This window comes from Homo sapiens, chromosome 5 (assembly GCF_000001405.40).
Source record: "Homo sapiens chromosome 5, GRCh38.p14 Primary Assembly".
Lineage (NCBI taxonomy): Eukaryota > Metazoa > Chordata > Mammalia > Primates > Hominidae > Homo > Homo sapiens.
Genome location: NC_000005.10, coordinates 40,563,267 through 40,824,350, shown reverse-complemented (window position 1 = coordinate 40,824,350; position 261,084 = coordinate 40,563,267). Strand labels below are relative to the sequence as shown.

General features: G+C 39.1%; 3 protein-coding genes, 2 long non-coding RNA genes and 2 other non-coding genes across 23 annotated transcripts, besides 11 other annotated features; 3 read left to right on the top strand and 4 right to left on the bottom strand.

The window, feature by feature from the left end:
• Nucleotides 21,951–22,443: a transcriptional cis regulatory region, noted in NCBI's record as "candidate enhancer chr5.1161 targeted for multiplex CRISPR interference". NCBI's record gives its function as "positively regulates PRKAA1 gene expression in K562 cells {active_cell/tissue: K562}" and the evidence as "EXISTENCE:mutant phenotype evidence [ECO:0000015][PMID:30612741]".
• Nucleotides 22,449–23,270: an enhancer, noted in NCBI's record as "OCT4-NANOG-H3K27ac-H3K4me1 hESC enhancer chr5:40801183-40802004 (GRCh37/hg19 assembly coordinates)". NCBI's record gives its function as "activates a minimal SCP1, AML or CMV promoter by ChIP-STARR-seq in primed H9 embryonic stem cells {active_cell/tissue: H9 hESC(primed)}" and the evidence as "EXISTENCE:reporter gene assay evidence [ECO:0000049][PMID:30033119]".
• Nucleotides 25,818–26,157: a silencer, noted in NCBI's record as "silent region_15984". NCBI's record gives its function as "represses an Ori minimal core promoter by ATAC-STARR-seq in GM12878 lymphoblastoid cells {active_cell/tissue: GM12878}" and the evidence as "EXISTENCE:reporter gene assay evidence [ECO:0000049][PMID:35858748]".
• Nucleotides 25,977–64,962, top strand: PRKAA1 (protein kinase AMP-activated catalytic subunit alpha 1). Of its 9 annotated transcripts, none has more exons than NM_206907.4 (10): nucleotides 25,977–26,288; nucleotides 46,765–46,906; nucleotides 48,848–48,941; nucleotides 49,379–49,423; nucleotides 52,488–52,632; nucleotides 54,848–54,935; nucleotides 56,661–56,885; nucleotides 59,113–59,599; nucleotides 59,711–59,837; nucleotides 61,329–64,962. In NM_206907.4, exons 1-10 carry the CDS (start codon nucleotides 26,162–26,164, stop codon nucleotides 61,571–61,573), a joined length of 1,725 nt encoding a protein of 574 aa, NP_996790.3. In that variant the 5' UTR covers nucleotides 25,977–26,161; the 3' UTR covers nucleotides 61,574–64,962. The 9 variants fall into 9 exon arrangements, with proteins under 9 accessions (NP_996790.3, NP_006242.5, NP_001341963.1 ...); NM_001355028.2 differs by lacking the exon at nucleotides 49,379–49,423 and adding an exon at nucleotides 44,013–44,318 and having other exon boundaries at nucleotides 26,174–26,288; XM_017009624.2 differs by lacking the exon at nucleotides 25,977–26,288 and adding an exon at nucleotides 44,013–44,318.
• Nucleotides 26,438–26,647: a silencer, noted in NCBI's record as "silent region_15983". NCBI's record gives its function as "represses an Ori minimal core promoter by ATAC-STARR-seq in GM12878 lymphoblastoid cells {active_cell/tissue: GM12878}" and the evidence as "EXISTENCE:reporter gene assay evidence [ECO:0000049][PMID:35858748]".
• LOC124900202 (small nucleolar RNA SNORA57) lies at nucleotides 34,147–34,280 on the top strand. Its single transcript, XR_007059151.1, has one exon. It is a non-coding gene; the product is annotated as a small nucleolar RNA SNORA57 (small nucleolar RNA).
• On the bottom strand, nucleotides 34,318–61,334 carry LOC124900968 (uncharacterized). 2 transcript variants are annotated; one of them, XR_007058747.1, is made up of 3 exons: nucleotides 59,884–61,334; nucleotides 42,742–42,996; nucleotides 34,318–34,399 (listed from the first exon to the last, which is right to left on the bottom strand). It is a non-coding gene; the product is annotated as an uncharacterized LOC124900968 (long non-coding RNA). The 2 variants fall into 2 exon arrangements; XR_007058746.1 differs by lacking the exon at nucleotides 34,318–34,399 and having other exon boundaries at nucleotides 41,797–42,996.
• Nucleotides 39,823–39,967: an enhancer, noted in NCBI's record as "145 bp enhancer 12 fragment used in the MPRA reporter construct; PK_construct_421". NCBI's record gives its function as "activates an SV40 promoter by MPRA in HepG2 cells {active_cell/tissue: HepG2}" and the evidence as "EXISTENCE:reporter gene assay evidence [ECO:0000049][PMID:23512712]".
• Nucleotides 39,889–39,902: a transcriptional cis regulatory region, noted in NCBI's record as "HNF1 motif; enhancer activity is reduced when this motif is scrambled". NCBI's record gives its function as "necessary for full MPRA enhancer 12 activity {active_cell/tissue: HepG2}" and the evidence as "EXISTENCE:site-directed mutagenesis evidence [ECO:0005528][PMID:23512712]".
• Nucleotides 68,367–68,516: an enhancer, noted in NCBI's record as "active region_22503". NCBI's record gives its function as "activates an Ori minimal core promoter by ATAC-STARR-seq in GM12878 lymphoblastoid cells {active_cell/tissue: GM12878}" and the evidence as "EXISTENCE:reporter gene assay evidence [ECO:0000049][PMID:35858748]".
• Nucleotides 68,390–112,775, top strand: TTC33 (tetratricopeptide repeat domain 33). Of its 2 annotated transcripts, none has more exons than NM_012382.3 (5): nucleotides 68,390–68,527; nucleotides 77,332–77,553; nucleotides 94,008–94,089; nucleotides 95,875–96,006; nucleotides 107,853–112,775. In NM_012382.3, exons 2-5 carry the CDS (start codon nucleotides 77,333–77,335, stop codon nucleotides 108,204–108,206), a joined length of 789 nt encoding a protein of 262 aa, NP_036514.1. In that variant the 5' UTR covers nucleotides 68,390–68,527; nucleotide 77,332; the 3' UTR covers nucleotides 108,207–112,775. The 2 variants fall into 2 exon arrangements, with proteins under 2 accessions (NP_036514.1, XP_011512305.1); XM_011514003.4 differs by having other exon boundaries at nucleotides 68,513–68,657.
• PTGER4 (prostaglandin E receptor 4) lies at nucleotides 77,551–144,436 on the bottom strand. 6 transcript variants are annotated; one of them, XM_017009659.3, is made up of 4 exons: nucleotides 143,873–144,436; nucleotides 142,491–143,400; nucleotides 127,588–127,699; nucleotides 77,551–83,867 (listed from the first exon to the last, which is right to left on the bottom strand). In XM_017009659.3, exons 2-3 carry the CDS (start codon nucleotides 143,355–143,357, stop codon nucleotides 127,625–127,627), a joined length of 942 nt encoding a protein of 313 aa, XP_016865148.1. In that variant the 5' UTR covers nucleotides 143,358–143,400; nucleotides 143,873–144,436; the 3' UTR covers nucleotides 77,551–83,867; nucleotides 127,588–127,624. The 6 variants fall into 6 exon arrangements, with proteins under 6 accessions (XP_016865148.1, XP_047273371.1, XP_047273369.1 ...); XM_047417413.1 differs by lacking the exons at nucleotides 77,551–83,867; nucleotides 127,588–127,699 and adding exons at nucleotides 130,616–132,572; nucleotides 138,868–138,959; XM_047417414.1 differs by lacking the exons at nucleotides 77,551–83,867; nucleotides 127,588–127,699 and adding exons at nucleotides 130,616–132,572; nucleotides 138,563–138,620.
• Nucleotides 142,891–143,418: an enhancer, noted in NCBI's record as "H3K4me1 hESC enhancer chr5:40681035-40681562 (GRCh37/hg19 assembly coordinates)". NCBI's record gives its function as "activates a minimal SCP1, AML or CMV promoter by ChIP-STARR-seq in naive H9 embryonic stem cells {active_cell/tissue: H9 hESC(naive)}" and the evidence as "EXISTENCE:reporter gene assay evidence [ECO:0000049][PMID:30033119]".
• Nucleotides 144,554–144,773: a silencer, noted in NCBI's record as "silent region_15982". NCBI's record gives its function as "represses an Ori minimal core promoter by ATAC-STARR-seq in GM12878 lymphoblastoid cells {active_cell/tissue: GM12878}" and the evidence as "EXISTENCE:reporter gene assay evidence [ECO:0000049][PMID:35858748]".
• Nucleotides 169,257–169,388, bottom strand: LOC124900196 (small nucleolar RNA SNORA63). Its single transcript, XR_007059145.1, has one exon. It is a non-coding gene; the product is annotated as a small nucleolar RNA SNORA63 (small nucleolar RNA).
• Nucleotides 169,389–193,144: 23,756 nt separating this feature from the next.
• On the bottom strand, nucleotides 193,145–224,401 carry LOC105374737 (uncharacterized). Of its 2 annotated transcripts, none has more exons than XR_925942.3 (3): nucleotides 224,326–224,401; nucleotides 200,083–200,225; nucleotides 193,145–193,213 (listed from the first exon to the last, which is right to left on the bottom strand). It is a non-coding gene; the product is annotated as an uncharacterized LOC105374737 (long non-coding RNA). The 2 variants fall into 2 exon arrangements; XR_007058745.1 differs by lacking the exon at nucleotides 193,145–193,213 and adding an exon at nucleotides 199,191–199,263.
• Nucleotides 245,625–245,784: an enhancer, noted in NCBI's record as "active region_22502". NCBI's record gives its function as "activates an Ori minimal core promoter by ATAC-STARR-seq in GM12878 lymphoblastoid cells {active_cell/tissue: GM12878}" and the evidence as "EXISTENCE:reporter gene assay evidence [ECO:0000049][PMID:35858748]".
• Nucleotides 253,171–253,400: an enhancer, noted in NCBI's record as "active region_22501". NCBI's record gives its function as "activates an Ori minimal core promoter by ATAC-STARR-seq in GM12878 lymphoblastoid cells {active_cell/tissue: GM12878}" and the evidence as "EXISTENCE:reporter gene assay evidence [ECO:0000049][PMID:35858748]".

Below are 261,084 nucleotides of genomic sequence, written 5' to 3'. Positions count from 1 at the left end.
GCAGGCAGATTGCCTGAGCTCAGGAGTTTGAGACCAGCCTGGACAACATGCTGAAACCCCATCTCTACTAAAAATACAAAAAATTAGTTGGTCATGGAGGCAAGCAGCTGTAATCCCAGCTCCTCGGGGGACTGAGGCACAAAAATTGCTTGAACCCAGTAGGCGGAGGTTGCAGTGAGCTGAGATTGTGCCACTGCATTCCAGCCTGGGTGACAGAGCAAAACTGTGTCTCAAAAAAACCACCACCAACAAAAAACCTTGATTATTGGACTAAAACATGGTAATTCACTATGTACGTATAAATAACATGTAGAGTATAAAAATTTAAACATTGCTCAGCAGCAGAATGTAAAATAAAACATTTAAACATCTAATAAAAACAGCATATCAGAGTTCAGTGAAGAGAAAGAAATAACAGTAATTTGAACACGAAGTTTAAGGGATTCAGGTAATGAGGGGCTGGGTATTAGAAGTTAAAAAGAACTCTAAAGAGAAAGCAGAAATGGAGTAGCCACTGTCCCTGGAGCTGAGATACAGCACCCAAGGAAGAGTCCTCCTTATCCCCAGAGCTGAGATCTAGATGTCAGAGAAAGTGCAACATAGCTCACTAGATGATGTGTCTTGCCTCTGGGACATCCTGGAAAACCACCAGAAAGAGCACCAGTTGCACTGAGGAGGTGGCTTGTCAACAGCATTCTGCTGTGAAGCTGCTCAAAAAGGTTCTTTGGGAAGCTTGTAGTCATGAGGTGCCTCTGGTCAGTGCACATGGCAGGAGTCTAATGCTGGAGAAGCCACCACATTGCAGGAGCCTAGCCCTGGAGGAATGACAGACCCCTTTCTGACGTTTACCAATTATCTTTTTTTTTTTTTTTTTTTTTTTTGAGATGGAGTTTTGCTCTTGTTGCCCAGGCAGGAGTGCAATGGCGTTATCTCGGCTTACCCTGCAACCTCTGCCTCCCGGCTTCAAGCGATTCTCCTGCCTCAGCCTCCCAAGTAGCTGGGATTATAGGCATGCACCATCACGCCCAGCTAATTTTGTATTTGTAGTAGAGACGGGGTTTCTCCATGTTGGTCAGGCTGGTCTCGAACTCCTGACCTCAGGTGATCCACCCACCTCGGCCTCCCAGAGTGCTGGGATTACAGGCATGAGTCATTGCGCCCGGTCCCAAATATCATTTTAATACAGCTTAGAGCTTGCTATGGTTTGTGTTTGTGTTCTTTTGTCTTAGTCTGTTTTTTGCTGCTATAACAGAATAACTGAGACTGGATATTTACAAAGAACAGGAATTTATACTGTTACAATTTTAGAGACTGGAAGTCCAAGATCAAGGTGCAGGCAGCTTGTGTGGGCCTTCTTACTGCATCTTCATATGGCAGAAGAACGAAGGACAAGAGAGACAAAAGGAGGCTGAATTCACCCTTATTAATTCCACTCATGAGAGCAGGATCACCTCTTCTTTTTTGTTTTGTTTTTGAGACGGAGTCTCGCTCTGTCACCGAGGCTGGAGTGCCGTGGTGTCATCTCGGCTCACTGCAATCTCCGCCTCCCTAGTTCAACCAATTCTCCTGGCTCAGCCTCCCAAGTAGCTGGTACTACAGTACATGCCACCACACCCAGCTAATTTTTGAATTTTTTTTGCAGAGATGGGGTTTTACCATGTTGGTCAGGCTAGTCTCGAACTCCTGACCTCAAATGATCCACCCACCTCAGCCTCCCAAAGTGCTGGGATCACAAGTGTGAGCCACCTTGCCCAGCCAGGATCACTTCTTAAAGGTCCCACTTAACACTGTTATAATGACAATTAAATTTCAACATACATTTTGATGGGGATAAATATTCTAACAATAGCTCACTCCAAAATTCAAGTGGAAACTTAATGTCCCAATGTTATAGTATTGAGGGGTGGGGCCTTTAGGAGGTAGTGAGGTCATGAGGGCTCATCCCCATGAATGCGAATAAGGACTTTATAAAACAGGCTTCACACCCAGTATGGCCCTGTTTGCCCTAAGCCTTCCATCACATAAGGAAATAGCGTTTGTCCCCTTTTGTCTTTCTATCCCTTCCACCATATGAGGACACAGCATTTGTAAGGATGCAGCATTCAAGATACCATCCTGGGAGCAGAAATGGCCCTCACTAGACACTGAATCTGCCTACACCTTGATCTTGGACTTCCCAGCCTCCAGAACTGTGAGAAATACATTTTCGTTGTATATAATTGATATAGTTTGAATATATATATGAATATATAGTATCGTTTGAATATATGTCTCCACCAAATTTCATGTTGAACAGTAATCCCCAATGGTGGAAGTGGGGCCAGGTGGGAGGTATTTGGGTCATGAGGGGCAGACCCCTCATGGCTTGGTGCCATCCTCTAGCTAGTGAATTCTCATGAGATCTGGTCGTTTGAAAGTGTGTGGCACCTCCCACCACTCTCGCTTGCTCCTGTCGTACCATGTAAGATGCCTGCTCCCGCTTTGGCTTCCACCATGAGTAAAAGCTCCTTGAGGCCTCCCCAGAAGCTGAGCAGATGTCGTTGCCATGTTTCCTGTACAGCCTGCAGAGCTATGAGCTAATGAAACCTCTTTTCTTTGTAAATTACCCAATCTCAGGTATTTCTTTATAGAAATGCAAGAATAGCCTAAGAATAATCTACCCAGTTCATGGTATTTTGTTACAGCAGCCCAAACAGACGAAGAATAGTTTTACAACTTGCCTCAGTGATTAATCAGCAAAGTGATTCACTCCCAATCAAAACTTGTTTGAACACTGGTTTGCTAATGATCAAAAATAATTGTCAAGCAGGCAGAATATCCTTGATGACCTGACACACACTTTTTCAACTCTAAAAGGGCATCTTATTTTTGTTTTCTTAAGGAAGTACCTTTCTATGGCTTGCATGAACTGACCAAAGAGGGAAGAAAGTAGGGAATCTTTAACATAGAGCTAGTAGGTAAGGCACACTGTTTAAGATCAGACATAGTGCCTTAGAACACAGCCACACACAGCTTGGTTGATTACATGATACAGCTGATGCAAGTGGGCCTGGACCTGAAACTAGACCTAATAACTAGGAGGAAATTTTGGGAAACATTGGACCAGCATTCCCAAATGCTAAACATGTACACTATCACAAAGACACAATGTTTTACCCATGGAAATTTGTTGCTGTATTATTTATAATACAAGAAAATAGAGCAGCTGTGCTGGGATTACAGGATGTGGTGGCTCATGCCTGTAATCCCAGCACTGTGGGAGGCCAAGGTAGACAGATTGCTTGAACCCAGAAGTTCAAGACCAGCCTGGACAACATGGCGAAACCCCATCTCCACAAAAAATACAAAATTTAGCCAGGCATCATAGCACATACTTGTAGCCCCAGCTACCAGGGAGGCTGAGGTGGCAGGATCACTTGAGCCCAGGAGGTTGAGGCTGCAGCTGTGAGCATGCTACTGCACTCCAACCTGGGTGACAGAGTGAGATTCTGTCTCAAAAAAAAAAAAAAAAAAGAAAAGAAAAAAAGAAAAAGGAAGTAGAAAAGTAGAAACAACTGGCCAGGCGTGGCTCATGCCTGTAATCCCAGAACTTTGGGAAGCCAAGGTGGGTAGATCACTAGAAGACCAGCCTACCCAACATGGTGAAAACCCACATCTCTACTAAAAATACAGAAAATTAGCCGGGCATGGTAGCAGGCACCTGTAATCCCAGCTACTTGGGAGGCTGAGGCAGGAGAATCGTTTGAACACAGGAGGCAGAGCTGCAGTGAGCCGAGATCGCACCATTGCACTCCAGCCTGGGCAACAAGAGTGAAAAGTGAAGGCTGGGCACGGTGGCTCACACCTGTAATCCCAGCACTTTGGGAGGCTGAGGTGGGTGGATCACCTGAGGTCAGGAGTCCAGCCTGGCCAACATGGTGAAAACCCCTCTCTACTAAAAATACCCAAAATTAGCTGGGCGTAGTGGTGGGCACCTGTAATCCCAGCTACTCAGGAGGCTGAGACAGGAGAATCGCTTGAACCCGGGAGGTGGAGGTTGCAGTGAGCTGAGATCATGCCATTGCACTCCAGCCTGGGCAACAAGAGTGAAACTGTGTCTCAAAAAAAAAAAAAAAAAAGAAAAGAAAAGAAAAGAAAAAGAAAAGTAGAAACAACTAAATCCCCTAAGTAGAGGTTGAGGTTGAGTTAAATAAATTATGGCATATCTTAATGGAATAGTAAAACAGCTCTTCAAACAAACAAACAAACAAACAAACAAAAACAACCAAGGCTTTACTAGCTTCAGTAGTCAAGATAGTGAGTATTGGTGTAATAATAGATATATACACCAGTGAAACATAATGGAATCCAGATATAGGCTCACAGAAATATGGTCATTGATTTTTGACAAAGATGTCAAGGTAATTCAATCAAGAAAGGATAATCTTTTCAGCAAATTGTACTGGAACAACTAGACATCCATATGCAAAAATAAAATAAAAATAGAGTCTCTGTTCTGAGACTTAACAGAGTTAAATAAATAAATAAGTAGAATCTCTGCATGGAACTGCAGGTGAACAGAAAAAATATTTTTAATAAAATTAAAAGACTCTCAAACCTTGACTTGTACCACTAAGTCAGGATGGATCAACGATATAAATGTAAAACCTAAAATTCTAAAAACCTATGAGAAAAACAGGAGAAAATCTTTGTGACTTAGGGTTAGGCAAAGATTTCTTAGATACGACATAAAAAGCACTATCTATTTTTTTAAATGATAAATTGGGCTTTATCACAACTAAACTCTCTGTTTTCCAAAAGACACAAGAAAATAAAAAGGTTTGGAGAAAATATATAAATACATGTATGATATGTATATATATATATATATATATATACACATACATATCACTTGAACCTGGGAGGCGGAGGTTGCAGTGAGTGGAGATCATGCCACTGCACAGAGTGAGACTCCATCTCAAAAAAAAAAAAAAAGAAAAGAAAACAAAAAACATTTTTTTTTTTTTTGAGACAGAGTCTCACTCTGTCACCCAGGCTGGAGTGCAGTGGCATGATCTCGATCTCGGCTCACTGCAAGCTTTGCCTCTTGGGTTCACGCCATTCTCCTGCCTCAGCCTCCTGAGTAGCTGGGACTACAGGCACCTGCCACCACACCCGGCTAATTTTTTTTTTGTATTTTTAGTAGAGACGGGGTTTTACCGTGTTAGCCAGGACGGTCTCGATCTCCTGACCTCATGATCCATCCGCCTCGGCCTCCCAAAGTGCTGGGATTACAGGCGTGAGCCACCGAGCCTGGCCAAAACCAATTTTTTTAAATGGGCAAAATATCTGAACAGATAGTTCATCAAATAATAAATATGCATGGCAAATAAACAGATGCAAAGATGCTCAACATCATTAGTCCTTAGGGAAATGCAAATTGAAATACAATGGAATAATATTGCACATCTACTAGAATGGCTAAAATAAAAAATATACAATGACAATATCAAGTGCCAATGAGAAATTCTTTGCTGGTAGAAATGAAAAATGATACGGCCACTTTGAAAAAAATTTGGCTGTTTCTCACAATTCGCAATTGCAAAGATAACCAACTTAAGTGCCCATCAACCAACGAGTGGATAAAGAAAATGTGTTTTATATACACAGTAGAATACTACTCAGCCATAAAAAGGAATGAAATAATGTCTTTTGCAGCAACTTGGATGGAGCTAGTGGCCATTATTCTAAGTGAAGCAACTCAGGAATGAAAAACCAAATATATGTTCTCACTTATAAGTGGCAGCTAATCTATGAGGATGCAAAGGCATAAGAATGATGTAATGGACTTTGGGGACTTATCAGGGAAGTTCAGGAGGAAAATTAGGTATAAAAGACTGTATATTGGGTACACTGTACACTGCTTGGGTGATGGGTGCGTTAAAGTTTCAGAAATCACCACTAAAGAATGTATCCATGTAACCAGAAACCACCTGGACCCTAAAAACTATTGAAATAAAAAATTTTTAATGCGGCTGTTTCTTATAAAGTGAACAATACATTTACTATACAACCCCAGCAATCCCACTCTTAACTATATCTACTCGAGAAGAATGAAAACACAGTCTTGTGTGTGAATGTTTATAGAAGGCTATTCCTGCTCCAAGAACTGGAAACAACTTAAACATTGTAAGTAGAGAATGGACAAATTTTGGTATATGCATACAATGGAATACTATTCATCAATAAAAATAAATGAACTACTGATACATGCAACACAATATGGATGAGTCTCAAAACAAAAGGATTATGCTAAGTGAAAGGAGTTGGATACAAAAGGCTGCATACTGTACAGGTCCTTTTTTTTTTTTTTTTTTTTTTTTTTTCAGACAGAGTCTTGCTGTGTCTCCCAGGCTGGTGTGCAGTGCAGTGGCAAGATCTTGACCCACTGCAGCCCCCGCCTCCTGGATTCAAGCAATTCTCCTGCCTCAGCCTCTGGAGTAGCTGGGATTACAGGTGCTCACCACCATGCCCACCTAATTTTTGTATTTTTAGTAGAGATAGGGTTTCACCATATTGGCCAGGCTGGTCTTGAACTATTTTTTTTTTTTTTGAGATGGAGTCTCACTCTGTTGCCCAGGCTGGAGTACAATGGTATGATCTCGCTCATTGCAACTTCTGCCTCCTGGGTTCAAGCAATTCTCCTGCCTCAGCCTCCCTAGTAGCTAGGATTACAGGCACCCACGACCAGGCCCGGCTAATTTTTGTATTTTTAGTAGAAACGGGATTTTGCCATGTTGCCCAGGCTGGTCTCCAACTCCCGACCTTTGGGATCTGCCCGCCTTGGCCTCCCAAAGTGCTGGGATTACAGGCGTGAGCCACCACGCCCAGCCTGGTCTCGAACTCTTGACATCAAATGGACCACCTGCCTTGGCCTCCCAAAATGCTGGGATTATAGGCATGAGCCACTGTACCTGGCCACAATTCTCTTTATATGACATTCTGAAGAAGGCAAAACTAGAGGGACAGAAATCAAAAAGGCATAAGGGAATGTTTTTGGGTGATGGAGGTATTTCATATCTTTATTATGGAATTTACACAACTATATACAGTTTCTTTTCTTTTTTCTTTCTTTTTTTTTTTTTGAGATGGAGTTTTGCTCTTGTTGCCCAGGCTGGAGTGCAATGGCGCAATCTCAGCTCCCCGCAACCTCCACCTCCCGGGTCCAAGTGATTCTCCTGCCTCAGCCTCCCTAGTAGCTGGGATTACAGGCATGTGCCACCACATCTGGCCAATTTTATATTTTTAGTAGAGAGGGGTATCTCCATATTGGTCAGGCTGGTCTCGAGCTCCTGACCTCAGGTGATCTGCCCGCCTTGGCCTCCAAAAGTGTGGGATTACAGGCATGAGCCACTGCACCTGGCCACAACTATATACATTTTTTGAAGCTCATAGAACTCTACACCTAGGCCAGGCAGGGTGGCTCAAATCTGTAATCCTAGCACTTCGGGAGGCCGAGGCAGGAGGATTACTTGTGCTCAGGAGTTCGAGACCAGCCTGAGCAACAATGTGAGACTCCGTCTTTACTTAAAAAAAAATTAATAAAATATATATACACACACACACATATATATATATACACATATATATATACACACATATATATACACATACATATATATATATAAAACTCTACACTTAGGGTGAATTTTACTGTATGTAAATTATACTTCAGTAAACTTAACTTTGAAAAGAAAGAATAAGAGAAATTAGAAGACGATGGAGCAATACCTTCAAAATTCTGAAGGAAATGTTTTCCAACTTAAAACCCTATATATATATATATCCAGCCAAACTATAAAGTGTAAGAATAGAATAAAGATTTTCAACAAATATAGTCTCAGAAAAATGTGCTTCCCTGAGCCTTTCTCATAAAACTACTTGTGGGACACGTTTCTCCTAAAACTAGGGAGGAAAAAAAAAGAAAAACAAAAACACACAAAAGGAAAACTATGGCATGCAGAAAACAATAAATCCAACACAAGAGAAGGAGAAAAGGCATATCCAGGATGGTGTTGAAGGAAAAATTTTGGGTGATAACTGTGAGACGGGAGTGGGAGGCAAACAATTGAAGCAGGTAAGAAAGCTCCAGGATAGCTGTGTTCAAGATGAAACTGATAACACACCGTATGCATTTCAATGTCTTGAAATATTTCAGACAATTGGTAGAGAGTTTGGGTTGAATTAATAATAAGTACATAGAAGCCTAAGCAAGTAAAAAACATGATAAAGTCTTAATTCCAGACCAAAAAAAAAAGGCTTTTAGTAAAGGCCAATTATAGCATACGTAATCCAATGAAGCACCTAGAAAATCCTCTGTGTTAAAATTTCTTAGTTAAGCAATTTGACCCATTTCAGAAAAAATAAAGTATATCCGAACAAATTCCTAACAGAAAGAAAGTGAACTTCCCTCATAAAACCAGCTTAATTTCTGAAATTAAAAGCTCAACACATTTCATGATATACTTGAATTTAATTGTTTTACTCTGTGTAAGAGAAATAACAGATACAAAGACTGTGAGAATTAAATTAGTAATTCCATATACTGATTATGTATGTGTCTTAATTTGTTTGGGCTGCTATAACAAAATGCCTTAGACTGGATAATGTATAAACAATAGAAATGTATAGCTCACAGTTCTAGAGGCTGTGAAATCAACATCAAGGCACAGACAGTCTTGGTGTCTGGTAAGGGCTCTCTGCTTCAAAGATGGTGCCTTCTTGCTATCCTCACGTAACAGAAGGGAAAAGCAGCTCTCTGGGGCCATTTTAATAAGGCCATTAAATCTCATGCACAAGAGCAAAGTTCTCATGATCTAATCACCTCCCAAAGGCCCCACCTCTTAATATCATTGAGGGTTAGTTTTCAACATCTGAATTTTGGCAGGACACAAACATTCACACCATAGCATTACGTAAGGAATAATGTTCTTTACAGAAAAAGAAAAATAATTAGGTCTTTATCTTTTCTTTCTTACATTATTAATTACTGAAACCACCAAAGCTATACAATTGCTTAGTTCTTTGGAGTATTTTCTCTTGAAACATACAGTTAATGGGCCGGGTGCTGTGGCTCATGCCTATAATCCCAGCACTTTGGGAGGCTGAGGCGGGCAGATCACGAGGTCAAGAGATCAAGACCATCCTGGCCAAGATGGTGAAACTCTGTCTCTGCTAAAAATACAAAAAAATTAGCTGGGTGTGGTGGCTCTCACCTGTAGTCTCAGCTACTCGGGAGGCCGAGGTATGAGAATCACTTGAACCTGTAAGGCAGAAGTTGCAGTGAGCCAAGATCGTGCCACTGCACTCCAGCCTGGCGACAGAACGAGACTCCATCTCAAAAAAAAGAAATATACATTTAATGTAATATTTGACAAAACTATACCATTGTAAGATTCCTTTAAAAAGTATAAACTATTTTCAAATGTTTGAAAAAATATATTCAAGTGGAGACCAATCTTGCTTAAATGTTTTTATGTTTTATATTTTGCTTCTTGCAAAAGCATTTGAGGCTGTCAGAAAAGATATGGATGAACCTTAAATGCACATTGCTAAGGGAAATAAGCCAGTCTGGAAAGACTATATACTGTATGAGTCCAATTATATGACATTCTGAAAAAGGCAAACTATAGAGACAGTAAAAAGAGGTGAAGGGTTAAATAGGTGAAGCACAGGGAATTATTATTTTAGGGTGATGAAACTATTCTGTATGATACTGTAATAGTGGATATATGACATTATACAGTTGTCAAAACCTACAGAACTTTATAGCACAAAGTGAACCTTAAAGTATGCAAATCCTTAAAAAAATCATTTTGGGCTGGGCGTGGTGGCTCATGCCTGTAATCTCAGCACTTTGGGTGACTGAAGTGGGCAAATCGCTTGAGCCCAGGAGTTCAAGACCAGCCTGGGCAAAATGGCGAAACCCTGTCTCTACAAAACATATAAAAAATGAGCCAGGCATGGTGGTATGCATCTGTAGTCCCAGCTACTTAGGAGGCTGAGCTGGGAGGATCAGATGAGCCCGAGAGATTGAGACTGTAGTGAGCCATGATCATGTCACTGCACTCTAGTCAGGGCTACAGAGTGAGACCCTGTCTCAAAAAACAAAACAAAACACCCCATAAAACATTTTGGAGGTTGTGGTTGTGGTGTAAGGCCTAAAATTAAGGCTCAATATTATGTGTTGTCTTGACATCTGGTAAAACTGGGAGGGCCTTAAATTGCCTAGTGGTAAGTTCTCCTTCCCACTCTGCTCCCATGTGTAAGCTCCCCCAGCTCTTTGTCAAATGGACGGGCAAAGTTTTGCTAATCCCTGAGTAGTGGGTTTCAGTTTCCTGCCAGCTCTTGGAATTACTCAAACAACCAATTACATCCTCCACAGGAACCAGGGGCACCCCATCCTCTTGATACCACAAAGCCTGCCTCCCACAGCTTGATTGTTCATTCTGCTCCTGAATGCAGAGTGTGGCCCTGAGTGGTATGCGGTGTTCTTTTCCAGGCTGAGAGTATATGTAACTAACAGACTGCTGTTCACATCATCTGTTGTGTTGGGTGTTATGTGTTTGGTCATCCCCATTACCCTAGGGCAGGAATCCCTCCTTCACCAACAGGGAGAACAGCAAGTGATTAAAACAGAGACTGGGGGACTGGGGGAAATCCCAGATGGAATGCAGATTGTGACAACATAACCTATCTGGTATGATACATGTATGAAACAACCTCACTGAAAAGAGTGGAGGATGGGCCAGGCACGGTGGCTCACACCTGTAATCCCAGCACTTTGGGAGGTTGAGGTGGGTGGATCACCTGAGGTCGGGAGTTCAAGACCAGCCTGACCAACATGGAGAAACCCCGTCTCTACTAAAAATACAAAATTAGCTGGATGTGGTGGTGCATGCCTGTAATCCCAGCTACTCGGGAGGCTGAGGCAGGAGAATAGCTTGAACCCGGGTGGCGGAGGTTGCAGGGTGAGCAGAGATCGCGTCATTGCACTCCAGCCTGGGCAACAAGAGCAAAACTCTGTCTCAAAAATAAATAAATAAATAAAAGTGGAGGATGGCCAGGCATGGTGGCTCACGCCTGAAATCCCAGCACTTTGGGAGGCTGAGGTGGGTGGATCACTTGAGCCTAGGAGTTCGAGACCAGCCTGGGCAACACAGCGAAACCTCATCTAACCAAAAAATACAAAAAAATAGCCGGGTGTGGTTGTGTGTGCCTGTAGCCCCAGCTACTCTGGAGGCTGAGATGGGAGGGTGGCTTGAACCCAGGAGGTGGAGGTTGCAGTGAGCCAACACTGTGCCACTGCACTCCAGCTGGGGGGACATAGTGAGACCCTGTCTTTCCAAAAAAAAAAAAAAAAAAAAAGAAAGAAAGAAAAAAGAAAGAAAGAAAGAAAAAGAAAAGAGTGGAGGAAATAACGTGCTTATCTAGGGAAATGGCAGAGTCTAAGATTACCCTTGGAAATGAGTGGAGTCTGTAAGACTAAAAGCAAAAGGAATTGCACAAAAGCACTGGACTTAAGAAGATGGTAAAAAAAATTGATATTGACAAGGATAAGGTTAACAATTTGCATATTACTATAAATGTACACTTGAACAATTAAGTAAATGGATAGTAGATTATGGAAGCTAGCTTTCTTACTGTTGGAGTGGGAGTTTATAGATAAGCAAAGGTAGGAGGCTAGAACAATCCATGGGGTAGTGGATTAGAATTGATTGTATGGATCAGTATGAAGTCATGTTTAGCTTAACATAGATAAGGATGTGCTATGGTCTGAATGTTCGTGTCCCCCCAAACCTTATATGTTGAAATCTAATCACCAATGTGATAGTATTAGGAGGTGGGGCCCTGAGAGGTGATTAGGTTATAAGGTTAAAGCCTTCATGAGTGGGATCAGTGCCCTTATAGCCAGAGAGCTGCCTTACCTCTTCTACCATGTGAGGACAAAGCAAGAAAGCACAATCTATGAACCAGGAAACAGGCCCTCACTAGACACCAAATCTGCCAGCACCTTTATCTTGGACTTCCAGCCTTCGGAACTGTGAGCAATAAATTTCTGTTGTTTATAAGCTACCCAGTTTATATGGTTATGATTGAGTTATAGCAGCTCAATCATATTAAGACAGGATGGTTCCACATGTGGAAATATTTAGAAATATGTATATTTTTATTGGTTAATACACACACATCTATTTCTTTGCTCTGTCAGCAGATAGGATCTAGATGCAACAGCACTCCAGAAACAATGAGCAAACCTAGCACTGAATCTTGGTTTCTATTACCATTCTCCAATAAAAGCAATCGGGACTCCTTGGAGAAATGGCTGATTCTAAAACTAGGGCAGGGGATATACAAAATGGGTCTGGAGCATCTTGTAGTGGCAGAAAGTAAGAAAGTGCTAAACAAAGAAACAATACAAACTATGTTGATGGAGGTATATCAAAGGGATACAGGAGCCAACTGAAAGAGCACCCAAGGACTAAAGCTGGAATAACTTGAGCAATAAGATAAATTGACATTAGTTTATAATCCAGTGCATAAAATAAGCCCATGAGTCCACACTGCTATAAATAAATGATTGATTGAATACATAAATAAATTGAGAAGAAGAGATAAATCTTCCACGAAGAATTCCAAATAATTTTGGTAGACATCCCACTCTAGAAAACAGGGAGCATAAATTTCCATTTCTTAAGTGTGGGCTGTGCTCACTGACTTCCTTCCAAATATTACATAATAGAAAGGGGGGAAAAACAGTAACTTTACATAGAAAAACCTGACAAATAAACCTTAGCTAGGCAACCAAGGTAAACGTCTACAGTGATAACTCATGTTGACAGTATGTACCCTTGATATGATATGGACCATTATCTCTGTGTTCTTCCTCCCCCAAACCCATAATACTAGTCTAGTTATGAGAAAAACACCAGAGGAATTCCAACAGAGGGATGCTCTACAAAACAATGGACCAATGCACCACAGAACTGTAAAGGTCATCAAAAACAAAGAATGTCTGAGATATTGTCAGAAGCTCCTAAGGAGATATGGCAACTCTCTTAGCTTGGGATGCTGTAATATTGTGATAAAATAAATACATACTTGGGGGGCTGAGCGTGGTGGCTCACGCCTGTAATCCCAGCACTTTGGGAGGCTGAGGAGGGCGGATCACCTGAGGTCAGGAGTTCGAGACCAGCCCGACCAACATGGAGAAACCCCGTCTCTACTAAAAATACAAAATTAGCTGTGCGTGGTGGCGCATGCCTGTAATTCCAGCTACTCGGGAGGCTGAGGCAGGAGAATTGCTTGAACCCGGGAGGCAGAGGTTGCGGTGAGCTGAGATTACGCCATTGCACTCCAGCCTGGGCGACAAGAGCGAAACTCTGTCTCAAAAAATATATATATATATACACATATATATGTATGTGTATATATATGTAAGTGTATGTATGTATGTGTGTGTATATATATGTATGTGTATATATATATTTGGTCTCTGCTGCTGGTTCCTAAAGCACTCATAAACAGGGGCACCAGGAAAATCTTTTCCTCTAATATTTGGTCTTTGTCTTCATTTCCTGACACGGAGCTCCTAAATCTCTTGGAATTTCCTGGGTGATAGGAACATTTTTTGTTCTAATAAGGCAACTTTTGATGGGCTCATGGACAGCCTTCACGATGGAGGCTGGGTACCAAGGGAGCCAACTATGTAATTAGAGGATTGAAACTTTTCTGTCCTACCTCCCAACCTCTGGAGAGGGGAGAGGGGCTGAAGGTTGAGTTTATTACCAATGGCCAATGATGTAATCACTCATGCCTATTTAATGGATCCTCCATAAAAATCCAGAAGGACAGTGTTTGGAGAGCTTCTGGACTGCTGGATATGTGGAGGTTCCTGGGGGGTGGTGTGCCTTGAGAGGGCATGGAAGCTCCACGCCCCTTCCCAGATGCTTTGCCCTATGAATCTCTTCCATCCAGCTATTCATCTGTATCCTTTGTAATAATATCCTTTATAATAAACTAGTAAACATAAGTAAACTGTTTCTCTGGGTTCTGTGAGTGCTTTACAAATTAAAAGAACCTGAGGAGGGGGTTGTGGGAACCTCTGATTTATACCCAGTTGGACAGAAACATATACAAGTCACAACCTGGAGTTGTGGGGGTGTAGAGTCTTATGAGACTGAACCCTTAACCTATGGGATCTGGCATTACCTCTAAGTAGACAAACATAGAAATAAGTCAGAACGGAATTATAGGACATGCAGTTGGTGTCTGCTGGAGAATCTGGTGTCAAAAGTGTTGTATTGAGTGGTGTTTGAAACTATAAAAAAGTGTTTTTTTTTCCCCTATCTCATTCAGTTGCTGTAACAGAATACCATAGACTGGGTGGCTTTATAAACAACAGAAATTTCTCACAGTAATGGAAGCTGCAAGCTTGAAATCAGGGTGCCAGTATGGTTGGGTTCTGATGCGGGCCTCCTTTGGGTTTGCAGACTGCTGACTTTTTGTTGTAGCCTCATGTGGTGAAAGGAAAGAGCCAGAGACTTCTCTGGAGTCGCTTTCATTTATGAGGGCTCTACCTTCATGACCTAATTACCCACCAAAGACCCACCTCCTAATATAATCACACGGAGAATTAGAATTTCAATACATGAATTTTGGGAGGGACACAAACATTCAATCCATAACATCTAAGTATAAGACAAGGCTCGGAGCAGTGGCTCATGCCTGTAATCCCAGCACTTTGGGAGGCCAATGCAGGTGGATCACAAGGTTAGGAGTTCCAGACTAGCCTGGCCAACATGGTGAAACTCCATCTCTACTAAAAATACAAAAATTAGCACTGCTACAGGTGGCACACACCTGTAGTCCCAGCTACTTGGGAGGCTGAGGCACAAGAATCGCTTGAACCCAGGAGGCGGAAGTGGCAGTGAGCCGAGATCCCGCCACTGCACTCCAACCTGGGCGACAGAGCGAGACTCCAATCTAAAAAATAAATAAATAAATAAATACATAAATACATAAATAAAGTATCCTGGATGGGATCCTAGAACAAAAAAAGGAACTTAGGTAAAAACTAAGGTGTGGAATAAAGTGAAGACTTTAGTTACTCATAATATATCAATATTGATTGGTTCACAAATCATAACAAATGTACTACAGAATGTAAGGTGTTGATAATCGGGAAAACTGCATGTAGGGTATATGATAACTCTATATTAGTTTCACAATTTTTCTGTAAATCTAAAGCTGTCCTGAAAAATAAAGTCTATTTTCAAAAAGCATTTGGGAAGGCAGGGCACTGTGGCTCATGACTGTAATCCCAGTACTTTGGGTAGCCGAGGTGGGCGGATCGCCTGAGGTCAGGAGTTCGAGACCAGCCTGGCCAACAGGGTGAAACCCCATCTCTACCAAATATACAAAAATTAGCCAGTCATGGTGGCCGCATCTGTGGTCCCAGCTACTTGGGAGGCTGAGGTGGAAGAATCACTCGAGCCTGGGAGGCAGAGGTTGGAGTGAGCTGGAATCGTGCCATTGCACTCCAGCCTGGGTGACAGAGTGAGACTCCATCCCCCAAAAACAAAACAAAACAAACAAACCAGAAAGTATTTGGGAAGCTTAGAGAATAATATCCAGCAAAGTAAGTAATAAATAAACAAGAAAATAAGGATCTTAGAGGAAGGAAAGTAAGATAAATCAAGGGATGAGGTTAGAATACTAAAATGCATGCCTTTAAGTGACTACATCTTTGTTAGAGTTAGCTGTCAGTGTGAGTCAGCTGAATTGAAAAAGCTTTGCAGATTTGTTTCTTAGAACATCCCCCAGGGCCTGAGGTTGGAGGGCAGCAGCACAAGGTTGGAGGGAGCTGAGCTGGGCCAGCTGCACAGGAGGTAATCTATAAGTGATATTATACACACCACCACCACCACCCCCAACCCGCCCCCTGAGGCCTGAAAACATCACTAGAATTTCTATTTACCTGAGCTTCTTACCTGAGCTCTTCTCAGAGGGATGTGGTTAAACAGAACTACTTTGACAAACCACTTGGTCAGGGGCGGATAAAACTCCCCAACCCACAAACACACGTCTAAGAAGTCAGAGTCTGGTTACCACAAGGTCATTGTTTGCTGGGGCACTGATCCAGCCGTCCTCTTTCTCTGCCTTTCCACTCAAATAAATGTTGGACAGATTTTTTTTTTCTTTTGAGACAGAGTCTCGCTGTGTAGCCCAGGCTGGAGTGCAATGGCACAATCTTAGCTCACTGCAACCTCTGCCTCAAGCGATTCTCCTGCCTCAGCCTCCGGAGTAGCTGGGACTACAGGCGCGTGCCACCATGCCTGCCTAATTTTTTGTATTTTTAGTAGAGATGGAGTTTCACCGTGTTAGCCAGGATGGTCTCGATCTCCTGACCTTGTGATCCTCCCGCCTCGGTGGACGGATCCCAAAGTGCTGGGATTACAGGGGTGAGCTACCGCGCCCAGCTAATGTTGGATAGATTTTTAAATAATTTTGTTTTGAGGGAGACTAAATTCCTGGTTTGAATGGAGAGTCAAATAATTAGCTTACTAAAGGCATCTACATGTTTATCAGCTCTTTGTACTACCAAAGTATAATTCAGTAAAAGCAATTCTAACAGTGACCAAAAAACAGGACAAATTACTCTCCCTTGCTATTGGTCTCAAATGATCCAAGGGTACAGTTTAGGCTATCAGCATATTCTTCAGGTGCCCATCCAAGGATATACTTTCTCTTAGCTGATAAGAATAGGGCACCAAAGAATTTAGAGTTACGTCTTCTGGCAAATGAATATAATTTGTACTGCTGATTATGTATAGATCCATACGTCTGATAATCAGCAAGTCAACTGAGGGGTGGACAGGGTTGATATCTTCTTATTAACACTAAGGAATCCAACCAGGACTAACCAACCACATCCACATGGAGATGGGCCGACAGAGTCCTTGTGAACGGTGCCAAGATTTTCCCTAGAAGACAGTTATGGGAAAACTGTGTGGCTCACGCCTGTAATCCCAGCACTTTGGGAGGCCAAGGTGGGTGCATCACGAGGTCAGGAGTTCGAGACCAGCCTGCCCAACATAAGTGAAACCCTGTCTGTATGAAAAATACAAAAATTAGCCAGGCATGGTGATGCGCACCTGTAGTCCCAGCTACCTGGGAGGCTGAGGCAGGAGAATCACTTGAAACCGGGAGACGGAGGTTGCAGTGAGCCAAGATCATGTCACTGCACTCCAGCCTGGGCGACAGAGCAAGACTCCGTCTCAAACAAAAAACCAAAAACAAAAAATAGGTCTGGGCCTGTTCTACAAGGGCAACTGAGCTTAAAATTCATCACTATGAAGGGGTTGCAAATATCTTAGCCTAAAATAATTTCAAGGCCCAGTGCGGTGGCTCACACCTGTATCCCAGCACTTTAAGAAGCTGAGGCAGAATTCCTTTAGCCCAGGAGTTGAAGACCAGCCCGGGGAACATAGTGAGACCCCATCTCTACAAAAAATTTAAGAAATGAGCTGGGCATGGTGGCACATGCCTGTGGTCCCAGCTACTCAGGAGGCTGACATGAGAGGATCCCTTGAGTCCCGAGGCTGAGGCTGCAGTGAGCCATGATCACACCCACTGCACTGCAGCCTGGGTGACAAAGAAAAAGCTTGTCTCTTTCTAAACCAGGAGCTAGAAATCATCTATCATAGGTAAGGGGAGACAATTTTCTACAAGCTAATTTTAATCACTGTAACTTATTGGGGAGCTTCTAATATAAATGGACTGCTGTTCTGTCTCTTCCACAGGTTTGTATTGCTTCAGGATCCTTTAATTATCCATGTTTTCTAAGTAAGTGCTTTGCCCTTGGATCCCTTTATAAAGTGGAGAGACCACATCCATATTCATTGCTCTACTTCACCTGCCATTTGTTCGGTGATGACAAACAATCTATAACACTGGGCTGATTTTTAAAATAAATTAATAAGTATTTTATTGATATATAATATTTCCACATATTTATGGGATACATGTGATGTTTTGTTGCATGCATAGAATATGTAACGATCAACTCAGGGTATTTAGGATATCTAGCATTTTGAGTATTTATTATTTCTATGTATTGTAAACATTTCAGATGATCTCTTTAAGCTATTTTGAAATATACAATACATTGTTAACCATTAGACTGACTTATCTTTGGAGTTATAGACCTGCATGACCAGTATCATCATGGATATCTTTACCTCTTTACCTGAAAGTCTCTTTGATGTTTTTTGTTTTTTGTTTTTTTTTTTTGAGTTGGAGTCTCGCTCTGTCACCCAGGCTGGAGTGCAGTGGCACAATCTCGGCTCACTGAAACCTCCACCTCCCGGGTTCAAGCGATTCTCCTACCTCAGCTTCCCGAGCAGCTGGGACTACAGGTGCGTGCCACCACGCCTGGCTAATTTTTTGTATTTTTTGTAGAGATGGGGTTTCACCGTGTTAGCCAGGATGGTCTTGATCTCCTGACCTTGTGATCCGCCCGCCTTGCCCTCCCAAAGTGCTGGGATTACAGGCGTGAGCCACCACACCTGGCCTCTTTGATGTCTTAATGTTACAAATATTCATAATTTCAGTTGAACATCCATTCCTCTAAAATCCTACCAGAATCCTGGGAGGTAATTAAGATTCCTTCCTGGACGGGCACGGTGGCTCATGCCTGTAATCCTAGCACTTTGGGAGGCCGTGGCAGGCGGATCACAAGGTCAGGAGTTTGAGACCATCCTGGCTAACACAGTGAAACCCCATCTCTACTAAAAATACAAAAAATTAGCTGGGTGTGGTGGCAGGCGCCTGTAATCCCAGGTACTCGGGAGGCTGAGGCAGGAGAATCTCGTGTACCTGGGAGGCGGAGATTGCAGTGAGCAGAGATTGTGTCACTGGACTCCATCCTGGGCAACAGAGTGAGACTTCGTCTCAAAAAAAAAAAAAAAAAGATTCCTTCCTTTCCCTCTCTATGCACATCACTCCATTCCTTCCTTTCTAATTCCACTTTATGAATAGATCTTGAGTTTTTCCTTTTCGTACGTGGTGGCTGCCTCATTTCTTCATTAGGTGATTGCAAGTTTCCTAATTTACCACTTTGGTCTTGCTCTTCTCTAATCTATATCCTCCAAAATAAAGTCAGAGTTTTTAGAAATTTTTCTAAAAGTTAACTTTTTTGATTCTGTAACATATGCATAAGGCTCTAAATTGAAATTTACAAAGGGTAAACAGAGAAAAGTCTGCCCCTTGCCCCTGACTCTTAGTCACCTAATTTCTCTTCCCAAATATACCCACAGCTACCAATTTTGGAGAAAATAATTTATTTCTAAATTGCATCTACTGCACATCTTTCCATGACTTATCACTCTACAAGATAATGTCCAAACTGAGAAGCACATGAGGCATTTCAGGATTTCGTCTATTTAACTTTAGTGGGTTTACCTCTCATTTCTTCTAACAAGTCCCTCTGTACGTCAGATTCCAGCCCCTGTAACAATTAGCTCTTCCCTAAACAGCCTACTTCCCTCTGATTTTCTTTTTTTTTTTTTTGAGATGGAGTCTCGCTCTGCCATCCAGGCTGAAGTGCAGTGGCGCGATCTCGGCTCACTGCAACCTCCGCCTCCCGGGTTCAAGTGATTCTCCTGCCTCAGCCCCCCTAGTAGCTGGTATTACAGGCGCCCAACACCATGCCCAGCTAATTTTTTTATTTTTAGTAGAGACGAGGTTTCACCATGTTGGCTAGGCTGGTCTCGAACTCCTGACATTTGGTGATCCGCCCACCTCACCTCCCAAAGTGCTGGGATTACAGGCATGAGCTGCCGTGCCCGGCCCCCTCTGTGATTTTATATCTGCTCTTTTTCCTACCTGGAATGCCTTCCCCAAGTTCCCTCCATCCCCCATGCCACCTGTTTCTCCCTTTACTTTTTTTTTTTTTTGAGATGGAGTCTCGCTCTCTCACCCAGGCTGGAGTGCGGTGGTGCAATCTTGGCTCACTGCAACATTTGCCTTCCAGGTGCAAGCGATTCTCCTGTCTCAGCCTCCCGAGTAGTGGGATTACAGGTACACACCGCCATGCCTGGCTAATTTTTTGTATTTTAGTAAAGACAGGGTTTTACCATGTTGCCCAGGCTGGTCTCGAACTCCTGAACTCAGGCAATCCGCCCGCTTCGGCCTCCCAAAGTGTTAGGATTACAGGCATGAGCCACTGCACCCGGCCTTCTTTACTTTTTTATTTTTATATCTTTGAGACAGGGTCTCACTTTGTCACTCAGCCTGGAGTGCAGTGGCATGAACATGACACACGCAGCCTTGACCTCCTAGGCTCAGATGATTCTCCCACCTCAGCCTCCTGAGTAGCTGGGACTTCAGGCAAGCACCACCACGCCTGGCTGATTTTTTGTATTTTTTGTAGAGATGAGGTCTCACAATGTTGCCCAGGCTGGTCTCAAACTCCTGAGCTCAAGTGATCCTCCTGCCTCAGCCTCCCAAAGTGCTGGGATTACAGGCGTGAGCCACTGTGCCTGGGTGGCCTCCCTTTTTTTGTGTGTAGAAAACATCATCTCTTAATACTTCTCCATAAACAGATTCAAGTTAAAGCTTTGGCAGACCTCCACAGGTAAAGGTTATCCTGACCTCTCATAACGGACTTTAGCACCATATATGTTTTTATTTTTATTCATTTTTTAAGAGATAGGGTCTTGCTCTGTCACCCAGGCTGGAGTACAGTGGCATAATCATAGCTCACTGCAGCCTCTACCTCCTGAGCTCAACTGATCCTCACACCTCAGCCTCCAAAGTATCTATGACTGTAGGTGTGCACCACCAGACTCAGCTAATTCTGAATATTTTTTTTTTGTAAAGACAGAATCTTACTACATTGCCTAGACTTGTGTTTTTATTATAGCACCTATAACATTGCTTTGTCTCCTATTAGAAGGCAGAGCCATGTTCCTTTGTTTTTTGAGTCCCTAGGATCTAGCAAACTGCCCAGTACATAGTGTTTGTTTAACAAAACTAAAATATTAGTTACAATGTAGCTACAAGTAAGCCAAGGAAATATTAGGCTGCATTAATAGTGGTGTAGTACTCAGAAGTTTTAGTTCCAGCCACCATATTTAGAGATAGTCACTGGAGAAGTTTAATATCCACCTGGCAGTGTAGAGTCTAGTAATGCTGTAATGCTGTAATGACCTCCGAGGAGGCATCTGCTCCCTTACAATGTCTAAAGGGCTAGAGAGGAAGCCGCTAACTGCTAACCACACAGCTCCTCCATGAGGCTGGACATTCTCCACCACAATGTTCGTATGTCTTCATCAGTGCTGAGATGTACTGTAATTTATTTGTACTGATAAAAGCTACAGTGCTTAAGTTTGCAAACAATTTACTTTTTCCCTACTTTTTTTTTTTTGAGATGGAGTTTCAATCTTGTTGCCCAGGCTGGAGTGCAATGGCACGATCTCAGCTCACTGCAACCTCTGCCTCCGGGGTTCAAATGATTCTCCTGTCTCAGCCTCCTGAAAAGCTGGGGTTACAGGCACACACCACGACACCCAGCTAATTTTGTATTTTTAGTAGAGGTGGGGTTTCTCCATGTTGGTCAGGCTGGTCTCGAACTCTTGATCTCAGGCGATCTGCCCGCCTTGGCCTCCCAAAGTGCTGGGATTACAAATGTGAGCCACTGTGCCCGGTCTGCTTTTCCCCCACTTAAACTAGAAAGGAGTCAAGTTACTTCTATAGGCCAGGCTTGGTGGCTCATGCCTGCAGTCCTAGCACTTTGGGAGTCTGTGGTGGGAGGATCGCTTGAGGCCAGGGGTTCTAGACTGGCCTCTTTAATATAGGGAGATCCCCATCTCTACAACAAATGAAATAAAAATAGTCGGGCGTGGTGGTGCGTACCGTTAGTCCTAGCTACTCTCTCGAGGCTGAAGTAGGAGGAATGCTTGAGTCCAAGAGTTTGAGGTTACAGTGAGCTGTGATCTAACCACTGCACTCTAGCCTGGGCAACAGAATAAACGCCTGTTTAAAAAAAAAAAGTTACTTCTCTAATGTAACTCCTGCCCACTTATATTCCAATACATTTTACTGAGATGGGGTAGAGTTACAACAGATAGGTCAGGAAACTGGGAGTAAGCCAGGGTCTACCTTATCTTTGCTTCCCCCTGGTAGAATGGTGAGTATGTAAATATTATCTCTCCTGGATGGGTGGGGGATGGTGGAATATAGAGGACTGCTACTGTAGACCATGAGCTCTTTCAAGGTAGGGACTATGACTTTTCATTTTTTAGAAAAATGTAATTTTCTATAGCGTCTGGCAGTTAACAAAAGCTTGAAGAATGAAGGAAGTGAACATTTGGGGATAGATCAATGGGAGAATGAAAGGAAGACAGGGTGGAAGAAAATGTGACAAAAAATTTAAAAAGGTAATTAAGAGAAAAAGCAAAGGAATACAGGAGGCTTCTTAAGACAGTAGTCTTTTTTTTTTTTTTTAATTTTTTTTTTATTTTTTATTTTTTTTTTATTGATCATTCTTGGGTGTTTCTCGCAGAGGGGGATTTGGCAGGGTCATAGGACAATAGCGGAGGGAAGGTCAGCAGATAAACAAGTGAACAAAGGTCTCTGGTTTTCCTAGGCAGAGGACCCTGCGGCCTTCCGCAGTGTTTGTGTCCCTGGGTACTTAAGATTAGGGAGTGGTGATGACTCTTAACGAGCATGCTGCCTTCAAGCATCTGTTTAACAAAGCACATCTTGCACCGCCCTTAATCCATTTAACCCTGAGTGGACACAGCACATGTTTCAGAGAGCACAGGGTTGGGGATAAGGTCACAGATCAACAGGATCCCAAGGCAGAAGAATTTTTCTTAGTACAGAACAAAATGAAAAGTCTCCCATGTCTACTTCTATCCACACAGACCCGGCAACCATCCGATTTCTCAATTTTTTCCCCACCCTTCCCGCCTTTCTATTCCACAAAACCGCCATTGTCATCATGGCCCATCCCCAATGAGCCGCTGGGCACACCTCCCAGACGGGGTCGTGGCCGGGCAGAGGGGCTCCTCACTTCCCAGTAGGGGCGGCCGGGCAGAAGCGCCCCTCACCTCCCGGATGGGGCGGCTGGCCGGGCGGGGGGCTGACCCCCCCACCACCCTCCCAGACGGGGCGGCTGGCCGGGCAGAGGGGCTCCTCACTTCCCAGTAGGGGCGGCCGGGCAGAGGCGCCCCTCACCTCCTGGATAGGGCGGCTGGCCGGGCGGGGGGCTGACCCCCCCACCTCCCTCCCGGACTGGGCGGCTGGCCGAGCAGAGGGGCTCCTCACTTCCCAGTAGGGGCGGCCGGGCAGAGGCGCCCCTCACCTCCTGGATAGGGCGGCTGGCCGGGCGGGGGGCTGACCCCCCCACCACCCTCCCAGACGGGGCGGCTGGCCGGGCAGAGGGGCTCCTCACTTCCCAGTAGGGGCGGCCGGGCAGAGGCGCCCCTCATCTCCTGGATAGGGCGGCTGGCCGGGCGGGGGGCTGACCCCCCCACCTCCCTCCCGGACGGGGCGGCTGGCCGGGCAGAGGGGTCCTCACTTCCCAGTAGGGGCGGCCGGGCAGAGGCGCCCCTCACCTCCCGGACGGGGCGGCTGGCCAGGCGGGGGGCTGATCCCCCCACCTCCCTCCCAGACGGGGCGGCTGGCCGGGCGGGGGCTGACCCCCCCCACCTCCCTCCCGGACGGGGCGGCTGGCCGGGCGGGGGCTGACCCCCCCACCTCCCTCCCGGATGGGGCGGCTGGCCGGGCGGGGGGCTGACCCCCCCACCTCCCTCCCGGACGGGGCGGCTGGCCGGGCAGAGGGGTCCTCACTTCCCAGTAGGGGCGGCCGGGCAGAGGCGCCCCTCACCTCCCGGACGTGGCGGCCGGCCGGGCGGGGGGCAAGACAGTAGTCTTACAAACAGTGAATTGGATTCGGTTTTTAACTCAACATGAATGGAAAAGAAACAAAACCAAAATTAAAACACTGAGCAATTAAAGCTGCTTTAAACAGAGACTATGGGAAACTGGATAAGATGATGTCTAAGTTTCTATCCAATTTTTTGATCTATAATTCTAGGTTTTATCTCCCCAACAATGCTTTTAAGTGTAAATGCCATTTAATGACTATTTATTAAATAGAATTATAATCTACAACAGCACAAAGCAGAAACAAACTGATGTTTCTACTAAAAAAAAAGGTTATGTTACTTTCTTGAGTTTTCATAGTTTCACGAAGAGACTGGCAAATGGATTTGCAAAACTCAGCTTCAGTTTGTTCCTTGCAGCATGCTCAGTGAGTGGTACACAGCTGAGGTACTTTGCTATCTTTTCCTTTTTTTTTCCCCCTATGGGCACTCTCCCACCCTTGGGCCTGGGAAGAGATGTTGTCAGATCTTTTTCTTTCAGGTTAGAAGAAATGGCAGAACTTTCCTGGGTTAAATTCTAGATATAATAAAAACTTAAAGTAATTTAAGGTGCTATTTGGGGAGGGGAGGGAGTTTAAGGTTCCCTGCCCCACACGGGAATCCAGAGAGCTATTTCTGTTTTACAGAGATCCAAAATCCAAAAATTCTGCTTTACAGAGATGCCTTGTGTAGAAACTCAAAAGTCAAACAGATAAAAGTGAAAAAGCCAGACACCAAAAGTTAAAACAGTAACCACTACACCACCTGCCCCCCAAATACATCAGTAATCAAAGATTTCTTAACTTTTTGCCCTTCAAACAATGTGCAGTCCTCAATACAGTAGGAACTTGATTAAGGCTAGCTGGAACTGTTCCCTGCTTATCTGGTGTAATTCTAAGCTCAAAGGCAGAAACTTTTGCTTCTCCTGCAATATCTTCCTCGGAACAAAACAGTGCCTAATGCATGTTACTTTGATTTCAGAAACAGAGAGGAGAAAATCAGGAGAGTTGGGTAATTGATTTTTGTGGGATTAAAAATGACATTTTTAGTTTTTTTCTTTTTTTATACTCTTTTCATGAAGGTAAATTTTGTTTTTTTGGGCCATTGACACTGGCCCAATGCTATGACATTCCAAAATTGAGAGAATATAAACTTTTTAAAACAGAACACTTGATTTTGACTACTAATCAGAGGAGTGGAATTGAGTAACAAACTCAAACATTTTATGAAAAATAAACAGACTTTATGCTATGGTATGGTTCCATTTATGTTTATATAATAGACTAAGTATTACTCATTACAAGTACAATAAATATTTGTTGATCCGGTTGATGTAACCGTAAGCCTTGTTCTCTCTCAGTCCAGTGAAAGTATACATTTTACTGATAATCTAAAAGTATTAATTCCTATACACCAAAAGATCTGCGTATCATCCCCCTCTTGGAATACACATTCACTTGCACATATCCCCAGCCTGCTCCTCGCAACAGAGCTTGCTTTGGGGAGGAAATTTCAGGATCACCTCCAGAAGAAAACACCGACAGCGCTCCTAGAGCCATCGTGGTGCCCTCTAGCAACTTACGGGCTCCAAGCGAAAAAAGAGCTCGGGTTGGTGCGGGGGGGCGGGGAGCGGGAAACTCCATCACAGACGCAAGTGAAAACTCCTGCGGCTTCTAGATTCCATCCGAGAAGGAAAGATGAAAATCAAGGTTAGAAAGCAGTGGCAGGGCGGTGTCCCCTGCCTTGCTTTAATTCACGCGGCTCTCGTAACAAGCCACAGATGTGCATCACTCAAGCGGGCTTCCCAGTCCTCATCTCCCCTCTGGATGGTCTTCTGCGACCGCAGAGTGGTAGTTAGGGAAGATCGCAGCGGGCAGAAACTCCGCCAGGGGAGAAAGGAGCCTGGGGGCGACGGTCCGCCTAATCGTTCCAGGAAGCCCCTCCGCGTGCCGGTGGGCGGGCGCTCAGGCCCGAGGATGCGGGGCGAGGAGGCGGGTACTGGTGATTCTCCTGGCAGCCCCCGCCCGCCCCGCCAGGGGGAGCGTCTGCGCCCGACGTAGGCTGCGGGGCCTGGGCTGGCGGCGCAGGGCGGTGACTCGGCTCGGTGGCTGCCCTCCCGCGTCCCCACCCCCTCCCCGCCCGCCCCCGGCGCGGCCCTGCCCGCCCCCTCCGCCCCCTCCCGCAGCGCCATGCGCAGACTCAGTTCCTGGAGAAAGATGGCGACAGCCGAGAAGCAGAAACACGACGGGCGGGTGAAGATCGGCCACTACATTCTGGGTGACACGCTGGGGGTCGGCACCTTCGGCAAAGTGAAGGGTGAGAACCCCGCGGGACTAGGCTTGGCCCCAGCTGAGGAGCCGCACGACTTCCGCTTTCCGCACCTCTTCATCCTCCCCCGCCCGCTGCGTCCCTTCTTTCCAGGGCTGGGCAGCCCCTGTCCCGGATCCTGCGGGAGCTCTCCCCAGCCGCCGCGGGGCTGCGGCGCGGCCAGCACAGGCCGGGTGGGGGTGGGGGTGGGGTAGGGGCCAGTCGCCATGGCGACGGCGCCGCGGCCTGAGGGGCTGGTAGGTACGAGGGGCTGGGATGCGAAGGTGCAAACTTTCCCAGGTGGGGCAGGCGGGCGGCGCGGCGCGCTCTGGGTGCTGGGAGGGGGCGCCGGGCGCGATCCCCGGGGAGGCGGCATCTTGTGCGCCCGGGTTGTGCTCCCTTGGCTCAGGGCCAGCCCATCGCTTCCTTGGCGGTCCTTGGCGTTGTCGGTATTTCCGTCCTCTGTAGGAGGCTGTCGATTTACCGGCCCCTGCTGTTTCCCGAGTGCGAAATGTGTTTCCGCAGAAGTAAGGTTTCTTTGTGGGTAGCCGACATCATTTTTTTTAAAGACCATGTCGTCGGAAAGGATCACTGGTTTCCTTCGGAGCAGTTAATGAGTATAAACTGGTTCAGTATTTGCGATGCATGGTTTACGTTCTGAATGAGACTGTGCCTTTAGTGTTTCCGAATTAACAGGAGTTTCTCCGTGCGAAACTTCGTTGTTAGTTCAGATGTTGCCTCCAGATAGTATTTATTACTTTATTAGTACAGTTCATTTCCACTTATTTTCAAAGGTTATTTGTATTCTAATAAACTCTTTAAGTGCACATCATTCGAACTTTTGTTTTAAGAAAGGTGTATTGGGTGCATTGTACAGCATTCGGGTGACGGGTACACTAAAAGCCCAGACTTCACCACTATGCAGTTCATCTATGTAACCAAAAGCCACTTGTACCCCTAAAGCTATTGAAATTAAAAGAAAAGTGTGGACTCTTTCAAAACACTATTCTGGAAATAAACTTGCTCTACAGTCCACCAATTCTGGCAAAAAAACGTTTAATTGCAAGTTTTGTAAGGCATGATTTTTTTTTTCTTTAACATATTTGACTTTGTTATAAGGGATGCAGAGAAAGGAAGTTTGGAACTGATAAAAATAATTCATGCATTGGCTTTGGATAAATAATAGACTGACTTGCATATACTAAGTTCTTGGTAAATATTTGACTTGAAAGAAAAAAAGTTTGCCAAAGTCTGTACGGTAACTCAACTGAGCCTTACTCTTCCAGAGCTAAATAAACAGTTTCTGATTTTATTTAGGGTTAGAAGAGAAGAACGCTTCCTTCTCTTGCCATTTTCTGAGTCATAGAATTGGAAAATTGTTGTATATCCCACAGGGAAGCAACTGCCTGAACCTTCTTATGAAAATCTGCAAGGCGGACAATGTCAGGAGGAAGTAAGAAGCAAATGCCAGAATTGGGTAATAACAGCTATTAGGACAGGTCCATATAAGGCCAGTAAGATGTTTCTGTGCCATGGAAGTTTTAACTTTATCTTTGGCTATGATATTTCTTGTTAGCAATTACAAACTGCTTTTTAGTTTACAAGTGTTTGTAAAAAAAAAAATGTTCATTTTTGCCCCCATCCCTTCCCAGAGTTCTGCCTGGATTAGGGTGTTCATCATTCCCCTAATATAGACTTGAATGCTTGAATAAAGTCAGGTCTATTTTTTTTTCTTTTTTCTTTTTTCTTTTCCCGAGATGGGGTCTTGCTCTGTTGCCCAGGCTGGAGTGCCGTGTGGTGTGATCTTGGCTCATTGCAACCTCCGCTTCCTGGGTTCAAGCAGTTCTCCTGCCTCAGCCTCCTGAGTAGCTGGAATTACAGGCGCCCACCACCACACCCGGCTAATTTCATATTTTTAGTAGAGATGGGGTTTCACCATGTTGGCCCGGCTGGTCTCGAACTCCTGACCTCAGGTGATCTACCCACCTCAGCCTCCCAAAGTGCTGGGATTACAGGCGTGAGCCACTGTGCCCGGCCAGGTCTGTTTTCGTATTTGCTAAGTGGTTTTTGGCATGGCAGGTAGTAAAGCAGGAAGAGATTTTTCATCTTCTGGATTTGATCTGTGATATGGCTGTGACACGAATGTCTCCAGTGACTTTGCTGTTTCTTAACCTTCACTTCCCCACCCACACTAACTTCTCTTGGAGTACCATATTCTGTTAAAGTCAACAAACTCTCCAAATGTACAAAGGCCAATATTAGTCCAAGGATCATAGGTTTCATAGATATGGTTAAATTTGTTCATGATCACATTTGTTGATGTTGATCAGAATCTTTAACCTGTTCATTTTTTAAGTTAACAGTTGGGATGCTTTTTGCCACAAGTAATAGAAAATCTAGCTTTGCCTAGTAAAGAACTTATCTGTGGTTCTCTTTCCACAGATAAGTCCTTCCAGCAGGGAAGGCCAGCATATCTCTTATGAGTCTCATTGGCTCATCCAGTCCCTCTGGCTAGGAATGCCATGTGCCAGTTGGCTTATGCTTGTATTCCTAAGCAGGCATTAGCAAGGGGGATGGCATTGCCCTTGGAGGAGTATGACCCACCCTTTGATGTGTGTGTGCAACAGAGGTGGGTGGGTGGGAGACATCTTTTTTTTAAAATTTGTTTTATTTTTTAAATTTTTCTTTAAGTTATTGGGGTACAGATGGTATTTGGTTGCATGAGTAAATTCTTTAGTGGTGATTTGTGAGATTTTGGTGCACCCATCACCTGAGCAGTATACATTGCATCATATTTGTAGTCTTTTATCCCTCACCCCTCTCCCACTCTTCCCCCTCAAGTCCCCATAGTCCACTGTATCATTCTTATGCCTTTGCGTCCTCATAGCTTAGCTCCCACATATCAGTGATTAGAACATACTGTGTTGGTTTTCCATTCCTGAGTTACTTCACTTAGAATAATAGTCTCCACTCTTATCCAAGTCACTGCAAATGCTGTTAATTCATTCCTTTTTATGGCTGTGTAGTATTCCATTTTGTGTGTGTGTGTGTGTGTGTGTGTGTATATATATGTATACACCACAGTTTCTTTATCCATACATTGAGTGATGGGCATTTGGATTGGTTCCACGATTTTGCAATTGTGAATTGTGCTGCTATAAACATGCATGTGCAAGTATCTTTTTCGAATAATGACTTCTTTTCAGAAGAGATTGCTGGATCAAATGGTAGTTCTACTTTTAGTTCTTTAAGGAATATCTACACTGTTTTCCATAGCAGCTGTGCTAGTTTACATTCCCACCAGCAGTGTAGAAGTGTTCCCTGTTCACCCTTTTCAACAAATTGTGCTGGGATAATTGGCCAGCCACATGTAGGAGAATGAAACTGGATTCTCATCTCTCAACCTTATATAAAAATCAACTCAAGATGGATTAAGGACTTAAACCTAAGACCTGAAACTATAAAAATTCTAGAAGATAACATTGGAAAAACCCTTCTAGACATTGGCTTAGGCAAGGATTTAATGACTAAGAACCCAAAAGCAAATGCAATAAAAACAAAGATAAATAGATGGGACCTAATTAAATTGAAGAGCTTTTGCACAGGAAAAGGAACAGCAGAGTAAACAGACAACCCACACAGTGGGAGAAAATCTTCCTAATCAATACATCTGAAAAAGTACTAATATCCAGAATCCACAATGAACTCAAACAAATAAGTAAGAAAAAACAAATAGTCCCATCAAAAAGTGGGCTAAGGATATGAATAGACAGTTCTCAAAAGAAGATATACAAATGGCCAGCAAACATGAAAAAATGCTCAGCATCCCTAATGATCAGGGAAATGCAAATCAGAACCACAATGTGATACCACCTCACTCCTGCAAGAATGGCCATCATCAAAAAATCAAAAAGCAGTAGATAGATTTTAGTGTGCATGTGGTGAACAGGGAACACTTTTTTTTTTTTTTGGAGACAGTTTTGCTCTTGTCACCCAGGCTGGAGTGCATTGGCGCAATCTCAGCTCATTGCAACCTCTGCCTCCCAGGTTCAAGTGATTCTTCTGCCTCAACTTCCCTAGTAGCTGGGATTACAGACGTGTGCCACCACGTCCTGCTAATTTTTGTATTTTTAGTAGAGATGGGGTTTCATCATGTTGGCCAGGCTGGTCTTGAACTCCTGACCTCAGGTGATCCCACCCGCCTCGGCCTCCCAAAGTGCTGGGATTACAGGCCTGAACCACCGTGCTGGGCTGGGAGACATCTTCTAAGTACTTGGATAGTGTGGGGGGACAGGGTAGACACCTACACATAAATGGATGTTGTTAGGAGAGAGAAAGGGGGACATGGATACTCAGTGAACACACAGAAATGGCCACTATTGTGGTGATGTTGGTAATTAAACACCAACAGCCTTAATTATGCAAGAATTCTTGCAAATAATAGGGTTAACCATATGTTTAGACAATTTGGAGTAAAGAAAGCTTTAAAAATTACTTATACATATTGGTAAATTTAACATGAAGAGGGATCTAATAAAATATATGATATTGATATGCAGAAAAAGTCTAAGTATGATATTCCATGCTTATAGGAAATTTAATTTTGCGGGGAGAGTAGGCTGGAAGTTCGGAGTGATTGTTTCCTGTTACAGGCCAAAAAATTTGTTTGGTTACTTAGTGGTAGCATTTTGAGAGGAAAGTTTACAGAAAACTAGGGTTATTTTGTGATTATGCTTGAATTGTCTTTATTGTTTCCAAGGCATCTTTTTTTTTTCCTTCTAGTTATCAAGATGTTAGGTTCTGTGCCCTTGTGGGCCTTCCCTCTGCCCAAAAAAAGCATGGATGAGCAGAGTAATATCATTAAAATGGCAGTCTTTGTTAGTTTTTCTAGAGAAGATGGTCTCTTTGGTAGGCTGGGTGTATCTTCGGCAAATGAGTTATTTATACATATAAACTATTAAGTTGGCAAGTATTTCTTTTTTTTCTTTTTCTTTTTTTTTTTTTGAGATGGAGTTCCACTCTTGTCGCCCAGGCTGGAGTGCAATGGTGCGATCTCAGCTCACTGCAACTTCCACCTCCCGGGTTCAAGCGATTCTCCAGCCTCAGCCTCCCAAGTGGCTGGGATTATAGGCGCCCACCACTACGCCCAGCTATTTTTTTTTTGTATTTTTAGTAGAGATGGGGTTTCACCACGTCGGCCAGGTTAGTCTCGAACTCCTGACCTCAGGTGATCCACCCACCTCAGCCTCCCACAGTGCTGGGATTACAGGCATGAGCCACCATGCTTGGCCTAAGTTCGTAAGTATTTCTGTGTAAAACTGCAATTTCAGCTACATAGGTACTTTGTGAATGAATCATAGTAGAAGTTATTTAAAAATTCCTTTAAGTAAAAATTATAAACATGAACTAGAGCTATATATATCAGTGTGAATGAATCTTAAAAATATAAGGTTAGACCTCGAAAGCAAGTTGTATAAGAATATGTATAGTTTGCTGTTATTTATATAAATTTTAGAAACCTACAGAACCACTCATACAATGCTGGTAGAGTATAAATTGGTATCCTACCTCTACATGAGAGAGTGACAGCATTTATTAAAATTAACCTAACAATTCAACTTCTAGGAATTATTTTATAGATGTACTCGTGTATGAAATAATGGGTTATTCGCTGCCATATTGTTGTAAATATTAATACAAAACTTTCGAAGTAACCTTTCTAATAGTAATAGTTATGGTTTATCCATATAGTGAAATACCTTGCAAACATTAAGGAAGAAAAAGGGAGGAACTTTGTATATTTTAGAGAACAATTTCCAAGGTGTATTTTTAAGAGGAAAAAGTAGAACAGTGTGTTCAATATGCCTACCACTTATGTATAAAAGGCAGGGGCAAATCTGTATCTTAAATGTGACTGCTTTTATATATAGAGTATGTCTCTTTAAAGATACACACAAGACTGGTTACGTTAGTTGCTCAGTATAGGGGACTAGGTAAAGGAGGACATTGTGTTGCACCATAGATGCTTTTGTACTTTTGAACTGTGTGTATAGTGCAGGTATTGTGTTATCAAAATATATGCAATGACATTTGTAAAAATAAATATGAAAAATAATGTTACTATATTTTTTATGGATTCCTACCCATGTAAAAATATTTAAACGTGGGAAACACAAACACCAAATTCAGGATAGTGGTTACTTCTGAGGACAGATGAAGGATAAGGGAATCTGGGAGGAGTCATGCAGGGCTTGAGTTGTATTTGTAATGTTTTATTGCTTAAGCTGATGGTGGCTCATGGGTATTTGGAATGCCCTTGGTGTGCTTGAAATGTTTGTTTGCTTTCTTAAATTACGATCTATAGCTTTTAAAGCCCACCCTTCCCCAGGATTAAGCTATTTCCTTAACACGTTTTTATTCTTTCAATTTTAAAGTGGGAATGAAATGGTTAGGTGTCTAGAATATCTTTAGTAGATATTTCTATCTTTGCTGCTTCTCTGTCCTATTAAAATCCTCTGTTTCAAAGTATGATCTTGTTTCCCTTCAGGATTATATATCTAATTAGAAGAGCATTTGTTACAATGTTATGCAGTTAGACAAAGTTCCCTTTAGATAGCAATAGCATGGTTGTTAGCTAATATTTAGTTGACTAATCTGCTATTCTTGTGAGGGGGACATTGTGAATGCTGGTAATATTTGCTCTGAGTAATGTGCAAGTCTTCCGTGGCCAAAATATCTGTCTTCCGTTTCATTTAAAAGCAAAACCTTAGCACTATTCTAAAAACTGACAGTCTGAAGAATAAAGTTTGAATTTTGAAAAAGGGGGGAATCCCTTAGTAGTGCATATGCCTGACAGAGTCCATTTACTACATTCATTGATTGACTATGGAACAGCATTTAGTTTGGCTACAACTGAGTTTACTCACTGGGGAGAATATTTAGCCTGGTTTTGAGAAAACAGTTTAGTTTCTGATACCATGCCAAGCCCTTTGTCCCTCTCACTGCACAGTGATGGTGGGGAGAGTGGATAGGTCAAAAGACTTGGGAGTCGGAAGACCTGTCCCAACTTGATCACAATAGCTTTACTTCCACAACTTACAGAATCTCTTAGAGCCTCAGTTTCTTTATCTGTAAAAGACAATACCTCCATCATAGGTTTATGCTCAAATGTGATAATGTGAGTGTCTCCTAAGCTATTAGATGCCATATTTTAAAAAGTATTATGCTACTGAAGGCCGGGTGTGGTGGCTCACGCCTGTAATCCCAGCACTTTTGGGAGGCTAAGGCGGGCAGATCACGAGCTCAAGATATTGAGACCATCCTGGCCAACATGGTGAAACCCCATCTCTACTAAAAATACAAAAATCAGCTGGGTGTGGTGGCATGCGCCTGTTGTCCCAGCTACTCGGGAGGCTGAGGCAGGAGAATTGCTTGAACCCCGGAGGCAGAGGTTGCAGTGAGCCGAGATTGTGCCACTGCACTCCAGCCTGGCGACAGAGCGAGGCTCCATCTCAACAACAACAACAACAACAAAAAAAAAAAAAAAGAAAGAGTTGACTCCTGATAGACTATGAAGGCTGGGATACAAATTCAAAAAGCGGAAAACCACACGAGCTGGAACACTATAGGCTGGGAGCAAAAAGCCCTATCCTGCTAAATAACTCCCACTGCTGTCACTGTGTGAGGGTATAAGGAGCAGTTGATACTCATAAGTTAACATTTGTTTGGTTCCCAGTCTTCATGTACATGTGTTCCATTTAAGAAGTCATGATCATGTGTAGTACAATTAGAAAACCTGTTTTCAAAAAATATTACTTCTGTTAACTTGTTAATTTTAATGGTGAATATCATAGTTTAGAAAATCCACCCTCCTTTTCTTGTCAGGGACTGAGTGTGTGGTCCTGCTCCTGTTATGTATGGAGGCAAAGGGAAAGGGCTCCGGCCCCCTCAAAATCATGTCTTTGGTGCCAGCCGGTTCTGTTCTCAGTCACCTGGATACTGAACTTTCCTGAGCAGGGCAGAACTGAGATCCAGTGGGCTTCTCCCCAGGATGCTTACGCTTTTTCATTTGATTTCAGGTCTCCTCTTTCGCTTCCTATTGCAACCAATGAAGGCCATTCCTACCATAAGTAAATAAAAAAGAAAATCTATCTTTAATAAATAACAATTGTATATATTTATGGGGCACAATGTGATGTTTTGATACATGTATACATTCTGCACTGATCAAATCAGGCCAAGTAGTATATCCATCTCCTCAAATATTTATCATTTCTTTGTGGTGAGAACATTTAAAGTTCCCTTTTTTAACTCTTTTGAAAAATTAATATATTTACTGTAATCATGATGCTATGCAATACAACACCAGGATCCTGTTCCTCCTGACTGTAATTTTATGTAGCCATTGACCAATATCTTCCTTTTCCCCTCCAGCCCCACTTACCCCAGCTACTGGTAATCACCATTCTACTCTCTACTTCTGTGAGTTTGACTTTTTTAGATTCCAAATATAAGTGAGTCTCAGACACCTCTGACATACTGATTTCAATTCCTTTGGATATATACTCAGTAATGGGATTGCTGGATCATATAGTAATTCTATTTTTAGTTTTGTGAGGAACCTCTACACTGTTTTACAAAATGGCTGTATTTATAGTTTCACCAGCAGTGTATAAGTGTTCCATTTCTCTGTGACCTTGCTAACACTTATCTTTCACCTTTTTGATAATAGCCAGTCTAACAGGTGTGAGGTGATACCTTATTGTGGCTTTAATTTGCATTTCTCTTATGATTAGAGATGTTCAGCATTCTTTCATCTATCTGTTGGCCATTTGTTTGTCTTTTTTTTTATTTTTATTTTTGAGACAGTGTCTCACTCTGTTGCCCAGGCTGGAGTGCAGTGGCATGATCATGGCTCACTGCAGCCTTGACCTCCTGGGCTCAAGCGATCCTCCCACCTCTGCCTCCCAAGTAGCTGGGACTACAGGCATACACCACCACGCCTGGCTAATTTATGTATGTTTTATAGAGACAAGGTCTCACTGTGTTGCTTAGACTGGTCTTGTATTCTTGGGCTCAAGTGATCCACCCGCGTCGGCCTCCCAAAGTGCTGAGATTACAGGCATGAGCCACCATGCCTGGCCGGATATTAGCTATATATCTGATGCATGATTTGTAAATACGTTTTCTCAGTCTTTGGGTTGTCTCTTCACTCTATTTGTTTTTGCTTGTTTGTTTGTTTTTTTGAGATGCAGTCTCCCTCTGTCACCCAGGCTGGAGTGCAATGGCGTGATCTTGGCTCACTGCAGCGTCCGCCTCCCGGGTTCAAGCGATTCTTTTGCCTCAGCCTCATGAGTAGCTGGGACTACAGGTGTGCACCACTACGCTCAGCTAATTTTGTATTTTTAGTAGAGATAGGGCTTCACCATGTTGGTCAGGCTGGTCTCGAACTCCTGACCTTGTGATCCGCCTGCCTCGGCCTGCCAAAGTGTTGGGATTACGCGTCTGGCCTGTTTGTTTGTTTTTTGCTGTTCAGAAGCTTTTTAGTTTGATGTCATCCCATTTGTTTATTATTGCTTTTGTTGCCTGTGCATTAGGGGATCATATACAAGAAATGATTGCCCAAACCTGTGTCATGGAGCTTCTCGCCTAAGTTTTCTTCTAGTAGATTTGTAATTTCAGGTCCTAAATTTAATCCATTTTAAGTTGATACTTGTTAAGGGGTGAGATAAGGGTCCATTTCCATTCTTCTGTATGTGGCTATCCAGTTTTCCAAATGACATTATTGAAGAGACTGTCCTTTCCACATTGTGTAGTCTTGGCACCTTTGTCAAAAATCCATTGATTATAGATATATGCATTTATTCTGGGCTATCCATCCTATTCCATTGGTGGACATGTCTGTTTTTATGTCAGTGCCGTGCTGTTTTAATTACTATAGGTTTGTAATATATTTTCAAACATGGTAGTGTGATGCCTCCAGCTTTGTTCTCTTTGGACCTAAAGTCTATTTTGTCTGAAATAAATATAGCTATCTCTGTTCTCTTTTTGTTTGCATTTGTATGGAATATCTTTTTCAGTCCCTTCATTTTCAGTCTATGAGTGTCCTTTATGGTGAAGTGAGTCTCTTTATAGGCAGCGCAGAGTTGGATCTTGTTTTTTATCCATTTAGCCACTCTATGCCTGTTGTTTGGAGAATTTAATCTGTTTACATTGGAAGTAATTATTGATAGGTAAGGACTTAGTAGTGCCATTTTGTTAATTGTTTTCTAGTGTTTCTGTAGAACCTTTGTCCCTTTCTCTATTACTTTCCCCCTTTGTGGCTCGATTGCTTTCTGTAGTGGTCCACTTTGGATTTTTTCTTTTTATCTTTTGCAAAAGCAAAGGCTTTTGCTTTGTAGTTACCCTGTGGCTTACACAAAACATCTTATAACTGGTATATAAGCTGATAACAAGTTAACTTTGATCACATACACACATTCTACATTTTTACTCCCCCTCTTCCATGTTTTATGTTCATGATGTCACGATATACATTTAAAAAATAATTTGTATCTTTAACAAATTATTGTAGCTTTATTATTATTATTATTATTATTATTATTTTGAGATGGAGTTTCACTCTTGTTGCCGGGACTGGAGTGCAGTGGCGTGATCTTGGCTCACCCCAACCTCCACCTCCTGGGTTCAAGCTATTCTCCTGCCTCAGCCTCGTGAGTAGCTGGGATTACAGGCATGCGCCACCACGCCCGGCTAATTTTGTATTTTTAGTAGAGACGGGGTTTCTCCATGTTGGTCAGGCTGGTCTCAAACTCCCAACCTCAGGTGATATGCCCGCTTCGGCCTCCCAAAGTGCTAGGATTACAGGTGTGAGCCACCGCGCCTGGCTAGCTTTAACTATTTTTAATAGTTTTATCTTTTAACCTTTATACTAGATATATAATTCATTTACTTACCACCATTACAGTATTAGTGTGTTTTGGGGTTGACAGTATACTTACTTTTTCCAGTGAGTTTTATACTTTTCATGTTTTCCTGTCACTCATTAGTGTCTTCTTTATTCAGCTTGAAGAAGTTTCTTTACCATTTCTTTTTCTGTTTCTTTTTGTTTGTTTGAGACAAAGTCTCACTTTGTTGCCTAGGCCAGAGTGCAGTGGTGAGATCTTGGCTCACTGCAACCTCTGCCTGCTCTGTTCAAGTGATCCTTCCACTCAGCCTCCCAAGTAGCTAGGATTACAGGCGTGCACCACCACTGGCAGCTTTTTTTTTTTTTTTTTTTTTTTTTTGTATTTTTAGTAGAGACAGGGTTTCACCATGTTGGCCAGGCCAGTTTTGAACTCCTAACCTCAAGTGCTCTGCCTGCCTCGGCCTCCCAAGGTGCTGGGATTACAGGCGTGAGCCACCATGCCTGACCACTGTTTTTCATTCTTTATCCTTTTTTCTTCTTCAGATTGTATGATTTCCAGTGGCCTGTCTTCTAATTACTAATCTTTTCTTCTGCTTGATGTAGCCTGTGGTTGAACCCCTTTATTGAATTTTTCAGTTCAGTTATACTATTCCTCAGCTCTATGATTACTGTTTGGTACTTCTTTAGAAAATCCACTTTTCAACTGATAAACTAACTATATCCATTTCTAGGGCTGCCGTAACAATGCCACAGACTCAATGACTTACAGCAACAGAAAATTATTCTTTGCCAGTACTGGAGGTGAGAAATTTGAAATCAAAGGGCCATCAGGGCCATGTTTCTTCTGAAGGCTCTAGTGGAGAATCTGTTCCTTGCCTCTTCCAGCTGCTGCTGCTTTTTTTTTTTTTTTTGAGACGGAGTCTCACTCTGTCACCCAGAATAGAGTGCAGTGGCATGATCTCAGCTCACTGCAACCTCCGCCTCCTGGGTTCAAGTGATTCTCCTGCCTCAGTCTCTCAAGTAGCTGGGACTATAGGTGTGTTCCACCACTCCTGGCTAATTTTTCTATTTTTAGTAGAGATGGAGTTTCGCCATGTTGGCCAGGCTGGTCTCGAACTCCTGACCTCAGGTGATCTCCCCGCCTCGGCCTCCCAAAGTGCTGGGATTACAGGCGTGAGCCACCGTGCCCAGCCCTCTTTCACCTTCTTGTGGCTCCTGATGTTCCTTGGTTTGTGATAGCATAACTCCAGTCTCTGCCTCTGTCTTCAAATGGCTGCGCTCGCTTGCTCTCTCTCTCTCTCTCTCTCTCTCTCTCTCTCTCTCTCTGTGTGTGTGTGTGTGTGCTCTCCTCTTCTTGTAAGGATACCAGGCATTAGATATAGGGCTCACCCTAAATCCAGTAAGATTTCATCTTCAAATCCTTCACTAGTCACGTCTGAAAAGATCCTATTTCCAAATAAGATAACAATCAGAGATTCTGGGTTGACATAGATTTTGTGGGGACGTTATTCACTTCACTACACTTGTTTTTATATTTTGTATACTTTTAGTTTTATGCTTTCTTTCTTAGTTTTTGAGTAACTTTTAAATTGGTTTGATAGAATGTATTAGTAAAATGTCTGTGGGCTGGGCGTGGTTGGTTAATGCCTGTAATCCCAGCACTTTGGGAGGCCGAGGGGGGGCGGATCACCTGCGGTCAGGAGTTCAAGACCAGCCTGACCAACATGGTGAAACCCCATCTCTACTAAACATACAAAAATTAGCCGGGCGAGGTGGTAGGTGCCTGTAATCCCAGCTACTTGGGAGGCTGAGGTAGGAGAATCGCTTGAACCCAGGAGGCGGAGGTTGCAGTGAGCTGAGATCATGCCATTGCACTCCAGCCTGGGCAACAAGAGCAAAACTCCGTCTCAAAAATAAAAAATAAATAAAATAAAATAAAATGTCTGTGGAATCCTAAGACATTGAAATTGATATGAGGCAGGTTTTCAGTACACTGGATTCATGTTCTGATACAGGAAGGAGGTCATAGTAGCAGTGCCTGGCACATAGTAGGTGCTGGTACTCAAATATTTCTTGAATGAATGAATTTGTATGATTGAATGCATTTCTGGATAATTCTTATTACTACAAGGAATTCAGTCTATTCTTTTCAAAACTGTATATACATTAAGAATTTCTCTGATATGTTTAACTTCCATTTATGTTTTATTAAAAGGATGTGTATTTTTACATGTCTTCTGAGGATTATCTTTTTAAAAAAATCAAATTTCACTTAACCATGTTCGGAAAAAGCATAACTTTAAGAGTCTGACCTGGGTTGAAGTTTTGGCTTTTCCACTCATTAGCTGTGTAACTTTGGGCAAGTTATTTCATCTTTCTGTGCCTCAGTTTCCTGTAAAATGTTGCTAATAATGCCAAGTCTTCCAGGTTGGTGAGAGTGTGTCAGTATGTTTGGGTACAAAGTGAGTATGCTGCAAATATTAACTAGTAAGTTGTATACTTTAATTATGTATTGTAAAGGAACTAGATTTATGTTGTAAAAAATTGTTTTTGTTAAAAAAAGAGCCCTTGTTTATTAAAACTCACATCAAATTAAGCTGCTTTTTTCCTCTGTGTTCTTCTGTGACCAAACAAGTGTTCCTGTAGTAGGTGAAATCACTGTCAAGGATTGGTGTTATGTGTATATATGTCTGATAGTAATCTGTTGAACATTAACCAAAGTCAGGAAATGAGTTGAACTTTGGAAGGTAGAAATCTGAGGATTGGTGGTAGTGGTGGTGGGGTAGGAGTGGTGGAGCGGGTTGGAGGGATTGAAGTATATGGGAATGGGAGCTAGATACATTAAAATGACAGCTATTATTTATTTAGCACTTATGTACCTGGATAAAGGAATGCTATTGCATCTACATGGATAGGTATCACCAATCAGAGCTGAGATAAAACTGGCTATTCAGAGATTAAAACAAATAATTCAGGGCTGATTAGATACAGATGGGGGAACAGGTCTGGGAGCAGTGGAAAATAAATAACCCTAAATAATAAAGGCTACCATTTATTTATCAATCACTTGCTATATGCCAGGCATTGTGGAAAGTGCTTTACAAACACTATTCCATGTATCTGTTATAGTCACCCTTATGGAGTATGTGGTATTCTTATTTTAAAGATGAGTAAATAGAAGGTTGTAGTTTCTTTAACTTGCCCAAGTCAAACATCTAGTAAGTACCTTCAAACAGGAATAAAACCGAGGTCTGTGCGACTATAAAATCTATGCTTTGTATACATACTGCTTTCACATGTGCAATTGGAATTAGGGGTTCAACCCTATTCAACTCTACTTCCAAAAAAGGTGAATCTGCTAATACTACTTCCAATTGTTTTTTTCCCCTTTGGAAATTTTTTTTTTTGAGATGGAGTCTCGCTCTGTTGCCCAGGCTGGAGTGCAGTGGCATGATCTCCGCTCACTGTAACCTCCGCCTCTCGGGTTCAAGCGATTCTCCTGCCTCAGCCTCCTAAGTAGCTGGGATTACAGGTGCGTGCCAACACGCCTGGTTAATTTTTTTTGTATTTTTAGTAGAGATGGGGTTTCAGCATGTTGGCCAAACTGGTCTCGAACTCCTGACCTTGTGATCCACCCACCTCGTCCTCCAAAGTGCTGGGATTACAGGCTTGAGCCACCGCACTCGGCCTTGGAAATTTTTTTTCTAACTGATAAGAATACAAAGCAGCAAGTAAAATTCAAAAAGGATCACAGTGGAATAACTTTTCATTTTAGCATATTAACATTTTTATATGATTTTTTTGTGTAGCTAAAAAATGTAAAATGCATATATAATTTTTTTTTATGTTTGTAAGAACATTTTCTATAGTTTTCCTATGAGAGTCTGTTAGGTTGGAATAACAATGTATTAAACTGTTCTCTGAAATTGGTCAGCCTTTTGTTCTTACATAATACACTGTAATGAACATATTTATGCACATTTTTTTCATCAACTTTTAAATCAAATTCTTAGAAGGAAAACTACAGATTAAAAAAGAAAAGATCCTGATCATGTAATTTGTGTGTGTGTTTATGAATTTGAATGATCTCTTGGCATGGCTGTCAGGGCACTGCCTCTATTCCTGCCACTGTGATACGATCATACTTTTGTGATTTCTTCTATTACTTCAAAAGGGAAGAAGTTATACCACCATACTTTAAAACAATTAATTTATAATTTGATGAAATGCTCAAGTATTAGAAAAAAGTTTTATGGTATATCTTGATTGGTTATGGATTTTGTTCTGCTTATTATGCCTTCTTTTGGGTGGTTGGGGGGCTTCTGTTATTTACAGGTGGATTAATATTCTGCTCCGTATTACTCATGAGTTAAATTATACTCAATTCCCTATTCCGTAGTTACCACCTTCCCTCCTATTTTTGCTAATTTCCTCCTCATTTTTTGTTGTGTGTTCTATAAAATTTCCCATCACATTATTATTGCTACTACCTACTGTTTTCTAAATGATTTTAATTGTATTGTAAAATTCTTCTTGCTCTGCTCTAATTTCATACCTCCTATATTTTCTTATCACTCTGAAAATAGTTAATAAATTTTGCTAATACAATCATGCATTTCATGGATGAGTTTAATGTCTATTCATTTTTTTGTTTTATTCTTTTGTATTATAAGACTTTTTGCTTTTTCTCACTTTACTGTTATTTTTGTCATCATTACAGGCCGGGAAGGTCCCATAGCCCAGGTTGCTTTTGGTCAATACTGTTTTCCCCAGCAGCATTAACTGGCATGTAGGAGATGCTCAGTACATAATGCCAAAATAATGAATTTGAGAGAATGCTTTGAATTCCTATTCCAGTTCCTTATTAAATGACAGGATATATGTCCAGAGTTTTGGATAAGCTCCAGTCATTTCTTAAAGTTAATTGGGGTTGAAGTTCAGTTGAGCAGGGTATCATAGGAGTTTGGTTGGTTTGTGATGGTTTGGGAGTTCAGGCCCAAATTGGATTCTGTCTTAGTATTCTTTCCAGGTCTTGAGTCCACCAGTATTATCCAGTATTGTGGCTATTTCCCAGTCCTGTTTCAGCTGAGCAGCTGTCAAGAGAAAGTCTGTGCCAAGCCAGAGCTTGGAGATTCTTGGAGGATGTGTTTAGCACCATGCTTAGGTTTCAACATACTTGTTCTAAGAAAAAAGATACTTCCTGAAGCAAGCTTTAACAGTCAAGTTGGCTGCTCTTAATCACATCTAATTAGTACTGGAGATTGGAGAAAGCCTTATTAGAAATTAGAATGTGCTTCATTTCCACAGTTGATTTCAGCTGTGATTATAGGGTTGCCTTCCTTCTTTCTCTTATACATTTCATACTACACCCCCATCCTCCTAATATAGTTATATCGTACTTTTAATAAAACCTATATTTGGTTTTTTCATAATTGTGGCTGTGTAAATACTATTTGCTAAGTCAGTATCTATGACTATGTTTTATTTCTTACAGAACTTTAATTTTACTGGCATTCATGAATTATCTCATTTTTTTCATTTGTTTAATTTTTTTACCTAAAGCTTAATTTCTTACATCTTCCAGTGCCTTTGTAAAATCCCTCAGAAATAACTATCTTGGATTCTCTGTCACATTCCTGTCTGGATTTGTTGCCTTCTAGGCCTTCTCCATATGTTACTGTGACTTTGCTTCACCATTTTGAGATTCTCTTAGTTTTTCTCCTATATTGGATCCCTTCTTTGCTGGATTCCATGCCATCTTTCTTGGGTTTCTTCCTGATTTTGATGGAATATATATTCTCCAGTAGGTTCCTGAGAAAGGGTGCACAAAGGTTAAATTTTTGGAGACTTAGCCTCATGACTGTCTAAATTCTACTGGTGATCATATCCCCAAAAGACCAAATCCCTAATGCCATAATCCCAAATGTTGAAATACTGAAAGATCAAAATCTCTAAAAATCAGAATCCCTAAATTCTAAAAATCTCACACATCTGAAATCCTGAAAATCAGAATCATGAAAGATTAAAATCCCAAATGTTGAAATGCTGAAAGCCAACACCTGGGGTAGAAATTAGTGCACATTCGGTTGTATGAAAGATAGTTGCATCATTTTACTTGCATCATATTAGGTGGAACCGATTGCCTTTTTATTGTATTTATTTGGAAATTAAGTATGGTTTAAGGAGATGGTTTATGGGTGCCAAATTGACGAGGGGTGGATTCATGGATTTAATTTTAGGTGTCAACTTGACTGGATTAAGAAATACCTAGAAACTTGTTAAAGCATTATTTTGGGTTTGTCTGTGAGGAGATTAGTATGTGAGTCTGAGTGGACTAGGTGGGGAAGATCTGCCCTCAATAGCGGTGGCCACCATTAAATCTGCTGGGGGCCCAGAGAAAACAAATTGTTGCCTTTCTGAGAGCTGGAACGGACTTTTCTTCTGCTGAATTGAACATCAGAACTCCAGGCTTGTTGGCATTTGGACTCTAGGACATACACCAGCAGCCCCCTGGGTCCTGGGCTTTCAGCCTCAGACTGAGACCTGGTTTGGCTTGGTTCTGAGGTCTTTGGACTGAGCCAAGCTACCAGCATGCCAGGGTCTCCAGCTTGAAAATGACCTGTCCTGGAACTTATCAGCCACTATAATCGCATGAGCCAATTCCCCTAATAAATCGTCTCTCATATATCTATGTATATATATATCTTATTGGTTATGTCTCTCAAGAATGCTGTCTGTCGAGAATTATGTCTGTCGAGAATGCTGACTAATACGGATTTGGTATTGAGAAAGCCAAATATCATTCCTTCTTACTGTATTCCTTACAGCACAGTGGAAGAGACCTGTGAAATTGTTCCCTTGCAAAAAGGCTGTGATAAATTAAGTATACCAGGCTACTTAATGCTGAAAGAGAAAAGTTTAAAAGCTAATTATTATTGGTGTTGTGAAGACAGAAAATCACTTAATTGCAATGGCCAAGCAATAACCAGATTTCTAAATGGTCAGCATATACTTACAAAATATTTAGACCACAACCGCTCTAGTCTAAACACAAGTGAATGTTTTGAAGATCATAGAAGTGAATATGCAGGTGAAAAATATAAGAAAGCTCCCCTGCCAAATTATTCAATCAGGTATGACTTCTGCCCTTTCACACATAGTGCCAATTTGCTATGCTATGTATTTTATCTTTGCATCATTTCTAATACTGCAGGTATAAATTCTGTAAAGGCTTTTAGAGAATTCTAATTCATTTTATGCACTTTTTTTTTGCATATTTGACTCCATGAAAGTGCATTATCACAATGTGACGTAATGTGTAAGCATTGTGCATGTACATAAAAATGTTGAAACTTGCTCAGTAAATGAAGAGATGTCCGTTTTGTTCATCTGTATTTGTGAAAGATAAAATTTCTCAAGATCTTGGCTCTTTGGGTGACTCTATTGCAGTTTTTGTGCAAACGGTAGTGACCCATTGCAGTTTTTGATCGATCTTGTCAGAAGATTCAGGTTGTCTGGTATTTCAGATGACCGCAGTTATGAATCTGGGTGCACCTGATTACCAACCATAGTGATACGTGTTTATCCATTTTGCTTTTTAATCTATTTCTTCATGAATACATTTTCTCTGTTCCTATTATACCCATGCAATGGTTGTTAGTATACCTGAGTATTTATGCTTGCAAAAATATGTTATTAGTGCCTATTTTATTGTGTAAAGGGGCCTATGAACTGTTCCGTTGTGTTTTTATGTTTCTCAAATAAATCTTTTAAAAATGGAAATAAGTGTCTTTTAGAGAACTTTTTACAAATTATTTTTCCAGAATTCAATTTTTTGGATTTTGTTCTTTTGGGATTGTGATTTTTGGAATTTTAGATTTTAGGGATTTTGATCTTTTGGGATTTCAACATTTGGGATTATGGCATTTGGGATTGTGTCTTTTGGGATTATGTCCTAAACCCAAATTCTGTCACCACCGACTGTCTAGTGATAACATTTAAAATGGAAAGATAAAATGACTTGATTTTTTTTTTCCCTTTATTTTTAACTGCATTTAAAAAAATAGAGGCTGGGCATGGTGGCTCACACCTATAATCCTAGCACTTTGGGAAGTTGAGGCTGGTGGATTGCTTGAACTGAGGAGTTTGAGACCATCCTGGTCAATATGGTAAAACATCATTTCTACAGAAAAATACAAAAAAATTATCTGGGTGTGGTGGGGCCTGCCTGTAGTCCCAGCTACTTGGGAGGCTGAGATGGGAGGATCACCTGATCACCTGAGCCTGGGGAGGTTAACGCTGCAGTGAGCTCTGATTGTGACACGGCACTCCACCCTGGGTGATAGAGTGACACCCTGTCTCAAAAAAAAAAAAAAAAAAAAAAAAATTAAAAAACAGGAAAAAAAATTTAAAACACAGAGAAACCAAAAAAACTAGAAACCACATGCACATGAACCAGAATTTCAAAGGTATAAGAGGTTATGGATGGGGAAATGTATCTATGACATGAGAGAGTCTTTTGGGATGATGGAACTGTTCTGTATCTGACTATATAATGCTGGTTACACCAATTTCTATATGTTTTAATATCCATATAAATGATACTAAAAGAAAAATTTTAGTCTGTGTGTATGATAGGTTAAAAGGTGAAAAATTAAAAGAATTTAAAAATACGAAAAGGTATACAGCAAAAAAGTCTCCTTCCCCTCTTCCTTTAGTCTTCTAGCTTTCTCTTCTGGAAGAAACCACTGTTACCAATTTCTTATGTATTCTCCTATGTAATCACTCTTAAACATCTGAACATTTGGGATGAATCTGGCAAAAGAGAAAATAACTTATATTTGCTTAGCTATTTTCTGAGGATGCTAGATGACTACTCTTATAATATGTCTAAATATATTATTATTTTTATTTTGTTGAGGCAGAGTCTCAATCATCACCCCAGACTGGAGTGCAGTGGTGCAATCTGGGCTCACTGCAACCTCTGCCTCCCAGGTTCAAGTGATTCTCCTGCTTCACCTCCCAAGTAGCTGGGATTACAGGCATGTGCCACCACTGCACCCAGCTAATTTTTGTATTTGTTTGTTTGTTTGAGACAGAGTTTTGCTCTTGTTGCCCAAGCTGGAGTGCAGTGGTGTGATCTCGGCTCACTGCAACCTCCGCCTCCTGGGTTCAAGCGATTCTCCTGCCTCAGCCTCCCGAGTAGCTGGGATTACAGCTGTGTACCAGCACGCCTCGCCAATTTTTTGTATTTTTAGTAGAAACGGGGTTTCACCATGTTAGCCGGGCTGGTCTCGAACTCCTGATCTCAGGTGATCTGCCCGCCTCGGCCTCCCAAAGTGCTGGGATTACAGGCATGAGCCACCGCTCCCGGCCATTAATTTTTGTATTTTTTAGTAGAGATGGGGTTTTGCCATGTTGGCCAGATTGGTTTCGAACTCCTGACCTCAAGTGATCTACTCGCCTCGGCCTCCCAAAGTGCTGGGATTACAGGCATGAGCCACTGCACCGGGCCAGAATATGTGTAAATATATTATTAATCATACTTAGTACTAATTTATTAAATTACTTCTTTTACAGTTGGCAAACATGAATTGACTGGGCATAAAGTAGCTGTGAAGATACTCAATCGACAGAAGATTCGGAGCCTTGATGTGGTAGGAAAAATCCGCAGAGAAATTCAGAACCTCAAGCTTTTCAGGCATCCTCATATAATTAAACTGTAAGCTCTGTTTATATTAAATATAGTCCAGTCATCTTTTCATCTTTTTTGTTAACCTACTTAATGTGACAAGTGAGAAAAATGACTGACACTTCTTTTTGTTTCCTAAGGGTTTTGAAAAGTTTCTTCCTAGGCTGTGTGCGGTGGCTCACACCTGTAATTCCAGTACTTTGGGAGGCTGAGGCAGGCGGATCACCTGAGGTCAGGAGTTCGAGACCAGCCTGGCCAACATGGTGAAACCCTGTCTCCAGTAAAAATACAAAAATTAGCTGGGCATGGTGGTGGGCGCCTGTAATACCAGCTACTCGGGAGGCTAAGGCAGGAGAATGGCTTGAACCTGGGAGGCGGAGGTTGCAGTGAGCTGAGATCGTGCCATTGCACTCCAGCTTGGGCAACAAAAGCGAAACTCTGTCCCAAAAAAAAATAAAAGTTTCTTCCCATTCATGTATTTTTCTAACCCCATTGATGGTCATTTAAGCCTGTGTTCATGTTTTGCCCTTGTGCTTATCAGCTGTTATCTTCTCATTCTTTCCTGTCTCCTGGAAAGATGCTCTTCTGGTAATGTTTGGTGCCCCATTGCTGTAAAACCAACAGTGATCTGCTAGTAAAAACTCTTGACCTCCAAATGCCCACATGATGTCAGTTAGCCTCACTAGTGAGAATGCGGTAGTAGAAAGGGTTTTTCCCCATCCTGCTTATACCTGAACATATAGATAACAAAATTTCAGGAATCCAAGGTTTCAAAAGGGCAGTAATCTTACTGTTGTTTTACAGTTGCCAGTTATAGAGTCTACAAATAACTATTTCCTGCTCAGCTTCTGCTTTGTTATGCAGGCAATAACTTAAAGATGCTTAGGTTTTTCTCCTGAACTGGCTGACTCAAACTTGTTTCACTCTTACCTCTTCTCATTTGTTGAGTGCTAGGTTTTAAATACCATCCATATGCTGACCACCCCTAAATGTACATCTCTTGCTTTAAGATCTCTTCTTACACCAGACTTATTTGCTCACTGCTGACTTTACATTTCCATTTGGATGTTCGCAAGACATTTAAAACTCAACCCGGCCCAAAATGAACTCTTTATTACTCTCCCAAACCTGCTCTTCCCACAGTTTTCACCATCTTGGCTAACAGCCAATGACCCAGGGCTAAAACTTAGGAACCATTTTTAACTTCCCTGTTTCTTTCACTTTCTACCATGCATTTCATTTCTTCCTTCACAATCAAGCTAGGATTTGATTGCTTCTCAGTTCCTTTATTGCTGTCAACCTGGTCTCAGCCACCATCTGTCTCATGAAATCCTGAAGTAACCTCCTGTGGCTACCTTTACTGTTGACAGTTAATTCTTCACATTGCTGCCATAGTTTTACTTTTAATATGCCAGATCACATGACTGCTTAAAACGTACGATAGCTTTTCATCTTCCTTGGAGTAAAAGCCAAAGCCTTATCATGGCTTGTAAAATTCTGTGTCTTCTGGCCTGCAGTTAACACCTTTGACTCTACATCCTATTTCTCTCTAATATTCCTCGAACATGCCAAGCAGGCTTCTACTTGGGGACCTTTGCAGTTGCTATTCCCTCTCCCAGTTTCGCTTTCCTCCTAGATAATTACATAATTTGTTCCCATTCTTCTTTTAGGCTCAGCTCAAATGTTACTTTATTAGAGGCTTTCCTTTAGCACTCTGTATACAAAGATTCCCCTTCATTTGCTTTATTTTTCTTCATAGCATGTTCCACCACCTGAGATATTGCTTATTTATTTAGTGTCTGTTTCCTGGTTCCTGGAACATGAACTCCATGAGAGCAGAGAATTTTTGTTTCCTGCAGTTTTTCTAGCTCCTAGCCTAGTACCTGGTATACTATAGGTGCTTAGTAAATATTTATTGAATGAATGAATATATGTGTTTTAATATTTGTAGACAATGTTTTCTCTCACCAGGTACCAGGTCATCAGTACACCATCTGATATTTTCATGGTGATGGAATATGTCTCAGGAGGAGAGCTATTTGATTATATCTGTAAGAATGGAAGGGTAAGCTGTTCTGCTTTAATTCTGTATGTATTTTGTAACTCCCCTTTATCCTTTACTAGCATCAAAATGTCAGCAACCAATTTTAAGAGGTCTATTTAATAACCAGTTCCCTTAGTCATATATTTGTTTAGAATCATAAACTATGTAGAACTAGAAAGGATCTTAAAGATTATCTCCTTAGCCTGTTTATACAGATGTGGATACTGAGCCTCGCGGCTTATATGATTGCTCACAGTAACGTGATTTATTAATGACGGAATTGGCTTGAGCCCCCAGAACTCATAATCCTCAGACTTATGCTTCCAGGGTATACAAATACTTTGAATATGTATCTTAATGTAATTAATCGTTACAAAATATATTATTATTACTTAAAGATCTAGGCCTTGCTAGTCAATTCTAGCCACATTTAAATTGCATTCATTTTTTGGTTTCAGAAATCTGATGTACCTGGAGTAGTAAAAACAGGCTCCACGAAGGAGGTAGGAATTAGATATAAAGAATTTACAGCTGGAAGGAACTTTGTAGGACATTTTGAACACTACCTTAAGTTACAGATACAAAAACTCAACACTGCCCTCTGCCCATACTTTTTCTCATACCCAGGTTATGTGGTATGCAAAAGCCCCTTTGTGGGAGAGCTGTAGCTAGCCCTGAAAAGAGAGCTTTTCTCTCAATTTTAAGTTATTTACATTACTCATTCATTTGTTCTATATAGCATGTCTATTTACTTTTATCAAAATCAAACTTATTAACCAAGTTAATTTTGATTTTACTATTTCTTAACATGATTCATTTCTATTTCAGGTACTCCCCTTTACTCCTGCTTCTCCTTACCAAAAAAAAAAAAAAAAAAAAAATTCTGCCTGGAGAAATGGGAAACAGGCACAATTGATATATATTTTTCTTATCTTTTCTGTTGTTGTTTATTTCTTGGTTTTACCTTGTGGGTATTTCTTCAGTTTTACCAGTTGAATATTAAAATTTCAGCACCCGTATTTTCTATTTCAAAAGTTTCTTATTTTCTGAAATTTTCATTTTTTTAGTCTGCTGTTATTTGCCTCACAGATATAATAACCTAGTCTGAGGATGGCATTTTAAAAAAAGTCTTCCTCTGTTCCGTCTTGTTCTGTACCTTCTGTGCTCTCTGCATTCATTTTATTCATTTTTGTCTTTGATGCATGGCCCTTCTTCAGATATTTGGTGATTCTTGGCTGTCCACTAAATATTTAAGAATAGGGTATTAAATGCCAGGCTCATGTGGGTAGGACTTACTGATTGCTGGGTTTTCTCATAGCTTGAATAGGTAGGGACTTGTCTGTTTTATTACTGTATACCAAATGCTAATAATAACAAATATGTTTTCTTGGATCAGATATTTGCTCCAGAAGAAACCTTCCCATTTCCTTAAAGGCCTTAGCTTAGCTGCCAGTGCTCCAGGAGCTGAGTGGAGAAAAGAGATGCAAGTCTCACTAGTTAGTATGTTGACTTTGTCTTAGCCCCCATGTTTTCCTTAGGATGCCTTATCCCTGCCTTGGTGTCCTTGAGAGCAGAGCTGGTTCAGCCTTACTAGAGTAAATTATAGGTCTTATTCCCCAATATGGGTGAGTTTAAAAGCTTCTTACTTCAAGCACTTGTCCTGTTTTCAGCTCATCTCTCACTTCTACCTTGAGCAGTTCCCTGTGTTTCCAATTTCTAAGGCTTCCCAGGCTTTGTATGCAGATGTTTATTTTTTACTGGTTTCTACCCCTATAGGCTTAGGTTTTAGCTTTCTCTTGTAGGCTTAGTCTTTATTACTGTTTATCTATTGTCATCCTTGGTGACTCCTCTTGATTACTGCTGTCTCTTTTGTTCTTTTTGTCTTTATATGCCTGTTTTATTGCTGATGTCATTTTAGTGATGTTTCAAGAGTTGGAGACAAAAGATTTAATCTGTTACATTTAATTGGAAATGTATTTTGACTTTTCTAACCTTCCTTTATAGACATCCCTTTCTCCATCCTTTGTAATTGTACTTGTTACTAATACAGTATAATTTTCATTTTTGTAGCCTGTCTATTTTACTTTTTATATTTTGTTTAATCAAGTTTTCTCCTATTTTTTCATATTTGAACAGATACTCTTTTTTTTCCCCATGAACCTACAAATCTAGAAATAAAAGTATTAGAATGCTAAAGGATTAGTATTTTTCTAGAGGAATGGTATCTTATAATAGTTTCTTGTTTCAAAATAAATTACTGATTTGTATTTTCTCCCATATTATCCATGCCCTTTAAGGTGTAAGTCTGGTTTTAGAATGCTAATTTGTGACCTGTGTTAGAGAATTGCATATTGGAGTCCTTCGCCTAGAGGATTAATAGCTTATTTATTAAATATGACTTCTTGGGAGCAGGCATGTCCAAGTAATGGCTGTCACTTATGTTGAAAAAAGTGGTAATAATATATGGATACATAGAGAAGTTTAAAAAAAATACTTCAGGCTGCATGCAGTGGCACATGTCTGTAATCTCAGCACTTTGGGATGCTGAAGCGGTAGATTGCCTGAGCTCAGGAGTTCGAGACCAGCCTGGGCAACATGGCAAAGTCCTGTCTCTATCAGAAATACAAAAATTAGTGGGCGTGGTGGCATGTGCCTGTGGTCCCAACTACTTAGGAGGCTGGGGTGGGAGGATTGCGGGACCCCAGGGAAGCCGAGGCTGCAGTGAGCCGTGATGGCATCACTGCACTCCAGCCTGGATGACAGAACGAGACTGGATCTCAAAATATAGATAAATTTAAAACCCCGCCCCCCCAAAAAAACACAAAAAACAAAAATGAAAAGGTAGTTGCTATGTAAGATTTTTTTTTTAGCAAGCATATTAAAGATAAAATGCTATGATATTTTATTAAATGAATTAAGGTGTTTGTTGTTAAAATGTCTTCTATTTTAGGACATATAGCAACATAGTTGCTTGCTGGTTTATGAATAGTGCTTAAATATTACTTCCTCATGGTCTAAAATAGTGTCCCTCACCCCACTATCACTCACTGCACCTATATTTTGCTTTATTTTTCTTCAAAACAGTATCACTCCTTCTGACTATATTTATTAGTCTATTTTCATCAACTAGATTAGCCTTTGTTTTATTCATTGCTGTGTAATGAGTGTCTAAAGCAATGTGTAGCACGTTGAAGGTATTCAGTAATTTGTTAAAAGAATGAAAGAGTAAACATTTGCCGCTTATAAAAGGAAATATGCCAAATTTCAAGTAGATATTGAAATTATTTGAAATAACTCATGAGATATAGAGGAAGGCAAGCTGTTACAATGTAGTCATATGCAAATGATAATATTAGAAACTTGAGTTACTGATTTGGGTTCCAAGACCATCTTAGCATTTCTGTTTTGTGCTGCAGGTATCTCCTCCTCATGTCAAAAGTATCTCATAAGTGAAGTTCATTGGGAAGATTTTCATGTATTTTGACAATTTTATAGGTTGGAGAATTATAGATAGGACAATTTACTTTGAAAGACACACCTTTAAAAAGCCTCTCTAACTTTTCTTAGCTGGATGAAAAAGAAAGTCGGCGTCTGTTCCAACAGATCCTTTCTGGTGTGGATTATTGTCACAGGCATATGGTGGTCCATAGAGATTTGAAACCTGAAAATGTCCTGCTTGATGCACACATGAATGCAAAGATAGCTGATTTTGGTAAGGATAATTTTATAGTTTCTTAACGTTCATTTCTAATGTTCTTATAGTTTCAATGAACCTACCTAGAATTCTTCAGATAACTGTAAAAGATTACATAAAGTAATAGACTGAGTATATCAAAGTATTCTGTTTTGTCTATGAAGATACAAAAAGAAGAAAAGCTAAGAAATCATCTTTTCTTAGCTTTAAATGTCTTTATTACTATTATTTTATAGAGGCAGGGTTTCGCTTTGTCGCCCAGGCTGGAGGGCAGCGACGTGATCATAGCTCACTGCATCCCCAAACTACTGGGCCAGGTGACCCTCCTGCCTCAGCCTCCTGAGTAGCTGGGACTGCAGGCGTGCACTACCATGCCAGGCTGTTTTGTCTTTTTGTAGAGACAAGTTCTCACTATGTTGTCCAGGCTGCTCTTGAACTCCTGGCCTCAAGTGATCTTCCTACCACAGCTTCCCAAAGTATTGGGATTACAGGTGTGCACCACTGCACCTGGCTCTTTAAATATCTTTAAAATTAAATTTTAAACAACTTAAGTTGGTAGTATTAGAGAGACTATTTGAAAAGAGTATTATTTGTGAAAGAGAAGGTAGCAGCTTTATTTCCAGTATGTTCAAAAGAATCAAGTATGGAGAAGAAGGAAAGTGAGTGGGATGGAATTATTTAAAACCTTAAAAACCAGAAGTGAACTATGTGAATTTAATTATTTAAAATTATTTAAAACAATTTTTTAATTAAAAAAATTTATTTAAAAATTTAAAAATGTTTTAAATGATAGTAAATTATAATTTGTTTAAAGAACATTTTGATTGTTAAAAATGAATTTATTTTGGCTGGGCGTGGTGGCTTATACCTGTAATCCCAGCATTTTGGGAGGCCGAGGCGGGCGGATCACCTGAGGTCAGGAGTTCGAGCCCAGCCTGGCCAACATGGTGAAAACCCATCTCTACTAAAAATACAAAATTAGCTGGGCATGGTGGTGCGTGCCTATAGTCCCCACTACCCTGGAGGCTGAGGCAGGAGAATTGCTGGAACCCAGGAGGTGGAGGTTGTAGTGAGTTGAGATCGCCTGTCCGGCCTGGGCGACGGAGTGAGACACGGTCTCAAAAAAAAAAAAAAAAAAAAAGAATTTATTTTTTCTGTATTTCCTATATAAATTGCCATTGACCTTACTAAACCTAAGAGAAAAAGGAATCTCTTCTTTTCTTTAGGTTGGTTTTAGTTCAAATCAGATAACTTTTTTTTGTTTGTTTTTTGTTTTGAGACAGAGTTTCACTCTGTCACCCAGGCTGGAGTGGTACGATCTCGGCTCACTGCAACCTCTGCCTTCCAGGCTCAAGTAATTCTCCCACCTTGGCCTCCCAAGTAGCTGGGACCACAGATGTGGGCCACCACATGCAGCTATGTTTTTTTTAATTTTTGGTGGAGATGGGGAATCACTATGTTGGCCAGGCCGGACTCGAACTCCTGAGCTGAAGTGATCCGCCTGTCTTGGCCTCCCAAAGTGCTGGGATTACAGGCGTGAGCCACCATGTCTGGCCCAGAGAACATTCTTATAAAAATTTTCCTCAGTTTTGACTACATCTATGTATCTATATCTATAACTATATCTATTTAAATGTTCAGAGATTAACTGGAAAATGCCAACCAAACCTGAGCTGGTTGTTTTGGTGTTTTGTTTTTTTTTAAAATAGTAATTGGCTAAATTATTTGAATTTCTTATTCCTCAGTTGATTATTTTTATAGGGTGCATTTTTGAGGGAGCAACAGTTTCTTTTTGGAGTAAAACTGTGAGGGAACTTTGAAATTCAAAATTACTGTTTTTTTTTTTTTTTTTTTTTTTAAAGAATCAGAACAGGCTTAATAGGAACTTTGAATTTTAATCCTTCTATTCATCTGTTATAGATTATTTTCCCTAGTGATTTCTGTATTAATAAAACTTAAACATGGCAAGTTTTTTCTAATAAGCAAAATAACCAACAGCTTAATATATTTGTATTAAACTCTAACAGTGCACTAACTTTAAATGTTGAAATAGATTACACATTTTAGGGCATAATGGCAGAATATTTGGCTACAATAGACCATAGGATTTTGTTGAAGCAAATAACAAAATGATGATTTATCATTTTAATGCAAACTCAATTTTATTGTTTAATGGGATTTTAATTTTTGTCTTTGGGAAATCTTTTGAGTAGCTGATTTTGTGCACTTTCAGGTCTTTCAAACATGATGTCAGATGGTGAATTTTTAAGAACAAGTTGTGGCTCACCCAACTATGCTGCACCAGAAGTAATTTCAGGAAGGTAGTATTTGATACCCTGCCTCCCTCAATACATTTGAAATTGTCTTTTTCTCCTAGATTTTGTTAGTCTATAGTGTCATATTTAATTCTAATGAAAGGAAAGAAAGATAAGGCTTATTCTTAACCACATTTATATGTGAATGAGGGTTAAGGACTACAAGTCAACATTATATTAAAGTTGTTAGAAGAGAGTACATTAATTTTTTTCCCAGGTGGAAGAAATGGAAAGTTTAAAACTAGGGTGTTTAAAAAGTAGGTAAGACACTGGAAACTTGAATAATACAGAAATATCTAGTAGTTAGAAAAGGATTACTATTTACTTAGAGGAAAAATTAAACATGTAATGTGTAGCTTTAATTTTTTACATAGATGGCATTTTGTAGTACCTTTATGTTTCATGATAAAATGTCTTGGGGAACTGGGCTGAAGTAATCTTTAGACTTCATTTATGTTGAATCTTTGTTCTTTAAACCTTTTAGAGACTGCAATATTATAAGAATTTTAACCTCTCAATTTACTAACTACCAGCATTGAGAACATGAAGATATTTGTACAGTGTCGCTTTTTGAATAGTTTGGAAAACAGGAGAATTTAATATTTTTAAGAATAACTCTTTGTCCTTCACTATACTACTGAAATTGAAAACAGAAGCTGAAGTTTGCTAGATTTATAATGAACTTTTAATAACTTTTCACCCAAACCATGCTTATTTGTGTGAATGTTTTGCATCTTGATTAACTCAATGCAGAAATACTGTAGTATTTTCTATTTTTATAAGCTTGTTGGCCTAGACTGCTCAAAGAAATGAGATTTGTGTAAAAATATGGCTGTGAGTAAGGCAGGAGTACCTAATTTTAGATTTGTCAAGTTTCATCTTTTTTTTAAATATTAACTTAATGTCAAAAATTATTTAAAAAATTTTTAAAAAAATGGTGTTGTCTATCTTAATTCTTTTAGGAATAAAACAATTCAGGACATGGAGACTGTGGAAAGTTGTTATTTAAATAAATAAAAAGAAATGTTATAACTGTGCATATATGCAATGGGCTATTACTGAAATTTAATTTTTCTAGTTTGGATAAAGTCTTTCTTCAAGCTCTTGGTGTATGAGAACTTTTACTTTCAAAATAATATTTATCGATCAGTTCAGCAGTACATAAATTTAAAGAAATCCTTTTCCTGAATCCAGGCTTTGAATGGGTGATCTAACTAGTCTGCAGCTAGTTAAGGCACTTGACTACAATGCACTGCAAACGGGATTTAAAAACTCTGTGAACCAATTTGCCTGGCTTTCTTTCACAGCCTCAGGATCCTTTCACCTTGGTGTAAGGGGTCTTGTGTTATTGGGATTGTGGGCTCAGAGTCCATTACTAAAGAACATTCTCAGTTGATGAAATATCACTTAATCTCTCCTCTGTAACAAAAACCAATGGTTTTAAATTGAATAGTGATATGTTTGTTCAAGATTTGGCCCTATTGTCAGATCCCATCAGGGCCATAGTAAATAGTAGAACAGAATTTTAGCCATGGTGTGTAATTTACAAACTTCTTGACTTTTGTTTTCAAAGATAATACTGATGGAATTAACGTTGTAACATGTAGTAGTGGCTATAAAAACCATATTCTGCTTAAGAATTCTTTATGAAATATCCATATTTGAAGTTTTTGATGAACTGAATCTTAGGTTAAAATGATTCTTTAATCCAATTGTTATTTCCTGTTACAGATTGTATGCAGGCCCAGAGGTAGATATATGGAGCAGTGGGGTTATTCTCTATGCTTTATTATGTGGAACCCTTCCATTTGATGATGACCATGTGCCAACTCTTTTTAAGAAGATATGTGATGGGATCTTCTATACCCCTCAATATTTAAATCCTTCTGTGATTAGCCTTTTGAAACATATGCTGCAGGTGGATCCCATGAAGAGGGCCACAATCAAAGATATCAGGTAATAAAGCAGTTTGGAAGTTATCAGATCTGATAGTATCCATGATAAAAGTTATGTGAAAAAAAAAAAGTTGCAGAACAGAATATACAGTGTAATCCTGTTTTTATGTGAAAAAAATAGAGTGTATAGACACATTTATTTTATTTTGTTATTAGAAATACATAGTAAACTGGTTACCTTAGGGAAGTAAGATTCGTAAGAGGGAGGGCTTTCACTTTTTACTTACACATCTTTGTTTTGAAATTTTTACAGTGAACATCATATTACTTTTTAAATTAACAAAAAAGCTAATGAAAGATTGGTGCTGTGGCTCACACCTGTAATTCCAGCACTTTGGGAAGCTGAGGAAAGAGGATCATGTGAGCTCAGGAGTTTGAGACCAGCCTGGGTAACATAGCGAGGCCCCATATATATGTATATCTTTTATTTTTATTTATTTATTTTTTTTGAGACAAGGTTTTGCTCTGTCACCCAGCCTGGAGTGCAGTGGTGTGATCATAGCTCACTGTAGCCAGTAACTCCTGGGTCAAGTGATCCTCCCACTTTAGCCTCCCTAGTAGTTGAGACTACAGGCATCCACCATCATGCCTGGCTGTTTTTTGTTGTTATTGTTTTGCTTTTTGTTTTTGTTTGTAGTGACAGGTCTTGCTATTTTTGCCCAGGCTGGTCTTGAACTCCTGGCCTCAAGTGATCCTTGTGCCTTTCCCTCCCAGTGTTGGGATTACAGGTGTGAGCCAGTATGCCTGGCGTTAGGATTAATACTTTTCAGTAGTAAATTTGTGGGTGGCTATTTTATTTCTTATCTCATGAATTATTGTATTTTTTTTCTTTTTTTAATCCCAAGGAATGAGATTTAATTGACATGTTTTTCCTGGTAGTATACATTGAATTACATGCAAAATTCCTGTTTTGTAGGTAAAAGTCAGTATAACCAGTTTCATCTGGTTCAACCTAATAGTTTAAATTAGACAAAAATGACGATGACAAATTTTCTTCTCAAATTAGAGTGAGCCATTTCTGATGAAGACTTAAACAATTTTATTGCAAGCCTTGTTTCTTTTTTTTCCCCCCTGTGGAAATTTTGGTCCTTTTGGTCTTCTAATGGCTAGACTGCACATTTATCTGAGAAGGAAGAAAGAAATCAGATATGGATCTAGGAATAGTAAATATGAAAGCATTAGTATAATGAAGAAGAAGGAAAGATTATATGTGGAACTTGAAGCTTGATTACTTTCCACTTACTACACGTTTTAGACTAGCTAAAAAAGAGACCATGAATGGCACGGCATGATTTTATCACCAAAGGGAAAGGACAAATCATTCTCTAAAATTTATATTTTAAGATATCTAGGTAAGAAATGTTTTTGTTTGTATTTTACCTATTTTCTTCCAATTAAAATATAATACATGACAATTGAAAAAACTTAGAAAAACACCAACAATAGAGAAGAGAATAAAAAATTATCTTTAATCCCATGACCCAGAAGATAACCATTGTTCTTTTCTTGTTTTTTTTTTCGTCTCTGGATTTTATTTAGTTTTAGCAAAGTGACATAGTTCAGGTCAAACATATTCTTAAATATACGAAGTTAGGGAATTAGAATAGGAAATCATTCAGGGCATGGCCTTTCCAGTCACACAGAACTGGGTCATAATCCTGGTTCTGTCACTTACTGTCTTTGTGACCTTGAGCATGTTCCTTGATTTTTTTTTTAACCTCAATTCCTTCATTTAAAACAAAGAGATATTATCTTCATATAATTGTTTCGATGATGAGGGGAGATAGTGTATATGAAGTGTTTAGCATAAAACTTAGCATATAGTAAGTACTCAGTAGTTGTCTACTATTTTTCTTGTTGTTACATTATCTTCACTTAACATTATATCAAAAGAGTATTATAATGAAGCTACCTAATATGTTCTCTTTCTAAGCTGGAAATAAGCTGTTCTTTTCATTGTTTGTCGCTGTCATTTGTCCCATAACTTTTTTCCCCCCATTGCTGTGTCAATACATTCTCCCTCTTAAAACTGGAGGGAAATTGGAGCATTTCCCTCAACATACACAATGAAGTGCGAGCTAGAAGAGGAAAATTTCAGTGCAAAAAGTGACAATAATACAGTATGAATATAAATATAAATTAAGTCATATTCTAAATTCCCTAAACTGTTACTTTCAGTCTCAGCTCTATTCAAAGTCCTTCTCCTGATCCTGCCATTTTTCTCTCAGGGAACATGAATGGTTTAAACAGGACCTTCCAAAATATCTCTTTCCTGAGGATCCATCATATAGTTCAACCATGATTGATGATGAAGCCTTAAAAGAAGTATGTGAAAAGTTTGAGTGCTCAGAAGAGGAAGTTCTCAGCTGTCTTTACAACAGAAATCACCAGGATCCTTTGGCAGTTGCCTACCATCTCATAATAGATAACAGGAGAATAATGAATGAAGCCAAAGATTTCTATTTGGCGACAAGCCCACCTGATTCTTTTCTTGATGATCATCACCTGACTCGGCCCCATCCTGAAAGAGTACCATTCTTGGTTGCTGAAACACCAAGGGCACGCCATACCCTTGATGAATTAAATCCACAGAAATCCAAACACCAAGGTGTAAGGAAAGCAAAATGGCATTTAGGAATTAGAAGTCAAAGTCGACCAAATGATATTATGGCAGAAGTATGTAGAGCAATCAAACAATTGGATTATGAATGGAAGGTAAGAAAGAAATAACATTTTGATTATTAGCATATTTGGCAAACCCATAGTCTATAAAATGTTTTATAGAAGAATTACTTTTGACTTGGTTTTTGTTATACCATGTGCTAGGTTGTAAACCCATATTATTTGCGTGTACGAAGGAAGAATCCTGTGACAAGCACTTACTCCAAAATGAGTCTACAGTTATACCAAGTGGATAGTAGAACTTATCTACTGGATTTCCGTAGTATTGATGGTATGTACATCACACAAAACAACATAGATTAGACCTTGTTACTAACTTGGTATTTTACGCCTTGATTCTTTTGAGGCTTCTTGACTTGTTCCTAGTAATTCAACTGCAAAGGAATAAAAAATGTGATTTCTTGTGCCTTTGCAATATTAACATTTATGAATCTTATTTTTCTTGTAATCTTATAGCATATTGTCCTTTTAAGATTATCATCTTGTAAAATCCTTAAAGCCAGGTGTAGTCTGATCCTAAGGTGATAGTTTTCTGCTGCATTTGTTTTTTTGGTGTAGTTCATTTTGATAAGAGACAATGTTTTATTTAGAAATAAATATTGACTCTTCTGTAAGCTTTTATTTATTATTAAATAAGTTTTCAGTTAAGAATGAAGTTATGGCAATTCTTCATTGGCCAATTCAATTGCATTAAGCTACGCTGTTGAGTGCAGGTGTGGTGGCTTATGCCTGTAAACAGCCCAGCACTTTGGGAGGCTGAGGTGGGAGGATGGCTTGAGCCCAGGAATTTGAGACCAGCCTTAGCAACATACTGAGACTCTGTCTTTACAAAATATTAAAATATATATATATAGTATCACCTTTGCTTATGGAAGGTTGCATAGAATTATTAGATGAGGTTCACGTTTGAATTTTTTTCTTCTTTATAAACTCAAAGATAGTACACACATAGTAGCAGAAAGACACAGGTTTGAGCCATGATATGTTGGCCAAACCAGTTTGTCTGGTTATCTTTAGGTCCATATAGTACGTATCTGCTAACATATACTAATGCAGTCTGAAATACGGAATGAGTTTTATTTTTCTTGTATTTGGATCAAATTTGCAACCTTAGATTTACTAGTACTGGGGTATACCAATTGAATGCCCATTTTGTTTTTGTACTGTGTTCCCAACCTTAGTTTTTCTTCGATTTTTATTCATTGGAATTGTTGCTCTTTTATGAAATACTAAATGAAATATGAAGGGAAAGTGGAAAGTAAAAAGCACTGAGCTGAGACTTAGGAGAGTTGGGTTCTAGACTTACCTTTCTGTTCATTTGTTACCTTGGGCAAGTCATTTCTCTGGGTTTGTTTTCTTATCAATAAAGTGAGGGGCTGGATGAGATGGTTTCCAGTATACCCTCCAAATTTTAAGTGCATCGATTCTATGATTTTAATATAGAGGGATTACTTTTTATTGCTATAGAATAATATTTATTAATCCCTAGATTGTTGGTTTACTGGGCTCTTAACCTTGGATTGCAACTGATGAGTAGCTATACTGTACCCAACTTTGGTTAGCTATCTTGAGAATACATACTATATGTAAAAAAGATGAATAGTTTAATACAGGCTCATTGACTGTTTTAGAAGGTATTTAGAATAAGCGTGCTCTTGATAGCTGGCCAGCAGCCCCACTTAAAGAAGCAAATTCAATACTGTTACAAAAATTTTTGGGAGAAGGTCATAGACTATAATAAATTGAAATTCTTTTTACCCAGATGAAATTACAGAAGCCAAATCAGGGACTGCTACTCCACAGAGATCGGGATCAGTTAGCAACTATCGATCTTGCCAAAGGAGTGATTCAGATGCTGAGGCTCAAGGAAAATCCTCAGAAGTTTCTCTTACCTCATCTGTGACCTCACTTGACTCTTCTCCTGTTGACCTAACTCCAAGACCTGGAAGTCACACAATAGAATTTTTTGAGATGTGTGCAAATCTAATTAAAATTCTTGCACAATAAACAGAAAACTTTGCTTATTTCTTTTGCAGCAATAAGCATGCATAATAAGTCACAGCCAAATGCTTCCATTTGTAATCAAGTTATACATAATTATAACCGAGGGCTGGCGTTTTGGAATGCAATTTGCACAGGGATTGGAACATGATTTATAGTTAAAAGCCTAATATGCAGAAATGAATTAAGATCATTTTGTTGTTCATTGTGCAGTATGTATATAGCATAATATACACAGTGAATTATAGGTCTCAGGCTTACTTGATTTTTGGCTATTTTATATTTAGTGTACACAGGGCTTTGAAATATTAATTTACATAAAGGCCTTCATATATTATTACGTGTTATATATTACGTGTTATAAATTTATTCAATAAATATTTGCCTAGAATTCCCAAGACCTTTATAGGTGATTTTGTTTTCTGGGCTCCTTAACTTCATAAATAGCTAGTATCTTCCAGCAGTAGTAACAGTCTGGATAACTTCTTCCATATCCCTCCCTCTTTGTTTTTTTGAGACAGTGTCACTTTGTCACCCAGGCTGGAGTGCAATGGTGTGGTCTCGGCTCACTGCAACCTCCACCTCCCGGGTTCAAGTGATTCTCCCGCCTCAGCTTCCTGAGTAGCTGGAACTACAGGCGTGTGCCACCACACCCGGCTAATTTTTCGTATTTTTAGTGTAGACGGGGTTTCACTATGTTGCCCAGGCTGGTCTCGAACTCCTGACCGCGTGATCCACCACCTCAGCTTCCCAAAGTGGTGGGATTACAGGCGTGAGCCACCGCACCCGGCCTCCATATCCCCCTTTTAAAATTCTGTAGTGTATGGTAAGTCATATCAGATATCAGACCTAATTTAAATTTCATTTTAGCTTTACAAGTCCAAAAACACAGAATTTATATATTCAGATACTCTAGCACTAATTTTAGTCTTAAAATATTCCCACGATATTCTGTACACAAAATGTTCTTTTTGTTACAAGAGCTGAGTTGCATATACTGTAGATAAATCATATTATTTTTGCCAATTTCACAAATTCCTCTGGCCCATCATGTCAGTCATTATTGAGTATATGCACACATTGCTACTTATTTGATTATGTATCTTTTAAATTGATTCAGTGCATAGAAAACTATCTCTTACAAACTTTAAGTGCTCTGATATGACTTCCCCCCCAAATTTTATTATGAACATTTTTAAAAACAGAAAAATTGAAAAACTGTTTGGTAAGCACATGTATATCTACCATTTAGATTCAGCAGTTGTTAATGTTTTGTCATTTGTTTTCTCTATACCTATATATGTATAGATACAGCTAGTTATGCATATATATGCATATATGTGTTTGTTTGTGTATGTATATATGCTTTTTTCCCCCTGAACCATTTGGATGTTACAGACATACTTATCACCGTGAAAATACTTCAAGTATCTCCTACAGATAATGACATTCTCCTAAAAATCCGTAATACCATTGTAAAAGTAATAATTCCCCAATATCATCTAATCAAGCCATATTTAAATTTCTGAAGTTAACTCCAAATTTCTTTATAGCTGATTATTTCAAACTAGGATCCAATTAAAGTTTACATATGACACTTGGTTATAACTCTTTAGTTGGATATAACATTATTATTATTTTGATAAAATATGGAACAAATCAATTCTATTAATAAGTGGTCACATTTGTTTTGGGCTTAAATTACTTTTTAAAGATACTGGATTTTCCTAAGATTTCTGATTTACACTGATATTTTTTTTTGTCATTCTTAATTGCATCACACAATAGATGTAAATGAAGATGTAGTCACCTCAGATAAAATTGGTATCGTGTATGATAATATTGTATCATTTATATTTGCCTTATGTTAACTTTAAGAAATTGATTTTTTTGTATTAATCATTTTCCCATTGCAACAGAGCTATATTTTTTCTATTTTAAGAATCATATTTTAGGATTATTTTTGGCAAATACAGTGAGCACTTATGTAACCAGATGATAATGAACTCAAATGTCATGATAGCTTGCATAAATGGTGACTCTAGTAGATTTGACTCAAGCACTTCTAGAATCATGCACTGAATTCAAAAGAAAAATCTTGCTGCTTTTTGTCCAGGGCTTGTTCTATTCAACTTCTAATTTGAAAGCTGTACAAAGTAATAGAAGTTCCATTTAAATATGAGTTCAAAACTGTATTTACTTTTTATGTGGCCCTCTCTTTAGGGGATTCTAATTTTACTTAGGGTCTCTAAGTGCAGCATAATGTTCCTGATGTTAACAGAAGACTGTATTTTTAAAGTTACAAATTTGTATATGGAATTAAGTAATGGCGCTATATACGCTGTTGTGGGGAGGGGGGAAGAAAAGGAGGAACCAATTAAATAGGACCTTTTAAAAATTGTTAATTTTGTAAACTTTGCTTCTCTTATAAGTTATTGTGATTCATTTTAGTTACTGTGTTTTATTTTGAAAATATTTAAATATTGCACTTCTATAAATAGTATGATAAATGCACAGACAATTGCAGTAAATTCTTTTTTAAGCTAGGATATTTGAAATGACAACCTTTGGTTAAGTGTGTCAAGGTTGCAACAGAATTTTCACAATTTTTTTGTTGTTTGCAAATTGTTACTAATATTGAAGAGGTAAGGGAGGCAATGCAAATGATTTTTAATCTTTTTTTATTATCTTTTCAGCAGTTTATATTTTTTGTGACTTTATGCAACCATATTTTTACTTTGTCTTGACAACTGAAAGATGTATAAGGTTTTTTGCCAGAAATGTACTGTATACATAGTTTTAAGTATAACAGATTTTACTGATATGTAAAAATTTTGCCATTAAAATAAATGATTTCTCACTGAGAGGAACTTTTCTACCAGGTTGGGGCATATGGGAGCTTAATATATCATATCTAATTTAAAATAATTTCACTGAAATAAACTCCATTGCTTTTACCTAATTTTTTTCTTGAGATGCTTTTGTAGTTTTTCAGAGTTTTAGATGATTTTATACAAAATCCTCTGCCTAGCACTGCTCTTTTTGATGTTGTAGTGACACCATTTACATTGAATTAATGCTTGGTAGCCTGGGGCTAGATGTGGAACTCCATGGATCTGTGTTCTGACTGGCACCTTTGGAATGAAAGAAAAGTGTGTGCTGTCCAAATTTTTTCCCCTTAATTCTTTCCCTCATCTTCTCACCCATAATAGAAATTTTATTTCCATTGTGAGTTCTGACAAGAATGAAATTCCACATACAACATAACTGTAAATTGTTGGTAGGTAGAAGTTAATATTTGTGGTTCATGTATATTTTGACCAGAGTATATTTAAGTATATAATTTCAGCTTCCTTGATTTAGAAATATGATATAATAAAGAAAAACTCCATTTATCATCTGTTACAATGTACTTATGTTTTTTAACCTCTGGGAAAACTCAGTGGAAAAAAAAAAAACTAAGTATCTGTGCACCTTTCTTTCTAACAATGTACCGGCTAGGTGCGGTGGCTCACACCTGTAATCCTAGCCCTGTGGGAGGCTGAGGTGGGTGGATCACCTGAGGTCAGGAGTTCAAGACCAGCCTGCCAACATGGTGAAACCCCGTCTCTACTAAAAACACAAAAATTAGCTGGGCGTGGTGGCGGGCACCTGTAGTCCCACCTACTCGGGATGCTGAGGCACGAGAATCGCTTGAGCCTGGGAGGTGGAGGTTGCAATGAGCCGAGAACATGCCACTGAACTACCAGTCTGGGCAAAAGAGTGAGACTCTGTCTCAAAAAAAACCCCACCAAAACAACAACAAAAAAAGTACCTAGAAATATAAAATATAGTGCCTGGCCACATTTAAATTGTCAAACATTGTGATTTTTATCTCGACTACATGAGTCTTGATTTCATCTAAAAACCAACCACTTGAATAAAACATGATAGATACAATAAAAGCCAAAGCAACTGCCATTTATCAGTTGCTAACACTTGATTTGGTTAGAATCCTACTACTGTTAGAATTCAATTAATATTAAATATTGTATCCATATGACATGATTAGGCAGGGGCTTGTGCTAGATTGTTGACACTCTGTTATCTTTAAAACAACAAAAGAAAACTGCTAAAGAGTGCTATGAGTAGTATATAAGGTTTTTTTAGGGAATGTATAAATTGCTGTAGGTATTTACCTTGGCTGTACAAGAATTGTCCAAGAAATTCTTGTTTGAAAAATCAGAATTTTTGAACTCTTTTATTTATTGTAAATAAACTATTTACTGTAAATGCCAATAAATTATGATAAATTTAAAGGATTTTGGAAAATGATCATGTTGTCTTAAAAAGACAGCATAAGACATATATTAAATATATTAGGTGAATCAAGATCATAGACCAGTCAGAGTTAGTAGAGAAGTAGTGGGTGAAGTATAAAAACTTAGTGGGAGCTACCCTTAAACACAGTAGAGGAGATCAGGGTTAGGTTACTTGAGAGATTTAGCAAAGACCCCTAGGTAGGGGGCACAGCTTCAAGTACCATTTACTCACTCTGCAACCTCTATTCCTTCTTATTGGCTACTATGAACTAATGACACTATGAATGTGACCATAAGATAAATCTTCCCTCTGCATGTCTTGTTAGGGAGGTACATGTTTTCTTATTTAAGACTTTCATAGACATATATACAGAAAAGTGCACAAATGAGTATTTGGCTTAATGAGTTTTCAGTATTTCAGGTACACAGGAAACATGACCATGTAAACCTCTAGGCAGATTAAGAAACATTGCCACCATCTTAGTGTCTTTCATAATTAATATCGGAAGTGATAAACGGTCACTTCTGCCCTCTTCTGTAGGTAACACAGACCAACCGTGGTACAATATAGGAAGGCAGTGCATAAGGATGTGAATGCCAGGAGTGAATGCCATCTTGGAGGCTGGCTACCGCAGTCATGCATTGATCGTTTTCAAATACTACTGGTTCACTTATGCAGCCTGCACAAATATTGATGTATTTAAGCAAACAATGTAAATAAAAGTCACAACTGATAATCACTTATATCAGAAAATTCTGGAGATACTGGGAAGCTGCCAAGATCATTATGGTGAATACCATTTTTCCAAAATCATATTTTTTTTTTGCCTAAAATCTTGAATTTTATCATTGGCAACAAACTCAATTTTTTTTTCTTTCCTCCCTCCCTCCCTATTTCTCTTTTTTCCTTTCCTTTCCCCTTCCCCTTTCCCTTTCCTTGTTTTTCTTGAAGTTACAGATTCCCTTTGTTCATTTTCAAGAAAGGTTTGTCAAATACCCAAGTCCGAATAACCGGTTTGTCACTCATCTTAGTAAAATTTGTGTTCCAGGAAAAAAAAGTATTTACTTCAGTTTATAATGCCATCTCACAGTAGCTCTTCTTTGATACGTCATACTTCAATATGCAGCAGAAGTACTTTGTGAGGACTTCCAAGTTTTTACAAAGAATATTAAGTGTCGGAGTGGTTATAATAAAGTAACTTTTACAACTTCATCAGGGATATTCTCTGGTGACAGCGTTCATTTTTCCATTTTTTTTTTTTTTTTTGAGACCGTGCCTTGCTCTGTCATCCAGGCTGGAATGCAGTGGCATGACCTCGGCTCACTGCAGCCTCGACCTCCCAGGCTCAAGGGATCCTCCCACCCCAGCCTCCCGAGTAGTTGGGATTCAGGTGCGTGCCGCCAGGCCTGGCTAATTTTTGTATTTTTGGTAGAGATGGGGTTTCGCCATGTTGGCCAGGCTGGTCTCGAACTCCTGACCTCCCAAAGTGCTAAGATTACAGGCGTGAACCACCGCGCCCGGCCCATTTTTCTTACTGTGAGCGTGTGGTGGTGAAGAGCTCCAGTACGGTTTGGTGTCATTACTGTAATTCCTGTGGAGGGGCCAGCACCTTGACCTACCATTGCTTTTCCACCATCAGTGCAAATGTCAGCATTGTGCAAAGGGCAAATCACGTCTTCATATTAGTATGAAAATAATTTTGGCTTTGAAAGGGTGTCATTGACCCTCAGGACAATCGTTGGTCGACATCAGTGGTTCTCAACGGGGCAGGGTGGGAGGGATAGTTTTTCTTCCAGGGGAAATTTCACTGGGGAAACCATTGGCTGTCACAATCGACTGGTGGTGACATCCCGTGGACAGAGACCAGAGATGCTGCTAAGCACCCTACAATGCACAGAACACCCCGTCCCCCAACAAAGCATTATCCAGTTTGAAATGTTAATGGTGCTGAGGCTGAGAAAGTATGACTTCCAAAAATGAGTCTTTTGGGCAGGAGAGTTGGAGAAATTAACAATCTTGATTACCTTTATTACATGTGCTCGTTTATTTTCAAGACATGATGCACAGCTACGTTCTGGCTGTAATTCTGCCTTCTGGGTCCAACTCACTTGTAACTTTAACGTGAAGCCTGCAGTTCAGCCTCGAGCCTCCCTGACTAGCCTCCCCGCCCGGCCGCCTCGAGCCCTTTATAACCGAATTTTGCCTCTCTGTTCTCTGCGTCTGGCCGACCTCATCAGCTAGGCTATAAACCCCTTCGGGGAAGGAGCATATCCTAATCCTTTGAATCCCGTAAAATAAGTTTTCCCCTCACCTTGTTCCCCACTGACGGGACGCGAGGCTGCGCGGTACCGCGGGGGCGGCTCCTCTCGGTGCGCTCTTCAGCCCGCGCAGCCTCATTTTCCCGCGCTCGTGCGCTGCGGTCACTCAGGGCTGCTGCTAGAGGGCGCGCCCAGCCGCGTGGCCCTGACTACTACAAATCCCAGAAGGTCATGCAGTGGGGGCGGCCGCGGTGACTTCTGGGATTTGTGGTCCCGGAGAAGAGATTGGCGGAGGGGAAAGACTGAGTCGTCTTTCCTTTGCCCGCTTCTGTGGACTGTTCGAACGCCCAGGGGTGGGCCAAACCCGTTTCTTAGGAAACCAGGAATCCAGGGAAGGCAGGTAGGAATTTGGGCGTGATAATTTCTGCTTCCAGTGGGAAAGAATGTAAACACGGGGCCTTGGGAGCCGTTATCGGGTAACTGGGGCTGCCCGGTCGGCGGTGGAAGCTGAGGAAGAGGAGGAAAAAGAGGCGAGTGGGTGTTGTGATTAGGGGAGAAAGGACCTTCGGAATAGGAGTTGAAACCCGACGGGATCCGGCAGAGCCTGGTCGCTAGGGTTGGTCTCCAGGGACAAGCGAGTCTGAGGGTCGGGCCCGCCGTGGCACCTTCGCGGAGCTGCGCGGCCGCAACCTTCCCTGAGCGGTGGGACGGGCGGGACGAGCCGGCCGCTCCCCGCTGGAGAGGTGTCTGCGGCCCGGGGCGGTCCGTGAACGCGCAGGTGACGTCCGGGGCAGCCTTTCTGAGCGTTTTTATTATTGTTGACCGATGAAGGGAAAGTCACTAATACTGGTTTTTCTCTTGCGGTGGCGTTTTTGGGTAAATCGTTTCTTGGATTCCTCACCTCTGAATACCTCCTTTTACCCAGAAGGATGCTGTTGTGATTTCCTGATCTTGTTCATGTAGTGGTTTTTCCCTTTGGGTGCTGCATCCTCAGACACACTCAAGACAAGCCCTCTCTGGCGGCTGGGTAAATGTGAAGCCGTCGCCAGTTGTTGAGCGCCTACTATAGGGATCTTTGTAACAGTACAGGAATTTAGAATACAGCGTCGTTGTTTAGAATCGTTATGCCATTCCTGAAATATAATCCTATATAAAAGGTTGAATTTGTCTGGTTTCATGAGTTTAACATGAAACCGGTGTGGATTGTGGTTTACTCTCATGGTTTCTTACTCTGGTAAAAAAATGTTAAGTCTAGGATGTTGAAGCCTCGTGCTTCTAACTAGACTCAGGAAAGCCTCCTTCATAAGAAGTTTTAATTTCATGTTCAGATAGTCATAGAGGAACAATAAACTCGTTCGGCTTAAGATATCTGAAACAACTGGGAATGTTAAATTTTCTAATGCAGAAAGTGCTTTGCATGCTCTAGGATTCACATACCTTTTTAAGCCTGGCTAAGTTTTCTTCAAAGCTTAAGTCCTCCAGAAAGCCTCAAGTGTCTCTTCTCTGATGTCATGGCATCCTTTGTTTACTCTCTTGTAGCACATATCGTGTATGAAATTGACTGTACTCTGTGGTTTCCAGACACTTTTGAAGAAAATATAAAACTTTGCTAATGGCCTTGATAACAGATTCATGCTTTTACACAGTAGTGGGCCCTTGATACTACTGTTTGGTATCTCTATTTTTCCTTTGTTGCTTTTCCTTATCTCCACAGTGACTATTTTAGTCTTTTCCCTTTTTCTCAAGAACTCAGATCTGTTATTTTCCTTTTACTTTGAGCAGATGACTAGCCGCTGTTTGCTGGAGAAATGTGAAGCTTGGGGCATGAAATTCCTCATTTTCCTTTCCCTCCATCCCTGAACTTGCCTGTATGTTTCACTCAATATTAACTCCTTTTTTTGTCTGAGAGGACTGTATTTTTGTCTCCCTCTTTCAGGTTAAACTTGTCGATTGCTAGTGGCATCAGGCCTCCCACACCCTCATAACCTCAGTCTGTCCTGACCTCTGCAGCCCCTGATCTCTAGGTCTCAAGGGATCTGTGGAGGAGAATGGCTCAAACACCTGAGGCAATAGTGGCGTGGTTTTTTCACATATGGTTGAGAGCCACCACCTTGGGCCATAACTTATACTTGTCCCCAGCATTTATAACAGTGGTTTGGGTTGGAAGATGGGGAGGGTAATTGGAATCTGAATGACCTATTAATTTTAAAAGATGTGTGGGTCTGTTTCTCACTTTTTCCTTTCCTTCCCACCCTATCACAGCCCCTCATGTAATCTACAGATCTGATCAACGGTTTTTTTTTTTACTTTTTTTTCTTTTGATCAATGATTTTTATTGTAGTTTACCTCCAGTAAACACACTAGGTGTCCTTTAGTATGAGTAGGGTTCCCACAGTGCCTGGTGCCTCACCTTATGAATAAAGAAAGTTTCATTTGGAATCTTGAAACCGGAAAACGTGGTCATCATTCTTGTTACCATTAGGGATAATCATAAATACAAGACTTCTTTTTATCTTGTCTTACACTGATATCTTGTGAGTCTTTCCTAATGATCTGTATTTTCTCAGGTTGTCCTCACTGTGTGCCTTTTAACTTCTGTTCCATAGTATCCACACTTCTGTTTTCAGCCATCTTCCCCTACAATACTCATAGTCATCTTCAAACATGGGAAACTCATTCTCCTATAATATGATCGGCCTGGGGAGAGAGTTTGCATTGTCCTTATTCCCCAGCACAGTTTATAATCCATTAGTCCTCCAGGTTTTAAAAAAAATCTCAGTTCCTGTGGAAAGTTTGTGGTTCACTTATATTATCAGCCTGTATATTTCTTTCTTTCTTTCTTTCTTTCTTTTTTTTTTTGAGATGGAGTTTTGCTCGTGTCGCTCAGGCTGGAGTGCAATGGTGCAATCTCGGCTCACTGCAACTTCTACCTCCTAAGTTCAAGCGATTCTCCTGCCTTAGCCTCCCAAGTAGCTGGGATTACAGGCATGTGCCACCATGCCCAGGTACTTTTTGTATTTTTGTAGAGACGGGGTTTCACCATGTTGGCCAGGCTTGTCTTGAACTCCTGACCTCAGGTGATCCGCCTGCCTCTGCCTCCCAAAGTGCTGGGATTACAGGTGTGAGCCACCGCGCCCAGCCTGTATATTTCTTGATTGCTGTGATTTATTGGCACTCTCTCATATTCATTAAGAACTCAGACATACGACTCACAATTTTCTTACCCCTCCAAATTCTGCCATTACGGTAGGTCTTTCCATGTGAATGACCTCATAGCCACCCTCACTTTTTTTCTCACCTTCCTTCTAGTGATTACAGGGATCATTTTATTGTGCTTCACTTTATCACACTTCATAGATACTGCGTTTTTGCACATTGCAAGTGCTCAGTAACCCTGTGTCCAGCAAGTCTTTTCGTGCTATTTGTCCAATAGCATGTGTGCACTTAGTGTCTCTGTGCTACATTTTGGTAATTCTTGAAATATTTCAGATGTTTTAATTATTACTATATCTGTTATGGTGATCTGTAATCGATGATCTTTGGTGTTAACAATTGTAATCATTTTGGGTTGCCATGAACCATGCCCATATGAGATGGTGAACTTAATCAATAAATGTGTGTTTTGAATGCTGTACCACCAACTGGCTATTCCCATCTCTCTTCTTCTCCTTGGGTCTCCCTATTTCCTGAGACACAGCAATATTGAAATTAGGCCAGTTAATCCTACAATGCCCTCTAAGTGTCCAAGTGAAAGGAAGAGTTACACATCTCTCATTTTAAATCAAAAGCTAGAAATGATTTTAGGAAGACCTGTTGAAAGCCAATACAGGCTGAAAGCTAGGCCTCTTGCACCAAACAGCCAAGTGGTGAATGCAAAGGAAAAGTTCTTCAATGAAATTGAAAGTGCTACTTCAGTAAACACACAAATGATAAGAAAGCAAAAACCGCTTTATTGCTAATATGGAGAAGCTTTGAATGGTCTAGATAGATCAAACCAGCCACAATATTCCCTTAAGCAGGAGCCTCATTTAGAGCAAGTTTCTAACTCTCTTCAATTCTGTGAATGCTGAGAGAGGTGAAGAAGCTGCCAAAGTAAAGTTTGAAACTGCTAGAGGTTCGTTTGTGAGGTTTAAGAAGCCATTTTCATAACATGAAAGTGCAAAGTAAAGCAGCAAATGCTGATGTTATCCAGAAAAGATCTAGCTAAGATAATTGATGAAGTTGGCTACACTAAATGAGATTTTCTTTTTTTTTTTTTTTTTCTTTTGAGACGGAGTTTCACTCTGTTGCCCAGGCTGGAGTGCAATGGCATGATCTTGGCTCACTGCAACCTCCGCCTCCTGGGTTCAAGCGATTCTCCTGCCTCAGCCTCCCGAGCAGCTGGGACTACAGGCGTGCGCCACCACGCCCAGCTAATTTTTGTATTTTTAGTAGAGACAGGGCTTCACCATGTTGGCCAGGATGGTCTCTATCTCTTGACCTTGTGATCCTTCCGCCTTGGCCCCCCAAAGTGCTGAGATTACAGGTGTGAGCCACTGCGCATGGCCATAAGATTTTCAATGTGGATGACACAGGTTTCTATTGGAAGAAGATACTCTCCAGGACTTTCATAGCTGCAGAGAAGTCAATGCTTGGCTTTAAAGCATCAGAAGACAGGCTCACTCCTTTGTGAGGGCTAATGTAGCTGGGAACTTTAAATTGAAGCCAATGTCTATTTACCGTTCTCAAAATCCTGTTGCCCTTGAGAATTATGCTAAATGTACTTTGCCTGTGTTCTATAAATGGAACAACAAAGCCTGGATGATGGCACATCTGTTTACAGCATGGTTTACTGAATATTTTAAGCCCACTATTGAGACCTGCTCATGAAGAAAAGATTCCTTTCAAAATTTTACTGCTCATTGACAGTGCACCCTGTCATCCAAGAGTTCTGATGGAGATGTACAAGATTAATGTTGTTTTCATGCCTATTAACAACAGCATCTTTTCCTCAGCCCATGGATCAAGGAGCAATTTTCACTTTCAAGTCTTACTATTGAAGAAATACATTTTGTAAGGCTATAGCTGCCATAGATAGTGATTCTTCTGATTCATTTGGACAAAGTCAATTGAAAACTTTCTGGAAAGGATTCTAATTCTAGATAACCATTAGGAATATTTGTGATTCATGGGAGGTGGTCAAAATATCAACATTAACAGGAATTTGGAAGAAGTTGATTACAACCTTCATGGATAACTTTGAGGGGTTCAAGACTTCAGTGGAGGAAATAACTGCAGATGTGGTGGAAATAGTAAGATAACTCAAATTAGAAGTGGAGCCTGAAGATGTGACTGAATTCCTGCAATCTCATGATAAAATTTGAAAGGATGAGGAGTTGCTTCTTAGGGATGAACAAAGAAAGTGGTTTCTTGAGATGGAATCTACGCCTGGTGAAGATGCTGTTAACATGGTTGAAATGACAACAAAGGACTTAGAGTACATTATATAAACTTAGTTGATAAAGCAGTGGCAGAGTTTGACAGTATCGACTCTAATTTTGAAAGAAGTTCTGCTGTGGGTAAAATGCTACCAAATAGGACTGCATGCTACAGAAAAATTTTTTGTGAAAGGGAGAATCAGTCGATGCAGCAAACTTCATTGTTGTTGTTTTTTTTTTGGAGACAAAGTCTTATCCTGTCACCCAGGGTGCCAGGGTGGAGTTCGGTGGCATGGTCATGGCTCACTGCAGCCTTAACCTCCTGGGCTCAGGTGATCCTCCTGCCTCTGTCTCCTGAGTAGGTGGGACTACAGATGTGTACCACCACGCCTGGATAGTTTTTAAAAATTTTTTGTAGAGATGAGATTTCGCTGGTCTCAAACTCCTGGGCTCAAGCCCTCTACCTGCCTTAGCCTCACAAAGTGCTAGGATTACAGGCGTGAGCCAACATGCCTGACCGCTGTTGTCTTATTTTAAAAAATTGTCACAGCCACCAGCCTTCAGTAACCACCACCCTGATCAGTCAACAGCCATCAACATTGAGGAAAAACTCTCCATCAGTAAAAAGATTAGGACTTGCTGAAGGTTCAGATGATCATTGGCGTTTCTTAGCAATAAAATATTTTTAAATTAAGGCATGTACTTTTTTTTTTTTTTTTGAGATGGAGTTTCGCTCTGTTGCTCAGGCTGGAATGCAGTGGTGCAATCTCAGCTCACTGCAACCTCTGCCTCCCGAGTTCAAGCGATTCTCCTGCCTTAGCCTCCTGAATAGCTGGGATTACAGGCACATGCCACCACGCCCGGATAATTTTTGTATTTTTAGTAGAGACGGGGTTTCACCATGTTGGTCAGGCTGGTCTCAAACTCCTGACCTCGTGATCTGCCCACCTCAGCCTCCCAGAGTGCTGGGATTACAGGCGTGAGCCACTGCACCTAGCAAGGCATGTACATTTTTAAAGATATGATGCTATAACACTTAATTAGACTATAGTATAGTGTAAACATAACTTTTATATGCATAGGGAGACCAAAGCATTTGTGTGACCCACTTTTTAGTATTATTCACTTTATTGCAGTGGTCTGGAACTGACCGTGCAACAACTCTGAGATAGGCCTGTACTTATACATCACTTCAGCCATGTGCATCAGTAATGAAGACCTTGAAACCTGCTCGAACTTATGCAGTATTTCATTTCTCTCCCTCCCATACTCCCACAGTGCCCATTCTTTGGTAGTTTCATAAAGCCCTCTGATTCGTTGCTTTTCTTTTCTTTATGTTTTTTGGTTCATTGCTTTTTTTCTCTGTTTCTCTAGTTGATCATTTGATCAAAATCTCCTTGTGGTTATAGACTCCTTTAAGAATGGAATGAAAGCTTAAACACTATTCTCCAAAATGTACACAGATATAAAGAATTTTGTACAATTTATATACAGTTCCCAGTGTTTCTTAGTATCTTGAAGACCATCTATACAACTAGTAAATTTTTGGATCCCTCAGTTAATCTCTTCTCTAAATAAATATTTGTTGAATTATTTCAGGATTTCTGTTAACTTTGTTTTATCATTTATCCTCTCTTTATTTCTTACATTTGTATATCATTGCAGATTTACTGAAAAGTTCAGCATTTGTTATTTATTTATTTTTTGAGATGGAGTTTTGCTCTGTTGCCCAGGCTCACTGCAACCTCCGCCTCCCGGGTTCAAGCAATTCTCTTGCCTCAGTCTCCTGAGTAGCTGGGATTACAGGCATGTACCACCACGCCTGGCTAATTTTTGTATTTTTAGTAGAGATGGGGTTTGGCCAGGCTGGTCTTAAACTCCTGACCTCAAATGATCCACTGGCCTTGGCCTCCCAAAGTGCTAGGATTACAGACGTGAGCCACCGTGCCCGGCCAGCATCTGTTATTTTAAAATTTACCCAATAATTTTGTGAGTTAAGTCGTTTACCAAGTTTGAATCTTTTAAAACCTTTTTATTATGGAAAATTTTAACACATATGAAAGGAAAAAGTACAATGAACACTATGTACTCATCATTCAACTTCATTAGTTATCAATTAAAAGCAATCTAATTTCATGTATATTTTCTCTTGCATTGCACTCCCAACCTCCACTGATTGCTTTAAAACAATTCCTAGATGTCTTATAATTTTATATGAAATATTTCAGTTTATATTTCTAAAACCTAGGGGTTCCTTTTGTAAGCATAATTACAATACCATTATCACACCAAAGAAAAAATAGCCATAATTTGCCAGGTGCGGTGGCTCACGCCTGTAATCCCAGCAATTTGGGAGGGTGAGGTGGGTGGATCACCTGAGGTCAGGAGTTCAAGACCACCCTCACCAACATAGTGAAACTCCATCTCTACTAAAAATATAAAATTAGAAGGGCATTGTGACGCATGCCTGTAATCCCAGCTGCTCGGGAGGCTGAGGCAGGAGAATTGTTTGAACCTGGGAGGCAGAGGTTGCAATGAGCCGAGGTCGTGCCATTGCACTCCAGCTGGGGAAACGAGCAAAACTCCATCTCAAAAAAACAAAACAAAACAGTGATTTCTTAATATCATCAAATATCAAATCGGTGTTCCCATTCCTCCTATTTCATAAATGTTTCCTTCTGGCTGGGTGCAATGGCTCACGCCTGTTATCTCAGAACTTTGGGAGGCCGAGGTGGGCGGATCTCCTAAGGTCAGGAGTTTGAGACCAGCCTGGCTAACATGGTGAAATCCCGTTTCTACTAAAAATACAAAAAATTACCCAGGCGTGGTGGTGCCTGCCTATAATCCCAGCTACTCGGGAGGCTGAGGCAGGAGAATTGCTTGAACCTGGGAGGCAGAGGTTGCAGTGATCCGAGATCGGGCCGTTGCACTACAGCTTGGGCAACAAGAGCAAAACTTTGTCTCAGAAAAAAAAAAGTTTTCTTCTCATTGGCTTTTTTGAATCAGGAGTGAAACAAGATCCACATGTTATGTTGGTTAGTATGTCTCTTAAGTCTCTCTTAATTTAGGGGTTACCTTGTTCTTTCTCTTCTTTCTTTCCTGGCAGTTTATTTCTTGAAGAAACCAGCTTTATTTTCCTTTAGTTTCTGTTTTTTGCTATCTGCATCTCTGATGTGTTATTGAGCATGCTTCACTTTATCCTGTATTTCTTATAGGTAGAGGCCTGATCTGACTCAGGGTTAATTTTTGTAGGAGTACTTACTTCATGAGTGACATGCTACTTCCATCAGGAGGTGTGTGATGTCCAGTTGTCTTTCTTAGTGATGTTAGTGGCCATTGATGATTATTGCCTACAGCCACTAATTAGGGTTGAAAAATGGTGATAGTCTAATCCTGTTATTTCCTCTTTACCTATGGGTTGGAATACTTCCATAAAAGACCAAGTTTTGGGCCGGGCGTGGTGGCTCATGCTTGTAATCCCAGCACTTTGGGAGACCGAGATGGGCAGATCACCTGAGGTCGGGAGTTTGAGACCAGCCTGACCAACATGGAGAAACCCCGTCTCTAGTAAAAATACAAAAATTAGCCGGTGTGGGTGGTGCATGAGTGTAATCCCAGCTATTCGGGAGGCTGAGGCAGGAGAATCACTTAACCCGGGAGGCGGAGGTTACGGTGAGCCGAGGTCGTGCCATCGTACTCCAGCCTGGGCAACGAGAGTGAGACTCCATCTCAAAAAAAAAAAAAGATCAAGTTAGAATTTTAAAGCTGTTTCTTTGTAATTTTCCAGAATGGCTTCCTTTGGGTGGAAGAGGAAAATTGGTGAGAAGGTCTCAAAGGTCACTTCCCAGCAGTTTGAAGCTGAAGCTGCTGATGAGAAGGATGTAGTTGACAACGATGAAGGGAACTGGCTTCATGCCATTAAACGTAGGAAAGAAATTCTTCTTGAAGGCTGTGCTGAGAAAAGTAAACAGCTGAAGGATGAAGGAGCCAGTTTGGCTGAAAATAAAAGGTATGTATTTAAAGTTTTTTTTTTATGGAGAAGAGCTTACATTTTCTAGCTCACTGTCCGTAATGGGATGAAGAGTTATGAATTTGATAAATTCATGTTTAAAAATCTATTCTAGGTGCTAAATTAATCAAAGAAATAAGGTGTTTCAAAGTCACCTGAAAAATGAAAGTTTGTAAAATAGTTTTCAGGATGCAATGAAAGTTTGTAAAATAGTTTTCAGGATGCTAATTATGTCCCTGCTTTGCCATCATTTTTGTTGTGCCTAAAGAAGAGTAAATGCTAAGTAAAATGTAATTCAAGTGATTGGTCAGTAAAAGGTGGTCTTATCACTGGAAACTTTCTGCTTATAACATTATGTATCAGGTAAATTAGGCATTTCCTGAATAGCTTTGAGGGCACATACATAAAAAAAAATAGGTATTTAGTTATTCTTTGCCATTTACTTCTTATATACTTAAGTAAATATGACTTGCTGTACAGGAAGTTGATAATAGCTTCATTTATTTTTAGCCCTTCTTTAGCTAAGTTGTTCCTATATGCACCCATTTCTTTTTTCTTTTTTCCTTTCCTCTTTTTCTTACTTTTTTATTCCTTTTCTCCTTTTTCTGCTTAGATTTTTAAGAAGGACCAAAAATCATTTTTCATTAGTCAGTGGGGAAAAGACAAATTTTTTAGTAGATTCTGTTGAGAAAACTGGATTACTACCTAGAGGAAAATAAAACTGTGTCTGTATCTAATACCATGCACAAAGATGGACCCTGGAGGGATTAAAAATTTGTGAAAGGTAAAACTATGCAATTAATAGAAGAAAATATAGAATGGTATCTCTAATCTATGGTGGAAAAGGCCTTTTTTATTTTGAAAAAATTTCAAATCTGTATTAAAGAATAGTACAACTGGCTGGGTGCAGTGGCTTATACTAGTAATCCCAGCACTTTGGGAGGCCAAGGTGGGAGGATCGCTTGAGCCCAGGAGTTCGAGGATGCGGTGAGCTATGATCTTGCCACTGCCCTCCACCCTGGGCTACAGAGTGAGACCCTGTCAAATAAATAAACAAATAAATAAATCGTATATCTAGTATGATTCCAGTTCCAGTTTTAAAAAATTCTGGCTGTGTGTGGTGGCTTGTGTCTGTAATTTCTGTGCTTTGAGAGGCCGAGGCAGGAAGATTGCTTGAGCCCAGTGGTTGAGGCTACGATGAGGTGTGACTCTGCTATTGGGTTCCAGCTTGGGTGACAGAGTGAGACGCTGTCTCCAAAACAAAACAAAAGAATAGGACAATCTCGTATTTCCTCTATCTAGACTCAACAATTCTTAATATTTGCTTTATCCCTGTCTTTCTACACATGCATACACATACACACACACAGGCATACATAATTGCATATTTACAGGGTGTTTTTGCTGATCTATTTGAAAGTAAGTTTCAGACATTATGACACCTACTCCTAATTCCTCATGTTTTTTCTAAGAATAAGGATATTATCTTACCTAACATATCTTTTATCAAACCTACAAAAATTAACAATTTTATATCTAATATTAGTTCATGTTTAGGTTTTGCCTGTTTTCCCCCAAATGTCTTTTACAGTACATGTTTTTAAAACCAGGATCTAAGGAGTTCACAGATTATATTTGGTTATTATGTCTCTTTAGTGTCTTTTGGCATCCTTGGGTTTTCTACTTTTATCCCCCATGACACTGACTATTGGAAGAGTCCAGACCAATTTTCTATTTGATTGCTTCCTTGTGTGTATCATTTAATTTGTTCCTCTATCTCATGTGTTTCTTGTAAACTGAAAGTTAGGTGTAGAGATTGAGTCTAAATATTTTTGGCAAGTATATGTCGTAGGTAACATTTGTGCTTTATACTGCATCATATTGGGAGATAAATAATATTATATTGCCATCTCTGTTAGTGCAGCCATTAGAAAGACATTGTGCCTATGTCTGTCTCTTTGCTGTGTTTGGTATCTGTTGAGAGCCATATTTTTATAAAAATCTTAAAGCATTGTCCTCTGTGAAGAAAATATATTAGAAAAATTACACTTGACAGTATAAGAATTGTTGATTTGAATAAATACATGATTTTTAGAAGACATATGTATGACCAGCAGGAATAGTAGCCTAATAGGCCTTTGTTTGGGACAGAATACACTTCAGATCATCCAGAAATCTAAAATCAGGCCTGTGTGCCTTTGACTGGTATCTTCCATGTGGTGTTGAAGAGTTTGAGAATTTAAAAGAAAATGAATTAATACTAAGCAAGACACACTTTTTTCTTTGTTCCTTAAAAAAAAAAAAAAAAAACTGGTAAGAGTGGTGATAAGATTTCTTGTTAATAATTTTTGTAAACATGAATCAAAGTTGAGGAACCAATATATTAGCTTTTAGGTCTGTTTTTATTTTTGATTCTGGTGTAATCTTTTATTATAACTTAATATAAAACAAAATGTGCTTAAGCTATGAAATACTAGCATCTCAAATTGGGAATAAAGGGTGGAAAATAAATAGCAATCAAGATCAATTAACTTAACTAGCTAATGTTAGGTTGTGAATTCTCATTTGTGGTATTTTAGGCATAAAGATTTTTATCTCACAGAACTCTGTAAGATTGACTAGTCTGTCTTAGAAGAAAACCAAATGTAAATTCTCCTCATTTATGAATACTTTGAGTACATCCATAAAACATCTTTAGGAACTCCTGTAAATGCCTGTTAAAAGTTCATTAACTTTTAACCACACTAATGTGTGGAAGGAAAAGCTGTTCTGTTATTGCCATCGGATTCCCTCTGAATTTCCTGTGACAGAGAAGAGATATCAGCATTGTAGACAAACACAATAACTCTTGTTTTCTGCCTGTATGTCGAAACATTGAGTCATTTCACTAAAACCAGTGGGATTGGATGCTTTATTTTGGATGGAGAACACTATAACATGATTACATTTTTTGCTCTTTAGCATTTATTTTTGAGTAATGTATATACTGCTTTAGAAAATAACTACAAAGATATATATTTTTTTGAGGTGGAGTCTTGCACTGTTGCCCAGGCTGGAGTGCAGTGGCGCGATCTTGGCTCACTGCAACCTCCTTCTCCTAGGTTTAAGCAATCCTCCCTGCCTCAGCCTCCCAGGTAGCTGGGATTACAAGTGTGTGCCACCATGCCCAGCTAATTTTTGTATTCTTAGTAGAGATGGGATTTCGCCATGTTGGCCAGGCTGGTCTTGAACCCCTGACCTCAAGTGATCTGCCTGCCTCAGCCTCCCAAAGTGCTGAGATTGCAGGTGTGAGCCACCATGCCCAGCAAAAAAATATTTAAGAGGCTACTAAACTTGATTGAAAGTAATATAAGGAAGAATAATTAAATTAGATTAAAAAAAATACTGAGTCCCTGCCTACCAAATCAACTTCATCTTAAACTGTGCTTATTTTCACTACATTTTAGCCAGATGGGCCTTCTTCATTTTTTTGAACATAGTTATTATACAACTTTGTGCTATGACTCTGTCTGAAAACCTTTTTTCTCTGGTTTTCTGCTGCCTGTCTTCCTGTCCTTTGGATTTCTGCTCATTTGTCATTTTCTCAGCAGTCTGCTCTCTGATTACCCAGTCTGAAGTAACATCCCTGTACTCACCCTTTTTCTATCACATCAGTGCATTTTGTTTTTGAGCATTTCTCCCTTTTTGAAGTTACTGTATACACTTATTTAGTGTGTTTAGAATATTTTGTTTATATGTTGTTTTTCTTTTGTAAGAATGTAAGCTCCAGGACAGTAAGGAATTTATCTAACTTGTATAGTGTCTTCAGCTCTTAGAATAATTTGTGGCACTTACTAGGCCCTCAGTAAATATTTATAAAGCTGTGATGTTTTTTGGCTGTATTATGGCTAAAAACGTTTTTATAAGCTAGCTACCATTTACTGCATGATATCTATAGAATATACGTTTAAAAACTCCAAATTAGAATATAGTATTCTGAGAATGTATTTTATTTCATACCCAAACCACAAAGGACCTTTGGGAATAAAATTTTCTCACCCTCCTCCCGAATGAAAATATGGCACTTGATAATAATTGCTCTATTCTGGGTCTTATTCTTTTTCTTCTTTTTTTAATCTCACAAGGATGGCAGGATTCTTTTTCTCATAACCCTTACTCTTCCCATTCCCCTGTTGTTTTGTGTACAGAAGGCTTTGTTTATGCAATAGGAAAATAACAACAGATTTTACAATACAGTGATTATGGTCTGGCATTAGTGCCAGATGGCTTTGTTTCTTATCCTAGTTCTGCTGTTGACCAGCTTTGCAATATTAGGCAAGTTATTCAGCTTCTCTGTGTTTAAGTTTCCTTTTCTGCAGAAAATATCTACCTCAATGCTGTTGTGATGGTGACATGAATTTACGTATGTAATGTACTTAATATATTGCCTGTCATGTAGTAAATACTCAATAAATATTAGTTATTATTATTATTACTATTATAGTAGTCCTAATTATTCTGTGTCCTTGATTGGCTATATATTTCTTCACTTGCAATTGCCTCATGGGGTTCTTATAAGGCTGAAATCCAATAACGGATACAAAAATACTTTAAAAAGTAGGCATGGATTTCTACTGACAGCCATGAGAGAGTTTCTAGAACTAGACCTGGATGGCCCCAAACAACTAGAAAATTGGACAAAAGATATAAAAAAAAAACTGTTTTCAACCATTGGACAGTAGTCAGCATAGGACTCTTATCTTTGAGAGAAGGGGCAAAAACAAGATGATCCCTATAAGCTTCCTTAATTTCTTTTTTTTCTTTTTTTTGAGACAGAGTCTCGCTCTGTTGGCCCAGGCTGGAGTGCATTGGCATGATCTCGGCTCACTGTAACCTCTGTCTCCCAGGCTCAAGCGGTTCTCCTGCCTCAGCCTCCTGAGTAGCTGGGATTACAGGTGTGTGCCACCACGCCTGGCTAATTTTTGTAATTTTAGTAGAGATGGGGTTTTACCATATTGGCCAGGCTGGTCTTGAACTCCTGACGTCAGGTAATCTGGCGTTCTTGGCCACCCAGAGTGCTGGAATTACAGGTGTGAGCTACCGTGCGTGGCTGAGCTCCCTTAATTTCTACCTGAAGGTAGTCTCCAGGGAATGGGCACACAGAAGAGGAAACCAGATAGACCACAGTGGTCTTGCTGCGTGAGGAGATGGAGATTGGACTTTGGAGAGGCTGACACAGCTAGAAGTTGCAGAGTAGAGTACCAGAGAAGAGGAAGCTACTCAGAGAAAAAGCTCCAGAAGTCTATGAGGTCCCTTTGAGTCTTTGTTGAACATTAGGCCATGCAACTATTGGGGAATTTCTGTAAATCCAGGGAAAATGACTGAGAAGTTGTAAGCTGAACCATTCGTAGCGTTCATACAGAGCGGAGAGCTATTCAAGCTTCAGCCATTCAGAATGGAGTGTCTTTGATGGTCACCAGAAATATTTACTGGAGTCACAGGGGGTTATTTCTTAGTAGAATGACTACACTATCCCTAGAGGGAAGGCTACTTCAGACCTTCCCTAGAAAACCTTTAAAAATAGTTTTTGAAGGGTTCAAACTGATACTTTCAAACTTTACTGCCTGCCAGAATAGAGCCTAACATTTTTAGTCAACAGTGTAACATTTAAAATATTCAGCATCTAATCAAAAATTACTGGACATGCCAAAGAGTTGGAAACTGTGACCCATAAATAGGAGACAAATCAGTCAATAGAAACATTCAGAAATAACATAGATGATGGAAGTAGTGGACAGAGAGATTAAAATGGTAATACAACTATATTCAGATAATTAAAGGGAAACAAACATAATGAGGAGTGAAATGGAAGATATATTAAAAAAAGGAACATCTAGAAATGAAAAATACGATATCTGAAATAAAAAATATACTGAACAGTTATGCTAGTCTGGGTCCTTCTAGAAGCATATGCTAAGACCGGCTTAAACATGCAAAGATTTCATTAGGGGAATCACTGTATGAGAGGACATGGGGTGGGAACTGAGTAAATCTGGGAGAGCTATGCTTGTCTAACCCCCAGTGAAGGGGAGAGGGAGGGAAGGTTGGATGGAAATGTCTTAGGCTGTCATATTATCTAAAGAAAGTTGGACAATACCTTGGATAGTCGTCAAGTCAGAGTTGTCCCTCATTGGAGTCCCATGCCCCTCGGGAATGAGCTGGTCTTCTTATTTCTGCTACTTCCAGTTAATGTGGAGAAAAGCCATGAGATATTTATCCTTGCTGCATATGTGGCCATGGATTTCGGAGTGTAGAAGCTGAGGTCAGCTGGAGGTCTATGCAAGATAATGGAATGACATCATTTAGTTTTGAAGGAAAGTAAAACTGCCAACTTAGAATTCTTTGTATTATAAAAATATCTTTCAGAAATGAAGGCAAAATAACTTTATTGGACAAACAAAAGCTGAGATAACCCATTACCAGTAGGCCTGGACTTCAAGAAATATTAAAAGAAATTCTTTACATAGAAGGAAAATCATACTAGATAGAAATTTGTGTCTAAGTAAAGAATGAAAGGGTTCTGGAAGTGGTAAACATGGGTAAGTATGAAGACTGATTTAAACAAAAAATTTAAATTCTTTAAAAAGATAATTGACATTAAATAACAACAGCAACATTTTGCAAAGTTATATAGAAGTAAATATATAACAATTGTAATAGATAGCATGAAGGGATAAATGGAATTATATTGCTATTAGGCTGTTATGTTGTATTCAAACCTAGACCCTAGAGAAACCATTAAAAAATAATAAAAGGCTTATAAGCCAATAATGGATGTAAAATAAAACAATTAGAAGCTGAATACTTTATTTTTAAAAAAAAGCACCATTTGTAGTATTATTCCCAAATCTAAAATTGTTAGGAAAAAAATTCAGCAAAACATGTATAAAAACTATATGAAAACTACAAAATGCTGCTGAAATGTTAAAAGACCTAAATAAATCAATAAATATACACTATACTTGTATTAGTTTGTCCTCACACTGCTATAAACAACTACCTGAGACTGGATAATTTATGAAAAAAACAGGTTTAATTGGCTCACGGTTCTGTGGGCTGCATAGGAAGCATAATGTTGGCATCTGCTCAGCTTCTGGGGAGCCCTCAGGAAAGCTATAATCATAGCAGAAGGCAAAGGTAGGAGCCAGCACTTCACATGGCTGGAGCAGGAGGAAGAGAGAGTGTGGGGAGTGGGAGTGCTACACACTTTTATGCAACCAGATCTTGCAAGAACTCACTATCACGAGAACAGTACCAAGAGGGAAACCTGCCCCCATGATCCAATCACCTCCCACCAGACCCCACCTTTAACACTGGGGATTACAATTTGACATGAGATTTGGGTGGGGATACAGATCCAAACCATATCAATGCTCATAGATTGGAAGATAGTATTTTGTTAATACATCAGTTCTCCCGAAATTGATCTGTAAACTCAGTGCAATTCCAATCGAAATCCCAGCAAGCTTGCGTTTGAGATAATTGACAAGCTTATTCTAAAGTTTATGTGGAAATGCAAAGAATCTAGACTAGCCAAAAGAATTTTATGAAATAAAACATACTTAGGGAACTTATATTACTTAATTTAAGTCCTTAACTGTGTTTTTGAATGTTATACCTTTATAGTACTAGTGTAAAGATAGACATACATGGATCAATGAAAATAATATATGATACAGAAATGACCCACATGTATGTGGTCAGTTGATACAAATGAAAACTTCTGGTTTTTAAAAGGCTTAATTGAGAACATGAAAAGTCAGGCCACAGGCTGGGAGAAAATATTTCCAGTCCATATATCTGACGTAGGACTTGTTTCCAGAGTATAGAAGAACTCTTACAACTCAGTAGGAAGAAGACAAGCTATTCATGTAAAGAATGGGTAAAAAGTTGGAGCAGATGCTTCACAAAAGAAAATATATGAATGACCAAGAAGCATAAAAAAAGCTGCTCAACACTATTAGTCATCAAGAAATTTCAAATTAAAACCACAATGAGATACTATTACCTAGTTACTAGAATGCTAACATTGAAAAGATTGACAGTATCAAGTGTTGGCAAAGATATGGAGCAAGTTAAACTTTTATACATTGCTCATGAAAATGTAAAATAGCTTTACCTCTTTGGCAAACTGTCTGGTTGTTTCACTTTTTTATTTTATTTTATTTTATTTTATTTTATTTTATTTTATATTTTATTTTATTTTATTTTATTTTATTGTATTTTATTGTATTTTATTTTATTGTATTTTATTGTATTGTATTGTATTGTATTGTATTGTATTGTATTGTATTGTATTGTATTGTATTGTATTTTATTTTATATTTTATTTTATTTTATTTTTGAGATGGAGTCTTGCTCTGTTGCCCAGGCTGGACTGCAGTGGCATGATCTCAGCTCACTGCAACCTCCACCTCCCGGGTTCAAGCAATTCTCCTGCCTCAGCACTCCCGACTAGCTGGGATTACAGGCGCGCACCACTCTATGCCTGGCTAATTTTTGAATTTTTAGTAGAGACAGGGTTTCACCGTCTTGGCCAGCCTGATCTCAAACTCCTGACCTCAGGTTATCTGCCTGCCTTGGCCTCCCAAAGTGCTGGGATTACAGGCATGAGCCACTGTGCCTGGCCTGTTTCACATAAAGTTAAATATATACTTTATTGTACAATCTCACAGTTTTATTCCTAGATACTAATTCAGAAGAAATGAAAACATTATATCCACACAAAGACTGTTCCAACAATGTCTCTAGCAGCTTTATTAATAGTGTCCATGAACTGGGACAACCTAAATGTTCATCAGCAGGTGAATGAATGAATAAATTGTGGTATATCCATACAATAGTATTCTCTTGAGCAGTAAAAAGAAATGATTGACATCTCAGAAACATGCTAAGGGAAAGAAGTCAGGAAGAGTACATACCGTCTGATTCCAATTTTATAAATCTGTCTAAAGACAAATTAATCCATAGTGACAGAAAAAATCAGTAGTTGTCTGGGGTCAGCAGTTGGGGTAGATTTCCCGAGAAAGGGGCACAGAAAACTTTTTGGATTGACAAAAATGTTCTTTATTGTGATGGTTGTGGTTGTATTTACATGAGTATATACATTTCTCAAAACTCATCAGAAAGTATGCTTCAAGTGGGTACGTTTTTTGATATATAAATCACACACCAGTAAATTTGATTAAAAAAACAAAGTTTTGAGTGCTTGTCAAATGTAAAATAATTCTATATTCGTTTCATATATCTTTATATGTGTTCATGATGTCTTTGTGTTCTGAATTTGCTGTTATATTGCAAGTTAATTGACAGATAATTTAGATTTCAGTAAAATTTTGAATCTGGATATTATGTATTTTCGGGTCTTGGTTATTTTATCACTCTGTCAGCCTTCTTTAGTAACTCTTGTGCATCACCTGTAGGATAGTAGCAGAAGTCCCCAGTCTTTTTTTTTTTTTTGAGGTGGAGCCTCACTCTGTTGCCCAGGCGGCTGGAGTGCAGTAGCACGATCTTGTCTCATTGCAATCTCCACTTTCCAGGTTCAAGTGATTCTTGTCCCTCAGCCTCCTGAGGAGCTGGGGCTACAGGTGTGCGCCACCATGCCTGGCTGATTTTTTGTATTTTTAGTAGAGATGGGGTTTTGCCATGTTGCCCAGGCTGATCTTGAACTCCTGGGCTCAGGCGATCTTCCTGCCTTGGCCTCCCAAAGTGCTGGGATTACAGGCCTGAGCCACCATGCTCAACCTTGAGTGGCTTTTAAATTCAGAAGTCTTACCTTAGAGTATTCATGATTCTTTTTAACAAAAATCTGGTTTACTCTTCTACCCAACCCCCAAGAAATTTTGGTGCTTAATAGAGATGGTATAGTGAGTATAGTGGTTAAGAGTGTAGATTTTGAAGTCAGATTACCTCCATTCAAATCCCAACTTTATCATTTCTATCTGCATAAACTTTGGGTAGTTATTTTTTGTCAATTTCTACCTCATAGGTCAAATGGTGATACATATCTTATAGAATTTTGGAGGATTAAAGAGCAAAGTCCATGTAAAAGCATGCTACCTAGCACCTAATAAGCACCAAGTGAATGTACTTTAGATATAATATTTTAGGATTTTATATGTTCTTGGTATATTTCCTGTAGTAGTAATATATATTTTTGTAAATTATTTTGTTCAAGTGGCTTTTTCTAGAATTATTACAAACTAGGTTATACCTTCTCAAGAGTCACGGTGTTAGTCCCAACTTTGACATCTTGGCTTTTAAAGTTTCAGCCACTAGATGGTGATATTTGACTGTCTAGCTAACTGGTCTGATTTTTCTGTTAGAATCAGTTGTATGTGTATGAAGCAGGAATATAAATTAGAATTTACCATGCATTTTGTTCTTGTCTAGGAAAGTATACCTACTAATGTAAATTTGAGGGTGATCTTGCTGTGTGACCCACATTCTGCAGATTACTCACATCAGTATATTTAATGACAGTGGTTTTGCCTCATGCTCTGTGGAAAAACATAGATACAGTCAGTGTAGAATGACTTTATTTTCTCACCAGCACATCTTCCAACCTTACTGTATTTGTGCCTATATGATCTGTCATCATTCCATTGTAATTATCAAAGGCCCACCACTCCACTTGTACTCTAGACCCCATCCCCTTGTGCCTTCTCAGGAACGTTGTTCTGAAATTGTCCTCTCATTTTTATATAATCTGTTTCTTCTTTTCTCTCGGTCCTTCTTGCTGGCATGCAAACATACCCTGATAACATCCATTTAAAAAGCTTCTCTCCAAATGCTCTGCCATTTCTCTGCTCCCACTGCACTACAAACTCCATTTCTTGATGAACCATCCAGTCATATTTCTGTCCCCATGAATCCACTGAAACTGCTTTTGTAAAGGTTATCAGTGACCTCCATGTTGTCAAATCCAGTCATCACTTCTCTGTTGTCATTTATTGTGCTTCTCATCATTCAGCACAGGTGACCACAGTCTTCCTAAATACACTGCTCTCTCATCTTCCACACCACCATGCTATCATGCTTGTCCTTGTCTCCATGTCCTCTCCTTTTTAATCTTTGCTTGCTCCTTTCCTTTTGCTCTCCAGATCAACAATCATCTGTGTTTGTGGAGCTGTTGCCAGCTTAACATAGACCTTGTATTTATTCTTCTTTCTTCATGGCTTACTTCTGTTTTTCCCTCACTCTTGATTGCGTGGGATCCTATCCACTCAATAAAGATTTAGCCAGTAAGCTTTGGCCTCAGGCTCTGTTTTCCAGGTAACCCAAATTATCCTGGATTTCTTTCTTTTTTTCACTCATACCAAGTCCAAGTTGAGCCAACTGTACATTTTCAGTGTGTTGTAAATCTTTTTTCCTCTTTCTGTTTTCACTTCTATCCTTATCTAGGGTTATCTCATACCTAAATTACTTTGGTTGTCTCATATCTAGCCTTCCTGTGTACATTTTTGTACCCTTACTGTCTATTCTTCTGGGTCTGACTGATCTTTTAAAAATGTAAATCAATAATTCATGTCTCACTGTTGTATAAAAACTCTGTGGATTCTTCATCACACATACAATTAAATCCACATGCATAACTATGGCTTATTGTATTCTCTGTGATCATGGCTTCGGCCCACCTCCCTGACCTCTGACTTCCTTTCCTCTGGTTTTATTTCCTTTCCACAAAACATGGTTTGGTCCTGCCCCAGGTTCTTCCCTTTGCCTGGAATGGACCTTCTCCAGATTTTCAGTTGTCTGACCACGTTTTGTCACTCAGGTCTCAGCTTGAATGCGTTCCTAGGAAGACCTTTCTTGACCGCCCATTCCGAATAGCCACTTGGTCACTCCCTATCACATTCCTCCATTTGTCTTTTATCACGGCACTTATATTTTAACTGTTTGTTATCTTTCTTTCCCTGTCCCCTTCTAACATGCATACACTTTAGAAAGTAAGATCTGGAAGAATAGTAGGGACCTTTTATATCTTGTTGGGTGCTGCATCCTTAGTACTTATTACTAGAATTCTACCTGTCCCAGGGTAGGTGCCCAGTAAATATTTATAAAGTGAATAAGCTGTTAACTATATAGCTCATTAAATTTAAAGCCACAGTAAATTAGAAGTCTAATTGGGAGTAAAGTAGCTAAACACATTGACATTTCTATTTGGTAAATGAGTGTGCTATCTAACTTATTTAGCTTGATCACCAGCTGTTCTTTACCTCAGTATAGGGCATTATCTCATCCTGCCCTGTTGTAGTCCATGGAACTATTCCCTTTGCTTCCTTCCTTGTGCTACTTCAGTTGCATACTGTTAAGATTGTCCTTAAACTGGCGGAATCAGACTTTGGTCATTTATTAACCACAGTGACTTTAAACCAAGTTTTTATCTTTTAATGCTTCCTATCCAACAGCTGCAGTAGGGCTGTGTCTGTTCAGTCTGTTCCAAACTGAAGTTGAATTAAGAGATATGCTGCAGAAATTATGAGAGACTATTGATTTGTTCAGTGCCAAGTTTCCTGTGATCTAAAAATGGAGGAACTAAGTGGTGCCACCCTTTGTTTGCAGGCCAACAGAAGTAAACCAAAGAGAAATGAGAAGGGGGAAGAATTGAATAAGTTGATGATAGTGAAGTAAATACCCACCATTTCTTGCTTTGTTTAGCATGGAAAACAGCTCACTTGTTCCTTTAAACCTTTATAGGCCTCGTTGGCAACAAAGCACATTTCATTGAGGGATGCCTCTGCTGGCAGCAATGGTTATGCTTTCAAAATAAAAGACAGTGCAGTTGAGAAGAGAGGACATTTTTCTTTTTTCTCAAATCTGTAAGCCTGTGTTTACACGTGTGTGTGTGTATGTCTGTTTGTATGTATATGCACACATGCATACCTGCCTAATAAAAAGAAAAAACTAGTGATGGTCATTGTCACCTTGAACCTCTTAGTTTATTTCGTACTTGGGACAACTTAAGCTTAGGAACATAAGCAGCTTTGTGGGGTTGGGGACGGGATAAGCCATCCTGTTCTCAGCAGTAGTGCTAGTGGTATTTTCAGCAAGACAGCTCTTTATTGTGCAGGCTTGCTCTTTGCCTTGAAGAATGTTAACATCCCTGACCCTCTGCCACTAGTTCCTCCAAGTCACAGTGATGACCACAAATGCCTTCTATGGGGTGATAACTTCCTCTGGTTGAGTTGGGCAGAAAATAGGACTGGAAGTAAAAAGTAAATTTGACAAATATGATAAGCTTTTAACAGTGGTTGGGCCAAGTAGATCTAGGGTTGGCAAACTTTATTTATAAAAACAACCTGTTTTTATAAATAAAGTTTTACTGGGACACAGCAATGCCCATTTTTTGAATGCATTGTTTATGGCTTATTTTGGGATACAGTAATAGAGTTGAATAGTTGTGATAGACTGTATGGTTCACAAAACCTAAAATGTTTACTATATGGACCTTTACTATGCCACCCCTTGCTCTAGAGACCAAAGACCTTCAGCCCCTTCCTCAAAAGCTGTCAAAGACTCCTGAAACCTCAAACATCCAGGTTCTTAAGGTCCCTCTGCTAAACGTAGAATTCTCATGTTTTTGTTTTTTTCTACCTATATTCACATTCCCCTAGTCTTGGGATTTCTTATAATTTCTATATATGAAATAATGAACGGAACAAAGTAAGAATTTACATTTTTACCACTTTTGTCTTAGGATAGAATTTGTTTTTATTACCATTTTTTTTTCCTGTGTGTTAAGAGCATGCTACATCTGTCCCCTCTTTTCTTGCTTTATATGCTGCTCTCTGCTGCCTTCAGGACTTGGAGAAGGTAGGACAAATGAGGTAGATAGAATCTGTTATATTAGGCCGGGCGCGGTGGCTCATGCCTATAATCCCAGCACTTTGGGAGGCCGAGGCGGGCAGATCAGTTGAGGTCAAGAGTTCAAGACCAGCCTGGCCAACATGGTGAAACCCCATCTCTACGAAAAAACAAAAATTAGCCAGGTGTGGTGGCATGTGCCTGTAGTCCCAGCCACTCGGGGGGCTGAGGCAGGAGAATCGCTTGAACCTGGGAGGTGGAGGTTGCAGTGAGCTGAGATCATGCCACTGTACTCCATGTACTCCAGCCTGGGTGACAGAGCAAGACTGTCTAAAAAAAAATCTGTTATATTAGTACCTTCTACATTCCCAGAAATGTTCTGGGTACTGTAGAGCATATAAACAAATCTACCCTTTGGTTCCTGAACTCATTAGAGAAGAGAAGACAAAAATACAAGGAGGAATTAGAGCAGAACTAAATGGGAGGCATACTTGATATAGTTACAGAAAGTATTGGTCTTGTATTTTTAAGAGCTAGCTTTAAATCCTGTCTTTTGCAGGACTTGGACAGTCCTTTAGCTGCTCTCAACCATTGGTTCCTCATCAATAAAGTGAGAACAAGTAATGCCAAACTTGAGGCTAGGCATGGTGGCTCACCCCTGTAATCTCAGCACTTGTGGAGGCCAAGGCAGGAGGATTGCTTGAGGCCAGAAGTTTGAGACCAGCCTGAGCAACATAGTGAGACCCTGTCTCTACAAAAATAAAAAAATAAAAAAATTAGCTGGCCATAGTGGCATATGCCTGTAGTCCTAGCTACTCAGTAGGCTGAGGTGGGAGGCCCTTGAGCCCAAGAGTTCAAGGCTGCAATGAGCTGTGATCATGCCAGTGCAACGGAGCAAGACTCTGTCTCTCAAAATAATTTTTAAAAAAGCAAATAACACCAAATTTATATTCACTTACTTTGAGTAGTAAGTGAATTAACTTTTTGGGAAAATAATTGTATGTTAAATAATTGTATTGAAAGTGCTTTGTAAAACATAAAATGCTTTGGAAATATAAGTGTTGCTATGTGGTCTGAAGTGGTACTCATAGTTAGTGGGCTAGAGCCACTGGAGGAGGTCTTCATGAAGAACGGAGCATTTTAACTTGGTCTTAGAGGAGGAGCCTTTGAATAGATGAAGAGGAGTAGGAAGGCAATCTTAGATATGTGATATGGTTTGGCTCTGTGTCCCCACCCAAATCTCACCTTGAATTGTAATAATCCCCGTGTCAAGGATGGGACCAGGTGGAGATAATTGAATTATGGCGGCAGTTTCTGCCATGCTGGTCTCATGACACTGAGTTCTCACGAGATCTTATGGATTTATAAGGGGCTTCCCTGTTTGCTCAGCGCTCATTTCTCTCTCGTGCCTCCATGTGAAGAAGGATGTGTTTGCTTCCCCTTCTGCCATCCTTGTAAGTTTCCTGAGGCCTCCCCAGCCCTGTGGTACTGAGTCAATTAAACCTCTTTCCTTTATAAATTTCCTAGTCTTGGGCAGTTCTTTATTGCAGCGTGAGAGTGAACTAATACAGATGTGTGTGTGTGTATGTGTAGCAGGGGATCCATACTAACAAAGGCATGATATGTGGGTAGGGACTATAAAAACCCTGCTGAGTGGAGCACAGGTATGTGTAGGGAGTGGTAGAAAAAAGATTGGACAAACAGTCCAACCTTTTCCTTCTAATGCTGGAGGAAAGACATTTGCTACTATTAAGTCTTGCAGAATTTATTACTGCTACCTTTGTTAGAAAATTGTGAGTGGAAGGATTGTTATGAAGGAATACATCAATAAATTAATTTCCAAAGTTTTTCCTGTCACATCTACAATAACATTTGGAAATATTGTTTAGAGAGGCTTGAAATCACCCACAATATGCCTAAAGAAGTGCAAGTACTTTCTTTTTAGGTGATATAGTTACTGCTTTTAGAGGTTATATCATTAAAGCTTAGTAGATGATGGCACCACAGTACTAAATTTATTTAATGTTGTATATACTTTTATTATTATTATAAATAATCAGAAATGGGTGTTAAATTATACTAAGTATTGTTTAGTGGCATGTACTTTTTTCTCCCTTATCTGTTACATATGAACCCATTTCTAAGTTTTTCTGAGCATACACTACATGATCATGTGGATTTTGTACTTTAGTAAGTTGCTGGACTTAATTTGCTAATCCTTTATTTTGGATTTTTACATATATTTCATGGACTAGAAAGTAGTCCAAAAAACTGTTGAACTGAAAGTACATGACTGCTCCTCCTGAAAGCAGTCTAAGAGTAGAATGGTGTTTGCCCGGGGGTGGAGGAGGGGGCAATGAGGAGTTATTGTTTAATGGGTATGGAGTTTCAGTTTGGGAAGATGAAAAAGTTCTGGAGATGAATGGTGGTGGTGGTTGCACACAAAGGTGAATGAACTATATGTACTTAATGCTACTTAATGCCTCTGAACTGTACACTTAAATGGTTAAGATGGTAAATTTTATATTTTACTACAATAAAAATTTTTTTTTGAAAGTCCAAAAAAGCATATTGAAAATATGGCATTGATATAACTTTAACAACCACAGATATCGGGAGGCAATTCAGAAGTGGGATGAAGCACTACAGTTAACTCCAAATGATGCTACCCTATACGAGATGAAATCACAGGTAATAATTATGAAGAATTTCACTTTCCTTATGAAATTGTGCTATGTTTGTTCGGTGAGTGAGCAATGATGAAGCAAAATAGCATTTTCTCCCATTTTCTTTTACAAATACGGTTTCTTTGGGAAAAAATATTTCACCATTATTTATGGTTCTGTCTTATGCATAAAACTGGAAATTCATTTGCCTTTACAATGAAGTTAACTGTTATTTTAGCCTAACTATTGTAAGATAGGAATCGGTGGCTATCTTTTAAAGTCACTGGTGGGCAGGTGCCATGGCTCACGTCTGTAATCCCAGCAATTTGGGAGGCCGAGGTGGGTGGATCACTTGAGGTCAGAAGTTCGAGACCACCCTGACCAACATGGTGAAACCTTGCCTCTACTAAAAATACAAATATTAGCTGGGCGTGGTGGCACATGCCTGTAGTCCCAGCTACTTGAGAGGCTGAGGCAGGAGGACCACTTGAACGTGGGAGGCGGAGGTTGCAGTGAGCTGAGATAGTGCCACTGCACTCCAGCCTGGGTGACACAGCGAGACTCCATCTCAAAAAAATAAATAAGTAAATAAAAAATAAATAAAAAGTCACTGTTGAGCTCTTAGATGAAAAACATACGCTTTCCTTGTGATTAAATATAGTAGACTTAGCAAAATAGTTCAGTTTTCTTAAAAATGAGGATGGATTGGGTTCTAGATGAGATATTTCTAAAAATGGCTTAGTCCTTAGCAAAAGGTCAGCATAGATGCAATTTTATTAATAGCTTAAAAATAACATTTGTACTTTAAAAACATGTTTCTAATATTTTGTAGGAAAGTCTGTAAAGAAAACCTTTGAGCACTTGAATAGGTTATCCAAGTGATTTTAAAAGTCTCACACAGAGCATTAAACATATTTTTGGCAGGGAATTGTTGCAATTCAGCCTTAATCTGCACACCTAACAAATATTTTTCAAATCGTGATCTCAAATATAGGACACACATTTGTCACCTTTGACTTTAGTTTATCCAGGAAAAACCCAAATAAATTATGTCATCTGAATCAAGTGATATGAGGACCTTCATTTGTATTCCTTTTTCAATCTTAAATATGTATATATGAATGACAGGTTTGTGGCAAGCTTTATGAAGACTTGTTTAATTTGGAACCTGATAATAATGTTTGTATCACAAATCTTTTAAAGTGTTAATGGTCCTAAAGATTATAGATAAAATCCAGCCTCTTCCCACAGACCACAGTGGAGGGTACTAGAACTCTCTGGTAACCCTAACTCTCCCTAACCCTAACCCTAACCCTAACCCTACCTTCCTAGTATGTATGGTTTGAAATGCCCAGTAGTGAGAAGGCCTAGGGAATGTTTTAAATACTTTTTATAACATAAAGATGTTCATTAGGGACGGGATGGCTGGTTGAACAAATTAATTCACCTAGTTTAATGGCAATACCTGGGGTTCCCTGAAAACCACATTGTAAATAGAATAAATGGAAGTGGAATTGGGAGTTCAAAATACCTCTGAGCCACCATAGTTAGGATATGACCACTTGGTTTTGACCAGATGGACATAAGATTCAATAACTGGAAAGGGAATCGTTTACATTTTCATAGTTATATAAGGGGTGAAAAGAGAACTATAATTTCTTACCCTGAATGGCAGAGTAAGGGGTAAAAATCACCGAAATGCTATTTTTACTGGACTAAAAATATATCTTAAAAAATGAAAAGGGTTTTTTATGTAGTTGCTAGTTTATGAATATTACTGACAGATTTTTTGGTCTTTTTTTGCCTATAGGTGCTAATGTCTCTTCATGAAATGTTCCCAGCAGTACATGCAGCAGAAATGGCCGTCCAGCAAAATCCACATTCATGGGAGTCTTGGCAGACTTTGGGACGTGCTCAACTTGGTTTAGGAGAGATAATCCTGGTGAGGAAGTCAGATTATTATAATGCAGAAATTTTAAGTATATTTTGACTTTTTTTTTTTTTTGAGATGGAGTCTTGATGTCACCCAGGGTACAGTGCAGTGGTGCAATCTCAGCTCACGGCAACCTCCGCCTCCTGGGTTCAAGCGATTCTCCTGTCTCAGCCTCCTGTGTAGCTGGGACTATAGGCATGCGCCACCATGCCTGGCTAATGTTTTTGTATTTTTAGTAGAGACGGGGTGTCACCATGTTAGTCAGGCTGGTCTTTAACTTTTGACCTCAAATGATTCTCCAGCCTCGGCCTCCCAAAGTGCTGGGATTACAGGCGTGAGCCAACATGCCCAGTCTATTTTGACATATTTTTGATTAACTGAACCCAAAAGTGAATAGCCGTTTATCAAGTCTATACAAAAAACAATTAGCAAATTACTTCTTAAAGGTATTAATCCATAAACACAGTTCACAGGTATTACTGAACATCTTTTTTATTATAGACACTAATTATATCATGATCAGAATATTTTTCAGTTACTTGACATCATGGATATTAAAAAAAATTTAACATAAAACATTGGCATTTGGTAAACCTTATTTAAATAGACAATAGGCAACTTTTTGGCTTAGTTCTTTGGATCATTACATTTACCACATTATAAAGTGGTATTAGTATCACTGTGGAGACAAAACCGCTGATAGATTATACAGGGGAAGGAAGACAGTAGAATATGGGAGGGTAATGGTGATGAACATTTAGACTGAAAAGTTGTTAGGCTTATTGAGGGGATAAAGAGGAAGAGTAGAAATGTGTGCAAATGAAATACTCATTGTGTAATGTTTACCGTAAACTGGTACCTAATGCATCTCTCAATTTGTCTGGACTATACCTTGTTAGTAGCAGAGGCTATCTAGGTAAGAATTAGCTGTGACAGCTGTCCTGTTGTTTTTCTTTTGGCAGGGCTATATACACCTGATAGCTAACGAAATTTAACTTCCTAACAAGTGTTTGCAAATCTAATATACAGTGCCAAATTTCCTCCTTGTTATTAAGTAAATTAAGATTTTAAAAATGGTTTTATTTTTTACAGTTCAAAATAAAACATTTTAAAAGTTTCTTGCAAGACTAAAATTACTGATAAATTCAAAATATAAACTTACTAACAGTGGTTTTAGTAAATTGTGGATGACTGAGCTTTTTTTCTGGCATTCTTATAAATGTATCATTATTTCTACTTACCAAAAAAGGTGTTTGTCAAATTCTCAGAAATAGTAAGGAATTTGTATGAGAAAATAATTGATTTGATTAAAGTAAGTTAATGATAATCTAAATGAGATTCACAGTGATAGAAACCATTTTAACCAAGTACTGTTTTTTTCTTGCCATTTAGCACTGTCAACTTCTCTCTTTTTACATGAAGACTTAAATCATACCAGAGTTGGAAAAAAGAGTTCAAAGAATTTAGTTTTCTAACATTAACAGGGGAAGAAAACCCTATCATATAATACTTTTTCCTTGCCTCCCTTATTAAAAATTTATACATCACTATCTCTTTTGCCAATAGTGTCTATGGTAATGGAACAAATCTCTAGGACATAATATTTAGTAAAGATTGTCCTTTATAAAGAAAGAAAATACACTGCAGGTGAGACGGAGATACTTTGAATCATCCAATAAAAATAATTTAATATTTAAATTTTTTTGAATAAGAGTACCAGTTCGACTTTTTTTTTTTCTGTTGATATGGCTCTATTCATTAATACTGTGAAATTCTTAGAAGAATTGAAAGTATTTTTTTTTTGCCATTTAAATGTAATTTTTAGGAATCTTCTCTGTTTTTATGTAGATTTAAGCTGTTCTCTTAAAAGACTAGAATGGTAAAAAAAAAAGATGACTCAAAATGTCATAACGAAGGGACACTATGTAAAATATATTGAAAGCAAGCTAGAATTTCTAATATCTAACAATTCTTACTATATATACATATGGACTAAAACCATAGGAAATTATGTATGTAAATAGCACAGGCAGTAAATTAAAAGTCAGTAGTTGGGTATATCTCCATGAATAATTATTTAAACTTTGTAAGAGTTGGATGTGAACATTGGAAAATGTTTATAGGAGATATATATATATAAAATATGTATGTATATGGTATACATTTTATATATATATACGTGTGTGTGTGTGTATATATATATATATATAAAAGACTTTATGAGAATGAGATTTTAAGAAGTGGAAGGATGAGAGAATAAGAAAGCTGAAGCCAGGCGCGGTGGCTCAAGTCTGTAATCCCAGCACTTTGGGAGGCCGAGGCGGGCGGATCACAAGGTCAGGAGATTGAGACCATCCTGGCTAACACGGTGAAACCCCGTCTCTACTAAAAATACAAAAAATTAGCTGGACGTGGTGGCGGGCGCCTGTAGTCCCAGCTGCTCGGGAGGCTGAGGCAGGAGAATGGCGTGAACCTGGGAGGCGGAGCTTGCAGTGAGCTGAGATCGCGCCACTGCACTCCAGCCTGGGTGACAGAGCAAGACCTGTCTCAAAAAAAAAAAAAAAAAAAAGCTGAAGAGAATGGTTCTGGGAGTTAAAAATTCTGTATGAGGGAATGGGGATGGTGAGAAAGGAATACATAAGGGATTTATCCTGAAGAAGAAGGTAGAGAGGGAAGGAGACTGGGAAAGGTAATGAATACCAGGAGGTAACAGTATCAGGAAGGATTCTTCTGTTGGCTTTCCAGGGTTCTCAGCCTTCAGTGCTGGAACTAGCTTTGTGGCTTCCCTTCTTCGGGCTCTGTGTAATTCATTGCCAGCTTTTGCTTTTCTTCATGCCAATGTGCAATAAATACTAATTTTGTTTACTAATGTTTTCTCTGTTTTCCAAGTCTCATTTTAGCCATTGGTTTTAATATTTTGCATGAGCAAATCTTTAATTAGAAATTTCAGTTGCATCATTTGATTCTTTTTATTGTTTCGCTTTTGTAATGGTAGTAATGGGATGGACAAGTGATAATTTCCAGACAAAAGGAAGATGATTGAGAGTTTTTAAAATTTCACTTGAGGGGCTGGGCATCCTGGCTCACGCGTATAATCTCAGCACTTTGGGAGGCTGAGGCAGAAGGATTGCTTGAGGCCAGGAGTTTGGACCAACCTGGGTAGCATGGCAAGATCCTATATTTACAAAAAAAAAAAAAAAAAATTTGGCTGGGCATGGTGGCTCATGCCTGTAATCCCAGCATGTTGGGAGGCTGAGGTGGGTTGATCACCTGAGGTCAGGAGTTTTGAGACCAGCCTGGCCAACATGGTGAAACGTCGTCTCTACTAAAAATACAAAAATTAGCCAGGCATGGTGGTGTGTGCCTGTAGTTCCAGCTACTCAGGAGGCAGGAGAATATCTTGAACCTGGCAGGTGGAGGTTGCAGTGAGCTGAGATCGCACCACTGCACTCCAGCATGAGTGACAGAGTGAGACTCCATCTCAAAAAAAAAAAAAAAAATCCACTTGTAAATTTTTAGTTTAGTTAATTACTGTAGACATTGTTTGAGTCAAGCTGCATTATCTTTTTTATAATTGAATAGTACAAATTCTTGAATTATAGTCTTTATAAATGTTGTATGTTGACACTTAAGAATTGAGTTTTTTTCTTGAAAAATAAAGTTTGTTTATGAGCTTTATTATTGTTCTGTTTTTTTTTGTTTGTTTGTTTTTTGTTTTTTTGAGATGGAGTCTCGCTCTGTTCCCCAGGCTGGAGTGCACTGGTGTGATCTCGGCTCACTTCAACCTCCACCTCCCGGGTTCAAGCCATTCTCGTTCCTCAGCCTCCCAAGTAGCTGGGACTATAGGCGTGTGCCACCATGTCTGGCTAATTTTTGTAATTTTAGTAGAGACAGGGTTTCACCGTGTTGGCCAGGCTGGTCTTGAACTCCTGACCTCATGATCCTCCTGCCTCAGCCTCCCAATGTTCCGGGATTACAGGCGTGAGCCACTGTGCCTTGCCTCACAATTTTACTTTTTGAGTCTATGAATTTGCCTGTTTTAGAGATATCGTATAAGTGGAATTATGCAGAATTTGCTTTCTGTGACTGGCTTCTTTCACTTAGCATAATGTCCTCAAAGTCCCATCCATGTTGTGTATTGTAGAATTTGCTTCTTTTTTGAAGCTGAAAAATATTTCATTTTGTGTGTATACCATTTGCTTTGTTCATTCTTCCTTTGATGGACATTTAGGTTGTTTCTACATATTGGCTATCGTGAATAGTGCTGCCATGAACCTGGGAGTGCTAATATCTCTTTGAGATCTTGATTCTTTTGGATAAATATCCAGAAATGAGATAGCTTTATTACATGGTAGTTCTAATTTTAATTTTTTGAAGAAACTCCATAATGGCTACACCATTTTGCATTTTTACTAACAATATACAAGGGTTCCAGTTTCTCCATAACCTCACTGACACATCTTGCCTTTTTGTTTGTTTGTTTTTTTTTGAGAGGGAATCTTGCTCTGTCGCCCAGGCTGGAGTGCAGTGGTGTGATCTCGGCTCACTGTAACCTCTGCCTCCCGGGTTCGAGTGATTCTCCTGCCTCAGCCTCCCAAGTAGCTGGGATTACAGGTGCCCATCACCACGCCTGGCTAATTTTTGTATTTTTAGTAGAGACAGGGTTTTGCCATGTTGGCCAGGCTGGTCTTGAACTCCTGGTCTCAGGTGATCCGCCCACCATGGCCTCCCACAGTGCTGGGATTATAGGTGTGAGTCACCGCATCTGGCCACCTTTTTTGTGTGTGTGATAATACCCATTTTAACAGATGTGAGGTGATATTTCTTTTTTTTTTTTTTTTAATTTGAGTTAGCTTTTATTTAATTGTTAAACCTATGCTTTGAGGTTTTTAATTGAAATTTTTTTAAATTTTTTTAGTATTTATTGATCATTCTTGGGTGTTTCTCGGAGAAGGGGATTTGGCAGGGTCATAGGACAATAGTGGAGGGAAGGTCAGCAGATAAACATGTGAACAAAGTTCTCTGGTTTTCCTAGGCAGAGGACCCTGCGGCCTTCCACAGTGTTTGTGTCCCTGGGTACTTGAGATTAGGGAGTGGTGATGACTCTTAAGGAGCATGCTGCCTTCAAGCATCTGTTTAACAAAGCACATCTTGCACCGCCCTTAATCCATTTAACCCTGAGTGGACACAGCACATGTTTCAGAGAGCACGGGGTTGGGGGTAAGGTTATAGATTAACAGCATCCCAAGGCAGAAGAATTTTTCTTAGTACAGAACAAAATGGAGTCTCCCATGTCTACTTCTTTCTACCCAGACACAGTAACAATCCGATCTCTCCTTTTCCCCACATTTCCCCCTTTTCTATTTGACAAAACCGCCATCGTCATCATGGCCCGCTCTCAATGAGCTGTTGGGTACACCTCCCAGATGGGGTGGCGGCTGGGCAGAGGGGCTCCTCACTTCCCAGATGGGGCAGCCGGGCGGAGGCGCCCCCCACCTCCCGGACGGGGCAGCTGGCCGGGTGGGGGCTGCGCCCCCCACCTCCCGGATGGGCGGCTGGCTGGGCGGGGGCTGCCCCGCCACCTCCGGGACGGGGCGTCTGGCCGGGCAGGGGCTGCCCCGCCACCTCCCGGACGGGGCGCTGGCCGGGCGGAGACGCTCCTCACTTCCCAGACTGGGCGGCTGTGGGGCGGAGACACGCCTCACTTCCCAGACGGGGCAGCTGCTGGGCGGAGGGGCTCCTCACTTCTCAGACGGGGCGGCCGGTCAGAGACGCTCCTCAGTTCCCAGACGGGGTCGCGGCCAGGCAGAGGCGCTCCTCACATTCCAGACGGGGAGGTGGGGCAGAGGCGCTCCCCACATCCCAGACGATGGGCCGCCAGGCAGAGAGGCTCCTCACTTCCTAGACTGGATGACGGCCGGGAAGAGGCGCTCCTCACTTCCCAGACTGGGCGGCCGGGCAGAGGGGCTCCTCACATCCCAGACGATGGGCGGCCAGGCAGAGACGCTCCTCACTTCCTAGACGGGGTGGCGGCCGGGCAGAGGATGCAATCTCGGCACTTTGGGAGGCCAAGGCAGGCGGCTGGGAGGTGGAGGTTGCAGCGAGCCGAGATCACGCCTGGGCAACATTGAGCACTGAGTGAGCGAGTTGAGACAGAGTCTCCCTCTGTCACCCAGGCTGGAGTGACATGGTGCGATCTCGGCTCACTGCAACCTCCGCCTCCCGGGTTTAAGCGGTTCTCCTGCCTCACCTCCCGAGTAGCTGGGACTCATGAGGTGATATTTCATGGTGGTTTTGATTTGCATTTCCCTGATTAGTGATATTGAGCATCTTTTCATATACCTGTTAGCCATTTAGAGAAATGTCTATTCAAGTGTTTAGCCCATTTTAAGATCAGGTTACTAGGTTTTTTGGCTATTGAGTTATTTCTTATATATTTGAAAGTTAAAACCTTAGATATGATTTGCAAATATTTTCTCCCATTCCATAGGTTTCCTTTTACTCTGGTGGTTGTTTCCTTTGTTGTGCAGAAGCCTTTTAATTTGATGTAATCTCACTTGCCTATTTTTGATTTTGTTGCCTATGTTTTTGGTGTTATATTCAGGAAATCATTTTTAAGACCAATGTCATGAAGGTTTTCCCTGTTTTTTTGTTTTGTTTTGTTTTGTTTTTGTTTTTTTTGTAGGAGTCATAAGACTCCTACAATGTAAGCTTCAGGTCTTACATTTAAGTCTTTAATGCACTTGGAGTTGACTTTTGTTTATGGTGTAAGATGAGGATCCATTTTCATTCTTTTGCACGCGGATATCCGGTTTTCCCAGCATCATTTGTTGAAGAAACTAGACTTTTCTCATTATGTATACTTAATGCCCTTGTTGAAGATCAGCTGACCATGTTGGGTGTGGATTTATTTGTAGGCTGTCTATTCTGTTCCATTGGTCTATATATCTGACTTTATGCCAGAATCGTATTGTTTTGTTTGCTGTCACTTTGTAATATATTTTGAAATTCATGAGTATGATGCCCCTAGTTTTGTTCTTACTTCTAAAATTGATTTTGTCCATTTACTTTGTGCCCAGCTCAGGGAAGGGGTGATAGCAACTTCCAGCCCAAATATCCCTCTCTGTTCTTCCTAGCCCCCAGGCAGCTGGATTTTGCCAAATTCCATCAGTACTCCACTACAGGTAAGACAGAAGCCAGTCCTTTTGGTAGTCCCCATAAAAACTGGGGCATTGGACACAGTGTGGACCAATTCTTTTCTTCCCTAGGCAAAATCTGGGAGCTGGGAATTTTCTTCGCTCACTGTATGCCAAGCTGGGGGAACAGATAGGGTGACTACTCTTCCAAACCTCCGTTATCTCTGGTCTCCTGTAGGTGGTTAGATTATGTAGGACTTGTTTTAACAGTGGTCCAAAAAACAGGCAAGACAGAAACCAGTACTTTTTGTAGCCACCGTAGAAGTTGGGGCATTGGACACTCAGACCAATTCATTCTTTCCCTTGAGGGTAGCTTGGAGCTGCAGGGTTCTTCCCAATCCTGTGGAGCTGTGCTGGGAGTAGGATTCTGGTGAGAGGGTGTCCTGAATCTCCCTTCTGGCTTTGATGAGTGTGTATTCTTATTCATCCAGGGTGCAGGAGCCTTTCAGTTAGTTTCTGGATTTCTCACAAAGGAATTTTGTTTGTGAATTGTTGCTGAATTGGTGTATTTGTTGGATGAAGGAGGGTCCAGGGCTTCCCACTCTGCCATCTTGCTGATGCTACTCCTCTGCCATTTTGTTTTGTGAAGTTCTTTGAAGAGGAGTGCCCTTGGGAGATTTTAAACTATCTTAAATTTGAAAATGTAATTGCAGCTCTTTGGATTTACTTTAAATACATATGTATATTTAAGTTTAGTAAATATGAAAGCATTAGTAATCAAGACAGTATAGTACTTAGATAGGCATAATGTAGACATATAGATCAGTGGGATAGAACTGAAAGTACAGAAATAAACCTACATTTTTACAGTTAATTGGACAAGGGTGTCAAGACAATTTAATGGGGGAAGGAATAGTCTTCAGCAAATGGTGCTGAGGCAGTTGGATATCCACATGCAAATGAATGACTTTGGACTCTTACTTCACATTTTATGTAAAAATTAACTCAAAAACAAACAAAGACCTAAACATAAGAACTAAAAGTATTATAAAACTCTTAGGAGAGAACATAGGTGTAAATCTTTGTAACCTTGGACTCAGCAATATATTAATATTTTTTAGATATGACATTGGAAGCACAAACAACAAAAGAAAAAAGTAGATAAAAATTGGACTTCAAATTAAACACTTTTGTGCTTCAAAAGTTACTGTCAAGAAAGTGAAAAGGCAATTCACAGAATGGAAGAAAATATTTGTAAATCATATATCTGATAAAGGTCTAGTATGTAGACTCTGTAAAAAACTCTTACAACTCAATAACAAAAAGACAAATAATGTAATTTAAAAATAGACAAAGGATTTGAAAAGGTATTTTTCCAAAGAAGATACACACACAGCTAATGAGCACATGAAAGATGCTCAACATTGTTACTTGTCAAGGAAATGAAAATCAAAACCACATTGAGATACTACTTCACATTCACTATCATAAAAAAGATGGACAATATGAAGTGTTGGTGAGGGTGTGGAGAAATTGGAGTCCTCGTCCATTGCTGGTGGGAATGTAAAATGTTATAGCCATTTTGGAAAACAGTCTGGCAGCTCCTCAAAAAAATGAAACATATAGTTATCATATGACAAAACAGTTCCACTCTTTATACCCAAGAGAAATGAAGACATATGTCCACACAAAAACATTTACATAAACCTTCATAGCAGCAGCATTTAAAATGGCCAAGAAGTGGAAACAACTCAAATGCCATCAACTGACAAATAGATAAACAAAATGTGGTATATCCATACAATGAAATATTATTCAGCATTAAAAAGAAATGATGCCTGTTACAACACGGATGAACTTTAAAAACAATATGTTAAGTGAAAGAAACCAGACATAAAAGGCTGTATGATTTCATTTATATGAAATATACAGAATAGACAGATATATAGCAATAGCAAGTAAATTAATGCTTGCCTAGAGCTGGGGTTTTGGGGAGAAATGAGGAGTAACTGCCAGTAGGTATGGAATTTTCTTTGGGGGTGATAAAAATGTTCTAGAATTGATTATGGGTGATGGCTGTGTGACTGTGAATATTGAATTGTATGTTTTAAATGGGTGAGCTTTATTGCTGTTTTAAAATTTTAGTAAATATGAATAAAATACCTTTTAATGTTTCCTAAGGCATTAGCTTTATGCCATGAAGAGGTATTTATTTTTTAACACTTCTATATAGGTGGATTTTTATTAGAATATTAAGAACACATAAAGCACAATTCCCATGGTACCTTAATTTTTAATTTTTATTTATTTATTTATTTTGAGACAGTCTCGCTCTGTTGCTCAGGCTGGAGTGCAGTGGTACCATCTTGGCTCACTGCAACCTCTGCTTCTTGGGTTCAAGTGATTCTCCTGCCTCAGCCTCCAAATTAGCTGGGATTACAGGCATACACCACTACACCCAGCTAATTTTTTTTTTTTTCGAGACGGAATCTTGCTCTGTCGCCCAGGCTGAAGTGCGGTGGTGCAATCTCGGCTCACTGCAACCTCTGCCTCCTGGGTTCAAGCGATTCTCATGCCTCAGCCCCCTGAGTAGCCACCACGTGGAGGGTGCCACCATGCCCAGCTAATTTTTGTATTTTTAGTAGAGACAGGGTTTCACCATTTTGGCCAGGCTGGTCTTGAACTCCTGACCTTGTGATCTGCCCACCTCCGCCTGCCAGAGTGATGGGATTACAGGCGTGAGCCACCACGCCTGGCCAAATACTGCTTTATATACCTATCTCTGTGTATTTTTTATTTATTTATTTTTTTTGAGACAGAGTCTTGCTCTCTCATCCAGGCTGGAGTGCAGTGGCACCATCTTGGCTCACTGTAACCTCTGCCTCCGGGGTTCAAACAATTTTCCTGCCTCAGCCTCCTAAGTAGCTGGGATTACAGGCACCACCACTATGTCCAACTAATTTTTTTTGTATCTTTAGTAGAGACGGGGTTTTGTCATTGAACTCCTGGTCTTGAGTGATCCATGCTTTCGCCTCGGCCTCCCAAAGAGTTGGATTTACAGGCGTGAGCCATCATGTATCTGTCTTCTTTATGACTTCTCTAAAGGGCCTATTAGATTGTAAATCTGTAGATTATGTGCAATCTTTTTTTTTTTTGAGACGGAGTTTCGCTCTTGTTGCCCAGGCTGGAGCATAATTGTGCGATCTTGGCTCACTGCAACCTCCGCCTCCCGAGTTCAAGCGATTCTCCTGCCTCAGCCTCACGAGTAGCTGGGATTACAGGCGTGCACCACCACACCTGGCTAATTTTTTGTATTTTTAGTAGAGACGGGTTTTCACCATGGCCAGGCTGGTCTTGAACTTCTGACCTCAGGTGATCCGCCTGCCTTGACCTCCCAGAGTGCTGGGATTACAGGCGTGAGCCATGGTGCCTGGCCGATTAAGTGCAATCTTAAAACTAATCTGTTTGCATGAGAATCTTCTATCCAGAGACTAAGTATACTCAGAGAAAACAACATATAATAGATTTAGACCAATGATTCTCACTTGGAGGGCAGTTTTACCCCCAGAGAACATTTGCCATGTCTAGAGACATTTTTGTTTATCACAACTAGGAAAGGAAGCTGTATTGGATTTAGTGAGTGTAGGTCAGGGATGTTGCTGAATATTCTACATTATAGAGGACAGCCCTTCCAAAATAAAGAATTACTCAGCCAAATATGTCAGTAGTGCTGAGGTTGACCTTTATCCAGACTGTAGTGGAGTTCTTGTGACTAAGCAGTATAATATAATGAATAAGAGAATGGACTCTGAAGCCAGACTGCCTGAATTTGCATCCCAGCTCTGCCAATTCCCAGCTGATACCTTTGGTTTCTACTCTTTCTGTGCTTCTCTAAAATAGTACTGAAAACAATAACCATACCTACTTCATATGATTATTGTGAGGATAGATGAGTTAATACATGTAAATCTTTTTTTTTTTTTTTTTTGAGATGGAGTTTTGCTCTTTTTGCCCAGGCTGGAGTGCAATGGCGTGATCTCAACTCACTGCAACCTCTGTCTCCCGGGTTCAAGCGATTCTCCTGCCTCACCCTCCTGGGTAGCTGGGATTACAGGCACCCGCCATCATGCCTGGCTAATTTTTGTATTTTTAGTAGAGACAGGGTTTCACTGTGTTGGCCAGGCTGGTCTTGAACTCCTGACCTCAGGTGATCCGCCCACCTCAGCCTCCCAAAGTGCTGGGATTACAGGTATGAGCCACCGTGCCCAGCCAAATACATGTAAATCTTTAGTGCCTAGAATGTAGTAAACAGTCAATAAATGTTAACATTGTTAGGATCTAAACTGTTAACTTCAAAGATATCCACTCCTGGTACCTTTGTGATTGTGGGTTAGCCCAGGAAATCCCCAAATGTACATACTTACTGGTCTACTGAAGCTGAGAATATATTTGCTTTATCTTTAGCCCTATTATGAGTACTCCCATTTTAATGGCTTTTAGTCCATAAGCATATTGTCAGTCACTTTCTTTCACACTTCTATAATTTTTTTCCCCAGTGTTTAGGGCAACACCGTAGCTTCCATCTTTTGTGTTCTAGTACATTAAGATAATGCATTAGGATGTGTATGTGTACAGTATATATGTACGTAAACACACAGGATTGTATTAAACATACTAATTTTTAAAACCAAAACAAAAAACTCTGACCTTATTTTCTAGGCAATTCGAAGTTTTCAAGTAGCCCTTCACATCTATCCAATGAACCCTGAAATATGGAAAGAAGACCTCTCTTGGGCAAGAACGCTCCAGGAGCAGCAGAAGGTAGCACAGAGGATTAAAAAAAGTGAAGCACCAGCTGAAGTAACACACTTTTCACCAAAGTCAATTCCAGACTATGACTTTGAAAGTGATGAGATTGTTGCTGTTTGTGCAGCTATTGCTGAGAAAGAGAAGACAGTTTCAGCAAATAAAACAATGGTTATTGTGTCTGCTTCTGGGGCCATAGAGACTGTAACTGAAAAGGAGGATGGTGCTACACCACCAGATGGCTCTGTTTTTATCAAAGCCCGATGAAGCAGTATGCATAGGATTATTTGAATCTGTCTTTTTGATTGCCTCTTGAAGTTTTGACATAGAGACATTTACTCTGGAGATAGATAGGAGAACGCCTGGTTGTAAAATATGTTTTTCAGATGAGGCATATAAAAACTAAAATGGCAGGATTATTGTATAGTGTTTGGAATATGCTTTGATAAGTTATGATTTATATTTCTCAAGGTTAAAATTCTGAGTAAAATGGTCTTTGATTAATAAACTTAGTTTAATCTGAATATGTAAATGAATACATTTTAAAGACAAAACTTGAAAAATGTATTCTTGAATAGTGAATAATTTGATCAATGTTACTGAAATGCTGTCTCAACTTTTGTTTTATGATAAAGGAAGTGTGTGATTTCCCTCCCTCTGAGAAATATACTGCGCTTAATATTTGCTGTCTTTTTCTTGCTTCATTAGAGTAAGTCTGTCAGAAAGCTTGAATATTTTTGACATTCATTTTGATTCAAAGTTGTCATTTGGTTATATGTGGAATCTTTGAAAGTTTGGCTGAAAATGCACACAAATGTGTACATTCTGAACATTTTCTGAAGTTTCTCTTAATTCTGATTTGTGTTTCTGTTTTGACTTTGAAGTTGTAACAATGATAGTTGTCTCCTTCAGTATTTGGTAAAAGTGTAAAGTATTGATAAATATGAGAATGATGGTTTTATTTTTTAATTGTTACAGTAAGTAATCCTTACCACAAATGAGTCATTTTTAAAATATGCATTTTTAAATGAATGGCTTTTACAGATAGGTTAATGACAATTGTACTGCTATATTATCCCAGTCAAAACCAATACTTTCTTTTCTTTATTTTACAAAGCTTTAAAAACCCTGGAAACAACTTACTTCTTGCTTGTGTCTTTCCATTTGATGACTGGGAATTACTTTTCTAGATAACTTTTTTTGAAACTACTCAGTGAAATGAAAAATAATTACAATTTTAAATAGCTAATTATATCTTTCTAAAAATAAAAAAGTAGGGCTGTTATTAGAGTGCCAATGAATAAATAACTTAAGCACAAAATACATAGAAATTGGAATGTGATTTATAGTACAATCTCATGAGTATGAAAAGGCTATATTAAAAAAAATTTTATTGAAAGTCCACAGTCATATTCACAAACCAATACTGTCATTGCTAATCTGAACTATTATTTTTATACTATATATTGTAGTACAATAATATAGAACTGTTGGGTTCTGTTACTTCTGACACTCAGGAAGATACTATTGGTGTATTAATTTTATCTTTGTTAGAGATGAAAGTAGCCCACTTTATGTTAAAGATCTTACTACTGTTGGAGCTTATAAGTAATGATCTACATTTTTTATGAAGATGGTTTTTAAAACTTTTGTTTTATTGGAATGCATATCTCTTTTCAGGGTTGGAGAAATTAGCACTTGCCTTGAAAAGAATATTCTTTCCTTAAGTTATATCATCAGAAAATTAGCTCTGGTTAGAGAGGTTAGTTTCAGAGTGCTCCAAAAAATATGTTAATTATTTTATTTTGTTTAATAAAGAACATTCTCAAAACGTAAATAGGTATCTAGAGAAGTGAGTACTCAACATTTGGTATATTGTTTTGAGTAATGGATGTTTGTTTTTTGTGTAATTTGTGAATAAATAGTTTTTTTCTGCATTTTGAAGATTTTCCTATTATTTTATGTTGTTAGCTTTTGAAAAATTAGATTGATCTACTTAGTGTCTTTCTTATATGAACTTAATATATTTAAAGTACCTTGCATGGTGCCTCACACATGAAGTAATGCCAGCTATTTCAGTAAATGCTAGCTATTTCTATGAAGAACTTGAGTTAGTTTGGAGATATTTAACCTCAATTTCCTCTGATTTTAAAAAAGGAGAACTTTTTTTGTAATCCTTTCCTTATCTGAAAGTAAGAAGTCTCTGATTCCAGTATTATAGGAGAGATAGTGGGATTTTTCTTGACAGGGTCTATAGCTCAAGTCCCAAAGAGGCAAGACTCAGGATGGAATGCATGTGGCCACTAGGCCCTGTTATAAGAACCTAGTGTTTCCTCTGTACTGGCATGGTAGGCCAAGTTAGTCTCTTTCTTACCCAGATATAAGACATAAAATAGTTTAGACATAAGACAGAGGAGAAAAAGAAACAGTAAGTTATGGAGAAGGAAGGCAGCTCATTTCTGCAGGCCCCTCAAAATGCTTATTTTAGCTCATACTCTTCTATGCGTGAAGAGAAAAATGCACCCATTATTTTACAAGGATGTGAATACTGATATACAAACATAGACTAAGCTTGTTAATTTTAATAACAAATCTTTATGAATCTGAAGAGAATTGATGTTCATGATAATGATATAGATGTTTAATATACTTTCTGAAATAACACTGTTTACTGTTCAAGTTATATTGACTATAATTTACATTATTCTTGTTTGAGAATTGTATGGCATAGACACTCATTAGTCAGAGTGTCTAGACATCCAGACCATGCCTGATAACACAAGAATCATATATCATTCTCTAGAAAACAGGCTGTTTGGTTATAGAGTATTTATCTTAAATATATTAACAGACACTACATAAACATTGAAAAGCCATGCAAGTTATAGCTCACAGGAGCCAGATCTACTGCAACTGGGGCCTACATACAAAATTTTATGGCAGTGGTTTCAGTATGACAATCTTTTGAATTGATGCCGTATGGTAAAACTATAAAGATTTTTTAAAAGCTCTGTCTCAGCTAGAATTTTTAAGATTATAACTGAACAGTATAGCCCTTTTAGTTGTTTGAAAATTACATAATGATTCAAAAGCTTGTTTCACTGCCTTTCCCAGCACTAAGAAAATTAACAATCATTTCTTTTAATTTCCTTGAATCAGAGCCATTCTAAAGTGACTCTGGACCAGCAATTCTGAGCTATGATTTCATGATACATGTATTAATATCTAAATGAGTTGTGAGTTGACATAAGAACCATAGTTCCATAATAATTATCTTCAAATCAATGGATATCTTAAATGTGTTTTTTTCTTCCTTAGAGATTATTATTAAACTGATGTATTTGATAATAAAGAATTTTAGGACTGAGAAAGTTAAGTTTTTCTTACCAATAATAAGATATTGAAATATATAAATTATAAAACAGAAATAAAATGAAATAAAGGAGGTTATCCCTAAAGTCATTTACCTTAGTCACTTGCAATTAAATATGGTTACTTCGGAAGAAGAAGTGTGGCCCTAAAGCTACTGTAACATGAATCATGCCCTAATGTGCACTATATATGAACTACTTTGGTCAGAAGGCAGCGGCGGGTAAGGATGGCTTCCTCTCACAGTGCTTCTTAGGCTATCCATTTACCAAGGAATTCTAATCTCTTTCTCTCACTTCACCAGGAAAGGAGGGAGTTTAAGATATAGAACTGGGCATGCTAGCCTCTTTTTTCCCTTTTGTGGATTTGTCATAACTGCAGAGAACCGATGTTGTGGTCTCTTGCCAGCTACATTGTGAACCTTGCAGTGAAAGTTCTTTGCCTCTGCAAAGGGAGATTTGTGCTTGTGCAGAACTGCCCATGCCTTAGTAAGCAGGTCTGTCTAATTCTAAGTTCAATATCTGGTGGCTATTGTTGGCATAAACTTAAAGTACATCCTCTAACCTAGCCTTTTTCAGCAGTAAACTTAAAATATTGAATCTCCATCTGTCTGTGTCTCAAGTGGTTCAGAGGTCAGGAGAGGAGAGGGACATTATTTTATGACTCCCTCAAACTTTAACAAAGACTAGTGCAGATTATATTTCGAAGTAAGCATGAGATATATTAAAAACCACATGTGGGAATTCTTTCCTAATTTTAGAGGTTTTTTTTAAATAATGGAAATTCTATTGAAATTGAGTAGTGTTAATTACAAGGCAACAGGTAAACATTTGTTCAGGATATTTAAAAGGTCTGCTGAGTTGGAATTGTGACAGACCACATTGTTGACTCTAGATTGAATTGGAAGGGAAGAATGTGAAATGAATTAGGATATCCTCTGTTCACCTCTATTAACTTTCTTAAATGAGTATAACTTAGAAATAATAAAATGCAAGTATTTTAACGTTATAGTTGGGAGAGTTTTGACAAATGTAAACACCCACTTCACCACCACTACCATCCTGATATAGTGTGTGTCCATCACCCAAAAAGTTCTCTAAAGCCCTTTTGCAGTTGGTTCCCCTCCACCTGAACAGCCATCCCTAGTCAACTACTTTTCTGCTTTCTGTGGCTATACGTTAGATTTGACTTCAGAATTCTAGAGTTTGAAATAAATAGGCCATATAATATGCACTCTTTTTGTGTCTGACTTTTTTTTTGCTTAACATGATGCTTTTGAAACCCATCCATGTTGAGATTCATCCATGTTATCATGTGTATCAATAATAAGTTCCTTTTTATTGCTGAATAGTATTCTAGTATATAGATATACCACAATTTGTTTAGCTGTTCACCTATTGATGGACATTTAGGTTGTTTCAAGTTTTGATCTATTATGAATAAAGCTGCTATATATATAAATCACAATTCTATGTGTGGACATATGTGTTCATTTCTCTTATGTAAATACCTAGGGATGGAATTGCTGAGTCTTATGACCAGTTTATGCACAACTTTAAAGGAAACTGCCAAACTTTTCCAAATTATCTGTACCATTTGGGATTTCTGCTAGCAATGTATTAAATTAATTTCAGTTTCTCCATATCCTTGTCAATGATTGATATTGTCAGTCTTTTAAATTTTAGACACTTTAGTGGATATGTAGTAGTATTTCATTGTGGTTTTAATATGCATTTCCCTAATAATGTTGAGCATCTTTTCATAGGCTTATCTGACATTTCTCTTTTTTGGAAAGTAACTTTTCAAATATTTTGCCCATTTTTGATTTAAGTCATCTTCTTATTGAGTTGTAAGAGTTTTCCTTTCTACTGGATAGAAGTCCTTCATGAGCTGTAAGTATTGTGTATATTATCTTCCTATCTGCAGCTTGCTTGTTTGTTTTCTATATATATATATACATATTTTTATTATACATTAAGTTCTAGGGTACATGTGCACAATGTGCAGGTTTGTTACATATGTATACATGTACCATGTTGCTGTGCTGCACCCATTAACTCATCATTTACATTAGGTATATCTCCTAATGCTATCTCTCCCCTTTCCCCCCACCACACAACAGGCCCCAGTGTGTGATGTTCCCTGCCCTGTGTCCAAGTGTTCTCATTGCTCAATTCCCACCTATGAGTGAGAACATGTGATGTTTGGTTTTTTGGCATTGTGATAGTTTGCTGAGAATGATGGTTTCCAGCTTCATCCATGTCCCTACAAAGGACATGAACTCATCCTTTTTTATGGCTGCATAGTATTCCATGGTGTATATGTGCCACATTTTCTTAATCCAGTCTATCATTGTTGGATATTTGGGTTGGTTGCAAGTCTTTTCTATTGTGAATAGTGCCACAATAAACATATATGTGCATGTGTCTTTATAGCAGCATGATTTATATTCCTTTGGTTATATACCCAGTAATGGGATGGCTGGGTCAAATGGTATTTCTAGTTCTAGATCCCCGAGGAATTGCCACACTGTCTTCCACAATGGTTGAACTAGTTAACAGTCCCACCAACAGTGTAAAAGTGTTCCTATTTCTCCACATCCTCTCCAGCACCTGTTGTTTCCTGACTTTTTAATGATTGCCATTCTAACTGGTGTTAGATGGTATCTCACTGTGGTTTTGATTTGCATTTCTCTGATGGCCAGTGATGATGAGCATTTTTTCATGTGTCCTTTGGCTGCATAAATGTCTTCTTTTGAGAAATGTCTGTTCATATCCTTTGCCCACTTTTTGATGGGGTTGTTTGTTTTTTTCTTGTAAATTTGTTTGAGTTCTTTGTAGATTCTAGATATTAGCCCTTTGTCAGATAAGTAGATTGCAAAAATGTTCTCCCATTTTGTAGGTTGCCTGCTCACTCTGATGGTAGTTTCTTTTGCTGTGCAGAAGCTCTTTAGTTTAATTAGATCCCATTTGTCAATTTTGGCTTTTGTTGCCGTTACTTTTGGTGTTTTAGACATGAAGTCCTTGCCTATGCCTATGTCCTGAATGGTATTGCCTAGGTTTTCTTCTAGGGTTTTTATGGTTTTAGGTCTAACATTTAAGTCTTTAATCCATCTTGAATTAATTTTTGTATAAGGTGTAAGGAAGGGATCCAGTTTCAGCTTTCTACATATGGCTAGCCAGTTTTCCCAGCACCATTGGTCTGTATCTCTGTTTTGGTACCAGTACCATGCTGTTTTGGTTACTGTAGCCTTGTAGTATAGTTTGAAGTCAGGTAGCATGATGCCTCCAGCTTTGTTCTTTTGGCTTAGGATTGACTTGGCAATGTGGGCTCTTTTTTGGTTCCATATGAACTTTAAAGTAGTTTTTTCCAATTCTGTGAAGAAAGTCATTGGTAGCTTGATGGGGATGGCATTGGATCTATAAATTACCTTGGGCAGTATGGCCATTTTCATGATATTGATTCTTCCTATCCATGAGCATGGAATGTTCTTCCATTTATTTGTATCCTCTTTTATTTTGCTGAGCAGTGGTTTGTAGTTCTCTTTGAAGAGGTCCTTCACATCCCTTGTAAGTTAGATTCCTAGGTATTTTATTCTCTTTGAAGCAGTTGTGAATGGGAGTTCACTCATGATTTGGCTCTGTGTTTGTCTGTTATTGGTGTATAAGAATGCTTGTGATTTTTGCACATTGATTTTGTATCCTGAGACTTTGCTGAAGTTGCTTATCAGCTAAAGGAGATTTTGATCTGAGACGATGGGGTTTTCTAGATATACAATTATGTCATCTGCAAACAGGGACAATTTGACTTCCTCTTTTCCTAATTGAATACCCTTTATTTCTTTCTCCTGCCTGATTGCCCCGGCCAGAACTTCCAACGCTATGTTGAATAGGAGTGGTGAGAGAGGGCATCCCTGTCTTGTTCCAGTTTTCAAAGGGAATGCTTCCAGTTTTTGCCCATTCAGTATGATATTGGCTGTGGGTTTGTCATAGATAGCTCTTATTATTTTGAGATACATCCCATCAATACCTAATTTATTGAGAGTTTTTAGCATGAAGTGCTGTTGAATTTTGTCTAAGGCCTTTTCTGCATCTATTGAGATAATCATGTGGTTTTTGTCTTTGGTTCTGTTTATATGCTGGATTACGTTTATTGATTTGCATATGTTGAACCAGCCTTGCATCCCAGGGATGAAGCCCACTTGATCATGGTGGATAAGCTTTTTGATGTGCTGCTGGATTCAGTTTGCCAATATTTTATTGAGGATTTTTGCATCGATGTTCATCAGGGATATTGGTCTAAAATTCTCTTTTTTTGTTGTGTCTCTGCCAGGCTTTGGTATCAGGATGATGCTGGCCTCACAAAATGAGTTAGGGAGGATTCCCTCTTTTTCTATTGATTGGAATAGTTTCAGAAGGAATGGTACCAGCTCCTCCTTGTACCTCTGGTAGAATTCGGCTGTGAATCCATCTGGTCCTGGAGTTTTTTTGGTTGGTAAGCTATTAATTATTGCCTCAATTTCAGAGCCTGTTATTGGTCTATTCAGAGATTCAACTTCTTCCTGGTTTAGTCTTGGGAGGGTGTATGTGTCGAGGAATTTATCCATTTCTTCTAGATTTCCTAGTTTATTTGCATAGAGGTGTTTATAGTATTCTCTGATGGCAGTTTGTATTTCTGTGGGATCAGTGGTGATCTCCCCTTTATCATTTTTTATTGTGTCTATTTGATTCTTCTCTCTTTTCTTCTTTATTAGTCTTGCTAGCGGTCTATCCATTCTGTTGATCTTTTCAAAAAGCCAGCTCCTGGATTCATTGATTTTTTGAAGGTTTTTTTGTGTCTCTATCTCCTTTAGTTCTGCTCTGATCTTGGTTATTTCTTGCCTTCTGCTAGCTTTTGGATGTGTTTGCTCTTGCTTCTCTAGTTCTTTTAATCGTGATGTTAGGATGTGAATTTTAGATCTTTCCTGCTTTCTCTTTTGGGCATTTAGTGCTATAAATTTCCCTCTACACACTGCTTTAAATGTGTCCCAGAGATTCTGGTATGTTGTGTCTTTGTTCTTGTTGGTTTCAAAGAACATCTTTATTTCTGCCTTCATTTCATTATGTACTCAGTAGTCATTCAGGAGCAGGTTGTTTGGTTTCCATGTAGTTGAGCGGTTTTGAGTGATTTTCTTAATCCTGAGTTCTAGTTTGATTGCACTGTGGTCTGAGAGACAGTTTGTTGTAATTTCTATTCTTTTACATTTGCTGAGGAGTGTTTTACTTCCAACTATGTGGTCAGTTTTGGAATAGGTGTGGTGTGGTGCTGAGAATAATGTGTATTCTGTTGATTTGGGGTGGAGAGTTCTGTAGAGGTCTGTTAGGTCGACTTGGTGCAGAGCTGAGTTCAATTCCTGGATATCCTTGTTAACTTTCTGTCTCGTGGATCTGTCTAATGTTGACAGTGGGGTGTTAAAGTCTCCCATTATTTTTGTGTGGGAGTCTAAGTCTCTTTGTAGGTCTGTAAGGACTTGCTTTATGAATCTGGGTGCTCCTGTATTGGGTGCATATATATTTAGGATAGTTAGCTCTTTTTGTTGAATTTCTCTCTTTACCATTATGTAATGGCCTTCTTTGTCTCTTTTGATCTTTGTTCGTTTAAAGTCTGCTTTATCAGAGACTAGGATTGCAACCCCTGCCTTTTTTTCTTTTCCATTTGCTTGGTAGATCTTCCTCCGTCCCTTTATTTTGAGCCTATGTGTGTCTCTGCACGTGAAATGGGTTTCCTGAATACGGCACACCGATGGGTCTTGACTCTTTATCCAATTTGCCAGTCCGGTGTCTTTTAATTGGAGCATTTATCCCGTTTACATTTAAGGTTAATATTGTTATGTGTGAATTTGATCCTGTCATTATGATGTGAGCTGGTTATTTTGCTCGTTAGTTGATGCTGTTTCTTCGTAGCCTTGATGGTCTTTACAATTTGGCATGTTTTTGCAGTGGCTGGTACCGGTTGTTCCTTTCCGTGTTTAGTGCTTCCTTCAGGAGCTCTTGTAGGGCAGGCCTGGTTGTGACAAAACCTCTCAGCATTTGTTTGTCTGGAAAGGATTTTATTTCTCCTTCACTTATGAAGCTTAGTTTGGCTGGATATTAAATTCTGGGTTGAAAATTCTTTTCTTTAAGAATGTTGAATATTGGCCCCCACTCTCTTCTGGCTTGTAGAGTTTCTGCCGAGAGATCAGCTGTGAGTCTGATAGGCTTTTCTTTGTGGGTAACCTGACCTTTCTCTCTGGCTGCTTGTTTGTTTTCATAATGATACCTTTTAAAGAGCAGAAGTTTTTAATTTTCATGATGTCTAATTTACAATTTTTTTTTTCCTTTTTGGTTGTGCTTTTTGTGTGCTAAGAAACCTGTCCTTACTCCCAAATCACAAAGATTTTCTGCTTTGTGCTGAAGTTTTATAGGCTTAACTTTTATGATTAGGCCTATGATCCATTTCATGTTAATTTTGTTGTTGTTATTCATATTTTCACCTGGTCCCCTAACTTTTTGTTTTAAGCTTAAGTTATTTTACTTTTTAACTTTTATTTTAGGTTTGGGGTACATGTAAAGGTTTGTTACAAAGATAAACACGTGTCATGAGGGTTTGTTGTATATATTATTACATCATTCAGGTATTAAGCTTGGTACCCAATAGTTATCTTTTCTGCTCTTCTCCCCCCTGCCACCCTCCCCACTCAGGTAGACCCCATTGTCTGCTGTTTCCTTCATTGTGTTCATAAATTCTTATTATTTAGCTCCCACTTATAAGTGAGAACATGTAGTATTTGGTTTTCTGTTCCTGTGTTAGTTTGCTATGGATGATAGCCTCCAGCTCCATCCGTGTTCCCATGAAAGACATGATCTCATTCTCTTTCGTGGATGCTTAATACTCCATGATGTATATGTACCATATTTTCTTTAGCCAGTCTGTCATTGATGTGCCTTTAGGTTGATTCCAAGTCTTTGCTATTGTAAACAGTGTGCAATGAACGTTTGCATGCATGTGTTTTTATGGTAGAATGCTTTATATTCCTCTGGGTAAAGGCACCCAGTAAAGGGATTGCTGGATTGGATGGTAGTTCTGCTTTTAGTTCTTTGAGGAATCACCATACTGCTTTCCACAATGGTTGAACTAATTTACACTCCCACCAACAGTGTATAGGGTTCCCCTTTCTACACAACCTTGCCAGCTAGCATCTGTTATTTTTTGACTTTCTTATAATAGCCATTCTGACTAGTGTGAGATGGTATCTCATGGTTTTGATTTGCATTTCTCTAATGATCAGTGATATTGAGCTTTTTTTATATGCTTTTTGGTTGCATTTATGTCTTCTTTTGAAAAGTGTCTGTTCATGTCCTTTGCCCATGTTTTAATGGGGTTGTTTGTTTTTCTCTTGTAAATTTGTTTAAGTTCCTTATAGATGCTGGATATTAGACCTTCGTCAGATGCACAGTTTGCAAATGTTTTCTCCCATTCTTTAGGTTGTCTATTTACTCTGTTGGTAGTTTCTTTTGCTGTGCAGAAGCTCTTAAGTTTAATTAGATCCCATTTGTCAATTTTTGCTTTTGTTGGAATTGCTTTTGGTGTCTTTGTCATGAAATCTTTGCCCATTCCTAGGTCCAGGATGGTATTGCCTAGATTGTCTTCCAGGGTATTTATAGTTTTGAGTTTTACATGTAACTCTTTAATACTTCTTGAGTTGATTTTTGTATATGGTGTAAGGACGGGGTCCAGCTTCAATCTTCTGCATATGGCTAGCTGGTTATCCCAGTACCATTTATAGAATATGAAGTCTTTTCCCCATTGCTTCTTTTTTTCAGCTTTGTCAAAGATCAGGTGCTCATAGATGTGTGGCCTTATTTCTGGGCTGTCTACTTTGTTCCATTGTTCTATGTGCCTGTTTTTGTACCAGCACCATGTTGTTTTGGTCACCGTAGCCTCATAGTATGGTTTGAAGTCGAGTAATGTGATTCCTCCAGCTTTGTTCTTTTTGCTTAGGATTGCCTTGGCTATTTGGGCTCTTTTTTGGTTCCATATAAATTAAAAAAAATTTTTTTCTAGTTATGTGAAGAATGCCATTGGTAGTTTGATAGGAATAGCATTGAATCTGTAAATTGCTTTGGGTAGTATAGCCATTTTAATGATATTGATTCTTCCTATCCATGAGCATGAGATGTTTTTCTATTTGCTTGTGTCTTCTCTGATTTCTTTGAGCAGTGTTTTGTAATTCTCATTGTAGAGACCATTCACATCCCTGGTTAGCTGTATTCCTGGATATTTTATTTTTGCAGCTATTGTGAATGGGATTGCTTTTCTGATTTGGCTCTCAGTTTGGTTGTTGTTGGTGTATAGGAATACTAGTGATTTTTGTATAATGATTTTGTATCCTGCAACTTTGCTGAAGTTGTTTATCAGTTGAAGGAGTGTTTGGTCTGAGACTATGGGGTTTTCTAGGTATAGAATCTGCAAACAGAGATAGTTTGATTTCCTCTCTTCCTATTTGGATGCCCTTTATTTCTTTTTATTGCCTGATTGCTCTGGCCTGGACTTCCAATACTATGTTGAATAAAAGTGGTGAGAGAGGGCATCCTTGTCTTGAGCCAGTTTTCGAGGGGAATGCTTCCAGCTTTTGCCCATTTGGTCTAATGTTGTCTGTGGGTTTGTCATAGATGGCTCTTACTATTTTGAGCTTTGTTCCTTCAATACCTAGTTTATTGAGAGTTTTTAACATGAAGGGATGTTGAATTTTATCAAAAGTCTTTCTACATTTATTGAGATAATCATGTGGTTTTTGTCTTTAGTTCTGTATGTGATGAATCACGTTTATTGATTTTCATATGTTGAACCAACCTTGCATCCTGAGGGTGAAGCCTACTTGATCATAGTGGATTAGCTTTTTGATTTGCTGCTGGATTTGGTTTGTAGGTATTTTGTTGAGAATATTTGCATTAATGTTCATCAAGGATATTGATTGGCCTGAAGTTTTCTTTTTTTGTTGTGTCTCTGCCAGGTTTTGGTATTAAGCTGATGATGGCCTCATAGAATGAGTTGGGGAGAAGTCCTTCCTCCTAAATTTTTTTTTTTTTTTTTTTTTTTTTTTTTTTTTTTTTTTTTTTTTTGAGACGGCGTCTTGCTCTGTTGCCCGGGCTGGAGTGCAATGGTGTGATCTCAGCTCACTGCAACCTCCGCTTCCCGGGTTCAAGCAATTCTCCTGCCTCAGCCCCCTGAGTAGCTGAGACTACAGGCATCTGCCACCATGCCCAGCTAATTTTTATACTTTTAACAGAGATGGGGTTTCACCATGTTGGCCAGAATGGTCTTGATCTCTTGACCTTGTGATCTGTCCACCTCGGCCTCCCAAAGTGCTGGGATTACAGGCGTGAGCCACACCGTGCCCGGCCTCTTCCTCCTAAATTTTTTAGAATAGTTCCTGTAGGGATGGTACCAGCTCTTCTTTGTATATCTGGTAGAATTCGGCTATGACTCCATCAGGTCCTGGGCTTTTTTTGATTGGCAGGCTATTTATTACTGATTCAATTTCAGAGCTTGTTATTGGTCTGTTCAGGGAATTGATTTCTTCTTGGCTCAGTCTTGGGAAGGTGTATGTGTCCAGGAATTTATCCATCTCTTCCATATTTTCTAGTTTGTGTGCGTAGTGGTGTTCATAGTAGTTTCTGATGGTTGTTTTTATTTCTGTCAGCTCAGTAGTAACATTCTCTTCATCATTTCTAATTGTGTTTATTTGGATCTTCTCTCTTAATTAGTGTAGATTGGCCTGTTTTATTAATTTTTTTTTTTTGCAAAAAACCAACCCCTGGATTTGTTGATCTTTTGAATGTTTTTGAATTCTTGATTTTCAGCTCTGATTTTTGTTATTTCTTCTGCTAGCTTTGCAGTTGATTTGTTCTGCTTCTCTATTTCTTTCAGTTGTGAAGTTAGGTCGTTAATTTGAGATCTTTGTAACTTTTTGATTTGGACATTTAGTGCTATGAATTTCCCTTAACACTGCCTTAGCTGTGTTCCAGAGATTCTGGTATGTTGTATCTTTGTTCTCATTATTTTCAAAGAGCTTCTTGATTTCTGCCTTAATTTTATTATTTACTCAAAAGTCATTCAGGACCATGTTGTTTAATTTCCATGTAATTTTATGGTTTTGAGCAATTTTCATTGTGTTGACTTCAATTTTTATTGCCCTGCACTCCAAGAGTGTGTTTGGTATGACTTTGGTTCTTTTAGATATGTTGAGGATTGTTTTTATGTCCAATTATGTGGTCAATTTTAGAGTATGTGCCATGTGGCGATGAGAAGAATGTATATTCTGTTGTTTTTGGGTGGAGACTTCTGTAAAGGTCTATCAGATCCATTTGGTCCAGTGCTGAATTTAGGTCTGGAATATCTTTGTTAATTTTCTGCCTTGATGATCTGTCTAATACTATCAGTGGTGTGTTGAAGTCTCTCACTATTATTGTCTGGAATCTATGTCTCTTTGTAGGTCTCTAAGAACTTGCTTTATGAATCTGGGTGCTCCTGTCTTGGGTGCATATATATTTAGGACAGTTAGGTCTTCTTGTTGAATTGAACCCTTTACCATTAAGGTAATGCCTTCTTTGTCTTTTTTGGTTTGAAATCTGTTTTGTCTGAAATTAGGATTGCAACCCTTGCTTTTTTCTGTTTTCCATTTGCTTGGTAGCTTTTTCTCCATCCCTTATTTTGAGCCTGTGAGTGTCATTATGTGTGAGATGGGTCTCTTGAAGACAGCATACCATTGGGTCTTGCTTTTTTATCCAGCTTGCCACTGTGCCTTTTAAGTTGGACATTTGGCCTGTTTACATTCAAGGTTAGTATTGACATGTGTGGATTTGATCCTGTCATTGTGCTGTGAGCTGGTTATTATATTGGCTTGTTTGTGTGGTTGCTTTATAGTGACACTGGTCTCTGTGTTTGTGTTTTTGTACCAGCTGCTAGAGGTCTTTCCTTTCTATATTTAGTGTTCCTTTTCATGATCTCTTGTAAGCAGATCTGGTGGAAATGAAGTCCCTCAACATTTGCTTATCTGAAAAGGATCTTATTTCTCCTTCACTTGGGAAGCTTAGTTTGGCTGAATATGAAATTCTTGGTTGAAGATTTTTTTCTTTATGATGTTGAACATAGGCCCCCAATCTCTTCTGGCTTGTAGGCTTTCAGTTGACAGGTCTGCTGTTAGCCTGATGGGGATCCCTTTGTAGGTGACCTGCACTGTCTCTCTGTCTGCCTTTAACATTCTTTCTTTCATTTCAACCTTGGAAAATCTGATGATTATGTGTCTTGGGGATGATCTTCTTGTGCAGAATTTTATAGGAATTCTCTGTATTTCCTGAATTTGACTGCTGGCCTCCCTAGCAAGATTGAGAAATTTGGTAGATGATATCCTGAAATATATTTTCTAATTTGTTTGCTTTCTCCCCCTTTCTGTCAGGAATGCCAGTGATTCATAGATTTGGCCCCTTTGCATAATCCCCTACTTCTCAGAGGTTTTGTTCATTCTTTTGTATTCTTTTTTCTTTATTTTTGTCTGATTGTCTTATTTCAGAGAACCAGTCTTCAAGTTCTGAGATTCTTTCCTCAGTTTGGTTTATTCTGCTGTTAATACTTGTGATTACATTGTGAAATTCTTGTATTGTGTTATTCAGCTCTGTCAGACCTGTTAGGTTCGTTTTGATACCAGCTATTTCATCCTTCAGCTCCTGTATCACTTTATTGTGATTCTTATTTTCCTTGGATTTGGTTTTGCCATCTTACTGAATCTTGATGATCTTTGTTCCTATCCATATTCTGAATTCTATTTCTATCATTCCAGCCAGTTAAGCCTGGTTAAGAACTCTTGTTGGAGAACTGGTGCAGTCGTTTGGAGGACACTCTGACCATTGGAGTTACTGGAGTTCTTGCATTGGTTCTTTCTCATCTCTGCACGTGGATGTTTCTTTAACTGCAGTGTAGATTGAGTACAGTCAATAGGCTTCTTTTCTGGATGTTTTCACTGGGCTGAGGCTTTATGTAGGGTCTTTATTTGAAAGTGACTTCTTGTCTCTGGTTTCAGAGTCAGGGTATGTTAGTGAGGTATTTTTGGTGTTGAAGTTTTGGGGTGTGATCCAGCAGGTGACACTTAGGCTTATTGGTCAGTTGGTAGATTCTTGCTCAGTTGTGTGGCTCCCCTATGGTTCCTCATAGTTGCAGCCATGTTCCCTTTCAGTGCTCTGAAGGTGTGGGTTCCTCTACCCCTTGAGTGCTGGCTGTAATTCACAACTTGGCACTCCTGAGCTGCCTACTGCAGCTCTGGGGCAATCTCAGTGTTTATGTTCCTTCCCCATCATAGAGTCAGCAGAGGAAGATATCTTATTAGTGGTTGTGGCCAAAGGTCATTTGCTTGACTCCTGAGGGCTCCACCCCAGAGAAATGCAGGTCAGGAATCACTCAGTGCAGTCAGCCCAAGCCAGGGGTTCCCTGTCTGGTGACGAGCCATGGGGAGTGTGTGCAACCCATGGGAGATGGACTGGCCTCCTCTCCTTGGGTCGACTGCACTTGTTGGAGTTGTGGATAAGGAACTTAGGGTCTTTGCTCCTTCGTTAGTCCAAGGGTGGCAAGGGCAGTTTCACTGCAGAGGCAGTGGCAGAGAGGCTTTCAGCTGCCGCTGGAGGCTCTGTCCAGGGAGTTGCTGAGTTAGTACTGGCTTGACAGCTCTGGGTCGGGGGTGGCTGGAGGCCCAGGCCTTGTGGACCTGCTTTTTAGTTTTCAATGACTCAGTCTTACCCATGTTTTAAGTTTATCCCTAAATATTTCACATTTTTGATGCAATTATAAGGAGTCTTTTAAAATTTTCATCTTCCAATTTTGATAACTATTACATAGAAATACAATTGATTTGTATATATTGACCTTGTAGCCTTGATGAATTCATTTGTTAGCTACATTAGCTATATTATAGATTCCTTGGAATGTTCTACATACCTAACATGTCTTTATGAATAAAGAGAGTTTTCTTTCTTCCTTTCCAAACTGTATGTCTTTTATATCTTTCTCTTGCCTTATTGCACTTGCTAAACTTTCAGTACACACAAACTGTGAGAATAAACATTCTTTATATACAGCTTTTTAGTCTTTCACCATGAAGTGTGAAGATTGATGTAGATTTTTATACTTTTTTTTAATTAAATTGAGAAAGTTCCCTTACTAGTCTGAACACCTGTTTATTATGAATGGGTGTTGAATTTTGTTAATTGTAGTTCCTGCATCTATGAGATAATATTTCTCTTTTATTCTGTTTGTATGGTAAGTTACATTTATTTTTCAGATACTAAATCAACTGCATTTCTGGGATAAACCCTACTTACTCATGATGATTATCCATTTTAGATATTGCTTGATTCCATTTGTTAACATTTTATGAAGGATTTTTGTGTCTGTGTTCATGAGGGATATTGGCCTATAGTTTCCTTTTCTTGTAATATCTTTGGTTTTCAAGTCATGATATGTTGCCCTCATAAAAAATGTTGAGAAGTATTTTCACTTACTCTTTTCAATATAGTTTCTATAGATTTGGTGTCATGTCTTTCTATAATGTTTAAAAGAGCTCACAAATAAAATCACTTAGGCCTACAGTTTTTTTGCGGGGTAGTTTTTAATTACTAATTCAGTTTTAAAAATAGCTATTGTGTAAATATTATGAATTATATCACATTTGATAGTGTGGTTTGATTAAATCAGGATCCAAAAAAGTCCATTAATTGAATCTATTGCTATGTCTTTTCATCCTTTATAATCTGTGACTTCCCATTCCTCTTTTTTTTTTTTCCAACTTATCTTTAAAGGAACTGGCTCATTTGTCCTTTAGAATTTTCCACATTTTATATTTTGCCTATGGCATTGTACCTGATGTCATTACTGTTTTTTCTGTTCCTATATTTCCTCTTAATTGGACTTAGATCTAGAGGCTTGATCAGATTCATTCAATTTTTCGGCAAGAATACATCATGGGTGGCCATGGGTACATTACTAGAAGTTAAATATTTCTTGCTATTTATTTCTCTTTGTAATGTCAGAAGCCATTGACTATGATTGTCTAGATCCATTATTTCATTAGTGGCTACAAACGTGATAATTCTGTTACTCTTTTGGTACGAGAAAACTTTAAAGAAAAACTTTCCCTCATCAACTATTTTCTTATGCTGGAAAAACTACAGAGTAAAGGCCGTTTATATAATAAACGCTTTGTTCTTTGTCTTCTTACCACTTTTCAAAATAATTAGTTGTCTCCCTAGACTCCTCCAAAGGTGACCAATGAGGTGTTTTGTTTTGTCGTATCATAAAGTAATGCATTGAGATATAATTGATGTGTTTCAATCTCGGCAGTTACTGTTTTCATTGATGGCATATACATCCTGAACTTTAGTTCACTTTTCAAAGTGGTTGTATCAATTTTGTATTCCCAAGAACAGTATATTTTTTGAAGCATACTTGGTATTTTCATACTTTACATATTTTGCAAACATGTTTGGAGTATAAGGGTATATTATTGTGGTTTCACTGCTATTTCTTCATTTTTAAAAATTTAGGACATTAAGTACTGGTATACTGATGAGTATAACTATAACTTAGGTCTCTTGTATTTCCCCAATATATTTACTACTTCTTTCTTCATTCTCAGTATAATTATAATTTAGGTTTCAATCTATGTTTATGATGATGATGATGATTATTATTAAATTTTAGAGACAGGGTCTTGGTTTGTTGCCCAGGCTGGTGTCCAGTGGCACCATCTTAGCTCACTGTAACCTCAAATTCATGGCTCAGGAGATCTGCCTGCCTCAGTCTCCCGAGTAGCTAGGACTACAAGCACATGCCCCCATGCCTGGCTAATTTTTCATGGTTTTTTTTTTTTTTTTTTTTTTTTTTTGTAGAGACAGGGTCTCTCACTGTGTTGCCCAGACAGGTCTTGAACTCTGCAAGTGAGACCATGTGGTATTTGGTTTTCTGTTTCTGAGTTAGTTCACTTAGGACAATGGTCTCTAGTTCCATTTGTGCTACTGCAGAGGACATGATTTCATTCTTTTTTATGGCTGCACAAAAGGAGTTTGTGCAAGCAATCCTGTCTCAGCCTCCCAAAGCTTTAGGATTACAGGTGTGAGCCGCTGTACCTGACTGTATATTCATTATTTGATATGAGTATACTTATTACACATAATTTAGTTCACCTTGTATATTATGTTTATTTTGCCTTTTTTCCACCTCTCTTTGTTTTTCATGGAGTCAATAATTGCCTTTTTTAAATTCATTAGTTTCCTATGTATATTTTTACTAATTTTTCTAATAGAACTATAACACTCCCTTTGATTTTGCCAAACATCAAATAATCTATTACTTTTCCTTCTTTTTCTTTTTTCTTTGTTTTTTTGTTTTTTTTTTGAGATGGAATTTCGCTCGCTGCCCAGGCTAGAGTGCAATGGCATGATCTCAGCTCACCGCAACCTCCGCCTCCGGGGTTCAAGCAATTCTCTTGCCTCAGCCTCCCGAGTAGCTGGGATTACAGGCATGCGCCACCACGCCTGGCTAATTTTGCATTTTTAGTAGAGACAGGGTTTCTCCATGTTGGTTAGGCTGGTTTTGAACTCCTGACCTCAGGTGATCCGCCTGCCTCGGCCTTCCAAAGTGCTGGGATTACAGGCGTGAGCCACTGTGCCTGGCCTTTCTTTTTCTTTCTTTCTTTCTTTCTTTCTTTCTTTCTTTCTTTCTTTCTTTCTTTCTTTCTTTCTTTCTTTCTTTTCTTCTTTCTTTTTCTTTCTTTCTTTCTTTTCTTTCTTTCTTAATTTTTCTTCCTTTCTTTCTTTTCTTTCTTTCTCTTTCTTTCCTTCCTTCCTTCCTTTCTTTCTTTTTTCTTTCCTTTCTTTCTTTTCTCTTTCTTTCCTTCCTTCCTTCCTTTCTTTCTTTTCTTTCTTTCCTTCCTTCCTTTCTTTCCTTCTTTGTTTTCTCTTTCTTTCTCTCTTTCTTTCCCTTTCTCTTTCTCTCTTTCTCTCTCTCTCTTTCTTTCTCTCTTTCTCTCTTTCCTTCTTTCTTACCATGGGGACATCACAGAGACTTCCCTCCTGCCTCAGTATGGTTTCACTGTGCTCTTGCCCTATTGCAGAGCTGTTGCCTTGAGTTCTTGTTCATTGTTCTTGGAATTCTTTTTGCTCCTCCTTTGTATTAAATCCTGTTTCACCCCTTCTCAAGAAAGAGAAATACTTACCTAATTGTTCAGATTTTAGTGTGTAGAGTTGCTGTGGTTAAACGTTCTTAGGAAAAGTGACTGGTGTTCTCTTCTGTCCTTCTCTTCCATGGTGGGAAATGGGGTTGATGGCCTGGCAAGGTAAAGGGAATGGATAAATGATTGAATGGTAGAGATGTTGATAGAAGGACCAAAGACCCAGCTATCTTTCTCTCTTCCTTTCTGCCAAGGTACTTCCAGTTTGGGGCTAAAGCACCAGCTGTAGCCCAGAGAAACCCCACAGTAAGCAATGGGACCAAATGCTCTCTCTTGTTGTAAGCGTCTTGTTTTTTTGGGTTCTATTTCTCATGTGTCTGGATGACAATCTTGAGATCATAATTGCAGCATCTTAGATTCAGGCTTGGATGTAACGGGAGAAGGGCATGAGGTGGGGGCAGTATTGGAAGAAACCAAACATGGTTTGTTCTGAGACTAGTACAAGTACTTTAGGAAAACTGAATGTTTGTGTAATGGAAATTTTTCTGCATTAACATTTGAGGCCATATGGATAGCTAACAGTAAATATTACTGTGCCTTGATTTTTCCATGTCCCTTTTGTATTCATGCCCCTAGGAGAAAACTTGTGGAGAGGACTAGCTATGATTTGGGAAAGAACTCTTGAATTCTGTGGTCCCTTGGTCAAAGTACCATTTTATTTTTTATTTCATCATTTTATTTTAGATTCGGGGAGTACGTGTGTTTGTTACATGGGTATATTGCATACTGGTGGGGATTGGGTTTCTAGTGTACCCAGTACCCAAATAGTGAACATAGTACCCAGTAGGTTATTTTTCAACCCTTGCTCTCCCCCACCTCCCCACTTTTGGAGTCCCCAGCATCAGTTCCATCTTTATGACCATGTGTACCCATTGTATAGCTCTCATTTATAAGTGAGAACATGCAGTATTTGGTTTTCTGTTTCTGAGTTAGTTCACTTAGGACAGTGGTCTTTACCTTCATTCTATTGGTTCAAAGGATATGGACATGAATTCATTCTTTTTTATGACCGCACAAAGTACCATTTTTTTCTTTTTTCCGACGGAGTCTCCCTCTGTCGCCCAGGCTGGAGTTCAGTGGCCGATCTTGGCTCACTGCAACCTCCGCCTCCTGGGTTCAAGTGATTCTCCTGCCTCAGCCTCCTGAGTAGCTGGGCACACGGCACCATGCCTAGTTAATGTTTGTATTTATTTTTTATTTTTTTTGAGACAGTCTCGCTGTGTCGCCCAGGCTAGAGTTCAGTCGCACGATCTCGGCTCACTGCAACCCCCGCCTCCCGGGTTTAAACGATTCTCCTGCCTCACTCAGCCTCCCAAGTAGCTGGACTACAGGCACCCGCCACCATGCCTGTCTAATTTTTATATTTTTAGTGGAGATGAGGTTTCATTACGTTGGCCAGGCTGGTCTTAAACTCCTGACCTCGTGATCTGCCCTCCTCAGCCTCCCAAAGTGCTGGGATTACAGGTGTAAGCCACCACGCCTGGCCAATTTTTGTATTTTTAATAGAGACAGAGTTTCACCATGTTGGCCATCCTGGTCTCGAACTCTTGACCTCAAGTGATCCACTGCCTTGGCCTCCCAAAGTGTTGAGATTACAGGTGTGAGCCACTGTACCTGGCCTAAAGTACCATTTTAATAGTCCTGCAAATCTATCTTTTCTAACACACTTGATCTAATCGGTTAGATTGTCTCAAAGATTACAATATGGTGTTAAAATTACCTTCTTGTCTGTTATATCCTTTTGAGATGGTAGGATTTAATAGTAGCCAATTAGACAATCAGAACTTTCCTGTGTAGAAAATTTGAAGTTCTCTAAATGGTCTGGAACAAGTGTCCTATAGCAAGAAACAAAAAATAATCTTTGCATTGCATAGCTGTTAAGTTTTACAAATAAATATGGAATAGATGACTGAGCAATGCTGGAATTCATTTTTCTTGGTTGCTATTTTAAGAATAAATCAGGCTCAACAATGAAAAGGACACTTGCCCCCAAAATTCATTTGTTGAAGCCCTAACCCTCATTGTGACTATATTTGGAGAGAAGGCCTTTAAGAGAGTAATTAAGGTTAAATGAAGTCATAAGGGTGGGGCCCTAATCCAGTATGACTAGTGTCCTTATAAGGAGAGAGAGACATCAGGGATGTGCTCACCTGGAGAAAAGGCTATCTGAGGACACAGAAAGAAGGGAGCCATCTGCAAGTCAAGGAGAGGGGGCTCAAGAGAAACCAACCCTGCTGACACCTTGGTCTTGGACTGCCAGCCTCCACAACTGTGAGAAAATAAATGTCTGTTGTTTAAGCCACCCATCTGTGGTATTTTATGGCAGCCTTAGCTGACTAATGCAGATATATAACTCACTCAAAAAATGAACAAAATTTGCATTTAAAAATGTAAAAATGGCCGGGCATGGTGGCTCATGCCTGCAATCCTAGCATTTTGGGAGGCTGAGGTGGGCAGGCTGCTTGAAGCCAGGAGTTTGAGACCAACCATGGCCAACATGGCATGACATGTCTCTCCTAAAAACACAAAATTTAGCTGGGCATGGTGGTACACGCCTGTAATCTCAGCTAGTCAAGAGGCTGAGGCATGAGAATTGCTTGAACCTGGGAGGTGGAGGTTGCAGTGAGCTGAGATTGTGCCAATGCACTCTAGTCTGGGTGACAGAGCAAGACTCTGTCTCAAAAATAAAAAATAAAAAAATAAAAATAAAAATGGCAGTTAAAAAAACTGCAAAATTTAAAATATGCTCATTTTAGTAATAATTATTTGAGTCCTTTATATGTCACAAGCTAAGCATAATACTGTCTCCTCCATCACCCATACAAACTGGAGGCTTTGAGTAAAGTGTCATTCTCTACTAAGTGTATACAAGAGTTTGTACTTTTCTTGCAATATTTCTTTAAAATTATTTCACAATAAATTTTAAAAAAATATATAAAAGGATATAGATGATGACCTGAAACAACAAAAAAGCCCCCACAAGTTTTCCCAAACTGAGGATATGCAACTCAGATTGAATGTATATATTTATTATAATCTCCAAAATAATTTCACTTGGTACAACTGCTTCTTAAAACCATATCAATATCAGGCTCAGAATTTAATTACAACCAAGCAATTCACAAAAACACTGAGCAACAAAACATGCTTAATATTTCTTTGAGAAAGACCCTTCAAATATGTGTACAGCATCACTGGGAGTTACACAAAACTGTTACAAGGTGACCATTAAGTGCCCCAATTCTGCACTTCTGACATACATGAATGGCTAATGTAACCACGTTTGGGAATCTTTTTACATCTCAAAATAAAGCTTTCTGATGCAACTTGCCATCCTTTTAAATTTTAAAGGATATTCTTGGTAATTCCTTAGGAAAGTAAAACTACACACACTTTCAGAGAAACAATAAGCTGCTTAGATTTTTAAAATTTTTTATATTATACACTTCAATTATGGGTTATTTATTAAAGACTTCAAAAAATTTATGTTATGTTTTTAAAAGTACCAATTAGTGAGGGAAAAAGTTGAAAATATTCACCAGCATGTTAGGTTCTCCTGAAATCACAGTTTTCTGGATAAATAAATGTAATATCACTAAACAATTTTCACTATGTATTTTATACATAGCCTGGAAAGAACAGTATTTTGGACTGTAATTTTCACATCTTAAATAGTATTTTTTTCTTTATCCCTTTGATAATACTAAATTCTTTCTCTTAAAAATTTATATCTATTTTATAGATATCAATCTTACTATGAATTTTCAACTTTGACTCGAACTTGTTTATGAAAAATATCTAACATCTGCAACTTCAGCTGGTTATACTGGAAGGAGAGGGGTTGCGATAATTTTATTATACCTTGTATTAACAATAAACCTTCTCACAGAGAAGAAAATACTTTAAATACCTTAAATCGTATGTACAACAATAAAAATTCACATTTCATGCTTTAGTGAGACACTTAAATCATCCATAAGGCAGTCCTCATAGTTTATTGGAATAGAGCCTTTCTAATATCTGGGCCTCTGCTGTGTGCCAAATACGACAAAGCTCTGGATGTTATGACAGCAGCCAAACTTCTACCATCCTCCTATCTAGTAGAAAAACGGAGGGTAGGTCTTCGCAGCCATCAAGTTGTGACCACAATCCTCTGTCATAGTGGGGTAGCATCCGACGTGCTGCAGGCCTCAGGACCCACGTGAGTCAACTTGATTGTTTGAAAAGTGCTCAAAAGCCAGGATGTTCTCTAATGTGAGTTGTAGGATGATGATAGCCCTTCTGAGCACAGCTAAATGTGACATGTATGTGTCTATTGCACAGGATTTTATAAGGGTCCAGAAACAGTACTGTATTTCTTTCCTTGCCTATTATATACATTTTTCTGATAAGTTCAGTGTTTCACTGGGAAATGTGACTTGCAGGGAGCTCCCCTTAGGGGCAGGCCCAGCCCTGCCGCTCCCACCAGCCTCATCCACCAGTAAGACACTCTCTGAGTCCTGACCCTGTGAAGAGTCTGAGGTCTCTGATATTCGCAAAGTCCTCAGTGAGGTGGTGTCTTCCTGGGCCAGGCCCATGCCAGGCACACCTGGAAGCAAATTCCTGCCTCCAAGGCCATTTTCACTGAGGTCTGGCAGTGAGAGGTCTGGCAGGAGGGTCTGAGATGTACTGCTGATCTCCTTCAGCTCCCGGGAGATGAAGGAGCGAGAGTGGCCTGACATGGCAGAAGATGTCCTTTGACTGTCTGAGCAGTGCTGTCCGGAGCGCTCCCTGCGGGACCCGCCAATGCGGCAGAAGAGGCATTTGATCTTCTCTATTGCTTTACTGAGCACTGTCTTTCTCAGGAGGATATATATCCAGGGGTCTAGGATGGGGTTCACAGAAGCAATTCGGATGGCCTGCAAATCTGGATTTTTACTGACTTCTCGCTCCAAACTTGGCTGATATAACTGGTTGACGAATACTCGCACCTGCATAAGTGAGATCGCACATTTAGATTTCATCATTAATCAATTGGGAAAACATATAAATGCTATGTCTACCTTATCAATATTAGGAAGCTGCCTTCATTTCTGGTAACAAGTTCCAGGAAAAGAGGAAGCTACATAATAAGCCTCAGAAAAACCAGTCATGGGCTGGGCACGGTGGCTCACGCCTGTAATCCCAGCACTTTGGGAGGCCGAGGTGGGAGGATCACTTGAGGTCAGGAGTCCGAGACCAACTTGTCCAACATGGCGAAACCCCATCTCTACTAAAAATACAAACATTAGGCTGGGTGCGGTGGCTCACGCCTGTAATCCCAGCATTTTGGTAGGCCGAGGTAGGCGGATCACTAGGTCAAGAGATTGAGAACCTCCTGGCCAACATGGTGAAACCCCATCTCTACTAAAAATACAAAAATTAGCTGGGTGTGGTGGCATGCGCCTGTAGTCCCAGCTACTCGGGAGGCTGAGGCAGGAGAATCATTTGAACCTGGGAGGCGGAGGTTGCAGTGAGCTGAGATCCCACCACTGCACTCCAGCCTGGCGACAGAGCGAGACTCCGTCTCAAAAAAACAAAAATTAGCCAGGTGTGGCGGCACACGCCTATAATCCCAGCTACTCAGGAGGGTGAGGCAGGAGAATGGCTTGAATGCGGCGGGTGGAGGTTGCAGTGAGCTGAGATGATGCCACTGCACTCCAGCCAGGGCAACAGAGCAAGAATCTGTTTAAAAATAAAAAATAAAAAAATAAAAACCAGTCACTGCAAAAATGCAATTACATGTTCTGAGTTCGTATAGCTTTAATATTTTTGTAACTATCTTATGATTATCTTCCCTAGAGCAAAGACAGTATACAAAAATGCAATGTGAGTGCAGGTCACATATGTATAAAGTGTTCTTGAGAAGCACTTTATTAACTTCATTTCTGTGAGTGCTTTTAAGTTTTTGTAATTCTAATGAAGTAACTTTTTTCCCCCAAAAGCTACTGATTTCTTATTCCAGCTGTCATTTTACATAATTTAAAGGAAACTCATTTTATAAGTCAATTAACCATCTAATCACCAGAATAAGGCCAAGATTCTTTTATTCTAGTCTAGAAAGAATATGCTGAAAAGTTTTACACCAACAGCAGGATCTCCTGTTACCCAGAATGACCAGAGAATAGTTTTTATTTTCTCTATGACTCTGTTCCCCAGTTATAGTAATCACAACGGATGAATGAGAATTTGCTAAATTTAGAAGGAAAGACATCACATTTCAAATAGAGGTAGCTCCATGTGCAAAGTCATGGAAGAATGAAATGATATGTCAACATCTGGGAACTTCAAATGATTCAGCGAATGGAGCATGAATTTGTGTAAACTTACATGATCATTTTAATCCTTAGGGGAAAATGCATTTGTTAAATGTACATGTATATATATTTTTGAGACAGGGTCTCACTCTGTCGCCCAGGCTGGAGTGCAGTGGTGTAATCATTGCTCACTGCAGCCTTGACCCCCTAGGCTCCAGCAATCCTCCTGCTGTAGCCTCCTGAGTAGCTGGGACTACAGGTGTGTGCCATCATGCCTGGCTAACTGTTATTATTTTTGTAGAGATGAGGTCTTTCTATGTTGCCCAGGCTGGTCTCTAACTCTTGAGCTCAAGTGATCTGCCCGCTGCAGTCTCCCAAAGTGCTAAAATTACAGGAGTGAGCCACCATGTTCAGCCTCAAATTTACTCTTAAAGTATTATGATTTTTTTTTGCCTAGATATTACTTCTAATTCCACTGGGATCATTTATATAAAAATCTCATCTGTAATTAATATAGAAATAGTAGTAGTGGTAATTCACATAGAAATAGAAATAGAAATAGTAGTATAGAAATAAAAATAATTGCCATATATCTTAAGTAATTATTTAGTAATTATTTCTTGCCTTTAGTAATTATTTTAGGTTAGGGAGAAGAGGTTGAGTCTCACAGTCAAGGAAGATACATAAAAACCACAAAAAGGAGAAAGAACTAACAAAAGCATAGCTGGAGCCATTTAACTAGGGGCAAATATCTCTAACAAGACTTGAGGATGTTGCTGCCTTACTATATACAGCGTAACAATGAATGACTCATGGTGTATGAATCACCTGGAACAGGGACAGTTTAGTTGAGGCTGAGTCAGTTCACAACGGAAAAGGCGATTCATTGACCATTTGCATGTGTTCCTTTGGCACTTACTAGATGTAACAATATTTGGGTCAGGATATTATAGAAAGATTTTCAACAATTTGGGTAAAATTTGGGTAAAAGAAGGAAGAATTATTTTTTTCTTCCTTTAAAGATTCTTTGAATCTTTAAAATATTCGAAGAAATACATTTCATTAATCTGCAAAATCAAGCTTATATTAAACTTACTCCTGGATGATACTGGATCAGTAAGGTAGAACTGCATTTCTTTTTCTTCCTTAACTGGAATTTAGATCTTAATTAGCTATAGGTCTCTGATCCTCTCTCAAAAGATTTTTGTTCATTTCCTTTGTTATTGTTTTGTTGTTATTCACTTGTTTTGTTTTGAGAACTTACACTCATTGCAAAATCTGACCTAAACTTATTTTGGCAGCAAAACTGAACTGAACAGACTGTGAAGCCATTTAGTTCAATTTATTCCACTTAGAGTGAATATTCCTATGTTCTGGTCCAGGATTACTGTTCCAGTTCTGATGGGGATATTACATATTTTGCAATATATTATTGATTACTTTTCTAAAAGCCAAGAAATTCTGAATTCTGAAACTCATCTGCCCGTAAATATTTTGGATATGGGATTATGGGCCTGTAAATCTCAGAGAATAAAATAGTGACATGCCTCTAACCAAGATGAAATTAATATCTTCCTATATGGAAGACAGCTAAATCAAGAATGAACTAGAATGAACAGCAGTGTGTAATATCGCCTCTTGAAATACTTTTAGAAACTACGCTGGGATAAATGATAGTATCAAGGCAAAGCATACTTGATTTAAAAAAAAATCTTTACAGAAAGTAAAATAAAGCATCTTGGTTTCTTCCTTCCATAAGCTTTGAGGTCTTCAGCTATGCCTGGAAACTCAGCAGTTCCCTCAACTCTACAGGCCTTTTCTCAGATGAGGTATTTGTTACTGAGACCCAGAGGTTTTGAGGAACTTAGGATGTCCCCCACCCTGTTGGTGGCAGAGTCTGGTCTGGACCTCCATGTTGCCTTTTCTGTTCTACCAGTCTGGCTTTCTGTTTAATTATTATTTCCTGACAATGGAATTGTTGGTAAAAAGCATGAGGTCTATATTTTATTCACATCACATACTACGTTCCTAAGGGTAGAAGAAATGATGGCGTTAAATCTGTTAGTATCAAGTCCTGTGTGTGGTCTCTGGAAAAGACCTACGGCCGGGTTTATGCGAACTTGAGCCTTCAAGCCTCCAGGTGGCAGTGTTGCTCCACTTGAGAGTTTCTGATACTACCTCCCTAACAAGCACTGTGTAAAGCCATCTCCGAGACTCGCAGAACAGAATTTTGGTTAAGTCTGAACCTGACGTTTCTGAGATTTTTGACACTGAAAATGTTTTATTGCTGGTTGCTTCTCCTACCACAACCTCAAAGGAAACATGGCTACTACTGAAAGGAAGAAAATTTTTGAATAGTTAAAATGGAATTTATAGCCATTCAAAGAAGTACATTAGGAGTTAGCATTTTAAAATTTCTGTGGCCTTTTAGAAAGGTTGGAATGTTGTAAAACAATTAATAATAGGTTTTCATAATCAAAGGTGATGAGAGGCAAGGAAAGAATCATTTCTGTGCCTCATCTCATCCACAGCAGCAATGGATTTCGACTAGTATAGGAGGGAATGAAAGGAGGCTATATTAAAAGTATGCTCTATTTTAAAGTTTTCCATGGGGGAGGAAAAGTTTACAATTAGTACAAGCCACTGAACCTGGTCATTCAATGTCTTTTCAATAAAGGGGAGTTCACAGGGTAGTAAAAGTATGAGTTTAAAAAGCAAAAGTCCAAATTCAGGTAAAAACATCCTCAAAAGTTGGTTAGATTGAAAAGAATCAATATGAGTTTTACTTTGCAGCGTATTTCAATTGAGACTTACTTCAAGTAGGGAAAGAAAAAAGACAAAACAAACAAAAACTCCACGCATCTTGCAATGTTTGAAAACATAGAGCAACCTCTGCTTCACTTTAAGTAGGCTACTTGATTTGCTGTTTCCAAGAGGGCAGGGACAACCCCAGTTGAGATGGGGACATCCGGAGTAGTGCTTCAATGTCTCGTGAGGGGGTGAAAGCACTTTTCGGAATTCTTGTCCAACAGGCCCTATATTTTACATAATTAAACAAGTTCAGGCAGTTTTCAGTGTTGGAAGAGTGTGTTGCTGATAAAACTGAACCTCCGAGTCAGGAGGGAATATGGCCGGGCATGGTGGCTCATGCCTGTAATCCCAGCACTTTGGGAGGCTGAGGCAGGCGGATCACCTGAGGTCAGGAGTTTGAGACCAGCCTGACTAACATGGAGAAACCCAGTCTCTACCAAAAATACAAAATTAGCCGGGCGTGGTGGTGCATGCCTATAATCCCAGCTACTTGGAAGGCTGAGGCAGGAGAATCACTTGAACCCGGGAGGTGGAGGTTGCGGTGAGCTGAGATTGCGCCATTGCACTCCAGCCTGGGCCACAAAGTGAAACTCCGTCTCAAAACAAAAACAAAAACAAAAACAAAAACAAAAAAACTCACTGAATACAAACAACGTATCTCCTTTCTTCCAATTTTAAGTCTTTTTCTAGTAGCTCCTGCTGTGTACATGTGGTTTGTTGTTAATATTGGCATATTACAGTATTCTAAATTATTTTATTTTCTTTTAGAAAGGGTCTCACTCTGTCACCCAGGCTGGAGTGCTGTGATACAAACATGGCTCATTGCAGCCTCAACCTCCTGGGCTCAAGCAATCCTCCAGCCTCAACCTTCCAAGTTGCTGGGACCACAGGCACATGTTACCACACCCACCTAATTTTTTTTAAATTATGTTATTCACACTTTTTTTTAGGATGATTAGAGATTAGGGCTCAGGAGCAGTGGAACATAACTTTGAGGAAATGCAATAAGTTCAGAAGAAGATGTGGTGACAAGAAAGCTGTAAGGAGGCTATATGCTGTAGAGATAAATGCCCAAGCTTTGGAAGCAAACAAGCCTCTGTTCAAATCCTGGCTCTGCCCTTATAACGTATGTACAAATTATTAAAGTGCTTAGTACAGTGCCTATCGTATAACAGATATGTTGGCTCTCATTACTTTTTCTTTCAACCCATATGTGGAAGCTTGCCCAGTGTGGAAGGTATCAATAATTTGAAAACTGTAGCTTAGAGGTAGCTTTGGGATATAGTTAATAATATGGTATCAAAAACATGTACTTCCTACTTAATAATTTGTTTGCAGGGAATGTTGAAGAAAGAATGTTGAACTCTTGATTAGATTTAGTAATGGACTGTCAAAACAGTAACGCTTTCCAATAAGTGACAAGATCTGTAGCTGGATTTGAATGTGTGTGCTACTTGTTCTGTTCCAAGCACATAAAAGGAATTATCTGTATGGGCTCAGTTATCCCACTGCCTTGTTAAGAGTCCAAAATTGACACAGCTGTTACTAGAAGTTCTTATCACTTTCTTTTTTTCAAGTAAAGAATAGTGGAAATAATTATTGACTGGGTGGTGTGTAGGAGAGCTTGGTTCTTCTTCTGGCCATTTGTAGAAGGCAAGTTAAATCTCTACAGGCTTTATAGGTCAACCTCTACACTGAAAGTTTCTGTTTTTTTTTATTTGTTTGTTTTTAAAGCTCTCACATTGAATATTCTGATAGGAGACTACAAGAATCACGTCAGGGCTGAGAAAAAAAATCTTGTTAGGAGATATTCAATACAAACAAATTGACAGGTCAAGAAAGCATGGTGAAATGAGCATTAGACGAGGACTCACCTATAGCTACCCTGTAAGTTGCAGAATGATATAAATTCTTCATTTGCAGCTTGGGAAACTGAGGTGTAGAGAGAGTGAAAATACTGGTCAGCCCTACTTTCTCCTTAGAGCTTTTCAAGATTCAAATGAAATGCCAGATGTGGAAATAACTTACTTTTATGTTACTCAATAGTCTTCAGGTTACTACTACTGGGTCTGCAATTGCATGTTATGATTTAAAACTTCCTTCTAGGCATTGCAATTTTTTAAACTTAGCCAAATTTATTTGAACAAATCCAGTCTTTTAGATTCTGTCATAGTCATACCCAAATTTGTGGCATTTCTCTTGTATGTATAGATGTGCTTCACACTCATCTGACATCCCATCAGTTGTTTTATGACTCCACTTCCAGTTTGCCTACAGTAAACAAAAGCATATCTATTTACAAAGTTTTTATCTGTCCTTATAAACTTTTGCTGATCAAATGCTGGTGAAAGCTTTATAGAGACAACTAGTTTATAGTAAGGAACCAAATAAACAGTCACAGGAAGTATTTTCCTAAGGACCTAAGTTTTACCTCACCAAGGCAGAAGATTAATCAAATTAGCTGTTCTGCCCCTAGCTGAGATGAGTATTTGTTACTTCAGAGTTAAAAAATAAAAGAAACAAGTAAGCAATAAATACAGTCTTGGGTTGCTTGTGTATGGGGGAAAATGACCTTCGAAACCCTATAGTAACTGTTTAGCCCTAAGGCAAAATATTTGATTATAATAATCATCTTAATATTCATTAGTAACTGCAAAATTAGGCACTAGTAATTCATCAAGCTACAGCATTTAAAACCAGGACCTTAGGAGGCTGTCTTGCTTGCATATTTCTAAAGAATTCAATCCTTTTCGTTTATCTTAAATGTAGACTCTCACTTCTTGTTCTCACAAAATTTTAGAAGTTCTCACTTCCAAAATTCTCCTATATTTAAAAAAACTATGAGACTGGTTATAAATAGAAGAATGGACAAAATGACAAGAACCACCTACCCACTAAATCTTGTCATGTGATGTTCCTTGTAGATCATACTTACACCTTCTCTGATCATTAATTATGACCCAGTTCAAAGAATGCTGCAGGTTCAGCACAGTTCCTTATATCCACAACTAATTTCCCAACCTTTCTCAAATTTCCACTCCAATCTTAACTCTATTTATGAAATATGTATATTTTGGATAGCAAATTAAAATTTATTTTTTATACTAAACTCAATACCAACCCCCCTCTAAGAGCTGTAGCTCTTTCTTCCCTGGTGTCCAGGAGGCAAAACCTTGGCTGCTTTTCAGTGGCTGCTTGTTTTCCTTAGGTATTATATCAAGCTTTCTGAAATTCCAAGTAAACTACATTTGCTTTGTTAGCCTTTCCAAAGCATTTAAAATGATTCCAACGCTTTGATTTTCCTTAAATGGGATTAGCAACCACTTGATTTGATAAAATTAGATGCTTCATTAGTTTCTTTGGAACTGAAGATAAGCTCAACTGCTTTCAATGTCAGAGAGTTCTGAGCTTTAATCTTAATTTACAACATGAATATGAAAACATGAAAAAAGAAAGTTGTAAAAGGAAGCCAAGGAAGACTGTATTTGCGGAAGGGTTTTTGATTATTTCAGTAATTGCTGAATTGTGGGGGGGGGGGTGGGTGGGTGGCATAATGAACCCATCATTTATCACTAATTTATAATTAAACTGATTCTGAAATTAGACTTTAGTAGCCAAAACTAAAGGCGACAAACTGATGCCACTGCTATTTTAGGATTCCTTATTTCTCACAAAGCTATATAAATACTTGACTAATGGGATTACTTCTTAATTGAGCTAGTTTCAATTTTCAGGTCAAGATTACTTAAAATTTACTACACGTTACTAACATTATACAGGTGGACAGTATTTCTTGTTAGTTAAAATGTGGTTAATCTGCAAACCACAAATACAGCTCCTATAATTTCTTGCCTCTAGGTCCTCAAATAATTTCAAGGCTTTGTGTAAGGGCCCTGAATCTTAGGTCCAGGTCTACCACTTCAGCCTATGAGGTGAATTAAGCCTTGTATGTCTCTCTAGATGTTGGAAGAAAATAATTCATCCGTGGCTGTGCAGAAATCCATAGCTTTACATGCTTACTTCCAACCAAAACACATTTATAAAGTATGTGCATGTTGCTAACCTTCTAGCTCTAATTCCTCTGTCCCTTTAAGTGGATGTTCTGAAAATAACAACCATTCACTTTGTCATTTACTGTTCTGTAAAACACAAGGCAGAGGCCCAGGAACAGGGGCCCCATCAGGAGCAGTGTTGTTTCTTCCAAAATCTCACTTTATTCTAGGTTGCCATTACAGACAGTAAAATATATTTATGTGGCTCAAGTGTGACTTAACTCTGTAAATTATATTGGGTCCTGGAATGGCTTAAAGGCTCTTATGGCCTATTATATTTACTTCTGTTTATACAAATTGGTAAGAACCTACTGTATTCTGGCTCTGAGCCCCCTCTAAGTTCCTTCCATTTACAGTCACTTTTATCAAAGATATATTTTTACACCAAAGATCCCTGGACAGTATCAATAAGGAAAAGGAAGGAATAATAGCCCATTACATTTTATATTCTCTTGTTCCCAACAAGCATAAGAAAAAGCAGTTATCTCTTTTTGAGTTGGTAGTTTAGAATTTCCAGGAATGCAGTGTTTTGGAAGATGGAAGAACTCATAACTAGTTGCTTTCAAGAGAAACTCTAGATAAAGTATTGCATTATTCTGCCCATCTGCTTCTGGTGCATTCCATTTTAGCCACAGGCAAAGTAGAAAACTAGGTAGGGTTTGAGCCTTTCTGTTTATCATATTTTAAAAGTTAATCCAAAGGCAATTCTTAAAAGATGAACTAAAAATGAAGTGTACCAAAACTCCAACCCACGCTTTACAAACGCCAAAATGAGAAATGTTCTACGAGGGAGACGTGATGTAATAACACATGAGCTGGGTCTGGCCTCAGACGGCCTAAGGTCCATTACAAGCTGTAGAGCTTTGGCTTGAAGAAACAAAGACAGCCATCTCTAAACCTCGGTTTCTCTAAAATGGTACTGTACCTCGCACAGTTGTCGAGAATTCAAATCCCATACCCTATGTATATCAGCCTGTCCATAATTAGTCACCCTGAGAAACTTTGCTTTCCTGGTCTAGACAGAATGAAAGAAACTGAGTCTGGACCCTGCCCTGTATATGAATTAGAATTTGTGTGCTTTAAGCTGCCCTCCCAGGGCACACCATGGTAAAGAGCAGGGAGCCTAGCTTGACTGTGTAGGTTCGGCTGGATTATTTTAAGCGTATCATTCACTCCCTCAGTGAAGTGAGGGAGTTAGACTAAAACACCTCTTGATATCTCTTCTAGCTTTAAAATTCTACGCAATCCACGGGGGAAGAAATTCAAGAAACCTTGCATACATCAAAACACCAAAAACCCCACTTTCCTTAAAAATGGTTTACAACGAACAGATCACCATCCCTGACATTTCAGGTTTTGCAGTTCACAGTTCACAGTACGGAGGAATGGGCTAAGTCACACTACAGCAGGCTCCCCTCCACGTCTAACAGAGGGGGCGGGGGGTTTTCTTGGAAGACTCGGCCAGTGTCAGGCAGCAAGGGGTAAGGGCTGTCTCGGTGGAGAAAGAAACCCAGGCTTCCGGGAACATAAACTGGGGGATGTAGGGGCAAAGCACCTGCTAAATCTCGTTAGGGTTGGGACTTCAAAGAGGGTTGGGCCTGCTCTGAGAAACAGTGTGGGAATCCCAGCCCCGACCTAAAGGCGACACGTTCACTGCCAAGGACTCAGAGGGAAAGCAGGGAGCGGGGAATGGACGCGGGAGGTGGATGCGAGAAAAAGGCCGAGTAGGGCCCCAGCCCCGGTCACTCACCACGAGCGGGATGGAGCAGATGAGCACCACCAGGGAGGTGGCAATGAGTAAGATGACCATCTGGATCTCGGCGCCCGCGATGCGGCGGAAGCTCCGGCGGCGCCGAAAGTCGCTGAGGCGCGGCAAGGCTGGGGAGGCAGCGGGGTGGCCCCGGGAGGCAACCGAGGCGGCCGCGGCCGCGTGGTGCTGCTCGGTGCCCAGCGAGGTGCGGCGCATGAACTGGCGGTGCATGCGGAGCAGCGCGCCGCACACAAGCACGTTGCAGAGGACGGTGGCGAGAATGAGGAAGGAGCTGAAGCCCGCGTACATGTAGGAGTAGGCGGCGTGCGCCGTCACGTTGGTGGTCCAGTCGATGAAGCACCAGGTGTCTGGGTACTGCAGCCGCGAGCTACCGAGACCCATGTTGGGCAGCGCGCAAAAGAGCACGTTGGACGCATAGACTGCAAAGAGCGTGAGGCCCGCCAATCGCTTGTCCACGTAGTGGCTGTAGAAATAGGCATGGTTGATGGCCAGGTAGCGCTCGACACTCATGGCGCAGATGATGCTGAGGCCGGACAGGCTGAAGAAGAGCAGAATGAAGGTGCTGTACTCGCACAGCGGCTGGCCCCCGGGCCATTGGCCCTTCATGTACGTGGCGATGGTCACCGGGCTCACCAACAAAGTGCCCAACAGGTCGGTGACAGCCAGCCCACATACCAGCGTGTAGAAGGTCGTCTCCTTCTGCTCCTTGCGCGACTTGCACAGCACCACGATGGCCACCAGGTTGCCCACCACCCCGAAGATGAACATCACCGCCGGGATGGTCACTGGGCTGTTCAGCCGGTCGGGGCTCAAGGAGGCGGACGAATTGACCCCGGGAGTGGACATGATAGTGGCTGGCGGTGCGCAGCCTTGGAGTGCAAGGCTGGGTCTGGGGATGGTAGAAGAGAGACAAAGCTGCCGTGAGCGGAAATTACCACTTGTAAGGTGTTAGACCCGCGCCCGAGAAACGATACACTGATAAGACAAGGGGAGCAACTCGATCCTACTTTCTGGATTGTAGCCACTTACCAACTGCGGCCACCAAAATCTCCAGGCTCGCGATACGTCCTGCCAACAGCACACTCTTGCTGACATTAATATTTATAAACTGATTTTCCCATTCCTCTTCCTCCCCACAATCCAACTCACTCCATTGCCAAGATGAATAAGACCCATCTCAAGGGAAAAGTAGCTCGCTAGTGCTATTCTCGATAGATTCTGAATCAATAAAATGCTCACTGAAAACAAGTTACAAAAGCAATTTGGAGAGCGCGCTCTTCCCTTCTTGGCTCTCTTCGGCGAGGGCCGCATCCCTGCGTTCTCTACCCGTTGACCCCAACGTCAGCCCAACGCCATCTCACCTGTAGCGGCAGCAGCGGTGGCAGCCTCACGAGCCCCCAGGGTCAGCCCTCAGATGTCCTGGACCCGCCTCCAACCTGCTTTCACCTTGTCCTGCTCAGTCTGGAAACTGCCAAATCTTCGGCTTCTCAAAGCCGGTCTCAGTGGCTGTCGATTTTTGGACACCGAGGTCAGAGTTGCCAGCTTTCAAAAACTTGGGAAACAAGAGGTGCAGCGGGATGGGTCAGTGAAGAATGGTGCTGGATTTCTTACTCGCTATTTTTTTTCCTTCAAAGACGAGTCCCAGCTTTGCAGTGCCCGCCGGTCTCGTCTGCGGGAGGACAGCGTTCAGGTGTGAGGCTGTGCGCGCAGGTGGCGCGGAGCCTTGGTCCCCAGCTCTGGCTGCCCTCCGCCCCAGCCACGGGCAGCACGGGCGGCTACTGGAGTTTGCGGCTGCCGCTGAGGCCGCTCCTGGCTACCTGGGGGCGGCTCGGGGTCCACTCTGCCAGAGGCTCTGGCCTGGGGCTGTTCATCTTCCTCTCGGGCTGCCGGGCTTGGAGCTCCGCTCTCGCCTTTCCACCCTCTGTACAAACTTTTCTCCTCCTCCAAGTTTCCCTGGCGGAGGCGGAGGCAAACCGCGCGCTGCCCGGGCGCCCATTGGCCGGATTGGAAGGGGGCGGAGCGCGTCCTCCCTGGGCGCCGCAGGGAAGACTGGCGGGGGGCGGTGTCTGGGCTGGGGCGGGGCTGGGCGCGCGGGGTGGGGCGGCTCCCGTGGTTTTCACGCCCTCGGAGGTGCGGAGTGGGAACTCGGAGGGGACCCTGGGAAGCCCCGGTGCTTTCCCCGGCGACCGCTTAGCCGCTCCTGAACTCGGCTTCCAGTGGGGCCACCACTGAAACCGGCGACCGTTTCCGCCTCGCTGCCTGCCGCTCGGAGTGTACTATTTCTTGAACCTCCTGTCCGCGGGCCGCAACATCTAGATCGTGGAAGAGAGGGCAGTTGTTTTAGGATTCTACCTAGGGTTGGCCGAGAAAGGAGAAGAAATACGGTGTCTGCGCTAGCGCGTGCGCCCCGGGGTTAGACTTGGGTGCGCCCAGCGGACGTGGTAGGTGGGTGGGTGGGTGGGTACCAGATTGGGCGGGGAAATAACGAAGAATCCATCCTCTCACCATAAAAGGAGTTGGAGTCAGTTGGCAGTGCCCAGACTGCGGGCTGCGCTTGGTCGGGCACCCCAGGCAAAAAAGAAAAAAAAAAAAGAGAAAGAAAGAGGAGGAGACAGTGATTGCAGCCTCTCCCGGCGCAGGTGGCAGAGCCTTGCGGCTTTGGAGAGAGGTGGAGCCTTGGTGAGGTTGGGAGGACTGCCTAACTGCGATCTTTTTCTCCATTCTTCCTCCTGGGAACTTCTCCGCCCTGAAAGGGTAGCGTGAGCTTCATGCCTTCGGCCGGCCGTGTTATACTCGTTAGACCCAATTCACCATGAATCCTTTGAAAGACTAGTGGAGAGTGAGAAGGGGGTTTCAAAGTCACTGGAGTAAAGGAATTCTCCAAGCACCACCTCATGATTAATTCTTGGAAAAGCCTGTTTGCGCGGCCCTTAGAATCATTTTGACTTCTTGTCTAATGGTGAAGTTTTTCTCTGTAATCCTTCTACTCTGTTTTCTAAAACCAGAACTAAAAACCTAAAAAATTGTAAAACTTCATGGTGTAATTAAAACCCCTTCACCATTTTTTTTAAGTAAGATTGTGTGGCCTTATTGCACAATTTAAATTCCTGGAAAAACCTCTTCCCATCTGCAGTGTACAAGCATTCTAACATATTATGTCTCCTCACAGGGTAAGTAAATAACTGGATTCTTTTATGTGATAAGCAGGTACCCATTTCTTAAATGTTATTTCGTGAACGAACAAACCTCCTAACTGGTTCTTCAGTTAGTCTCAGCAACACATGGGTAATAAGAGAAACTAAAAGGGCTTTCCGATTTCAAGTAATTACAGGTCATAAAATATCCAGAATCATATTTACTTGCAAAAGGCACTATATGGATATACTAATAAAGAATTATTCTGTTTATACTATTTACTTAATAATATGAGAAAGAAAAATACACATTTGTTAGCCAATATTAAGATTGATGGTGATTGGTCATTTTCTTAAAAATCTTCTTTTAATCAGTACTCTAATCACTTCTGTTGTCGATGCTTCCTTTGAACAGTAACCTCTAGGATTGTGTCAGCACAGAAAACAAATCAACATTAGAAAAAAGGAAACTGCACACTCTGCGCCATTCCTCACTAACCACATTGCTTTGCTATCACTCATGTCAGTTGCTTGTCAGTAAATATATGGAGGGGAGGTTGGGAAGTCCCTTATATTCACTTTCTGCTAATACAAATTTTTTTTTTCAATTTTCTTTCCATATGAAGCTTGTAAAAGAGAAAACAATTGGTTGCTATTTATTAATTTAAGAATGATGAAGAATATATTAAATATAAAAACTGAGACACACTGCTGAGATAATTAGTAACTGTTACAGGTATTAGCATGTCATTGACAAACCAGACTTGTTATCAATTGAGCTATTTTTCTTACTAGTCCTTTGAATTTTCTTTCTACAGTAGCTTTAGGAAGAAGGAAAATAAATAACCTAATGCTCAATACTAAAAAATTGTAATGAGGTTTATCTGTAGTCTCTTTTGTTGTACGATTCTTAAAACTTAAATTTAGCTTTCAAAAGTAGAAGTTGAAAGTTTAGGTAGCAAATTATTTTATTTTCTTAGTTTGAAAAACTGGGACAGTGGAGCTCAGTTTCTCTTACACTCTGCCAGGAATTTGCATTGCAAAAGGAAAGGAAAAATTGCCATAATTATGTGGGCAATTCTTGTCATTTTTTTTCAATGAAAAGATTTTTATTCTAAGCACTTTAAAAATTCTCCCTCGCAGTTTCTGCCACAATCCCTACTTCTCTATGCTGGAAGACCCCAGTTCAGTTATTTAAAACTGTCATTAAATAACTCTCTGAAGGTTTGAACTACTCCAAGAACTGTTTGATCAGTTTGATTGCTCTGTTATAGCTAATTATTTGACGAGTTTTTTGAGTAAACATATTAAGGTGGGAACCCATTTATAAACAAAGGCCGCTTGGGAGCTAGTAACCACTTTTAGTTTTCCTTGGATCAAAGGAAATATGGGACAGACAGGACCTGGGCTCAGCCAGCAGGAGTGGGGTGAGAAAGGGGATCATTTCCAGGAGGAAGGCAGCAGGATGAGTCAGATCTGGCCTGGACCCCTTCCTGAGCCGCAGCTGGCAGGATCTTAGAGCATTCCTGAAGCACTAATATTCATGTAGCAAAGCCTGTGCAAATTGTGTTTGCTTTTCTCTTTCATGACAGGCCATGCAGAGACTCAAAACAGTGTGAAAGGCATCTATCAGGTACAAATAGCAAAGTACCCTTGGACACATTTGCCCTCCACAGGCTCTTCCAGTTGGTTTAGTGGATTACAAACATGGCATTCACCTGACCCTAAGATGACTGCCTTCCCTTTTTAGTGGTACATTTCAAATGTGTGCCCTCTTAATTATTTTCATTTTCTAAGCATGAAGTTTATGCTGAGCCCAATGCCTGGAGCTGACACATGTCAGTGCTGTGATTAACTCCCCAACATCTTCATGTGGTGATAAATTACTGCTGTGGAGGCTGGCCCCTACTGAGTGATTGCTTCAGGCTGCTCTGACAGCCTGCTCTGACAATTACACTCCTCAAAGTAATAGCTTTCTGCTCTTTTATTCTGCTCGCTCCCTTTTTTTCCCTCCAGTTTCACCACACGCCCATGTGGATTGGACCAATGGGCAAAGAAAGGAGATTATTTACCTGCAGTGGCCTTTTTTTTTTTTTTTTTTGAGACAGATTCTCGCTCTGTCGCCCAGGCTGGAGTGCAGTGGTGCAACTTGGCTCACTGCAACCTCCGCCTCCTGGATTCAAGCAATTCTCCTGTCTCAGCCTCCCTAGTAGCTGAGATTACAGGCATGTGCCACCTTGCCTGGCTAATTTTGTATTTTTAGTAGAGATGGGGTTTCACCATATTGGCCAGGCTGGTCTCGAACTCCTGACCTTGTGATCCACCCCCTTCGGCTTCCCAAAGTGCTGGGATTACAGGCGTGAGTCACCGCTCCCAGAGTGGCCCATTTTTGAAGATACAAGTGGAGAAATAAAGCCTTACTAGTTAAAGAGTCTCCCCTACAGGAGGAAGGACCTTCTGATTATATTTCGGTTTCTTCTCATACCCAAATTGCTGTATGTTTTAGCAATGTGGAGGATGCACAGAAACTCCCTGGCTTAATCAATAGCAGCAGCATCACCTGTAGCTCATGTTAGTTTATCACTTTCCATAGCAGTTTCACACTTGGCGTTCACATGCGCTTTTATTAGCAACCCTCTGAGGAGGTTAGGTAGGTGTGACAGAGTCTGCTGTGTTGCACCAAATCTTGTTTCCATTTCCTCTGGAACACATAGCTGCGTATTATTTCCCAAACTGACTTCTTGTGGTTAGGTGCAGCTCATGTGACTGAATTCTGGCCAATGGAATAGAGGTAGAATTGATATATGCCACTTCCAGGCTGGGTCCCTATAAAACCCAGTCCTTTGTGCTATTGTTCGTCCTCTGCCAACATAATACAGGTCCCGGGTATATGGCAGAGCCACTAGATAGAAGGTGACTTGGCCTCTGAGTGCCTGTATGGACCTCATTCCAATCCCAGCAACCCTCACTGGACAATGAAGTGAATGAGAAATAATGCACTGAGATTTGAGGGGTCCCTTGTTTCAGCAGTTAGCCTATGCTGACTAATTTAGTATGGTTGATGTAATCTTCCTTCAGTGAGTGAGAATGTGGGCACAGAGATTCTATGTGGCTTGCTGAGAGTCACAAGAATTAGTAAGAATAGCTGAAATTTATCCAATGCTCAGCCTATGTGAGACATCATGCTAACTGCAACATGCATACGCTGTCAAATTCTCACAGCAAACCTATGAGGAAGGTACTAGGCAGTCAGATGCCCATTTCACAGATGAGCAAATCAAAGTTTGGTTAACGAATGCTGGGAGTGTTTTTTTTTTTCTTTTTTTTTGTGGCAGGGTCCCAATCTGTCCCCCAGACTGGAGTGCAGTGGGGCGATCTTGGCTCACTGCAACCTCCACCTCCTGGGGTCCAGTGAACCTCAGCTTCCCAAGTAAGCCGGGACTACAGGCAGGTGCCACTATGCCTGGCTAATTTTTGTATTTTTTTGTGGAGATGGAGTTACCCCATGTTGCTCAGGCTGGTCTCGAACTCCTGGGCTCAGGCGATCCACAAGCCTCCACCTCACAAAGCGATGGGATTACAGGGGTTAGCCACCACACCCAGCCCAGGTGTTGTCAGTTTTGAAAGGCTGCCCAGCAGCTGAACTCCTTTTCTATTAGTAAGAATCCTCCATTGCATAATATTATTTGGAGGCAAGACCTAGCCTGCCATGAGAGAAGCTAAATGGGCTGGATTTTCTCCTTCCATCCTCTGCCACGGCTTGAGCATATGACCTTTGCTTGACTTATCAGATACCACTGTTTAGAAATTTAATCTTGAAGGAGTGGCGCAAAGACGTAAGAGCAATTTCAGAAGTCATTCACAGCAGCAGTATGTCTGGGGTTTGTGGTGTCAAGGGTCCTGCAGTGATAATGGCTGTTGGTTGAGGCATGCTAACTACTACTTGGTTAGGATGGTGTGACCATGCCTGAATTTCCTGCTGGCAGCCTTCCTGTTGATTCTTTGTGTAATTGGTTGTCTTTCCAATAAATTACTTTCCTGCTTATATTAACCATGCTCAGTTTCTGTTGCTTGCAAATAATAAGCCTACCTAGGACAGAGAAATTGAGTAAACTCTCTAAGATCACAGTTCTGATAAATGGCAGAGCAAAGATTTTAATCTAGGTCTCTTTGATCCCCAAACCTGTACCCCTAACCTCTATGTATCTTAACCCAAACTAGACCTTGAGCCACATAACTCTTAGTCCTCTTTTTTCTCCCTCAACATCATTGCCTTTGGGCTAGAGATAATCTGGGTTCAAGGCCATAGTAAGTAAGTTGCCTAAGGCTTAGTAAAAGGGAGTTTTCATTAAATGGGTCCTTTTAAAGGTTAAGTAACGTAATACAAATAAGATGTCTAGTACGTATTAAAACATTAAAAATATTAGCCTATTATTAGTTATATTTTCAAAATTCACTTCTTATGATTGTATAATTAGTTTTTGACCATAACGTGTTTAGAGGGCATTGTGATAAATTGAATATATATAACTTTGATGGAACTTATTTTTGCCTGGGCCTAACCCCAGAAATCCAAAGACTGGTTGTGGACATAACCACAAAGAAGGAATTAAGATAATTAGTTAGATAACTTAGACAACCCCTCCCTTCCTTTTGATGAGAAGGAAAGAATTACTTTCAGTGAGATGATTTCTGTTGCCTGCTTATACTGCATAAATTCAGTAAGATGATTGCTTAGGGGCACATTTAGTATTGACTATGTAATTACAGTGTAGCTATTACAGAGGAAAATTAGTGAATTTTACCCCAGACACAGAATTCATCTGGTTTTCTCCTAGAATATGTTGCTAATTTTTTATTTTGAGATGTCTGTAAGAAAAACAGAGGCACATTTATTTGGAGAGATGAATGCGAATTTGCCTGGAAACAAGGAATGGATATGGTGGCATTAAGGGGGTGGGGTGGGAGGGAGAGTTGAGAGGGGGACTTTTTCAGTTAAAGTGGAAAGAAAAAGAACAAGTGTCTTTGTAAGCAAAGATGTGTTCAGGAAGGAAGCTGCTCTTTGACAAAGGACTCAGGTTGCCCTGTCAGAGACTATAGCTATGGAGTCCATTTCCCTGGCATCAGCTCATCTTGGGCACATCTGGGACCCTGTCCTGAAAAGACTGCTAGTGCTCTAGCACAATCCTTGGCACAGCAAGAGTGGCATGAACATTCAAGAAATTAACCCCTTGGATCTTTGTGTTCCATACAAGTTCCATTTTGCAGCTAGTCTCACAACAATCTCTTTGCCTATAATACCTATATACATGTAGATACACACCTAACCTGAAGAGGCATGGGCACATGTCACTGCCCTCACCCCACCAATAAACATGTTCCTCATGCATTTTCAGACATAGTTCTCTCCAGTTGACCTAGAACACAGAGAAGCGTGATGTTTTCATTCTCTAGTGAGCAGGGGGCATTTGCCTGGTATACTCATTGTGCTTGAACTGGCCAACCACAGAAATTTCTGCCTTTCATCTTTCCATTCATTCATCCATTCAACAAATGTTTATGGAGAGTCAACTGCGTATAACTCTGTGCTAGCCTCTGAGTTTGCTCATTGAATAAAATAAACAGTCCCTGCCCTCATATAGCTTACCGTGCAATAGGGGAAAGCTTTCAGTCCAGAAAGGGAAACGGACATCAAATGTACAAATAAACACACACAAATATACATTTAAACACTCTGATCAATACCATGAAAGAAAAGAACAGGACAGATTTCCTTTAGATTTGAGATTAGGAATGGACATTCTGAGGAAGTGGCACATTCTGAAGAAGGGTATTGTTTGTTTCTCTTCAAAATACCTCTCTTGTTAACAAGAACAGATTCTTTTCCAACCTAAGAACAGGAAGCAGTAAGCACTTTCTGGCTCCAGGCCTCATATCTACTCTGTCTGATGCCTCAGAGAAGACGGTTGAGATCCTTCAGGCCAAGAACTGGAGCACAGAACGTTTCTGGGAATTCAGAGAGTGCATCTTGAGGAAACTAGGAACTGAATATGTCTGAGTGAGGAGCTTTGAAATATGGGAAACTGTTCAAGTTTGAAAAGAGGAACTCATGACTCAAGAGAATCTGTCACTTAACCGTGTTGCATAGTGAACTCCTGCAACAGAAGTCCAAATCTCATAACTGGTGGGGAGGAGAGATGAAGTAGGGTTGTTTTCTGACGATAATACTAACTTCACCATCTGTTGAAACTCAAGCCAAGAATTAGTTTTAGGCCTGGTGTGCTCCTTGCCTTCCAGGTTAATGGGTTCAGATCACAGAGGAAACTCAAGAGTTAAAACTCTGCTGCAGTTTAAGAAGATCTGAAGGTATGAAAGTCTGAGGAAAGTCAGCTCCTTCGAAATAAATGAATTAGATGGGCTGTTTTTTTTTTTTTTGTTGTTGTTGTTGTTTTGTTTTTTGAGACAGAATCTCACTCTGTCACCCAGGCTGGAGTGCAGTGGTGGAATCTTGGCTCACTGCAACCTTCACCTCCCGGGTTCAAGCAATTCTCCTGCCTCAGGCTCCCAAGTAGCTAGGATTACAGGCACACACCACCACGCCCGGCTAATTTTTGTGTTTTTAGTAGAGACAAGGTTTCACCATGTTGGCCGGGATAGTCTCAATTTCCTGACCTCGTGATCCACCCGCCTCAGCCTCCCAAAGTGCTGGGATTACAGGCACAAGCCACCCCGCCCAGCCAACTTATGCATTTTTTTCTTTTTAAAAGCTACAGTGATGTAACAAGAAAGGAGATTTGATTTTTCATATGAATAGCATGTTTGTTACTATAAGTTTTTCTGATGCCAAATTATTTTGACTATGTTTTTCTAGAAAATTATTGATCGTATGTTAAAAGAGCCATAAAATTTGCCTAAAGCAGATCTGTAGAAAGATTAACTTGTTTAATCTAACCAAATAGAAGTGCCTGTTGAAGACATCTAATTTGAGGGCTGAGAAATCAAATGTAGACTTTTTTCTCTCAATCCTGAATTAATGTAAAAGTGTCAGTTGTTAAGAACTCATAAATTTGTGAAATTTTGGTGGCTGAAAGAACAGCATACACTTCTCAAAATTATCTTGCTATCTTAATGATATGTCTTAGTCTCTGATCATATCCCATCACTGCTGCAGGGATTTGAAAAAATACGAAGGCGGTACATTGCCTAAAATGTGATTTACTCTGAAACGAATTGAACTGTGTTCAACTTAAATTTCGATAGCAGTCAGTTCTTCCATGAGTATTTTACTTATGTATCTTAAACATTTTCCCTTGGCATTTTTTTCAGGGTGAGGTTACTCTCTTTGGAATTTGACAAAACATATTTTTGCATTTGACTTTCTTCCTGTTTTTATGAGATGAGATTTGTACAAAAGGGTTAGAGGATCAAGTCTACCTTTTACAAATTTGAACAAGCACATTCACTTTTGGAGAGAAATACCTGAGATTTCTGTAGCTTTATGAAAACCATATTTATCAGAAAGTGTTCAGTTCTGTCCAGGTAATTCCTAGATTTCTGTGTAATGGTTGCAGGGTGAGGGGGTGCTTGTTTGCTTTTAGAGGCTTGGGGGAATAATTTCCTTTGCAGAGCCAGTGTCAACGAGCTACCGTGTTAATTGTGGTGACATTTTAAGCTTGGGGCAGATGCTAACATCTCATTTTCCTTTCCATCCATGATAATGATAAAAGCTTTCCTAGAATTCATTTCAAGGGTCACTCTTGGGAGCTTCCTTTTTTTTAATTAAATTTTTTTTTTATTATTTGTAGAGACGAGGTCTCACTATGTTGCCAAGGCTGATCTTAAACTTGTAGACTCAAACTATCCTCCCACTTTGCCCTCCCAAAATGTTGGGACTACAGGCATAAGCTACTGCACCTGACATGGGGAACTTCCTTTTCATACAGCCCTTTCCTTAAGAAAGTGCTCTATGACAGTGGTGGCCCCACCATTCTGCCTTAGAATAGCAGTCATGTATTGAGCCCTGAATCAGCAAACCCGGGAATGTAGACAACCAGGACTCTAGACACCTGTCCAAAATGATTTGCAGAGCTAAGCCAAGCAGAGCTTTACTCCTTCTTTCCCTTCTCCTATTTCTTTTTTCTCTCTTTCCATTCTTTCCTTCATTTCTCACTGTTTACCAACTTCAGTAGCTAACATGATTAAGCACTCACCACGTACCAGGCAATGTGAAAAGGCTTTTAGTGAATTTCTCCGCCTGTTTTACAAATGAGGATACTGAGATGGAGAGAAGTTAAGTAATTTTTCTAAGGTCACAAACTCATAAGTGCTATGGCAGAGTGTGTATGTTACTGACCACTGAGTTATACTGTCCCATTCCTAAACTCCTCACCCCATTCCTTAAAACACGAAAGAACAAAAGCCACCCCATTTCAATAAAGGAATAAAGGTGAAACTTCCCTGAATAATAATGGTATATTCAGTCTAGCCACCTACCGCCCATCCCTGTGCCCTCAGGAAGCGGGTACCAGAAACAGGAAGCAGAAAATGTTTCACAGTATTTCTGATTTAATCTTATAGCTACTTATTTTAATTTTCTATTTCATGTGGGGTTAACTTACCATTGCAGCAACTGCCAAGGGGATTGGTAATAATTTCTATGACGTTTAAATGTTTAAATATTTCCTTGTGAAGCCTTGGCTTATTCTGTTCCCAAACACATGCGGAAATCAACTTTCCTGCTTAGGTTGAGCCTGTACATAGTGATGAAGTGAACAGTTGTGTCAATATCATGAAAAAACACAGAACAAGTGCAAACTATCTGCCAAGGATTGTACTAAGCCCTTAATATTTATCTTAGTTAAGCCTATGGTAAACCTCCACGCATGATTGTTCCATTTTGCAGAGGAATGAACTGGGCTTTTGAAAGAAGGAAGGAGGACAAGAGAGTGGTTGCCTAACTACCCAGCTACAGGGAGGTGGTCTAGTGTGATGAGTGGAAGATCAGGCAAAGTAACTTCCTGAAGGTCCCCTTTCCTTATGCTGTCAGTTTTTATTGGTGTAATCTAACTTCCCAGTTCTGTCAACAGATGTCACTGCCAGGATCACCTCTAATAGCCCAAATCTCTGCTCTCTTTTTATCACTAAACAGCTCACACATGCTTATTCATGGTTTCAGCACTAACAGGCAGTAGTATATATACTATGAGACTTTTTTAGGCTCCATAAGAACACGAGCTTTATCATCTATTGCTCTATCAGGATGTAAAGTCAGTAAGAAAATCTGCATTCTTTAGGTGCATTTTTTTTTTTTTTTTTTTTTTTTTTTTGTGGGAGATGGGGTGGAAATGGCTATGGGAGAGAAAGTTTTAACTCAGGGATGACAAATGGGGATAGGGAGCAATACATCATCTGCCCCTCCCCTTCTTCCTAAACACATTGTAGGTATTGCTGATCAACAACCCCACTGCTTCCTCTGAGGGCCCCACTACCCATCTACTGATGCATAAGAAGTGAAACGTCTTTTCCATCTTTAGCATAGATGTGTACAGAATTCATTCTAAGAGACCCTAATAAATGGTGGTTTTGCAAATGTGTGATGGTTGTATGTATGAGAACTTCTTTGCCTATGCAACTAAGGATGAGCCCTGAAGATCTTTAGTCAAAGTTTGCTTTGGAAGGCAAACTTGGTGCCAAGAGAATATGAAAGTGGCATAGATGCAAGTTATTATTATCATTAAATATGTAACTATGAAAATAACCTCACCTAGGATACAAGATCCTGCAAGGCATATTCACCTATAAAAGATGCCTTTTTAATAAGCATGTCTAGAATCTATCTAACAGTGTAATCAATGCCTTTACACAAAGTGCCCACATTTGTCATTTGGAAGCAGCAGGACACAAACTGAAGAGGGCAGGAACCATGTGCATTTGGGTCAAACTGTGACATTGAAGTCTGAAGGTTTTCAGCTATTAGAAACTAACTAAATCTTCTAAATACTGCAATAAAATTTTAGAAGCCAAATGGAGAGTAAATTATTTTTAAAAAAGATGAATTGCAATTATTAAAACTTAACTCTATTCAGTAGACACTCTATGATGTTTAAATATACACAGAAATGAATATTTGAAAAATGGAATCATTTAAAACTTATGGCATAGAAGTTTGCTACATAATAGAGCTCTTTGGGAAATATTCTGCTGAAGGATCAGACATTTATTATTTCTATTTTTTCTTTTGTTTTTGATGCACATGTATTTTAATAGTTCTCATGTATTAAGTAGAATACACATTTTAAATTACATTTATACAAGTTAACTCTTGTTTACCTCCCGTACTAAAAGACTATGCTGTTTATTTCCTCATTATAAATGCAGTGCAGTGCACAATTGACTCTATAACCAGAGAGGAGAGAAAACTCTATTTTTTTAAACTTTTAGGTTGAAGGGTACATGCATAGGTTTGTTATATAGGTAAACTCGTGTCACGGGGTCTTGTTTTACAGATTATTTCGGCACCTAGGTACTAAGCCTAGTACCTAATAGTTGTTTTTTCTGTTCCTCTGACTATTTCAGAGAATCAAGCTTACTCAGGTTATTCTGTTGCAGTGCATTAGTGTCAAATGTGGGTATTTGTAAGAGCTGAACAACTCCCCAAATATCTAACTGACCCCATGGATTGGTGAGGAATCTCAGAAGAACACAACTTTTTAATTAATAAATATTTGTGAATTAGAGAATAAAAAGCATTTCTAAGAATAAAAATCTGCTCTAAAATTTGATAATTTTTGTAAGGTGTAGAAAAGAATATATTGAAACTTTGGTTGCTGGAAAAAAAAGTATTTAAGAGTAGCATACTTGAGATGGTCTGTAAATTGGTGTATGGCCGGATGATAAAACACTTTGTCCTTAACACATCACTATTCTTCCTCCCTTATTAGTGTACTACTGTACTTAGTTTCACTAACATGAATACTGAATCAAGAGTATTACAGCATTTCTTTGCCTTGAATCTTAGTTCTTAATTTTAACTAAAAGTGCACTAGACAGAAATATTCATATATTTTGGCTTTAAAGCATTAGTTTGTTAACTATGAGATGTTTTTCCTGTGATAACACAAATATACTTAAAGATAGAAATGCAATAAATATCCTTTTCAGTTTTTTATATCAAAACATTGAAGAAAGAGAAGAGAGAAAGGGAGAAAGAAAAGGGAAAGGAGGAAGGGAAGGGAGAAAGGAAAGGAAGAGAGAGGGAGAAAGAGAGAAAAAGAGAGAAAGAAAGAGGAAACTAATGGGTTGTAAATGGGTGAGTAATACATTGTCTCCCAGTCACACCCACAGATTAAATGTGATATTATGGGCATGTCACTCTTAAAGTTCCACCTAGAAGTTTAGAAGTCCCCAAGACAACAAAAACAAACATGAATGGAAAGCCTTACTAATGTAGGCTATCTGGATAACTTATTAAAATTTATTTGTATTATTTTAGAATTCCCAAGTTTAATGCAGATGTTTCATTCTGAACAAGGTGTGTCACTTTTCTCCAAGAGGCTGACACTTTAAAAATGACAAGAGGAAATATTATGCTTTTCTACTCATTTTTTTTCTACCATAAAATATTCTGAATATGCTAATAGGGATATAGTGTAAATTATTATACACAGTATCTACTTATATCATTTATGGGGTCAAAAAGAAAAACAAAATCTCTGAAAATTAATACAGCTTAGAACGTGTTATCCTTACTAATACTGTCTAGAAAAAAAGGTTTCATGGTCAAATAAGTCTTATAAGTGCTATACCTGTTAGAAGAATCTCATTGCACAATGTTGTGAACACCCTGTGTTTCACACTAGGGAACATTTTTTTCATGCCCTACCTCTGAGTTTTTAAATAATCAGAGAAATATTCTGGGTTGTGGTGGCTCATGCCTGTACACCTGTAATCCCAACACTTTGGGAGGCCAAGGTGGGAGGATCTCTTGAAGTCAGGAGTTTGAGATTAGCTTGGGCCACAAAGCAAGACCCTATTTCTACAAAAAGTAAAAGAAAAATTAGCCCAGTATGGTGGCATGCGCTTGTAGTCTCAGCTACTTGGGAGGCTGAGGCAGGAGGATCACTTGAGCCCAGCAGTTTGAGGCTGCAGTGAGCTATGATCACAACACTGCGCTCCAGACTAGGCGACAGAGCAAGACCTTGTTTCTAAACAAACAGACAAACAAACAAAAAACGTAGCATTCCCCAGATTTATTTGATCAAGCACTCTTTCATCAATAACACCCATTAACATGAAACAGATTAGAATTCCTTGGAACACCTGGAGAGAATCTTTTCAAATACAGCAAAGGATGGTTTACTTTTCTGAGGAGTGGTTCAAATGCAAACACTGAAACTTCAATAGATACATATTTGTCTTAATGTGTTAGAAAAATACACATTTCATGTATCATTTTATTAATATTGTTGCTTAGGATGAAGCTAACTTTATGTAAAGAAGTATATAGATTTAAAAAATATATAAAGTGAGTAATAGTAGAGATATATGAATATGACAGAATTATAAGCTGGAAGGTGAATGTCTGAAGGTTGGAAAACGCTGACTTAGCCTATAAATATAAATTCAATACAGTGTGCTTAAATGGGTGCAGTCATTTGGATACATATATTCAGACTGGTCTTCAGGAAACTTGGGGAAGAGGAGTGCTTAGTTAGCTCTCTGGTTCTGCCTTAAAATAATTTTGTGAGCTAGGAAGGGAAGCCTGTTCTAGACCTCAGTTTCCTTGTCTATAAATAAGGAGAGTTGGATTGGAGCATATGTTGAATTCAGCTCAACAACTTTGATGTAAGTGGAAGGCTACAGTGGTGATATGATCTGCTCATCCACCGCAGGCTGTCACATTGATGACAGCTGTGGCAGAACCCTTCATTTCATGGCCTACCATTCATTATTTGGGGTTCCTGATTAATCCTTTCTCTTTTGCAAGACCTTTTCTCAAAGTAGCTTAACCAGATTCCTGAATTTTAGCTATCTTTGTATGACCGGAGCACCATGCACAGTTCCATCTCCAGAGAATTTCCTAAGTGACAAATGGCCAAAAGATGAGACTATCTGGAGGGCAAGGCTTCCTTTGCACACCCCATCCCCAAAGTTTTTTTTGTTGTTTTGGAGAATTCACATCCATGTAATATAATTTTGAGTATTGCAATTTGGTCTTGCTTTAAATATTTAAAAATATATCTCTTAAAATCATTTTCCCTAGTGTGTGTTTTTTGTTTGTTTGTTTGAGTGGTTCTTGATTGTATTATGAAGGGGATCCTGTGATCTACTGCATTTTCTTTTCTTTTTTGAGACATAGTCTCGTTCTGTTGCCCAGGCTGGAGTGCAGTGGCGCAGTCTCGGCTCACTGCAACCTCCGCCTCCCAGGTTCAAGTGATTCTCAGCCTCCCAAGTAGCTGGGATTACAGGCATGTGCCACCGTGCCTGGCTAATTTTTTATTTTTTTTAGTAGAGACAAGGTTTTGCCATGTTGCTCAGGCTGGTCTCAAACCCTTGGCCTCAAGTGACCTGCCTGCCTTGGCCTCCCAAAGTGCTGGGATTATAGGCATAAGCCACCTCGCCTGGCTACTTATTACATTTTCTAACTGCTTATTGTTGGGGTAATGTAATGGTTATGTGCAAAGACTGCCAAACTCTGTCACTTGCTAGCTGTGTGGCATCACACAAGTAATTTAACCTCTCTGTTTCTTAGGAGTTTTTAAATTTAAAAGTCAGGATAATAATAGCAGCTTCCCTCAGGAGTTAATACGTGAAAAACACCTTATTCAGTGCCTGGTACATAGCCCTCAAAAACTGTTAGCTGTCATCTCTTTTGGCATCTAGGACAGTTCTTGGTCAGATTACTAAACTCTTGATAGTGTTGGTATATTGTCAGTTGATTGTGTTGAATGTTCTAGGTACACAATTATAAAAAAAGAATATCAGTTTAAGTGGGTCCTTTCTTTTGTTTTTATGAGAGGAATTCTTGACTGGGATCCTCAGCACAACGTTAAGTCATAGTTGAAATGAGTGTCTTTGTAAGACTATTCCAACCTCCTTTTACAAGATCTGTGTGCTATAATTTATAACTAATTTAGTGCCCTAGTTTTTTTTTATTATTATTATACTTTAAGTTTTAGGGTACATGTGCACAATGTGCCGGTTAGTTACACACGTATACATGTGCCATGCTGGTGTGCTGCACCCATTAACTCGTCATTTAGCATTAGGTATATCTCCTAATGCTATCCTTGCCCCCTACCCCCACCCCACAACAGTCCCCAGAGTGTGATGTTCCCCTTCCTGTGTCCATGTGTTCTCATTGTTCAATTCCCATCTATGAGTGAGAACATGCGGTGTTTGGTTTTTTGTCCTTGCGATAGTTTACTGAAAATGATGATTTCCAATTTCATCCATGTCCCTACAAAGGACATGAACTCATCATTTTTTATGGCTGCATAGTATTCCATGGTGTATATGTGCCACATTTGCTTAATCCAGTCTATCGTTGTTGGACATTTGAGTTGGTTCCAAGTCTTTGCTATTGTGAATATTGCCACAATAAACATACGTGTACATGTGTCTTTATAGCAGCATGATTTATAGTCCTTTGGGTATATACCCAGTAATGGGATGGCTGGGTCAAATGGTATTTCTAGTTCTAGATCCCTGAGGAATCGCCACACTGACTTCCACAATGGTTGAACTAGTTTACAGTCCCACCAACAGTGTAAAAGTGTTCCTATTTCTCCACATCCTCTCCAGCACCCGTTGTTTCCTGACTTTTTAATGATTGCCATTCTAACTGGTGTGAGATGGTATCTCATTGTGGTTTTGATTTGCATTTCTCTGATGGCCAGTGATGATGAGCATTTTTTCATGTGTCTTTTGGCTGCGTAAATGTCTTCTTTTGAGAAATGTCTGTTCATATCCTTTGCCCACTTGTTGATGGGGTTGTTTGTTTTTTTCTTGTAAATTTGTTTGAGTTCATTGTAGATTCTGGATATTAGCCCTTTGTCAGATGAGTAGGTTGTGAAAATTTTCTCCCATTTTGTAGGTTGCCTGTTCACTCTGATGGTAGTTTCTTTTGCTGTGCAGAAGCTCTTTAGTTTAGTTAGATCCCGTTTGTCAATTTTGGCTTTTGTGGCCATTGCTTTTGGTGTTTTAGACATGAAGTCCAAGCTGATAAGCAACTTCAGCAAAGTCTCAGGATACAAAATCAATGTACTAAAATCACAAGCATTCTTATACACCAATAACAGACAAACAGAGAGCCAAATCATGAGTGAACTCCCATTCACGATTGCTTCAAAGAGAATAAAATACTTAGGAATCCAACTTATAAGGGATGTGAAGGACCTCTTCAAGGAGAACTACAAACCACTGCTCAATGAAATAGAAGAGGATACAAACAAATGGAAGAACATTCCATGCTCATGGGTAGGAAGAATCAATATCGTGAAAATGGCCATACTGCCCAAGGTAATTTATAGATTCAATGCCATCCCCATAAAGCTACCAATGACTTTCTTCACAGAATTGGAAAAAACTACTTTAAAGTTCATGTGGAACCAAAAAAGAGCCCACATTGCCAAGTCAATCCTAAGCCAAAAGAACAAAGCTGGAGGCATCACGCTACCTGACTTCAAACTATACTACAAGGCTACAGTAACCAAAACAGCATGATACTGGTACCAAAACAGAGATACAGATCAATGGAACAGAACAGAGCCCTCAGAAATAACGCCGCATATCTACAACTATCTGATCTTTGACAAACCTGAGAAAAACAAGCAATGGGGAAAGGATTCCCTATTTAATAAATGGTGCTGGGAAAACTGGCTAGCCATATGTAGAAAGCTGAAACTGGATCCCTTCCTTACACCTTATACAAAAATAAATTCAAGATGGATTAAAGACTTAAACGTTAGACCTAAAACCATAAAAACCCTAGAAGAAAACCTAGGCACTACTGTTCAGGACATAGGCATAGTGCCCCAGTTTTTATTTTTATTTTACTTTCCTTTAAGTTCTGGGATACATGTGCAGAATGTGCAGGTTTGTTACATAGGTATACATGTGCCATTGTGGTTTGCTGCACCTATCAACCCATCATCTAGGTTTTAAGCCCCACATGCATTTGGTATTTGTCCTAATGCTCTCCTTCCCCTTGGCACCCCCCACCCCCAACAGGCCCTGGTGTGTGATGTTCCCTTCCCTGTGTCCATGTGTTCTCATTGTTCAGCTCCCACTTATGAGTGAGTACATGTGGTACTTGGTTTTCTGTTCCTGTGTTAGTTTGCTGAGAATGATGGCCTCCAGCTCCATCCATGTCCCTGCAAAAGACATGAACTCATCCTTTTTTATGGGGGCATAGTATTCCATGGTGTATTTGTGCCACATTTTCTTTACCCAGTCTATCCATTGATGGTGCCCCAGTTTTTTACTCACAATTATGATATGACCATTTTTCATTCCAATTTTACTGTATATGCTGCTGCAGTGAGCATGACATGAGCATTTTTCATGTTGACAAACTTTTAGTAAACATTAATTGTTCTGAATTTTACCAAAACTTATATATTATAAAATATATATTCACACTTGTTAGTATATAAAATATATATATAGTTTAAATAATCATAATAATAGGAATACCTGTGTATGCACCACTCAGCTTAAATAGAATATTACTACATATGTGGGAGTGCGTTTGTGCTCTTCCCCAGATGCATAGAGAATTTTTTTATCAATCATTTCTTTGCTTTGCTTTTTAGCTTTACCATCAATGTATACAAATTATGATGTAGATATACTACAACCCACTTAATAATTACCCTATTGTGATTATTTAGGTGGGTTTATGTTTTTTGATGTTGGGAATAGGACTTTCCCATAGTGAAGATTATTTCTTTGAGATAGATTCTGAGAACAAAATTACTAGGTCAACAGTTATGACTGTTTTCAGAGCTTTGGACAGCTATTGATTGTCAAACTGCTTTCCAAAAGGCTTATATATCAGTTTATATTTCCCAAAAGCAGTGCATCTGAGAATGTCCATTTCAGTTCAGCAGTCATCAACACTGAGGGTTATTAACTTGAAAGGCAAGAAGTGTCATGCTAAAATATTTTAGTATAACTGCTAATAAGTTTGAATTTTTAAAAGACCAATTATATTTTTTGAAGGATCCTATGCATTCAGAAATGTTCACCTATCACAAGTGTTTAGCTTAAGAAATTTTCACAGATAGAACACAGCTTCATAGCTAACATTTAGATCAAGAAACAGAACATTACCCATACACCAAAGCTGTCCTTGTGCTTCATTTCAAAGACCATTTTAAAAAAACTGTATGGCTAAAACCTCTGGAGGAAGAAAACTGACTTTGCTTTGACCAATGTAGTTTTAACAGTCAGCAGTAAGTTTTCTGATTATGAAGGTTTGAAGATTTGGAAAGGTTCATATGTATTTAAGATGGTTACTCTCTTCGCAAAGTAGGATAGTGAATTTATAATTCTGGCCCCCGATCTCCCTTTCTTTTAAAATAGTTTGATGTCTGAGGCCAGGCAGAGTGGCTCACACCTGTAATCCAAGCACTTTGGGTGGCTGCCTAAGACCAGCCTAAGCAACAAAGAGAAACCTTATTTTTACAAAGAATAAAAAATCTAGCTGGGTGCAGTGATGCATGCCTGTAGTCCCAGCTACTCAGGAGCCTGGGGCCAGAATTGCTTGAGCCCAGGAGGTCACAATTGTAGTGAGCCATGATTACACTCCAGCCTGGATGACAGAGTACACAGCGAGTGAGACTGTCTCAAAAAAAAAAAAAAAAAAAAAAAAGAGAAGGAAAAGTTTGATGTTATTTGTTCTATCAAACCACAACTTTGCATTTACTCAGAGTTCTTATGCAAGCCATAATAGTGTATCTCTAGTGCAGGTTCTTAAATTCTAGTGAATAAAAATAGGGATTACTTCTTTGCTTATTTAAAACACAGGTTCAGGGGTCCCATGTAAGACTTATTGAGTCAGCATTTGCAGTGTCAGAAGCACCTCAGGTGATGCAGATGCCTGCTAATGGTCTCTAGACACACCTTGAGGAATGTTTCTGTAGAGGATAAATGCTTCTTTAAGAAAAACATTCTGACAACCTTGGTAATTGAAGCAGTTACCTAAGAAAATTCTTCTATATGGCATGACCTTAATTTTAAAAATAATGCTGTTGGCTGGGCTCATGCCTATAATCCCAGCACTTTGGGAGGCTGAGGCAAGAGGATAATGAGGTCAAGAGATCGACACCATCCTGGCCAACGTGGTGAAGCCCCGTCTCTACTACTGGGCGTGGTGGCGTACACCTGTAGTCCCATCTACTCAGGAGGCTGAGGCAAGAGAATCGCTTGAACCCGGGAGGCGGAGGTTGCAGTGAGCTGAGATTGCGCTACTATACTCCAGCCTGGTGACAGAGTAAGACTCTATCTCAAAAAACAAACAAACAAACAAACAAAAAAAACCGCTGTCAAAGAAATGTATGTTTAGTTCTTTATTCCATTCTAGGCTTTCCTACTATAAACATAGACATGTGGTATTTAACATAGGGCTGGTATAGTTTGTGTAATCAGAACAGGAAATATTTAGCTTAAAACATACCCCTTGATTGCAGCATGTTTGAAACTGACCTGGTACAATGGGTCTAGCTTTTCAAAGGATAACTCTTAGCTCAGCTATATAAGTGGGTCACTTTATAAAAGGCTTATAATTCAAATTTTTGTCAAAAGTTCAAAACTTACCTTTCTATTTTGTTTCTCTATACATTAACAATAGAGTTCATATGTTGGAGAGTCATTTTAGAAAAAGCAGAATGATTATTAAGTAGTCAAATATTAGATAATAACCCACAGAAAAATTTTTAGGGAGTCTGGCTTTTGCTTTGAATGATCTTAATTAGAGGTTTTGCTTGTTCTGTTTGGGCTGGATAGATTAAAAGTTGGTTGATTCTGCCCCATCAATATTGCTTGCATCCATCCACCTCTCTCCATCTCTACCTCTCACAGCCATTCCACCTTCTTCTTGCTCCTGATCTACAGCCAGAGGCTCCCTTCTCTACTCTTGCCCCCTTCCAGTCAGTTCACCATATGACATTCAGAATGGTCATTTTAATAAAATAAGTTGAACCTCATTATTCTTCTGTTTAAAAGTTTCAGAGGCTTCCCTCAGCTAAAATATACTCATTATCACCCACCAAGTTCCTGCATTGATCTACTTCTGGCCTCCTTTCCAACCTCAACTCAACCAGCTCCCTCTTGTCCATCACACTCAAGTCACTATCCCTGCCCTCCCTTGGTTCTTTGACTCATCCAAGTCCTTCCCTAACTCCTGGGCTTTGTGCAAGCTGTTCCCTTTGCCTGGAAGTCTCTTCCCACAATTTGCACCTGGCTAAATCCTGTCTCTCATTTAGAGCTATGCTTAAATGCCACATCCTTAGAGAGATCCTTCAAATCTAACTTATGTCTCTCCTGTTTTTCTCCTCATGGGCATATGCTTCTCTCTCAGCACTTATCTCAGTCTGTAAATGTGGATCCATGTGCTTATTGGTTTAATTTCTGCCTTTCCCACCAGTCTGGTTGAGTGAAGAGATTATGGCTGTGTGGTTCATCACTATATCCCCAGTGTCTAGCATAGCACATGGTACTGACTGAATAAAAGAAATATTTGTAATTACCCAGTGTATAAGTTATCCATTGCTGTATAATGAATTAATGCAATGTATTAGTCCGTTCTCACAGTGCTATAAATAACTACCGGAAACTGGATAATTTATAAAGAAAAGAGGTTTAATTGGCTCACAGTTCCACAGGCTGCACAGGAAGCATGACTGGGAAGACCTCAGGAAACTTTCAATCCTGGCGGAAAGGGAAGCAGGCACATCTTACATGACCAGAGCAGGAGGAAGAGAGAGAAGGGTGAGGTGCTACACACTTTTAAACAACCAGATCTTATGAGAACTCACTCCCTATCAGGAGAACAGCAAGGGGGAAATCCGCCCTCTTGATTCAATCACCTCCTACCAGGCTCCTCCTGGGGGATTACACTGGGGATTACAATTCCACATGAGATTTGAGTGGGGACACAAATCCGAATCATATCATGCACAAACTTAGACATTTACTTGAAACAACCAACAGTTTTTATCTTGTAGTTCCAGTGAGACAAGACTTTGAAGTGGCTTGTCTGGGTGGTTCTGGTTCAGGGTTTCTTATTGAGTGACAGTAAAGATGTCAGCCAGGGCTGCCATCATTTTACCATTGAGTCGGGTTGATGTATCTGTTTCCAAGAGGGCTCACTCACAAGCCTGTTTGCTGGAGGCCTCAGTTCCGTACCACTTGGACTCCTCCACAGGGCTTCTTACATCATGGCAGCTGGTATCTCCCAGAATGCCTGACCAAATGAGACAGAGAGAGTAAGGAGGAGTCCACAATACTCTTTATGTCCCACTTTCAGATATCACACCTTGTCAATTTAACAACATCCTATTTGTTAAAAACAAATCATTAAGTAATGCCACACTTAAAGGGAGAGGGAATTGTCTCCATCTTTTGAAAGGAGGACTATCAAAGAATTTGTGGACATGTTTGAAAACCACCACAGTTCTTCCTCTGACCACAAATTATTTATATTACCTTGACATGAAAAATACCATAAACTCTTCCTACTGCTCCCCCTCCCCCAAACTCACATCCATTTACATTATCAGCTCAAAATCCAGAATGTTGGCTTCAAAATCAGGTCCAAGTGTGGATGAGGCTCTTTGGCTGTAGTGCCTTAAATATAGCTTTACTACACCATTCCTGTCAATCTAAAGACATATGAAGTGAAGAAACAGGTTATCTACTCCTCCATAGGCAACCTATAATGGTGGGTAAGCCTGGCGTGACCATGGTAGACAATCTTATTTAAAAAGACTTTTAAAAGGAAAAATGGAAGATAGAGAGAAGCAATCAGTCCATAGTAATTCTTTTCTTATTATTTCACTAGCTTTAGTGGTACAAGTGGTTTTCGGTTACATGGATAAATGTATAGTAGTAAAGTCTAGGATTTTAGTGCATCCATCATCCGGGTAGAGTACATTTTACCTAATAGGTAGTGTTTCATCCTGCATCCCCCTCCCGTCGTCCTCCTTTCTGAGTCTCCAATGTCCATTATACAAGCCTGCATGTCTTTGTGTACCCATAGCTTAGTTTCTACTTATAAGTGAGAACACGCAGTATTTGGTTTTTGATTCTTGAGTTAATTTGCTTAGAATAATGACCTCCGGTTCCACTCAAGTTGCTGCACGACATTATTTTTTTCTTTATTATGACTCAGTAGTATTCCATGGTGTATCTATACCACATTTTCTTTATCCACTCATCAGTTTATGGACACTTAGCTTGATTCCATATCTTTGCTTTGTGAATTGTGCTGCAATAAACATCCACATACAGGTGCCTTTTTGATATAGTGACTTCTTTTCTCTTGAGTAGATATCCAGTCATGGGATTACTGGATTGAATGGAAGATCTATTTTGAGTTCCTTGAGAAATCTCCACACTGTTTTCCATAGAGGTTGTATTAATTTATATTCCCAGGAGCAGACTGTAAGCATTAATTTTTTTTACCACATCCACACCAACATCTATTATTTTTGACTTTTTAATAATGGCCATTCTGGCTAGGGTAAGATGTTATCTCATTGTGGTTTTAGTTTGCATTTCCTTGATGATTAGTAATGTTGAGCATTTTCTTGTATGTTTTTTGGCCATTTCTGTATCTTTAGAGATAATATCTTTTTTTTAACTTGACTTATAATTTTATTCTTGAAAAATTATCACTATCAAAAAGGTCATTTGTATCAGTACAGAAAATTTTCCTAATTGTATGTTTCATTTTTATACAAGTGGGAGTATGTGACCCACATTTTCAGTACTCTCCTTTGTAATTTAATTAGCAATATATCTTAAGTACTTCATCCTACAATAATAGTGTAGAGACCTTTAGAGTCTATATTGGTAATCAATAATTTAATTAGTCCTCTTTTAAAAGACATTTGTGTTAATTATATTATGTGTGTGTATCTTTTGAGAAATGACTATTCATATCCTTTGTCCACTTTTTAATGGGATTTGTTTTTCTTGCTGATTTGTTTGAGTTCCTTGTAGATTCTGGATATTAATCCTTTGTCAGATGCATTACTTGCAAATATTTTCTCCCATTCTACAGGTTGTCCATTTACTCTGCAGATTATTTCTTTTGCTATGCAGAAGCTTTTTCATTTAATTAGGTCTCAGTGTTTATTTTTGTTTTTGTTGCATTTGCTTTTGGGATCTTAGTCATAAATTCTTTAGCTAGGCCAATGTCCAGAAGAGTTTTTCCTGGGTTTTCTTCTAGAATTTTTATGGTTTCAGGTCTTAGATTTAAGTCTTTAATACATCTTGAGTTAATTTTCATATTTGGTGAGATATAGAGATCCAGTTTCATTCTTCTACATGTGGCTTGCCAGTTTTCCCAGCACCATTTACTGAATAGGGTGTCCTTTCCCCCATTTGTGTTTCTGTATGCTTTGTCAAAAATCAATTCATTGTAAACATTTGGCTTTATTTCTGGGTTCTCTATTCTGTTCCATTGGTCTATGTGCTTACTTTTATACCAGTACCATGCTATTTTGGTTACTATAGTCTTGTATTACAATTTGAAGTCAGATAATGTGATGTCTCCAGATTTGTTCCTTTTGGTTAGTATTGCTTTAGCTGTGTGGGCTGTTTTTTGGTTCCATATGAATTTTAGGATTGTTGTTTCTAGTTCTGTGAAAAATGATGATGGTATTTTGATGGGAATTGCATTGAATCTGTAGATTGCTTTGGGCAGTATGGTCATTTTCACGACATTGATTCATGCAATCTATGAACATGGGATGTATTTCCGTTTGTTTGTAACAGCTATGATTTCTTTCGGTATTGTTTTGTAGTTCTCGTTGTAGAGATCTTTTACCTCTTTGGTTAAGTATATTCCTAGCTATTTTATTTATTTATTTATTTATTTATTTATTTATTCATTTATTTATCAGCCATGGTAAAATAAATTGAGTTCTTAATTTGATTCTCAGCTTGGTCATTTTTGTTGTATAGCAGTGCTACTGATTTGTGTACATTGATTTTGTAACCTGAGACTTTACTGAATTAATTCATCAGATATAGGAGTCTTTTGAGGCAGTCTTTAGGTTTTTCTAGGTATGAGATCATATCGTCAGCAAACAGTGATAGTTGACTTCCTGTTTTCCAATTTGGTTGCCCTTTCTTTCTTTCTTTTGTCTGATTCCTCTGGCTAAGACTTACAGTAAGTACTGTGTTGAATGGGCATACTTGTCTTGTTCCAGTTCTCAAGGGGAATGCTTTCAACTTTTCCCCATTCAGCATGATGTTGGCCGTGGTGTTGTCATATATGGCTTTTTTTTTTTTTTTGAGATAAGTCCTTCTATGCTTAGCTTGTTGAGAGTTTTTATCATAAAGGAATGCTGTTTTTTTTCTTAAATTTATTCCTTTCAACATGTATGAAACCAAGCATCCCTGGCTGCTACAGCAGATAGCAGACAGGTATAGTTAAGAAAAAAACTTTATTTTAAGCAGGGAGAATGACAACACAGCACTTAACAGCTATATTCTAGTCTGAATCCTGCGTGGGAGGCTGGATTTTATCAGATGCTTTTTCTGTGTCTATTGAGATGATCATATGATTTTTATTTTAATTCTCTTGATGTGATGAAACATATTTATTGACTTGCATATGTTGAAACATCCCTGCATCCCTGGGATGAAACTCACTTCATCACGATGAATTTTTTTTTTTTATGTGCTGTTAGATTCAGTTTGCTAGTATTTTGTTGAGAATTTTTGTATCTATATTTATCATGTGCTTTCCTGGCTCTGGCATCAGGGTAATACTGGCTTCCTAGAATGAGTTAGGGAGGATTCCCTCCTTCTCAATCTTTTGGAATAGTGTCAGTAGAACTGGTACCAATTCTTTGAATGTTTGGTAAAAGTTGGCTGTGAATCCATCTGGCCCTGGGCTTTTCTTTGTTGGTGGTTATTAAAATTACTCATTCAATTTCACTGCTTGTCATTGCTCTGTTCAGGATTTATATTTCTCTCTGATTCAAGCTAGGGGAGTTGTATATTTTCAGGAATTTATCCATTTCCTCTAGATTTTCTTGTTCGTGTTCATAGAGGTGTTCATACTAGTCTCGAATGATCTTTTGTCTTTCTGTAGTGTCAGTTGTATTGTTTCCATTTTCATTTGTAATTAAGCTTATTTGAATCTTCTCTCATCTTTTCTTGGTGAATCTAGGTAGTGGTCTATCAATTTTGTTTATCTTTTCAAACAACCAGCCTTTTGTTTCATTAATCTTTCTCATTTTTTGGTTTCAATTTCATTTAGTTCTGCTCTGATCTTTCTTATTTCTTTTCTTCTGCTTAACCTTCCTCCAGAAAGTTAATGTGATCTTTTGGGGGTGCTATAGAACCCTGTTATTTCATATTGCCAGGATTATTTTTCTGGTTCTTTTTCATTTGGGTAGGGACTATTTCTTCTAATTATTTTTGTATTTATTTTTTATTTGACAGGCTTATTAAAATATTTTTTCCCCTTGAGGATGTGACTTTAATGTTTATAGTTTATTGTCACCTAGCTTCAGCTCTAGGTGCATTCAGTGGTGAACACTGTATAAATTCCTTGGTTACAGAGAATCTTTTTGTAACAGCTTTCTCAGATGCTGGTTGTAGTAGTGATGTGGTGGGTATGTAAGCGGGTTCACTGTTTCCTGTGGGGCTGGAATGGCAGAGGTCTCATGAAGCTTATTTTGTTCCCCAGTGGTGTCTACTTTGTTTTTTTTGTTTTTTTTTTTGAGACAGGGTCTTGCTGTCACCCAGGCTGGAATGCAGTGACACGATCATGGCTCATTGGAGCCTTGACTTCCCAGGCTCAAGTGATCCTCCCACCTCAGCTTTTTGAGTAGCTACTATAGGCATACACCGCCATGCCTGGCTAATTTTTGTATTTTTTATAGAGATGGGGTTTCACCATGTTTCCCAGGTTGGTTTCTTTTGTCCCACGGGGTGTTCTGTTAATGTGGTGCACTCTGCCTAGGAGTAGCAGCCCCTGAGGGCCAGACTACTGTGAATCCTGCTGCTCCTCTGGGTCTAGCCACCCAGTGGGGCTGCCACACTCCAGGCTGGTGCTGGGGAATGTGCTGTGACCTGTCCTCTAGTCTCCCAGTAGCAGGTACCAGTACCAGCTCTGATGGGGGGTGGGAGGAGAGTGACAAAGACTCTGAAGTTTCCTTGGTTATAAATAGCCTTACTATGTTAGCTTTCTCAAATGTCAGCTGTAGTAGTGATGTTCTGGGCACATGGACAGACTCAACACCTCCTGGTTAGCCAGGGTGATGTAGGTAATGGTGATAGCCGAGGTTGTGCAAAAGTTTTCTCTTTCCTAGAGTTGTGGTGTTGTTCCTGCAGACGTTGAAATGTCTGTGCTGGTTGGCCTTCAGCCTGGAGGTGGCACTTGCAAAAGCGCCAGCTGTGGTGGTAGTGGTGGAATTTGTGCTTGCCTTATGTTACTCAGGGGAGATACTCTGAAGCCTTAAGTGCCTCTGGTGCCTTTGGGGCCATGGAACTCCAAAAACTTTCTGTCCTTTGTGTTAAGCTACCACAATGGGTCGAGGCGCAAAAATAGATGTGGGCTGGGTCAGGCAAGTTCGAGCTCTGGCTTTCCAAGTGAGGGCACAGACAGCAGCCACAGTGGGGATTGGAGGGCAGTTCTCTGGCTGCTGGTGTAATGTTCCAGGGAGGAGTGCAGCTGCCTCTGCTGTACAAAAGAGTCTGTGTGGGGAGTGGGAAGTAGCACTAAGCACTAAGCAGTAAGCTCCACCCAACTAATTGGCAAGGTGAGTCTCATACCTGCAGTGTTCCACTAGCAGCAGCTAGCTAGATTTATGGCAGGCTGTACTCAGAACTCAAAACTGCCACAGAAACCTCAACTTTCAGGCCATGCCCTTCTGGGTCCGCCCATGAAGTAGGGGCACCCAGCTCTGGCACCTATGGTTATAGCACACTTCCCACTCACCCCTCAGTTCTGGCCAGTGGGGTTTGTCTTCACTCAAGATTATATCACAAATTTCAGTTAGGAGCTTCTTTCAACCCGTGGCCACAGCCTGAGTTAGCTGGCAGGCTTCTGTGAGGTCCCCTGTTAGGCAGGATTAGGAACTGGTCTGTGGCAATTCTGAAATCAAACTGGGTTTTTTTTTTTTTTAACATTTACTGGTTTATTATAAAGGACGTTACAAAGGATACAGATGAAGAGATGTGTAGGGCAAGGTATAGGGGAAGGGGTGTGGAGCTTCCATGCTGTGATGGTTAATACTGAGTGTCAACTTGATTGGATTGAAGGATGCAAAGTATTGTTCCTGGGTTTGTCTGTGAGGGTGTTGCCAAAGGAGTTTAACATTTGAGTCAGTGGGCTGGCAGAGGTAGACCCACCCTTAATCTGGTAGGCACCATCTAATCAGCTGCCAGCGAATATGAAGCAGGCAGAAAAATGTGAAAAAGCGAGATTGGCCTAGCCTCCCAGCCTACATCTTTCTCCCGTCCTGGATGCTTCCTGCCCTAGAACATCAGAGTCCAAGTTCTTCAGTTTTGAGAATTGAATTGGCTCTCCTTGCTCCTCAAGCTTGCAGACAGCCTATTGTGGGACCTTGTGATCATGTAAGTTAATACTTAATAAACTTCCCTTTATATATATATATTATATATATATTATATATATATTATATATATATATATATAATATATATATAATATATATAAAATATATATATTATATATATAAAATATATATATATTATATATATAAAATATATATATAATATATATATAAAAATATATATTATATATATAAAATATATATATATTATATATATACACACACACTATTAGTTCTGTCCCTCTAGAGAGCCCTGACTAATACACATGCCCTCCTTGGGATGCCACCCTCTAGGAATCTCCATGTGTTCAGCTACTTGGAAGCTCCCTGAACCCAGTCCTTCCTCTTGGGTTTTTAGGAAGTTTCATAACCTCAGCATTCCTTCCTCCAGGGTATAGAGCAGGACCCTCTCTGGAGAGGGTCTTAAGACCCACAGTGAGAGAGGGGAGGGTGTGGAAGTGTAGAGTCCTGCACTTCAGTCAGGTGAAAAGAGGGCAGGAGGAGGTCAGAGAGATTCTGTTTCATGAGGCCTGCCTCTGAGGCCTGACACTCCCAACATTATAACAAAAGACGGTAACAAGGGCTCTGAGAGTTATTAGCCGGGAACCATGGATGAAAACATATATATATGTTTCAGCGGGAGGCCTCATGTAACAGAATCTCTCTGACCTCCTCCTGAAAACATATATTTTCATATGTACATATGTTTCATATGTATATGTTTTCATCCATAAAAGTGTATGTGTGTGTGTGTATAAAATAACATCACAGGCCACCCTCTGGTTTTTGACCATAGATTCTTTACATCAAAAAAATACACACAGCCATTAATAATTAGTCCAGCCCATCATATTGTATGAATGTCTCCCAGTATGAGGCCATTCAGGTTTGTAGGCTTCCTTTCAATCTTGTCAGGCTCCAAAAGGAGAAGGGATCATTGCAAACATACAGCTTCAGCCTTTCAGGCATGTGGAATAATTGAGCTAGGAGACAATGTCATCTTTTGTTCTGGGACTCTTAAGAGTTATTAATGTAATATTGAATTTCCCTTAATTTATAACCCATTTATTCATTTCTTTACCCTTAACTATTATTCATTCTTTTCTTCATTTGTCATTTATTTTTGTCCAAATCTTTTCACCTTTGGAAGGGATGTTAGGTTCGGCCACTGTGGTGGTTGAGGTTGCTGGTAGCAATACTAGTCTAGCAAGTGCCTCCCCTTCAGTCCATTCCATTCACACAGAATAGTGTTACATAGGTTTCAAACTAATGAACCATTTTTATCACCAGACAATAGAGCTGTATCTATTCTTAACCCCAGTTTTGCCAGATGAGGTGAAGGTGCAATCTGCCTCCATCAGAGCTTCAGGAATTCTAAGTTTAAAAACACAGTGACAGTTTGTTTCTTAGAAATCCTCTCTGCTTCCAGTACTTAGAGTTGTAGTCTTGGCCCTGAGATCACTGCATCAAATAAGGGAGAAAAAAATTTTTTTGAGGTAAGTTGGGGAAGAAAGAAAAAAAATCATAGTTACTATATCAGTTTATTTTTCCCTTAGCAAGAATTGCATAGCCATACCAACATCCTCCCTGCCCGCTCTTTCCTAGATCAACCAGAAAAACAGAGAAAGATCTAGTAGGGACACTTCTTTAGTACCACTCATGTAAGTGTGAGCACACACTTGTGAAGGTGTGTAAGCCAGCCCTTCATGCTTTCATCTCCCTCTGTTTTAGACAAACAATGTTTCAGTGGCCTATTCTATTTCTCTATCAAACTATTACCCTAAGGAGGATTCTCTCTGCTTGTTGTTGGACATTATGGGTGGCACAGTGTGTTCCCTGGCCTGGGTAAAGGAAGTGGCTATCCAAATCCTTGCAGTATCTTCTGTTCTCTGTGTGTGTGTTTTAATGGCACAGTGAGAATTTTCATCTTTCACTGGGCAAGCAAAGCCTACTGCAGAGTCAGCATCTATTCATGTCAAAACCAATTTGTAGCCACTGCAGGGCTACCAGCATCAGTCTCACTTGCCAGCTATGTTCAGGGCTTTCCCACTAGGGAATCTGAAGTTGGAAATTCTTGATTAGGAGTCAAGCCTCGAGAATAATTCTCCATGGTTCTTGGCTCCACCTTCTACCCTTATTTTCAGCCTCTGAGCCATTACTGCATTTTCATGAAAGGTGGCGTGTATTTGCAGCTGAGTAGTGTGTTGCAGCTTACTTCCTGCTTTTCGAAGTTTTAGGGTAGAAAGGCCTCTTATTTTGTTACTCTCTTTCACTTCAGGCTGATGGAGTCTCTGACAATATGATATATTTAAAAATATAACTATTTACAAGGCACAGAAATTATATGAAGGAAGAGATTCATTTTGCTATGGGAATGTTCCAAGAGAGATGATACCTAAGCAGCATTTTCAAGCACGAATAGAAATGCACTAGGAAGACTACTCAGAGAAGAGCAATCTAGATATAGGAAGAGCATATGCAGAAGTAAAATGGACTCAAACTGTGGCATTCATACAGAGAAATACACATAGTTTGGTATTAACAGAACTAATGGCATGCCAGGACTTTTGGATTTTATCCTGTAATCCAATATTTCTCAAGATGTGGCCTACCCACCTCCTATATTCAAATCATTTGGGTACTTATTAAAACTGCAGTTTCTTGGACCCTACTATAGACTTACTGAATTAAACTCTCTGGAGGAGGGACTCAGGGGTCCCTGAGTTTTAAGATTAGCTGCCCTATGCCATGCATGTTAGAAGGTTTTCAGTAGTAGCTAGGTACCACAGCAAGATTTATATTATTTCAGATCAATTACTTTGGGATCTGTGTGGAGGATTGCAAAATGATCAGGAAGAAAGATCAGTATGCAGGCTTTGCAGTAGTCTAAGTAGAGAAATTAAAGGCCCATGGAGATGCAAAATAAATTAAAGCGTTTTAAAGATAATGAAGTTAAACAAAATAGTATGATACAATGGGGGTTTTATATATTAGTATATCATATAAATATATAAAATTTAAAATGCACGAATGTGTAAAGTTTTGTAGGTACACACTGGAGGCAGAAAAATAATACCACTAGTCAGGGAAATGAGAGGTGGGGCAGAGTGGGAGTGATATTTGAACTGAAGCTTGAAGCATGAATAGAATTTCACAGAACAAAGAAAGGAATTTACATGTAGCAAACAACATGCACAAGGCAAAGTGAGAAGCTGATGTGCTTTGGAATAATAGGAAGTTGAGTTGGACTTGAGTATAGTTGTTTAAGTGTAAATGATGAAACTTAGAGCAGAAAAGTTAAGGCCTCACTAGAAAGTGGTTAGCTGCTCCTCAAGCTATTTCCTCCTCTTCCTCAGCACACACATTTCCCAGCCTCCCTTGCAGTTAGGTGAGACCATGTGATTGAGTTCTCACAATTGCAATGTGTGCAGAAGTAATCTACACCATTCTCAATCTGGCCCATAAAAATCTCCTATAAACTAAACTCCATCTCACTGAAACTATGTATGTCAACCTTAGAGCCACTTGTTGAGGACAGCAAAGCCACAAGTTGAACAGACCTGAGTTCCTGAATCAACTGTTGGACCATAGGTGCCTGCTGATGAGGCCCACCTATTCTGGATTTAATATAAGTGAGAAATATACCCCGATTGGGTTTGAGCCATGGCATATGCATGCCATGCAAAGGAATTTAGGCATTATCTTACAGGCAAACAGGAGTCAAAGTCAACAGAGATTTCAAATAAAGAGTGACATGATCTGGTTTATTTTTAGGAGAAAATTATTTTCAGTATATGTTAAAGAGAAGTCTCAATGATAATGTGAGAGTCTTCCACAAACATCCAAAAGCTGTCTTGTGAATGGGGGGATTAGCTCCACTAGGGCCAGAGTACAGACCAAACACCGCATGCGTAAGTGAAAGTTACAGGCGAAATGAGTTCAGCTCAATCAAGAAGGAAGAAGTTTCTAGAAGTCAGAGCTGGTTCTAAAGAGATTTCTTCTGTGAGCTTCTTCTCCCTGAAGAGATATCCCAAGGGAAGGTGGAAGACTTCATGTTCAAGTTTTTGGTGGAGGACTAAAATAGGATACCTTTAAAATGTCTTACTACTTTGAGATTCCATGACCCAAAGTGATTATTTTAGTTGGAATTAACATGGAGATATACATGTATATGTGGCAAGTCAGCCTTTCTGTACCTTGGGTTCCCCATCAGTAAAATGGAGGCAGTATTATTAATAGAACCTAACTCACAGGGTTGTGGTAGGGATTAAGTGAATTAATATGTGTAAAGCACTCAATAATGCCTGTACATAGTTAGTGAGCACTCAATAAATATTAGCTGTAATTACTACATTCTTTTTTTTTTTTGAGATGGAGTCTTGCTCTGTCGCCCAGGCTGGAGTGTAGTGGCAAAATCTTGGCTCACTGCAACCTCCGCCTCCAGGTTCAAGTGATTCTCCTGCCTCCACCTCCTGAGTAGCTGGATTACAGGCACATGCCACCGCGCCTGGCTAATTTTTGTATTTTTAGTAGAGGCAGGGTTTCACCATGTTGATCAGGCTGGTCTCGAACTCCTGACCTCATGACCCACCCGCTTCGGTCTCTCAAAGTGTTGGGATTACAGGCATGAGCCACCGCACCTGGCCTGTTATTACTATATTCTTTAAGGATGTGTCTCTCCTAATCCATATAAATCTCTTCTTTATATATAAAATTACACATATTTTCATATTATCTAAGCACTGACTTGGAATTCCCTTGTTTCATTTCGTGTAAATAGCCATAGCCACCCTTTCCACCTGCATAAGTTTGAACTTGCAAACAAAATTTATTAGCTACAAAATTTGCTTTAATGCCTCATCTATTCACTAATACTACTTTTTATTTCCTTAGTGCCATTTCCAGAAAGTCTTTAAATAGGCTTCGATAGCACATGATTCTAAGAATGCACATAGAGGTTTCACACACACATACACATATACACACATGCACATGCAATTGTCATGAAAAATAATCTGTATATATTTATATTTTTAGAAAGACACAGAACTTAAGTTCCTTAATGTCTTTGCATCTTTGTTCTGAGGGTTGTTCTAATTTCTTTTAGTTCCTGCTAGTATAGCCTATATTATTAGCATGTCTGTATAAAATATCACAGATTCTTAAAGAAGCCAACTAGGTTATACCACAGTAGTCTTTTGATTCCTAGGAATATAGCTTTTGGCCATAAAAAAGGTGATTAACATTGTATCTGTTACTTCCTACATATTTTCTGTGATCTGGCTGGCTATCTTGGCTTACAGAAGACTGAATTTGACCTCACACTGTTGAGAATCAGGAATAAGGTTTATTAGCTTTACCTTAATTAAACCAGTGCCATACAGCAGGAACAGGGATATCACTGTCCCTTTGTTACTCTTGGCGATCCTCCCATTCCTCTTTTGTGATAAATTACCACCCTTTGGCCTCTGATTATCCACCAGGAAAACAGCTATAGCTTTGTGGAGCAGAGGGGGAAGTATATTATCGTTTAATTTTCAACTGCAAGGATTGGCATACTGCGTCAGGAACAAATAAATAAGAATAGTTACTCATCTGATGTTTAAGCAATTCTGGGCTTCTTTTATTAGAACTTTATGGAATACTGTCTACAAAGACTGAAATTCTCCTCTGGCTGGCGGATACCAAGGTTATTAAGCCACAGTTTGGTCTCCTGCTCCAGAAGTGAAGGAGGTGTCTTTTTCTGCAGGGTGTGAGAAATTGTCCGAAGCAGTGCTCACAAAGTAAGAAGGCAGCCTATAGAGTACTGCAACTGTGTTTTAACAGAGATTCCTCTATCTATTTTAAAAACCATTGTATTGGGATATGATTGACATACAAAAAGCTGTACATATTTAAGGTAGACAACTTGATGAATTTGGAGGTAAGTATACACTCGTGCAACCATTACCAAAATCTATGCTATATACATATCCATCACCTGCAACAGTTTCTTCTTATATTCTTCATTATTATTTTTTGTGATAAGAACACTTAACATAAAATCTGTCCTCTTAGCCAATGTTTAAAGTACACAATACTGTATTGTTAACTGTAGGCACTATGCTGTACAGTAGATTGCTAGAATTTCTTCATCTTGCATAACATTTCTACCTTTTGATGAATAACTTTCTGTTTCCTTCTCCCCCCAAGATTCCCCTAATTTTAGAGCAGGGGTTTTACACACCAAATTGTCAACAGTGAGTATTTCCTGGTGAAGATTTTGTGGGTGTTCAGTCAGTAGGTGTATCTTCCATTTTAACTTTATATATACCTGTATTGTTTTTTTAATTAATTTATTTTTAATTTTATTATTATTATACTTTAAGTTTTAGGGTACATGTGCACAATATGCAGGTTTGTTACAATGTATACACGTGCCATATTGGTGTACTGCACCCATTAACTCGTCATTTAGCATTAGGTGTATCTCCTAATGCTATCCCTCCCCCCTACCCCCACCCCACAACAGTCCCCAGAGTGTGATGTTCCCCTTCCTGTGTCCATGTGTTCTCATTGTTCAATTCCCACCTATGAGTGAGAACATGTGGTGTTTGGTTTTTTGTCCTTGTGATAGTTTGCTGAGAATGATGGTTTCCAGTTTCATCCATGTCCCTACAAAGGACATGAACTCATCATTTGTTATGGCTGCTTAGTATTCCATGGTGTATATGTGCCACATTTTCAAAAGAACTAGGAAAGCAAGAGCAAACACATTCAAAAGCTAGCAGAAGGCAAGAAAGAGCTAAGATCAGAGCAGAACTGAAGGAAATAGGACACAAAAAACTCTTCAAAAGATTAATGAATCCAGGAGCTGGTTTTTTGAAAAGATCAACAAAATTGATAGACTGGTAGCAAGACTAATAAAAAAGAAAAGAGAGAAGAATCAAATAGATGCAATAAAAAATGGCAAAGGGGATATCACCACCGATCCCACAGAAATACAAACTACCATCAGAGAATACTATAAACACCTCTACACAAATAAACTAGAAAATCTAGAAGAAATGGATAAATTCCTCGACACATACACTCTCCCAAGACTAAACCAGGAAGAAGTTGAATCCCTGAATACACCAATAACATGCTCTGAAATTGAGGCAATAATTAATAGCTTACCAACCAAAAAAACTCCAGGACCAGATGGATTCACAGCCGAATTCTACCAGAGGTACAAGGAGGAGCTGGAACTATTCCTTCTGAAACTATTCCAAACAATAGAAAAAGAGGGAATGCTCCCTAACTCATTTTATGAGGCCAGCATCATCCTGATACCAAAGCCTGGCAGAGACACAACAAAAAAAGAGAATTTTAGACCAATATCCTTGATGAACATCGATGCAAAAATCCTCAATTAAATACTGGCAAACTGAATCCAGCAGTACATCAAAAAGCTTATCCACCATGATCAAGTGGGCTTCATCCCTGGGATACAAGGCTGGTTCAACATACGCAAATAAATAAATGTAATCCAGCATATAAACATAACCAAAGACAAAAACCACATGATTATCTCAATAGATGCAGAAAAGGCCTTAGACAAAATTCAACAGCACTTCATGCTAAAAACTCTCAATAAATTAGGTATTGATGGGACGTATCTCAAAATAATGAGAGCTATCTATGACAAACCCACAGCCAATATCATACTGAATGGGCAAAAACTGGAAGCATTCCCTTTGAAAACTGGCACAAGACAGGGATGCCCTCTCTCCCCACTCCTATTCAACATAGTGTTGGAAGTTCTGGCCAGGGCAATCAGGCAGGAGAAGTAAATAAAGGGTATTCGATTAGGAAAAGAGGAAGTCAAATTGTCCCTGTTTGAAGATGACATGATTGTATGTCTAGAAAACCCCATCGTCTCAGCCCAAAATCTCCTTAAGCTGATAAGCAACCTCAGCAAAGTCTCAGGATACAAAATCAATGTACGAAAATCACAAGCATTCTTATACACCAATAAGAGACAAGCTGAGAGCCAAATCATGAGTGAACTCCCATTCACAACTGCTTCAAAGAGAATAAAATACCTAGGAATCTAACTTACAGGGGATGTGAAGGACCTCTTCAAGGAGAACTACAAACCACTGCTCAATGAAATAAAAGAGGATACAAACAAATGGAGGAACATTCCATGCTCATAGGTAGGAAGAATCAAGATCGTGAAAATGGCCATACTGCCCAAGGTAATTTATAGATTCAGTGCCATCCCCATTAGGCTACCAATGACTTTCTTCACAGAATTGGAAACAACTACTTTAAAGTTCATATGGAACCAAAAAGGAGCCCGCATCCCCAAGACAATCCTAAGCCAAAAGAACAAAGCTAGAGCCATCATGCTACCTGACTTCAAACCATATTAAAAGGCTACAGTAACCAAAACAGCATGGCACTGGTACCAAAACAGAGATATAGACCAATGGAACAGAACAGAGCCCTCAGAAATAATGCCGCATATCTACAACTATCTGATCTTTGACAAACCTGAGAAAAGCAATGGGGAAAGGATTCCCTATTTAATAAATGGTGCTGGGAAAACTGGCTAGCCATATGTAGAAAGCTGAAGCTGGATCCCTTCCTTACACCTTATACAAAAATAAATTCAAGATGGATTAAAGACTTAAATGTTAGACCTAAAACCATAAAAACCCTAGAAGAAAACCTAGGCCATACCATTCAGGACATAGGCATGGGCAAGGACTTCATGTCTAAAACACCAAAAGCAATGGCAACAAAAACCAAAATTGACAAATGGGATCTAATTAAACTAAAGAGCTTCTGCACAGCAAAAGAAACTACCATCAGAGTGAACAGGCAACCTACAGAATGGGAGAACATTTTTGCAATCTACTCATCTGACAAAGGGCTAATATCCAGAATCTGCAATGAACTCAAACAAATTTCCAAGAAAAAACCAAACAACCCCATCAAAAAGTGGGTGAAGGATATGAACAGACACTTCTCAAAAGAAGACATTTATGCAGCCAAAAAACACATGAAAAAATGCTCATCATCACTGGCCATCAGAGAAATGCAAATCAAAACCGCAAGGAGACACCATCTAACACCAGTTAGAATGTTTTATTTTTTAAAAATAATTAATACTTTGGGAGGCCGAGGCGGGCGGATCACGAGGTCAGGAGATCGAGACCATCCCGGCTAAAACGGTGAAACCCCGTCTCTACTAAAAATACAAAAAATTAGCTGGGCGTAGTGGCGGGCGCCTGTAGTCCCAGCTACTTGGGAGGCTGAGGCAGGAGAATGGCGTGAACCCGGGAGGCGGAGCTTGCAGTGAGCCGAGATCCCGCCACTGCACTCCAGCCTGGGCGACAGAGCGAGACTCTGTCTCAAAAAAAAAAAAAAAAAAATTAATTAATGTAAACTACACTTATAATAAAAATGGTGAAGATGAAAACTAGTGGCTCTCAGATGCCATTAACTTTGGAGAGACACTCTGATCCTGAAGCAGTGTCCTTCCTAAAAATTTAAGAGCTGTCAGGATTTCTGCATGTGTTTTAGAACTCATCTCACTTGAGCTACAGCTTGTATTCCTAAATTTGGCATGATGTCTCAGAGAAGAAAAGAAATATGACATGGAAGGAAAGGCAGAAATAAGATAACACAGACAAACTGGAATTTCTTAAAGTTCTGCCTCTAAGGACTTGGCTCTCTGGAAGAGAAAAGTAATTATCTCCACAGGTATACTAGTCTACAGTTGACCCTTGAACAACATGGGGGTGAGGGTGTATCAAGCCCCTCTGCAGAGGATAATCCACATATAACTTTTGATTCCTCTCAAACTTAACTACTAATATCCCATTGCTGACCGGAAGCCTTACCAATAACATAAACTGTCAATTAACACATATCTTATATGTGTTATATACTGTATTCTTACAATAGAACAAGCTAAAGAAAAAATATTATTAAGAAAATCATAAGGAAGAGAAAATACATTTCCAGTACTGTACCGTATTTATCCATACTATAAGTTTACATCATCATTTTTTTTTTTTTTTTTGAGACAGAGTCTAGTGTGATCTTGGCTTACTGCAACCTCTGCCTCCTGGGTTCAAGCGATTCTTCTGCCTCAGCCTCCCGAGTAGCTGGGACTACAGGCATGCACCACCACACCTGGCTAATTTTTGTATTTTTAGTAGAGACAGGGTTTCACTGTATTGGCCAGGGTGATCTCGAACTCCTGACCTCATGATCCGCCTGCCTCGGCCTCTGAAAGTGCTGGGATTACAGGCGTGAGCCACCACACCCAGACCTACATCGTCTTTTTACAAGATGAATCATCTGTCTGGAATGGCAGAAACTGAAACTGCAGACCTCAATCTATGGTACATATCAAGCAATTCAACTTCTTGTAATGTCATGACTTTTCTCTGCTTCTTGGGAGTACTTCCAGCATCACTACACTTCCTGTGAATCCTGTGATGTTATTCAAGGTTTGCAGTATAGAACTAAACAGGATGAAAAAAATGAAAGAACTATGAGAGATCAAGTTGTACTGTGATATGCAATTCACTGGAGAGATGAACTGTTCAGGGGGAATGATCATCACATGGCTTTTTAAGGGAATATGCACAGCACGAGCTCAATGCAATAACAACAGGACGTGGCTACAGAATTATTACAGCAGTACAGTATGGATGATAATTTTGTGCAGTTATAATTTAATACTGCATTTTTGCTTCTGTTTATATTTTTCTCAACTGAATGGCACCATGTACAATCTGTGTTTGTGTGCATAACTTTTGATAAATTTTAACCTTTAAAATAAATTTGTGTGTATTTTATGATTATAAATGATAAAATAGAGCAGTGTCTACATATATTTTATGCATTCATTACATTTCTATTTCTTAATTTTTTTGATACTTCTAGGCTATGAAGCTCATCTACAAGTTTTTTCAAATTGTCATAAATCTCCAAAATGTTTTCCGATATATTTACTGAAAAAAATCCTCATATGAGTGGACCTGCAGAATTCAAACCCATGTTGCTTGGGCTGCCATAATAAAATACCATAGACTGGGTGCCTTAAGAAACAGACATTTATTTTCTCCAGTTTTGGAGGCTGGAAGTCCAAGATCAAGGTGCCAGCAGGGTTGGTGTCTCCTGGAGCCTTCCTCCTTGGCTTGCTGCCTTCTTGCTGTGTCCTCATACCGTCTTTCCTATGTGCTTGTTGTCCTTGGAGGCATCCAGATTTCCTCATCTTATAAGGATACCAGTCAGATTGGATTAGGGCCCACCATAATGCCCACACACGAACTTAATCACCCCATAAAGGTTTTATCTCTAAATGCAGTCACATTCTGAGATAAGGGCTTCATATCAATTTGCAGGAGCTGGGGAAAGAGTGGAGTGGGAGGGGAACATAATTCAGTCCATACGGTGGATAAATTCTTACAGAGCTTTATTATTATTATTATACTTCAAGTTCTGGGATACATGTGCAGAACGTGCAGATTTGTTAAATAGGTATACATGTGCCATGGTGGTTTGTTGCACCTATCAAACTGTCATCTACATTAGGTATTTCTCCTAATCCTATCCCTCCCCTGGCTCCTCACCCCCTGACAGGTCCCGGGGTGTGATGTTCCCCTCCCTGAGTCCATGTCTTCTCAATGTTCAACTCCCACTTATGAATGAGAACATGTGGTGTTTGGTTTTCTGTTCTTGTGTTAGTCTGCTGTTGGTTTTCTGTTCTTGTGTTTCCAGCTTCATCCATGTCCCTGCAAAGGACATGAACTCATCTTTTTTAATGGATGCATAGTATTCCATAGTGTATATGTGCCACATTTTCTTTATTCAATCTATCATTGATGGGCATTTGGGTTGGTTCCAAGTCTTTGCTATTGTGAACAGTGCTGCAATAAACATACGTGTGCATGTATTTTTAGAGGAGAAACATTTATAATCATTTGGGTATATACCCAGTAATGGGATTGCTGAGTCAAATGGTGTTTCTTGTTCTAGCTCCTTGAGGAATCGCCACACTGTCTTCCACAATGGTTGAACTAATGTACACTCCCACCAACAGTGTAAAAGCATTCCTCTCTCTCCACATCCTCTCCAGCACCTGTTGTTTCCTGACTTTTTAATGATTGCCATTCTGACTGGCATGAGATGGTATCTATTGTGGTTTTGACCTGCATTTTTCTAATGACCAGTGATGATGAGCTTTTATTCATGTTTGTTGGCTGCATAAATGTCTTCTTTTAAGTGTCTGTTCATATCCTTTACCCAAATTTTGATGGGGTTGTTTGTTTTTTCTTGTAAATTTGTTTACATTCTTTGTAGATTCTGGATATTAGCCCATTGTCAGATGGATAGATGGCAGAAATTTTCTCCCATTCTGTAGGTTGCCTGTTCACTCTGATGACAGTTTCTTTTGCTGTGCAGAAGCTCTTTAGTTTAATTAGATCTCATTTGTCAATTTTGGCTTTTGTTGCCATTGCTATTGGTATTTTCGTCATGAAGTCTTTGCCCATACCTGTCCTGAAGGTATTGTCTAGGTTTTCTTCTAGGGTTTTTACGGTTTTAGGTCTTATGTTTAAGTCTTTAATTCATCTTGATTTAATATTTGTATAAGGTGTAAGGAAGGGGTCAAATTTCTGTTTTCTGCATATGGCTAGCCAGTTTTCCCAATACCATTTATTAAATAGAGAATCCTTTCCCCATTGCTTGTTTTTGTCAGGTTTGTCAAAGATCAGATGGTTGTAGATGTGTGGCGTTATTTCTGAGGCCTCTGTTCTGTTCCTTTGGTCTATATATCTGTTTTGGTATCAGTTCCATGCTGTTTTGGTTACTGTTGCCTTGTAGTATAGTTTGAAGTCAGGTAGCATGATGCCTCCAGCTTTGTTCTTTTTGCTCAGGATTGTCATGGCTATGCAGGCTCTTTGTTGGTTCCGTATGAAATTTAAAGTAGTTTTTTCTAATTCTGTGAAGAAAGTCAATGGTAGCTTGATGGTGATAGCATTGAATGTATAAATTACTTTGGGCAGTATGGCTATTTTCACGATATTGATTCTTCCTATCCATTAGCATGGAATATTTTTCCATTTGTTTGTGTTCTCTCTATTTCCTGGAACAGTGGTTTGTGGTTTTCCTTGAAAAGGTCCTTCACATTCCTTGTAAGTTGTATTCCTAGGTATTTTATTATCTTTGTAGCAATTGTGAATGGGAGTTCACTCATGATTTGACTCTCTGTCTGTTATTGGTGTATAGGAATGCTTGTGATTTTTGCAACTGATTTTGTATCCTGAGACTTTGCTGAAGTTGCTTATCAGCTTAAGGAGATTTTGGGCTGAGATGATGGGGTTTTCTAAATACACAATCCTGTCATCTGCAAGCAGAGACAATTTGACTTCTTTTATTCCTAATTGAATACCCTTTATTTCTTTCTCCTGCCTGATTGCCATAGCCAGAACTTCCAACACTATGTTGAATAGGAGTGCTGAGAGAGGGCACCCTTGTCTTGTGCCGGTTTTCAAAGGGAATGCTTCCAGTTTTTGCCCATTCAGTATGATATTGGCTGTGTGTTTCCCATAAATAGTTCTTATTATTTTGAGATATGTTCCATCAATACCTAGTTTATTGAGAGTTTTTAGCATGCAGGGCTGTTGAATTTTGTCAAAGGCCTTTTGAGGATTTTTGCATCAATGTTGGCCTGAAATTTTCTTTGTTTGTTGTGTCTCTGCCAGTGTTTGGCATCAGGATGATGCGGGCCTCATAAAATGAGTTAGGGAGATTCCCTTTTTTTCTATTGTTTGGAATAGTTTCAGAAGGAATGGTACCAACTCCTCTTTGTACGTCTGGTAGAATTCGGCTGTAAGTTCATCTGGTCCTGGTCTTTTTTTGGTTGGTAGGCTATTAATTACTGCCTCAATTTCAGAACTTGTTATTGGTCTATTCAGGGATTTGACTTTTTCCTGGTTTAGTCTTGGGAGGGTGTGTGTCCAGGAATTTATCCGTTTCTTCTAGATTTTGAGGTTTATTTGTGTAGAGGTGTTTACAGTATTCTCTGATGGTAGTTTGTACTCCTGTTGGATCAGTGGTGATCTCCCCTTTATCATTTTTTATAGTGTCTATTTGAGTCTTCTCTTTGTTTCTTTAATAGTCTGACTAGTGGTCTATCAATTTTGTTGATCTTTCCAAAAAACCACCTCCTGGATTCATTGATTTTTTGAAGGGTTTTTCATGTCTATATCTCCTTCAGTTCTTCTCTGATCTTAGTTATTTCTTGTCTTCTGCTAGCTTTTGAATTTGTTTGTTCTTGCTTCTCTAGTTCTTTTAATTGTGATGTTAGGGTGTTGATTTTTGATCTTTCCTGCTTTCTCCTGTGGGCATTTAGTGCTATAAATTTCCCTCTAAACACTGCTTTAGCTGCATCCTAGAGATTCTGGTATGTTGTGTCTTTGCTCTCATTTGTTTCAAAAAACTTATTTATTTCTGCCTTAATTTCGCTATTTACCCAGTAGTCATTCAGGAGCAGGTTGTTCAGTTTCCATGTAGTTGTGCAGTTTTGAGTGAGTTTCTTAATCCTGAGTTCTAATTTGATTGCCTTGTGATCTGAGAGACTGTTTGTTATGATTTCCATTCTTTGGCATTTGCTGAGGAGTGTTTTACTTCCAATTATGCGGTCAATTTTAGAATAAGTGCAATGTGTTGCCGAGAAGAATGTATATTCTGGTGATTTGGGGTGGAGAGTTCTGTAGATGTCTGTTAGGTTGGCTTGGTCCAGAGCTGAGTTCCAGTCCTGAATATCCTTGTTAATTTTCTGTCTCTTTGATCTGTCTAATACTGACAGTGGGGTGTTAAAATCTCCTACTATTATTGTGTGGGAGTCTAAGTCTCTTTGTAGTTCTCTAAGAACTTGCTTTATGCATCTGGGTGCTCCTGTATTGGGTCCATATATAGTTAGGATAGTTAGCTCTTCTTGTTGCATTGATCCCTTTACAATTATGGAATGCCCGTCTTTGTTTTTTTGATCATTTGTTTAAAGTCTGTTTTATCAGAGACTAGGATTGCAACTCTTGCTTTTTTTTTGCTTCCCATTTGCTTGGTAAATCTTCCTCCATCCCTTCATTTTGAGTGTATGTGTGTCTTTGCACATGAGATGGGTCTCCTGAATACAGCACACAGGTGGGTCTTGACTCTTTATCCTATTTGCAAGTCTGTGTCTTTTAACTGGTGCATTTAGCCTGTTTACATTTAAGGTTAATATTGTTATGTGTGAATTATGTGTTATGTGTCATTATGATGCTAGCTAGTTATTTTGCCCATTAGTTGATACAGTTTCTTCATAGCTCTATGGTCTTTACGTTTTGGTATGTTTTTGCAGTGGCTGGTACTGGTTTTTCCTTTCCATATTTAGTGCTTCCTTCAGGAGCTCTTGTAAGACAGTCCTGGTGGTGACAAAATCTCTCAGATTTGCTTGTCTGTAAAGGATTTTATTTCTCCTTCACTTATGAAGCTTAGTTTAGCTGGATATGAGATTCTGGGTTGAAAATTCTTTTCTTTAAGAATGTTGAATATTGGCCCCTACTCTCTTCTGGCTTGTAGAGTTCCTGCAGAGAGATCCACTGTTAGTCTGATGGGCTTCCCTTTGTGGATAACCCGAGCTTTCTCTCTGGCTGCCCTTAACATTTTTTCCTTCATTTCAACCTTGGTGAATCTGACGATTACGTGTCTTGGGGTTGCTCTTCTTAAGGAATATCTTTGTGGTGTTCTCTGCATTTCCTGAATTTGAATGTTGGCCTGTCTTGCTAGGTTGTGGAAGTTCTCCTGGATAATATCCTGAAGAGAGTTTTCCAACTTGGTTCCATTCTCCCCATCACTTTCAGGTACACCAATCAAACATAGGTTTGGTCTTTTCACATAGTCCTATATTTCTTGGAGGCTTTGTTTGTTCTTTTTCATTCTTTTTTTCTTTAACCTTGTCTTCGTGCTTTATTTCATTAAGTTGATCTTCAATCTCTGATATCCTTTTTTCCACTTGATCGATTTGGCTACTGCACTTGTGTATGCTTCACGAAGTTCTTGAGCTGCGTTTTTCAGCTCCATCAGGTCATTTATGTTCTTCTCTAGACTGGTTATTCTAGCTAGCAATTCTTGCAACCTTTTTTCAAGGTTCTCAGCTTCCTTGCATTGGGTTAGAACATGCTTCTTTAGCTGGGAGGAGTTTGTTGTTACCCACCTTCTGAAGCCTACTTCTGTCAATTCGTCAAACTCATTCTCTGTCCAGTTTTGTTCCCTTGCTGGTGAGGAGTTGTGATCCTTTGGAAAAGAAGAGGCATTCTGGTTTTTGGTATTTTTAGCCTTTTTGCACTGGTTTTTCCTTATTTTCATGGATTTATCTACCTTTAGTCTTTGATGTTGGTGACCTTCAGATAGGGCTTCTGTGTGGACGTCCTTTTTGCTAATGTTGATGCTATTCCTTTGTGTTTATTTTCCTTCTAACAGTCAGGCCCCTCTGCTGCAGGTCTGCTGGAGTTTGCTGGAGGTCCACTTCAGACCCTGTTTGTCTTGATATCACTGTAGAGGCTGCAGAACAGAAAAAATTGCTGCCTATTCCTTCCTCTAGAAGCTTTGTCCTAGAGGGGCACCTGCCGAATGCCAGCTGGAGCTCTCCTGTATGAGGTGTCTATTTACCCCTGCTGGGAGGTGTCTCCCAGTCAGGAGGCATGGGAGTCAGGGACCCACTTAAGGAGGCAGTCTGTCCTTTAGCAGAGCTCGAGCACTGTCCTGAGAGATCCACTGCTCTCTTCAGAGCCTGCAGGCAGGAATGTTTAAGTCTCCTGAAACTGCCCACAGCCACTCCTTTCCCCAGGTGCTCTGTCCCAGGGAGATGGGAGTATTATCTATAAGCCTCTGATTGGGGTGCTGCCTTTCTTTCAGGGATGCCCTGCCCAGAGAGAAGGAATCTAGAGGGGCAGTCTGGTTACAGCGGGTTTGCTGCGTGGAAGTGGGCTCCTCTCCGTTTGAACTTCTAGGCAGCTTTGTTTACACTGTGAGAGGAAAACCGCCTACTCAAGCCCCAGTAATGGGGGATGCCCCTCTCCCCACCAAGCTCGAGTGTCCCAGGTTGACTTCAGACTGCTGTGCTGGCAGTGAGAATTTCAAGCCAGTGGATCTTAGCTTGCTGGGCTCCTTGGGGGTGGGACCCGCTAGGCCAGACCACTTGGCTCCCTGGCTTCAACGCCCTTTCCAGGGGAGTGAACAGTTCTGTCTCACTGGGATTCTGGGCACCATAGGGTTATGAATAAAAAACTCCTGCAGCTAGGCTGGTGTCTGCCCAAACAGCAGCCCAGTTTTGTGCTTGAAACCCAGGGCCCTGGTGGTGTAGGCACTCGAGAGAATCTCCTAGTTTGTGGGTTTTGAAGACCATGGGAAAAGTATAGTATCTGGGCCAGAGTGCACCCTTCCTCATGCACAGTCCCTCATGGCTAGGGGAGGGAGTTCCCTGACCCCTTGTGCCTCCCAGGTGAGGTAATGCCCCACCCTGCTTCAGCTCGCCATCTGTGGGCTGCACCTGCTGTCTAACCAGTCCCAGTGAGATGATCCAGGTATCTCAGTTGGAAATGCAGAAATCACCTGCCTTCTTCATTGATCTCCCTGGGAGCTGCAGAACAGAGCTGTTCCCATTAGGCCATCTTGCCAGCCACCACCGCTTTTTTATTATTCTTACAAATTTCAGTGGGAATGAGTTGGGAATAAAAATGACTATAAACATTCTGACTAAAATAACTGATGATAGTTTATTGATAGAAAACAGATAATTACTAACCTATTTTGCAGAAGAAAGAAAACTGAAATGGAACATCAACTTGATGTATAGGCAAGTTTATGATACACATTTAATGCATAAAGAACAATTAAGGAAATTGTACCTTTGCAATAGAGGGAAATTAACGTAAGAATGCTTCTGATGTTTGTGTGGCATATTTTTAAATCTTTTTATGATTATAATCAAAGGGACTCATGGTACTTCCTTTATTATTATTTTTTAAAAGAAAAACAGACATGAAAAAAGTATTAACATTAAATTAAAATTAAAAAAATTCAAGTTTTTGGGGAACAGGTGGTTTTTGGTTACATGGATTAGTTCTTTAGTGATGATTTCTGAGACTTTGGTTCACCTGTCACACGAGCTGCATACACTGTACCCAATGTGTAGTCTTTTATCTCTTACCCCTTTCCACCCTTCCCCCAGAGTCCCCAAAGTTCATTATATCATTCTTATGCCTTTGTGTCTTCATAGCTTAGCCCCCACTTATAAGTGAGAACATACAATATTTGGTTTTCCATTCTGAGTTACTTAGAATAATGGTGTCCAACTCCTTCCAGGTTTCTGCAAATGCCATTATTTTGTTCCTTTTTATGGCTGAGGAGTATTCCATGGTATATGCATACCACATTTTCTTTTCTTTTCTTTTTTTTTTTTTGAGACAGAGTTTTGCTCTTGTTGCCCAGGCTGGGTTGCAACGGCATGATCTTGACTCACTGCAACCTCCACCTCCTGAGTTCGAGCAATTCTCCTGCCTCAGCCTCCCAAGTAACTGGGATTACAGGTGCCCATCACCATGCCCGGCTAATTTTTTTTTTTTTTGTAGTTTTAGTAGAGATGGGGTTTTACCATGTTGGCCAGGCTGGTCTCGAACTCCTGTCCTCAAGTGATCTGCCCACTTCAGCCTCCTAAAGTGCCTGGGATTACAAGCGTGAGCCACCATGCCCGGCCATATATACCACATTTTCTTTATCCACCTGGTTGACAGGGATTTAAGCTGGTTCCATATTTTTGCAGTTGCGAATTGTGCTGCTATAAACATGTGTGTGCAAGTGTCTTTTTCATATAATGACTTCTTTTCCTCTTGGTAGATACCCAGTAGTTGGATTGCTGGATCAAATAGTAGTTCTACTTTTAGTTCTTTAAGAAATCTTCATACTGTCTTCCATAGTGGTTGTATTAGTTTACATTCCCACTAGCATAAAAACTTTAATAGAAGTTGTTATTGAGTAACAAAGGAAATAATTATCTGGTATTCAATTCACAATTCTTTACAAAGCATTATCAAAGTGTTTTAATTGGAGTAGATATCTAGTAAAGTGTTCATTTGATTATAACAATATTTGAAAAGAAATATCACCACAATTATAGTAAAAAATACAAATTCACATTTTCTTTTAGTTATTCTAAGATGTTTTTATATTCTTTAATATTTGGAATGCTAAATGCACAAATTATTTCTAGAAGAGTTTTTTTTCATTTATTGTCAGCCTATCAGTTTGATATAAATCATTCATTGCCTTTGTTGTTACATTTTTTTCCTATGTCCAAATATTGTTTCCACAGAGAATTTTTAGAGTAGCCATGTCTAATTCGTGGCATTGTTCCAGAGCCTGGCACATAACAGGTAGCTAGTGAATTAATTGTTTTTTTAATCAAGATTAAGCAGCTTATAAATTTGCTCACACATTGGACTCTTTTTTTGTAAAACTGTGAAGCTGTAAATTGTGAAAATTATTGGATGATTACATGGCTGAGTCTTTAGCTAGTGGGTCAGTTATCTGAATACTTTTCTCAGACCCCAACTACTTTAACTTGAGATGCTTAGAAAATGGAGGCTAAAAGGTTGTTTTAATTTTTTTTTTCTCAAATTACGTATGTTAGGTGGAGCACAGTGGTAAAAACACAAACTGCCGGGTTCATACTCCCAGCTTTGTGACTTATTAGCTACAATGACTTTGGGCCAGTTACCTAACGTATTTGTTCCTCAGATTCTCATCTATAAAATGGGATGATGTCAATATCTACCTCTTAGGGGTTTTCTCAAGATTAAATGAGTTACATCGTGTAAAGCCCTCAGAAGAGTGCCTGGCACATCATAAGTACTGTGTTTGGTTTTTGAGATGTCCTTTATTGGTTCCCTGAAACAGGCAAGGACACTCCCCCAACCTCCATCCCAGCTAAGTCTTCTGCACTTGCGATGTTATTCGATTAAACAAACAAAACAAAACGATTTCTTTGATAAATGGAACTTGAGAAGAAAAATAAGTTTTAACCTAGAAAATTAAAACTTATGCTCTTCAAACCAAATTTGAGTTTGCCAGTTGAGCAACAATAGCATCCTTCAGAAAGTGTGGCTCCCTTGGATCTTTTGCAGTGAATGTTGTGTATGATGAAGGCTCAAAAAATGAGCTATGTAAAGTGAAGTCCGGACAGGATTGATTGCAGTTCCCTGGAAGAGAATCGCTTCAGAAATTTGATTCATACAGAATGAGCTTTCTTGAGAATTTCCACAACTGCGGCTTAAATGCTGTGAGTTGCTTAACAGAAAATATTAAACTTGTACTCAGTAGGCTTCCGGGACACCCACTTGGCAGCCTTTTCAGGGTCAACAGGGCAACTTCCGGCAGTTGAGATTACGTTCTCATAAAAAGGTGTAGGGAATCACAAGGAAGCTGTGCACATGGGTCTGGATTAATAGCAATTGTAGCCTGTGGAAGGTTGCCCCCCGTAGCAACTAGGATACCTTTGGTTATGGTCCTGAAGTTAACCATTGGGATTTTATTAGAAGTCTTAACTTTAACTGGCTGTGTGGCTTCAGGTTTATCACTTAACTTCTTTGCACCTCAGTTTCTTCATGGATATGTGAAGAGATATGGTGAGGTATTCTTTAAGTTCTCGACCTATGACTCTGCAATGGAAATGGAAGCACAGTCAATAAAGATATATTTGACTAACCCACTAACACCTTTTTATAAATGCAAAATCAGAATTTCTGCAATGATATAGTTTATTCATTTATAAAAAACCCTATTCCATGATTATAGAATGAGAACTGGAAATGAGCTAATTTGGGTTTGTAATGTATTCATTCGTATGTGTTTGACTTTTAAGAGAAAGAAGCAAATCCAAAGAAATAAATTATAAAAAGCAACCATCCCCAAATCCATTTTCAGGGCCAAGCATAATTCAGTTGTAGCTCCTATAGTTTTCACATCTTTAATACGTTATGGTTATAATTGATGCTCAGTAATATGTCCCTAAAATATCAAACACAGATGAAATTACTTTAACTAGGCTATACTTAGAAGTAAAATGTATCAATATATTATATATCCTTGCTGCTATATTTTAGAAAGCTTTTTGATCATATTTACAAATCAAATGGGTTTCCTGTAAAACTTTAAAGAGAAAATTCAATTTATTCGACCAGAGTTTGATGAGCAGTATTTCACTGTACTTTCAATAATAATCTTTGTGCATTTAGGCAAGTCATTTCACCTCTCTGATAGTCAATTTCCTTACACAAATACAGGGTAATAGAAGAGGCAATGCCTAAGGTACTTTTTTTTATCTTTAATGTTTCAAGTCAAGTCCTCTACTTCCTCTTTCTCCTATTTAAAAGATCCTTGCAGTTATTTTTATTCTGACCCTCCCAAAAAACCTCCCTCTCCCCCACTACAGTCTCTTTATTACCCAGGGATAATATTATATACTTGCATTTGCAGTGACAGGCTAAGGAAGTGATAACTGCTCTTCCCCTGTACTCCCTGCAGAGACCTATTCATCACCTCCATAATACCTGGCCACAAAACAGACAGAGAATAGCAGATAAGAAATGCAGATGGCTGAAACCTGAGTTAGTTGCCTAACATGTGGCTGACATTTTTAAGAAATTTAATTGATGGTGAGCATTTTTTCATGTGTTTTTTGGCTGCATAAATGTCTTCTTTTGAGAAGTGTCTCTTCATGTCCTTCGCCCACTTTTTGATGGTGTTGTTTGTTTTTTTCACCATCACTGGCCATCAGAAGAAATGCAAATCAAAACCACGATGAGATACCATCTCACACCAGTTAGAATGGCAATCATTAAAAAGTCAGGAAACAACAGGTGCTGGGGAGGATGTGGAGAAATAGGAACACTTTTACACTGTTGGTGGGACTGTAAACTAGTTCAACCATTGTGGAAGTCAGTGTGGCGATTCCTCAGGGATCTAGAACTAGAAATACCATTTGACCCAGCCATCCCATTACTGGATATATACCCAAAGGACTATAAATCATGCTGCTATAAAGAGACATGCACACGTATGTTTATTGCAGCACTATTCACAATAGCAAAGACTTGGAACCAACCCAAATGTCCAACAATGATAGACTGGATTAAGAAAATGTGGCACATATACACCATGGAATACTATGCAGCCATAAAAAATGATGAGTTCATGTCCTTTGTAGGGACATGGATGAAATTGGAAATCATCATTCTCAGTAAACTATCGCAAGAACAAAAAGCCAAACACCGCATATTCTCACTCATAGGTGTGAATTGAACAATGAGAACACATGGACACAGGAAGGGGAACATCACACTCTGGGGACTGTTGTGGGGTGGGAGTGGGGGGAGAGATAGCATTGGGAGATATACCTAATGCTAGATGACGAGTTAGTGGGTGCAGCGCACCAGCATGACACATGTATACATATGTAACTAACCTGCACGTTGTGCACATGTACCCTAAAACTTAAAGAAGTATAATAATAATAAAAAAAAAGAAATTTAATTGATCAAATACCTAGCAAGTATATGATAGGCTAGAGCCCTTGACCCCAAGAAATCTATACTCTTTTTAAAACATCTAGCCCAAAATGTCAGAAATGTATAATCTTAAAAAAGGAAATTAGTACTGATCTACCTGAAATATTAAGAGAATTCTTAAATGCCAAACTATGCAACTAACCATAATTGCCTTAGAAGTGCATGGAAGGGAGAAATGTGGGTTTGAAATAGTCAGCAGAGTTTGATGGAAAAAAACTCAATCTGCAGAGCATCTTTAAGGAAGAATAATATCTATGATTCTTTAACGCATTAATTCATTCAACAAATATTTAGTGTCCATTGATGCATTGAACTTTTCTAAGCTCTGGGAATACAGTAGTGAACAAAATGGGAAAACATCTTTGCCCACATAGAGCTTGCATTCTAATACAGACAAGTAAGAAAAAAAATCTATAAGTAAAAATATATTCCATGATAATAAGTACTGTGGAATTAAAAGAATATTTAGGTTAATAATGTAGGCATAGAGAATGCTCTAAAAAGTAATGTAATCAGACAGTATCAAGCTAACTCTCTCATTTTATAAATGAGGAAGCTGAGGTTCAGAGGAGTTATGTAACATAGCAAAGTCAGCTTGTTTATTAGCAAAAACAGAATAAAATCCAGACCTCCCATCTTCTAGTCTAGGGTTCTTTCCACTACGCACTCACCTCTTAGCTAATCAAGTCACACAGTGACAGAGGTAGAAGTGAGCAGAATTTGTGTGGGACCCAATGGGGCAGGCACTTTATTTTGGGGAGAAGTGGGAAGATATGTTTAGATGGAAAAGACAGAGCCAAATCTTAAAAACCAAATAGAAAAGTTTGGATTTGATGTGGTGATAGGAAAGACATGAGTAAAATTATCCTTAGATAATTTTGAAAATGTTTAGTTGATTACTAATACACCAGATCAACAAATGTGTCTCTTGTGTGATTACTCTCTTCTCCATTTCCTCCTCCCCTTGACATAGCTCCCTGAGAAAGAACTCCTTGGGGTAATCTTGCTTACCATCAGGTAGAGCCGTACAGTTTTCTGAGACTATCAAAGATACTATGCTATGGTTTTTCTTGAAAGTAGAAATAAAGCATTTTGGATAAACACAAATATTTTATTGCAGCTCCACATTCAGAGATTAAAATGCTGGTGAAATGAAAGTTGCTTGGGAACTAAATTTAGACATTCGATTTGGATAAAATTAGCAAGTTGAATCAGATACAAATTGAGAGATGCCGTTACTCATAATTTCATCATAAACTGGGGGTTAAGTACTTAAGCTCCTTCAGGACCCAATACATAAATTATAAACCAGAGCATAGATTTCCTTAAGTGCAGCAGTCATTACTGCTGATTCATTTTCATTTCAAGTTTCTAACAACTAAGGGAGAGAGAAGGTGGTGGGAGGGAGAGAGAGAAAGAGAGACAGAGAGCTAGAGAGAGAGGAGCTACCAATGAACTGCCCACAAAATTCACAAGGATTTACTTGCAGATAGAAAGATGCCATAACAGTGATGTAGATGTAGAAATAGCTTTTGTTTTTTACTTTTCTTTGAGAAAGAATAATAGCTTCAAGTAGGAAGAAAATATATATGTTAGAATACTTAACACAAATTTAACAATCAGAAAATTATCAAATAGGGCAAATAAATCTTACTGTTGTTGCTGAAATATGCAGATATGGGTGCTTACTTTGGCCTAAATCTAAGGCATGTCTTATTTTGGGATGTGATGGGTATTTTAAAGCCTCCAGGAGCTTGTGTATAAGGTTATAACCAGGGGATTATAAGCCTTTATCATCTGAGGGTCATGGAATACATTCAAGAACCTAACTATGTATTTTGGGCCCCAAGCAAAGCTTTAGAAAATGTTCCAAGACTATGACCGTTAATTCCAAACAGGTATTAAGTGCAATATAGGGGCTACTTAGATTTTTATGTTCTATTGTTAGGATTGGGGTGGGGATGTTAGATCTAATACTGTTTTGTAGGTCATTGCCTATGGCAAATTTCCTACCAAGGACTAGAATCACTTGCATAATCAATACAAAAAAACCTATTCCCTAACAAGAAGATCCCTTCTACACATTCACTTTATTTCAGGCTTCTGGTCACCTTGGGGTTAATGATCCATGAAACAAAGATGACTCTAACAGTAAGAAAGATATCCATCACTGAATTTAAGTACGCTGTAATGGGGTCAAAAGAGGAGTCACCCTCAACCTTTCATCCAGATCACACAGAATATACACAGAAAGATTCAGGTGTGAGTCACATGGGAGCATACACAGCAAGGTTCAGGCACAAGGTAGACATTCACGACTTGGTAAGTCTTCAAAGTTTTTCCTCCCCTCCCTTTGGCATAAACATGCCAAGTGTTTATGTCTGTGTGTTAGGTCATTCTTGCATTGCTATAAAGAAATATGTGAGACTGGGTAATTTATAAAGAAAAGAGATTTAATTGGCTCATGGTTCTGCAGGCTGTACAGGAAGCATGGCACCAGCATCTGCCTGGCTTCTGGAGAGAGGCCTCAGTGACTTTCAAATCCTGGTGGAAGGCGAGGCAGGAGTAGGCACTTCACATGGTGAAAACAGAAGCAACAGAATGAGAGAGTTTGCGGGGAGGTGCCATACACTTTTAAATGACCAGATCTCATGTGAACTCAGAGCTAGAGTTATTACCCAGGGAATTGACCAAGCCATTCATGAGAGATCCACCACCATGATCAAAACACCTCCCACCTGGCCCCACCACCAACATTGGGGATTACAATTCAACATGAGATTTGGCAGGGACATACATTCAAACGATATCAGTATCAGATAACTGAATATATATGAGGGAAGTGTTTTGATACTTTAAAAACCCTCTCAGGCATCTATATGATGTTACATAGCTCTCTTGCTGACTCATGATAACGGTTCTGAGTGGCTAAGAAGTGATTTCAATCCATTTACTCTGTTCAAAGGTAAGTAAGGATGTATTATAATAAAATGGATAAGGCAAAAAACTTGTGTATTCAAAGAGGTAAATTTTAGCTTTCTAGAAAAACCATTTATATGAAGTGCTTCATTCCAAGATGAGGACAATTAGCAATATTTAACATTGCACATTTGCTACATATTCAGCAAAGGGGAAGGCACTACGAGGGACTCCAGTAGGTGCCAAAGGATGTGAAAACCGACACCAGGGCCTTGAAAAATTTGTTCTGTCTTTGCCAGCATGTGAGATATTAGCGACATGATATTTCTTACTCCTGTAGAGTGGCAAGGGCAGTAAAGACAGGCAGGGTTGTGTGCTTGGTGTGCCACATTAGAAATCTGAGTGCATTCTCCTGATGGTTGTTAGATTCTTCAATAAGGGAGGACTTACTTTTCTAGAGATAAAATCTTATAAATAATCATAAATTTCCAAGACTGGCTCACACTAATCTTTTTATTTCATCATATACTAGAGGTCCTGAGTTCTAGGATGCCCACTTAGTGTAAAGCTTTTTTATTGCTAAAACAACTGATTCAAACCACTAATACTCTAAGGGTCTTGAGAAAGTTGGAATCCAGATGATCAGTAGAAGACAGGGACAGTCTGAATTGTTGAACCTACAAGGACACAGAAGAAGGGGTGGGGGAGGGAAGAAGAATAGGCATCTTAGGCAGGGATACAGCAGGCAGGATGCATAGAGCAGTGGTTCTCAACCTTGACTGCACATTTGAGTCACCCAGCATGCTTAAAAAAATTCTGATGACTGAGGTCCTCTCCAGCATCTCCAGAGGTGGGTACAAGCATGGGTATTTTAGGCACTTTTTAGGTGATTACAATGGGCCTCATGGATTGAGAACTGGCTTGGAGTGTGGAATGAGTCTCATGTGTTTGGAGGACAAAGGAGGTCAGTTTGAAGAGAATGGAAGTTCTTCATCCTACATGCAGAGCAGCCTGAGGAGAGGCAGGGAATATCTTGAAGAACTCTGAAGACTGATCTCACCTGAAGATTGATGGGAGGCCATTATTATTATTATTATTAATATTATTGAGCAGTAATAAAGATGGATAAAGCAGTATTTTGTTCAGTCTGTGGTCAGGGGTTCTTAGAGTTGATATAGAATGAAGATAACTCAGGCATGAGGTAACAAGGCCTTGGGCAGGAGCTGTTGGAATAGAAACAAGAGCATAGAGAGGAAGAAACTCGGAAAAGTTGAAATAATAAATTAGGCTCTTAGCAAAGTAGGTACTTAAAACTTGTGGAATAAATGAATGAAAGTGCTAAGGGGATAAAAGTACCAAGGAGGACTTTAAAATATGAAAACCATCAAAATAACATTGCCATGATAACAGATGGGGAAGGTAGGAGGGAGGAATTGCTTTAGGTTAAAAGATGGATTTCATTTTAGATATGTTAAATTTGTGGGGATGGTAATAATGACAACAACCAACCTCTGTGTGACTGCTCTGCCTGCAAGATGAAACCTCTGCCTACTTCTCTAGCCACTTTTGTACTCAGCATCTCTGGCCATGGCCACTCCTTCCAGCTTTAGGGTTTCCCATGAGCCCTTCCCCAACCTTGCTTGGGGTCTTGTTCCCACTCTTTCCTTGGCCCCCGTTCTACTCAGACTTAAAGTTTTCTTGAGGAAGATTTTCTTGCCAAGTTTCCACCAAAATTAATTTCCTTGCTACATTGTTCTGCACCCCTCCAGATGGTTCCTTCATAGGATGTATCACTCTTGGACTTTAGCAATGACTTGTTCAAGAACTCACTCCCCATTGGATAGTAACATCCATATAGGCAGAGATCTCATCTGTTTTGCTCATTGCTGTATTCCCAGGGTCCAGCACTGTGCCTGTTGCAAAGTAGGTGCTTGAATAACTGAATGAATAAGTGTCAAGCATTCTGCATGTAATATCTCTACAACCCTGTGAGGTAGGCACTATTATTAATCTCATTTTACAGATAAGGAAAGATAACTTACCTGAAGTTACACAGCTTTTATGTAGCAGGATTGAACCTTGAATCTTGGTTTTTCTAATGCCAAAGGCTGTGCTTCTTAACCTCTGATCTATTATGCCTCTGCCAGATGATTATAAATACAGGAGCATGGGAGCACAAACACAACTGTAAGAAGACAGAAAGGAGGAGATATAAAAGAACATAAAAAGTCTCAGGCAATTGGAGATGTTTGAATAGAAATAATCTTAAAGTTAATGGAGAATGGAGACAAAACCCTTCATTGGCATTGGGAGAGAAAATTGGTCCAGGAAGTTAAAAGACTGCCCCAAGATCATAGAATTGATTCTTGTTTGAGAGTGTGCTAGATCCAGGCTCTCAACTTCCGGATCTCCCTTTCTATAGGCATGGCAGATGGGGGCAAGTTGTTTGGGATCTATAAGTAGGCAATTCTCTTTGACTCCTATAGCCCCAACTTGGAGACAGAGGGAAAACAGACTGGGAAGGACCTGCAATGAGTATTATGCATAAATGAATTGTTTTATGGAACCCTGCACAGCTCCAATTATACTATAACCATCCTTTGTTGTAGCAACAGAATTAGCTTGCCTTTGATGTGGGTGCCTTAGGTCGCTTTCACTTTATTCTTCACACTTTGCAGAGTGATTAGGTGCAGGGAGTTGGTAGCTGTGCCTCTGCTTCATGAAGAAATACAGGGCTTCTCTAGGGTAGTTTTTGTCTAAATGTAGTCCCTATCCCTCTCTCAACTGCCTCACTGATTTTGCCTATGAGGAAACTAAAATATGAAGAGGTTAAATGACTTGTCACTGTTGGGTGTGGAAGTGGGATAGCTAAGAAGTATGAACTATAAAAGAAGGAGAAAGAAAGGCAGATAGGTATGTTAACCTATATCAGAATTAAATTGGGGATATCTGTCCTATCTTATATAAGTCCAGGGTGACATAAACCTGTCTCTGAGAGTACCCTAAGTGGGCATTTAGCTTCACACTTTCCCTGGGGTCAGTTTGATGCCTCCAGAACTCTTTTTTTAATCTAATTTTGGACTTTCAGGCTTGGACAGGAATTAACCTCAGTTTGGGAAGAAGGGAGGCAATGTTTCCTTTTCTGGACCTCCTCTTCAGGACATCTGGTACATTGTTGGGGCTTCCACTTAATTGCCTATATCACTACCAGGCCCAGAGTAGAAGGAAGATTAGAAATCAGAAGTCCCTGACTCACAGTCCTGATCTGGACTTTATTTATATAAGCACAAAGGATGTAGGCTGCTTTTACTTTATCTTCAAGGTCATTCTCTATGTTCAAAACTTGGCCATCTCTTACCAGCATTTCCCTCACATAGTTGCTGCGTGCCACCATTTGCCCCAAGCTCTTGCCTCACCATGCATGTTCACAGGGTTGTGAGAGAGCAGAGGGGTAAAGTCAAAAGGGGTGCTACTGGGTTATTATTTTGCACATTTGATGGAAGTAGAACTCTAGATTGGGGTAATTTCCCTGAAGTTATAACTAGAGAAAAATTATCCTACCATCTGACCTTTGTAACATTCTTCTAACAATGTCAGGAATTTCTCTGGAATTCAAAGTAATTAACAGATGTGATTCAATTGTCCTCCCAAATCCCTGGATGTAGCAGGCAGCATGGTTTATCCACCTAATAGATGTTTAGGATCACCAGGATTGAGATAAAGTTTTCCCTCCAGGTCATATCTTTATTTATGGGGGAATCTTGAGACTTCTTGCCTTTCAGTCAAGTTTCTTGGTGGCCTTGTCTTCGTAGGGCAAGGTTTGCTTGTGGTTTAGCTTGGTCTCTAAAAGATATACACTCTCCCTAAGGAGAGTCCCCACAGGTCCTGTGATGAGAGTGAAACAGGAATGCATTTATCAGGATCTGCACTTATTCTTCTAGCTTACAGAGCAAAATAAAATCAGGAAACGAAGCTAGAATGTTCTTGAATTCTTTGCCTTAAAAGCAATTAAATAGTAGGATAAACATGACTAAGTCCTATAATTAGGGCAAACGCATGATTTATCTTGCAAAACATGACACTTCTGTGAGTGAAAGGGGCACTGTTAATAGTTATCCTGCAACAGGCTTACACTGGAACTAGTTTGGGTAAACTGGTGTCATCTACTTACCATGGTGGTGGCAGTAGAGTATTAGCTCCCAGAGTTGAGTGCCTGGCATGTTTCATTCATTAAGCCAATGTATAAGAAAGTCTTATTGTAGGTGCTGTGAGAGAACTAAATGCATGATAGATGTATGTATCTTCATGACAAACTCCCTGAAGGGATTTACAGTGTTGTGGAAGAGATGGATATTAAGGGTCAGATTAATATTGGCAGGTTCTGTTATATTCAGTCTCTGTTTTCATGATTTTTATCTCACAGATGATCAGCAGTTCCTTATTTGAAAGGAAATGCTGTAATATCTTTGTTAAACTCATTTAGTGAGATATATTTTACAGAAATTCAGTTCTTGTTACAAAAGGTTTTTCTTTTCCAACTGATTATATTGATATTTTCAGTTATGTTCTTCTTATGGACTGTACCAATACTAGATCTGATAGAAACATTTTAATGATAAAATAAGACTTTTAAAAATAAAATTATATACACTTAATGTAAGTAAACATATTACCTTGTGTAGTGCTTTCAAGTTTATAAAAATTGCTTTCATATAAATATTCACTTTAATATCCACCAAGGCAGGGTGGTTCTCTGTCGCATTCACAAGGAAAATCCCAGCTCCTAGAACAGTGTCTGGGATCTTACTTAACAAATATTATGTGTGTGTATATATATATATATATATATATATATATATATATATATATATATATATACACACACATATATACTTTTTTTTTAAGACAGGGTCTTGCTCTTTCACCCAGGCTGGAGTGCAGTGGCATGGTGCCCAGGCTGGAGGCATGATCACAGCTCACTGTAGCCTCAACCTCCTGGGCTCAGGCAATCCACCCATCTCAGCCTCCCAAGTAGCTGGGACCACAGGTGTGTGCCACCACCCCTGGCTATTGTTTTGTTTGTTTATTTGTTTGTTGTTGTTGTTTTGTAGAGGCAGGGTTTTCATATGTTGCTGAGGCTGGTCTTGAACTCCTGGGCTCAAGTAATCTTCCTGCCTTGGCCTCCCAAAGTGCTGGGATTATAGGTGTGAGCCACCATACCTGGCTATAACAAATATTTGAAATGAATCAATTGCCTATAATGCTTTATTTATTTTGTCTAGAGAATCCTTTATTTTAATGAAACCTTATATGCATTTAACAAATAAAACTGATTGTAGCAGAACTTTTATGGCATGGTCTTAACGTTCATACCTCACCTCTCATAACCCTTATTTCTTAGAGAAGATATGAAAACTACTCATCAAGAATATGAACTCATGACATTAGATAGAGCATTGGAGCACATAAAGGCAGGGAGCTAATTTTGTCTACAGATGAAGAAAATGGAACCCACTGAGTCTAAGTAAAATGCCAAAGGTCAGTTGTGTGACATGGCCAGGCACTCAAAATTCCAGGCTCAAGGGCAGTTTTCCTATGACAACCAGAGTTAGATTGAAGACATTAAGAGATAGGTTAGCCAGGCAACTCTGGAGGACAGCAGGTTGCCAGGAAGCTGAACATTACTGAAATTGTTGAAACAGGGATGGAAGAAATTGCATGTACCAGAACTTTTCCCTGAAAGAACTACCAAATTTGACTGGAAGAAATATTTTGATAAGTCATGTGTGTGCAGTGAGGTCACACTGAGTGGTGTGTTTGAGAAATTACAGATAAATCATCCTAGAACTGCTTTTTAGGGAGATTGGATCTGATTATCCCTAGAATCCTTGTGTCTTTGGTTTGGTTGTGCAGATTGGGGGCAAGATTTATTGATAGAAGAATTGAGGAGAGGGCTTTCTTTCAATTAAAGGCTGAATAATTATTTAAATAATCTCAGTTTGAAAGGGTTTGAAATAACTAGCCTCCCGGGACTCAAAATTCTGGGTCCAGTTCAGATTGCAGAACCCACACCAGACTGCAGAACCCTGATTTTCTCATTTTCAAGTCAGAAATTGAGACTTTTTCCTTTAGAAACGGAACTATGATATATCTATTCTATGGTAATTATATAGATAAACAGGGATTGCAAGAGCTTTCCCTATATTATCCTCATTGAAAGAAGGTAAAAGTATATCATCCTGATAATAACTTCTGAAGACTTGGACCATCATATTTGGCTACTTTTAAAGTTTAAAATTGGCTTAGTCTGCAAAAATCAATTAATTGGTATTATTGAATGCTTCTAATGCCATTATAGTAATGTCTTTCAGTCCTTTGTTGTTATGACATTCTGTAAGAAATACATTTGATGCCACAAGTAGTCCACACATATATAAATATAATTAAAAAAGCAAAAGTATTATGGAATGGTTCTTACATTTACTATGTATTGCACTCATATTTTTATTCTACTTTGCTTAAAAAGTGCTGGTCATGACCCATCAGAATGATTTCATGACTCTAATGTGTCATTACACAAAATTTGAAATTAATGCTACAAACAATATGAGAGGAGGCAAAGGAAAAATTCCTGAACTGGAGGAACTTTGTAGTCAAGTGGGGGTGGGGAGAAGACTAACTTACAAACCACTGGAGCATATTTTATGACTGTGAGTAATTACTTGTCAAACTGTGTGATGTAGTTTAAAAATAATGGAAGTGCAGCATTTACGAGTGTGTCTTATGTATTGAAGAACACAGATCTAAACCAAGAAGACAACTTTTAAAAAGCATGCTTATTTTCAATTATATTTTATGCTTCTAAGAGGCACTTTTCACATATTCTTCTGAAACTGGGGTGTATCTTACAATTGATCTTTACAATCTATAATACATCTATACAATAACTACTTTTGGGCAACTGTCCTGATTCAGTTACCATTTGTTGTTCACGTTCACTCATACTTGTCATTGCTGGTAGCATGACTGCACAGCTGAATCCCCTTACCATTTCAGTCTATAAGCCATAGGAAGAAAAAATGTGAATCTTTTCTGTTAAGAAATTCAATTCAGTCTGATAAAATCAAGTATGTGTCAGCATCAAAGCTTGCAGAATGTTGTTAGTGGCTTAAAGAAAAATTTCAGAAGCAACAATGGTGCATACTCCAAAATAAAATGCTGCTTCTCCACTGCTGTTGTGGACACAGAAGATGATGTTACAAGGAAAACGCTAACACTGATAACTGTGCCAAAAGGATTTAGAAGAGTGGAACTCCACATTTGAAGAAGTTTTAGCATTTTCTTCACCAATGAATTTTGCTTGTATATTCCTTTTTAATTTATACATGAGAGATATATGAAAAAAAGTCTATGTCTAAATAAGTCTGAGACAACTTTAAGAAGTAGCTATAAAATAAAATTTCTAAGTGATAAAACATCATTGTGCAATTGTTTAATTGGCAAGAGTTTTTCTTTTTGGTAGCACATTAAATATCAATGGCATCTTACATTTATGATCAGTCATAAGCAAATGCAAATTAACACCACAACATAATCTCACTACATACTTACTAGAATGGCTAAAATGAAAAAGACTGACAAAACCAGTTGTTGGTAAGGGTGTGAAACAATTGGAACTCTCATGTATTGCTGGTAGAAATGCAAAATTATACAGCTATTTTGGAAAAAGAATTTGTCACTTTCCTAAAAAGTTAGACATGCTTAGTGTACGTCCCAGCAATTCCATTTCTGGCTATTTAATCAAGAGAAATGAAAACATATTCAAAGAAATGCTTGTATGCAAATATTCATACTAGTCTCAAATTGGAAACAACCTAAATTCCATTAACTGTGACTGGATAAAGAAATTATGATGTGTCCATATAATGAATTCAGCAACAAAAAAGGGTAAACTATGAATATACATATGACATCATGGATGAATCTTAAAAGTTAAAGAAGCTGGATGCAAAGGTCTTCACATTATATAATTTTTAAATTATAGAAAAGGCAAAACTATTGTTATTGAAAGCAGACTAGTAGTTGTCTAAGGCCAGGGGTGAAGAGACTCTGCAAAGGGACAGAAAAGAACTTTTTGAGATGATGGAAAAGTTATCTATCATGATTGTGGTGATGGTCACACAACTGAATGTACTTGCCAAAGCTAACTGAATTGTGTACTTAAAATTGGTGATTTTATTGTATGTAAAATTGTACTTTATACATCATTGAAATTGGCTAACAAAAGCAAATTAAGGCTGGGTGCAGTGGCTCAGGCCTGTAATCCCAGCACTTTGGGAGGCCAAGGTGGGTGGATCACTTGAGGTCAGGAGTTCAAGACCAGCCTGGCCAACGTGGTGAAAGCCTTTCTCTACTAAAAATACAAAAATTAGCCAGGCGTGGTGGTGCACACATGTAATCTCAGCTGCTCGGGAGGCTGAGGCACTAGAATCGCATGAACCTGGGAGACTGAGGTTGCAGTGAGCTGAGATTGTGCCATTGTACTCCAGCCTGTGTCACAGAGCCAGACCCTGTCTCAAAAAAAAAAAAAAAAAAAGTAAATGAAAAAAATTGATGGTGCCTTAAATTTTGTAAAATAAGGATTATTTTTTCTATTTTAAAACGAATATAGAGAACAACAGAAAGGAGGAGAAATCACTTATATTCATATACACAAAAACAATAATTTAAAAATCTTAGACATTTTTCCTGTATGTCTTGGTTTTCATTTCCCCCCATGTGTGGGTATAGCATAAACCATCCTCCTAACTCTCTTCCCTGTGGAATTAAGATTAGACACTCTAAAAACTGAATGAGATGTTTCCTGGTTGTTGATCTTATCTATTTTCTTATATCCAAAAGATTCTTCATGTTTGGATTCCTGTAACATCTCTCTGTGCAATGTGAATCAAATAATTGGAAATATAAATATTTTAAATTATGTGTGCCAATGAATTTGGGTTTTGATAATTGAGAAAGAACTCTAGTACCTGAGTAAAATGTACTATTTAGAGGAAATTTTAGAAGCAAGATAAATGGATCAGCCACTAAAGATAGGAATCATTAGACATGGAGAGTTTTTATAATAGTTTGGTCATGAATGAACCTTTTTGGGAGGGACTTCCTGAAAACTTTCAGTTGAATTATTTTACTTGCTTAGAAAAAAAAAAGAAAAAAAATTTACTTTACTTCTGCTTCTACCCACCTAACAGAGTTATATAAGGAAAGATGGCTCCAGTGTGCGTGCTTGTAAGCTCAGACCTTCGAAATAACTACGTGAATCACTTGAGCAAGTTATTTCACTTCTCAGTTTCTCTATCTGTAAAGTGGGGATAATAATAATAGTGATCTCATATGTCTGCTATGGAAGTTAGATGGAGATAATGTGTGTGAGTGCTTTGAACACATGTACGGTTCCAGATTGTTATTATTATAATATCATCACTGTAATGAGAGAACTTTTTCACACATAAAGGGAAGTGGGGACGGAAGCTTGGATGCCAAACATTTTCCTTTCTTGTACTTAACATAAATGACCAGGGAACTTGGGGTACAGTATTTTTGACTTAAAAAATCCTTTTGATTTCTTTACTTTCTGTCTTAGGAAAATGTATTTAGATAAAATTCAGTAGCTGTGAAGATTACTGGCTGGAGGTGCTGTGGGAAATGTGTTTAGTTTTCTCTCGATCTGGATTGGTTAGAAAATAAAAGGAAATCCTTTTGCTGTCATTCTGTTTTGAAAGAGAAATTATAATTTTGAAATATGAAAAGCGTTAATACATATATTTAAATTAATTTTTTTGTTTTTGTTGAGCAGAAATAAGAGGCATAATTGCTAAATCCTCATTTGCCCCACATTTTTTTTTGTATTGGAATAAGAAGGAAAGGTTGTGAGAGTTAAATAGTACTTAATAACATAATTTTACAGACTAATATTCATATTATTGACACCTATTATTTATTAGAATGTTATAAACAAAACATTAGGCTTAAAATATGGCCTTCTAACAATCAATTTACTGCACGAAACTCCTACCAAAGCAGGTTATTAAAACTAGTTTGTGTTTATATAAATAGACCTTCCTGTATTTGCAATAAAAAGACCTGTATTAATGGCACAGTCTCCAATTAGAATTTTTAATTCAATAAGCATTTATTGCAAAGCACTGTATTGCAGCGACAGAAAGATGACTAAAACACATTATTTGTGCAACGTAGCAATTTAAAGGAGGAAAAAGGGAAAGGAAGAACATCATGTGTACACAACTGATTGGGAAAGAAATAAACTGGGCAGTATGTGGGGTAAAGAGCTTTGCATATTATGGACTGCCCATGGTAGTTAGCTCTGTCTCAGCCTCTTCTAGGTATTCAGGGTGAAAGTCATTGGGACCCTCACAGGGGATTGCCTTTTGGCTCCACTTCCAAAAATACTTTTGTTTCAATGAACCATATTTTGTTAGAGGACTTTGCTTCTCATGGTGTTGTTTTTATTCAGTTGGGGTTTGGTGGTTTTACTGTAGCAACTTGTTTTATGGTTTGAGTTCTGCCTTTGATTACATAATCTCTGAACTATTTTATCATTGCTCACTTCCCGTTTATCTGTCATTTTAAAATGAAGAATAAGAGAGTATAGTGATGAGAGACGCAGGCAGTGAAAATGGAGAGTAATATAATTTACAATTGTTACATAAAGTGACAACCCATGTCCCCAGAAGGGAAGACCTTTCTTTTTTTCAGAGTGGCCCTCCGAGGCTAGACTATGGAGAAGTCCCAATCTTGCAGCTAATAAGTTAGAAAGACTGTTCTAGGGTTGATAGGTGCAGCAAACCACCATAGCCCATGTATACCTATGTAACAAACCTGCACATTCAGCACATTTATCCCAGAACTTAAAGTAAAAAACAAAACAAAACAAAACAAAAACAGAAAAAAAATGAAAAAAAAAATAAAAAAAAGACCATTCTAAATCCCAAAGTATCTTTCTGATAAATCAGGGGGCCCAGAAGCTAGGTTCCCCTGGCAGAGGGCAGTAAACTCTTCCTAAATATAGTTCAAGAAAATTTCTGGATAATTATGTTTTCTAACTTCTAGAACAATTCAGAGACTCTGTCACAGGAGCTTTGTTGAGTATCACTAGTGCACAGTCCAAGCCAAAAGCAAAGCTCCCAACTAGAACACAGAAACTTGGATGCCAAAAATAAGTGATGTTTATGGCAGAGTCATTCATGGATTTGAGGGAGCGGGAATAGGCGAGAAAGAGGGACATTAAAAGTTTGATATTTTAAAAATATAAGCAAACCTCAGTTAGTAAATGAATGAATGTTTCAGAAGGAGTAGTTGCTGAGCCTGAGCTGAAAATTCTAACAGTGAATTTAAAGTTTTCACGTGGTAAGATCATTCATATTAAAAGGAAGTTAAAATTGAAAATGTGTAGAGGTTATATGATTTTTGAGGTTGAAGTTACAAAGTTGAAGTGTTTTAAGAATAGAAGAATTCAGCTGTGTTTCCAGTTGGCAATATATTGCAAATTGTTGCTCTACTAAATTGGCTTTGGTTATATCCAAACACAGAGTTTCTCAAAAGTTCCAGTTTCTGATTTCCCAAAGCATCACAAAGCAATTAATGTGCTTAACTTGTTTATATCAATAGTGCTGAATGCCGATAGGATGATTTCCCATTTTCCATCATGGGGAGGCTGCATTTTTCCTTTTGTAATTGAGGCCTTCTACTTATCCTTGAACAGAGGATAATATTTCCTAAAATGTCCTCAGTCCTACTTTTTAAACAAATTTAGTGCTTAAAGTGTCTTGTTCCCCAAATAAGGTCATCTAGAGCAGTCTTTCAAGGTCAATCACAATCTTTAATACATGATTTGAGAAGCTCTCTTCAGTTTATTAGTTTCTTATTTCTATCCACATATAATTCTACTACTTTAGATAATACATGACATCATACAGAACGGAAACATTTCTTTTCAGACAATCTCTGAAAGAATGAAAAGAAAAGCTTTCTTTAAATGCGAACAGAGAAATAATGAGTGACGAAAAATTTCCCCTAAATGATAAAGCAATTGTATTTCCTATTCCAAAACAAAGTGCAATGCAATATGTGTTCTTTTCTATTACATTTCTAATAAAATTATATGAGAGAAGAGATGAAGCAATAGAAATTATTTCCTAGAAACATCAAATGTTGACCCACCTCTCTGATTACTGTTAAGAGCTCTAATCTTGTGGTTAGGTAAGTATCTTAATTAAATCACATGCTATTTCTGCATCATTAGAGCAGGTCCAAAGCTGGAATTCTCTTCAGAAAGTTGAACCTGTGTTGGTGTGTGTGGTGTTTGTTCATATACATTTAGGCATTCACCAAGAGGAACTACCACAACATTTTTGCAAATCCAGATTCCTAGCTTTGCTACTCATCAACATGGAGTGATCTTGGACCTCGGTTCCCTTATTTGGGATAACAACATCTACTTGAAAGGCTCATTGTGTGAAATTACACACTGCATGTACACAACCTGGAGCACAGGGAGCATTCCCTAGCATTTAACCATTACCTGTTTTTTCATCCTTCAGTTATAAGGTTGAAATAAACTCATTTAAAAATTATCATCATCTTATCTGTTGGCTGAAGTGCCTACTGTGATTTTTTAAACATCATATTCATTCATTTAATCAATCATTCAATCATTAAAAGTATTAACTTAGTATTATTTTCATACAGAAATGAATAAAAACATGAACCCTGCTTCCAAGAAATTCACAGTTTAATGAGTCAAATTAATTATGGTATTTAAAGCTATCTTTTAACTAAGTCACAAATATTTGTTTTCTATTTCAAGTACATCATTTCACATAATTCAGTCATATGGTTTCTTTATCTAGGGGTTCTCCACACTGGCTGAACACCAGAATCAACTGGGAGAATTTTCTTGAAAACACTAACGCCTAGGCCCTACACAGATCAATTAAACCAGAATCTCTGGACACAGGTGTGTTTAAAAAGTTCCCAGGAGCCATCGAGTTTGGGAATCACTGGGCTAGAGTCAAACCAAAACTCAACTTCCTGGCCTTATTTTAGATGTTACTTTTTTGTTTCACTTCCATTGGGCATGCCATTCCTCTCTCTTTTCTGTCAGCGTCCCTCATTATCTTCAGAAGACAGTTGCAAAGATGCCTTTCCAGGGAACTTTGTATTATTTACACCCTAGATTATGCTCCCTGTTTTGTGTGGTGCCTTTCTTACTCTTACTCATTACTTTTCCGTTTGGATTTATTGGACAAGTGAAATTCACAAAAGCTTCTTTCTTTTTTTTTCAAGACAGTGTCTCGCTCTGTCACCCAGGCTGGAGTGCAGTTGCGTGATCTCAGCTCACTGCAACCTCCACCTCTCGGGTTCAAGCGATTCTCCCACCTCAGCCTCCAGAATAGCTGGGATTACAGCTGCGCACACCACGCCCAGCTAATTTGTGTATTTTTTGTAGAGACGGGGGTTTCACCATGTTGCCCAGGCTAGTCTCTAACTCCTGGGGTCAAGTGATCCGCCCACCTCGGCTTCCCAAAGTGCTGGGATTACAGGCGTGAGCCATCACGCCAGGATCGCAAAAGCTTTCTTATTTCCTTTGCGTTATGTTTCCCAAATTAGTGTGTAAGTTTCTTGTGGAAGAGATAAAATGTTCTTTATTAAATTTTTTTTTTGTGCTTCTGACCATAGTGGGCACGCAACTAATGTTCGTGGACAACTGACTCATTTCTGGTAAACTGATTTCTTCCTCCAACTTACTAGTATTAGCAGCTGTAGGATATCAGAATGAATTATGACTGTCTTTATCTTAACTTGACTTCCTAACTCCAAATTTTAACCTTTCGTCATCAGTTCCTTAGAATTTAACTTTCCTTCTTTTCTACTAGTCCAAATGAAATATTTTAAAATTTCTTATCTTTAGGCAGTTTTTTGGAAATTACCTACATTAGTTAAACCCAGATGTAATAAAAGCTACAGCACTGAACTATACTCTTCTAAACTTCTTGAAGGACAATGCCATATTTGTGTTCCAGGCACATAGACAAATATCTGGTGTATAGTAGGTGCTCAATAAAGATTGGTTGAATTAATTGAATTAATTCTTTGGTTAAATTAAGATTCATTAGCAGAGAAACTCTGAATGTATCTATCAGGCAAATCATTCTGGAATCAGATGCATTTTGAATAGCAGTATTTCTCTGCATTTACCTTTTTATTATTCACAAGCTCTGGGAATCTAACTTTGCTTTTTTATATCACTGAGCCTCCCTTAGCTCTTTACTTTGTTGGCATCCTTTGGAATTTTGTGTTGGCTCATTGAGGTCATTGATCTGTCTGGCTGTCTGTGGATTTATGAATAACACCATACTTGAACAGCACCATTCTAAATTATTGCATACAATGCACTTAATTTTGTCCTGAATCTCATTAGAGAAAACAAGGAAAATATTATAAAGTAAAATAATACAAATATTGGTCAGTGTATTTTACTCAAAGGCAATCACTGGGAATTTGTTTGTGTATTTCCTGCCAATCTTTTTTAATGCATTTTTAAGAAAGCATGATAATGTCTAAAATTCAACTGTTTATTTAATTTTGTATTTTGGTGTAATCCTTTAATATTGTAACCTAAGTGTTTTCCAATATTCTATAAACTCTTTGTTAAGTTTTACTTAATGAATATATTGTATACTGCAGTATTGTAAAATGAATTTGCAAAAATTTCAATAAACAATTTTCTCATTGTTGAACTTTTGGATTGTATTGTATTTTTATTACAATTAACAATCATTAGGTAACAACATAAGTAGGGTTATGTCCCAGAAGCTGTGTCCAAGGGTGATATGGTTTGTCTGTGTCCCCACCCAAATATCATTTTGAATTGTAGCTCCCATAATTCCCTCGTGTTGTGGGAGGAACCCAGTGGGACATAATTGAATCATGGGAGCGGTTTCCCCCATACTGTTTTCATGGTGGTAAATAAGTCTCACAAGATCTGATGGTTTTATAAGGAGAAACCCCCTTCTCTTGGCTCTCAATCTGTTCTCCTGTCTGCTGCCTTGTGAGATGTTCCTTTTGCCTTCCACCATGATTGTGAAGCCTCCACAACCACATAGAACTGTGAATCCATTAAACCTCTTTCTTTTGTAAATTGCCCAGTCTCAGGTATGTCTTTATCAGCACCGTGAAAACGGACTAATACAAAGGACATGAACATTTTTAAGTTTTTGAGACATGTGGATAAATCACTTCCCAAAGGACTATAATCTTCTGCAGACCTGTCAACAGTGCATCAGTATTCTCCCTTCCATTAAAGTCTTGTCAGCCTTGAGGACTTATTTTTTAATATAAAAAGGATGTTTTTTATTTTATTTAAGATCCCCCTGAAGGATTCCATTGTGCACATCTTTAAGATTTTACTCCATTCACTTTAGCATACTGCTACACCAACTTGAGAATCTCTCCATATCAAGTCTACCCTGATGCAGTTGTTGATGGGAAGAATACAGGTTACTTGCCTGGTTAGAGTGCCGATAGAAGATGGTAGGAGTGATAGGGCTCTGGCTGTGAATGGAGGCTGGTTGGAGTACACAACTATGGATGTGTTGATAGAGATGCTTGAGCCACCACATCCCTATATGTGTCAATATAGGTTTTTATAGGTTCCAAAGATAAACCAAAGCTTAATTTTTTGGCTAGAATTTCTTTTACAAGAGTTTGGGTATCTAAGCAAGAGAACACGTAAAATCACAGGGCATCTCAAAGTAGAATTTCCTTATGAGAGATGGAAACTGTGGGCTGTTTGGATTGTTTCAGTAAACTCTATATCTTTAAGCCACTTCCATATTCCATTCTGTTTGATCTTATGTATCCATTCTCCCTCCAATAAGAGAGATAAAGTGTTTTTATTTTGGCAACTGGATTGCTGCTGTATAGTCAGAAAATAAATTTTATTTAGGGCCATGGTTAAGTTGGTTGGAGAACTGGTTTTTAATGCATCATGAAAGAAGACCAAATATCCATTAAAGTAGTAGCAGGTATATAGAGAGGTTATGCAAAAATATGATGTGTTCATCTTTCAAGGCCCTAAACAAATGCCACATCTTCTCTGAAGCCTTTTCTGACTGTTCCAACTGCCCTGGTTGTTTTCCTATAGATCTTGGATCCTCACCCCTGTTACAGCAATGATAACATTGAATTAGTTACTTGTCTACATGACTGTTTCCTCACCCAATTATGGTCTTGTAGAAAACAGAGTTAATCTTTTTTTTTTTTTTAAATTGTATCCCTAAGCCTTAGCAGAGACTGACATACAGTAGGTGACTTATCATTGATTATTTGATGGTGGAAAGATAGAGGTATAAGAGAAACGAAAAATATTATTAAATGTATGATCATTAGCTTGTATTCTAAATTAGATTTTTTCAGACAATATAGAAATGTGCTCATCATTTTATAGATGAGGAACTGAGTGGTAGAGACATTAAGTGATTTCCTCAAGTGACACAGCTGGCTAAGGCACAAAGCGAGGTTCAGCATGCAGGCGTTCCAGTTCTTAGTCCTGTGTTCTTTCCAATCTACCTAAAAACATAATTCGCTTTAGAACACTGCATGAAAAAAAACTGTTTTCTGATCATATGGAGAAAACACCCAGCAAAATAAGCTGCTTTTATGTTATAGTGCATGTTGATTCCTTCAACATATTTTTCACATTTTAGAATAATGCAAATGGAGAAATACCTTTATATTCAATGTAAGATTTACAGTATTATGGAGCTTCATAAAGAATATTGAAGAGCTGAATCTTCTTAGAGGAAGACTTTATTAAAAAAGCTATGCTTTAGTGATAGTGTCACATAATGAGAGCTTTCATTAAGTGGCCATATATGGACAAATGTTACACCTATATTTATATTGCATAGATTTTTGCAAGTTAATAAAATGAGAAAACTCATATAATGCAAATAAAACTGTTTGACCTATAGTGTAGAAAGTCTTCAATATTGTTGTTTTTGTTCTTTTTAAATTTTCTTAATATAACATTCTTTAACCTGACAGTTTTTTCCTTTCCCTGAGACATTTAGAGGAAGCAATTGAAATGCTTATTATGGTAGCTGGAGGAATCAACTGGCAATTTAAAAGAAGTTATTCTGGCTGGGCGTGGTGGCTTACCCCTGTAATTCCAGCACTTTGGGAGACTAAAGTGGGCGGACCGCTTGAGGCGAGGAGTTCGAGACCAGCCTGGGCAAGATGGGGGAAACCCCATCTCTACAAAAAAAAAAATGCAAAAATTAGCTGGGCATGGTGGCTTGTGCCTGTAGTTCCAGCTGCTCTGGAGGCTGAGGCACAAGAATCACAGGCACCTGGGAGGCAGAGGCTGTAGTGAGCCGAGATGGTGCCATTGCACTCCAGACTGGGAGACAGAGTGAGACTCTATCTAAAAAATAATAAATAAATAAAATAAATAAATAAAATAAGTTACTCTGAATAAATGACAGTTCCAGCAAGAGGGAGTTGGCCTAATATAAAGCAATCAGTTCATACCCTTGACAGGTTCCTATAGAAGGCTTTGATAATTAGGATTCCACTGGGTCTTAGAGGGGGAACATTCATTAAGCAAATTGTTCTTTTTCTCTCTTTTTTCCTTCCAAAAACAGACACTGGAAGAGGTCATTGAAGAGTCACAAGAGAACCAGGCAGTGCACCTGATTTCCTAGCAACTCAAAGGATATAGGTAGATGTCATGGAAGCAAAAGAGGCAAAACCAAAAAACAAAAACATAATATTTTTAATCTTCTGAGAACAGAGAAGAGACATTCAAAAAGACAAAAGGAAAGGGCAGGAGGACTGAGAGGGGCACAGGCCCACATGTCCCTGAGTTTTCCCATTAGTGAAAAGAAGATAAATGACAAAAGAAGGTTGTCATGTCTTTTGAAATGAGACATGGGGATTACTGTTGGCTAAAATGCCCACTAATCTAGCCACCACACTAGTTTTATGGTTTCAATTAGCATTTTTTTCTCTGATTATTTTAAATTAACCCTTACAGCCTCCCAAGCATTTTGGCAGAGTTACGGTGGAGAAAGTTACTATAAACTAAATTATAAATTTAATTAATCTAATTGGAGTTGAAATTCATGGCATCAATTAAATCCTCATATCTTATTCCCCTTGTTCATGTGATTGCCATTCTAGGCATGTATAAAACCTTGATGTGGCATAATTATGTAATTTCTTAAGCAACCCAGCCACAGCGCATTAATAATATCCTGGTTAGGAGGCGCAGGAGCCTAAAACCTTACTGGAAACAAAATCCTGAGCATTGTGAGAGCCTGAACTGTATCTCTTTCCTTCTTGTCTCTCCATATCATATAGCCCAGGCTGAAGGACACAGAAGGAGTTTAATGAGTGGTTCCTATGGAGACACAATCCTAAAACTGCCTTGTTGCCTCCATATTCAGTTGTCCAGCCACTACTGTATGATATTACAAATTGGCAGGCAGGTTCAAGGTCATATTCAAGCTTAAAATGCATTGAAGTCATAAAGTATTGTGCAGGAATGAGAGTTCTAAGGTGTATTAGATAAAAAAATTAGCCCTAGATGTCACATAGATAAAAATCTTGAAATATCAGGGACTTCATGCAGTAAATGGTTATTTCTTGCTTATTTCCCATTCTATCTTGCAGCTATAGAATCTGGAATGTGCACCCTCTGCAATGATCATGGTACGGGAAGTGAGAGATGGCAGAGGTGCACTGGTTCTCACTCATCTTAGCCTAGAAGTGACACATGTCATTTCCACTCAGAGTCCTTTGACTAGAAGAAGTCATGTGACCCCCAACGTACCTGCAAAAGAGGCTGTGAAATATAGAGAAGTCCATAGAATTTGATGAGCACTGTCTTTGACATGTTAGGATTTTTGCAGCACCTGGGGATTCCACCGTAGCTCTAGGTACTAGGCTATGAATGCCAAATAATATAAACATACAGATGAAACAGCCAGATAGTTCTTTGGGAGATTCTTTTATTAAAATAAGTTAAACATAGAAGGCAACTTTTTCTCTTTTCTTTCTTACTGGCTTGGAGAGTTAGCTTCTTGGATGTTGCATGGGGTCCCATTTCTGTACAGAATTCCGTTTAGTTTGGATTACACTTGTGCATCTTTCAGCCCAGGATCCCAAAAAGGGTCTCATGTATTTCTCTAGTCAGTTTCAGAGTTGTGCCCCTGAGATAACCATGTTGTCATGCCAATAATGGTTACTTGGAAATCTTTATGGGAAGTGTTCAAATATTAGAGGAATTAATAGAGAAATGCTATGTTATTTAACTATTAGAGCAATTTACACTAAAACAATAGAGGAACTTAGCCACAATTCCATATAAAAGCTGAAACAGAACCAGGGAAATATTTGGCCATCTGAAGCACTTCCTTAGGTGGCAGAAGGCTGGATGGCCTGAAGTATTATTAGCTTAGTTTTTTATCCAGTGTCAGGCCGAATAGTTTGCTGAGATTTCAGCCTTTCCTTACATCACATATCACACTATCATAACTGATGGAAGCCTTATTTATTTATTTATTTATTTATTTATTTATAGTGACTAAATCTCACTCTGTCATCCAGGCTGGAGTGCAGTGGTGCAATCACAGCTCATTGCAGTCTCAAACTCCTGGGAAAGCTACATTTTAAAATAGCAGGCTGGATGCGGTGGCTCATGACTGTAATGCCAGCACTTTAGGAAGCCAAGGTGGGCAGATTGCCTGAGCTCAGGAATTTGAGACCAGCCAGGGAAACATGGCGAGACCCCATCTCTACTAAAAATACAAAAAATTAGCTGGGAGTGGTGGCACATGCCTGTAATCCCAGCTACTCCAGAGGGTGGGGCATGAGAATCACTTGAACCCATGAAGTGGAGGTTGCAGTGAGCTGAGATTGCGCCACTGCACACCAGCCTGGGCGACAGAGCGAGACTGTCTCAAAAACAAAAACAAAAAAAGGAAATTGTATGGCCGGGAGAAGGTTTTATCAAAACAATTGTTGTGAACAGCGTGACCAGTAGATGAAAAGATTTCCACAAATTCCCAGCCGTTATTTTCACTTTACTTTCTGCTCCATCCCCGTTGTGCTCAGGAGGCTCCTCTCGACAGGGTGAGAGTCAGGCCCACCCTGTGCTATCAGGCAAGGGTCAGAATTGCTTTACCTTAAGTAAGACACTCTTGCTTCCACAAGTTAAAGGATATTTACTATGACTGTATCTTACAACACCAATTAGTTAATACTTGTAAAGTTCTTTGAGAGGGAAGACTACTCACTGTATGAATTTAAAGGGTGATTATCTTTTTGTTATTTATAAAAAACATCACTAAGTACAATTATCATTGTTTTAAAAATATTTTATTTGAATTCAACAGGATGTGGTTATTATCTGCTGAGTTAGTGAGGCTTCTGAGAGCTATAATTAGACTTGAATAACTGAAGGAGGGTAGGATAGACCAGAGTCTTGGCTAAGGGCCATGGGTTGAGAAAAGGAACATGCAGAAGATGGACTGGATTGGTGACATTGCCTTCTTTCTGTCACTGGCTGTAAATGGCAAGAATATGGCATGGCAAAGAAAAAAGAATTTTCCTCATAAATCAGGTAATTCTATAACTTTGTCAGAGGTACAGCGCTTGCTTGGCCTTAAGTATCATAAGCACAGTGTAGAGGGATTTCTGGCTTTGGCTTCACACAGCTCTGGTTGGCATCTTGACTGTTTCTTAGGAGCTACGTGTACTTGGGTGAATCACCTAAATTCATCGGATGTCAGTTTCTTAATCCATGAAATGAGAGAATAGTGTGTTGTAATGTGATATCAGTACTAGAAATAATGTGTGGCAAGTACTAATTACTGGGCCGAATTCATTATGGGTGCTCAGCAAATTGTACAGATAATCATGATCATTTGCATTAATAGTAACATGAGAAAAAGATCAGGAAAGTAAGCACAATCAGCAGTGATCATTATTTGGAGTCAAGCCTTGTATAGTAATGGCTTAATCAGGTAAAACTGTTGATTCTAACAGGTGAATTGGTTACTTTTCTAAGAAAACCACTATTTGTATTTTTTTTTTTTTTTTGAGACAGAATCTTGCTCTGACATCCAGGCTTGAGTGCAATGGTGTGATCTCGGCTTACTGCAACCTCTGCCTTCTGGGTTCAAGTGATTCTCCTGCCTCAGCCTCCTGAGTAGCTGGGATTACAGGTGCCCACAACCATGCCTGGGTAATTTTTGTATTTTTAGTAGAGACAGGTCTTCACCTGTTGGCCAGGCTGGTCTCGAACTCCTGACCTCAAGTGATTTGCCTGCCTTGGCCTCCTAAAGTGCTGGGATTACAAGCATGAGGCACCGTGCCCGGCCCACTATTTGTATTTAAAGGAGGTCTCCTGTAAGCATTATAACTTAACCTAAAGAATGGCTTTGGCAGGAATTTCAAGCACAGACAGACTTGATATTCCTCCCAAAGCCGTTCTTTAGGTTAAGTTGGTAAAAAAGAGATGGTTAAAAAGAGGCTGGTGAAAAAGAGATTTAGGGTGCAAAACTAACTTTTGACTTTTAGATCACATTATGTGGCGGACAGTTTACATTATAATCAAGACACTGGCATTTTACATTATTCAGATTTTAAGAGTTTGGTGTTTGATGTAGAGATTTATGCAGTGTTATAGGAAAGGGCATGATGTATTTATAGTGCATTTATAAGTCAATTGTCATTACATTAAGATAAAGTACAACAATATTAGTCCTTTGTGTCATGATGTGTGTAACAGCCCTTTCTGTCTTCATTAGGATGCCCATAGTTTTCTGACTTATGCTATGACTGTTCCACAAATAATGAAAAATATATTAATATGAATATTTTATGTACAATTTAATTTCTCTGCTGATCATATGTTTAAACAAATACTAAAATAATGCATATTTATTCTTAAAAAGCCCAACATTTCAGAAGTATATAGACTAAAAATGGAATATCCTTTACCCAAAAGAAATTTGATATGGTTTGGCTGTGCCCCCACCCAAATCTCAACTTGAATTGTATCTGCCAGAATTCCCACATGTTGCGGGAGGGACCCAGTGAGAGGTAATTGAATCATGGCAGCTGGTCTTTCCTGTGCTATTCTCATGACAGCAAATAAGTCTCACGAGATCTGATGGGTTTTTCAGGTGTTTCCGCTTTTGCTTCCTCCTCATTGTCTCTTGCCACCGTCATGTAAGAAGTGCCTTTCACCCTCCTGCCATGATTCTGAGGCCTCCCAGCCATGTGGAACTGTAAGTCCAATTAAACCTCTTTTTCTTCCCAGTCTCAGGTACGTCTTTATCAGTAGCATGAAAACGGACTAATACAAAATTCATACCATTTTAACTTTGCAAATTTTATGAAAAAAATTAAATCAACATTTCACTTTTCCATGACCTATGAAAAAAGGTCATAGGTCATGGAAAGGGGTCATGGATGAGCGGTCTGATGGAGTTCTGATGATGGTTTGCAAACTCTAAGCTTCTGAAACACTGTCATCTCTGTTATCCATGGATTCTTTCAGGATGACTTTTCAGCTTAGGGAGTCCAGACAAGACTATAAGCTTCTGGCCTAGGAATGTCTATGCAGGTGTCAGGGATTTGTCACACATGAATGCATGGCAGAGGAATTAAAAATTTCCTTTTACAAATAACCAACCTCCCAGCCAATTAATACAAATACACTCCTGCCTGTTGCCAAGTTATAATTCATTGTATTGTTGTGAAAAGAACATTGGGAGAGGTTTATGGTTTCAATGCTCTTTTAAGTCAAAAGCATGACATGAAAAATGGAGGCTTTAAAAGTGGAGTTTCTCTCTGAGGATCCAATTCTAGACTTCTCAATGTGGAAAAGTAGTAAGACTTATAGGAAATATTGCTGATAATTGCTGAAGGCTTTGACTGAAATTATTTCTGAAAAGTCTTTATAAAATACTTATTGGAGTTTCTGGATCCTAGCCAGCAGGAGCTTACAATTTATGACTTCGTGGATGGCAACAGATATTAAGGACACGCATGCAGCTGAGAAAGTATTGAATGAGTTTTACTGATGTGCCATTGTAAGAGTAAGTGTGTGCTGGAGGGTGAAATGACTATGATAATTAGAAACTTTAAAAATTATTTTATTTGTTATTAATACCTTCTTTATTCAAAGAAAGGAATAGGTCAGCTTTTAGGGATGTGCTGCAGTTATCTATTGCAGAGTAACAAACCATTCTGAAAGGTAGTAGCTTGATAATAACAACTGTCTATGGGCTGAGCTCAGGTGGGTGATTCTTCTGTTGGCCTTGTCTGACTTATTCATGTGGCTGCACTTATCTGGAGGTTTTATAGGGCTGGGGATCCAAAATGGCTTTATCCACATGTTTGGCACCTCAGCTAAGTCTGAAACAACTGGAGGCTGGACAGAAATCTTTCTCTCTCTCCTGCTACAGGTCTTTGCAGCAGAGTAATGGAATATCTTTACTTTATGTATTGGCTAAGGCTCCAAAGAGGCTGAAAGCAGAAGCTTCCATGCCTATGAAGGCCTAGGCCAGAGCTGGCAAGGTGTCACTTTCACTACCTTCTATTGATTAATAAATTCATAAGGCTGGCTTGATTCCATGTTGGAGAGAAAATAGACTAACTTTCTGATGGGAGGAAGAGCAAAGAATTTGAGTCATCTTTAATTCACTGAAGGACATAGAATAGACAAGAAAATGTAATAATAACCTCTAAAAATTGCCAATAAATTTTTGATTGAAGGTCAACTAGCAGATGTGACATGTTTACACCCAGTAGCAACAACACAAATTGTCTAATTTCAAGGACCCCAAAAGGTCAACTTACCAATTAGCTTAGCCCAAGGTTTACTTTTTTTTTTTTTCTGGTTGGAGTTACTCATATAATTTTACAATGTTAGCGTTGGGAGACAATTTGAAGGTTACCTAGTCCAGTCAAATGTTTTTTGATGAAAATAAGCATTTAAACAAGATTACAGACATATTTTTCTAGGTGAGAGGTGTAGCGCACGGGCTAACTAATTTGTTTATATGATTAATTCATTGTGACTTTGGTTGAGGACAGAATCTAGGGAAGTGGAACATAGGACAAGTATATTTTACATGGAAGGGAAAGGTAGGAAAATATGCAAGGTATGCAGTGTGTTCACAGCCTAGGAAGGTCCTAGGGATGGAGATGTGCACTGCAGTCAAAGAAAAATCAAAGTGCCTAGATCTGAGGAAGGGGGGATGCCTGAGGGAAGAATTTCAAAAGTGATACCCTACAGGCTTCTTCCCATTAGTGAGAGAGAAGACTTCTTGGAAAAACTGTTTCAACAGTATTGGAAATGAGAAGTAGATTTCTCATGAACTGCCCAGTTAGTTTGCAGGAATGCTTAACTTTTCCTCTAGAGATTAGCTTTTTCATATCTTTGTATAAGCTCAAAGTTTGTCAAAATATATATAGTTGGCTGATTTTCACCTTTGTCTTTCTGTAGTTCCTCTTCCCTGTCTTCCTAGAAGAGGGTGTTTATTGACTGATCTGTGATGGTGTTGCTCACTGGCTTCCTCTGTTGTTTTCAGAATGTATGTTTTTGGTGTGGATTAGCATCCAGGTGTGTGTTTATAATAATAGAGCTCTTTGAAGCCCAGTGTGCTGGACTTTGGCTCCCTGGCTGGTTGAAACATATTTCCCACTTCATTTTGCAGTTGTTATTTTTGCAAGCTAGGTTTAACAGCTTTGGTCTTTTCATTTTCTGAAAATTATGGGAATGCTTTGAGGTGCCAACATGTCTCAACATGTTTTAATGGAAGAGGAGCTGAGGTCATTGTGAAGCCAATAAATTTCAGCTGGAGAAGGAAAACTGTAAAAGGGAAAGTGACAGGTATGCCATTTCACCCTTTTTCCCTAACTGGCTGGTGGCATTGCTGTTACTTCTTCCCATGGTTTTTGGCCCACAGTTTCCTTGTTGACCAGCCCAATGTCCATAAGAGATACTGTTTCCATCTGCAGTTTCTGAATGGGATCTAACTCCTATTTGTAAAATATGCTACGTTCTTTTTGGGCCTGAGTCATTTTTTTTTTCTCTTATAAATAGATTGACACTGCAATTAAGAGAGACTTCACTTAATAAGAGAGACTTTGGGAATATAGGGAGTATTTAACACCTGTGATTCAATGAAACATGTATTTTTCTTAGATCTGTAATAATCCTAAATGATCCTGGACTATTTTAAAAAGTCGTAGTATTTTGGTGTAAAAAAAGCAGGTTCTACCCTATTTCTCAATGTACAAGATTTATGGGTCTTAGGGCTAGTTCATAACTCTAGGTTCTGCTTCAGTGGGTGTACTTGTTACTGAATTAGCTAAGGTATTAACTGTTTGATGACTTGAAAAGACAAATTTCCTGGTCTCACATGTTACATTTGCAAAGACTCTAGATTTCTATTTCAATAAAGCTTAAATGGAAACACCTCTGCTTTCAATGGTAGGCAATTTATTTGTGGGACTCTTGAGTGACTTTCCCAGAAAGGCTGGCTGCTGTGGATGTGTGCCTCTGCTCAGGTATCATTTTTCTTTTGAAACATCATTAAAGCACAACAGGGGTAAATCAATACCTATTGACTCGCAGTTGTGGTTTCTCATTTGTTCCACTGATCTGATGAGATGGCTTTTTAACCCATTTAGCACTATCAGAAAGGACACCTCTGGCCAGAAATGTTCCTGGCTGTTTGTGGTATCTGTAAATTGATTTTTTTTTCCTCATTCACCCTCTCTTTTCCTATCTGGCCCCCAGAGGACAGATTTTCTCAGACATGTTCTAATCTGATCAATACCAGAAAATCTAGGCAGTCATCAGAAAAAGCATCATCTTAAGGTTCTGAGCCTGAGAGACATGTCAGTAACTCTAAAACACTGTAGCTGAATGGCCTGAACACATCGAGCAAGGTGAGCCTTTCAGATTCCCTTGGAACCTGAGCTAGCACGTGCCTACAATGGGTGATTTTGCTGCCTGCTTCACTGACATAGACCTAAGTAGGCTAGGCAGGGAGAGGAGAGAACAGCTGTTGAAAATTCAGAGACCTCCCCACACTTTTTGCTTTGGGAAACTGAGAGAAGGGTTAACTTCTCCCATCCCCAGCTTGGCTTCCAGACCTGGAGTCCCTGCCCCTGGTTACCTTGTTAATGGAGATTGAACTTCAGTGACAGCTGTAGAGACTGGAGGAACAGGCCAGGACAAGAGGCATGAGTTGTCAACCAACTTTGCTTCAACTAGACCTGGTTCAGATGTCCTGGGGAAGGAAAGACAGCAATTTTGCCTGGAGGTATTCCTGGGACTCCCTGCAGGTTGAGGGCAGAAGAGGAACAATTAGCTCTTGACCTAGAATAGCTTGATAGGTTACTGCTGGTGGTTTGCAGAGGTGTGGGGGTGATGAGGAGATATGTAATCAATCATGTAATCAGAGGGCTTAAACAAAACAAAACAAAACAAAACAAAAGAAGAGAGGAGGGGGAGGTGAGGTAAGAAAGAGAAATAAATTTGGGTGTAGAGATTTTTTAAGAGAGTAAAAGTGGAAAAAAGGATTAGGAGACTAAACAAAGAGCCCTAAGAAGCTTATCTCTTGATGGCTAATGGACCCAATGTTTGTGTCCCCCCAAATTCATATGTTGAAGCCCTAGTCCCCAATGTGATAGTATTTGGAGGTGGAGCTTTGAAAGGTAATCAGGTTCAGATGAAGCCATGAGGGCAGATCCACCAGGTGAGGACATAATCAGGAAGAGGGGGCCCTCACCATAACCTGACCATGCTGCCACTATTCTTGGACTTCCAGCTTCCAGAACCAGGAGGAATACGTTTGTTGTTTAAGCTACTCAGCCTCTGGTAGTTTGCTATAGCAGCTCAAACTGACTAAGACACTATCAATCTGTCTTCCATAGTAAAGTGTCATCTGCATATATAGCTATCTTGTCTTCTCTCAAAGTATGAGGAACACATGCAGGTTTCTGGCATGCAGAATTGATCTTTGTTCGTATTTTCATTGTAATTGAGATTACTTGAGGAAATTGGGTAACAAGAAGTGTACTTAGAGAAAGTGGAATGAGAAATGAGAGAAAGCAGTTTGATTAGGCTTTTTGGTTAGATACAGTATTTGAGGCTAGTTTTTGGAGGTGAGTTATGTTTTTTGGGCATGGCTTTTTCTATTGAGATTTAGTCTACCAATGATTTGCTGTATTTTGACTTGTGTTTAGGTTTAAGTATGGTGTTAGGTGGTGAATTGTAATTGGGAAGAATTCTAACAGGTTGGAAAATTTATGTGTGTGTGAGGAGAATTTTCTTTCTTTCTCCTCTGGAATATATTTTAAAAATAAACTCCTCAAGAGAATTGGCTGTACTGCTGTCTCAGTCTGCTTGCTTCCCAGTCTCTCTTGAACCCACTCCAGTTAGACTGCTCTCACCTCCACATTGCTGAAATGCTTCTTATCGAGGTCTCTGTTGTGCTCCATGTGGATAAATGTCACGATCAGTTAGTTCTCATTTCCCCTGACCTCTTCAAAGTATTCCACATCAATTCACTGCCTTCTTGAAACACTTTCCTCACGAGGCTCCTGGACAACCCCCATTTCTGATTTTCCATCTCTCCTGTTCTGAGCCTCTTCAGTCTCAGTACTGGACCTCCCTTTCTTCTCATGACTTCTGCCCAGAGCACTCCAGGGCTTGTTCTCATAGCTCTGCTCCCTTTCTTCTCTCTCCCTCAGAAGACCTCGTGCACTTCCGTAACTTTAGATACCCTCTCTCTAGTTCCAGTGCTGACTATTCCCCAGAATTCCAGACTGAAACTCAGCTGTCTAAGCATCTCCACTTAGAAATTTAGTAGACTTCCACATTTAATATTTCCAACACACTCCTGATTCCACATTGCTCTTCCCCTAAAAAGAAACTTGTTCTTTCCTTGTACAAGAAAGAACTCAGAAGGTGATACCACTGTCTACCCAGCTGGTTATGCAAAACACTGTGGGGACATTCCTGATCCTTTCTTTATCTCATATCCTCATATTTACTCCATCAGCAAATCCTGCTGACTTCACCTTCACTGACTGCTCTTCACCATCTCCATCATCACTGACTGAGTCCTCACCACTCCCCCTGTCCTGGACCACTGCAGCAGTTTCATGACTTGTCTCCCTGCTTCCACTCTTGTGACCCTGGTAGCACATTCTCTGCTCAGCATCCAGAAATGAAACTTTAAAAATGTAAGTCAGATTGTTTCCTGCCATTGCTTCTCCTTCCAACTAGAATAAAAGCAAAGTCCTTCTCAAGCCCTACAGAGCCCTATATGAACAGGTCCTCGGCTAGCACCCAAACTCATCCCCTACCAGCCTCCCTGCGGCCCTACATGGCCTTAACTGTGCCTGCAATAATTAAGGCAATTTCCCACCTCACAGCTTTGTCCTTGCTCTTTTCTCCTCTGCAATGCTTCTACCCTGGATATGACTGAGTTCTCCTTTACATCCTACTCTCCATCAAATGAACCCTTCTCAGAGAGGCTTCTCGGATGACTCTCTTTTTCCTATTGCCATGTGCTGCATTATTTTTCTTCATATCAATGGTCATGATAGGATGATAACTGCAATATTAGAGTGTAAACTCCATGCAGACAGATACCTTGCTGTTTTCTGCTTTATCCTCAGAATCCAGAATGGAGCCCAGCAGATAATTCATGCTGATTTATGGATGGCAAATGTGGCTCATATCATCATGTGACATTCAAATAGATCTTGGGATGGTGGATGTGTGGCAGTACACTCATATTCACCATTTATTCAGCATGTTGTTTTTGACTAGTCCTATTTATACGGAATTAAGTAGGCTGTTCTGTCCCAGTAGATTGCAAACTTCTAGAAAAAAGGCACTAATATCTGATAATGTTTCAACTCAGCAAGTTTGTGACAATGACTCCCAACATTATCTTGAAGATCATATTTTTTACATTTTAGAGGTAAAAAACTGATAGCCTGTGGCCCAAATCCCCTTTAAGTGTGTTTGGTTTAACTTATACAGTCCTGGCCTGCATGATGTTTTATTTTACTTTATATTATTCTTTTGAGACAGGGTCCCATTCTCTCACCCAGGCTGGATTAGTGTGGCATGATCTCAGCTCACTGCAACCTCTTCCTCCTGAGCTCAAGTGATCCTCCCACCTCAACCTCCTGAATAAGCTGGAACTATAGGAATGCACCATCATGCCCAACTAACTTTTGGTAGAGACGGGGTTTTGCCATGTTTCCCAGGCTGGTCTCGAACTCCTGGGATGAATCAATCTGCCCACCTTGGCCTCCCAAAGTGCTGGGATTACAGGGGTGAGCCACTGCATCTGGCCCTTGAATGATGTTTAAATTTGAATTAGTTGTCAGCATTTAAAAATTTGAGTGATTTTATACAATAATCTAAATTTCTGGCTAAAAAAAGTAAATAACTTGACAATACTGGTTTGCAGTCCTTCAAAAACTAGCTGGAGATGAGTTACTGCTCCTATTTCAGTTGGGGCCTACACTCTCCCTTTTATGCAATTCTTCACTGTTCCTTACTGAGATCTGTAAAACGGGGCCTGCACTAATTGCCAACTTATGGCTTGCACTTGGCCTACTTCACTCATCTCTATATTTGCCTGGTCTCTATAGACTTTTGAGTTTGTGACCCCTATTCTCATCAAATGTGAGATTTTTCTCTTTTACTGTAGCTACTAAGACTTGAAATTTGTCCATTACCTCTTTCAGGTCACTAAGAGAACCATATAGTTATCATCTTGGCAATTAATGTTGGAGAAATGCTGCAGGACAGTTGTTTAATTTTGGAAAATGTTCTACTCTTCTCCTTGTGTCGTCCTTTATAGAAAATGGCTTTCCCCAATTGTTTGATTCTACAGGGAAATCTACTAATAAAATGAAAAGAGTATAGGCATTGGGATCAGACAGAAGAGGTAAAATATTGGATATAGCACTTGCTAGCTGTGTAACATTGGACAAGTTATTAACTTCTGTGAATCACAGTTTACTCGTTTGTAAAATGGGAATACTAAGTGCTAATCTCACAGTGTGCCTTTTCTTAATCAGTATATCTGGTTATCCAGTTATTATCATTTACACTTTGGTTTGAATAATGGTACAACTCTTCCAGGGTTCATTTGCATTTTAAAAGAGGAGCTTGCTAACTAAAGCGAATCTCTCAGTGGTAAGATAAAATAATGCTAATTGACAAGTTAATGGGTGCAGCACACCAGCATGGCACATGTATACATATGTAACTAACCTGCACATTGTGCACATGTACCCGAAAACTTAAAGTATAATAATTATTAAAAAAAAAAAAAGTGAAGCTTAAAAAAAAAAAAGTGAGACATTTTAAAATGGAGGCTTTCTAAGGACCATTGCCATCTTTTTGCCAGCAGGACAGGGGTTAATAACTTGATGTGAACCTCCTTCATTATGGATTTATGATGTAAGCCAGGACAAAATTTAAGAAGCTAATGATTTTTTTTTTTAAAAGCATTCACTTTAGGCTGGGCATGGTCCCTCATGCCTGTAATCCCAGCACTTTGGGAGGCCGAGGTGAGCGGATCACTTGAGGTCAGGAGTTCGAGACCAGCCTGGCCAAAATGGTGAAACCCCATCTCTACTAAAAATACAAAAATTAGCCGGGCATGGTAGCATGCACCTGTAGTCCCAGTAACTTGGGAGGCTGAGGCACCAGAATTGCTTGAACCTGGGAAGTGGAGGTTTTAGTGAGCCGAGATCATGCTCCAGCCTGGGTGACAGAGCAAGACTCTGTCTGGGGGGGAAAAAAAAAGCATTCCCTTTATATGAACAGATAATTCCTCAGTTATACAGACTGAAAAAATTAAGATTCATATTTGATTCTTTGTACTCTTTCATTGTCCTATTTTATTAAGCATCAAATCTTAGTAACCATATTTTTCTCTGCAATGTCTCTTATGCTCATCCCTTCCTCTCCATTCCAATGCTTTGATTCCAGTTTAATTCCTCACTTTCTCCCACCTGGGCTATTGTGGCATCACACCTAGTCTCCTTGCCTCTGGCTTTCCTTCCATAACACATCCTACACGTTGTTACCAAGTTAACTGCTCCAAAACACAGTTCTGATCACACTACTCCCATACTCAGAGAACTTACTGCTTGCCAGCTGGGTTAGATCCAAATATTCCATAGTATTACTCAAAGCTCTCTGTGCTTTGACCCTAGTCTACTTTCCTAGTCTTTCTCTGCACCTCTTAATCTAGCTAAACTGGGTCATTCTCTCAACACCTCCCAGGCTTTCCTCTTCCTCTACCTGTGCTCCTGCTCATCTCTCTGGCTGACATACATTACCTTCCCCTCCATCGACATGAAGACATTCAGCCATTCCATTTTATTTTGTTGTGCTTCAAATCCTTTCCAACCAACTGCTCCCTATTCAAGCAATGGGGTCCCTCAGTTTGTCCTTTGATTCATTATGAGCACTTGGTGGCTCATGGATCACTGAGAACAGCTTTGTGCCTGATCAAAGCACAGTGATTGGGAAACTGTAAGACTTGCTTTTTAGTTTTGACTGCCATTTATTACCTGTGTCTGGCAAATCTATTATCCTCAATTTTTCCTCACATAAAATACAGCCACTGATGTTTGTTCTGTTTCCTCAAGATTTGCTAAGGAAGATAGAAAATACTAATAATTTTGTATACTGTAAAATAAGCAACAAATGTCAAGATTTGCTAAGGAAGATAGAAAATACTAATAATTTTGTATACTGTAAAATAAGCAACAAATGTTAATTATTTTAATAGAGGGTTTTTTTGGTGAGTTCACTCAATGTATGACTAATGGATATTTATTTATTTTTCATTTTTTGAGACGGAGTCTTGCTCTGTTGCCCAGACCGGAGTGCAGTGGTGCGATCTTGGCTCACTGCAACCTCTGCCTCCCAGGTTCAAGCAATTCTCCCTACTTCAGCCTCCTGAATAGCTGGGATTATAGGCACCCACCACCACACCCAGCTAGTTTTTGTATTTTTTAGTAGAGATGGGGTTTTGCCATGTTGGCCAGGCTGGTCTTGAACTCCTGACTTCAGGTGATCTGCCCGCCTTAGCCTCCCAAAGTGCTGGGATGACAGGCATGAGCTACCATGCCCGGCGAACTAATCGATATTTCTAGTAGGGGGTGGCAGATATGTTTTTAAGGTGTTAGTAGGAAGTATTCTGGGTGTTTTTAAAGTCCCTTTAATTGGAGCGATGGTGCATGTTTTGTTTCAAGTTAACTAAAACTAATTTATAATTGTGCAGAGCTCTGGGAGAAGGGATTCAGCTTTGTTTTAGCTTCGGCTGCATTACTCTGCTACATGCAGAAGGAGAGAAACATCCATGCAACCTCCCCTTAGTAGTTAGCATTAAGATTGTCAGAATAATTCATCAGTACATCATCTTCTCATATTCAGAGACAACAGTTGCCTAGAACCCATCAGGGGTATTAGACTCCTGGCAGTTCCAGTTGGAAGCTTTCAAAGTCTCAGCAAATATACACTGAACTTCCATGTGAATTAGAAAAACTTGTTCTTTCTAGGCAAATAAATTACAAGAAAGTGCCCCTCCAGATATACCAATTAGGAAAAACTACAAGTTAAATTTATGCTGGTGGATCCAGCACCTCTTTGGCCCCCATGGGTGCCTTGTGTAGAGTGCATACTCACAACTGTTCAGGGTGACCTGGGGTACTTCATCACAGGCCAACATTCTGCTGCAGGGCTTTTACCAAGCACCCTAAAGAAAGAAAAGGGGATAAATTCTCCTGTGTCTCCAGTTGCTCTCTGACTGTTTCTGCTGGGATATAGTCTTGTGGAAGTGATATGCCTCCAAGACAACAGTTGCCTACTAAAAAATGCCAGGACAGTATTTACATTCTCCTGCATGGCACCTCACTCATTGTGTCAGTAGTAAGCATGACTACAAGAATAACTAGTAGTTATTTATTATTATTATTATTTTTTGAGACAGAGTCTCCCTCTGTCGCCCAGGCTGGAATGCAGTGGTGTGATCTCGGCTTACTGCAACTTCTGCCTCCTGGGTTCAAGCGATTCTTGTGCCTTAGCCTCCTGAGTAGCTGGAATTAGAGACGTGCACCACCACGCCTGGCTAATTTTTGTATTTTTCGTAGAGATGGTGTTTTGCCATGTTGACCAGGCTGGTCTCAAACTCCTAGCCTCATGTGATCCTCCCTACTCAGCCTCCCAAAGTGCTGGGATTACACGTGTGCACCACTGCGCCTGGCCAGTGGTTATATTTTGAACAGTATGATCCACTATAGATCTTCAAAAAACACATACTCATATATTTTCCAAGTGTTTTACAAACAAGGAGATACCACATCAAAGTAGTATGTGTCAGCAATGGGCTTGGCACATACTAAATATTCAACAAATATTAGGTCTTTGTGAAAATAAAACTGCTTTCAGATAAATGTCTTATTTAGGGTTATAATTGTTAGTATTCTAGTAACACTGTTCTTGAAAAAATGACATTTTTATTATGTAAGAAAATTGAAATTGAAAATAAAATATGATATTATATAAAATGCATTATTCTGTTAATAATGGTGCTTCCATACTGGGAATGGTATTTGTCATGATTTTGACATTAGCATAACAAACTTCTGTTTTTTCACTGCTTGAGTTTTTATATGGAGGGTTGGGAAGTCATTAAATATTATTCTCTTATACTCTTATCTTGTATTCTTTTTCTTATATCTCATATTCTTCATCTTAAAAATAGTTTTAGGCCAGGCCTGGTGGCTCGTGCCTGTAATCCCAGCACTCTGGGAGGCTGAGGTGGGTGGATCACCTGAGGTCAGGAGTTCAAGACCAGCCTGACCAACATGCTGAAAACCCGCCTCTACTAAAAACACAAAAATTAGCTGGGTGCAGTGGTGCGCACCTGTAATCCTAGCTACTCTGGAGGCTGAGGCAGGAGAATCACTTGAATTCAGGAGGCGGAGGTTGCGGTGAGCCGAGATCAGGCCACTACACTCCAGCCTGGGCAACAGAGCAAGACTCCGTCTCAAAAAAAAAAAAAAATAGTTTTAATTTGGAGAAAGAACATTCTGCTGAATATGTAGTAAATAGGATCGAGATGAAAAGGAACACATTTAAGAAAAACTTGGCAAGAGAAAGACATAAAATGCATCCAAATAGAAAGAGAGGAAGTGAAACTATCTCTGTTTGCAGATGATATGATACTATAACAAGAAAGCCCCATAGTCTCTGCCCAAAGCCTTCTAGATCTGATAAACAACTTCAGTCGTTTCAGGATGTAAAATCAATGTATAAAAATCAGTAGCATTTCTACATAGCAACAATGTACATACTGACAGCCAAATCAAGAATGCGATCCTATTCACAATAGCCATAAAAAGAATATAATACCTAGGAATACAGCTAACCAGGGAGGTGAAAGGTCTCTACAAAGAGAATTACAAAGCACTGCTGAAAGAAATCAGAGATGACACAAACAAATGGAAAAATATTCTCTTCTCATGGATAGGAAGAATCAATTAAACCACTGATTTTGTTATTTACAAATTCAATGCTATTCCCATCAAATCAGCGACATTTTTTTCACATAATTAAAAAAATTTCTAAATTCATTTGGAACTAAAAAAGAGCCCAAATAGCCAAAGAAATCCTAAGCAAAAAGAACAAAGCTGGAGGCATCACACTGTCTGACTTCAAATTATGCTATAGAGGCCACAGTAACTAAAATAGCATGGTACTGGTAGAAAAATAGACACATAGACCAGTGGAACAATAAGTACCATTCTGAACATTGGCCCAGGCAAAGACTTCATGACAAAGACTCCAAAACAATTGCAACAAAAACAAAACTTGACAAATGGAACCTAATTGAACTAAAGAGCTTCTGCACAGCAAAATAATCTATCAACAGAGCAAACAGACAATCTACAGAATGGGAGAAGATATTTTCAAACTATACAGCTGACAAAGGTCTCATATCCAGAATCTGTAAGAAACTTAAACAAATTAACAAGAGAAAAACAAACAGCCTCATTAAAAAGTGAGCAAAGGACGTAAACAGACACTTCTCAAAAGAAGACGTGCACACAGCCAACAAGCTTATGAAAAAATGCTCAATATCACCAATGATTAGGAAATGAAAATCAAAACCACAATGAGATACCATCTCACACTAGTCAGAATGGCCATTATGAAAAGTCAAAGGACTGGTGCGGTGGCTCATGCCTGTAATCCTAGCACTTCGGGAGGCTGAGGTGGGTGGATCACCTGAGGTCAGGGGTTCGAGACCAGCCTGGCTAACATGGTAAAACCCTGTCTCTACTAAAAGTACAAAAATTAGCCAAGCATGGTGGTGGGCACCTGTAATCCCAGCTACTTGGGAGGCTGAGGCAGGAGAATCACTTGAACCCAGGAGGCAACAAGAGCGAAACTCGATCTCAAAACAAACAAACAAACAAACACAATTAAATAACAGATGCTGGTGAGATTGTAGAGAAAAGGGAAGGCATATACACTGCTGGAGGGAATGTAAATTAGTTCAGCCACTGTGGAAAGCAGTCTGGAGACTTCTCAAAGATCTTAAAATAGAACTACCATTCAACCCAGTAATCCCATTACTGAGTATATACTCAAAGGAATATAAATCATTCTACCATAAGGAAACATGCACAGGTATGTTTATTGCAGCACTCTTCACAATGGCAAAGATATAGAATCAACCTGGATGCCCATCAACAGGGGACTGTAAAGAAGATATGGCACATATACACCCTGGAATACTATGCAGCTATAAAAAATGAGAGCATGTCCTTTGTAGCAATATGGATGGAGCTGGAGGCAATTATCCTGAGTGAATTAATACAGGAACAGAAAAACCAAATACTGCATGTTCTCTTATAAGTGGGAGCTAAATATTGAGTGCACATGGACACAAAGAGGGGGAACAATAAACAATGGGGCTTATCTGAGGGTGGAGGTTTGAAGGAGGGTGAGGATTAAAAACCTGTCTATTGGGTATTATGCTGATTACCTGGGTGATGAAATTATCTGTACACAGCCCCCATGACATGCAATTTACCCATGTAACAAACCTGCACATGTACCCCTTGAATCTAAAATAAAAATTGGAAAGGAAAAAAAAAAAGAAAAACTTGTTCTTAATGTTTTCATGTAACAATTATCTCAGCAAATTCCAAAATACTTTATTTACTTTTGTGTAGTAATGCTTTTATTCAAAGCAGGAATTTTGTTGCTTACACTTCTGAATGGGTATATACAATGTCTTTTATTCCTTCTTGGTGATTTTTACAGCTGATTTTTTTCCCATTCAAATTAATTGGGTTCCAGCAAGAAATTCATAATTGTAACAAAAAGATCTTGAAATATTTTATTTAGTTTGGTAATTACTGTGTCATTTGCAACATAAAAATGATATATAATATTCTTTTCACTTAAAAAAACTGTGGAAAGTCAAAGAACTATCCAACTATACTTGGCTTTGGCTAGAGCATAAAATGTAAAAAAAAATCCTTAAGATAGTATTAAAAAACAATTTGATACAGATGTTTTAATGCGAGAAGCAAGATAACAGCAATAGTTTTCATCTAGAATAAACACAATTGGGTTGCCTACTATATGTATATAAATATATATGATTTAAAGTTTATTTTGTTTTTCTCCTTGATTTGTTTTGATTTTGTCTTCAAGTGCACAGAATGGAGAAAACTTAATGGATGTCTCATAATACAACCTCACCATTGTTTTATGTATGGCCTGCTTTTATCTACTCATCCATCATGATTAATATAATCATTCATAAACTCATCATCAAAAATAAAAGCTAAATTCTTTTTTTTTTTTTTTTTTTTTTTTTAGACAGAGTCTCATTCTGTCACCCAGGCTGGAGTGCAGTGGTGTGATCTTGGCTCACTGCAACTTCTGCCTTCCAGGTTTAAGCGGTTCTCTGCCTCAGCCTTCTGAGTAGCTGGAACTACAGGTGTGCACCACCACGCCTGGCTAATTTTTTGTGTTTTCTTTTTAGCAGAGATGGGGGTTTCACCATGTTGGCCAGGCTGGTTTCAAACTCCTGACCTCAAGTGATCTGCCTGTCTCAGCCTCCAAAAGTGTTAGGATTACAGGTGTGAGCCACCACACCTGGCCAAAGACAGGAGCTAAATTCTTGATAATAACTTACATCAAGTTATATGGTTTCCTTCTTCTGTACCACCCCATTCCTAGCTTTCTCTTCCCTGGGAAGCATCACCCTCTTCCCTTGCTTTCTCTTGCTTTTCTTTTAATATAATTTATCGCATCTGTATCTATTCCTAAATAAGATATCCTACTGTGTGTGTAATCTTTTGAGAATTATGTTTAACTTAATAACATACTGCTAAGATTCATCTATATTGTTGTGTATTGCTATTGTTAATTTATGAGATTTTCGAATAGGACTTTGTTGTATGAATATGTCATTTTTTTCCATCTTGTTGATGGGCATTTGGGTTATTTCTAGGTTTTGCTTTTGTGTACAGTGCTGCTACAGACATTCTTGAGCATGTTTCTTAGAGTACTGGCACAAGGATTTCTATTGGGTATACCCCTGGGAGTGAAAGAGGGCATGTGAATGTTTAACTCCTTGAGATGAGAAAAATTATTTTCCAAAGTGATTGAGCCAATTTAATCTACTTCCAGCAAGACATAGAAGATTCTGTGGCTCCATATTCTTGAAAATGCCAATTATTGTCAGACTCAGTATTATTTTTTTGCCAAATGAACGAGTTTAAAATGATATCACATTGATTAATTCTCTGATTAATAATAATGTTGAACAGCTCCTTACATGTTTATTGACTATATGTATTTTTTTGTGTGTGAAATGTCTCCTTAGGTCTTTTGCTTCTTTTTCTATTAGGTATTTTAATAGTTTTTCTTTTTGTAAAATAAGACTCATTCAATTTACAAATGTCAATAATTTTAGAAAAAGATCAGCAAAAAGCAAAAGACTCTGTTGTGAACCAACTTTCATCATGTTAGTCATGCAAAACTTTTAGGTTCTTTCTTTTTTGTCTTGATAACAATAGCCACAAAAGATTTTTGAAGTAGCAATGGTTAGCTTCTTCTCCACAACCTTGCTACCAGATTAAAATGAATACATGTCTCAGACTGAAGTCTGTTATATAGTCAAATACATATTCAACAAATATTCACTAGCTAGCAGGTATAAAACTATTCACAAATTTGATCTGCAGGCTCCATGAAATCTCAGTCATCTGCTCTTTCAGGTGTCAGAGTACAGGTTGGCTTATTTCTATGTCATCTAGTCAGTCTCATTTGATTGAAACAATGGTTGGATATAGAATGTATCAGAGATTAGTTTCCATTCCTAAGGAGACATGTTACTCAGTTCCCTTGTACACACAAGAGTGAACAGATCTTTAACAACTCTAGACAATCCACATTCCTTGAATACCTGTAATTGCACAAATAGGAGAGAATTTCTAGCATGCATCAAGCAAATAAATAGTCATTAGTATCACATAATTAATTGGACTAATTTGACATCTTATGCATCAGCAAAATGTCTATTGTCAATCAAGATACAGACAGCAGAAGGGCTTAACAGCAGCCACTCTGAAGAGAGGCCCTTTCTAGTATAATACTAGCTCATACCTCGGTACTGCATTCTTGAAAGAATGTTGCTGAGTATCTCTAGAATCAAAGCTTAAGTGAATCAGCACTTACATACTATTACAATAATGATGCTGAAGTATTTTTTAGGAAAACAACAGTCACTGTGACAGATTCTCACAGTTCTACTTCTTTCCAGTAGACATAACTACCGTTAGTTTAATATATACTTCTCTAATAAATGTCTTATTTTTTTGCACAAAACAAATTTAGTTTAATGATTTATAAAACAAACACCTGTATAAAAAACAAACCCTAGTATATAAAAAACAAGCACCAGTATAGATCAACATTAAAGCTGAGAAACAGGACATTGCTTACACCTTCCTGAATGACTCCACCTAATTTATCCCTTTTCCTTCCCCCTCTAGGTAAGTATCCTAACAAGGACAGTAAGATGTTCATGTTCTTGTTTTCCACTGTAGTTTTACACCTATTTATGTATTCTTAAACAATATAGTTTTAGTTTACTTTAAGTTTTAATGGTCTAAAAAGGAAGCATTTTTAAAAAGTGATTTGTGAGAGGAGTTTAAATGGGTTATTTTCTTCTATCCCATCAAAGTAACCCTACAAGTTAGCTTAGCTGTATATGCCTTCATAAATCAGAAATGGTTCCATTTCTCAAGTTTGCAATGTCCCATTATGCCATCCATTACCCAAGGAAGGAATTCTGTATTTACTGGCTGTTAATAAGTGACTTTATTTTTATTTTTTATTTTTTCAACAAATCAATTAATGCAGATTATTAGCACTTTTATATAGGAATTCTCACCTCCCAATACAGAGGCTACTCAGAATGTGTTTGCTCACCCACTCAGCAAGCTCCCCAGTCTTTGACAATCATGTTGGGTCTCTAGACGTTGTTGTGTCGTCTTCTAAATCCAAGGCCTCTTATGCTAAGTTAGTGCTATTTTCTTGATGAATGTTGCTGGCAATTTAGTTTGTAGAAGGCAATTTTTGATTCCCAGTAGAGAGGAAATACTTTTAGGTGAAAAAGGAGTGCCTGTCCTCAATGAGGGCCTCTGGTGCTCAGTACCAGGGGCCACCAAAGATGTGTGAGCTGGTTATTGTCTTGTGTCATGGGAACATGTTTTGTGCCAGCCCCACCTCGCCTGTTCTAATTCATCTGCAAATAATATAGTTAGAAATGGAGGCAGAAGTAAGGCTATAGCCTTCTTCTAATATAGCTCCATTTCTGTGTCAGTTTTTGACTTTTCAGTATGTAACTTTGCTTTCATTTATCCCAATGACCCTTACATTCTTTGCTTTCATTTATACCAATGACCCTTACATTCTTAAAACACCTGGAGGTGTTTTAAGATCCTTATAGTTAAGGGTTAAGAGCAAATTCTCATAGGCCTGAGGATAGGTTAACCTCACCCTCCTTCCACTCCAACACACATACCTTTTTCCTTTAGTCGGGACTGTGGACACAACAATAATTGGTTTCTACCCTAGCTGGACAGCCAAGGGATTGCAGAGATTGTGTTGGACTTGACTTCTCCATTAATAAGAATGCTTATTGAGTGCTTACTAAGTATCAAGGGGGTGTTAATTGCTTCACATACAACATCTTATCTAATTCTCGTGGTAACTCCGGAAGGCAGATATTAAAATATCATCAGTGCATTTTACAGATGGGAAACTAACCCAGAGAGGTTAGGTAATTTCCCCAAAATTACATATTTAGTGGCGGACCCAGAATCTAGGTTTGCCTCAAAGATGTGTACTCTTAATAACCACAAAACTATATTTTCATGTTCCTTGAAGTGGCAGAAATACAGCTCTAAGAAGCTAGTTGTTCCTTTCGGTGGCTCAGAAAATGGGTAATGGTTCCAATGTGAAAATGTAGAAATGTCCTTTCTGGTTTGGAGTCCATTATGATGAACAAAGATGTAGTTGAGTTCTTTTCTCTCATTTTGGATAGTTCACCACATGTTTTGTTTAGGTACCATAGAACCCTTAGACCAATATTTTGGATTCATAGAGCAAATGCGTTGGCTATGTTAGTCGCTGGCTTGATGTAAGTCACTTACAAGTTCCTGGAATATCATCTAGTTTTATGTTCAAAATATGTACAAAATATCCCTCCCATGTGCTAAATATATTACTAAAAAAACCCACCAGGCAAAACCCCCTCAACCCCTCACCCCTAATATTAGTAATTTCAAGTTGTGTCTCTATTCAAAACTCTCAAGGTCTAATGGTGTGAAGGAAAGAATGTGGATCAAATAGTCCTCAGTTTGAATCCCCACTCTGCCTTTTACTGACTCTGTAATCTTGGGCAAGTTTCTTAATCTATCTGGGCCTCAGTTTTGTTTTCTATTAAATGGGAATATATATTAACATTTTCTTTATAGGGTTGTTGTGAGAATTAAATGAGGTCTAGCATAGTGTTTGACAGGCTAAAGATTCTCCTCTAAGCCCTGGTAAGTGTTCAAAAGTGAACTACTCTTTTAAAAAAGTTATTGTGAATTTTGTTAATAGAATTATAGAATCTAAAGGTTGAAAATAACTTTGCAGATCACTGAATGCAGGTTTCCAAACATATCTGTGTATCAACATCAATTGAAGAGCTTTAAAGTACACAAAATTCCAAACTCCAGTGGCTAGAGATACTGATTTAGTAGGTTTGGGTTGGGAAGCAGGAGGCCTGGTCTTTAAAAAGTTTCATTTATAGTGGTGAATACTTGTCGTTATGCATTTGTCAAACCCCATAGAATGTATAACACTAAGAGTGAAGCCTAATGTAAATTATAGACTTTGGGTGATAATGATGTGTCATGTAGATTCACCAGTTGTAACAAATGTACCACTCTGGTGTGGACACTGATGGCTGAGGGAGGCTCATATGTGTCTACAGGGGAGCAGGGAGTATATGAGAACTCTTCATACTTTTTTTCTCAGTTTTGCTGTGTACCTAAAACTGTTCTAAGAAATAAAGTCTATTAAAATTTCCATTGAGAATTCAGATTAATATTTAAGTTTGGGATCTCTTTAATTCACCCTCCAGAACAGAAGCACCCACAGCTGCAGCACTCCTAGAATTATTGCTCCCTTCCTGTGCTGGTACTGGAAATTCACTACCCTCACAAAGTCAGTTCCATTGTTGGGTGGCACCAGGATTCAAAAGTTCTTCCTTATATAGAACTGACATCAGCCTTATTGTAACTTCCAATCATTGTGCACAAACGTCAGCCTTATTGTAACTTCCAATCATTGTGTGCAATTCCTCCCCCTGCAGCCATGTGGTATAAATCTAATTTGTTTCTCATATGGAGCCCATTCATGTATTTGAAGGCAGTGCTCATAGTCCCCCTGCCTCTTCCCCATCCCAAATCGTCTCCTTTGAAATCTAAAGATCACTTGAACCTTCAATGGTCCTTCCTCTGACATAATTTCCAGGCAATTCCCACTCCTGATTAGTAGTTTTTCTTGGTATTTCATTTTTGGCAATATTAACAATACAATCCATCTGGCACAGATAGCAACTGTATCAGAATGGAGACACTTGCTGTGCCTGGTATTAACCTTTTGGTCGCTAGGCTGGCCATACTGGTAGATACTTGCTGAGTATCAGGCTAGTCCACCTCTCTTAGAACACAATGCCAGTATTGAACATGATGCCCTAATGGTGGTATGAGGTACAGAGTTGAGTAGGCCTGTGTCAGCTTACAGATATCTGCATCACACAGTAGGCTCTCTCTGGTGATAAAACAAATATAGGAAATATTTTCAACTGAAGAGCTGTGAAATCATTTTTATTGTACCTTTTTATTGAAATTTGTTATTTGATTTTTGAACCTGAATGCAGGTTCACCTTTATTATTTTAAAATTTTTTTCCTTTTCAATTGACAAATGAAAGTTATGTATTTATCATGTGCAATGTGTTTTGAAATACGTATACATTGCAGAAGGGCTAAATTCAGATAATTAACATATGTATTAGCTCATATACCTATTTTTTTGTGGTGAGAACATGTAAAATCTACTGTTAGTAATTTTTAGAATACAAATTCATTGTTACTAACTGTAGTCACCATGTTCTACAATAGAGCTCTTCAACTTATTCCTCCTATCTAACTGAAATTTTATATCCTTTGACCAATTGCCATTCCCCCCTTCCCTATTCTACTCTTTACTTTTATGAGATCAACTCTTAGATTCCACATATAAGTGAGATAATGTGGTATTTGTCTTTCTGTGCCTGTCTTATTTTACTTAATGTCCTTCAGATTCATCCATGTTGTTGCAAATAGTATTTTTTTCTTTTCGTAAAGACCAGATAGTATTCCATTGTGTATATATGCCACCTTTTCTTTATCCATTCATCCACTGATGAACACTTAGGTTGATTCCATATCTTGGCTATTGTGAATAGTGCTGCAATGAACATGAGAGTGCAAATATCTCTTTGACATACTGTTTTCACTTCCATTGGATATATACCCAGCAGTGGGATTGCTAGATCATATGGTAATTTTATTTTTAATTTTTTGAGGAATCTCCGTACTGTTTTCCATAATGGTTTTACTAACGAACATTTCTACCTACAGTGTTCAATGGTTCCCTTTTCTCCACATCCTTGCCAACACTTGTCATCTTTTGTCTTTTTGTCTTTTAGCCATTCTAACGTGTGTGAGGTGATTTCTCATTGTGGTTTTGATTTGTATTTCCCTGGTGATTAGTGATTTTGAAAATTTTTAAATATACATGTTGCCCATTTGTATGTCTTCTTTCAAGACATTTCTATTAATATCCTCTGTTCATTTTTAATGGGGTTAATTTGTTTTCCCACTATTGAGTTGTTTGAATTCTTTATATATTTTGGATGTTAATGGCTTATCAGATGTTAACATTTGCAAATATTTTCTCCCATTGCATATGTTGGTTTTTACTCTGTTGGTTTCTTTGGCTGTGCAGAAGCTTTTTAGTTTGATAAGTCTTGTTTATTATTAATCATGAGATTTATGATTCATTTTTTTGCTGCCTATCTTGGACTCTTGGTTTGATTAGGTAGCAGGTGCTCCTATCTCATGACTTCAGGGAGTCCACAGTTGATGGCTTTTGATACTGTTACTAATAATAAAGTTAAAGGAGATGGGGTGAAGAGACCTATAGAAATATTCAGTAGAGCTAATTAACTTATCTTTTTTTATGGTGAGAATCTTAAAAATCTACTTTAGCAATTTTGAAATGTAAAATAAATTATTACTAACTGTAGTCACGATGTAGTGCAGTAAGCCACTAAAACTTATTTCTCCAGTCTAACTAAAACTTTGTACCCTTTGATCAACATCTTCCCTTTCCCATCCCTCACCCTCCTGTCCAGCCTCTGGTAATCACCTTTCTACTCTGTTTCTATGAGATTGACTTTTAAAGATTCTTCATATAAGTGAGATACAGTATTTATCTTTCTGGACCTGGCCTAATTCATTTAATATAATGTTCTGTCCATGTTGTTACAAATGACAAAATTTTTTTGTATTCTAAGGGTATATATTATTCAGTTGATGGAAACTTACGTTGATTCCATATGTGGCTATTTTCAATAGTACTGAAACGAACATGGGAGTGCAGATATCTCTTTGTCATACTGATGACAATTTCTTTGGATATGTACCTAGTATGAAATTGCTGGGTCATATGGTAATTCTACTTTTAGTTTTTGTGAAACCTTCATACTATTATACAAAATGGCTATACTAATCTACATTCCCACCAACAGTGAGTAAGGATTCCATTTTCTCCCATCCTTACCAACACTTCTTATCATTCATTTATTGATAATAGCCATTCTGACAGGTGTGAGGTAATATCACACTGTGATTTCCATTTGTATTTCCCTGATGATTAGAGATGTTGAGCATTTAAAAAATGTATCTGTTGCCCATTTGTATTTCTTCTTTTGAGAAATGTCTATTCAGATCTTTTTGCCCATTTTAAGTGGGGTTATTTGCCTTCTTGCTGTTGAGTTGTTAACCAAAGGGATAAAATATTTGTACACTGAAAACTAAAGAACATTGATGAAAAAAGTTGAACAAGACCCAAATAAATAAAAAGTTATCCCAGGTTTATAGATTGGAAGAATTAATATTGTTAAAATGTTCATGCTACCCAAAGTGATCTACAGATACAGTGCAGTTTCCATGAAAATTCTATCATTATAAACAGAAATAAAAAACTAAATCCTAAAATTAACATAAAACTAGGAAATACCCTAAATTATAAAGCAATCTTGAGCAAAAAGAACAAAGCTAGAGGCATAACACTCTCTTATTTCAAAAGATAAAGCTATTGTAATCAAGGCAGCACGGTACTGGCATAAAAACAGACAATGGAACAGGATGAACCAATGGAAAAGGATAGAAAACCAAGAAATAATGCAAATATTTAAGATCAGTTGATTTTCAATAAAGGTGCCAGGAACACACAATTGGGAAAGAACAGTCTGCTCAATAAACGGCACTGAGAAAGCTGGATATCCACATACACAAGAATAAAGTTGGACCCTTATCTTACACCAGATACAAAAATCAACTCAAAACTGATAAAACTTGAACATAAGACCTGAAACTGTAAAGCTACTAAAAGAAAACATAAGGGGCAAAACTCCATGATATTGATCTGGACAATGATTTATCAGATAGGACTCCAAAAAACACAGGCAACAAAAGCAAAAACAGACAAATGAGATTACATCAAACTAAAAAGCTTCTGCACAGCAAAGAAACAACTAACAAAATGAAGAGACAACCCATGGATTGGGGGAAAATATTTGCAAAACACATATCTATCTCATAAGGGGCTAATATTCAGAATATGTAAGCAAGTCAAAGGATCCTTTAAGTTTTCTTTCTATACTTTTAAGTTATTTTCAGGATGGTGAAATTATTTAGTCTTAAAGCTATTTTTATCTTTCAGTTTCTGTCTCTGCTTTTATTGACTCATTCATTTTCTCTTTATTCTGGATTATGTTGAGGGTATGTGTGCCTCTGCACTATGCCTGGTCAGGATACAAATGTGAGAATTTACAACAATCCTTATCATATATTTGGGTCAGCAGCACCAACAAGTATCATGGCACAATACTGTCTTACTCCCTGATGTCACCACAAAGGCTATGGCCTCTGACAAAGCAATTTTACTTTTTACTTTAAAATTCATTATAGAAATATCATAAAGTGGCTTATGTAAACATTTCGAAAACAATGTCTATTTTTTATCTTATGCTGTTTCAGTTGTGTAACATTTGCAAATCTTTCCAAAGACAACTATATTCTAAATATGCCTTTTTTGAGCTTCATGTTTTAATTATAGTTTTTGGGTATTAAGTGATGAGATTTATATTCATCCTATTCAGGGTTTTATAAATTAGAATAGTGGTTCTCAAATGTAGTTTGGGCAGATATGGGATGGTGGTTGGTAGTGGTTTCAAAGGAATTGCAATTTCATATGCGTATCCAAACATTTTCTTTGGTGGAATAAAATATAATGACTTATATTCATAAATACACACATACAAAAATATGTAGATGCTGAGATTAATAAAATGAAAATTAATTAAAAAGAATTATCTAACTTATGAATGCTTCTTATCCTATTGTATTTTCTCAATCAATAATTACTAAATGCTTAGTTACCACCACCTGTGTTCTCAAATATTTTTGATGTTAAAAAAGATTTTCTTAGAAAGACTAGAAGCCACTAACTTAAATCATGTCTTTTAATAGGTTTTGTTATTTCTTCATGAAAATTCCAAATCTGATTTTTCTTTGCTGCTGGAACGTGCTTCCCATTTGCTTGAGCATTTTAGTTTCTGTCTTCTATACTTTTTTCAATAATGTTTTTCCTTAGGAGTTGTTATAAAAAGTCACAGAATATTTTTTGTTGTTATGCAGGGGTGAGATAGTAATGTGCTGTTCTGTTTCTACCACATTTTGCTGACTATACTAAGTACTTTCTAGGTTGTTCTGGTCATAGCTACTTGCTGGTCCTATCTTTTAGGAAACTGAAGTTACGATTCTTTCTATGAATTGGCTTTTTGTAGTTTTTTGAAGCAAGAGATGACTTCCTGCAATGTTGCCTGGCCTAATTGCTTACACTTTCACTCCTCTCTGGATCTCCCCTTCTGCCCCAAAATAGAAACATTAAGCTATCATCACGTCTGTCCATTCCTTTCTTCTCCTCCTCCTCCTCTTCCTCCTCCTCCTTCTTTTAAATCAACCTCTCCCCCTATATTGGTTCTTTCCCCTATTAGCATCTTTCAGTTCTCCCCACTTCAAAGTAAAACCTTCTCACAACTCTAGTTACCCCTCTCCCTTTTCACTATTTATCGGCACTTCTTGAATTCCTGCTTACTTTATTTATTTTTTATTTTACTTTAAGTTCTGGGATACGTGTGAAGAATGTGCAGGTGTGTTACATAGGTATATATGTGCCATGGTGGTTTGCTGCACCCATTAACCTGCCATCTAGATTTTAAGCCCTGCGTGCATTAGGTATTTGTCCTAATGCTCTCCCTCTCCTTGCCCCCCACCCCCTGACAGGCCTCTGTGTGTGATGTTCCCCTCCCTGTGTTTACTTTCAACACTTTCTCACCTCCCATTCATTCCTTAGCATGTGACCATCTGGCTTTTGCCTTTGTTATTTGTCAGAAATGACTCAAGCGTAGGTAAAAATGGAATATACTAAAAATCTCACAGACACTTTTAGTTCTGATATTAGTTTGCTCTCTGTAGCATGTGAACTACTCACACTGCTTGGATGGGGCTGTGCTGTGCAGGCCTCCACGGCTTTGCGTAGGCTGTTTCTTCATCCTGGTGTGCTCATTTCCTTGTATATCACTGGCTAACTGCTATGTTTCCTTGATGATTCAGTTTAAATAAGTGTCACTAATTTGAGAAGCCATCCCCACGCTCCCTCTTAGCTTCAGGCTGTTAAGGGATCCTAGAGAACCCTGTATGTATGCTCTCATGTAACACATTCTATTAAAAATGTTCAATGTTAATTTTGACTTTGAATAAACGTTCTGTGTTCATTATATATAAATCAGAAAATTCTATGAACATTAAAAAAAAAAGGCTCCAATAACCTTATAACCCAGAGAAAACCACTACTAGTATTTTGGATTTTATCCGTCCAATGCATGCACATACACACATGTTGATGTAGCCTGTTTTAAAAAAAATCTTAATAATGTATCCCAAATATTGTTCCCTCATCTGCATCACCATTTTCAAGGCCTTGGTCTATTCACTTTCGATGCCTTCTAATTTATTTAAACCATTCCCTTTTCATGGATATTTACTTTGCTCCCTCTCTCTTGCTTTATTTAACAAACTACAATAAATGTCTTGTACCACCATCTTTGTACCTTGTCCCATTACATCCTAATAATAAATTTTAAGCAGGGGATTTGTCTGCGCAAGAGATATTTACAGTCTTAGAACTTCTGACATATTTACCCATATTAACTTTTAGAAAAAATGTTACCTTAGTTTACGAGGGTGACTGACCACATACTGTTGTAATTGCTGGCTTGTTTGCTTACCCTTCTCCCTAAATTTTTGGTACTTGAGTGTCTTTTCATGGAGATTTCCCCAGAATGTCTGCTATACTAAAGGTACTCAGTAATTATTTTTTAAAGGAATCAATCTATATTTTTTGTGAGGAGTTTCTTTCTGTGTTTTTCAAAGAAGAGTATTCACGCTGGCTTTGAAAAAACTTTTCCAAAAATAAATAGATTAGGATACATCTATGAGTGGATCACATTGCAGCCATTGCAAATGTTCATGTAGAAGTATGACAGTTGTTTACAATATGGTGTTGCCCCAAAAGAATAGGCTATAAAACAATATGTATAGTATCATTCCATTTTATGCATAAATTATATGCATAAAATTATATGCTTATAAATTGTACCTGTATGCATAAATTACATTTACAAAATGGAAATTGGGATGTACCATGTTTTATTATGTGTATTAAAGGAATTCCCAGTAATCTTTTATAACACATACACGAACAGTTTAAATTGTTATTTAAATTAGTATTAGATAACAGTTAAACTGTTATTTAAATTGGTTATAAAATTGATATTTTCCCAATCGTCTCTTCTTTTCTCTTCACTAAGAGATACAAGAAAGACAAGGGTTATAATTCTAGTTCAGCTAATATGATATAGAATTATTTGTCCAGTTTTCTTGCATAGGTTCTCTAACCATATAATAGGAGTAATAATGCCCATCTGTATCCTCTTGCAAAAGATGTCATGAAATAATAGAGATTACTTGGTGTTCTTGTGGAGAAAATTGGAGTAGAGATCCTGGGTGTTTTTATTTATTATTAATATCACCCCACACCTCCTGCCATGTTTTGAAATGACTCAGGATCTTAATGGTGTGACAAGGGAGTACTTGGGAGAAAGGGAAGGAATCTGATGAAATATAACTCAATATCATAGGTAAAATAGTTATTTTTTTATCACTTTGCAAGCCAACAGCATTTTATTCCTTATCATCCATCATGATGTAATGATACTCCTGTGTCTTCTGTACTTTCCTGTCTTCCTTTTGGGTAATTTTGGCTGTTTAAAATTTTAAAAAACAGTCTTCCTTTTGACTGGGTTAAGAGAGAAATTTTGCAAGGTTAAGTCTGTGTACTTTTGTTTACCACCCCTTTATCATCATTAAATCAAAAGGAAAAACTTCCTAAATATTTAAGGTAAAACTTATTTCTGTTTTTCATTTTGTCCATAATACATTTTTGCCTTTCCTTAAAAAAGCATCAGAATTGAAAAGATGGAAAATTCTATCATAATTATTAGATAAATCACTTTTCAGGAAGGATTCCTAATAATTGTTTCAGATTGCTGGCTTAAGGGAATATTTTCTATTTATTAAATGTTAAAGTGATAAATTATAATTTTTATTTTACTGTATACCTTTTAACTTTTAAGGAACAGTCTCATCCATAGCCACAGAAGGGATGAGATAATCCTATTATGCAATATAATGATAATAATAACTATTAATTATTGAGAGCTTACAGTGTTCCCCAAACTGTTCAATGTGCTTTACGTATGTTACCTTGTTTATTATTATTGTTATTGTTTCCTATCTGGTAGTATTATTTTATAATTTCATGGGTTTTCTAGCTTTCTCATATGGTCCACGCTTCCTGAAATTGGGATTCATTTATAGGTGCTCTGCCAAATACTGTATATGGTGACAAAGAGTGAAACAGCAGCAGAAGTTGAAGTGGAAGCTGACAGTGGCAGATCTAGCCTTGTGAGTAAGGTGACATATACTTTATTGCTCAAATCAGGATAGTTTCAACAATAAAGGGAGCTAACTGTGCAGTATGCTGGGACCAAGTGCATACACTGGGACTTCCTGGGCTGAACTATGACATGTGATCACTTTACTTAAAAAGGGGCAGAGTAGGCAGCTGCAGGCACCATGGCTTGGGCATAGGAAGGTCTGCCCTGGAATACGACTATCTCCAATTATAAGTTCGTCCCTAGAGAGATTTATGGTCTAGGTCTCTTAACCCATATGTTAAAACCTTGTATTCATTGGTCTTTTTAGTTGCACGATACTTTGTAATCTCCCCACCTTAAGGAAAAAGAGGAATTTTTGAGTCACTGGTAGAACCCAAGGAACATTGCCTTGCTTCAGGAACAGAGCCTTAGATGTTGTCACAGCCCTCTTTCTCCAGATTCTGTTCTCCTCTATGCTCCTGAGGATGCTGGCTCTTGCTGATTTGCAGATTGCTGCCTCTGCTTCTCCAGTTCAAAGGCGGGAAATGGCTGCTGACAGTTCATGAATCTTACATTTAACAGTTACAGCAGCCAAAGGGAAATGGCCTCAATTCATGCTGCTTCATGTCCAGAGGTCCTCAAATTGATGAGTTTGGTTTAGTGTACATCCTACATTGCTCAGCTGTGACCAGGGGTAAACTTATGGAAGGACATGGTGGCTTCCTTGGTAATCATATCATTGAACTTGAGGGAAGGGGAAGTTCTGATATTTTGTATTGTGCCCAGAGGCAGAAGTATACTGTGGAGACAAAATAATAATAGATGTCCACTACATAGCCTCTCAGCTGTAGCTGAGAGTTGCCACAGCTAAAAAGAAGCTATGTGGTAAAGTTTTGATAGAGAATGTCCCATGGGCAGACTGGATAATTTTTGAGGTGATTTCCTACAATATGTTCTAAAGTGAATATTTTATTTCTCCATAACAGGTAGAATATGATTCTGAAAAAAAGGATTATAGGAGAGACTTGGTCTAGCAGGAGAGCATGGGATTATTTGGTTTGGCAGGATATGGGGATACACAAGTCAAACTATCCGTCATTAACCAGCCATGGTAACTAGGATACTCCTATCTCTAAGCTCCCTTTTCTGATATTAAAGCAGCTATCTTTCCTTGAACTCTTAAATATCTCTCCCTCATGATACCTTAATAGACTTCTTTTTAAAAGGAGGAATAGTCTTCTTGGGTATGCTATGTGATCGCTTCTTCATTTTTGGATCAACTAAAAATAATTATTACAGTTGTCATTTATGGAACACTTATCAGTTGCTATCCATGACACATTATTCCATATAATCCTCAAATCAGCCTTTTCCCTGTTCCTTATTTCCCTGTTTCATTCTTTTCAGATGAGGAAACGATGAAGGTTAAAGTTTCGCTCAAAGTCCCATAGATAGTACACGTGAGAGCTGGGATTAGAACCCAGGTCAGAGTGAGCCCAATAAAGAAAGTCCTCTTTACATTCTGCCACATAGCGACAAGCAGAACATAATCTATGAGTTATGAGGGAAATTCAGAAATAGGAACTAAGTGAGACCTAAGTGGGTATTAATAACAGGAGGCAAAAATCATACAATAAAATTTAGAGATACCCTAATTTTAAACATTGGTTTGTAATTTTGTTCTATTCCTATTTGCTGAAAAATCAGTAATCTAGGACCTAGAATATTTGCTCTTCTGAAAGTTTTATTAGAACATTGAGCAAACAGGTACTAGTTGAAATTCAATTTACTCAACATTATGAAGCACCTGCTGTGTGCTGTGCCGGTATATGAAGCTAGGTAAGCAGTGTCAATTTTTATAAACACCTCCCAGGCATATAGAAGTGAAGGCTGTTATAGGAGGGAGGGGCCTTAGAAACTGCATGGCTTGTTGGTGGTCACTCTGTGTGCTGTAGAACCTTTGGGTTCTGCCAAGGTGGCCATTTTGGGTACAAGGAAGAAATGGAGGAAACCAAAGGGGAGACTGAATACCAGAATACTGTTTCTATCCTGCCCTCTTCAACCAGGATGGCTCCAAACTTTTATTTATTAGCCATGCCGAGGTGTCGTTATTTTACAGAGGAAGACACTCAGGGGCAGTGTGTGTCTGGGGTCGATGACATGGTGAGCTAAGTAGTCACAAAAATTGTATACTTTCATTTGCCATACTAACGAGACACACAGTACTTTTCATGCTCCTCCTACTCTTCTTAGGAGTGAGTTTAGATTTTATTGTATTTTGGAGATCCTCAGCCATATGAGTCACATTGTCCTCAGATGTCCATGTTACAGATATAGACTAATGGCAAATATGGTGACTTTGGGACTATTAAAAAAATTGCGATCATCCAGGGTGATGTAAATTGCTTTCACCTTTATTGATTTTGTTGCCAGGTCTTAACAAACTCCTTTGGGTTTGTAATAACCCGAAGCTTTAACTTTACAGTAAAGAAATTTCATGGTTACACCCTTAGCAATGGGTTAAGAATTATCACATTCTCTCAACTCTGTGTCCTTTCATCCAACATTCTGACAAAGAGGAAAAGATTCTGGGTTAGGGAAAATCACTCTATTAATTCTAGCTATTTATACTCTAATACCGTAATTTTGTAATCTTTCTTGGACACAAGATCTTTCTTGTATTTAAAGAAAAGATAAATTTCATTTTTTTTTTTAGCATTCCAACTCATTCTGCTCTTGTCTGTTAAGATGATAGGAAGACATGGAGACTCAAGTAATTCCTAGCAAGTCAAAGACTAGAACTAGTTAGCCATTAATTATAAAAACTATTTTAGATTATTGACTGGAATGACTGAAATTTAATCTAGTTGAACTTCAGAGCCCAAAATATGGACTTTTCTGCCCTTGGACACAGGGACAGAGGCAGACTGGGACTTTAAGATTGGGAGGCCTCTGCTGATGTGGAGGAGAGAAGGGAAGCGACTAAATTCAATTAGGGACTAGTAGGAGCAAATCAAATCTGCAGCTGGAAGAGATCATCCAGCAGCTGCAGCTAGATCATCATAGTGACTGTAACCCAGACAAGAAAAACAGAACGTGGGAGGCCATCTGCTTGCAATTTCCTTATGCCAGTATTAAAACAATGTTAAGGCTTACTGACTTTTTTTTAATGAAGAGAAAAAAGTTTACCAAAGATGAATGATGAATTTTTTTTGTAAAAACAAAAAAAGTAAAAATGACTTCCATTGATAAAAATCCCAATTTCTAGATATTTAGATCATTTCTTTTTGTAAAAAAAGTTTGCTATGAAAAACAATACCGTGACAAGAATTCCTTTTCCTTATTTCTTATTGGGCACATCCCAAATTTTCTCTTAAGATAAAACCCTAGGATTTAAATTTCTAGAGTGAAGGGTGCATGTATAATTAAGGTTTTAAAATATGTAATCAACATATTTTACAAGCTGTTGCATTTTTCTATGAATTTCCTACCATTTGTTTGGAATTTACAGAAATAAAGGATACACTGTTGTTCCAGAGACTCGTGAAGTTAGATGGAACTCTCAGGGGCCAAATGGATAATTTCTACTGTGTTAGGTTTTCTGAACGTTGTCTCCTTGCCAGTTCCATAACCTCTTCTAACGTCAATACTCAGCCTCCGGTCTGCTGCTGTTTCTGCTTTGTTAATACCGGAGGCCACAGCTAAATGAACCATTGGGACGATCACATTCTCTCTTTTAAGAATTTAAACTAAGAAGCTTTAAGTCTAAGACACTTAGAGTATGATGCTAGACACACTTCCAGATATGGGAACTCTAATATCTTATAGAGTTGAGGCCAAGAAGGGTCATGTGGCAAACTATGATAAGTGGAAGTAGAAAACCCTTCTATGGGGGAAGCCATAAAGAAAGAAGCAGACACTGAAAATCAGGGACTATGTAGCCCTAGGGAAAATGTAAATGGTACAGTCCCTGTGAGTCCCATCGCTAGATTCTGTAGTGTGTCCTATGGGACCTTCTTGTGCCTTCTGAAGATCTGTGTTGATCTCCATCCAAGACTCTTGACTCCAGGTTAAATTACAAAGCTTTTACTTCAGGAATATCAGTCATTTGTATGGTAGATCTTAGGAAACACAGGGGTCCATAGGCCTTCAAAAACAGAGAACCATATTTTCTGAAATATAAATTAGGTCATATCTGACAAAAGATTACTTCCCATTTTGGTGCATTTACATGAAACATTACCACACTAGAATCATTGCCCTCAGGCCTGCTCTTAACTGCTTGGACATATGGGCTTTCATTCCCCTCGAGTTTGCTTTGATTTATCTAGTATAATGGTTCTCCAACTTTAGAGCGCATTAGAATTACCTGGGGGCTTGTTACAACAGAGTGCTGGGCCCCATCCTAAGAGTTTCTGATTCAGTAGTTCTGGGATATGGTCAGACCATTTCTGTTTCCAACAAGTTCTCAGGTGATGCTGACACATCTAGCCTTGGGACCACACTTTGAGAACCACCGAACTATTGAGTATGTGAGAATGTCTCTTAGAGAAGAAAATGATGTAATTTCTAATATTTTTACTATTCACTCTTGGGAAGACCTTCTTAGCATTAACTTTTTCCTGTATCCTCTTCTCCCTTCTGCTTCTCTGCATCCCCCAGCCTCCACCCTTTGTAAATCTTTTCTCTCAGCTGCCACGTTCCACCATGGCACTTCCCACACAGCTTGGCAATTGTTGCCTGCCCAATTAACTGTTAGCATCCTGAAGGCAGGGACTTGTATGTTTTATCTGTGTATCCTCACTGACTAGCACCATACCTGGACATGGCAGGAATAAGATACAAATGTGCTGAGTGAAAGAAGGAATGAATGAAAATTCCTTTCTTTTCTTACTGATTCTTAAGGTCCCTGAAAAAGTCCATCTCTGGTGGACTTGATTCTTTCCGTTCTCCCTCGTAAAACTGGGATGCTGTTGCATATCTTTCTTGACCTATGTTCTTAGGATATAGGTAGCTCATCAGATGGATTACAGTAGGGCAAGGGAGAGGAGGTGTGTGCATGCACATGCAGATGTGCGTGCCTTGTTTTCCTTTCCTTATATTATCTCCTTGGTGTTCATCATGTGTAACAACAGCTGTGCAAGTAGGTGGAGATGTCAGGAATCTCTGGCACATCACATATCTCCTGAAGAATGTCCAGTTCATACAGAGTTTTATTTTACTCTGTGGCTTACAGCTCTTGGCTCCGCTTGAGTAGCAATGCATAACCCACAAAAGTAGATTGTCATTCATTTATGTAATTTCTCATGACTTAAAGGCCTCTTGATATAGCACAAATAAGCATTAGACTAGGAATTAGCAATCTAGGATTCTAGTCTTAGCTTAAGCTCTAATTAGCTGTGTGCCCTTAGCCAAGTCTCTTAATTTGATTGTATGAAGAAGGCTTTAATTCAAATGACTTATGTACTGTGCTCAAATCTTAACACTCTCAGCATCTGTGAAGCTAAGAGGAATATGTTCTCAAGAGTGTGACATGGTTTAGGTGTATGTTTGTTTTCATGCTAAGGTCTGACTCATGTCCTTCTAGGAGGTAGTGAGGTCATTTGCTGAAGACATTCAAAGGACTGCAAATAATGATGTGTAGCAGCAGCCTGTCCTGTGCCTTTGGATACTTTAGAAATAAATGAAAAAAGAAGATTTAAAGAGAAGGGGCCAGTCAGAAGAGATCTTTTGCATCTGTTCCCATGAAGAAGGAAGGGAGCCCTTGTCCCTGTCTGAGTCCTTAAAAGAGACCTTTTTTTTTTTTTGAGTCAGAGGAACCAGACACATCAAAACATTCTCTTCTTTGAATATTTATTTGTGTGTTGTTCTATATCTTGTCCTATGGAACTTCCTGAGGAAAGTGATTGTATGGTTGACTCCTGAAGAAGACAACGTGATCTTAGAAACATGCTCTCTAGAATCCAAAGAGAGTCCAGATTTAAAGTATCTGCATGGTCACTTGCTAACATCTTCCAAGTGTCCAGCTGTTATTATTACATTATGTTTGTGTTTGAATCTTGGGAAATATAGTTTACAACAATGTCACAATGGCAGAAGAGTTGATAAAAATGTTTTTTTCTACATATTTGACTTGTTAAAGAAAAACAATTTAGGGGAAGTGATGGGGAGGGTGGAGAAACATATTTTCATGGTGATGAAGCCGCAGCAAATTTCCAGAGGAAGACAAGCTGTCATGTTCTTGACCTTTTGAAATTCTCCATGAAGTTTAATTCTCCATCAGTTTCTAATTCATAAATATTAGTTCTGATAAAAAAATTGGAGTGGTATATCCTAAGTGCTTCATGTGAGCTGTTTTGAAGTCGATTCTTAAGCAAACTACTTGGTGCAGAGTGTAGTCTGAGATACTAACTAACTTTCATTTCCAGTTTTCTGATAGTCTTTACTTATAAATACCCAACAGAAACAAAAACCAAAATCCTCAACTCAGCTGGATTGAATGTTTGGCTGATTTATGCCTTGTTTGAATAATATTTCAATCTGGCACTCACTGGGATACTCAGGGAACCTTAACATTTTTTTTTTTTTTGAGACAGGGTCTCACTCTGTCTCTGTCACCCAGGCTGGAACTCTTGGACTCCTGCTATAGCCTCCCAAGTAGCTTGGAAGCTGGGATTAACAAGCATGTGCTACCACACCTGGCTAATATTATATATATATACATTTTTTTTTAATGGAGACAGAGTCTCTCTATGTTTCCCAAGCTTGTCTTGAACTCCTGGGCTCAAGTCATCCTCCTGCCTCAGCACCTCAAAACATTGGAATTACAAGCGTGAGACACCATGCTCAGTCCTTAACATCTTTCAAGGGATGTGATTCTTTGTGGCAGTAGAAAGGTGCTTTTGAATTCCTGGATCCTCTTTTAAACACTATCAAATTAGAATATACTTTCAGAAAAGTAAAAATATCATCACTTAAAATCAATAAACTTTTAGCTACTGAACACATCTGTGTCACCAGCACTTAGATCAAGAAGAAGAACATTACCGGCACCACATAAGCCCCCTCACAATCTATTCTGGCTCCTCATTCCTCTCTCCACTGAGGGTAATCATGACATTGACTTCTAACAGCATAGGGTGCTTTGGTACTTTGGCTCATGTTTTGGTCATATAACTTACATCATACATTATGTACTCTTTTGTTTCTAGCTTCTTTCACTCAACATTATGTTAATGAGAGCCATCATACTGCATGTGGTTGCTGTTAACATTCATTCTCATTTGTGTATAATGTGTAAATATACATTATTTATCAATTTTACTCTTGATGGAATTTGGGTATTTCTGGCTATTAGAAATGGTGCTTCTATGAGCATGCTAGGACATGTCTAGGTGAATAGATGTATTTATCTGAGTCAAGTGTGCAGATAAAAGTGGAATTGTTGGGTCATAAAATATGTATAAGCTCGGTATCAGAAGATACTGCCAGCTTCCTCAAGTGGTTGTACTCATTTTACTGTCTCATCCATGAGTTCTTTTGATTGGTACACAAAAAGTGCAAAGGAGAAAGAATGCTGAATAAAGGGCTCTGACATTGAAGCCAGATTGCTACAAAGGGTTGAATCCTGATGAATGCATCTTTTATCCTCAACACTGATCTTTTCCGAGCTCTTTTTAAATGAAACCCTAAATTGCTATGTCTCTCTTGTTCAACTAAAGGTGACTTAGATTTGCCATTCTGAAATTCCCTTATAAGATCTGAGATGGTTTAAAGTAATTTTTTAAACTGTCTATATTAAAAAAGAATTTCAAAAATTTCTGTCTAAATGAGAATATTCTTCTCTGACTAGTGTCAAGAAAATGTTAAGTGAGTGAAACTCATTTTTTCTTAATGGTCTTTATTTAATTTGTTACCAGCTTTAACTAAAGCAAGAAAGACAAAGATGGGAAAATGTTGGAATAGTCCTTATTTTTAAAAAAGTATTTTTCAATGGGTAACAATTATAAAAACATATTGATGTACCTGCCTGAGAATATCCTGAGAAAATATAATGAATTTGAATACTTTCTCACTACAAGTAAATTGATTACAAGAAAAGACACCCATTCGATTTTCTTTGGACAGCTTTCTTTGAAAGACCTAAGCATTCCAAATTACCCAAATAAATATTTCTAAATCCTTAGGATATAAATATGATTGTTGTTAATGAGCAATTTACTGTTTGTTATAGCCTACATATTAATTTTAGGTAAAATATCATAGTGTAGTCTTATGTGCTATATATGCTTCAGTCCCTTAGGTAGCTACAATTGCAGTATTTGATATTTCTTATTTGTCTTGAGGGATAATTTTATTATATCTAGGAGTCCTAGGGTATATATTCACAGCTTTATTTTTTCACCTGTTACTGTGGGCATGCCTGTAATTTATTTTGTACAAGTTTCTTACTTAAGAATACAATATGTAATTAAACATGTCTTCCTTGGAAAAATAAATCACATAGATTGCAGAAATGTATTATGAGTGAAAATGGTCTCTCTCTGAGTATGTGTTGTGTAATAGAACTCTGCAAACACACACATTCACACAAAAGTCAAGCCTTACTGTGTGAAGTAGGGAAAGGTTTTTAAGAAAAATTGTATGTTGATGGTTGCTTCCAAGATGGCCGAATAGGAACAGCTCCGGTCTGCAGCTCCCAGTGAGATTGACGCAGAAGATGGGTGATTTCTGCATTTCCAACTGAGGTACCTGGTTCATCTCATTGGGCTGGTTGGACAGTGGGTGCAGCCCATGGAGGGTGAGCAGAAGCAGGGTGGGACGTTGCCTCACCAGGGGAGTGCAAGGGGTCAGGGGAGTTCCCTTTCCTAGCCAAGGGAAGCCATGACAGATGGTAACTGGAGAAACAGTACACTCCTGACCAAATACTGTGCTATTCCCACGGACTTAGCAAGCAGCCAACTAGGAGATACCCTCCCGTGCCTGGCTCGGTGGGTCCCATGCCCACGGAGCCTTGTTCACCACTAGCACAGCAGTCTGAGATAGACCTGGGATGCTGCAGCTAGTTGGGGGGAGGGGTGTCCGTCATTGCTGAGGCTTGAGTAGCTCACAGTGTAAATAAAGAGGCTTGGAAGCATGAACTGGGCAGAGCCCACCACAGATCAGCCTCTATAGATTCCACCTCTGGGGCAAGGCATAGTAGAACAAAAGGCAACAGACAGCTTCTGCAGAATTAAACGTCCCTGTCTGACAGCTCTGAAGAGAGCAGTGGTTCTCTCAGCACAGCGTTCAAGCTCCAAGAACAGATAGACTGCCTTGTCAAGCAGGTCCCTGACCCCTGTGTAGCCTGACTGGGAAACACCTCCCAATAGGGGCTGACAGACATCTCACACAGGTGGGTGCCACTCTGGGATGAATCTTCCAGAGGAAGGATCAGGCAGCAATATTTGCTGTTCTGCAGCCTCCCCTGGTGATACCCAGGCAAACAGGGTCTGGAGTGGACCTCCAGCAAACTCCAACAGCCCTGAAGCTGAGGGGTCTGACTGTTAGAAGGAAAACTAACAAACAGAAAAGAGTAGCATCAACATCAACAAAAAGGACATCCACACCAAAACTCCACACATAGGTCACCAACATCAAAGACCAAAGGTAGATAAAACCACAAAGATGGGGAGAAACCAGAGCAGAAAACCTGAGAATTCCAAAAAACAAATTGGCTCTTCTCCTCCAAAAGATCGCTGCTCCTTGCCAGCAAGGGAACAAAACTGGATGGAGAATGACTTTGACGAGTTGACAGAAGTAAGCTTCAGAAGACTGCTAATAACAAACTTCTCCGAGCTAAAGGAGCATGTTCGAACCCATCACAAGGAATCTAAAAACCTCGAAAAGGCTAGACGAATGGCTAACTAGAATAAACAGTGTAAAGAACACCTTAAATGACCTGAGGGAGCTGAAAACCATGGCACGAGATTTCTGTGACACATGCAAAAGCTTCAATCAAGTGGAAGAAAGGATATCAGTGATTGAAGATCATATTAATGAAATAAAGTGAGGAGACAAGATTAGAGAAAAAAGAGTGAAAAGAAATGAACAAAGCCTCCAAGAAATATGGGACTGTGTGAAAAGACCAAGTATACATTTGATTGGTGTACTGGAAAGTGACGGGGAGAATGGAACCAAGTTAGAAAACACTATTCAGGATATTATCCAGGAGAACTTCCCTAACCAGCAAGGCAGGCCAACATTCAAATTCAGGAAATACAGAGAACAGCACAAAGATACTTCTAGAGAAGAGCAACCCCAAGACACATAATTGTCACATTTACCAAGGTTGAAATGAGGAAAAAATGTTAAGGGCAGCCAGAGAGAAAGGTTGGGTTACCCACAAAGGGAAGCCCATCAGACTAACAGCGGATCTTTCAGCAGAAACCCTACAAGCCAGAAGAGAGTGGGGGCCAATATTCAACATTCTTAAGGAAAAGAATTTTCAACCCAGAATCTCATATCCAGCCAAACTAAGCTTCATAAATGAAGGAGAAATAAAATCCTTTACAGACAAATGCTGAGAGATTTTGTCACCACCAGGCCTGCCTTACAAGAGCTCCTGCAGGAAGCACTAAACATGGAAAGGAACGACTGGTATCAGCCACTGCAAAAACATGCCAAATGGTAAAGACCATCGATGCTATGAAGAAACTGCATCAATTAAGGGACAAAATAACCTGCTAGCATCAAATGACAGTATCAAATTCAAATGTAACAATATTAACCTTAAATGTAAATGGGCTAAATGCCCCAATTAAAAGACACAGACTGGCAAATTGGATAGTCAAGACCCATCAGTGTGCTGTATTCAGGAGACCCATCTCATGTGCAAAGATGCACATAGGCTCAAAATAAAGGGATGAAGGAAGAAACCAAGCAAATGAAAAGCAAAAAAAAAAAAAAAAAAAAAAAAAAAAAAAAGAGCAGGGATTGCAATCCCAGTCTCTGATAAAACAGACTTTAAACCAACAAAGATCAAAAGAGACAAAAAAGGCCACTACGTAATGGTAAAGGGATCAATTCAACAAGAAGAGCTAACTATCCTAAAAATATATACACCTAATACTGGAGCACCCAGCTTCATAAAGCAAGTCCTTAGAGACCTACAAAGAGACTTAGACTCCCACACAATAATAATGGGAGACTTTAACACCCCACTGTCAATATTAGACAGATCAATGAGATAGAAGGTTAACAAGGATATCCAGGACTTGAACTCAGCTCTGGACCAAGCAGACCTAATAGATATCTACAGAACCCTACACCCCACATCAACAGAATATACATACTTCACAGCACCACATCACACTTATTCTAAAATTGACCACATAATTGGTAGTAAAACACTCCTCAGCAAATGTAAAAGAACAGGAATCACAACAAACAGTCTCTGAGACCACAGTGCAGTCAAATTAGAACTCAGGATTAATAAGCTCACTAAAAACTGCACAACTACATGGAAACTGAGCAACCTGCTCCTGAATGACTACTGGTAAATAACAAAATGAAGTCAGAAGTAAAGATGTTCTTTGAAACCAATGAGAAAAAAGTCACAATGTACCAGAATTTCTGGGGCACATTTAAAGCAGTGTGTAGAGGGAAATTTATAGCACTAAATGCCCACAAGAAAAAGCAGGAAAGATCTAAAATTGACACTCTAACATCACAATGAAAAGAACTAAAGAAGTAAGAGCAAACACATTCAAAAGCTAGCAGAAGGCAAGAAATAATTAAGATCAGAGCAGAACTGAAAGAGATAGATACACAAAGAACCCTTCAAAAAATCAATGAATCCAGGAGCTGGTTTTTGAAAAGATCAACAAAATTGATAGACTGCTAGCAAGACTAATAAAGAAGAAAAGAGAGAAGAATCTAATAGATGCAATAAAAAATGAAAAAGAGGCTATCACCACTGATCCCACAGAAATAGAAACTAGCAATACAGAATACTATAAACACCTCTATGCAAATAAACTAGAAAATCTAGAAGAAATGGATAAATTTTTGGACACATACACCCTCCCAAGACTAAACCAGGAAGAAGTTGAATCTCTGAATAGACAAATAACAGGTTCTGAAATTGAGGCAATAATTAATAGCCTACCAACCAGAAAAAGTCCAGGACCAGATGGATTAACAGCTGAATTCTACCAGAGGTACACAGAGGAGCTGGTACTATTCCTTCTGAAACTATTCCAAACAATAGAAAAAGAGGGAATCCTCCCTAACTCCTTTTATGTGGCCAGCATCATCCTGATACCAAAGCCTGCTAGAGACCCAACAAAAAAAGAGAATTTTAGGCCAATATCCCTGATGAACATTGATGTAAAAATCCTCAATAAAATACTGGCAAACCAAATCCAGCAGCACATCAAAAAGCTTATCCACCATGATCAAGTCAGCTTCATCCCTGGGATGCAAGGCTGGTTCAACATACGAAAATCCATAAACGCAATCCATCACATAAACAGAACCAAAGACAAAAACCACATGATTATTTCAATAGATGCAGAAAAGACCTTCGACAAAATTCAACAGCCCTTCATGCTAAAAACTCTCAATAAACTAGGTATTGATGGAACACATCTCAAAATAATAAGAGCTATTTATGACAAACCCACAGCCAATATCATACTGAATGGGCAAAAACTGGAAGCATTCCCTTTGAAAACTGGAACAAGACAGGAATGACCTCTCTCACCACTCCTATTCAACATAGTGTGGGAAGTTCTGGCTAGGGCAATCAGGAAAGAGAAAGAAATAAAGGGTATTCAACTAGGAAAAGAGGAAGTCAAATTGTGTCTGTTTGCAGATGACATGATTGTATATTTAGAAAACCCCATCATCTCAGCCCACAATCTCCTTAA

Coding starts and splice junctions, on each gene's coding strand:
- PTGER4 (NM_000958.3), bottom strand. CDS start 143,357: ATGTCCACTCCCGGGGTCAATTCGTCCGCCTCCTTGAGCCCCGACCGG. Junction 132,573..142,490: donor TCTGCTCCATCCCGCTCGTG/GTGAGTGACCGG, acceptor TCACTTATGCAG/GTGCGAGTATTCGTCAACCA.
- PRKAA1 (NM_206907.4), top strand. CDS start 26,162: ATGCGCAGACTCAGTTCCTGGAGAAAGATGGCGACAGCCGAGAAGCAG. Junction 49,424..52,487: donor AAACAGGCTCCACGAAGGAG/GTAGGAATTAGA, acceptor AACTTTTCTTAG/CTGGATGAAAAAGAAAGTCG. Junction 59,838..61,328: donor GGATTTCCGTAGTATTGATG/GTATGTACATCA, acceptor CTTTTTACCCAG/ATGAAATTACAGAAGCCAAA.
- TTC33 (NM_012382.3), top strand. CDS start 77,333: ATGGCTTCCTTTGGGTGGAAGAGGAAAATTGGTGAGAAGGTCTCAAAG. Junction 94,090..95,874: donor TATACGAGATGAAATCACAG/GTAATAATTATG, acceptor TTTTGCCTATAG/GTGCTAATGTCTCTTCATGA. Junction 96,007..107,852: donor GTTTAGGAGAGATAATCCTG/GTGAGGAAGTCA, acceptor CTTATTTTCTAG/GCAATTCGAAGTTTTCAAGT.